We start from the raw sequence: 282466 nt of genomic DNA on the forward strand, positions 1-282466 counted from the left end.
GGAACGCCCGAGGATGAGGTCCAGCTCCGAGAGCCGCTGGAAGGGCGGGAAAGTGGCGACAAAGATTCACGAAGCGCTGCACGCCTCTGCCATCCAAGTGCCCTGGGGAGGCCGGCCGGCTCCGCCGGCAGAGATGCGGGGTGGCCATGGATCGCGCTGCTCACGGCCCCTGGCAGCCCTGGCTCCGGGAGTATAACCCAGGACGCCGCTACGCTTGTCGGAGTTTGGGGGAGCTGCGGTCGGTGCAAACTTAGTGCCGGGCTCCAGCAGCCCCCTCGGCCTGGTCCCCCGGGGCGGAGAATGGCGTGGCGCGGCTGCTGCTGCTCCAGCCTGGGTCACCTGAATGAGGATAACGCCCGCTTCCTGCTGCTGGCCGCGCTCATCATCCTGTACATGCTGTGCGGGGCCGCCGTGTTCTCCGCCATCGAGCTGCCCACCGAGAGGGAAGCCAAGGAAAAGTGGGAGGAGAGGTTCGTGAACTTCAGCCAGAGGCACAACCTGAGCCGGGCAGAGCTGCAAGACTTCCTCCGGGAGTACCAAGAGGCCAGTGTGGCCGGGATCCGGGTCGATGACATCAGACCCCGATGGGATTTTACCGGGGCCTTTTATTTTGTGGGGACTGTGGTTTCAACAATAGGTAAGTCTAAGTGACAAGAATGTCCCTGGTGATCACAATGAATCCCTACTAGTGTGACCCATGACAATGGGGGGGGGGGGAGGATAACTAATGTAGGCATCAGGGGGTGATTCAGTCCCCAGGAGCAGCAAAAATGATACTATCATCTACCCCTGAAAAGTCTGCTTTATCCCAATCCCACAAGATTATTCAACAAACCGGAGGAAAGGGGGGCCCCAGTCATACACAATGGAATCCCAATTACGCAATTTCCTTGTTGACGAGACATGGGAAAATGTCCCCAAACATGCTGAGTACAAGTCCCCTCCTTTTTAAAATCCCCTTAAGCACCCCAATTGTCTGGGGTGGTGGCTTAAAACACATTTCACTGTAGTACAGAACAAATGATCACACCTTACTCCTCATTCATTCTTTTTCTGTTAGAGAGACACTGTCAAGTGAAAAATCACATTTGTAAAAAAAAAAAAAAAAGCAAATGTCCCTATGTGTATTGACCTTAGGCACCTCACATCTTTGAATGGGAAACAGGGTTTACAATCTTATTGACTTTTCATTATTCATGCTGACTTCTTGTTTTTTTGGCATTTTACTCAATTGGGGCAGTGAAAGTAGTCAACTTCATTTTTCCCTTCTCAGTTTCATTTGAGGTCACCCAATTCTGTAGTGACAAACCCTGTAGAGGAACATTTACATCTAAACCAAAAGCTTTGTCTTCACTGATGTTTCTTGATTTTTAGGTTTTGTAAATCTTGTTATAACAAAACCTAAATTGAGGTTTTGTTTGATTTTTAAGGACAGGAGGGACCATTGTGATCATCTAGTCTTACCTACTGTATAACATATCTAATATAACACATTTTACAGTATCACATTAACTGTAGAATATAGTATGTGCAATTGACTTTACAAATGTTGACTCTTAAATCATGCAAATCCTTTGCTTTCTGTTGGACGATCAACAAGTCAGTGTGATCTGTACATCTTGTTTTGTCCCTAGATTTTTCAGGGTTGGAGAAGCAGAAGAAAAGCCTGTAGGGAGATATGACTACTGAACAAAAATCACGGGGGGGCTGATGGTGTTGGACTTAGAGGGACAGCAAGTTTACATATAACACATGAAGGCAAACAACTGAATATTGACAAAATGTACAAGTGCTTATAAACAAATGCTAAAAGTTTAAATACTAATATGGGTGAACTAGAGTGTCTGGCATTAAATGAGGATATTTATATAACAGGCATTGCGGAAACTTGGAAGAATAAGAATAATCAATGCAACATGGTAACACCAGCTAGGGTGACCAGATGTCCCAATTTTATAGGGACAATCCCGATTATTTGGGGCTTTTTCCTATATTGACACCTATTACCCCACCGCCCCACCCTCTGTCCTGATTTTTCACACTTGTTATCTGGTCACTCTAGCACCAGGATACAATATATATAGGAATGACAGAGTAGGTTGTACTGTGTGGGAGTGGCATTCTGTGTGAAAGAAAGCATAAAGTCAAATACAGTAAAAATCTTAAGTGAATCAAACTGTACTGTAGAAGCTCTAGGGATAGAATAATGCTTGAATAATAAGAGTATAGTAGTAAGAATATGCTATCGACCCACCACCTGATCAGGGGGGTGACAGTGAAATGCGCAGGGAAATTAGAAAGGCTGCAAAAGCAGAAAACACAATAATAATGGGGGATTTCAACTATCTCCATATTGACTGGGTACATGTCACCTCAGGACAGTATGCAGAAGTAAAATTTTTTGTCACCATTTAATGATTACATCTTGGAGCAGCTTGTCCTGGAATCCACAAGGGGAGAGGCAATTCTTGATTTAGTCCTTAGTGAAGCACCGTATCTGGTCCAACAGGTGAACATAGCTGAACCACTCATTAACAGCCACCATAATGTAATTAAATTTAACATCCTTGTAGGGGGAAAGCTGCCAAAGAAATTCACCACAGTAGCATTTAACTTAAAAAAGAGGACAACATAAAAATGAGGAAGCTAGTTAAATAGAAGTTAAAAGGAACAGTTACAAGAGTGAAATGCCTGTATACGCCATAGAGACTATTTAAAAACAACATAATAGAGATTCAAACTAAATGTATACTGCCAAATAAAAAAAAAAACCAGTAAGCGGACCAAAAAATGCCACCATGGCTAAACAACAGAGTAAAAGAGGCAGTTAGAGGCAAAAAGGCATCCTTTAAAAATTAGAAGTCAGATTCTAGTGAGAAAAATAGAAAGGAGCATAAACTCTGGCAAGTCAATTGTAAAAGTATGATAAGGCTGGTCAGGAAAGAATTTGAAGAACTACTAGCTAAGAACACAAAAATTAACAGCAACATTTTTTTTAACTACATCAGAAGCTGGAAGCCTGCCAATCAGTGAGTGGGGCCACTGGACAATCAAGGTGCTAAAGGAACACTCAGGGAAGAGAAGGCCATTGTGGAGAAAGCTAAATTAATTTCTTGCACCGGGCTTCACTGCAAAGGATGTGGAGAAGATCCCCACACCCAAATCATTCCGTTTTTAGGTGACAAATCTGAGGAGCTGTCCCAGATTAAGGCAGCAATAGAGGAAGTTTTGGAACAAATTGACATATTAAACATGAATAAGTCACCAGGATCAGATGGTATTCACCCAAGTGTTCTGAAGGAACTCAGATATGAAATTGCAGAACCACTAAGTGTGGTATGTAACCTATCACTTAAATCAGCCTCTGTACTAGATTACTGGAGGATAGCTAATGTAACTCCTATTTTTAAAAAAGGCTCCAGAGGCAATCCTGGCAATTACAGATCAGTAAACGTAACTTCAGTACCAGGCAAATTGATTGAAACTAGTAAAGAATGGAATTATGAGACATATAGATAAACACAATATATTGGGAAAGAGTCAATATGGCTTTTGTAAAGGGAAATCATGCCTCACCAATCTAAAAGAATTCTTTGAGGAAGTCAACAAGCATGTGGACAAGGGTGATCCAGTGGATATAATGTACTTGGACTTTCAGAAAGCCTTTGACAAGGTCCCTCTCCAAAGGCTGTTAAGCAAAGTGAGCAGTCATGCGATAAGAGGGAAGATCCATGCAAGGATCAGTAACTGATTAAAAGATAGGAAACAAATAGTAGGAATAAATGGTCACTTTTCACAATGGAGAGAGATAAATAGCAAGGTCCCCCAAGGAACTGTACTGAGACTTTTGCTTTCAACATATTTATAAATGTTCTGGAAAAGGGGGTGAACAATGAGGTGGCAAAATTTGCAGACAGTACAAAATTACTCAAGATAGTTAAGTCCAAAGCTGAGTGCAAAGAGTTTCAAAGGGATCTCACAAAAGTAGGAGAGTGGGCAACAAAATAGCAGATGAAATCATGTTGATAAGTGGAAAATAATGCACTCTGGAAAACATTATCCCAAACTACAAAGTGATGGAGTCTAAATTAGCTGTTACCACTCAAGAAAGAGATCTTAGAGTCATCCTGGATAGTTCTCTGAAAACATCTGCTCAATGTGCAAAAGCAGTCAAAAAGCTAACAGAATGTTAGGAACCATTAGGAAAGAGATAGATAATAAAACAGAAGATATCATAATGCTGCTATATAAATTTATGGTACTGCCACACCTTGAATGCTGCAAGCAGTTCTGGTCACCCCATCTCAAAAAAGATATATTAGAATTGGAAAAGGTGCCAAGAAAGGCAACAAAAATGATTAAGGGTATGGGACAGCTTCCATATGAGGAGAGATTAAAAAGAATGGGACTGTTCGGATTAGAAGAGAGATGACTAAGCGGGGATATGATAGAGGTCTATAAAATCATGAATGATCTGAAAAAAGTGAATAGGGAGGTGTTATTTACTCCTTCACATAACACAAGTTCTAAAGGTCACCAGATGAAATTAATAGGCAGCCGGTTTAAAACAAACAAAAGGAAGTAGTTCTTCACACAGTGCACAGTCAACCTGTGGAACTCATTGCCACAGGCTGTTGTGACGGTCAAAAGTATAACTGGGTTCAAAACAGAATTAGATAAGTTCATGGAGGATAGGTCCATTAAGGACTACAGTATTAGGCAAGATGGTCTGGGCCCCAACCCCATGCTCTGGATGTCCCTAAAGCACTAACTGCCAGAAGCAACTGGCACTGACCACCTTCAGATACAGGTTACTGGGTCTGAGGGACCATTGGTCTGACCCAGTATGAGTATTTTCATGTTTTCAAGTGCTGAAAAGAAGTCCCTAGGGGGTGTAGGGATGCCAGGAAGAAGGCTTGATTGGGATTGCCGCAGACAGCCAAAAGTTCTAGAGAAACTGAGCTTGCTTTAGTGAGATAAGAAATGCAACAAACGAACACTGTCTTGTGTTCATTTAACTTGTGAAAAATGGGAACACAAAATTTTTCTAACAGGGTCTCCAGATGAAATTGGTTTTACTTATTTCCAGTATGATCCGTTTATTGAGGAGTGATATTTAATTACATAAAGGAATTCTTCATGGAATTCTTCTTTAATAATTTCCTCATATACAGCAGCTTTGAGCTGTCCTGCTATGTGATGAATGCTTGAAACCTTCAAGGGGTTGTGCTAAGCCTTTTCTAAGGTTAGTTGAGTCTCTTAATTAACTCTTAAGATAAACTTTGAATAAGATGGACATCATATTTATTTTAGTCCGCTGTTATTTTATAACATGTAGATTTGGGTGTTTCATGTTCTTTGAACTTGAATAAATGGGATTTAAGAACATACTTAAAGTTAAGCATGCTTAAGTACTTTGCTGAATTGGGTTCTTAGAGCAGAATACAATACTGTGATACCTGTTTGCAAAAGATGTTATGGCTTTTGTTTTTCAGTTTTCCCATATCCTTTCATGTTACCATTTCTTGTATGGAAGAAACCTGGCAACTTGAAATGAACCCTTTCTTGCTATCCATTCATCTTCCTTAGCAATGCTTGTCTCTGTTGTGGCTACCTTCTTCACCCCTTTTCCTAATTAGCTGGACTGCTTTCCAAATTCCCATAAATTTGATCTCTTCAATAGAAAGGTGGACCAGCTGTTTCTGCTTGCAAGCGGTTTTTCAGGAATAGACTTCTTTATGACATATTCCTATTAATAGCGCTTCTTCACTCAGTATTATGTACCCATGTAGGAAACTATTGAGTTAGCAGGAAAACAGCCCTAAGAAAATGTGGATTTATTTCTCGTATGAAGTTACAATTTGGTATATTGTTCTTACTCTTTTCTGTGCTGGTCCTACCAAACTTCCTTTGCTATAGTACTAGGGCAACATCAAGTAAATTAATTTCCCCCCTAAATGAAGCAAACCCAAGTACTTCACTATATGACTTATGCATTGCTGAAACAATACTACCCATGGAGTCAGCTGCCTCAAGGTACCATGGCTGAAAAGATACACTGCCAGGTACTTTTGGCTTTGGAAACATCTCACAATACTTAGAAAAGTTTTAATAGGAAACAATGCAGAAAGTCTTTTTAGTGAAAACAGTCAGCTACCATGTCCATAACCCAGGAATGAGAACTAGAAAGTGAAACTGACCAACCTAGTTCCACTGCCCAAGCTGTATCAAGTGTAAAATAAACAGGGCACAATGGGTGAAAAATAAATTAATTTTATTTTTTCAGTTTAATCATTTATAGCCAGATCCTGAAAAGTACTGAGCATCCTCAGCTCCCACTGAAGTAAATGGAAGGTCAGGTCTCTCAGCAACTCGTAGGATTTGGGCTCTTGTGATGCGTTTAGCAACTATTAGGGCCCCATCCACTGCCTTCTGAAACCAGTAGAGGGACTCATATTGATTCAACATGCACTAGATCAAGCTCTTATTTTTTAACCGTACGTTGTTTTTATCTAGATAGTGTCTCCTTATCTTATGTAAATACGGTCTCTCACTCTGACTAGTGTTGCCTGACAGTCAAAGGGACATGTTTTCTTTATTTCTGTTAATTTAAAACGTTGCCCATCAGAGCCAATGTCATGATCTTGATGAAGAGAAGGAAGCAACTTATCAAGCTGGCATAACAGACACATAGAGCTAGCCTCCCATGTCTGTGTGTACTATGTATGATGGCGACGGGGAGATTTGTGTAATTTTATTCAGAAAAGCAAGGGATCCTTTCTTGAGAAATTATTGAAATTCTGCATCATTCCTGTATGCAAGCAGCTGCAGTACACTGTCTTGTGGAGGATGTGAAACCCAAATGGAGGAGTGCAAAAGAGATTTGGCAACAACATACATGATCCAAAGCTTTTGTGAGTAATGTGTCCTTCTTTGGAGGGTGTGTTACCTAATAAAATGACACAGCCACTGGCAATCACATCAGCCTGTGGCACAGGGGGGAGTGCAAGGAGACAAAGCACCTACAGAAGGCAGCCAGAGGGTGCCACTGACAAGGAAACATTATTGTTCACTAAGGGAGCAATCAAGCAAAATAAAGATGGAAAATAGCCATATGGAAGGATGCTACAACAGGTTCTATCCAAGAAACGAGGGAGTGCTGATTAATGCCAGAGAAAGGGCCCAATTGCCCTCTCACTCATACCCATGTAAAATCAGCAATAATTATTGACTGGAGTTACACCAGTACAAAACCTTCATAAGTGAGGGGAGATTCATGCTCAGAAAGACAGCTGCCCTTTGCAGCAGAACTGAGCAGAGGGCTTGGGGAAGCTGATCCCAGAACAAGGGGTTGGTCTTGGAGGGATGTTTCCTGGGCAGAATTAAGACTCACTGGCAGAGAGGCCTGGGTGAGTGGAACACTGCTGGGAGTTCTCTCATGGGAGACCTGACTTGGGGCCCCTGGAGAAGAGTTGCAGGAAAGAAGCGAATCTGGGAGCTCTGGTCTGGAGAGTGGAGCCCTGGAACAAGGTCAGAAGGATTCGGGGAACAGACTGGAGATGGACTCTCGAGAGGGTGAACAGGAAATATTGTCTTGGGAGGGGGCATGGAAAACTGCTGGGAACCTGATGTACTTCAGGGATTTCGGCAGATTGGTTTTATCACGAGGATTCTGTGGACATGTAAAAGAATAAATTATGCCCTGAGGGGGGCTTTTGAATTGGACACTGTGAGAGACTAGGGCCCAGATGCATAAAGGGACTCAGTGTCACAATGCTGCATATCATGGTGCTTAATTTTTAGGTGCCTAGAAAATCACAGGAACATCACTGTGATCCACAAAATTGAGTTAGGGATCTAGGCTCCCTACACAATAAATGGAGAGAGATAGGTGCCTTAGAATGTGATCCACAAAATCCAGCATTCTAGGCAGGAAGCTGCCTAAGCAGGCCAATGGGAGCTGCTAACAAGAAGGGTGTGTGCTAAGCCTTGCCCCTCTCTTGGAGATAGGCACTCAGTCAGGGTGCAGATAGGTGCCTAGCTTTGTTTAGTGATCCACGAACAGGAACCAGCCACCTGGAGTCGGGCAGCTTCGGAGCCTAAAGAGTTTCTTGGAGAATGAGTTAGGTGCTGCCTTGCTTCACACAAAGCAGTCAGAGGAGGTGGAGGTGTAGTGATAGTGCCCACCTTATAACTGTTAGCCCAATGGTTAAAAGGCTCGCCTGAGAGGTGGGAGACTCAGGTTCAAATTTCTTCTCCCTCTCTGGCAAAAAGGGGATAACTGAACATGGATCTCCCACATCCCAAGTGAGTGCTCTACTCACTGGGCTAAAAAGGTATAAAATGGGTAGCACCCGTCTCCTACTGTAGTGGCCAGTTTTTCAGTCTGGTATGTGGCCTCTGAGCATGTCTACTGGATCAGGCCTCGCCGTGAGATAGAGGCTTCATTGGAAGATAGGTGTCTAGATGCCCAGAGGGAAGCAGCAGTGTGCTTACTCAAAGGAAGAAGTTATAGACATTTAGGGAAATTTTACTCTGAAAATTTAGGCTCTGTGGGAGTTTAGGTTGACTGCAGGATTGGGTGGGAATTTTGTGGATCACAGTGAAGCCTAAAACTGGGCCTTAGGCACCTAAACCCAAAACATAGGCACTGAAGTCTGAGATTTAGGTGCCTAAGTACCTTTGTGGACCCCACCTGATGTTCCTTTCATGGACAAAAGAAAGGGGAAACTGAGGCAAGTACAACTTGTTGTACCATGGCCTGCTGCAGGAGAGCGCTCCGAGGGGGGGCTGCCTTATGACAATCACCAACTGGACTCCAATTTACCATGAAGGCAAAGAACTCAACAGGACAATGGATTTACCTCACTGGAGCTGCTTCATTCATTGCTTTGTTCAGTTACTAGATTTTTTCTAATGTTAGGTCCTCTGTGTTCTTTCTCAGCCATTCCTTCAAGAAAGATGAACCTCCACAGAGCAGAGCAGGATACTGGTTAGAGCAGTACACTGGGAGTCTGATTCCTGGCATCTGTTCCCAATTCTGCCACTGACTCTAAGTTTAGCCAAGTCACTTCATCCAGTTCTCAGTTCATCCAGTCTCAGTTCATCCATCTCTGTAGTATTTTCCTGTCCCATGGGATAATAAGCTCATTTAATGAGTGTAATGTACTTTGAGGTCCTCATCCCCTATAAAAGTGCTTATTATTCTCATAGTGTAATCCCAGCTCCTTTGTGCAGCCCACAGTGAGAAAGTGCCTTTTGTTGACATCCCATACTAGACAATAGAACATAGGCCCAAAAGAACATATCAAGGCTACCACCTTTGGCTTATAATGGAGATTTTTCTTTAGCTTAAGTGTCAGATGTATAGCTTTTAGCTTCAAGGAGTTCTAGTGGAGGTGGATTCCTCACAGTTTCTGTGATGTCTCCTAATTTAGAGAAGTGCTGAGGTTGTTCCCTGCCCACAGATCCCCCATGTGTCATCATGTGCCATTACCTTAGAATCAGAGAAATGTATGGCTGGAAGAGACCTCAAGAAGTCATCAAGTCCAGCCCCCTAATCTGACCATCCTTGGCAGCTGTTTGTCCAGACTGTTCTTAATAACCTCTAATGATGGGGATTCGATAAGCTCTGGAATAGGCATCCAGTTGAGGTTAACTACCCTTATAGTTAGAAAGTTTTTCCTAATATCTAACCTAAATTTCCCTTACTGCAGATTAAGCCCATTATTTCTTGTCCTGCCTTCAGTGGACACAGAGAACAATTGGTCACCATCCTCTTTGTAACAGCCCTTAACATATTTGAAAACTGTTATCAAGCCTCCCCTCAGTCTTCTTTTCTCAAGGCTAAATACACCCAGTTTTTTTAACTTTCTCACAGGTCAGGTTTTCTAAATCTTTTATCATTTTTGTTGCTCTCCTCTGGACTCTCTCCAATTTATCCACAGCTTTACTAAAGTGTGGTATCCAGAATTGGACACAGTACCCCAGCTGAGGCAGTACCATGTAGAGTAGAACAGTTACCTCATGTGTCTTACATACAACACTCCTGTTAAAACATCCCAGAATGATATTAGCCTTTTTTTGCATCTGCATTACACTGTTGACTCATATTCAATTTGCGATTCACTAAGACCCCTGATCTTTTTCAGCAGTACTACCACTAGCCTGTTATTGCCCATTTTATAGTTATTCATTTGATTTTTCCTTCCTAGGTGTATACTTTGCACTTTTCTTTATTGAATTTCACCTTATTTCAGACCAATTCTCCAATTTGTCAAGATTATTTTGAATTCTAATCCTGTCCTCCAAAGTACTAGCAACCCCTCCAAGTTTGCTGTCATCTGCAAATTTTATAAGCATATTGTCCACTGCATTATTCAAATCATTCATGAATATATTGAATAGTACTGTACCCAGGACTGACCCCTGTGGTACCCTACTAGATATGTCCTCCCAGTTTAACAGTGAACATTGAAGGCTATTCCTTGAGTATGGTCTTTCAACCAGTTGTGCACCCACCTTATAGTAATTTAATCTAGACAACATTTCTCTCGTTTGAAAATGTCATATATCAAAAGTCTTACTAAAATTGAGATATATCACATCTACTGCTTCCCACCTGTCCACTAAGCTAGTAACCCTGCTGAAGAAGGAAATTCAGTTGATTTGGCATGATTTGCTCTTGACTAATTCCTTATAATCCTGGTATCCTCTGGGTGCTTTCAAATTGATTGCTTAATAGTTTGTTCTAGTATCTTTCCAGGTTTCAAAGTTACGCTGATTTGTCTATAATTCCCCAGGCAGCCATTCCTTTTATTTGTTTTGAATCTCCCATATAATGCACTCTGTGATTTGTCTGACCTTCCACTTGTTCAGGATACTGAATGTACTGTGCATAGTACCTGTCCCTTGGCACACTTTTCAAATGATTAATTTTTGCCATGGTTACAAATTACTGGAGGTGCTCAGAGATCTCACTTTTTCTGCAGAAAATAGAAGAATCCTGACAAATAGAAATAGCAGAAAAGAGACATCAGAAACATGGTAGGAGTAATTAACATTGCATGCATCAGGCACTATAGTCAGTTGAGAAACAATGGGTATGCATATGTGAAAAGAGTGAAGTCTAAGAAATGTCTTTGGGTAAGTGAACAATATTGATTAAGGAGCTGAAATTTACAATGAAACATTCTGCCGGGAGAACCTTTCACGGACGTAAGAACCAAGAAAGCCCAAAACTATTACACTGCTAATTTCAGATACTAGTTCTGTAGAAGCCTACTTACTGATAGACATGAACATGATGGCCTTAATGTAGTAAACAGAGCAGTACAACTTGTTCAAGAAATGCAGCAATTACGGTTGTAGAACCACAAAGGGGATGTTAATTAAGAAAACACCTTCTTCAGCAGATGTCTTAAAGAACCCCCCCAAAATAAGAGAGAGTAATGGTAAGGCCTGCACAGCGCCAATAAGAGAAAGTAGATGTTAAACAAAGAGGCTGGAATTAGAGGTAGGGAAAGTCAAGGAGGGTGGCATGATGTGCAAACAATTGGCAGAGTGAAAAAGAAGAAAACATCCTCTTTCTGCTCTCTTTCGAACACTGTTAGAATTAAAATCACAAAGTACTTGCTGGTTTGTCAGTAAAGCACAGTGTCCTGCCCAGATCTTTTATTAATTATATTTTTTAAAAGTGATTTTAATGGTGCTGAACTAACAGCCCTGGATTCTTAAGTTCTGTATTCGCAGAGCACAGACAGTGGAATGGTTCCCTACCAGTGTGCCCTATTTGGTAGGGACCACTTCTAGGGCTGAAGGTAATTCACTTTCCACAGCCATACTTGGCCTCTCTGCTGAGACTGCCAACAAATGTACCAACTGGGATGTGGACATTTGTCTAGCAACTGGACTGACATCACGAGTTTATTTCCCAGAGGCCACCAAATAGCCATCAACATGTTTACCTCTCAACCACTACCAGCCTGGACCAGAGAAGAAGGTCTGTAACCCAAAACCAATCCCCTGAGCAACGCTCCACCCCTCTTCTCTCCCTTAGGTGATGTCTACACTTACCAGTAGATCAGCACAGCTGCAAGCGATGCAGCAGTGTTGATTTAGTGGGTCTGGTGAGGACCTACTAAATCGATTGCAGAGCACTCTCTGGTTGACTCCAGTACTCCACCTCCCCAAGAAGAGTAAGGGAAGTTGGTGGGAGAGGATCTCCCATTGACCCAGCACAGTGTAGACACCACGGTAAGTCGACCTAAGCTACGCTGACTTCAGTTACGTTATTCACATAACTGAAGAAGCCTAACTTGGGTCGACTTGCCCCAGTAGTATAGACTGTCACTTTTACGAAGGGGTCAAAAACCACCTTAAAGTGCCATTTTCTGCATTGTTCCATGTACGACCTGCTCTTTTGTCATCACTGCTGGTACTGCCGTGGCCTCGGCTTGACTTTGTCCTACCTGTGCTTCATCCTCCTACCTGCTTGTGTCTACAGCAAAAGCAAGGTATATGCTGGCTGCATCCTCACTGTGACATTTTGTTTCTGACAGCCCCGGGGCTATCATGTGCCTCCTAGCGTGGTGGCACCAATTTCATCATGCCCCAAGGCAGTAAGGGTTACATCTGTGAGGCAAATGGCAGACAGCTCTCAAGCTTTGAGAGGCTTATTTGCTTGAGCTGCCTGTCAGAGAGTTCACTGCATTCTCTTGCTGAAATGCTTTTATGTCACAGGGCAGATTTGCATAAATCAAAGTTGCAGTGTGACAAACGAAGAGAGGAACAAATGATCTGTCATAAAACTGCAGTGGCAACAGGGCTGTGTTAGAAACAGAACAAGGCCAGAATGTTCAAGTGAAGCCACACACATAATATAATGCAAGTACGAAATGAGTTCACGCAAGAGGGCCTTTCCAGTTTCATCTATGATAAAGATCCCAAGCAGCATAGGAATGGAGGGCATAGGCACAGGAAGGGGCCAAGGGAGTAAAAGTTACCCGGATGGGATGAGCTACCTGCCCTGTTTGCAGAAATAGGGTCGGGGGACACAAGTGCTTCCATGCTTAGGAGGAAGCGTTCAGACAAGAAAAATGAAGAAGTCCTGAGCTGGTTGTGATTTACAGTTAAGGGAAACAACAGGTTCACTTACACATCAGGAAACTGATACCTTCAGGGCAGACTAGCCCAGGATACTGAACACACCTTGGCTTTTCTTTTAAATGGCCTCTAATTTTGGGCTAGGGACAATTTTTAATTGTGCCCAGCCAGGTAAAAATAAAGGTCATTTACTGTACAGGTGAAGAGACCATTAGGTTAATCTGCAGATCTGGATTGGGGCTGCTGGTGAGATATGCACCAGCAAAGAAGCCTATCCACTGTGACCTGTGCTTGTGACCTAGCCAGTCTGTTCCTGACACCCTTCTCCACGAGACCAGACCATCACCTTGGTGATATGTCCATCTAGCCACTATAACCATGGTATTGGCATTGTCTCACACTGAAGCACAGCATAATATGATTTCACAATCACCACAGCCATATACTTTCTTCTGTCTCCACACACAGGTGTGAGGGGCCTCACCTGGCCAGAAGTCAAATGTCATAGAACTGTAGGGTTAGAAGGGACTGCAAGGGTCATCTAGTCGACCCCCCTGCCAGGATGCAGGATGCGTCATGCTTCATATCAGCTGTTACAACATAGCTTCCCCAATTGAATGATACTTCCCACAATGACCATATACAAACAAGCTATGCTGCTATAATTAAATGGGGCATAATCACAATCAGCTTGGCAGGATTCAGCAGGAGAAATGATTAAGTATAAGCCAACCATAATATTGTACTAGCTAGGGTGACCAGATGTCCCGTTTTTATAGGGACAGTCCTGTTTTTTGGGACTTTTTCTTATATAGGTGCCTATTACCCCTCACCCCCATCCCTTTTTTTCACAATTGCTATCTGTTCACCCTAGTACTAGGAAGCAAACAATGATGAATACTTTTCTTAGAAAAATAAAAATCACAATGCAAAAGGTAAAAAACCAGATATCTTACAACCTTTTCCTCCCCCCCCCCACACACAAAAGATGTCTTCCTCATATAAAAGAGAGAGAAAGAGTGGCTTCTGCTTATACAGAGTCAGATGCTGTGTTGGTAATTCAATTTCTAGATAATCCACGTCCACGGTAAATTCATTCTTTTTTTTTTTTTTTACTCTTGAGTCCCTTTTATTCTCCAATGAGTCACTGAGAGAGGTGGCTGTTTATTCTAGCCACAGTCTCATTTTTTTAATAAGCAGAAATGCAATGTTATGTCTTTCTGAATATGTTTCATGCCATTAAGTCATTGCAGTATCCATATTTATGTTACAATTATTTTCAGTCCATGTTTTTTTTCAAACCTATCAATGAGTTTACTTAAAGTTTATATAGGAAGATACTACAGGGATGTTAAAGGATTGTGTAAAAATTAATGTGGCACCTAGTAGAATCATACAGTATCTTTTATTGTCTAATAGTGTGCACAAAAATAAATGCATTATCATTACTCTCTAATATCCTAACTCATATCATCTGAAAAAAAAAAAAAAAAGCTAGGGGGCACAAATATAGTTGCTTGCCCAAGGTGCTAAAATGCCTAGTTACAACTCTGCTAAATGAGATAAGCCTAGCCAACAGTTCTATCTGTGTAAGCCCAGATCTTCAAAGGTATTTAAACTACAAACTTCCAGTGAAATCAATGAGAGTTAGGTGCCAAAGTATCTTTGAGGAGTTGGGCCCTATTGCCTAACAGCAAAGGAAAACAATCATATCTCTCTTTTCCTCCTATTGACTGCTCTCATGAATAGGTATGCGAGCAGGTGAAGTTCCTGCATATATGCATAGTACAAATTTATCCACTTCCTAGGGTTTGGTTTTATTGATAACTCAAAAAAAAAAAAAGTAACCTCAGTCTTAGTTTTCTGCCCAAACTTGACTGTTTCTAGGGCTTCCCTGCAGGACTTCTGCTGTCCAGCCTCTGATTCCCCACATCCCAAAGAGACACTCCAAACCCTCTTACATCCTAATTGAAGTTAACGAGATCTACCTGTCAGCAGTCTGCATCCTTACAGGGGTTCTAGCACTTGAGGTAAGAGTGGCTCCATACAGGAAGTTGGCATTCCTATGCAAGGTCTCAGAAACTGCCATCCTGTTACTTTTCAGCACAATTACAGGAGGCCAAATGGGGCCCTCACGTAGGAGTTTAGATACCAGGTGAGAGATGCCTACATTGGATAGATAAATAAATTACTTCTGCAATTTCAATTAGATACTATGTTCTTATTCACGTCCTGACCTAAACTGTTGTGGACTGTAGCTGTGCACTGTTATACACCTGCCATGTTCCACCCTTGAGGTGACTGAATTTCATTGGTTGGTGAAGTGATATCTATTTATGCCCAATAGGGCATGTCAAGGTTCCTTCCCCACTCTGAACTCTAGGGTACAGATGTGGGGACCTGCATGAAAAACCCCCTAAGCTTATTTTTACCAGCTTAGGTTAAAATTTCCCCAAGGTACAAATTATTTTACCTTTTGTCCCTGGACTTCATTGCTGCCACCACCAAGCGTCTAACAAAATATAACCGGGAAGGAGCCCGCTTGGAAACATCCTTCCCCCCAAAATCCCCCCAACCCTACACCCCCTTTTCTGGGGAAGGCTTGATAAAAATCCTCACCAATTTGCATAGGTGAACACAGACCCAAACCCTTGGATCTTAAGAACAATGAAAAAGCAATCAGTTTCTTAAAAGAGAAATTTTAATTGAAGAAAAAGTAAAAGAATCACCTCTGTAAAATCAGGATGGTAAATACCTTACAGGGTAATCAGATTCAAAACATAGAGAATCCCTCTAGGCAAAACCTTAAGTTACAAAAAGACACAAAAACAGGAATCTACATTGCATTCAGCACAGCTTATTTTATCAGCCATTTAAACCAAACAGAATCTAACACATATCTAACTAGATTGCTCATTAACTCTTTACAGGAGTTATGACCTGCGTTCCTGCTCTGGACCCGGCAAAAGCAACCACGGACACAGAGAACCCTTTATTTCCCCCACCCCCTCCAGCTTTGAAAGTATCTTGTCTCCTCATTGGTCATTTTGGTCAGGTGCCAGGGAGGTTATCTTTCACTTCTTAACCCTTTACAGGTAAAAGGGTTTTTCCTCTGGCCAGGAGGGATTTAAAGGTGGTTAGCCTTCCCTTTATATTTATGACAGGACATAATAAGCCTTAATATTTATTTTCTACTTTGAGATCCTTGAATAGAAGACATTCTAGAAAAGCTAAAATATATGACAGAACATCCGTGACTATCTGAATTTGAATTATCAGAAACTTCCTGTTCATTATGCTGAAATTCCCTTGGTTATCCATTATTAACACTTATTTGATGTGACCCATGATGCCATGGATAGCAGAATCAGGCCTTTGGGAAGGCAGAATGAAATGGAATTTGGTGAGGACACTGGGGTTAAACCCCACATGTTAAGAAAAGCCATAAAGGGAATCTGTAATGACCACACACAGTTTTATATTTTGTTTGAATCCAGAAAACAATTATGAAGCAGGGTTTATGGAGTGAGTGAAGGGGCACCTCTGAACAGCCTGTCCTAGCAAAAATCTCCAAGTCTTCAGAGCTCCTAAGAAGAAGCATTTCTCATGGCACTTACAGAAAACAAAATTCTTGCCCAGCTGAGTTTGGGTACAATGGAATACCCTTTGTGTATTAGCCAGTGCTATCCACTGAAGGCCGTAATCAGTGAACCTGTAATCTTCACAAATGCCCAGGACAGAGAGACAATTCTGGCTGCAGCACTTGAAACAGAGAGAACTAAAAGAGATAGATATGAATTACTCACTTCCTCAGACTTATGCCCTGCAATGCAACAAAGGAGACAGATACTTAACAGCATTTTAAACAGGTTTTATTGCTGAAGGCATTTCTGACTCCTTCCTGTATATGGCAAGTTTCTAGGTCATTCACACCAGCAAAATCTTATTTTGGGATGTGGCCTTTGCATCAAAACTTCCAGCAAAGATTATTGAGGAGTGTAGTCGGCCAATCCTCAGCCTGAACTCACCCGTAGTCACATTGAGTTTTTTGTCTCTGGGTCTCCTAAAGGAACCCCACTTCTGGGCAATCTCACTGTTCCCAGTTCAACTCACTCCCAGAGTCTTTGCAGAGTCAATTTACAATTCAGTTGCCTGTAGTCCCTTGGAGGCGCTCCCTACGCCCCACCACAGGTCACTAGCAGGAAGCAGCCCTCCTGGACATTTGCCAGTATCAAGCTTGTAGTGTCAACCTGCACCAACCAAAGCGAGGGTAGGGAGAGGGAAGGAAGGCTAACCATTGACTCAGGCTGGGTTCCCCTTGCCACTGGAGTCCACTAGCAGCCTCTCTGTTCTTGGGCAGACTTCCCCTCTTTTCTGTGACCAGATTCACCTTTTTAAGTTCCCCTTCTCCAGGTGGCACATATTCTGCAGGTGCACCTAATTAGCACCGCCTGAGTGCAGGTATGCTCATTAACCTTTCTACCAGTGGGATTGGGACATGTCCCATCACATACATCTCCTTCCCAGAGACCAGAAGAGTTTCTTCTTGAGCATCTCCCAAGTCACAATCTCCCTGTAAAAAACTTTTTTTTAAATCTGTATTTGTATGCTCTTTCTCTGCTCGGAGCTGCACACAGAAGCTTTAGGCCTGAAGCACTATATACCAGCGCATAATCCAGAAGTTTGAGTTCTTCACTGGCTATAGCCACTGCAAGGGAGCATGGTCTGTGACTAGGGAAAAGGGAGTACACTGCAGGTAATACCTGAGGGAGTCCACAGCCCACTTGATAGCCAGAGCTTCCTTCTCAACAATACATCCTCTCACTGGGGAACAACTGTCTTCTTAAATGTAGGATTGGGTTCTCTTCCCCCTCAAAGTTCTGGAAGAATACCACTCCCAGGCTGATGTCGGACATGTCCATATAGAGAATGAAGTCCGGGTTGGCAAGGACAGGCATATGACCCAGCTGCACCTTCAGGGCATTAAAAGCTTCATCGCACTGGTTGTCCCATTGGATCTTTTAGAGGGTCAGTCAGGGGAGTTGTGATCAATATGAAGCTGGGGATGAACCACTGATAATATTCTGCTAGCTAGGACTAGGAAGAAGCATATATATTTTCTGGACCAAGGTGTGGGGCATGAGTTAAATGCACTGTTTGTATCCACCACAGGGCTCATGAGGCCTCCTGCTACTTGATACCCTAAATCAGTGGTTCTCAACCTTTCCAGACTACTGTTCCCCTTTCAGGAGTCTGATTTGTCTTGCATACTCAAGTTTTACCTTACTTAAAACTACTTACTTACAAAATCAGACATAAAAACACAAAAATGTCACAGTACACCATTACTGAAAAATTGCTTACTTTCTCATTTTTACCATATAATTATAAAATAAATCTACTGGTATATAAATACTGTACTTACATTTCATTATATAGAGCAGTAGAAACAAGTCATTGTATGACATTTTAGTTTGTACTGATTTTGCTAGTGCTTTTTATGCAGCCTGCTGTAAAACTAGGCAAATATCTAAAAAAGTTGATGTATCCCCTGGAAGACCTGCATACCCCATGGGGTACACATACCCCTAGTTGGAAACTACTGCCCTAAATAAGTTGATTCTGTCACGGCCAACTTAGGCTTGGCAGGGTTAGCTGGGAGGTCAGCCTCCTGTAGGGAAGTCAGTGCTGCTCCTAATTGACACAGGTGGTCTTCCCATGTATGGCTGTAGACTACAAAGTCAACCAGGTAAGCCACAGCATATTGCTCGTGGCATCCGAGGATTTGATTCATAAGGCAACTGAAAGTTGCTGTTGCCTTTGTGGCTGAAAGGCATGGTTTAAAATGATCAAAGGAGGTCGAGAATGTGGTCTTGTCCTGGGAGGATGGAGACGGGGGGATCTGACAATAGCCATTTGTAAGGTCAAATGTGCTGGGGTATTGCACTGGGCCCAACCACTTAAACAGCTCAGCCACCATCGGCATTGGGTAAGCAGCAAACTTTGCAATGGAATTGACCTTACAAAAGCTGACACAAAGTCATGTCGTCTGTGTTGGAAGAATCAAGAAAATAGGGTCCTCCAGTCACTTTTGGACTTCTCAGTGATCCCCATTCTCAGCATCGCCTGCACCTCTACTGGTTATGTGTCCAACATTCTCTTTGGTAAGGACTGGGGATTCTCCCTAACAAATTGCCCTCATGCTGTCTGCAAATGATGTTGTATCATGTGTGCTTTTCCCAGATCTGGGGAGAACACCATAGCGAAGTCTTGCATCATTTGCATGAATTGGAACTTCTGATCTGGTGAAAGACCTCACTGAATGGTATAGGGCCAGGTTCTGGGCAAACAGCTGTCTCAGGGCCTGGCTGATGGCTCACAAGCCAGGGATTTATCAGGATCCTCCCAGTTCTTTCCTGGCTTGAGAAAATTTACACGGTTGGTCTCTTAATTTACTGTAATTGTTTGTCTAAGCACCTCAAATGAGCCCTGCGAGCGGGGCATCAATTATGACTCAGAAGATGGTAAAAGTACCAGAATTGAGTCTTGTCAGCATGCCCCTTGATTATACACCTGTTATTGCCTCTGTTGAACTCAGACGACGTTCTCTTTTGTAAAAATGCTCAACTTCTTAAGACTCTCCCGTAGGCGGATGTATTAGATGATACCAAGCATGTTTGTGTGTTGCTCCTCCCAGGCTTCTCACAACACAGCCAAGATTCTTTGGGGCTAGCCACCATAGAGCAGTTTGAAAGACGAGAACCGTGGGGAGGCTTGGGACACTTTGTGCGTGACAAATAGAAATGACAGGAGAAGTTGGTCCCAGGGCCTAGGCTCAGTCCTGACAAATTGCTTCAACATCTCCTTCGACATCTTGTTAAATCTTTCCATGAGGCCATCCATCTGCAAGTGGTACACTGATCTTCTCAGGACTTTGATCGTAAGGAGGCAACATAGCTCATGCATCACTGAGGTGAAGCTGGAACCCTGGTCATTCAATATTTCCTGTGGGAAACCTACCAGGGCAAAGAGTCTCATAAGCTCAGTCCAAGGGAGCCTTTACAACATTTTAGCTGCTGAATACTGACACTCAGGACAGGAAGAGCAATATTCCATAACCTCATGATGCACCCCCAGCCAGAAAAAGTGGGCCAGTAATTGCTTCATGGTCTTCTCCCACCCTATATGTCCTCCACAGGGAATATCCTAAGCTAGCTGCATTTCAGCTTGGTGGTACTTACGGGGTACCAGTACCTAAGTTCTTATTACTCCCAACTGTGGGTTCTGCTCCATGTGATACAGCCCCTTTTTCTCTAGCACAAGTGGGGTAGGGATCCAGGCACTGGCACCACTGCCTCCCTGTCCATGGACACCACCTCTTCATAGGCAGGGCTAAGCATCACGTTGTCATGCTGCTCTTGGACAAAGTTCCCCCCCACACACACATAGGGTCTCAAGGTCCATAGCAGGTGCTGGCTGTTCATGCGTCTCTGTGGCCAATGCTGGTCCCTGAGATGTCCAGATCCAGGATGTTCTGTACCTGCTCTGGTGGCATATTTTCTTTGGTTGCTGGCCTCAGCACCAGGGTCACATTGTGTACTTCTTCTGGCGGCTGGCTGCCCTCCGCTGGTGCCTGTGATTCTGGTGTTAGAAGGATGCCATACCCGCTCAGCAGATTGTCATGCACCACTGTGGGCTCAGTGCTCACTACAGAGTCCAGCACCTAGTCAAATTCCTCGCAAAAGAGGCAGGAAGATGGGGAGTTTTCAGAGGTGCCGTTAGCATCCTATACTTTGTGGTAATCTGTCTTTAGCCAGCATTGTTCTGCTGTTTGGTTGATTCCCAACACCAGCAGCCCCTTGGATATAGTTTGTAGATGCAATAATTTCTTGTGCTCTTGCTGAAGTCAAATGTCTTTCACGATTCTCACCTGAGATTAATCAGAATCTGTCTCTGTTCCTCTGGCCGGCTAGTAGTGCATTTGATACAGGACTTCTTCTTAGTGCTGTCTATAGTAATAAACATCTGGACTGACTGTGTTTCTAGTTGAGAAGTGCTTGTGGAAATGAAGGGTTAAAAGATGACCAACTGCATTTGAACCAGGAGTTCCTAGGTTCCTAGGAAACAAGTGTGAAGTTTTGGGGTGAAAGTCCCTAAGGTTTGTGGGATTGTGGGACAGAGTTGGCAGACTCTCCAGACCTGAGTCTGGTGATCTGGACTTGAGTTGTATCCAAACTGCAAAATACTTGGGTTCTGACCTGTGTTACAGTGAGACTAGAGCTCTGACCATCACCCTAGCAAGGTCTATGGGCCTGAGGCCAGAGGGATTCCTGGCCTGAGACAGACTGATTTCTGTGTGGATGGAAGGCAGGCTTGGGTTTACACCTGAGTCAGAGCTTGGGCTCTGTGTGCTGTGTAGGCATAGCCATCTACAGGTAAGTCCCATTTTCAAAAGTGATTTTGGCAGTTATAATGGGATTTTCAAAAGCACCTAACTCCTCACCTTAGGAACTTTTGAAAATCCCACTATAAATGCTTATCAGTTTTGAAAATGGGACTTAATTGTCTGTCAGAGACCCAGATTTTTAAAGATATGTAGGTGCCCAAGCCCAAAGTCACAGAGGCATAGTTTATGGCAGAGTCAGGAATCCAAAGTCTCTTGAGTCCCAGCCCAGTGCCTTAACCACAAAACCATCCTTCCTGTCTTCACAATACTGGGTACAGTATAAGAACTTAAACAGAATGGAAAATGACAGGAAGAAGTTTGTGAAACTTATCAGGTATGCAGATTAGCAAGAATCTGCTGTATTCTGTTTAGGTTCTGCTGGCTTTAGCCTCACTTAGGTATTATGAGGACATATATAACAGTTCCATAAACATATATTACTGTGAAAAGAAAAGGAGTGCTGTAGCTCACGAAAGCTTATGCTCAAATAAATTTGTTAGTCTCTAAGGTGCCACAAGTACTCCTTTTCTTTTTGCGGATACAGACTAACACGGCTGCTACTCTGAAACCATATATTACTGTGGTAATTGTAGGAACATCATGTTAGATTAGTAAAGAGCTGTGCTGAAATCTTAGATTAATTGTTTAAATTGATGGCATTCAACATACAGTGTTTGCAAAAATGAAACCTGAGAGCATACACAATTTACTAATGACTGAGTCACATTGCAATGGATTTGCCCACAGCATCAACACACTGCATTATAAACAATGTTTAGAGGAAGGGACTCTGTCAAGGTTCCTAATAATTCCTGCTTTGCGAATGGATGAGAAAAATCCCCCAGATTCAAAAACATCTAACTTTTAAAAAATCTACTACTCCATCAATGAGGAACTGAAATTCCTACACAATCTCCATTCATTTTGTAGAACCTACCAAAACACCATGTTGTGTACTCCCCTTTTGGCTTAGGAAAAAATAGTTACCTAACAAGAAATGTACCTACGTCAATAAGTAATGCAATAAAAAGGTCTTTGGGCAAGACAAGGGCACTCAGATACTGTGGTGATGAGGCTATGCAAGTAGTTAAACAGGTGTTCTCCCATTTATAAGTGTCTGTGAGGTTCAGAAGCAAATTAAAGAGTTATTATTTTACTGAGGGTGGTCAAATTGTGGAATGGGCTTCCAGATCAGTTGGTGGAGTCAGAATTACTGTATTTAAGTAATACTTGGATGACTACATGGAATGTAATAAGTTATATGGGAATTAGTCAGTTTTATGGCTGAATGTAGCTGACCACCCTTCCTAGGGGGTCTAGAAGGAGTTTTTCTCTGATCATTATTCTACAGCCTGGTGGTGGGTTTGTGGGGGAGAAAAGAGGGTTTTATAGAAGTTTTAAAGGTTAAAGAAAAATGTTTTAAAACATTTTGAAAAAGTTAAAAAAATATCCTTTTTAAATGGCGTTGGAGAGAGGTGGCAGAGTTGTCACAGACCACCCCAGATAAGGCCTGCTCCTGGTTCTACATGCATCTATAGCTATGGATTAGATCCCATGGGTTTTAAACATTTACAATTTGTTTCTGAACATGTTCAGAGGTTTTGTTGGCAATGATCTCCTTGAAAAGGGGCTATTGGCGGCTACCTAAAGCTACCTCCAAGGAGTGGCCGCAGAATTATGCTGTGGAAGTTAGCGCTCCAGAAGGTTAAAGCAAGTTGCTCAAGTCTGTAAACAGAGTATCCAAAACTCTAAACTCTACCACTCAGAAAGGAGGAAGCTTAGTATAGGAAGGAACTTATTTTAGATGCCTATAGTGAAGCTTGTTGAATGCACTGACTGCTGTGGGATAGGAGGCGCTGTCCGTCCAAGGATGTTTCTGGTATAGATTGGTTTACTCCAGATCCACCCTAACCACTCTGCTCAAAGCTCTACTTTCCTGTCATAATTACACCTGTCTACCCCTGTGATGAATCCGCCTCCCATCCCTGGCACAAAGAGATGTGCTGGTTCTCCAATACCACGATGACAGGCTTGTTAAAAACACCAAGAGAAAGAGATGCAATTTGTCAAGCAGGAGTGAATCTGGTCCGTTGACTAAAGAGAGAGAGCGGATGCTTCTTCAGAGATGTGATGCCCTGGGACTGAGCAATACACTTCACAGGCTAATCGAGACTCATCTCTGAATCTTTGCTTAGTGCATTGTGATCTGAAAACTTCATACCAGGACTGTCATTGTATTGTCTAATTCTAAGGCATCCATCAGTTGCGAAGTCCCAGGCATGCTGAATAGCACGCTGCCGTCTGAGCTGGAGGTTAATGCCACATAATGGAATATACAGTAATAAGGCTGTTTTCTGGCTGGAGTTGGTAACATATATGGTACCAAGCTTCTTTATTTCCTGGAGGGAAAATTACTTTTCTAATTGAAAGCAAAAGCTTAATCAGTGCTGAGAACATTAGATGTGCCAGGAAGTGCGAAGAATTGGACAGAGAAAAGAAAAGCAGTAATTTCATGAAATTACTTTCTGGCTATAGGAGTAATTGTAATTTGTCTAGTGGATCAGTGTTATTGGTTTAGAGGGTCTTGGTATATGAAATAATAGGACTGTTCTGGAAAAAAATACTATACAAGAGAGGCTATTCTGGCAAATTGCAAAATTATAATCAATTGTTATTTTGATGGGTCTTATACCTGCGTCTCCCTTATGTTTAAATTGGCAAAGACAAGGTATTTGGCAATTATCCCAAATATCCTTAACATAAAATCAAAGATCTGTGGGCGTAGGAGTTGCCGAGTGTAGTGTGTTTTCTATTGCATAAGAGAAATGTGTTAGGATTGCAGTGTAGCACTGATAGCCATCTGAGATTTCACTGTTGTCACTGTTGACAATTTGAGCAATTACAACTATATCATAAATTTAATTAACTACATTATAAATGTTGTTTTTATTCAATGCCACTATTTATAGGGTATCTTAATTGAATTTTACAAAACTGATATAGGCAAGAAACAAAATACTGATAATAAAGGCCATAATAAGCAGATATGTAATTTTATTCCCACGAATAATCCCATTGACTTCAATGGGACTACTGACATGCTTAACGCTAACCATGTGTTTAAGTGATTGCAGCATCTAGGGCTAATACTGTATTTTTATTTTAAAAAATCTTTTCTCCATGACATACAATTTTTTCCTTCCAAACAAAATTCCTTGAGTGTTGACTGTAAAAAAATTATCTAGACTTTCAATACATTAAGAAAGTTAGTTTCAACGGTTATATCTACACAGGACATTTTCAAAAAGGTTAAAGTTAGGCTCCTAAACCCATATTTAGGCACCTAAGTCTGGGATTTTCAATAGTACCTAAGTGACTTAAGAGTCTATGATATGGTGCTCGAAGACTGGGTGACCTAGCAGTTGATGCACCTGATCTCCAGCCCCTGGTCTCTTGTTAGGGGGTGGTAGAGGTACCTGGTTCCTGACTCCAGGCCAGGAGTGTTTAGGCCTCCAAGTGCATTTGGGGTTTTGCCCTTAAGGGCAGCATGGTAGGGGGACACAGGCCCTCCCTCCCTCTTCACCGGGTCCCTGCCCAGAGCCCTGGGGGAAGTAACATCTGCAGGGTCCTCCCTGCAGAGAGTCTAAGTCAGCTACGCTGGGCTACTTCCTACCTATGTGTTCCTTCAGTGTGGGACACGCCCCTTATAGTCCAAACAATCAATAGCTTAATAGGAAATGATAGCACTGCACATCATCCTGAAAAGCAGCTCACCACAGCCAACCCCATTGGAGAGCACATCATTTAAGCCAGTGGATAAACTGGCAGACTTGAGAGCATGACTGCAGATGATGCAGAAGTCTTAGTACCAAGGTGGAAGAGATGGAGGATGAGAAGAAGCACTGAAAGGAGCCAAGCTAAACCAAAAGCTTGAGAAAGAAGTCTCTTAACTTCAAAGATAGACATTTCAGCTCGTGTCTGCTTGTTTTGGAGAGGAAATGCTCTGCTACTACAGAGACCAATGGGAATGTACTGACATACAAGTATAGGACCAGAAGACAAAGAAACCCTCTCCTTGAGCAGAACAATAGAGGAAGGCTGAAACAGAACCTGGAACTAGAGAATGTCAAGCATACCTTGGAGCAGCAGGATACCAAACTGGAAACTGAGGCCTGATCTACACTAAAAAGTTAGGTCGAAGGAAGCCACCTTCAGTCAACCTGTTAATGTATGTGTCTACACTACCGGGCCTTTACACCGACCTAAGTCGCCTCTAATGTCGACTTCTGTAATCCACCTCTGCGAGAGGTATAGCACTTAATTCAATTTTCATGGATCAACTGCGAGGTAGTGCAGACGCAGCATTGTGTAATTCGACTAAATTGGCCTTCAGGTGGTGTCCCACAATGCTCATCTGTGACCGCTCTGGAGATCATTCTCAACTCTGCTGCACTGCAGCCAGGTACACAGGAAACAGACCCTCCCCTGCTAAAGCCCTGTGAATTTTTGATTTCCGATTTCCTGTTTGATCAGCATTGGGAGCATGCCAGCTTGAACACAGTTGATCATGGAGACTACACACCCCAAATGTGCTCCAGCTTGGTCTGCACAGGAGATGGTGGATCTCATTGCTGTGCGGGGAGAGGAGTCTGTGCAGACAGAGCTCTGATGCAGCAGAAGAAATGCTGACATCTATGCAAAGATCGCTCCTGGAATGGGGGAGAAGGGCTAAATGAGGGACACACAGCAGTGCCGTGTGAAAATAAAAGAACTTTGCCAAGCGTACCAGAAGGCAAGAGCAGTGAACAGTTGTTCTGGTGCTGAACCCCACATATGATGGTTCTACAACGAACTGCATGCGATTCTCAGGGGTGACCCTACCAGCACAAGCAATGTGGACACCTTACATGTGTGTGAGTCTAGGGACAACAAGGAGGACGATATGGTGGATGAGGGAGAGGAGGAGGAGAAGAATGGAAGACAGGCGAGCGGTTGATCCATTCTCCCCGAGAGCCAGGAAATATTTTTAACCCTGGAGCACTGTGGATCACAGGACATCACAGTGGCCAACCATGATTCCGGGGAAGGCACCTCTGGTGAGTATACAGTTACAATCAAGTCCCGTTAAACTTTAGCGGGCACACACATTCGGTGGTATCGCATGTTTACTATGAAGAAAAAGGGAGGTGCTGTGGTTCTCTGCTCACAAGAGGTTGCTCCAGCTATGCAGAGGGAGGCCCCATAGGCACTGACTCCATGGGTGCTCGAGGGCTGGACACCCACGTGGAAAAATTAGTAGGTGCTCTGCACGCACTGGCAGCTCCCCACCCCAGTTCACCTCCGCCTCCTCCCCTGAGCATGCCTTTGTCCTGCTTCTCCCCTTGGCTCCCAGCGTTTGCACCGCAAAACAGCTGTTCACTCAGCAAGTCTGGGAGGGAGGGGGGTGGAGGGGGAACGCAGTATGCTTGGGAGAGGAGGCGGGACTGGGGCAGGGATTTGGGGAGGGGTGGAGTCGAGGTGGGAAAGGCAGAGTTGGGGTGTGGACTTTGGGGCAGGGGTGGAGTTGGGGTGGGGCTGGGGGCGTGAGCACCCACTGGCACCAAAAAAAGTTGGCCCCTGTGGGTGGCTCCCAGAAAAGACTGTTTATGTGGATTGGGATAGCCTGGGAATCCTCCATGGATATCTCTAGAAAACTTCCATGGAGGTACTCTGCAATCCTTTGCAGAAGGTTTCTGGGCAGGGCAGTCTTATTTCTTCCACCATGGTAGGACACTTTCCCAAGCAAATGAATTAATTCTGCTGGCATCATTGCCGTACACAGCATAGCAGCATAAGGACTGGGTCTATACCCAGACACTTGCAGCATCTCCCTCCTTTCCGCCTCTGTTACCCTCAAGAGACTGATATCACATAGGGTCGCCTAGGGGAAATGGAGGAAGTTCTCATTAAAAGTGCCCTTACAAGGAAAAAAAGGGCACCCCACCCCACATTCTGGGTCGACAAAACATGCAGCCGCTAATGTGCCTTTCCTGTGTTGGCATGGATCGGCAAGAAGTTTAAAGTGGCTGATAGGGGACTGGGGCCTCACATGAGAGATTCTGCAATTTGGGAGTGAAAACTTTACTCCCCCGACCCCATTCGTAAACAGCTTCCCGTGGTGCTATGGGGAAGGGCCATTGTTCGACTAACTACCTCTGCTCCCGACATGAGCCTGCCATAAACTTCATTAAAAATGCAGTCACCCATGACCCGAGGGTGGGGCCTACTCACCATGGCTTGAGCAGGAAAGCGGCACAGTGAATGGTTACGGATTCTGATTATGTTATGGCTTGCACCTAGTGTAATAAGGGTTGTTATTTTTATGAAAACGGCCTTGCTATGGAAACATTTTATTCATGTGCAATGGCTCGTTTATTTTTTCGCATGACTGACAGCTGGAAATGTGTCCTTCGGCATGTCATCAACACCTGAAAGCAGACTTTCGCTGATTAGAAGAAGGAGAAAGAGAACGCGGGAGGACATGTTCACTGAGATAATGCACGCCTCTGGGACAGCTGACCCAAAGCTGAGAGTGTGGAGGATTTCACTGTCCAAGAAGTTAGACATGGACATGGAGAGCAGGAAAGCTTCCAATGAGCAAGAGTGTGTTTTGCAGGATGAGATGCTTCGGATTATGAGGGACAAAGCAGACATGTTGAGGCATCTGATTGAACTGCAGGAACAGAAGCAGGAGGGTAGAGTCCCTCTGCAGACCCTGGTGGACAGCCAGCCAGCATCGCCTGGCGCAGAATCACCCTTCCTCAAGTGTTCCATGAGGCGTGAGCGAAAAGTCCATTATCCCTTTCACTTAACTCAGGAGGAGGGTACAAGTAACAGAAGGCTCCTATTCACAGACCTTTGATGGTCTGGAATGTGCTGTTATGTTACACACCTGAAAATGTTTCTCCTGTTGCAACTTTACAACCCGTTTTCCCCAAGGTCACCTTTTTTCTGTTCTCCCTCTTTACTTCTGTTTGTTAAATAAATAAATGTTCGAGAAATAAATGTTCTTTATTGAGTAGAAGCAGTGGGCTTTGGGTGGGGGGTGGAGGGTTGGCTTTACAGGGACAGTGATACAAGCCAAGTGAAGGCTTGGAAAAGCACAATGCAGACAAGCAGCTCATGTTACTGTGACTCATTATTGAAACAGCTTTTCAAAGCCTCGCAGATACGCAGTGCCCCTTGCTGGGCTCTTCTTATTGCCCTGGTGTCTAGCTGCTCAAAAATGGCTGCCATGTGATCTGTCTCAACTGCCCACTCCTGCAGAAAATTTCCCCCCCTTTTTTTCCACAAATATTATGGAGCATACAGCAGGCAGCTATAATCATGGGGATGTTCTCTTCACTAAGGTCCATCTTTGTTGGTAAACTTCTCCAGCACCCTTTCAAACGACAAAAGGCACTTTCAACCTTGCTCTGCACTTGCTGAGCCTCAAGTTGAACCGTTCCTTACAACTGTCCAGATGGCAGGTGTATGACTTCATGAGCCATGGGAGCAAGGGATAGGCTGGGTCCCCCACGATAACTGTAGGCATCTCAACATCATCAATGTTTATGTTGTGGTCTGGAAAGAAAGTCCTGGATTGCAGCTTTTTGAACAGACCCGAGTTCCTAAAGATGCACGTGTCATGAAGCTTTCCTCACCAGTCTACCTTGATGTCGGCGAAATGCCCCCTGTGATCCACCAGCACTTGCAACACCATTGAAAAGTATCCCTTTTGGTTTATGTACTCATTGGCAAGGTGGTCTGGTGCCAAAATGAGGATTTGTGTGCCATCTATCACCCCACCACAATTAGGGAACCCCATTGCAGCAAAACCATCCACTATGTCCTGCACATTTCCCAGACTCACTACCCTTCAGAACAAAAGTTGATTAATGGCCCTGCACACTTGGAGCACAGCAGCTCCCACGATTGATTTACCTCCTCCAAATTGATTCCCTACTGACCAGTAACTGTCTGGCGTTGCAAGCTTCCAAATAGCAATCACCACTCGCTTCTCCACTGTCAGAGCACCTCTCATTTTTGTGTTGCTGAACTGCAGGGCAGGGGAAAGCTGTGAACAAAGTTCCTGGAAGGTGGCCTTCCGCATTTGAAAGATCTGCAGCCCAGCTTTTCATCCCATACCTGCAAAACAATGCGGTCCCACCAGTCAGTGCTTGTTTCACGGGACCAGAAATGGCGCTCAATAGAGCGCAGCTGCTCTGTGACTGCCAGCAGCAACGGTGAATTGTTTTTTTCAATGGCTTGAAGCAGGGCTGCTTGCAGGACATCGCTATGTTCCGTGTTGCAGCTCCTACTTCAGCTCTAGTAATACTGCGGGGGAAGGCGCAAGATGTTTGAGATGCTCACAGCAAGAGTGCACAACTGATCAGGCTCCATGCTTCTAGGGTTATGGCGTATGCGCAGCCGTTTTAAGGTGTGAAAACCACTGGGTTGTTTGCCGTTGAGCACAGTGCATCATGGGATGCCGATGCAATGTTCCCATTCTTCCCTGCGACAAAGTTTTGGTCCCATGAGGCATTGCACAAACTTCCCAAAACACACTGTGGCAAGTTGCACTTTGGGATAGCTACCCGTGATGTACTACTTTGTGCATTCAGGCAGGACCTGCTAGTGAGGGTTTGAGACAATGAGCATGGTGTGGCCACGCATAATAGACTTAATTAATTCGGAGGCTAGAGGTTGAATTAGATTAAGTTGACTTAATTTTGTCGCGTAGACAAGCCCTAAGACTAGTGAGCTCCAGGAACTGGCCACTGAAGTAGTAGCCCTACATACCCAGATAGAAGAACCTGCGTTATGGGGAAAACTGGCCCAGGATTGTGCAAGAGCCAGCCACTGAAGCTTGCGTATAAAACAGTATCAGAAGGCTTGTGTTATACAAGGGGCCTGACTGGCATGCCACACCTCCATAAAGGTCTTCCAAGAGGAACAACTGACTGTTTTTGACAAAGGACTGAGTGTCCTGCAGCACGAACACTAGGATCCCATGTACTCATGAAGCTGCAATAATGGCAGTAGCCCTCTCAGCTAATCAGCAGAACTGTATGATAATGGAGTGGATTGAGCTGGATGAGAAGGCTCCTACCACTGATAGGAACCAGGCTGAAATCCTAAAACTTTAGACAGGGATGTCTGGGTACTGGAGGGAGCTGGAAGCAGGGGCAGCGAGTTATATCTCCCTGTGGTGCCTTAGCACCAGCAATATTCAGAGCCCGGGGCCCAGCTCCACCAATATTTGGGGCCACGTGTCCCCCCCCGGCCCCACCTGTCCCCCGTGCCTCCCCCAAGTGTCCCCTGACCCTCCCGCATGCCTCCCCAGGCCCTGGAGCAGAGCATCTCTGCCTCTGCCTCCTCCATGCAGCAACTGCTGCTGCAGGGTCCTAGTGCCCCCCATCTTCACTGCAAGGGCAGACTGACTGAGCCTGCCCTTCCACCTCAGACCCTTCCCTTTTCCGGCGGGACCCTCCACCAGCACAGCCGCCCCCCGCCCGCAGTCACTGCTCCTGCCCCATGCTGGGCAAGGAGGCAGCCCCATCCCTCACCCCCAGTGAGGCTACAGTCAGGGGCAACAGCAGGGGAAGCAGCGCACACAGCACCCCCCCGGCACCCACCATGGGGGAGGCGAGGAAGATTCCTGGACCTGAGAGGGGCCCTAGGAGCACATGCAGTGACAGTGGTGGGGGTGAGTGTGCTGCTGGGGGGGCAGAAAAGGGGGGCTCCTCCCCCAGAGCTCGCTGCTGATGATAGGAAAAGGGCTGGGGGGAGTCCTCCTCTCTGGCCCCTGTCCCAGAGCAGCCTGCCTGCACCCCAAACTCATCCCCAGCCTTGCCCCCCCCAGAGCCCACACCCCCAGCCACAGCTTTAACCCCCCACTGCACCCTCAACCCCCTGCCTTAGCGCTGAGCCCCTCCAACACCCCAAACACCTTATCCCCAGTCCCAGCCAGAGCCCTCATCCCCCTGCACTCCAACCCCCTGCCTTAGCCCTGAGCCTCTCCAACACCACAAACCCCTCATCTACAGCCCCAGCCAGAGCCCTCATCCCCCACACCCCAACCCTCTGCCCCAGCCCTCAGCCCCCTCCAACACCACAAACCCCTCATCTCCAGCCCCAACCAGAGCCCTCACCTCCCATACTCCTACTCTCACCCTGAGCCCCTCCCACACCCCAAACCCCTCATTCCCAGCCCCAAACAGAGCCCTCACCCCCTACACCCCTACTCTTATCCTGAGCCCCTCCGGTACCCCAAACCCCTCATTTGCAGCCACACCCCACAGCCCTCACCCTGCACCCCAGACCCCCTCCCCCACCCAAACTCCCTCCCAGAACCTTGGGCAGGTGGGGGGGTGGAGTTTGGGCGAGGACAGGCTCTGGGCAGCACCAACATTTCTACAAACCTGCCACCCCGGCTGAAAGAGATGTGCCTTTCATGGGAAAGGATCATAGAACTAACTGTAACGCAGGAGCAGGAACCAACCCACCTCAGAGTTGAAAAGGGGACTGGGGAACACCAGTGGTTGCTGCTGCAGAGGGAGCTGACTAAGCTTCCAAACCTGCTTAAGGTCCAGCAGGGGTTAAAATCCAATGTGACTAAGGATAAAGAGCTGGAAACCTGTGTGGTAAAGCCACTACAACAGGAAGAAGAGTTGAGCAAGGAGGTATATCAGCCATCTGCAGCTAAGAGCTGCCCTGTCATGAGTCTAAAAACATGGGATCGGCAAAGCTGCAAGCCCAAGCTGCAGCCAACTGCCTGCTAAAAAGAAGGGGTCTGCCCAAAGAAAGAGGAAGACCCACATAACGCTACAGTCCATTCAAAAAGTACTCTAGGTCTGGGAAGTGCAAAAGTGAGTGCTGCTGACTGGATTGTTAACAGTTGTTAGGAAAAAGAGTTCAATCCTTAGTGCTCAGAAGCCCTGAAAGGAAGTTAGACTTGGGTAGAGACATTTTTAATTTCAATGGCAGCTCTTGAGTCTGTATCCAGAGAGGCTTCTCACCCAGAGACCAAGCTGTAGCCTTGAGTCATTTCAACTGTGTTGAAAGTTCTGTAATGTTTACCACTACAGAAGTAGTTGAGGAACTAGACATTCAGGTGTACAGCATGTGGTGAACTATGAGATACCAAGAACTATGGAGGAATATGTTCACCGCATGAGGCACTTACAACGTAGCGGAATCCAAGTCCTGGTCAAATAATATTTTACTGAAGAAGACAAGAACATTGCCAAGGATTTAGTGGATTTCCTGGTTGTTGCTGAATAGAAAGTTCCCCCCTGGCTGGAGAAGACTAAACATTAGCCATTGTCAAGCATATCGTTCAGTATGTCAGCTCAGCAGGGGTGGGGAGGGAGGCATGTCACGAGATTGCTGGCTCTTTTAAGGCAAGTCCAGGTCCAGGCTGCACATAGTGAGCTAATTTAAGGGGAATGAACCTATCTAGGCAGTTAATTAAATAACTACCACCTGGGCCTGATAAAAGGCCCTCAGGGCTTAATTGCAAGCGGATACAGTAACTCCTCAATTAACATTGTAATTATGTTCCTGAAAAATGTGACTTTAAGTGAAACGATGCTAAGCAAATCCAATTTCCCCATAAGAATTAATGTAAATGGGAGGGTTAGGTTCGAGGGAAATTTTTTTTTGCCAGACAAAAGACATTATATACATTTTAAACAAGCAATTTAATACAGGTATTAAACAGGCTGGCAGCCCCCCTATCAGCGCCTCCCATACGCACCGCCCGCAGCGCCTCCCACCTGCCGGCGGACCCCATGGATCAGCGCCTTCGCCTTGCTCCCCCCACCTCCTGCCTGCAGCAATCAGATGTCTTGCAGCATTCAGGAGGCTGGGGGGAGGAGCGAGGACATAGCACGCAGCCTTCCCCCTCCCCCCCCCGCTTCCTGAACGCTGTAAACCAGCTGATTTCCGAGGTCAGGAGGCAGGGGAAGGAGAGGGGAGGAGCGAGGACGCGGCATGAAGGCTCCCCCCTCCCTCCCCTGCCTCCTGCCCACAGTAATCAGCTGGTTTACAGTGTTCAGGAGGCAGGGGAGGGAGGGGGAGCCTGCGCGCCGCGTCCTTGCTCCTCTGCAAACCAGCTGATTGCCGCGGGCAGGAGGCGCGGGGAGCAGGGGGAAGGCACTGATCCGTGGGGTCTGCCGGCAGGTGGGAGGCGCTGGGGTGGTGGGTATAGGGGAGCTGATAGGAGGGCTGCCAACCGTGGTTAAAGCAGGCAGCCAAATGACGTTATAGCGGAGCATTGCACAACTTTAAACAAGCATGTTCTGTAATGGAGCAGGGATGTAAGATTGAAACAACGTTAAGTGAGAGGATGTTAAGTGTGGAGTTACTGTATTTACAGAGAGAGAAACTCTCCTAAGGGAGAGGCACTCCCAGAGACAACATACTCCAAGAAGTACTGTGCAGCTCCTGAGCCTAAGGGAGAGACTACAGGCCAGAGAGGCCAGGACTCAGACCCACAGGCCCTACTGTATTTTCCACTACATGCATCTGATGAAGAGGGCTGTAGCCCACAAAAGCTTATGCTCAAATAAATTTGTTAGTCTCTAAGGTGCCACAAGTACTCCTGTTCTTTTTGCGGATACAGACTAACATGGCTGCTACTCTGAAATCTTTAAGGCTTCTATTTTTCTGCAAAACTCTGTTCGTTTTGTTGTCCCATCCAGCCATGCTCCTCCACCTATTTGTGTGTTTTGTTGCCATGTCTGTGGAAGGGCTCTCTTTATTTATCTGCACAGTAATTAAGGGGGCCCTGATCTTTGATTGCAGTTTCTACCCACTATCATAATACAGTTACATAATAGTGATAACGCATAAGCCAGTTACACAATTGTGGATATTGAGAGAGGAAAGCTCGTCCTGACCCTGGTAGAAGATTACTTTTCTGACTAGAAGAATCAGGTTTGATCATCAGTGTCTCAGCTTCCATAATTTACAAGGTGTCATTGGTTATAAAATCATCCATCTCTTAGTGGTGGGCCTATGTCTGTGGGATATATGTGACTGCCCCAGGCCTTGCTCTGAGTTCTGCAGGGTAATCGTTCATAATAGAAACAATTACATAATGAGGATGCTTTACCTAACAGAGTTGTTTATAGAACAATTACTCTGTTCTACTCTAGCAATAACAGAAATAGAAACTAGAGATGGGCCCAAACCAAATCCCCTGATCTGAACAATCATGAACTTTGGAAATATTCCAGATCAGAGCTTTGCAGCTCAGTCACATTTCTGAAAGAAAATATTCCAAGCACTAAAACAGAGAATCAGTAAACTATTTAAAGATCTTGTAATGAAGTGGCTTGCCCTTGGGCTGAAGAGCCTGGGGCTAAAAGCCAGCCCTGATGACAAGATAAGCCTTGCCTGAGAGGAATCAGGTAATTCAGATATAAAAGGTGGTGGGGGTTGGGGGCCTGCCAGGAGCAGGAGGCCTGGTAGTAAGCTAGGAAAGTCCAGTAAACAGGTGGAGACTGAGTGGAGCTGGAATTGACTAAATAGTTTGTGTTTGGTTTAGGACTTTTCAGTTCTGTTTTGTGACAATGTACTCCATTACCAGTTTGCTGAAGAGTGAATTAAAGAACTTGGGGCTGAGAAGGCAACTGGAAACTGAGTGAGTTCTGGTAGGGCCCCTGCTGAAGGGGGAATAGAAGTGGGTCATGGCCACAGTACTACAGACCTGCTGAGGTCTTGGGGGAGCCCTGCTACTTGTATGTAAGATATTTTCTCTATTTCTGTTTCCTTGTTGTTTGTGTTTTTGCTATAGATTTTCTGATTTTTAAGTAATCATTAAATCCAATATATCACAATAAAGAATACATCAGAGGAAAAAAATCAAGGCTTTTCTCTTGTCAAACAACAATTATGGGATTTGAGACTCAGTTTATTCTATCCAGTGACATTAAGCTAGGGTAGCCAGGCAGTATTTCACTAGAAGCCAGACACAACAAATGTCTTATTCAACAGAGGTTGTCAGAAGACTGTCATTACCACATAGCTAAATTCAGGCTTGACATAAGTGGCTACCATGCCAAGCAGTATGACCTCGAGGCAAAGAGCTGAATTTGGTCCTCATAGCCCATTCTTGAGGACTGAGGCCACGTCTACACTACAGACTTATATTGGTAACTACATCACTCAGGGCTGTGAAAAATCCACACCCCTGAGCAGCATAGTTATACCAACTTAATCCTGTCTGTAGACAGCATTATGTTGATGGAAGAGCTTCGCCTGTTGACGTAGCTATAAAGATATGCTTGTAGAAGATTATTATTTAGAGACACTCTCTCATGAGGAACAGTATTTTGAACATAGGAATCTGGAGATGTGCCCTGAAGGCATGGTTGGGAACACCACATGACTATGTGCAGCAGTTCACCAGAGATGCTCTCCAGTTTGTTTTATTAACGTTTTATTCCTTTCTCATTCACTAGTTTGTTATTTAATGAACCCCAAGATCGTTACATGGTGTCAGAAGTACTGCATGAGAAGGAAACTTCAGTCATTTTGAAGTTAAATTCTGTGTTTGCAACTGAAAGCAGAGATAAAGGGAGGCACCAGAGAAGCACATGGAGCACCATGAGGCTTTTGCATGTATTTGGTGACCACAATAGTAGCTTGACTAGTTTAAAAGGGGAAAAAAGCCAAAAATTGATGTCGCAACTTCCAGCCAGTCTTCAATTTTCAGGCAATGTTGCAGAGAATTGGAAAAAAATCAGACAGCTATTTGAATTATAATTAGCAGCTATAGGGGCAGAGGAGAAAAATGATAAAGTGAAATCAGCAATCTCTTTGCATGTTGTTGGGGAGGAAGCACTGGATATTTATAACAACTTTAAGTTTGAGGAAGTTGAAAGCATGAAGTCAAGTAAAATACTGACTCAATTTGAGGTACACTGCATGCCAAAAAGAAATGAGATCTTTGAGAGACAAATTTTTTATGTGCATACAAAAAAACTGATGACACCATGTCAAGGTTCCTTCCCCACTCTGAACTCTGGGGTACAGATGTGAGGACCTGCATGAAAACCCCCCTAAGCTTATTTTTACCAGCTTAGGTTGAAACTTCCCCAAGGTACAAACTATTTTACCTTTTGTCCCTGGACCTTATTTGCTGCCACCACCAAGCGTCTAACAAAAATAATAGGGAAAGAGCCCACTTGGAAACGTCTTTCCCCCCAAGCCCTACACCCCCTTTCCTGGGGAAAGCTTGATAAAAATCCTCACCAATTTGCATAGGTGAACACAGACCCAAACCCTTGGATCTTAAGAACAATGAAAAAGCAATCAGGTTCTTAAAAGAAAAATTTTAATATTTAATAGAAGAAAAAGTAAAAGAATCACCTCTGTAAAATCAGGATGGTAAATACATTACAGGGTAATCAGATTGAAAACATAGAGAATCCCTCTCGGCAAAACCTCAAGTTACAGAAAGACACAAAAATAGGAATCTACATTCCATTCAGCACAGCTTATTTTCTCAGCCCATTAAACAAAACAGAATCTAATGCATATCTAACTAGATTGCTTATTAACTCTTTACAGGAGTTCTGACCTGCATTTCTGCTCTAGTCCCGGCAAAAGCAACACAGACAGAGAGAACCCTTTGTTTCTCCCCCCCTCCAGCTTTGAATGTATCTTGTCTCCTGTCATAAATATAAAGGGAAGGGTAAACCCCTTTAAAATCCCTCCTGGCCAGAGGAAAAATCCTCTCACCTGTAAAGGGTTAAGAAGCTAAAGGTAACCTCGCTGGCACCTGACCAAAATGACCAATGAGGAGACAAGATACTTTCAAAAGCTGGGAGGAGGGAGAGAAACAAAGGGTCTGTGTCTGTCTGTATGCTGCTTTTGCCGGGGATAGACCAGGAATGGAGTCTTAGAACTTTAGTAATCTAGCTAGGTATGTGTTAGATTATGATTTCTTTGAATGGCTGAGAAAAGAATTGTGCTGAATAGAATGACTATTTCTGTCTGTGTGTCTTTTTTGTAACTTAAGGTTTTGCCTAGAGGGATTCTCTGTGTTTTGAATCTAATTACCCTGTAAGGTATCTACCACCCTGATTTTACAGAGGTGATTCCTTTACCTCTATCTACTTCTATTTCTATTAAAAGTCTTCTTGTAAGAAAACTGAATGCTTTTTCATTGTTCTCAGATCCAAGGGTTTGGGTCTGTGGTCACCTATGCAAATTGGTGAGGATTTTTACCAAACCTTTCCCAGGAAGCGGGGTGCAAGGGCTGGGAGGATTTTGGGGGGAAAGACGTGTCCAAACTACCAAATTTCCCAGTAAACCCAGTTAGAGTTTGGTGGTGCCAGTGGATATTCCAAGGACAAAGGATAAAATTAATTTGTACCTTGGGGAAGTTTTAACCTAAGCTGGTAAAAGTAAGCTTAGGAGGTTTTCATGCAGTTCCCCACATCTGTACCCTAGAGTTCAGAGTGGGGGAGGAACCTTGACATGGTGGCAGAGTGGTGGGATTAACCTGAAATCATTTTGAGATCAATTTGAGATTTTTTGAACTGGAAATACAGATTTTAAAAAGGAATTTTTTTTCCTTTGGAGCTGCTAGAAAGCAGCTTGTTTTTTCTCTGCTTTGGGGCCAGAGGAGAGACAAAAAAGGATTATCTTTGTGAATTGCAGGTTTTCTTTGCCTGGAGGCAGGGCACTTAACCTCCTGCAGGGAAATTCACAGTCTTGGTAAACCAGAAGTTTTTTTTTCCCTAAAAGTAAATAGGGGGGGTGTTCTACCCATTTCCCTGGAGGCAAAAGTGGCAGGGGCTTTTTTTTTTTTTAGGATTTTATTTTTTTACAAGGATCACCGGTTTGAAAAGGAATTTTCTTTCCTTTAGGCTGCTGGTAAGCAGGTTTCCAAGTAGTTGGAGGTTTTTTGCTTTGATCTGGGGCCAGAGCAGAGACAAAGGGAATTGTCTTTTTCTGTAGGCTGACAATCACTATCAGAGAATAGGTATTCTATTCCAGCACAGCAAAATTTTACAGCCAAGTTTTGTTTGTTTATTTCTAAACCTCGGGTGTAAAGTTAGTTAAAAACAGAGAGGTTAGGATGACAAAATCCATGGCTCAACAAAAGCTGGAATTAGCAAGATTTCAGGCTGAGGAAAAACAAAAGGAACATGAAAGAAAGATAGAACTCATGCGGCTGGAGAAGAAGGAAAAAGAGAAGAAGCATGTGGAGGAGGAGAGGGAAAAAGAGAGGAAGCATGCACTGGAGATGGAGAAGGTAAAGGCTCAGCAGAATATACCAACAAACCCTAGCAATCCTTCTCCAGGTACCACTCCCCATCCCAGAAAGTTCCCCACCTACAAGGCAGGCGATGATACTGAGGCCTTCCTAGAAAACTTCGAAAGGGCCTGCCTTGGGTACAACATCTCTACTGACCAATACATGGTAGAGCTGAGGCCGCAGCTCAGTGGACCCTTAGCTGAGGTGGCAGCTGAAATGCCTAAAGAACACATGAACAAGTATGAACTGTTTAGATCCAAGGCGAGAGTCAGAATGGGGATAACACCTGAGCAGTCTCGGCGGAGGTTCAGAACCCTAAGGTGGAAACCAGACATGTCATTTACCCGACATGCCTACCACGTTGTGAAACATTGGGATGCCTGGATATCAGGAGCAAGTGTTGAATCTCCAGTAAATTTGCCCTTCCTAATGCAAATGGAACAATTCTTAGAGCGGGTTCCTGAGGAAATAGAAAGATACATCCTAGATGGGAAGCCCAAAACTGTAATCGAGGCAGGAGAGATTGGAGCCAGATGGGTGGAGGTGGCAGAGAAGAAGAAAACTGGTCGCAGTTGGAGCGGAGACCAGAAGGGACAACCCCAGACCACACCCTATTACCGGGGACCGCCCAAGGCCCCACCTACCTCACAAAGAACCCTCCAGACCCCTTATCGTCCCACCACCCCGTTCTCCAGCAACCCACCTCGCCCCAGTGACCCGTCAGCTGGACGATGTTTTAAATGTAACGAGCTGGGGCATGTAAAGTGCAACTGCCCCAAGAACCCCAACAGATTACAGTTCACTGCACCGGAATCACACCAGAGGTCAGCAGGCCCAGATACCTCCCAGGTACCCTTGGAGTGGAGGGAAACTGTGAGTGTGGGCGGGAAGAAGGTCACCAGGTGGAGGGACACCGGAGCACAAGTGTCAGCTATCCATGCTTCCTTAGTGGACCCCAATTTAATCAACCCAGAGATCCAAGTGACAATTCAACCCTTCAAGTCCAACTCTTTCAATTTGCCTACAGCCAAGTTGCCTGTCCAGTACCAGGGCTGGTCAGGAATGTGGACTTTTGCAGTCTATGATGATTATCCCATCCCCATGCTGTTGGGGGAAGACTTGGCCAATCATATGAAGAGGGCCAAGAGGGTGGGAATGGTCACCCGCAGCCAGGCTAAAGAAGCCGTGAGGCCTAGTTCTGTTCTGGAAACTTCTATCAGGACCCGGTCAGAGGTGATGGACCCGGACCCCAGGCCAATGTCTGCAACAGCAGTAGTGGATCCAGTCCCAGAGACCCAGACGGAACCAGTCCCAGAACCAGAACCAGCAGAACAACCAACACCCGACCCATTGCCAGTACTGAATCCAGCCTCTCAGCTCTTCTAATCGATCCAGAGAATTAAAGGTTTGTCAGTTTACAGCCCAGGGAGGAGACGACGCTGAGTGGCCTGAAGGTGTCTACTATGAAGGGAAAAGTGCTGGTGGTGTGGAAGAGGTGAACCTCTCCATGACCCTTGGGCGTATGCAGCGATAGCAGATCCAGGAGCTGTGCACTAGCTACGCGCCAACGTTCTCAGCCACCCCAGGACTGACTGAACGGGCATACCACTCCATTGACACAGGTAATGCTCACCCAATTAAAGTCCAACCTTACCAGGTGTCTCCTCAAGCTAAAACTGCTATATAACGGGAGATCCAGGATATGTTACAGATGGGTGTAATCCGCCCCTCTGGAAGTGCATGGGCATCTCCAGTGGTTCTAGTTCCCAAACCAGATGGGGAATACATTTTTGCATGGACTACCGTAAGCTAAATGCTGTAACTCGCCCAGACAACTATCCAATGCCACGCACGGATGAACTATTAGAGAAACTGGGATGGGCCCAGTTCATCTCTACCTTGGACTTAACCAAGGGGTACTGACAGGTACTGCTAGATGAATCTGCCAAGGAAAGGTCAGCCTTCACCACACATCTCGGGCTGTATGAATTTAATGTACTCCCTTTCGGGCTGCAAAATACACCCACAACCTTCCAAAGACTTGTAGATGGTCTCCTAGCGGGATTAGGAGAATATGCAGTCGCCTACCTTGACGATGTGGCCATATTTTCGGATTCCTGGGCAGACCACCTGGAACATCTACAAAAAGTCCTTGAGCGCATAAGGGAGGCAGGACTAACTGTTAAGGCTAAGAAGTGTCATAGAATCATAGAATATCAGGGTTGGAAGGGACCCCAGAAGGTCATCTAGTCCAACCCCCTGCTCGAAGCAGGACCAATTCCCAGTTAAATCATCCCAGCCAGGGCTTTGTCAAGCCTGACCTTAAAAACCTCTAAGGAAGGAGATTCTACCACCTCCCTAGGTAACGCATTCCAGTGTTTCACCACCCTCTTAGTGAAAAAGTTTTTCCTAATATCCAATCTAAACCTCCCCCACTGCAACTTGAGACCATTACTCCTCGTTCTGTCATCTGCTACCATTGAGAACAGTCTAGAGCCATCCTCTTTGGAACCCCCTTTCAGGTAGTTGAAAGCAGCTATCAAATCCCCCCTCATTCTTCTCTTCTGCAGGCTAAACAATCCCAGCTCCCTCAGCCTCTCCTCATAAGTCATGTGTTCCAGACCCCTAATAATTTTTGTTGCCCTTCGCTGGACTCTCTCCAATTTATCCACATCCTTCTTGTAGTGTGGGGCCCAAAACTGGACACAGTACTCCAGATGAGGCCTCACCAATGTCGAATAGAGGGGAACGATCACGTCCCTCGATCTGCTCGCTATGCCCCTACTTATACATCCCAAAATGCCATTGGCCTTCTTGGCAACAAGGGCACACTGCTGACTCATATCCAGCTTCTCGTCCACTGTCACCCCTAGGTCCTTTTCCGCAGAACTGCTGCCTAGCCATTCGGTCCCTAGTCTGTAGCTGTGCATTGGGTTCTTCCGTCCTAAGTGCAGGACCCTGCACTTATCCTTATTGAACCTCATCAGATTTCTTTTGGCCCAATCCTCCAATTTGTCTAGGTCCTTCTGTATCCTATCCCTCCCCTCCAGCGTATCTACCACTCCTCCCAGTTTAGTATCATCCGCAAATTTGCTGAGAGTGCAATCCACACCATCCTCCAGATCATTTATGAAGATATTGAACAAAACCGGCCCCAGGACCGACCCTTGGGGCACTCCACTTGATACCGGCTGCCAACTAGACATGGAGCCATTGATAACTCCCGTTGAGCCCGACAATCTAGCCAGCTTTCTACCCACCTTATAGTGCATTCATCCAGCCCATACTTCCTTAACTTGCTGACAAGAATACTGTGGGAGACCGTGTCAAAAGCTTTGCTAAAGTCAAGAAACAATACATCCACTGCTTTCCCTTCATCCACAGAACCAGTAATCTCATCATAAAAGGCGATTAGATTAGTCAGGCATGACCTTCCCTTGGTGAATCCATGCTGGCTGTTCCTGATCACTTTCCTCTCATGCAAGTGCTTCAGGATTGATTCTTTGAGGACCTGCTCCATGATTTTTCCGGGGACTGAGGTGAGGCTGATTGGCCTGTAGTTCCCAGGATCCTCCTTCTTCCCTTTTTTAAAGATTGGCACTACATTAGCCTTTTTCCAGTCATCCGGGACTTCCCCGGTGCGCCACAAGTTTTCAAAGATAATGGCCAATGGCTCTGCAATCACAGCCGCCAATTCCTTCAGCACTCTCGGATGCAACTCGTCCGGCCCCATGGACTTGTGCACGTCCAGCTTTTCTAAACAGTCCCTAACCACCTCTATCTCCACAGAGGGTTAGCCATCTCTTCCCCATTTTGTGATGCCCAGCGCAGCAGTCTGGGAGCTGACCTTGTTAGTGAAAACAGAGGCAAAAAAAGCATTGAGTACATTAGCTTTTTCCACATCCTCTGTCACTAGGTTGCCTCCCTCATTCAATAAGGGGCCCACACTTTCCTTGGCTTTCTTCTTGTTGCCAACATACCTGAAGAAACCCTTCTTGTTACTCTTAACATCTCTGGCTAGCTGCAGCTCCAGGTGCGATTTGGCCCTCCTGATATCATTCCTACATGCCCGAGCAATATTTTTATACTCTTCCCTGGTCATATGTCCAACCTTACACTTCTTGTAAGCTTCTTTTTTATGTTTAAGATCCGCTAGGATTTCACCATTAAGCCAAGCTGGTCGCCTGCCATATTTACTATTCTTTCGACTCATCGGGATGGTTTGTCCCTGTAACCTCAACAGGGATTTCTTGAAATACAGCCAGCTCTCCTGGACTCCTTTCCCCTTCAAGTTAGTCCCCCATGGGGATCGTGGCCATCCGTTCCCTGAGGGAGTCGAAGTCAAATAGGCCTAAACAGAGTGACTTACCTTGGACACCAGGTGGGTCAAGGAACTATCAGCCCCCTACAGGCCAAAGTGGATGCTATCCAAAAGTGGCCTGTCCCAAAGTCAAAGAAACAGGTTCAATCCTTCTTAGGCTTGGCCGGTTATTACAGATGATTTGTACCGCAATACAGCCAAATTGCCACCCCACTGACAGACCTAACCAAAAAGAAACAGCCAAATGCTGTTCAGTGGACCGAAAAGTGTCAGAAGGCCTTTAGCAAGCTTAAAGCGACACTCATGTCTGACCCTGTACTAAAGGCCCCAGACTTTGACAAACCGTTCCTAGCAACCACAGATGCGTCCGAGCGTGGTGTGGGAGCAGTTTTAGTGCAGAAAGGACCTGATCAAGAATTCCACCCTGTAGTGTTTCTCAGCAAAAAACTGTCTGAGAGGGAAAGCAACTGATCAGTCAGTGAAAAAGAATGTTACGCCATTGTCTATGCTACGTGCCGACATTCTCAGCCACTCCAGGACTGACTGAATGGGCATACCACTCAATTGACACAGGTAATGCTCACCCATTTGCAAATCAAATGCTGCAGATACCAAATGCAGAAAAGTCAAGTGTTTTCAGTTAAAGATAATGTGGTTGAGAAGTTTTTCATAGAGGTAGTGGGATCTAGCATGACTGATGAGAAGGACTGGATACTGCCTATGACTGTGAATGGAAAAATTATTCCACTGAAACTGGACACAGAAGCTGAGGTTAATATACTGAACAAAATTATGAGAGACTGAAAATAAGATCAAAACTGGGACCAACAAAAATAAACGTAAATGCTTATTCTGGAACAAATACAGCAGGGAAGGAGAGGTGCATTGCTAGCATCAACCATCAAAACACCATGTACAGGCTCCCTTTAACTGTAGTTCCAAAGGAGGTGACACCAATTTTAGGCCTGGCTGCATGCCAGAAACTCAATCTTATAAAATGGGTGCTCTCACTACAAGATCATACTGAACTTGGCTATAAGGCACTCCTTCAGGAATAGGTTTCAACCTGTTTCAAGGGTTGGGTTGCTTGCAGGGTGAACATACAATCCGAATAAACAAGCAAGTCCCTCCAGTTATCCATCCATGTGGAAAGGTGCCATTTGCACTCTGTGATAAATTCAAGGCTGAGCTTGCTAGAATGGAAGCAATACAAGTAAAACAAAAAATTGAGGAGCCAACAGAATGGGTGAGCTTCCTTGTCATTGTGGAGAAAAGTAACAGCCAGCTATGCAAATGCTTAGATCCCAGAGACCTCAAAAAGGCTATAAAAAGATAGGACATTTCAAACTACCAATCAGAGAAGAGATTATGGCTCAATTTGCAAATGCTCAATATTTCAGTAAATTGGATGCATCCTCAGGTTTTTGGCAACTAAAATTAACTGAAGAAAGCTCAATGCTATGCACATTTAATACCCCATTTGGAAGATACAGATTCTTAAACTTACTCTTCAGCACCAGAAGTGTGTCACAAAACCAGACGTATGATCTATGAACATATTAATGGTGCTGGCACCTCAATGGATGACATCATCATCTGGGGCTCAACAAAAGAGGAGCATGCCCATAGACTTTGGGAAGTCCTGGATACAACTAGAGCTGCAAACCTCAAACTAAATAGGGAGGAATATGTTCTAGGGGTTATAGAACTGACTTTTGTTGGGGACATTATTTCCAGTGAAGGTGTAAAACCTGATAAGAAAAAAATTTCAGCCATTGAAATGCGGTCAAGAAAGATGTCCAGTGGTTCTTGGGAATGGTTAATTATATTAGAAAAGTCATACCTAATCTATCTAACAAAGCAGTGGCGTGCAGAACAGGAGGAATCATGGGAAGGTTTAAAACAACAACTGAGACAAGAACCAGTGTTGAAGTTCTGTGCACCAGGAAGGCCTATTAAAATTTCAGCAGATCCTTCATAGTCTGGGTTAGGAGCAGTGATTTTACAGAAGGATGAAGATTGTTGGCAGCCAATGGCATATGCATCCAAATCACTGACTGAGGCAAAAACCAGGTATGCACAGATCGAAAAGGAGCTTTTAGGAATACTGTTTTGCCTCTGAGAGACTCAATCAGTATATTTATGAACAGACGGTGGAAGTTGAAATGGACCACAAGCTCGTGATAGCATTATTTAGCAAATTGCTAAATGACTGCACCTTTAAGGATTCAAAGAATGATAAAGCTGTAAAAGTATGTTATGGTTGTGATCTATATGCCCAGAAAATTCATGTTTACTGCAGATGCACTTTCCAGAGCAGTGGCTCCCATGAAACCAGAGAAGACTTTAGAGACAGATGCAAGGCTATGTCGATCTGATTGTAAAGTCAATTTCCATAGTTAACAGGAAACTGCAACAAGTAAGAGAGGACATGGAGAAAGATGAATCACTGGAAATCCTTAAGGAAGTGATAATTAAAGGGTAGCCTGAAGAAATAAGCAGTTGCTGTCCAAGTATAAAAGATCATTGGAACGGCAGACATGAATTTACTGTGATAGATGGGGTGACTTCCATGGGCAGTAAAGTGGTAATTCCAGTGAATCTCTAAAAAGAAATGTTACAGAAGATTCATGAGGGTCATTTAGGAATTGAGAAGTACAAACAACAAACATGAGAGGTGCTGTATTGTCTGCAGATCAATAATGACATTGCTAATGTGGTAGGAAACTGCTTTTCATGCTTGAAATACACATCATGCCACTGAGCCAATGCAATACAGAGCCAATAAAGAGCCACTGAGACCTCATCCAGTTCCATAAAGGCCTTATGAGAAGGTAGGCACTGATTTATTTACCTGGCAATCAAAGGATTATTTAACAGTCACAGATTATTATTCTTTGTATCTATAAATGTGCACGCTGCACAGTACTAATAATTAAGTCAGTGATAGCTGGCATGAAAGGAATCTTCTCCAGAAGTGGAATTCCAAATGAAGTATTTAGGATCGCAATTTTCCAGCGCAAATTTTAGGCAATTTGCCATAGATTGGGATTTTCATCACAATACATCAAGTCCAAATTACCCCAAATCAGATGTACTTGTGAAAAGGTTTTTACAGACAGGAAAGAACCTTTATAAAAAGACTTTTGACGGGGGGGTGATTTTTGTATAAAGCGTTACTGGTTTACCAAGTAACACTCCTGAAGAGGGGCTTTTCTCCAGCTCAGCTATTAATGGGAAGAAAGATCTGATCTAATTTACCAGTTACTTGCAGAAATCTCACAGCAGTGAAACCACTCGGAAGATGAAATAAAATCATAAGTGGAAGCAGAAATATTATTTTGACAAAGGGGCCTGTTATCTCCCTTCTCTTAACCCAGGTGATAGAGTGTGCCTGAGTAATCCCACCTCTAATGTTGGGGCCAAAGGAGTACTATTAAAGAACAGCTTCATCCAAGGTCTTATGTAGTCCAGACAGACCGGGGGACACATTTTCATGTGATCAAAGGGATTTATGAATAATTCCAGAAAGTTCCAACAAATTGACACCTGAAGTGAACTCTGGCATTTCCCATCTGATTGATCCTTTATCGTCAACACACAACAGAGAAACTGTCAAAGAACAAGAGAACAACTCGGATTCTAATGAAAGGCTGATACTGAAAAGATCAGAGCAGGAAATTCAATGTCCTGAAAAACTCATAAAGACTTGCTAACCTGCCCAGAGATGGGGTATTTTAGGAAAATGAGTGGTAAAGACTCACTCAGCAGTGATGTGCTGGTACTTCTTCTAGGTAGTTGACACATTGGGTTTATGGAAATGTACTACATGGAGTGAGAATTTAATACATAGGGAGAGAGGCGAGGGTTGGCTGGGAACACTGTATGGCTCGGTGCAGCAGTTTAGGAGAGATGCTCTCCAGTTTGTTTTATTAAAATTTCTCATTCACTGGTTTGTTATTTAATTAGCCCGCAAATCGTTACAATAGCTACCACCTCTCAGGAAGGTGGATTAACTACACTGGGAGAAGCTCTCCCGTCAGCATAGGAGCATCTTCAGTTAAGTGCTACAGAGACGTAGCTGTGCTGATGCAGCGTTTTAAGTACAGGCCTGCCCTTAAACATTTTGGCCTAAGTGATTTGCCCATGGCAGAGCTGGAAGTCTCCCTTTTTCAATCCTGTGCTCAGCAGCAAAATTCTGAAGTTACCCTTTTTTTTCTTTACTTATCTGAAGCTGGTGAAATCCATATGCAGTGGGAGTGTTTGTATCCATAGGGGATCATTTTACAGGCTGCTTCAATGCTGTATCGCCAAATTAATCTCATCTGATTTCTCTGACTCTTTTTGTTGTTAACGGTACTTCTGTTCTATAAAGGTTCTTATATCATGCTCATCACCATAGTATTTGAGTGCCTTGCAGTAGTGCATTAAGCGACATGACTAACATTTGTCGTGTGAAGTTTTTCTCACCTTCTTCCCATGGTGTGTGCAGTGGAATATTTTGTTTTGTTAGGATTACATATAATCCTACCAAAACATTCCAGTGCACATACTTCTCCCACTGGAAAAAATATATATAATATGTGGCCCTGAAAATTCTTACGTTTTCGTTGAGTGTGCTCTGGAGTGCACCACAGCTAGGATAATTTCTCCTTGAGCCATTAATAACAATAAATGTTCCAGCAAGTCATATTCATTAGCAACCCTCACTTTGTTAAAAAGGAATAACCATCCTCATTAATGCACCAAGTATAGAGGTAAGGGAAGGTATAAAATAGTCTAGATGACAACATTGTGATAATATTTGAGAGGAAAGATAAGTGAATATGACAGATAACAATATGCCTTGTTATATGTAAATTTAATTGGTTGTCATCAGTTCACTGACTAAGAGGTGATCAAAGAGCCTAGAGATATAGAGATGCAAAAGCCCCAGTCATATCAAATGTAGCTTTTAAATACTAAGAATAGCAGCTGTTCCAAAGGACTGGAGACTTCTGAACAGTATTTTATTCAAAAGGAGCCATTGATTCTTCACTGGCAATTTGATCATTAGCACTTTCCCTTTCAGAGTAGAGCCATTTGGTAGTATCAAGGACAAAGAAAGTGACTCTGCAGGATCTCACAAAACTGGGTAGGGTAAAAGAGCTGGACCTATTGGAGCAGATGTGGATATAAACATTGCAAAGTTAACTATAGGGTTGGTTGTATTTGGGAACACATGTATTGGCTTGCCTTTGTTTCATTTGATCATGTTCTCCATTTTGGACAAATATGGAGATAATAGAAGTAATAAAGTGGGATTGTTAATCAGAGATGTTTCTTCTTAAAAAAGGAGAAATGGGTTGCACAGAAATGGTCAATCCAGAGACTCTAAAACCTTTACAGAATCTTAATGTTGTATCACATTTCGTTTCAAAGCTTAGTAAAACATGTCACTTCTAATGGCAAGATGATAGTCAATGGCTGTTGCTAAACACACAATTCATATATGTTTTTACTTTTTATAAAACTGCATTGAATGGATTCCAACTTTCCATGAGATATAATTTTGTTTCTGCCAATTCACATGTGTTTTGTGACCCCCTAAGTGGGACTGAGGCTCTTTTGCTGCCAGTAGGCCATGAGTTGTCCTAACTGAAAAGTGCTGCTCTACAGCAGGATTAAATCATAACTAGTTACCTCAAAGATCCAGCTTCTCCAGAGAGGCCTGTGCCATAATTAGCCTCTTCTAATGAGTCCTGCCTCTGCAAAGCTAAGGGACTGATAGGATGGGGCTGGTGCAATTACCAGCTTTCTTTGAAGATTCTTATTTTTTCTTAGGACAAGAGGGAAAGTTGGATCATCCATGGTCTCCATAGACCTGAAACTGTGGAGGACTTCAGATACAATACTCTTCCCTGTTGGTGTAAATTTGAAATAACGTTGCTTAGGTTACTGAAGTTACGTTAGTGTAAAAACAGTGTAAGTCAGAAGAGAACTGGGAAAAAATTTGTTGTGTAAATTTTTTTTCATTGTTGACCTTACAAATACCCTTTCCACATGCAATGGGATGAGTGAACTGTATCTGGCAGTCATGGGGTCAAAAGCCTATCCTGGAGCCATATCTGGACTTATAATGGAAACAACCACCTTCAGGCCAGCAGCCAACCTCATTGTCAGCAAGAATTCTGCCAGAGAGAGGCTAATGGCCTGAATTGGCAACATAATATCTGATTTCCCCCAGTTGGTAGGGAGATACAAACCAGCCGCAGGGAATGAGCAAAGGTGAGTCAGGTGAATGGGAGGTAGCTTGACTTTTTCTCTCATGGACTCTGGCTGGAGGTAGACTTGACTTTCTCTTTGGGCTAATCTTTGTAGCATAAGTGCCACTCTCCTAGTTGCATTACTTGGCTACTATGACAGGCCTGTCACAGCTTTGGCTGTGTTGTCATCCAGTAACCAGAATCACAAACTGTTCTAATAAATTCAATCACTGCTTTACAGCACTATCTTGCCAATGCCTTAGCCAACATTCCTGTTCAGTTTAGGGCTTTAATCCATTTAAAGTCAATGTAGGTCTTGACCCTCCAAAGATTTATGCATATACTTAACTGTATGTGCTCTAAGTAGTCTCTTTGGCCCAGATCCTGGAAGATAGGAGCCTAAATACATTTGAGGATCTGGACCTTTGAAGTCAGTAGAATTACTTAGTGTGTATCAAATTAAGTACATGAGTAAGTCTTTGAGGATCAGGGACTTAAATTGTACTTCTATCTGCAAATATTTTACCATTACAAATGACACCTAAAATTACTGTAGCTGAAAGAAGAAGAAAAAATACATTTATCTATTCCATCAGCTTCTATCCTCTATGCATTTGATAAGACTCTATTTAGCCAGTTTCTTTTGCCTATGTGGGCCTGTCAGACAGCAAAAGGAGGCAAACATTTTTTTTTAAAAAGGGAGGGAAGAAAATGTGTTTTGTAAGAAAGTACAAAAATCATCAGGTGGAACCAGGAAGACTGTTTTTTTGTTGTTGTTGTCTTGTCATAAATATAAAGGGAAGGGTAAACACCTTTAAATCCCTCCTGGCCAGAGGAAAAACCCTTTCACCTGTAAAGGGTTAAGAAGCTAAGACAACCTCGCTGGCACCTGACCAAAATGACCAATGAAGAGACAAGATACTTTCAAAGCTGGGGGGGGGGGGGGAAACAAAGTGTTCTCTCTGTCTGTGTTGCTTTTGCCAGGACCAGAGCAGGAATGCAGGTCAGAACTCCTGTAAAAAGTCAGTAAATAATCTAGTTAGATACGCGTTAGATTCTGATTCCTTTAAATGGCTGAGAAAATAAGCTGTGCTGAATGGAATGTAGATTCCTGTTTTTGTGTCTTTCTGTAACTTAAGGTTCTGCCGCGAGGGATTCTCTATGTTTTCAATCTGATTACCCTGTAATGTATTTACCATCCTGATTTTACAGAGGTGATTCTTTTACTTTTTCTTCTATTAAAATTCTTCTTTTAAGAACCTGATTGATTGCTTTTTCATTGTTCTTAAGATCCAAGGGTTTGGGTCTGTGTTCACCTATGCAAACTGGTGAGGATTTTTATCAAGCTTTCCCCAGGAAAGGGGGTGTAGGGCTTGGGGGGAAAGACATTTCCAAGTGGGCTCTTTCCCTGTTATTTTTGTTAGACGCTTGGTGGTGGCAGCAAATAAGGTCCAGGGACAAAAGGTAAAATAGTTTGTACCTTGGGGAAGTTTTAACTTAAGCTGGTAAAAATAAGCTTAGGGGGGTTTTCATGCAGGTCCTCACATCTGTACCCTAGAGTTCAGAGTAGGGAAGGAACCTTGACATTGCTGTTTTTAAAAAGATTAACTAGACTCCAGGCATCCCTTTACCTTTTGATAATGTGGGGCATTGGTTCAGTACAGACTCTAAAGGAAGACTGTTGAATCATTTACCTTCACCTTCTGCAGTACCCTGGGTTTTCACCTTGTGAGAATTAAAATTATCACAGCCTGAGCTGGTATGGCTGGAGCTGGAAAAGGCTACACAGGAAAATAAATTATTGCAAGGGGAATTTTGGTCAATACGCCAGAGCCATGGCCTATGTTTTTTTGAAAATCTTTACCTTCTTGCTTCATAGCATCCATATATGGGTAGAAGGGACCTTGGTTTCATGTCTCATTCTAAGGCCAGCAGGCAATGACTGCTTATTCTATCGTTCTTTACAAATGAAAGCAGTGTTCATCTTCCTCTGTGGGACTAATTTAAAATGAAAACAGAGGTAAGGGCAGATCGCCTTCAATGAAAGAACAAAATTTGTTTGCTAAATGATTTCTTTGCAAAGAGCAGAAAGGCCAATCTGTCTCATCGACCTGTGTTATGTATGAAAGGGCTGGTGCCACTCTATTTCAGCAACAAGACTTTAACAACATTTATTTCTGCAGTAGGTCAGACAAAACAAAGAATAAAGCCTAGCACCCAAACTATTGCACAACACGGATAAATCCCACAGAGGAATGGATTCTCAGTGCTACACGTATCATACAGTACTCTGTCTTGTATAGAGCAGGCCAAATGCTTTCACTGACACTGGTGTAAATTTGGAGTCGCTATTGACTTCAGAGGGTGATTGATGATTGTATCGCATAAAGGGAAGGATCATCATGTGGTTACATCTCAGGACTAGGAGTCAGGAGATCTGTTTGCCAATATGTAAACTCATATGGATATTTTCATTAGTAATGAAGGATTTAGTCAGATACTGCCTCATGTGCTCTGATGTATCAGAAGGTAAAGGAGAATGGTGCAAAAGGAGGAAAATCAAACACATTACAACCAAATACTACAAAATTCTTACAAAGGTGGATTAAAGTGGATTGCACGTTAGAGATAAGCTACAGTTGAACATACAAGAGACATGAGTATACCAGGAAAATTACTGTGGAGTTATAAAATAGGGCCAAATTGTGCAATGATTACACTTCATTAGCCTCACTGACACAAAATTTCAATTCTAAATTGGCCAACAGATTTTACCAAAGGGTTAGATAAACTAAGACAGAAGAGTGCAAAAGGCTACTGTTGGGGGGAGATGATATTGAGTTTATAGAGGAAGATGCTATAAAGGCACAACAAAGAACATTTTGTTAGAAGTCAAGCAGAAGAAACATTCTCAGAGACTTATGAGGTTTGCTCCAGACTTCTGGGAAAACTGAATAAAATAGACCTCTCTATGGTATTTATGTGGCTCGCCTAGTAGGTCAGGACCTCACAATCGTTAAATGTATTTGTCCTCTCAACACACCTGTGAGGTAGGAAGGTGCTATTTATTCTCCTGCGGTAGACAGACTAAGCAATTTCCCCAAGGTTACAAAGGAAATCTGATAGAATAAGGAATCAAACCCAGGTCTCCTGAACCTTAAATTAGCACCCTAATCATTGGACCATCTTTCTCTTTGTGAACTTTTAGAGATAAAAGGCTTATGACTATAGATTAATTTTGAACATGGTGGTTATGAATCATAGTAATAAACATGTTCAAAGAAGGATAATCCATTTAGAAGAGTTGTACTGTCCTGCTCCAGTGCAAATTCCTGATCAGAGATGATCTGTGGTTACAAAATAGCTTCACATTGTCTGTGTGTGTGTTTGTGCGTGCCTCAGCCTAGAGAAGGAGACAATACAAATACAAAAGATTGAATTTTACCAGCTTGTAAGATCACTTTGAGAATGTAATTGAAAATGAATGGTCCATGAGGCCACATACAGCGGTGGTATACACTAGGTCATAACGATACATTCTTTTTTAAAATGTAGGCCACAAGTCATGTTCAAAAATTGTGCATGCATATGTTTCACATTTGTGCATCTGGTACCTCACTTGCATATGTGATGGTGCTTCAGGCTTCTAGGCACAACTGAAATACAAATAATAATAACCTAATGTTTCTGTCCTTCCCAGTCCTCTGAAGAGTTGTCCTGCAAAAAGAGGGAAATCAAAGCCTGCTACTTCTCATACAAAAAGCTAGCAGGAGAAAAACTCTTAAATTTATGAAGCTGTGTTCATGCAGCACAAAGGAATAATACACAGGGAACAAACGTTTTACTTTGCAATTCACCTCTAACTGACAGTTGGAAGGTTTGTACAGAACACAAGACACCTAGTAAGGAAAAGAACTGGAAATTGCCATTTAGAATAGGAATATGTGGCTTTCTGTTTGATGAAATCATCATTTGTTATCTTAAAACATACTGACAGTAGGCAGGTAATAAGAGTGAGATTATTTACTAAAAACGATCATGTAGAACTGGACAGGGGAATAAGGAAATTGAAGGAAAATTATTTTGATTCTGCTTTCCCAGAAGAGGATGGAGATTTGCCAACAAACTGATTATATTTCCTGAAGTGACCAGGTGGGTGAGGTAATATCTCTTATTGCATCAACTTCACCCACCTTGTCTCTCTAATATCCTCAGATCAACCTGGCTACACCACCACTGCATAAAATAATGGTATATTTCTGAATATCTGACTAGGAACAGTGCAGAGAGATAGACCAACTAGGTCCAGATCATATACACATAGGAGACTTAAAGAAAATGGAAATAGAAATTACTAAAAATTAGTGACATCTTCATGGGCAGTTTTAAGAAGTTGACTAATGACCTACTTAGTGGCAGACTTTATACCATTATTCATATGTGCCACATAAACTAGGAGGCCTGTAACCACTTGCAGTATTAACTTCACTTAAGGACAAAATATTAAATGATAATTCAATACTCATGAAAGGAAAACTGTGTGACAAGCATAATTGAACTTGAGCTGGCCAACTGGTATTTGTGGGAGGGAGATCATGTTTAAATCAGTTGTAATGATTCTTTAGAATCAATCATTATTCCCATGATAGGTACAGGAAATGCAGGATATACTATACCAAGATTTCTGAAAGCCATTTGGTAGAGTTGCATTTAGGGCTATGTGAAAATAGCAGATATTGATAGTTTCATTCTCAGCCATTTCTCAGAATTTGTGTGAAATGTTCATGAAATGGTGTTGGCATCAAAACATGCATTTTGAGATGTCACATTTTGATAAGAACCCTAACCTTCATTGGAATGAAATTTTTGAATTTTGAAATGAAGCTAAAGCCTCAATATTTTCTTAAAATCAGACCTTTAAGAGAAAATTGAGCTAAGGGAAAGAGTAAAATTTCACTCCTCTCCTCCAACCACCATACAACAGACTAATTTGATTGGGCCATTTTGTTTTAATTCAGTCTTAAATTTCAAGGCTTTCATATTTTCTTACTAATAGTTTGCATAGCCCTAATTGCCTCATTGAAGACTGAAAAAGGTAAGTGGCCTTGAAATGAGGACTAGAACAGCTGATTTTGAACAGACGTCAAGTGATAACGAGTGGTTTTTTTTTTAAAGTAAGCAAAGCTCATGAATATTTTTTCATCTAGTTTTGAAATGTTACATGACTCTTTTTTTTTTAAATGGAAAATGTTTTGCTTTGGTGGAGTGAAAAATCACTCCTCTGTTCCACTAGAAGAAAAAGTGGAAAGGGATTTTAAAACTGAGCAGAAGTGTTTTGGTTTTTTCCCACATGGCAATAAAAATAAGCTATCAAAAATGTGAATCAAAACGAAAATTTTCCTGAACATTTTTGTTTTGGTTGAAAAGGCATTCAAAGACAATGAAGATATTTCCTCTGACTTCAATCAGTTTGGATTGAACTCTGCTGAATAAAGAACACAGCACGAAGTTCAGGTTGGAGTTGAGATAGTATCTTTTCTCTACAATCAAGAACAACCATTTTATATTAATAATGGAGCACAGAACTTCATTGCAAAACCAGGTACATATACTCACATATACAGACTTGCACCAGCCACCTTCTTTCTTGTAGGCTGAAAAAAAGTTTACTTGGAAATAACTGATAGACAAAAATTGGAAGTCCCGAGGTGCCATTTTTACACAGTTACTTCTCAGAGCAGAACCATAGTTTAAAGATGACAGATTTCTGGGACCAAGAGGTCTCAGCCTGTCCAGCAACTTTTAGTTACAGTATAGTCAGTTGATTGGTTAAAAAGAGGAGAATCTGCAAATATCCAATCACTGTTTGTTTAGAAGACAGACAATGACAGTTTCAGAATTACAAACCTAACCATTGTCCTTTCCATAGCACCAGCTGTACAAAAGAAGGATCTGAATGCCTCACTTGCTTCCATGGCCATTTTCTGTTTTGCAAACTGCAGGTTTTTTCCCGTCTGCACAAGGAGGAAAGTTTTAGCGTTTGGAAAACCTGTTCATTATACTGCACTAAGTATTTGTATAGACCTATTAACACTACCAATGAGAGCTAAGGAATACTACTACCCCTGTTTTATTCCCAGAGTGCAGCGTGGCACAGAAACTAAGGATATGTCTTCACTGCCAAAAAAAGTATGTGTTTACAGGGAGATAATTAGTATTAGTTATTTTACTCTAATATCCTAGTAGAGATAAGGCTCTGTAGCTTTTACCATGATGGAGCTAAGTGAAGTCAAACCTGGATGGGGGGCGTGGGAGGGGTTAATGTAGATCTCACCTAGATCCACCATGGTAAAAGCTACAGAGCCAGGATTTTACAGTGAGAACTAATGCACAGTAGTTACCCTTCTTTGTTGCAAAGACATAGCCTAAGTGGGTATATCTACACTGCATTGTAACTCTGAGTTTACAGTTGCTGGACCCAATTTTCACAACAGTGCTCGCACCTCCATTCTGCACAACACAGAACTTCTGACTCAGCTCTGTCCCTGCTGCAACGTGACAGGGCTTGTACCCAAATTTCAGCAGGACTCAGGCTCAGACTCATTCTCCTGGGTGGGTTCTAGGACACCTAGATCTGGAGTGCTTGCTAATCCAAGTCAGAAAGGTGTGTGAAGAGGCCTGAGCTCAAGCCTACCTCTGAGCTTGGGTTTACAGAGCAGTGTAGACATACCCAATGACTTGCCCAAACTTACACAGGAAACTTGTGGTAGAGTAGGGAATTGAACCTGGGTCGTCTGAGACTTGGGCATGCATCCCAACCACTTGACCTACCTTCCTCTCTACAGTGCCTTTTGTCCCACTTAGGAACATAAGAACGTCATACCAGATCACACCAGCAGCAGCTTTAGTCCTCTCTGACAACAGCCCCAACAGATGCTTCAGAGGAAGAAGCAAGAAATGTTTTACTGAAATAATCTATCCATACGGGAAGTATCTTCCTAACACACACCATTTGGCTTTTGCCCTGAAGCATAGCAGTTTATACCCCTTACACATTTATTCTGTCTAATGTAAGTGCAGATGTTCTTTATGTTTAAATATAGATATTAAATGGCAAAGACTTCGCTAGTGCAGAGTTAAGGTTGCCCAGCAATAGCTCATGCCTTTCCAGAACATCGTGTTCAGCTAAAGTCAAATTTATGAAAACCAGGAAATAGGGGTTAAGATGAATGCTCACACAACCTTAACTCTACCCCCAGACCTGGCAACGGACCCTGGGAATTATCTGCATGCATTAATAAATTGGAGCAGCTTGGAAGAGTTGTAATATGAGGAGGTCTGAGTTCCCCCAGAAACCAAAGAAAACCAAAAGAAACCAAAGAAAGAGGTGCATGTGTACCTTGAGGCTCCAGTCTGCATCATTTCAATATAGAGGTGTGTAGGTTGTATCAGTAGCAGAGTACTGGGGTCTTCTTGCCAGGGTCATTGTCAATAGTGAGGTGAGATATGAGAGCAGTCTGGATTTGATGATGGGTGGGGGAAGTCTAGGTTTGGGTGGTATCCTGTTTGAAGGGGTTGTAAAAGGGTATGAAGTGGTTATTGAAGTTAAATGCGGTATTTCGTCAGGGAACAGGTTCAGTGTCTGAGCATAGAGCAAGTGCAGTAGTAAGGCCTGTCCATTACAGTTAAAAGGCAGAGTGCACATCGTTGTGTTATGGGGCTATTGGGGCAGCTCTCAAAAGGGCACAGTTAAGGTTGTATGGATGTTTACCTAATTCCGTATTTCCTGATTTTAGATGTTTTGAATTTTGATGAACTTGATGTTCTGGAAGGGCATGAGCTATCACCAGGCAACTTTAACTCTGTCAACAAAGGAGGATTTTTTGGTCAATAAATTTCCTACTTTTTTTTTTTTAACAGAAAGAAATGTTTGTTGGGATGGGTTAGTGGTTATTTAGACAATTGTAGTTCTCACTTAGGTTTGCAGCTGATATTCTACTGTGGCTAGTTAACAATCAGAAAGCCTACCTTTACATAGTAGAACTCAAAGAACTTTACATCATTATTTCCATTTTACAGATAGGAAACTGAAGCACAGAAGTGACATGACTCGCCCAAGGTCACCAGAAGGCCAGTGGTAGAGCTAGGAATTGTCCTTGTCTAGTGGTCTTTCCATTAGGCCACATGGTTCCTATGTGACTCCTCAGTGCTCCTCTCCCTTTCTATACATTTTGTTGTAAGGGTATGAGAATAATGGCTGTGATTTGAAATTCTGGCAATGCACTATTTCTAATAGGGCTGGTCAGGGAAATCTAATCCATTGTCTATGACCCAAAACTTTGAGAGTTTCATTACTTAGTTATTATAGCAACTTGAAGTGTATATTAGAGAAGACTAGTGTCTATCTCCTTCTCCACACCCTGCCTCACCATTACCCATACCATGTAGCACCTCACACCAAACATTTCCAGCTTTTCCTCCTCTTCCCATCCCACTAAGCCATTAGCTGCACTCTGGAAACGTTCTTAACATGTAAGAAGTTGCTCCTTCCAGTAAGCTTCTACCATGGTTATATGGCCTGACCTGCACATTGAACTGGGCTCCTCACTCTCACTACCCATCTCCAGCTAGGACTCCTGCCCCTGCTTCAGCCGCGTGTCCCCAGCCAGGCTCATCCATTCTGCCCCTCCCCCATACACGGGCCAGCCCCCTACACCTCACACAGTTGTGAGCTAGATTTCAGATGTTTATACTGTATTACCTTCACTTCCCCTATCCTAGATTCCAGGTCACGTGAAGGGCCAGGGAGAGGGCTTCAGATACCCTAGGGGAGCAGGGACCCCCAGATCCCAGTGGGCAGGGAGAGGGGCTCAAACACCTGCAGAGGGTATGGCTCCCCCATATCCTGGCACCCACACAGAAGGACAGAATTCATGGCTGACAGACCTCCTCCATCCCTAACCCCCCAATTTCCTCTGCAGCTCCTCCCACTTATCTCCAGGTATCCCCTTTTCCCTTATTGCCCCCTACACTTGCACCTCTAATCTCCTATCCCCTCCTAGTGAGCATTCCCTAGTGACTAATATATTTTCTTTTCAAAAATAGCTTCAGCACATTCTGAATATTCTGTTGCATTCAGATTGTTACCCCAAAATAAAGCTTCCTCTTTGATAGAGGCAGACTGGAGCAATATGCCTCCTCCTTTTTTTACTTCCGATTTCTTCCCTCATTTGGGGATTTGAACTCATGGTGCATGGGGTTGTGCTCTGATACAATGACTAGCATATGGTCTCAAACCCATCCTTGTTCTGTGAGGTAGAGTTTTTTAGATAGTTGACCTTTCTGCACTTGCAAACTATAATCCATTAATCCCCGGAAGTGTGCTACCTGTCTGGAACCCACATCCAAGACATTACAGAAAAGTTTCTGTGGCTCATCTGTCCCTCAGACCACTATTCCATGTGGCTCATTCATGTGAGCACTTATAGTGCCAGGTATGATCCTGAACAGATTAGAAAAGTCTATGACCCGGAGCAGATTAGCAGCGCAAGGGTGAAGGAGTTGGGGGGTGCAGGTTGTGTTCTTATCCATTCTTCTAGTTGACAGTAAATGCCCAAGCAGACATATGTGTATCCTAGAGATCAATGCATGGCTGCACAGATGGTGTCTGTTTTGGGCTTCTTTGACCATTGGATCATGCTGCTCTGGGAAGGATATCTGCAGGGATCCACTTGACCAAGAAGGGGAAAAGCATCTTTGGACACCTACTCACAAATCTAGTGAGGAGGGCTTTCAGTTAGGTTCAAAGAGGGTAGGTGACAAAACCCAAAAGTTAAGCATAAAAAAAGGCAATCTTAAGAGAAGACTAGATATTGGTAGGAAAGACATGGAAAATTACATTAGAGTCATAGCAGCAACAAGAGGGAAATCAGTGGAGAAATGTGCTCAACATCTTAGAAGTCTATACACAAATGCAAGGAACATGGGGAATAAAGAGGAAGACCTGAAAGTATTAGTCCATAAGATAAATTATGACTTAATTAGCATCACAAAGAGTTGGCTGGATAAATCTCATGACTGGAACATTGGTATAGAGGTGTACAGCTTATTTAGGAAGGAGACACAGGGAAAAAAGGGAGGAGGTATTGCATTATGCATCAAGAATATAGACACTTGTTCTGAGGTCCAGAAGAAGGTGAGAGGTAGACCAGTTGAAAGTCTCTGTGAAAAGATGAAAGGGAGACAAACAGGGATGACATACATTATGGTAGAGATCTAGTATTAGGGTGACCAGATGTCCTGATTTTATAGGGACAGTCATGATATTCGGGGCTTTTTCTTATATCAGCACCTATTACCCCCCACCCCCATCCCAATTTTTCACACTGGCTATCTGGTCACCCTCTCTAATAGAGACCACCAAATCAGGAAGAGGAGGTGGCTGGAATGAGTAACAGAAATATCCAAAACACAAGACCTGCTAGTAATGGGAGGCTTTAACTACCCAGACATCTGTTGGAAAAGCAATATGAAATCCGCCATAGTATACTTAAGGAACTAATTGACGCAATCTCAGAACCATTAGTACCTAGGTTTAGAAAGGAGACCAAAGAGGTCCTGGAAAATTATAGACTAGTCAGCCTAACTTTGATACCTGGAAATCTACTGGAACAAATTATTAAACAATCCATTTTGTAAGCATCAAGAGGATAATAGTGTTAAAGAAATAGCCAACATGGACTTGTCAAGAACAAATCATGTTATACCAACTTAATTGCCTTCTTTGACAAGGTTATGGGTCTAGTAGAAAGAGGAAAGAGGTAGACCTGATATCTTGAATTTAGTAAGGCTTTTGACATAGTCCCCTATGATGTTCTCATAAGCAAACTAGGGAAATTGATGTAGATGAAATTACAATAAAGTGGGTGCACAATTTAAATGAATGAAACTGTATCACTGAATCTCTCTGAATAGAAATTCCATGACTGAATAATGAGTATATCAGTATGAATACACTACTGACCACCTGACCAGGGTGGTATCAGTGATTGTTAAATGCCTAGGGAGACAAGAGAGGCTGCAAAAGCACAAAACATGATAATAATGGGAGATTTCAGCTGTCTCCATATTGACTGGGTATATGTCATCTCAAGACAGGATGCCGAAAGAAAATTTCTAGACACCATAAATGACTGCTTCTTGGAGCAACTAGTCATGGAACCCACAAGGGGAGAGTTAAATTCTTGGTGTAAGCCTAATTGGAGCACAGGATCTAGTCTAGGAGAGGAGTATAACTGAACCACTTGGTAATAGCAGCCATAATGTAATTAAATTTAACATCCTTGTAGGAAGAAAAGTGCCAAAGAAATCCACCAAAGTTGCATTTTACTTCAAAAAGGGGAACAGAAAAAATGAGGAAGCTAGTTAAACAGACGTTTAAAAGGACAGTCACAAGCATTAAATGCCTGCAAACTGCATGGAGACTATTTAAAAATGCCATAAGAGGCTCAAACTCTTTATACTCCAAATAAAAAAAATAAGAGGACCAAAAAAATGCCACCAAGGCTAAAGAGCAGAGTAAAAAAGGCAGTTAGAGGCAAAACGGTAAATTTTAAAAATTGGAAGTCCAATTCTGATGCAGAAAATAGAAAGGAGCATAAACTCTGACAAGTCAAGTATGAAAGTATAATAAGACAGGTCAAGGAAGTTTGTGTCCTTAACTAATTCTAACAGTAATTTTTTTAAAGTATGTCAGAAGCAGGAAGCCTGCCAAACAGTCAGTGGGGTTACTGGACAATCAATGTGCTAAAGGAGTACTTGAAGACATGGACATTGCTGAATTCTTCTCATGGGTCTTCACTGTAGAGGATATGGGGGAAATCTCCACACCTGAGCCATTCTTTTTAGGTAATAAATCTGAGGAACTGATCCAGACTGAAGTGTCAATAGAGAAGGTTTTGGAACACATTTATAAATTAAACAGTAGTAAGTCACCAGACCAGATGGCATTCACCCAAGAGTTCCAAAGGAACTCAAATATGAAATTGCAGAATACTAATTCTGGTATATAATCTATCGCTTAAATCAGATGAGTGAAGGGGAGCTAGTATACTTTTAAAACAGGCTCCAGAGGTGATTCTGGTGATCCAGTGAGCCTCACTTCAGTACCAGACAAATTGGTTGAAACTATAGTAAAGAATATAATTATGAGACTAATAGATAAATATCAGGGTTCAGAGTAGCAGCCATGTTAGTCTGTATCCACAAAAAGAACATGAGTACTTGTGGCAATTTAGAGACTATCTAATTTATTTGAGCATAAGCTTTCGTGGGCTACAGCCCACTTCATCGGATGCACAGAATGGAACATATGGTAAGAAGATATATATATACACACATACAGAGAACATGAAAAGGTGGAAGTAGCCATACCAACTGTAAGAGGCTAATTAATTAAGATGAGCTATTATGAGCAGGAGAAAAAAAAACTTTTGTAGTGATAATCAAGATGGCCCATTTAGACAGTTGACAAGAAGATGTGAGGATACTTAACATGGGGAAACAGATTCAATATGTGTAATGACCCAGCCACTTCCAGTCTCTATTCAAACCCAAATTAATGGTATCTAGTTTGCATATTAATTCAAGCTCAGCAGTTTCTCCCTGGAGTCTGTTTTTGAAGCTTTTGTGTTGCAAAATTGCCACCCTAAGTCTGTTACTGAGTGGCCACAGGGGTTGAAGTGTTCTCCTACCAGTTTTTCAATGTTATGATTCCTGATGTCAGATTTGTGTCCATTTATTCTTTTGCATAGAGACTGTCCGGTTTGGCCAATGTACATGGCAGAGGGGCATTGCTAGCACATGATGGCACCTATCCCATTGGTAGATGTGCAGGTGAACGAGCCCCTGATGGTGTGGCTAATGTGATTAGGGCCTATGATGGTGTCACTTGAATAAATATGTGGACAGAGTTGGCATCAGGCTTTGCTGCAAGGATAGGTTCCTGGGTTAGTGTTTTTGTTGTGTGGCATGTGGTTGCTGGAGAGTATTTGCCTCAGGTTGGGGGGCTGTTGCTGGAGAGTATTTGCCTCAGGTTGGGGGGCTGTCTGTAAGCGAGGACTGGTCTGTCTCCCAAGATCTGTGAGAGTGAAGGATCATTTTTCAGGATAGGTTGTAGATCTTTGATGATGTGCTGGAGAGGTTTTAGTTGGGGGCTGAAGGTGACAGCTAGTGGCATTCTGTTATTTTCTTTGTTGGGCCTGTCCTGTAGTAGGTGACTTCTGGGTACTCTTCTGGCTCTGTCAATCTGTTTTTTCACTTCAGCAGGTGGGTATTGTAGTTTTAAGAATGCTTGATAGAGATCTTGTCGATGTTTGTCTCTGTCTGAGGGATTGGAGTAAATGCGGTTGTATCTCAGAGCTTGGCAGTAGACAATGGATTGTGTGGTGTGTCCTGGATGGAAGCTGGAGGCATGTAGGTAAGTATGGCGGTCAGTAGGTTTCCGGTATAGGGTGGTGTTTATGTGACCATCGTTTATTAGCACAGTAGTGTCCAGGAAATGGACCGCTTGTGTGGATTGGTCTAGGCTGAGGTTGATGGTGGGATGGAAATTGATGAAATCATGGTGGAATTCCTCAAGGGCTTCTTTTCCATGGGTCCAGATGATGAAGATGTCATCAGTGTAGCGCAAGTAGAGTAGGGGTGTTAGGGGATGAGAGCTAAGGAAGCATTGTTCTAAGTCAGCCATAAAAATGTTGGCATACTGTGGGGCCATGCAGGTAGCTGTAGCCCATGAAAGCTTATGCTCAAATAAATTTGTTAGTCTCTAAGGTGCCACAAGTACTCCTGTTCTTTTTATAGATAAATATGATAGGTTGGGAAAGAGTCAACGCTGCTTTTGTAAAGGGAAATCGTGCCACACCAGTCTATTAGAATACTTTGAGAGTGTCAACAAGCATGTGGACAAGGATGATACAGTGTATCTGGACTTTCAGAAAGCCTTTGACAAGGTCCCTAACCAAAGGCTCCTAAGCAAAGTAGGCAGTCATGGGATAAGAGGGAAGGTCCTCTCATGGATCAGAAACTGGTTAAAAGATAGGAAACAAAGAGCAGGAATAAATGGTCAGTTTTCACAGTGGAGACAGGTAAATAGTACAGTCCTCCCAAGGATCTGTACTGGGACCTGTGCTGTTCAATATATTCAGAAATAATCTGGAAAAATGAGTGAACAATAAGGTGGCAAAATTTGCAGACAATACAAATTACTCAAGATAGTTAAATCCAAAGCTGACTGTGAAGAGTTACAAAGGGATCACACAAAACTGGGAGAGTAGCTGACAAAATGGCAGATGAAAGTCAATGCTAAGTGCCAAGTAATGCACATCGGAAAACATAATCCCTATAGATACAAATTGATGGGGTCTAAATTAGCTGTTACTACTTGTAGTGGGTTGGTGGTCATTCCTCCTGCTCTGGCTCAGAGGGAAGTCACGCTGCCTCACTGGGTCACTGTGGGGTCAACTCGGTCACAGGGAGAAGTTAGCAAATCGTAGGCTGCAGCCTAGGAGGCCCTGGCCCTCAAGCAGGGCAGAGCATCAAACAGTCTAGGGAACTCAGGTCCTCAGGCAGGGCACAGCAACAAACAGTTTAGGGAACCCAGGCCCTGAGGCAGGGAAGAGCAACAGACCATCTTTCTCCTGGCTCAGGCAGATGGCAGACAAACACTGGCCTTTTGGCCTAAGGTGGTTAGGCAGTAAGGGGACCAGGACCCACTCCACTCTACTCCACTGAGTCCCAGCCCAGGGCCCTGACAGTGATAGAGGGCTCCACCACTGCATCAGCAGGGATCCCACCAAAACACACTGACCCAAACACCGACAGCAAAACCAGACAAAAGTCTGGTTTCCCCAGGGCTACTTCCTACCACAATCCAGGGATTTGCTCCGGCGTCCTGGGGTCCTGTCTCCTCAGGGTATTCAGCCACCGCTAAGCTCAGCAGTTCCTCTCCAGACTCAGTCTTCTCAGGGGGCAGGGTTTTACTCTGTTCTGTTGGTGGGCTGCAGAAGGCAAGTGGCATCTGTCTTCCCTGGCTTCCCCCCAACTGAGCTGGAGGCCCTGCCTCTTACACTTCCTCTCCTACCTCTCAACTTCTGGTGCGAGGGCCGGGCCTGGCCTGGCTCTACCCACCCAGGTACAGAGAGTGGTCCCTCTCCCTCCAGCTCAGAGGGAGGCCACTCTGCCTCACTACACCACTTAAGAAAGAGATTTTAGAGTCATCTTGGATAGTTATATGAAAACATCCGCTCAATGTGCAGAGACAGTCAAAAAAGCGAACAGAATGTTAGGAACCATTAGGAAAGAGATAGATAATAAAACAGAAGATATCATAGTGCTGCTATAGAAATTCATGGTACTGCCACACCTTGGATACTGCAAGCAGTTCTGGTCACCCCATCTCAAAAAAGATATATTAGAATTGGAAAAGGTGCAGAGAAGGGCAATGAAAATGATTAGGGGTATGGAACACCTTCTATATGAGGAGAGATTAAAAAGACTTGAACTGTTAGTTTAGAAGAGAGATGACTAAGGGAGGATATGATAGAGGTAGTGTGCCAGGCATTGAACTCACTATGTCACATGAGGGCATGCTATCGATTTAGCGGCCCATCCTGGAAGATGCTGATTACTCTGACTCCAAATCTGGCAAAGTGTTACGCACATGTTTAACTGTAAGCGTGTGTGTAATCCCAGTGGCACTGTAATATTTCCAAGATTATTTTCTATCCCATTCTTTACACATCTTAACATTTTGTTGGTTCAGCACTGAGCAGAGATGTTCATTGAGCTCTCCACAGTGACACTGAGTCTTTTAACACGTTATTATTTTTTACTCTTCTTTTTTATTGGCAATAAAATGCTTTTTGTACGGGTCAGTGAGCCAATTTCCTTGTTTATTATGGTTGTCTGTGTGTGGCTATAGAGTGCTGTGACCCTCTTGACATTCTCTCCAAAGGCTGGTTTCAGGATATCCCTGTTCATTAAAACTTGCAGCCCTATTAGTTTGCTTTGTGTCTTCTATTTGGTGTATTTTCTTTATATCTTTCCACAGCCTGCTGACATTTTTTGTTTCTTCTGGGGATTCTCTTTTGAACACATCACTACTTTCTAGGTAGAAAATCAGAGGTCTTGATTGTGATCTCACTTACTGTGGTGTAAACTTGGAGGAGGGCCAATGTACATTGGAGTTACATCAGTGTAAAATCAATGTGAGAGGAGAATCATACCCAGATTCAGTATAGGAGCTGTCATGAAAGCCTCAAATTGCAGCTGGCCTGCAAGAACATAGGCTTATCAGCATTTCTTCTAAAGGGGAAAGCTGGAGGTGAGTGTGGAAGTGATCTGTATATTTAAAAGGGGGCTTTCTCCAGAATGGCTTATTTTACACTGTAACTATGTGAATAGCAATGTATGTACTTACAGTACGACACAATTGAGCTTTAAATGAAGTGAATGCTCTTCACACCTGCTATAATAACTGTTAATTGAAAGTAGTAAAATTGCCACAGTGTCCGTATGCTTTTGGCTATTTTATTCCTAGCATTAACTATGGTTCTTTCCTGGTTCAGAACAGCGAACCACAGAATCACAGCAATGCACAACTGGAAGTAACCTTGAGAGGTCATCTAGTCCAACCCACCGCAGAGGCAGGATCAAAGAGACCTAGACCATCCCAAACAGCTCTTTTGTCTAATCAGTTCTTAAAGACCTCCAATAACAGGGATTCCTCAACCTCCCTTGGAAGCCTATTCCATTGTTTAACTATCCTTAAATTTAGAAATGTTTTCCTAATATCTAACAAATCTCCCTGGCTGCAGATTGAGCCCATTACTTCTTGTCCTTCTTTCAGTGGACATGGAGAAGAATTTATCAATGTCCTCTTTATAACAGACCTTAACATATTTGAAGATTATTATCAGGTCGTCCTGCAGTTTTCTTTTCTCAAGACTAAACCTGTCCAGTTTTTTTAACCTTTCCTCATAGCTCAGGTTTTCTAAACCTTTTATCATTTTTGTTGCTCTCTTCTGGATTATCCTCAATTTGTCCACATCTTCCCTGAAGTGTGGCACCCAACACTGGACACTATTCCAGCTGAGGCCTCAACAGTGCCAAGTAGAATGGGACAATTACCTCCCATGTCTTATATATAACACTCCATTTAATACATCCCAGAATATTAGCCTTTTTCACAACTGCATCACATTGTTGACTCCTATTCAATTTTTGATCCATTATAACCCCCCCACACACACGCACATTCTTTTTCAGCAGTACTGCCGATTGGCCAGCTATTCCCCAATTTTTGTAGTTATGCATTTGATTTTTTTCCTTCCTACATATAGGTTTTGCCCTTGTCTTTATTGAATTTCATCTTGTTTATTTTAGACCAATTTGTAGACTGTTTTGAATTCTGATTCTGTCCTCCAAAGCGCTAGCAACCCTTCCCAGTTTGGTGTCATCCACAAATTTTATAAGCATACTCTCCACTCGATTACCAAAGTCATAACTGAAAATGTTAAATAGTACCAGATCTAGGATTGACCCCCACAGCACCTCCACTAGTTACCATCACAGTTTCCAGGCAAATGCTCCTGTATTCCCCATCCATGGTCCACCAAGGGCACCAACTACAAGGTTTTCAGCTCCCACATGGCACCTCTCCTGGGTGGAGACCTGCATTTCACTTCCTTCTGATCAGGCATTTAAAGGGTACACAGCTCCCTCGTTTACACTGTAATATCCCCAGCAAGCCAGACTGCTTAAAAAGGCCAGTGCCTGCCCTTTGCTTTCTCTCCAAGGCCAATTATAAGTTACTACACGGTTCCTTCTAAGCAAGCACTAGGACTTAGCAATACTGGGGCTAGTATAAAAGCAATACTGAGAAAACATATAAAAAACAATGAGAGGTCCTACATGCATGCTTAAAGTTTACCAGAGGCCATTTCCAACTCCATCCTGGGGCTCTGGTAGGTTTTAGTCCTTCAAAACCCACAAGTGGGATTTTCCTGTGGTTACGACTTCATATCCATCTTAGATCCAGAACAAAGGCTAGGCAGATCAGCTGTTTCTTTATATAGTTCCAGCTGTTGATCTTGGCCTTCTGCAACAAGTAGTCAGCAGACAAAGCCCTGCTTCAGGGCTTAACGTCAAAAGGCTGGGTTTATCCATAATGATAGTTGACTAATTTCCATTCATCTCTTCCTAGGGATTCTCCAGGAAATCTACTTATTGTCTCCAAAATCCCCTGGGTATTGTACCTGTCTGGTACATTTGCAGTATAGTCTTTTGAACTCCCAGGTCTCACATCTGTCATATCCCTCTGTAACAACGCAGCCTTTGGCGGGACACTACTGAGAGTATCAATTCAGGACAAATTGCTTAGAGCACGGCAGTCACAGCCCAAGGCTGGGGTTCCTCCACTATTAAATCACATGGGCAAGTCCGATGTCCATGCATGACTCAGGTCTTTACAGGTACAGCAGCCATTGCTCACATGCTACCTTGAACGTTTCCAGGAAGGCTCCTCATATGTGGATTGGAGTCTCCCAAGGTCCATTGTCAGTTAAGTGTTTCGTGATTGAGCACTTAATCTGAAGAATTCTTTCTCAAGAAGCTGACCAAATGCTTCACTAATGCTACTTAGAATCAAACATATTGAGATACAAGTACATAGCCAATATTCAAAACTTCAAATACAACAATGATACACACACAGCATAATCATAACCAGCAAATTACAACCTTTTCATAGACACCTTACTTGACGTCCTTTGTACAAGATTTGGTGCACTATAGGAGCTTGGTTGCAACAATGATCGATACGGTCACAGTTTATGTCGATAACATCACACCCTCCCATAGAGATGTTCAGTACACTACCCGCCCACAATAATACATAACCTTAATTCAATCAGGTCTTCCAAGGACATTGCCGGAAATGACCATATCTGTCACAGATATACCCTCCCAGTTTGACAGCGAACCATTGATAATTACTCTTTGTGTGTGGTCATCAACCAGTTGTGCATCCACCTTATAGTAATTTCATCTAGACCACATTTCCCTAGTTTGCTTATGAAAATGTCATGTGGGACTGTGACAAAAGCCCTATTAAAATCAAGGTATATCATATCTACTGCTTCCCTCCCCCATCCCCTTATGCACGAGTCCAGTAACCTTGCCAAAGAAGGAAATTAGGTTGGTTTGGCATGATTTGTTCTTGACAAATCCATGCTGGCTGTTACTTATTACTCTATTATCCTCTATGACCGGTGCTTACAAGTTGATTGTTTAACAATTTGTCCCAGTATATTCCCAGGTATCAAATTTAGGCTGACTTGTCTATAATTCTCCAGGTCCTTTTTGTTCTCTTTTTTAAAGATAGGTACTATGTCTGCCCTTCACCAGCCCTCTGGGACCTCACAGACCCTCCATAATTACTAATGGTTTCAAGATTGCTTCATGTTAGTTCCTTAAGTATCCAAGGGTGAATTTCATCATGTCCTGCTTACTTGAATATATCTAACTTATCTAAATGTTCTTTAAGCTGTTCTTTCCCTATTCTGGCTTGTGTTCCTTCCTCCTTTTTGTTAATATTAATTGTGTTAATCATCTGCCCACAGTTACCTTTATAGTACAGACTGAAACAAATACTTTGTGCATGACCAGGGTATACAATAAAGTGTGGTAGACTAGCCTTGAACAATAATTGCATTGCATGCACATAAGTTGGTATCATCAAAACTCTTATTCAAGGCAATAAGTTTCTGAACCTCCTTCCACTGAAGACAGTGGCAGAGCCCTTATTGATATCAGTGACCACAGGTTAGCTCCGTTAATTTGTAATGGAAACCTAATGGGGGTACCTGATGATGCAGTTTCAAATTATAAGTGGGGAAGTGTACGTGAGTTCATGGATGTTACTGCTCATATTTCATCTGGTTTACTATATGGGGCCAGATGCTGATCCTATTTCCAATAGTTACCTTCTGGCACTCATGTCTAACCAGATATTTATTGACTTCAGTCAAGTTACTCTGGCTTTACACTAACATGACAAACTAGAATTGAGCCAATGGCCTTCATGATACTATTTGAAAGTAAACATAACCTATATTTGCTCAATGATCTTTTACCAGTTGCTTCCCATCTGTATAAATGGTTATTATATATTTTACTTCTGTAAAACCATTTTTGTGCATGCCCCCTTGGAAATCAAGCAGAAAAGAAGCATTCATCTAAAATGCATGAAACAAGCATTTTTTGTTTTGTTTTTTTAAAAAGATTCTAGATATATGGCAAAACAAGGCCAAAGGGTCAGGAAAGCTAAAATAGTTAGGGCAATTGTGAACTAAAAAAATGCATTTCAGACTTCCTCCATTTCATTTTCTTTTAGCCATTCTGCTACCATGTATCTGCAGCCACTGTGGGGCGTGTTTTCCATTGCTAAAGAGGCACTCATGCTCAGAAAGTGTTGCCCAATGCCATACTTACATTTGCATGGGCTATTATGCCCAGCTACACATGGAGCAGTGTATTTTAAAAGGTAACAAGAGATGGGGCCAAACCTAAATCCCAGATACAAACCCTCCTAGACTTTGGCAAAATTCATTTCCATGTGAGAATTTGGCAGCCCAGGGCCATCTCTAGAGGTTGCTGATTGTGGTGTAACCATCTGCCAGAGGCTTAGCAGAAAACTGCCTTTAGATTTTCTCATGAGTGCTATTCAAAGTTGCGTTAAGAGTTTGCTAAGATTAGACTGTTCAGAACATGATTTCATAGAATCATAGGACTGGAAGGGACCTCGAGAGGTCATCTAGTCCAGTCCCCTGCACTCAAGACAGGACTAAGTATAATCTAGACCATCCCTTATAGGTGTTTGTTTAACCTGTTCTTAAAAATCTCCAGCGATGGAGATTCCACAACCTCCCTATGCAATTTATTCCAGTGCTTAACCACCCATTAGGAAGGTTTTCCTAATGTCCTAAACCGCCTTTGCTGCAATTTAAGCCCATTGCTTCTTGTCCTAACAGCAGAGGCTAAGGAGAACGATTTTTCTCCCTCCTCCTTGTAACAATCTTTCATAGAATCATAGAATATCAGGGTTGGAAGGGACCCCTGAAGGTCATCTAGTCCAACCCCCTGCTCGAAGCAGGACCAATTCCCAGTTAAATCATCCCAGCCAGGGCTTTGTCAAGCCTGACCTTAAAAACCTCTAAGGAAGGAGATTCTACCACCTCCCTAGGTACTTTTCATGTACTTGAAAACTGTTATCATGTCGCCTCCCAGTCTTCTCTTCTCCAGACTACGCAAACCCAATTTTTTCCATCTTCCCTCATAGATCATATTTTCTGGACCTTTAATCATTTTTGTTGCTGTTCTCTGGACTTTCTCCAGTTTATCCTACATCTTTCCTGAAATGTGGCCCCCAGAACTGGACACAATACTCCAGTGAGGCCTAATCAGTGCAGAGCAGAGCAGACTAGACTAATTACTTTTCGTGTCTTGCTTACAACACTACTGCTAATACATCACAGAATGATGTTTGCTTTTTTTTTTTTTTTTGCAACAATGTTACACTGTTCACTCATATTTAGCTTGTGATCCACTATAACCCCCAGAACCCTTTCTGCAGTACTCCTTCCTAGGCAGTTATTTCCCATTTCTTTTGTTAGCCTGGAAGACTGATGAATTTCCAAACTCTTTCCCTATTTAACTTTCAGAATCCCAAAGGCAGTTTGCGGACAGTGTTAGTGTGAAAGCCAACATTAGTATACAGACAGCAAGAGCCTGCCGATAAATATATATATATATGTAATTGTTGTGAAGCCTTTGTGAGGAACACAGATGAACTTCACATGAATCATGTTTTAAAAAAAAAACAACAGTCCTCACTTCTGAGAAACTTCTCCCTCCTGCATGCATTTTCTTTATGAAGAAAAATTACCTTCCGCTGCCCCAGCCACCTACAGTACAAACAGCCAATACTGTATCTTTACAGCAAATTCTTCAGAGAGAGATGTTAAGGAAAATGTGCTGTTCACTGCAAGGCAGAATGGGTACTTGTGTTGTACTACTTGTTGCCTGCTCATTCAGCTATCCTATGACCAACCCTTGAGTCAAAGGGCTATACAGTTCCCTGGGGATGAGTCCTTAGGAACCAGAGGAACCACAGAGAAGAAACCTCTCCTCCCTCCATTCAGCTTTGCTGACCCCTCTCTACCTTAGCAGCCTTGCTGCAATTAGCCTAGTTCCCCTCAAGCAGAATCCACTGAGGAAAACCTATGAATTGATGCTGCTGGAAGTAGCATTAGCTCTCACGAACAAAATCCTTTGTGGTGTCTTTGGGAGATGGTAATGGAGCACAGCCAGTCCCTTGTGATAACCCTTCCTGCCTCATAAACCCGACACTGAACCCCAGAAGAGGGCAATGGTGTCACGGGGGTGGCATTTGCTTCTCCTAAAAGTAGAGCTGTTCATGTGAAAGGTCCATTCTGCTGACAGAAGGAAAGGAGACAATCTGGGCCTAAGTGTATCAAGCCTGAACCTCAGCTGATATAAGTTGTCCAGTTTTGGGCCTTGTGTTGGCAAACTGAAGGGAGTTCAGAGGAGAGCAACAAAAATTATAAAGGGTCTGGAAGAACTGACTGATGAAGAAAGATGAGGAGAGAAATACTAGTTTGATATGAGACAGCTAATAGACTGCAAATATTTGGTAATGCAGGATAAACCTGGTAACAATCTATAAATATTTGAAGAATGTAAACACTCAGAAAGAAGAGAAATTAGCAGCTTGAAAATTTTTTACGATAATAAATAGGTCTAGGTCTAAAGGACTGAAATTAAGGAAGGGAAAATTTAGGATGAGTTTCAGGAAAAGCTTCCTGAAACTGAGATCTATTAGGTCACTAGCTGTCAAACTGTGGTTTGTGGCTTACTGGTGGTCCACTTAGCACTTGCTGGTGAGTCCAGTTTCCTTTTTTCAAGCTGCTAATCACGTTAAAGGCAGCTCAAAATATACCCAGTCATTTCTTATTATTATTTTCCAAGTTAACAACTACTGCAGTTGCCACAGGGACAGAATCATAGGGTTAGGAGGGATGGCAAAGATGTATTGTGCTTGTGAATGGCAGGTGAACTGGTCTGCACAATCATGAATGGGAGGAAAGGTGTCCATGAGTTGTGGTCTACATTATGAAAAAATGAGCACCTCTAATTAGCCCCTGAGGAGCTCTTCATGAGAAGAGGTGTGAGTCCCGTTACTTGGTATATGTCAACTTCCTACAATTCCAGGGGAATAGACTTGGAAATAAGTGCTCTGAATAATAGGTCCTTTGAATCTAGATTCTGTGATAATGATGAATCTTTGATTTGAATGCAAATGTGATACTCAACATTTAGTTTTCAGAAGGCAGAAACTTTTCAGTGATTCTATGTAAAGTTGAGGTATTGTGTAACATAACTAATTACTCCTCAAACAGGCAATTAAAAAACCGACTTCAGTTTTTTCCTCAATGTTAGTCATCACTACCAGATAATATTTATTTTGTGTATTATGTTCTGAGTCACTTGTGCAAAGTTTTACATCTGTTGTTTACAGCACATTTATGTATCACTGAATTTGCTTTCCTTGGGCCTGTCTCATCACTGCATTACTCCGATTTTATGACTATGTCAATATGGTTATTGCAGTGGAGTTACACAGGCATAAAAATGGAGTAACATGCGGTAAACCAGGCCCTGCTAGGGGAGTAGGTCAGAGCCCGAGTTGCACTGTGATTCAAGTACAATCCCTGTGTCATTTTGCAGTGTGGACATTGGTCAAGCTGCAGACACAAGTCAGAAGATGTGTATACTGCACTGTGCAGACAATAGCTCACCTGAGAGACCCGGGTCCAGCAATTGTAAGCCCAGGCTTACAATGCAATGTGGATGCTCAAATGTTGGTTTGGAAGCACCGAGTCCACAAACCTGAGGCACACCGACCTGGGTTTACAATACAATGTAGACATACCCTAAGTTCTCTGTGCCTCAGTTTAACCATCTGCAAGAACTCTTGACTACCTCATATGAGTACCATGAGGGTTAAGTTATGCCTGTAAGGTAATGTAATATTTAAGATCTTGGATGATGAAATGTAGAAATAAATACCAGTATTAAAGGTTTGTTGATCAGCCTTTGTTTTACTCCCAGAGCAGGGTCAGTTTTAAAATTAGAGTTTCATTAAACATAGTATCTAAAACAACACACACAGCCTGCACACTCTTGAATGCTGACGGGTTGTTTCAGAATTGGAATAAATTGCACTAAACTTTCCTGTGGCAAAGTCCTGCTCCCCAGAGGTGTGCCCTTTGACCTCTTCAGCAGAGCTCCCATCCTTAAAGGGACAGAGTGCGAGTAAATATGACCCTAGTATTCCCATATAAGTGCTACATTAGCAACTTCAGTTTTAAAGGGCTTCCAACTTGGTAAAAATCACATCACTAGGTGAGAATTGGTATGTAATGTTCCAGCATGGAAGAATTTTTTTTAAATGAAATTAGATAGAGATTATATTTTTCAACTATGGAAATAAAATTAAACTTCTCATGCTACTGATAATGGTTTATACTTCTTGGGCAGATGAAGACCAACTCTGCTTTCTTCCTAAATTATCATCTATTATTTCTATTGCTGTAGCACTCAGGTGCTGCTTTAACAGAACAAAAAGATGGTCCGTGCCCCTTTATCTTATAATTTAAATATATTCTAAGGTGCTCCTTGGCCATTAATCCAGACTGTCAGACATAACTGAAGCTTTTTCTTGTCAAAGGCGGCTCTTAGATGAAAAGAGATCCCGAATGCTTTAGTTTGACAGCTGGGCATTTACATTCTTCCATGGTTTCGTTTTTTCATGATATTTTCCTTCCTTTTTAAAGAGACTTATCTCTAGTAAACTCGCTGACTAGGATAAACCAGAATATATACATTGAGAGGTGGATGTACAATGTCATGGAATATATTTTCAATTGTCAAATAACAATCAGTGCCTATATGTGTGAAATTCTGTCTACCGATCTAATTGATTGGTTGTTAATGTAGGATAATTTGACCCCAGCCAAGCAGCCGCCTACTATCTGAAAATTCTTGCCAAAAGCTATGTCTAAGAGCCCCTGTCATCCATCCAGCTTCAAAAACTGCAACTCAAAAATATACCACACTATCAGTAGGGCCCTACCAGATTCAAGGTCCATTTTGGTAAATTTCATCATCATAGGATTTTTAAAATAGTAAATTTCATGATTTCAGCTATTTAAATCTGAAATTTCCCAGTGCTGTAATTGCAGGGGTCCTGACCCAACACGGAGTTGTGGGGAGGACCGCAAAGGTATTGTAGGGGAGGTTGTGATACTGCTACCCTTACTTCTGTGCTGCTGCTGGTGGCCGCACTGCATTCAGAGCTGGGCAGCTGGAGAGCGGTGGCTGCTGGCTGGGAGCCCACCTCTGAAGGCAGAGCTGCCGCCAGCAGCAGTGTAGAAGTAAGGATGGATTGATATGCTATTGCCACCTTACTTCTAGGCTGCTGCCTGCAGAGCTGGGCTCTGAGTCACCAGCCACCACTCTCCAGCCGCACAGCTCTGAAGGCAGCAGCGCAGAAGTAAAGGTGGCATGGTATGGTATTGCCACGCTTCCTTGTGTGCTGCAGCTGGTGGGGCACTGCCTTCAGAGTTGGGCGCTCAGCCAACAGCCGCCACTCTCCGGCATCCCAGCTCTGAAGGCAGTGCAGAAGTAAGGATGGCAATACCACCACCCACCTAAATTAACCTTGCAACACCCCCAAACCCCTGCAACTCCCTTTTGGGTCAGGACCCCCAATTTGAGAAACACTGGTCTCCCCCATTAAATCTGTATAGTAGAGGGTAAAAGCACACAAAGACCAGATTTCACGGGGTGTGGGGGCAGATTTCACAATCCATGACGTGTTTCTCATGGCTATGAATTCGGTAGGGCCGTAACTATCAGCCTATGGCAATACTATATTTCTTCCATTAAAAGCACATCTTATATGTACAACTCACTAGCTGCAGATTTACAGCTCTGTCTATATATATTCTCCCTGTAGTAACTTTCAAATGTTGCATGCAATTTAACTGCCGGATCCCCATTGTGGACAATGTTCTGGCTTTTGTGTATTGTATGGTTTTACTGTGTGGAAGGATTACAAGATCAAGGGCCTGATTTTCCTCTCATTTATACCAGGTTAAGGGCCTGATTCAGGAAAGCATGTGCTTAAGTCTCATTGACTTCAATGGGACTCAAGCATATACTTAAAGTTAAACTAGTGTTTAAGCATCTTTCCTGAATCAAGGCCTAAATAAGAACTGACTCCATTGAAGTAAATGGGACTGGTATAAAATTGGTGTAACTGAAAGGAAAATAAAATCCCAATAGTAAAGCTCCCATTGACTTCACTAGGGTCAGGATTTTACCCCACATTTAGCATCTTCTTGTGCAGGTTGTGTTAGTGTAATAGCAACAGACCCTAGTCGTCGGCAGACAGGCTCAAACCTGGGACCTCAGTGCATGAGCCTCTACTGCATGAGTTAAAAGCCACTTGGCCCTTAGCTCAGGCTGTAGCAGACTCTTTAATCTTTAAGTGTTCTCAGTGCCACTACATGGAGCAGATCACCACACCCATGAGGTGTAGGGGTTACACTAAGACAGCTCTTTCCTTAGCTCATCACTTGAAGGTTTATGTTTATTGAGCTATTCCTGGTGACCCATGTTGATAGACAGCAAGCAATAATAGGGTCTATATGTATTCTTGCCAGCAAGTTAAAGAAGTATGAGCTGGATCAATGGACTATAAGGTGGATAGAAAGCTGGCTATATCATCGGGCTCAACGGGTAGTGATCAATGGCTCCATGTCTAGTTGGCAGCAGATATCAAGCGAAGTGCCACAAGGGTCAGTCCTGGAGCCGGTTTTGTTCAATATCTTCATTAATGATCTGGAGGACAGTGTGGATTGCACCCTCAGCAAGTTTGCAGATGAAACTGGGAGGAGTGGTAGATATGCTGGAGGGTAGGAATAGGATACAGAGGGACCTAGACAAATTAGAGGATTGGTCCAAAAGAAATCTGATGACGTTCAACAAGGACAAGTTCAGAGTCCTGCACTTAGGATGGAAGAATCCCATGCACTGCTACAGACCAGGGACCGAGTGGCTAGGAAGCAGTTCTGCAGAAAAGGACCTAGGGGTTAGAGTGGACGAGAAGCTGGATATTAGTCAACAGTGTGCCCTTGTTGCCAAGAAGGCTAACGGCATTTTGGGCTGTATAAGTAGGAGCATTGCCAGCAGATCAAGGGACGTGATTGTTCCCCTCTATTAGGCATTGGTGAGGCCTCATCTGGAGTACTGTGTCCAGTTTTGGGCCCCTCACTACAAGAAGGATGTGGAAAAATTGGAAAGAGTCCATCAGAGGACAACAAAAATTATTAGGGGGCTGGAGCACATGACTTATGAGAAGAGGCTGAGGGGACTGGGATTATTAAGTCTGCAGAAGAGAAGAATGAGGGGGGATTTGATAGCTGCTTTCAACTACCTGAAAGGGGGTTCCAAAGAGGATGGATCTAGACTGTTCTCAGTGGTAGCAGATGACAGAACAAGAAGTAATGGTCTCAAGTTGCAGTGGGGGAGATTTAGGTTGGATATTAGGAAAAACTTTTTCGCTAGGAGGGTGGTGAAGCACTGGAATGAGTTACCTAGGGAGGTGGTGGAATCTCCTTCCTTAGAGGTTTTAAGATCAGTCTTGGCAAAGCCCTGGCTGGGATGATTTAGCTGAGGATTGGTCCTGCTTTGAGCAGGGGGTTGAACTAGATGACCTCCTGAGGTCCCTTCCAACCCTGATATTCTATGATCATCGCTATTAAGTTTGTAGCTACGAATTGTTGCAACAACTTCACTCCAAACTTTCTCAATTTTTAAAAAATGGGCCTTCTGAGATTTATTAGTAAAACTTCCTCAGGGTTTCTGTCTCTTGGCAAGCCAGTGATGTGTTTCTTGTTTTTAAAAATATATATATTGACAACAGGGGAAAAACTGATTGGGAAAGGAAAACAAGTTATCCCCACAGCAGAGGAAATGCGAGAGATTCTAAAATTAGGTGAAAAAAACTGTACAGTCTGAGTGGCTTCCTGCTGTGTGGGGTGCTCTCATTGAAAGCACACATTACCATTCACTTTCTGATCATGGGCTCAGTATCATGTGTGACAAAGCTCTGTCCTTGTCTCCGTGGGTCCCACGTTTCCTGACGGATTTCACTAACCTCAGAGGCTCACTGTGACCCTCCACATAACCCTTCTCTCTCTAGGGACAAGGGTCACAGTCTACTGAGCCAGCAAGGGAGGTGAGGAGAATCTATCCTCCCTTGCACAGTCTCTGTTGTCTCCCAGTTTCAGTGATTAATCAGGCAGGGCAAACAGGGGAGCCCAGGCCCACCCACTACTCCAGGCTCCAGCCCAGGGACCCTAATAGTATCAGCTATGGTATCTGACCTTTTAGAAACATGACACATACCATTCCCTGGGCTACTTCCCCACAGCAGCCCCCACTTCCTCAAGCTCCACTTCACCCTTACCTCAGGACCTCCTTCTTTGTGCCTGATATGGTGTGTACTGCTCAGTCTCTCCAACAGCACAACTTCCTCCCACAGCTCCTGACCTCCACACCCACCTGACTAACTGGGAGGCTTTTAACTAGTTTCAGCCAGCCCCTGATTGGCTTCAGGTGTCCCAATCAACCTAGCTTTCTCCCTGCCTTCTGGAAAGTTCTTAATTGGCCCCAGGTGTCTTAATTGACCTGGAGCAGCTGCCAATTAACTTATCCTGGTACCAGGGATTTGTTTAGCCTGGAGCTAATATATCCATCTCCCACTACTTTTCTATAGCCATCTGGCCTACCCCCATCACACATATTAATCTACTTCAATTTCTGAATAGTTGTACCAGGGATTGCAGAATCCCAAAAGTCTGGCACAGAGTAAAAGTCATAGCTGTTCCCAAGCCAAGCAAACCACTGATTGACCCAAAGAGTTACTGGTCACTTTCTAGTTGGTTACCCATAAATTGATCGAGAAACTAATCCTGATGCAGAATAATGGGGGAGTCAATCCTCAGATGCCTTGCATTCAGGCTGGATCTGGGAGGGGAAGATACAGCCAAGTTCAGGTACTTTGTCTGATTCAACACACAGAAAATGCATTTGAGTCAGGGGAGAAAGTTGCTGCAATCTTTATTGACCTGACAGCAGCCTACGGCAGTGGGGTACATCAGGCTGACTGTCAAGCCACCGCACGTTATTCCTTGTAGGCCGATAGTGTAGGTCATCTGAGAAATGATTAGTAACTGAAATTTTATTCTGCAAGTTGGGGAGAAAATCAGTCTCCTTAAATGTCTCTGCAACAGCCTGCCATACATTTTTGGCATTTGTTCAATATATACACATATGGCCTCCTGAAATGCAGGCAGAAAAGTATGTGTAAATCGATGATATCTGAATTAGCGACACTGGAAATTGATTTCCATAGAATTGAAGGGAATCACAGCCAAGACCTTAATGCTTTGACCACTTATTTCTAGCAATGGAGACTAATTCTTAGTGAAACCAAGACAGTAGCAACTACTATGCATCTAAACAATTGTCTTGTCAATCAACCCATATTGTTGCATGTACAAAGATGATTACTACCATTGCAACTAGTTGTCACTGTCATAAATATAAAGGGAAGGGTAAACACCTTTAAAATCCCTCCTGGCCAGAGGAAAAACCCTTTCACCTGTAAAGGGTTAAGAAGCTAGGATAACCTTGCTGGCACCTGACCAAAATGACCAATGAGGAGACAAGATACTTTCAAAAGCTGGGGGGAGGGAGAAACCAAGCCTCTCTCTCTGTCTGTGTGATGCTTTTGCCGGGGACAGAACAGGAATGGAGTCTTAGAACTTAGTAATCTAGCTAGATATGTGTTAGATTCTGATTCCTTTAAATGGCTGAGAAAATAAGCTGTGCTGAATGGAATGTAGATTCCTGTTTTTGTGTCTTTTTGTAACTTAAGGTTTTACCTAGAGGGATTCTCTATGTTTTGAATCTAATTACCCTGTAAGGTATTTACCATCCTGATTTTACAGAGGTGATTCTTTTTACTTTTTCTTCTATTAAAATTCTTCTTTTAAGAACCTGATTGATTGCTTTTTCATTGCTCTTAAGATCCAAGGGTTTGGGTCTGTGTTCACCTATGCAAATTGGTGAGGATTTTTATCAAGCCTTCCCCAGGAAAGGGGGTGTAAGGGTTGGGAGGATTTTGGGGGGAAAAAGACGTTTCCAAACGGGCTCTTTCCCAGTTATATACTTGTTAGATGTTTGGTGGTGGCAGCGAGAAAGTCCAAGGGCAAAAGCTAAAATAGTTTGTACCTTGGGGAAGTTTTAACCTAAGTTTAGGAGGTTTTCATGCAGGTCCCCACATCTACCCTAGAGTTCAGAGTGGGGAAGGAACCTTGACAGTCACATACTTGGGAGTAAAACTTTACAATAGCCAGACATACCAGCCTTATCTGGAACACCTGAAAATGAAAATCTCTTCCCATACGACCTTGATGCAAAAACTATCCTGCGAGCAGGCCCTTCAGTCTTTGGTATTTCTGTATCAGCCCAGGTGTTTGCAGAAGCTGAATACTACTCTATGGTCTGGGGGGCGCAGTTGCCACACCCAGCATGTTGACATGGACATGAAGTTGGCTAGTCATTCACTTATATTATTAGTAGCTGCTTGAATTATCCACAAACCTCCAATTTGTATAGCTCCACCCGGCCTTTAGCAAGATACAATTACTGTTAAGTCTGCCTGAAGAGGTGAGACAGATGCAACTTATTACATCTCCAGTCGACTAATGCCACATTCTCAGACAGGAAACAACATACAGCACCAACTTGAAGGTCTGCTCCTGTGGATCCCACTCGTATTGATCCAGATGTGACACCATGGCAGCTCACACACTCCTGGACAAGAGGGTTACTGGCCCTTTGCCATGCGTGGATGATGAGCAATGCCAGGGAGCTGAAAATTACATTCTTGGAGTGGAAAGAGTCTAACACACTAAGTAAATTCAAGAGTCCATCACTGCACTTACCTCCTTATCCACTTGATCGTAGATCCTGGACCACGCTCAATGGATCCTTGCTCATCCACATATGCTATAACTGTGCACCGGACTGTCCTGGTTTCTTCTCCAGGCTGTGACTATGGGACAGTGTTGCAGACAATAACTCATCAGGAGGGTGATTTACAATGTCTTGCCTCCCTTGATACAGAGGCTATCCTCTTGTTACAGGACACAGAAGTTGAACTCTGATGTCCTCATATGCAAAAGAAAAGTATATTACCACACCTACTGAATATACTGCTGGAACTTAACTTTAAAACATTGATGTAAATGTAGTGCTTGTGAAGATTACTGGCTTGACAGTCCTGGAGACTGATGTCCTCTGTTCATTCATAAATCAGTTATGCTCCATCAATAGCAGTGCATGGTCCCCCAACATTGCCTGTCTATTGTGCCTCAAAACTAAGACATAGAGACACCATCTCCAGAGATGCAGTTAGTTCAGTTTCCATTTTCTATTCACTCCTAGGCCTCTCCATTGAAACTGCCAGCAGGATGCTAGTTAGTGCCCATTGTGGGCATGACTTTTTTTGTTAACATGGCCACCCATCCAATGAGATTTGTTGTCTTGGATGATTTTTAATTGTAGGATTGCATGTGTTACCAAATAGCTATCATATTGCAGCAGGCTTCACGCTGCAGCCAGCATGCCTAGTGTCTCCCAGTCTTGTGGTGGCACTTCTGGGCAGGCCAGGGGGCTCAGCAACCAAGGCACAGTTCATTGTACTCTCCCACTCCGCCCTGCAAAGTCCTCTGAGATCTCTCATGCAGCCAGGGGAGGAGGGAAAGGTAGGGGGACCTGGGCCCTCCCTCTCCATAGCTCAATGGGAGAGAGGCAGGGAGTGTATTAGTCCCTACTGGCTGCTGCTCCAGATCAGCCTCTCCTGGGCCACTTCCTACCTTCCCTGTTTTCCTTTCAGTTTGGGGTATGGCCCCAGCCTTGCTCCTTACACAGCTTGGGAGAAGGGAAGTTTCCCAGCTCAGTCCAGGAGTCCAGTTGTTCCCACTAGTCAGGGAGAAAGAGGTCAGCCCCAGTCTCCCAGCCAAGTCTTAGGCCTTGACTACGCTACAAAGTTTGGTCAGCAAAAGTTATGCTGCTTTAATTAAAACCACTGTTGCACGTCCACACAAGCTCCTTGTGTTGGCAGAGTGCATCCACGCTAGCAGCTCTTGCATTGACACAGAGAGCAAAGCACTGTGGTAACTATCCCATTGTGCAACTGGCTGCAGGGTGCTTTGGGAAGGGTTTGCAATGCCTCATGGGCACAGTCACATGATAAAGGTTTCTCAATCCCATCATTCCAGGGCCATCCTAGTAGACTGTCAGCTGCTCTTTCAACTGAAGTGTGCTCGGAGCCGGGTGTGTGTGTGTGTGTGTGGGAGAGGAGAATCAGCTGCTCTTTCAACTGAAGTGTGCGCGGCGGGTGGCAGGGGGGGAGAGGAGAATGGTGTGTCTTGGATGGGGAGACAGCAGGCTAGCTGACTTATCCTGAGGCAGGAGGAGGGAGACCCCAGCTCTCCTTGGCACATCAGTCTCTCCCAAAGCAGCCCACTCTGCTTGCCTGCCTATGGTTCTGTGGTTCCCTCCAAGTTCTTCCAAAACCTTCTCAGCTGCCAGGAGCAGCATCCTGAGCAGCTCTGTGAGCTCTCCATGCTCAGGCCCCCACTCCCCTCAGTAGCAGTCTGCCTGCCGCTGTGTTCCTAGTGCAGGGCGGAACAGGAGCATTCCACCTTAATGATTTGCTCTTTGTTCCCCAAGGGGAGCAGCACACTCAGGTGTCAGATACTTCAGAGAGCTTTGGAAGGGGAAGGGTGCATGCCTGCAGGGCAGCAGAGATCAAAACAGTGATCATGGTCATGGTAGGCATTGTGGGATACTGGTGCAAGCCAGTTATGTCAACAAAACAAACTGCAGTGTCTGCACTGATGCTTTGTCACTTTAACTTTGCCACAAAATGCTTTATGCCTCTTAGAATCATAGAATATCAGGGTTGGAAGGGACCCCTGAAGGCCATCTAGTCCAACCCCCTGCTCGAAGCAGGACCAATTCCCAGTTAAATCATCCCAGCTAGGGCTTTGTCAAGCCTGACCTTAAAAACCTCTAAGGAAGGAGATTCTACCACCTCCCTAGGTAACGCATTCCAGTGTTTCACCACCCTCTTAGTGAAAAAGTTTTTCCTAATATCCAATCTAAACCTCCCCCACTGCAACTTGAGACCATTACTCCTCATTCTGTCATCTGCTACCATTGAGAACAGTCTAGAGCCATCCTCTTTGGAACCCCCTTTCAGGTAGTTGAAAGCAGCTATCAAATCCCCCCTCATTCTTCTCTTCTGCAGGCTAAACAATCCCAGCTCCCTCAGCCTCTCCTCATAACTCATGTGTTCTAGACCCCTAATCATTTTTGTTGCCCTTCGCTGGACTCTCTCCAATTTATCCACATCCTTCTTGAAGTGTGGGGCCCAAAACTGGACACAGTACTCCAGATGAGGCCTCACCAATGTCGAATAGAGGGGAACGATCACGTCCCTCGATCTGCTCGCTATGCCCCTACTTATACATCCCAAAATGCCATTGGCCTTCTTGGCAACAAGGGCACACTGCTGACTCATATCCAGCTTCTCGTCCACTGTCACCCCTAGGTCCTTTTCCGCAGAACTGCTGCCTAGCCATTCGGTCCCTAGTCTGTAGCGGTGCATTGGATTCTTCCATCCTAAGTGCAGGACCCTGCACTTATCCTTATTGAACCTCATCAGATTTCTTTTGGCCCAATCCTCCAATTTGTCTAGGTCCTTCTGTATCCTATCCCTCCCCTCCAGCGTATCTACCACTCCTCCCAGTTTAGTATCATCCGCAAATTTGCTGAGAGTGCAATCCACACCATCCTCCAGATCACTTATGAAGCTATTGAACAAAACCGGCCCCAGGACCGACCCTTGGGGCACTCCACTTGACACCGGCTGCCAACTAGACATGGAGCCATTGATCACTACCCGTTGAGCCCGACAATCTAGCCAGCTTCCTATCCACCTTATAGTGCATTCATCCAGCCCATACTTCCTTAACTTGCTGACAAGAATACTGTGGGAGACCGTGTCAAAAGCTTTGCTAAAGTCAAGAAACAATACATCCACTGCTTTCCCTTCATCCACAGAACCAGTAATCTCATCATAAAAGGCGATTAGATTAGTCAGGCATGACCTTCCCTTGGTGAATCCATGCTGGCTGTTCCTGATCACTTTCCTCTCATGCAAGTGCTTCAGGATTGATTCTTTGAGGACCTGATCCATGATTTTTCCAGGGACTGAGGTGAGGCTGACTGGCCTGTAGTTCCCAGGATCCTCCTTCTTCCCTTTTTTAAAGATTGGCACTACATTAGCCTTTTTCCAGTCATCCGGGACTTCCCCGGTTTGCCACGAGTTTTCAAAGATAATGGCCAATGGCTCTGCAATCACAGCCGCCAATTCCTTCAGCACTCTCGGATGCAACTCGTCCGGCCCCATGGACTTGTGCACGTCCAGCTTTTCTAAATAGTCCCTAACCACCTCTATCTCCACAGAGGGCTGGCCATCTCTTCCCCATTTTGTGATGCCCAGCGCAGCAGTCTGGGAGCTGACCTTGTTAGTGAAAACAGAGGCAAAAAAAGCATTGAGTACATTAGCTTTTTCCACATCCTCTGTCATTAGGTTGCCTCCCTCATTCAGTAAGGGGCCCACAATTTCCTTGGCTTTCTTCTTGTTGCCAACATACCTGAAGAAACCCTTCTTGTTACTCTTAACATCTCTGGCTAGCTGCAGCTCCAGGTGTGATTTGGCCCTCCTGATATCATTCCTACATGCCCGAGCAATATTTTTATACTCTTCCCTGGTCATATGTCCAACCTTCCACTTCTTGTAAGCTTCTTTTTTATGTTTAAGATCCGCTAGGATTTCACCATTAAGCCAAGCTGATCGCCTGCCATATTTACTATTCTTTCGACTCATCGGGATGGTTTGTCTTGCTGAGGTGGTTTTATTTTGTCAGCACAACAGCAGAGTTTTGCCACCAAAAGTAGCTTTGTAGTGCATACACCTCCCTTGTTTTGTTGGCAAAAGGCAGCTTTTGCCAACAAAACTTTGTGGTGTAGACAAGACCTTACTTACTGTCCTGATCTTCCCCCTGTAGATTGCTCTGCTGCAGCAAGTCTCTCCCTCGCTTCCGCCCCGCCCCCCCCCCCCGACTGCCAGAGCTCCCTTTTAAGCCAGTCCTTCGTAGGGAGCATGCCTGGCAGCTGCTGAGGGATGTGGCCTTCTTGGCCCAAACTCTTCCACCACTCCTTTAACCTTAGTGTGGGGGTCTGTTAGCCTCCCCCTCCCCGGCACACACACAGCAATTTTTTATTGTCACTGACTGGGTAGTTAGTATAGTTAGTCACTGGGTTGGTTCTGAGTCACTGATGTATAGGTGAAAGGCTCTACCTCCCATTACTAATTCTTCCAGCTCTCCCATAGATATAACTTTATTAATACGTAAAAAAATCAGGATCTTGATCCCCAAGTGCAGCCAAGCTCTGCTGATTGCACCCCCTGATAGGAAAGGAAGGAGGCAAAGGACTACCCCTATTTTGTGGAAAATAGATCTTGTCTGACTAGATACCTGTATTACACTTGAGTGATACCACATGAATTTTTATTAAGAAACTAGAACAATACAAAATCTTCATGGTATATATTAAATGGATTAAAGTTTGCTAACTGATAAATTTCAAAATGTAACTTGATTAAATGGGGAATCATCATCAAGCTGGTGGTTTCTAGTGGGGTCCCCACAGAGATAAGTTCTTAGCTTATGTTATTTAATACTTTTGTCAATGACCTGAAAGAAAACAAAATCATTTCTGATAAAGCTTGCAGATGTCACAAAGATTGGAGGAGGGATAAATAATGAAGAGGACAGGCACCGTGTAATCCGGATCATGTGGTGAGCTGGGTGCCAGCAAACTGTGTTTTAGTATGGCCAAATGTAGTCATATGTTTAGGAACAAAGAATGTAGGCCATACATTTTTCTGTGAAGCAGTGACTGGAAAAAAAAACTTGGGGGTCATGGTATAATGAGCTAAACATGACCTCCCAATTTGAGGCTTGGGTTAAAAGATCTAAAGCAATTCTTGGATGTATAAATAGGGGAACACCAAATAGGAGGAGGGAGCTTTTATTTCCTCTGTATTTGGCACTGGTGCCATCACTACTGGAATAGTGTCCTGGTCTGATGTCTGCAAGTCAGAAGGATGTTGAAAAATTAAAGATAGTTCAGAGAGGAAACATGAGAATAGGATTGGAAAACATACTCTCTATTGAAAAACTGAAGGAACTCAATCTATTTATCTTATGAAAGAGAAGGTTAAGAGGTGATTTGGTCACAGTCTATAGTGAAGGAGTCCCACATCGAGATACGAGGATTCAGCAAATGCTATAGGTGAACACGTACATGAGATCAAAACAACATGAACTACAAACATGGTTACATGTGGGATAGTTCATGTGAGATTTTTCATGACCATTGCAGGCTGTTCTATCCTTGTATGGCACTGTTCATGTTTTTTACATCCTGTATTAATGCACATTGCTTCAAAGTGGTTAACAAGCAAGCAACATGACAAATGTGCCACCAGTTTGCTATGTTATGGGCTGTTGCTTCCCAGTTGCTGGTGTCAATCTGACATGCTTTCAAGTTTTGACTTCAGTCTGTCTTTATATAGTTTTTACTATCCACCATGAAAACAACTGCTGTGCTTTAGTTGACTATAAAATAGAGTCTAGAATATTCTTGAGTTAGCCATACAAACGAGCAGTGCCTCCCAGAGAATTCAAGGGGTCTGGTGCAAAGCAATTTTGGGGGCCCTTCCATAAGAAAAAGTTAGTTTTGCCTTCCCAAGCAGCGAAGAAAAAAAAAAAAGAAAAACCCAAGTTGTGCTGCCGAAGAAAGAAGAGGACAGGAGGACCCGCTGCCTAATTGCCACAGAAGACTGAAGCGGAGCGACTGAGCTGCCGCCGAAAAGCCACTGACAAGGAAGAGAGGGACTGAAAGACCTGCCACTGAATTGCTGCCAAAATTGCCCCCGCTCTGTCTGCGGAGCCTGGGGCAAATTGCCCCAGTTGCCCCCACCCCCGACCCCAGGTCGGCCCTGCAAACGAGATGCCCAGACCAACATAGCTGAGCTTTTGTGAGCATGCTCTGAATGCCAAACATCCAACAATGATTAAGGATTTTGGTATTAGGAAATCTTCTCCCATCTTCTGACCCTGCAAACAGACTGAAGAGAGAGCACATGAAACTGATCAAGTTTCCTAATGTGGTGGCTATATGTTGTCCATGTCCCAGAGGGAAGCATTGTAAGCATGACTCCCCGATAAATATTTAGCTTAGTGCTTATTTTGATGTGCTATCATTCCATTGGTGGAACGACACCATTCCAAATGCAGAGTTGGCCTTGACTATACGATGGATAATCTTGGGGTATTCTGTGACATAACAAAATTTCTCCATGGGCTTGAGCAGCTTTGATGATCTTCATAATTGGATAGACATGAGCATCCCACAGCACAGGTTGCTACGTTCATTCAGTCTTCTTTAGGCTGATTGTGAAACCAAAACAATTGACTGCATGAGCAAAGTGATCAGTTATAAATTTAATGTCAATCAAGTGAACAATCAGTTCACAATCAACAGCAAATAAATTTAAAAGCTCCTGAATGAGAAAATCTGCCATTTCATGTGAACACAGAAGCATTGCAGATTGAACAACTTCCCATCAGTGTGGAACTGGATAAATACTCCTGTCAATATCCTGGCATTCATCCATAAACATAGGTGAAAAAAGGATTGAAGAGAGTGCGGGAGCCAGCACGCAACCTTATTTAGTGGCATTGGTGACTGGAAAAGGATCCAATATCTCGCCATTTTTCACCACTCTGGCCATCATCATGACAAATGCGGGACATCCAAAGATCAACAAAAGTTTCTAGAGTCCCTCATAATTCACAGAGTCAAAATAACTAACTACAATGAGGAAGAGAAATTTGATAAGAAGGTTCTTCAATCTAGCAGACTAAAAGATGACAAGATCTATAGCTGAAGGTTGAACCTAGATAAATTAATATTAGAAATAAGGCACACACGGTTTTAATAGTAAGATTGACTAACTATTGGAACAATTTACCAAGGGTGGTGGATTCTCCATTACTGGAATTTTTTAAATCAAGACTGAATTAGAGAATATCTTTTAGAAAAAGATCCAAGTACAACCATTGAACTTGAAGCAGAAATTAATTCAGGGAGGTCCTATGTGTGTTATACAGGAGATCAGACTGAATTATTATAATAGCCCATTCTGGCATTAAACAAACAACAACAAAACTAATCTTTAGATCCGTTATAGCACCTTCAGGGCCATTATGCAGCTAGAGATTGCCAGAGCACAGCAGTTCTCTGGCCATGCTCATGACCTTAATATAACCACTGCTTCAACAGCTGCAGAAAAAGGTGCAGAGCCAGATGCAGAGCCATCTGTTCTGGCTCTAGGCCACATGGGGCTGCACCAAGCCAGGGGAATTGTATGTTGTGGAGCTGGGCCAGTTTATGGTCTTTTTGTGTTGCCGGAGTGGGGATCAGAATTTGGCTATCAGCATTTATAAGTGAGGATTCTTCCATTTAGAGTTTGATTTTTCAATACTAATTGCCAGAAATATTTTAGCTAACTGCCAATATAGGTTCCACTACTGTTCCATGATAGGGAGGTACTAGCTACAAGAAAATACATAGAAACAGCTGAAGCTAAACAATTAGGCATGTGGGTGGGTCTACACTTAAAATACTGCAGAAGCAGCACTGCTGTAGCGTTTCAGTGCAGATGTTACCTGTGCTGATAGGAGGGCTTCTCCCACCTGCATAGGTACTCCATCTACCCGAGAGGCAGTAGCTATGTCAATGGGAGAATTCTCCCATCAACTTATCGCTGTCTACACGGGAGATTAGGTCAGTATAACTGCGTTGCTCAGGATGTGGATTTTTCACACCCCATAATGATGTAGTTATACCAATGTAAGTTTCTAGTGTAGACCTGGCCTATGTTTCCTACAAGGTCTCATGTCCTTGTCTGTGTATTCTCTTTAGGATGTATGCAATGAGGTACCACACAAAGTTCACAGATTTTTCCTCCAGTGGTTTATTTACCATGTTTTGAGTTCTTCAGGCAGGCAAATTTGATGTAATATAGGGGGGAAAGTATGACTCTTCTCTGCATTCTAGGTATGAAAGTGTATGAAAAGATGCTGTGTAGAAGATTTGTCCTGAAGGACACTATAAATCCTAATAATAAAGCCAGCATAATGCTTCCTTCAGGGTCCTTTTAACTAAGATTCCATATGTTGATGAATAAATTGTGGCAGTCATAGTGATTAATGGAAACAGGTTTTTTTGTTTTTATTTTTTAAATGAGCATTCATCTGCAGGGTTCGTAACCAAAATGTTGCAGCATAGTATTGGTACATGAGAATCTATCTACAAATAAAAGCAAAACTGATGCCTGTTTTCACTGCAAGTGAGGGGAGAAATGCAGAAAATATACAAAAAGCACAAATAGTGAATATATATATAGGTTTGTTCCTTTGTTGCCACAATTGTAATAACCTAAGATTTTACTAGTAGCAATGATAAAGAAATCTGGATGTTTTTAAAACAGCTGACTTTTGAAATGACCATTTATTTTAAGCTAAATGGGCTACATTTGTCCCTGGTGTAACTTATGACGACTTCAGTGGAATTGTACCAGGGATGCATTTAGCTCATCATTAAAAAAAATAATCAGTCAAATTGCTTTGCCATTAAAAGAAAAAAGCCAGACTATTCCCTTGTAATTAAGTGTATTGAAAGTAATTATTGGTACTGAATAACTGTGTATCATTCAGGCTCACATCCTGCGAAGACTTACACAGGCATTCAACTTTGACTTGACCTGAAGACAATTGGACTATTCCTTGTCCAAAACAATAAACACACAAAAATCTTAGCAGGATTAGGACCTTCTTCTGTTAAATTTGTTTTGGTGTCTTTATGTGAAGTATTCTTATATTGTTAAGCAACCTAAATGAAAAGGCAAAACCAGTTACTGCAATTATAGCAGGTGCTACTAAGTGTTCATTGTAGTGAGGCTTACAAAATAGTTTTATTCATTTACCCTTTTGTTTTCAATGCAATCATAATATTCTCAAGCATCCACCTTTTGAGCTTGCATTCAAGAGGAAGTTGTGCCTGTGTATCTGAGGATCCAGTGCATTTATCTGGAGCACACATCACAAAGTCAATTATTATCTGAACGTGCAGTCAACCACCATTCTTTTATTCCTTTTTAAAGGCAAAGGCAAAAGTTCTTATTCTCCCGGTATCCCTGCTTGTTGTCACAGGATGCTGACCCCTAAGGATATGAGCTCCGGTACGAAACTGCAGAAAAACCTGAGTGTCTCTGGATTAAGTTTAGAAGTGTGTGCAACAAGAGTGATGTAGTGGTGGGAGTCTGCTATAGACCACCGGACCAGGGGGATGAGGTAGATGAGGCTTTCTTCCGGCAGCTCACGGAAGCTACTAGATCGCATGCCCTGATTCTCATGGGTGACTTTAATTTTCCTGATATCTGCTGGGAGAGCAATACAGCGGTGCATAGACAATCCAGGAAGTTTTTGGAAAGCGTAGGGGACAATTTCCTAGTGCAAGTGCTAGAGGAGCCAACTAGGGGGGGCGCTTTTCTTGACCTGCTGCTCACAAACCGGGTAGAATTAGTGGGGGAAGCAAAAGTGGATGGGAATCTGGGAGGCAGTGACCATGAGTTGGTTGAGTTCAGGATCCTGACGCAGGGAAGAAAGGTAAGCAGCAGGATACGGACCCTGGACTTCAGGAAAGCAGACTTTGACTCCCTCAGGGAACGGATGGCCAGGATCCCCTGGGGGACTAACTTGAAGGGGAAAGGAGTCCAGGAGAGCTGGCTGTATTTCAAGGAATCCCTGTTGAGGTTACAGGGACAAACCATCCCAATGAGTCGAAAGAATAGTAAATATGGCAGGCGACCAGCTTGGCTTAATGGTGAAATCCTAGCGGATCTTAAACATAAAAAAGAAGCTTACAAGAAGTGGAAGGTTGGACATATGACCAGGGAAGAGTATAAAAATATTGCTCGGGCATGTAGGAATGATATCAGGAGGGCCAAATCGCACCTGGAGCTGCAGCTAGCCAGAGATGTCAAGAGTAACAAGAAGGGTTTCTTCAGGTATGTTGGCAACAAGAAGAAAGCCAAGGAATGTGTGGGCCCCTTACTGAATGAGGGAGGCAACCTAATGACAGAGGATGTGGAAAAAGCTAATGTACTCAATGCTTTTTTTGCCTCTGTTTTCACTAACAAGGTCAGCTCCCAGACTGCTGCGCTGGGCATCACAAAATGGGGAAGAGATGGCCAGCCCTCTGTGGAGATAGAGGTGGTTAGAGACTATTTAGAAAAGCTGGACGTGCACAAGTCCATGGGGCCGGACGAGTTGCATCCGAGAGTGCTGAAGGAATTGGCGGCTGTGATTGCAGAGCCATTGGCCATTATCTTTGAAAACTCGTGGCAAACCGGGGAAGTCCCGGATGACTGGAAAAAGGCTAATGTAGTGCCAATCTTTAAAAAAGGGAAGAAGGAGGATCCTGGGAACTACAGGCCAGTCAGCCTCACCTCAGTCCCTGGAAAAATCATGGAGCAGGTCCTCAAAGAATCAATCCTGAAGCACTTGCATGAGAGGAAAGTGATCAGGAACAGCCAGCATGGATTCACCAAAGGAAGGTCATGCCTGACTAATCTAATCGCCTTTTATGATGAGATTACTGGTTCTGTGGATGAAGGGAAAGCAGTGGATGTATTGTTTCTTGACTTTAGCAAAGCTTTTGACACGGTCTCCCACAGTATTCTTGTCAGCAAGTTAAGGAAGTATGGGCTGGATGAATGCACTATAAGGTGGATAGGAAGCTGGCTAGATTGTCGGGCTCAACGGGTAGTGATCAATGGCTCCATGTCTAGTTGGCAGCCGGTGTCAAGTGGAGTACCCCAAGGGTCGGTCCTGGGGCCGGTTTTGTTCAATATCTTCATAAATGATCTGGAGGATGGTGTGGATTGCACTCTCAGCAAATTTGCGGATGATACTAAACTGGGAGGAGTGGTAGATACGCTGGAGGGGAGGGAGAGGATACAGAAGGACCTAGACAAATTGGAGGATTGGGCCAAAAGAAATCTGATGAGGTTCAATAAGGATAAGTGCAGGGTCCTGCACTTAGGACGGAAGAACCCAATGCACAGCTACAGACTAGGGACCGAATGGCTAGGCAGCAGTTCTGCGGAAAAGGACCTAGGGGTGACAGTGGATGAGAAGCTGGATATGAGTCAGCAGTGTGCCCTTGTTGCCAAGAAGGCCAATGGCATTTTGGGATGTATAAGTAGGGGCATAGCGAGCAGATCGAGGGACGTGATCGTTCTCCTCTATTCGGTGTTGGTGAGGCCTCATCTGGAGTACTGTGTCCAGTTTTGGGCCCCACACTTCAAGAAGGATGTGGATAAATTGGAGAGAGTCCAGCGAAGGGCAACAAAAATGATTAGGGGACTGGAACACATGAGTTATGAGGAGAGGCTGAGGGAGCTGGGATTGTTTAGCCTGCAGAAGAGAAGAATGAGGGGGGATTTGATAGCTGCTTTCAACTACCTGAAAGGGGGTTCCAAAGAGGATGGCTCTAGACTGTTCTCAATGGTAGCAGATGACAGAATGAGGAGTAATGGTCTCAAGTTGCAGTGGGGGAGGTTTAGATTGGATATTAGGAAAAACTTTTTCACTAAGAGGGTGGTGAAACACTGGAATGCATTACCTAGGGAGGTGGTAGAATCTCCTTCCTTAGAGGTTTTTAAGGTCAGGCTTGACAAAGCCCTGGCTGGGATGATTTAACTGGGAATTGGTCCTGCTTCAAGCAGGGGGTTGGACTAGATGACCTTCTGGGGTCCCTTCCAACCCTGATATTCTATGATTCTATGATATGTTTATAGTATAGTGGGAACAAGCCTTCCATCGCAAGACAGACTTGCATTGGGTCTTGAGCTAGTTTGCTAAAAATAGCAGTATGGAGATTGCAGCCTGGCCTATCAAGCCCACCTGACCCGCTGGGTCTGAGTTCAGATGGCTAGCCCAAGTCTTTGCCAGAGCTGCAACACCACACTGCTATTTTTAGCACGCAAACACAAGCCTGTCTACCCAGGCTGGGAGGCTCATTCCCAGCTGCAGTGTAGACCAGTGGTTTTCAATCTGCGAGCCGCACCCCTGCAGACTATGTCTAAGATTGCCAAAGGGGTCCGCACCTGCATTCAAAATTTTTAGGGGTCCGCAAATGAAAAATGGTTGAAAACCAGTGGTGTACTCTTAAGAGGAGATGGGCCTCAGTCCATCTGGTACAAGTGTAAGCGGGGGAATAGTCCCGCTCTTGTGGGGAACTTTCCTGGCTTCTGCACTACCCCAGTGAAGAGGGCTAGCGAAAGGATCTGAGTCCTCGCTCCCACTTCCTTTACCCAGTGGCCTCCCTGCCCTTGAGGACTCCCCTTCCACTCTCCTGTCTGGCAGAGTCCTCGTAACCCCAACAAGGCTGGGCCCAGGATTCCTGGGGGACTCGACCCCCAACCCTGCTGTGGTCACCTATGACAGGGGCTAGGGTGTCCCCACTCCAGGGTACTCTGTCTGCACTGGGCACTTCTCTGACCCACTGACCATTACATACAAGTTAAAGCAAATGCAAGTTATTTAATCAACAATTAAATTTAAAAAGAAGGGAAAATGAGAAAGGTTAAAGGAAACACACCAACCCGCTCTGTGGCAGGGAACATCACAAATGGTGTCTCTAGAATGTCAGGGTAGTTCACAGTCTGTTCCTTGTAAATCCCAGGCCTTCTTCTCAGGCCCTGGCTTTGCTGCAGGGATGCTGTGGGTTGGATACTTGCTCTGGTGGTGGCCACACACTCTCAGGCTCTAAGTGGTAGGACCCTTCTTCCCAGTATTGTCCGCCACCCTGTCGGGGTTACAATCCAAGCCTGGCCTGCAGAGCCCCTTGGCTGAGGCATCTCCCTTTGCTGGGCCCACTGTCCAGGGTCCCCCTCAGTCTCCCCAGCTGCTCACCGCACCCAGCTCCGGACTGCTCCCGCCCCAGCTCCACCACTCTGTCTCTGCACTGCTGCTGCTGCTCTGCCTCCAGCTCCCTGGGCTGCTTCCCTGGCCCCTCTGGCTCTGGTTGCTGCAGCTCTGCTCCCAGGACAGGTCTGCTCTGCAGGCTGTTTCTGTGACTCTGCTCCCAGCACTGATCTGCTTCCTGGGCTGCTTTCCTGGCCCCTCTGGCTCTGGTTGCTGCAGCTCTCCCCCCAGGGCAAGTCTGCTCTCTCTGGGCTGTGCCTCTGGCTTTGGGGCTGTAGCTCTGCTCCCAGGACAGGGTCTGCTCTCTCTGGGCTGCTTTTCTGGTCCCTCTGGATCTGGCACAGCTGTGCTCCACAGCTTAGCTCAGGCCCCTGCTTTCTCCTTAGTTCGGCCCCACTCTGTTTGACGCAGACAAATCCAGCTCACATGGAGGACGGGATCTCCCTGGCCTCCTGACTCCCTGATTAGCCTGCCCACCTTGTCATTCAGGCTGACCTGGAGCATTGGCCTCTCCCCATTGTTCCTGAGGGCTGCCAGTCTCAGGGTCCTGATTCCCCATTGACCCTTCCCCCTTTTTAGTACTGGGAGCTCCAACTAAAACACTCCCACTGAATGTTAGTAAGGGGACAACAGTCCCCTTACACAATCATAGAATAGAGTATCAGAGTTGGAAGGGACCTCAGGAGGTCATCTAGTCCAACCCCTGCTCAAACCAGGACCAATCCCCAATTTTTGCTCCATATTCTTAAATGCCCCCCTCAAGGATTGAAAGCTTAACTCACCTCCCCAGGTGGGAAGAATGAAGGTCATGTGACTGGTGGGTCAGGTGACAGTCAGGCCTGGTGTGGATAAGGAAGAGGTCTGCAAAGAGAAGGGACTAGTCTGCAGGTGGGTGTTAGCAAATGCCTGCAGACCCTGCAAAGAGTAAGAAGGCTTCTGTAGGGCTTTGAGTTAGTGGGGGGAGGAGGGGAAGACACCCGCAGGGAAGAAGGCCCGTGGAGAAGGCCAAAGTGCTGGGAGAGCAAGAAGAGAGATCCTCTGAGAGGAGGGCCTATGCCTAGCTTGGGACTGGGGTGAAAGGAAGGAACTTTAAAGAGACAGACTGATCTTGGGAAAGAGGGCCTGTGTCCAGGGAGAGGCTGGGTTGGAAGAGACTATTTTATGTTAACAAACCAGACCCCAAGAAGGGGTGTTACTGGATACAAGCTTTTGTGGAGTTATTGAGGAGCCTGAGTGGAGGGGAAACTGAGGCAGGTCTCTGCAGAGCCACCCCATGTCACAAGAGGGTGCTCAGGAGGTGGCCAACCCTGTTACACACACAAATCAAGACATACATTTCACAGCATGCCTACGCATTTCACAGCCAGGCTTATAATTCGTCCTCTCTGGCTGGAAGGAGGTATCTTTTAGCAGGAATTCAATACAACCACCATGGGAGTCACTCTGCAGTGCAAAACAATCAATGTCACCATTCTGAGATATCAGGAATATACAATAATAAAAGTTTGCTTTGCACAAGGGGGGCAAGTTCCAGTTTTCTGAATCTTGTCTGTTTAAATTCTCAGTAGCCACGTTGTATTGCTTTAATTTTCTTGCACGCACTAAAATGTGACATTAGACACCCTTACCAGAAATTTTCTGTCTTAATTATTCCTCCCCTTCCTCCCTCCCAAGGACTACATCATAGCCAGTATGCCAAAAACCAAATTCTTTCAAGATATAAAAAGGGCAGAGTCTTAGTCGTGTGCATGTTTTTAATTTCTTTTTATTATGTTCCATAGCATCTCTAGCATGTTAGTGGGGAGAAGTTTTAGAAATAAAAGTGTTAACTCTTAAGCAAGTAATAATACTAATCTGCTCCTTCTTCCTATTCCCCAGCTAAAGTCATAATCCTCTGTGTGTGACATCATGGTTAGTTGCTGTGCACCTGGGTGGGATGCCATAGAGAGAGAGGCTTATGACTTCACATGACAGGAATAGATGAGCATTTAGGAAACTAGATAGTTTTCAAACAAATGTGCTTCTGTTAAAAGAAAGTGAAGAAAGAGGAATTCCAAAAGAAATTGGATATTGTCTCTAGGCAGAAATATGTCTAATTAGAACATTTCCATTTTTCATGAGGTTTCAAGTTTTTATGTCCCTGTTTAAAAATACAGGCGAATAAGTGGAGACTTGAAGATGTGTAAGTTGCTGATGTGACTTATTTGAATTTCTGAAAGTTGAGCTCAGGTAAAAAATGGAGATGCTAGGGTGACACACATCCTAAAATAGACTCCAACCAGAGACTGCTGAATTGGAATTAATTTGCAAACTGGATACAATTAACTTAGGCTTGACTAAAGACTGGGAGTGGATGGGTCATTACACAAAGTAAAACTATTTCCCCATGTTTATTTCCCCCTGCCACTGTTCCTCAGACGTTCTTGTCAACAGCTGGAAATGGCCCACCTTGATTATCACTACAAAAGGTGTCCCCCCCCCCCGCTCTCCTGCTGGTAATAGCTCACCTTACCTGATCACTCTTGTTACAGTGTGTATGGTAACACCTATTGTTTCACGTTCTCTGTGTATATAAATCTCCCCACTGTATTTTCCACCGAATGCATCCGATGAAGTGAGCTGTAGCTCACGAAAGCTTAAGCTCAAATAAATTTGTTAGTCTCTAAGGTGCCACAAGTCCTCCTTTTCTTTTTGCGGATACAGACTAACACAGCTGCTACTCTGAATCCTGTGAGAGAGCTTCACTATATCCCCGAGGAATAGGGGGAAAGAATCAAATGGAGTACATTAAAAAGCTGCTTGGAAACCTCAGGGTAAATTCTTGCATTTCTCAGTCAATGTCCTGTGTTAAAAAGAAGTGTGGATTAAATATTTCCCCTAGCTGAGGAAGTGTGTCCCAAGCTTTAGAGACTTCCCAGTTAAAATCATGGACGAGCCCCCACTTGTAATGTTAACAGACCCTGGTCATTAGCAGGTGGGATTGAACCTGGGACCTCTGGAGCTTCATGCATGAGCTTCTACCGCATGAGCTAAAAACCACCTGCCTGTTAGTTAAGGCTGTGAAGCAAACTCATTAATCTCTCTCTCAATGGTCTCGGTGCCACTAGATGGGACAGAACACCACACCATGGAAGTGTGTGGGTTACACTAGCACTAGGCTTTTTGAACTTCATTCATAAGGAAGAACAACATCTAAGCTGAAAGATGTTTGCAGATCACCATGCTGATGCATGTTAGACTGTGTATGAAGAGGGAGGTTAGCAATGTTTTTAACAGCAGCCCCCTTGCAGGCTTCATTTACAAAAATCCGCAGTGAAGTCAGTTGGAAGTTTTGAGAATAAGGCCTGCATGTCCAGGGCTTAAGTTTTCGTTTCTTATTTCAAAATGTTCCAAGTTTACTCCTCCTCTAGTGAGTTGATGGGTACCTGCCAATGGAGGAAGGAAACAGAGATTCTGAGGAGAACTTGAACAAAGTAATTTTTTTTCATCAGGGGGCAATGAGGCAGCAGCAGCCAAGTGAGGTGTGTAAGAAGATAACGTTAAGAAAAATAGAAATATACACACTGACTATTTAGCCCTCTTTTAATCACTTATGCACCAACTCAGGGCAATGCACATGTAAGAGGACTGTTGGGCCCTGGCTGAAACTTAGTGGGGCTTTTGGTTGGTTCTCTCCCAGTACCAAAAGAAAGGGGAAGGGCCAAAGAGAAATCAAGATTGGCAGTCCCCAGGGCCAATCGGGAGAGGCCAATACTCCAGGTCAGCCAGGCAGTCAGGAGTGCAGGGCCTGGTCCTCCGTGTGATCTGGAACTGCCTGGCCAGAGGGATCAAACTAAGGAGAGAGCAGCAGCTAGAGCCACAGGGAGCTAGAGAAGCAGCCCAGAGAGCAAACGTGTGCTGGGAACAGAGCCATGGCAGCCAGGGCCAGAGGAGCAGCCCAGAGAGCTGAGCTGAGCTGGAGGCAGAGTAACAGCAGCAGCAGAGCTGAGTCAAGGTGGAGCTGTAGCTGGAGCAGTATGGAGCTGGGTGCGGTGAGCAGCTGGGGAGGGTGAGGGGGACCCTGGGCAGAGAACCCAGCGCAGGGAGATGCCAGCAGCCAAGAGGTCTTTCAAGTTGGACTGGAGGGCCGATGCTGGGAAGAAGGGTCCTGCCACCTAGAACCTGAGGGTATGTAGCCACCACCAGAGCAAGTGTCCGACCCATGGTATTCCAGCCAGGGCCTGGGAAGGAGGCCTGGGATGTGTGAGGAACAGACTGTGAACTTCCCTTACATTCTAGAGATGGATGTTTGTGGTTTCCCCCATGCTCACATACTTGTTTCCTTTAACTTTCACATTTTTTCCTTGTTTTTAATTGGTTGCTGTTTAATAAATTGTATTTGCTTTGAACTATATGTAATGATCAGTGGGTCAGGGAAGCATCCAGTGTGGAGAGAGCACCCCAGAGTGGGGACACCCTAGCCCCTGTCCTAAGTTACTATGACAAGATTGGGGGTAGAGCCCCCCAGGAATCCTGGGCCCAGCTTTGTTGGGGTTATGAGGACTTTGCTGCACAGGTGAGTGGAAGGGGAGTCCTCGAGGTCAGGCAGGCCTCTGGGTAAAGGGAGTGGGAATGAGGACTCAGATCTTTTCACTAGCCAATTCCACCAAGGTAGTGTATAAGCCAGGAAAGTTCCTCACAATAGCAAGACCGTTCCCCCGCTTACACACAGCTGGTTCATGCTCTCTGCAAGGGAATAAAATCCCCACATCCACTGTGTTAGATGGCTGGGGAAGAGATAGTGGGAGGAGCTTGAGGAGAGAAAGCAAATTCTTTAAACTCTCTCCAACAGAACAGAGAAAGCAAAAGGTATCAGAGTTTCACAGATGCATCCAATGGAGTTCCAGAACTCTGTGGGCACAGGAATGAGGAATGGCTCCCAGAACTGAGGAGAGGACATAAACTTGCGTGGTTCCTAGCTTGCATCTTAGAACCTTAAATACAAGAGTAGACTACTGCTGATAGACTGGTGCACATCGGGATGAACATAGCTTAGCTTTGTATTTATTCTTTCAACGTTAAAGCATAAATGATTTGTTAATGTTAAAGCACAAATTGATAGGTTATTTATTCTTTTCCATATTTGTAGCCTTTCTCCCAGAAGATAAAATGCTAATGTTAATCTGGTTTGTCCCATCATCTGTCTAGGCCTGTCAGAGGCTCTGCAATTGCCTTGGGAGACAAAAAACAACTCTCCCTGGTGGTACAAAATGAACCAAATTTAATTGTGATCTGCTAGACTTGAAGGAGGCAGTAGTCATTTCATCACCACAGGAAGCTCTGCCTCAGAGGAACTCCGGCTCTGCTGGCTTTCACGGGAGGAAAGGCAGCAGCACAGGAAGATGCTGAGCTGGCTCATTTGTTCCTTCACTCCACACCACCTTCCACCTGAAGGGGCATCTGCTCTCCCTCCTCAGAGGAGTAACCAACCCCATTTGCTTAGGCAATTAGGAAGTACAAATGCCCCAAGCTTCTGCCAGGGCTGTGTGGTGACTTCAAGGCCATGATGTGCTTCCTGCAATTCACTCCAACAGCTGCCAGTCTGCCTGTACTGATGTTAGACCAGCTAGCAATTATACTAGCTTTGAGAGAGCTGCTCCTGCTGGGCTGTTGTTCTCCCTTCATCCCTCTGTCTTTCTCTGCCATTAGCATGCATTCTCCTGTGTATTGTTTCCCATAGCAACACTCAGTTGAGGGGGAATTTAGTGATGCCACTTCAGGTTTCTCTAGAGTGGAGCTCTGCCAGTATCAACAGTAATTGCAGAAAGAGCTTTGCTTTCTCAACCTTCACTGGTGAGTAGGGACATACAATAAATGTATCTTTGGAAAGCAACTGTTACCAAACATGGAAGATCATTTAGCAGGGGTATGAGACACAAATATGGAAGGCCAATTAGTCTGGGTATGAAAAGCAAAGCCAGTAGGGAGTGGCAGTTAGTAGCTAGGGATCTGGCTTCAAGTCGTGTCCTGGATGAAAAGTACAAAATAGACCAATAGTATAAATCAGTGGTTCTCAACCAGGGGTATGTGTACCTCTGGGCTACACAGAGGTCTTTTGGGGGTACATCAACGCATCTAGATATTTGCCTAGTTTTACAAAAGGCTACAAAAAAAAAGCAATAACGAAGTCAGTACAAACTAAAATTTCATACAGACAATGACTTGTTTATATTGCTCTATATACTATACACTTGGAATGTAAATACAACATTTATATTCCAATTGATTTATTTTATAATTATATGGTAAAAATGAGAAAGTAAGCAATTTTTCAGTAATAGTGTGCAGTTTCACTTTTGTATTTTTATGTCTGATTTTGTAAGCAAATACTTTTTTGGGGGATACACAAGACAAATCAGCCTCCTGAAAGGGGTACAGTAGTCTGGAAAGGTTGAGAGCCACTGGTATAAATGAGCTACCACAAGGACTACAGCAGTGGTAGGGTTCCTTAGCCTACCACGCACATTGCATGACCCGAAAGCCCTTGAGCTGAACAACCTCAAAACTTGGGTTAATTTGGATCCAGATCTAAATTTTCTGCCTCAGGCCATTTGTATTCAGCATTAGCCTCCTTCTACATCCTCTGTCTTCCCTATTTACATTCCCAACCCATCCAATAATACCCAGTTTAGCTACCTGGGACCATGTATGTACCCATTAATCCTCCATCTGACACTAGTCCCGTTTGCTTACATAGCAAAACCACCACAAGCATTTGGCTCAATTCAGCTCAATTAGATCTCTGATCACTGACTGCAATAGCAGACATGTTGAAGTCAAGAAGGTGGTGCACTGTCAGAGCTGTAGATAGGAAGCTTTCATAGCTCCTATGTGTGCCTTATGCTTGGATCAGGCCAATGCCATTTCTCTCACTTTTACAATCATTCACTCACACATACAAACTCACTCTCACATTAAAAAAAATGATTTTGCTCAGTATTATTTCTGTTATCTCAGCTATGGCTCTTGTCATGCCCAAATGAAAATCTAGAAGAGAAATAGATGTGGCAAACCTACAGCAAAACCTGATAAAGTGTGGAAGGCTGAGAAGATCCATTTGTGATTCAAAGCTCATGGGATGGAGACAATTAATATGCCTTTAAATGCTAAATGGGAATCTTAGTGGAATTGTAGAGGGAACATAGAATTTCCACCTTAGTTGCAGGGTGAAGTGTTATTAGTGTGCACACAGACTCTGACACATGCAAGAAACTATTAAGCTGTGTGTTACTTATTAGTTAATAGGGCTATCAAACAATTAAAAATGAATTGCAATTAATCACAAGATTAAAAAATAGTCATGATTAATTGCAATTTTAATCACACTGTTTAATAATAGAATAGAAATTTAAATTTATTATAAATACTTGTGGATGTTTTCTATATTTTCAAATATATTGATTTTGATTACAACACAGAATACAAAGTGTAGAGTGCTCACTTGATATTATTTTTATTACAAATATTTGCACTGTAAAAAAGATAAACAAAAGAAATAGTATTTTCCAATTCACCTCATACAAGTACTGTAGTGTAATCTCTTTATTGTGAAACTGCAACTTACAAATGTAGAAATTTTTTTTACATAACTCCACCCAAAACCAAAGCAATGTAAAATTTTAGAGTCTACAAACTGAAGTATGAAGGGGCATATGAATGTTTAGCATATCTGGCACGTAAATACCTTGCATACTGGCTACAAAAGTGCCATGCAAATATCTGTTCTCACTTTCAGGTGACGTTGTAAATAAGAAGTGGGCAGCATTATCTTCATTAAATGTAAACAAACTCGTTTGTCTTAGCAATTGGCTGAACAAGAAGTAGGACTGGGAAGACAAAACACAAACAATTTCTCAGCCCAACCTGGGCTCCAGCTTCCAGAGTTTTTTCTCCTTTACCTTTCAGTCACTCTAGGTCTTTGCTACCGTTCCCACTCCCACCTGATCATCTCAGGCCTGACCTGATTCACCCATGCTTTCCCTCCTAGGGCCCAGGTGCCTTTGGGTATAGCCCAGTTGGGGTCAGCTGATAAGTTGTGCTCTGACCCTGCTCCCTCTTAAAAGGCTAGTGTCACCCTGTGACAATTGTCTTTTGGCAGCTATCAAACTAACTGACTGATGATGACAGCCACACCCAGAAAGAATTCACCATTACTGAGTCAAGTCCTTGAGAGAAAGGTGTGATGATTTCCTCACATTAAAAACATTGCAATGCCATTGGTATGTTCACCTGAATCATCAGATTTCCTCAGTCAGTGGCCACACAATGAAAACAAAAGGAGGACAATGCAGGGTACAATACAACCTACTCCTTGCAAACTTGAAGGCATTCACTCGTTATATAGCAGATGTAGAAAGTCAGTTACACAGCACTGTGCATTTTAACTGGTGAATAATACACAAGGCTGTTTGGCACATTGTAGGAATTGCTAGTTTGTTATTGAAAAAAAATCTGTGATTTCATATATACTGTAGTAGTATATGGAGAGACTTTAACTATTTGGAGTTTAAGGTATATGTTTTCAGGTTTAAAACACCCTATTCAAATCTAAATTGATTTGTAGGGAAGGGATACTTGCTTGTTAATGCACTCATAACAATGGTGAAAACAGCATGCTTTTCCCTTTAAAATGTGTCATTTGTACATGTAGTGCTACCTGTGTCTGTGTGTATTCATTCTCTACTCCAGTATGTGTGCATATAAATATACAGGTTTAAAAGTCAACTACTCTATTATTGTATGCAATGATGTTGCAGCTGTGTTGGTCCCAAGATATAATAACACTCTGTTGCGAGAATAACCTCGAAAGCTTGTCTCTCTCACCAACAGAAGTTAGTCCAATAAAATATATTACCTCACCCACCTTGCCCCTCTAACTACTCAATTACACTTGTGTGCACAATTTGCACAGCAGTGGAGTTTCCACCACATTGTGATGTACTCCCATGCATTTGGAATGAGGTTGAAGCCCATTGATTTTTAATTCATAATCTAATGGGCTTTTATATGGTAGGACCAAAAGTACTTTGTGATACTGAACACAAACTGGCCAGTGCAGTCACTCTTCTGGGGCTGCATCCTGCAAGATGTTGAGCATAGCCAGTTCCCAATGAAATTGTTTGGAGATGAGGGTGCTCTGTACCTCAAAAGATTGAGACATTTGTCAGTGGCTTACCAACTATAAACTGGTGTCTTTACTCTCTTGTCTGATGTACTTTGGAATGGTTATTATTGGTCCAGATCCTGAAAATTTTACTCAATCCTTACTCAGACAAAACTTCTATTTAAGTCAATATGCGTTTTGCCTGTGAACAGTCAGAATAAGGACTTCATGGTTGGTTCCACTTAAAAATATATTTATTTTATACTCTCCATTGTGCCCACTGAGCAAATACTGCATAACATTTTCTAAACATATTTATATTTCTAAACCAATTCACTTGATTATCTAACTGGCAGGAACGTCTGTGGAGGGAGGGAGTTGTGAGTGACTGTGGAAAGGTATTTTTGGGAAGTGAATTTTGAATTTGTAATTGCAAGTGCTCCACACAGGAGCACAAGTTCCAATTCTAATTCTGTCCAGACAGGAAAGAGAAACCATACCATGTGATCTACATGTCCAATCAGAACCAAGCAACATAGTTTGACTTTTGAATACCAAGCAGGGCAGCTGGAACAATTTGCATAGCGGGGGTACTGAGAGCCACTGAACCAAACTGTAAACCCTGTCTTTGATGGCAACCACTTCAAGCCGTACCCACAGTATCTCTATTTCCAGCACCTATGATTAAGGCTAAGATTTTTTCACGGTTATTTATTAGTAAAAGTCATGAACAGGCCATGGGCAATAAACAAAAATTCACAGAGCCATCACTTGTCCCTTACTTTACTAAAAATAATTGGAGGCAGGGCTAGGTAGGGAGAGGAATGGAATCCCATGTGGGCCAGGGGGACTGACAGGCCAAGCCCCCTGCCATGACCGGGACCACAGCCCCCAGTCCAGTAGCCGCAGCAGGGGTTGCGGCCACAGGGAACCCACAGCTCTTGCTCCAGAGCTGGCCCAGCAGCGGGATAATGGTGCCTGGCCCGACTGCAGCCCCTGCCAAGCCTGGGCCACAGTGGGGGGGAAGGGGGGGCTCATGGCCCCAGCTGCAACCCTGCCAAGCCCCGGACTCTGCGGGGCTGGGGTGCACAGCCCCGACTGCAGCCCCCAGGATGCTGAGGGGCTGGGCCACGTGGCCCCCACCAAGCCCACGGCACTGCAGGGCTGGGGCAAGTGGCCCATGGCTGCAGCCACTGCCAAGCCTGGGACAACGCTGGGGCAGGGTTGCACGGTCCTGGCTGCAGCCCCTGGTGGAAGCTGCGGGGCAGAGGTGCTCATCCCCAGCTGCATCCCCCACCAAGTCTGGGATGCCGGAGGGCTCTGGCACAGGGCCCCAGCTGCAGCCCCTGGCCTGGTTGCAGTCTCCCAAGGAAGCTGCTGGGCTGGGGCTGAAGGGTCCTGATTCCATCCAGCTCTAGATGCAGGGCAGGGGCACACAGTCACACCTCCTCCACCTGAACCCCAGAAGTCACGGAGGCTGACAAAGTCACGGAATTTGTGACTGCCATGACCTCCATGACTAAATCGTAACCTGACCTATGATACCAAGGACTGGAACTGAACTGTTTGGGAAGAATTTACAGACCAGGGATTGTTTGGAGAAATCATTCCAGAAATAATTTAGAACAATGTGAATTTGAAAAAATCACCATCTGCTCTGAGACAATTTGCAGACAGGGAAAGAGGCAAAATTAACTCTGGGGTTTGCTCAGTGCCCTCAGTATGAGGTATTATGCAGCTGCCCTGCACTAGGCAGAGCCCTGGTGGAGCAATTAGATTCACTCACTATGATGTCTCTTGCTCCTGAAGTGGAGAAGGAATTTGCTACAGCACTTTACCGGGTATAGCGTACTCCACACCCATCATGTTGGCCCAGCTCCGGTAGTCAGCCCAAGTTGGGGGGGCAGCTCCGCTCCCCATCCCGACTGTCCCCTTCCTGCCCACCTGCTTGGACAGGAATTCCCAGAGTACAGCTCTTGCTCCCTGTTCCCTCACCCTCTCGCCCATACCTAAGATCGTGGAGCCCCAATGCAGCCATGTAGGGGGCTGGGGGGAGAACTGATCTGAATATGCTATTAACTGTGAATCATTCATTCAGTAATTAGCACTGCTCTGACCCCCATAGAAGCATTATACCATATATGTCAGGGAGAAGGTAATGAATTACAACGATGGGGACTCCAATCCTAGGTTGTACCAGCTCCAGCCACCAAAACCTAGGGAATGAATAAAGCCCCTTATATTTAGGGATGGGGCTGAAGTTGTTACTCATTCACTGGGCATTGTGCTTGGCTAAAGACTTGATAATGATTTCACGATTTGCTCCGCAGTGAAGATCTGTGTATCATACCAATATTTTTTGAGCTGTATCGAGTGTCCAAGTGGTCTCAATAGCACACTATCTGGTCTCTCAGCAAGTGAATTCTCATCTCCTGTAAATAAAATTCTGTGCTTTCAAGGCAGTGTTGATTAGAAGGTCATGTGGCTTGCTCATTCATTTAGCAGGTAAAGCTACCAGGCTATACAGTGTTGCTGTGTGATCCTGGACAATTCTATGCAAACCTATGGAACCTGTGAGAGAGGTGAATAGTACATTAGAGAATACATGACCTCCAGGCTGCACCACTCTTTTGCTCTTCCTAGTTTGGTTCTGCATTTTATACTTCGATCCTGCTCCCACCGAAATCAATAGCAAAACTCCCACTAATTTCAATGGTTGCAGGATCAGGCCCTGAGATACCCAGGTGATGGGTGCCATATAAATCACAAAGGATTCCATAACACTAACTGCATGAAGAATCCATCTTCTAGAGGTGTAAGATGCTGGCAGAAAGGACACGTTTACTCATTTTGTTTTTATCATTTAATATTTGTGTGCTTTGATTGCAGAGATCCATTCATTGTAATGCACAGCTCCACATCTCATGTCCTTGCTGTGTGAAACCACATCCTCCATAGTGTATCAAAGAGGAAATTTAGTCAAGTCCTGCCTGGTGTTTCAATGTCCATCGGTCACCTAAAAGAATAAAAAATGGATAAGAAAGACTCTTCAAAAACACATGGTATAATCCCAGCTGTGGCACCCAGAGGATGAAATCCATCTCTGCACAGAGCGCCAGCACAAGGCCTGTGACATATTTTAAATGCTTAAGTGGGCATATAGGCCTCATGTTGAGCCTTTGCACAGGGATGAATTTCACTAATGATAATAGTTTGCAGTGTTGTAGCCATGCTGGGCCCAGGATATTAGAGAGGCAAGGTAGGAACCAGGGAGTGTGACTGGTGTGTTGCTGGCAGGATGCTAGGGTCAGAGTTGCTGATCCAAGGATGTGCAGCACACAAACACTCAGGGTATGTCTACACTGCAATAAAAACCTGCAGCTACCTTGTGCCAGGTGACCAGGGTCATGGGGGTGGGGCTAAGGGGCTGTTTAATTGTGGTGTAGACATTTGGGCTTGGGCTGGAGCCCAGTCTCTAGGACCCTGCAAGGTTGGAGGGTCCCAGAACTCAGGCTGCAGCCTAAGCCCAAATGTCTACACTGCAATTAAACAGCCCATCAGACCAAGCTAAGCATGCCTGAGTCAGCTGGCCCATGCTAGTGGGGGTCTATTTGCAGTGTAGGCATAGCCTCAGGGTGTGACCTGCATGCTTATTGCTGGCTGTGAACGTCCCAGGTAGAGAGTTACAGTAGCAAAGCTTTTAAGGCACATAAGGGTTACAGGGCAAGTAGTGACACAACCCATCACTGGTCTGAATTGCACCCCAGAATATGACTTTATTATTTTATTTATTACACTTGTCAGCATTAGGCAATGATTATTGTTATTGTGACACCTAGAGTTAGTATTGGAGCCCCATTATGGGCTAGATTCTGATCCCGCTCACATCACATTAATAGTTATTCTTTAAATTGCACTGGCAATTAGGCCTAGAATATTCCTGCTTCCAGTGATTTTGTCAGTTGTACAGGTAGGAAAATCCAGCTACACTAAAATCAGCACCATGTAATTACTGCTTGAAAAACTGGATTCTTCTGTATTAATATATACATAAATATACACTCTGCCCATTGGAACTGAAACTAATTAGCTACAAAATTCAAGCATTTAACATGATTTTAGGAAAGATGACACCCACCTAAAGCACAGTTAATTAGCTGAACTGTATTGGCTCCAATTCCCTCTGTTTTTCATCATTCTGAAAGAGGAAGGTATTGGTACAAATGGCCATGCTGTGAAATGAGGAGGACAATCTAGTATTTTTTTTAGCATCAAGCAATGAAGCATTTTGGGGGGTTAAATTGTAAGTGCTCCAATAATAAAGTAATTGCAGATTTTAAAGGGAACAACTTCTAAGAATTCTGAATTCTCTCTTGTTATGGTTAGTTCGCATGGAACAAATGTTTACTGTTGAATTTCTACAGGACTTCTTGTTAAGTCTAAAGATGTAACAGGTTTTTTAAACTTGATGGGTTTGCACATGAATGGCATAGTACTTATCCATGTTGCATCTTTCTATCTCATTCCCTTAGCTTTGCTATAGCATTTATGTTTCTTTTAAATTCATATCTGAGAAGCTTGTGCCTATCATATTCTTTCTTTATCTAGACCATAAGAACTATTCAGGGATGACTTTGTCTACAGCATTGAAAACACAGATAAGAGTTCAAACTGTATTCCTCTGCTTGTTTTTTTGTTGTTGTTTTTTTTTAAATACACTCTTTGAGATAAGATGTAGTGAATAGCGATTAAACCTGGTTTACAAAGGAAGAGGAAATGTATTTTTTAAAAACTGTGGAAGAGTATGTAAAAATCTCAAAATTAACAAATTTTGCCTCTCCTGTTCTATGAGATTACTTGGTGGAGAAGTCATCAAGAGTTTGCTCATGTTGGGGTTTTATTCAAAAGAACAAGGCAGAAATAAGGATGGTATTCTTGGTTCTGTTTGTCAGGCTCCAGTAGGGATTGTACTGGAATAATAGATTCACTTTAGCAATTCAATATTTTTGCTAAATGGAGGGAAAATACTCTCAAGTGTATATTTAGAGATCTATGTTTCTTTTAGGGCCTGATCCTGCAAAATATTAATAGCAGGTGGGATTTTCAAAGCCATCTGAGGAATTTGGACAAAATGAATGGAAATGAATGGAAACTGGACGTTCAAATCGTTTAGGCAGCTTTCAAAATTGCAGCTGCAGTGTGTAGTCCCATTGCTGTAAGGGGACTACTCACGTGGACAAGTGCTTGTTCAATAGCATCTACCTGAATGAACCCTGAGCTTGAATTGTTCAGACTCCTTAAAGCTGAGTGACAATGGGCCAAATGTTGCATCATTACTTATGCATTATGAAAGATGGGGAAAGATTGGGCCAAGAGGGGGCATGGTTTAATGGTTAGAGCTGAGGACTTGTGAGACCTGGGTTTAATTCCTTGCTCCATCTCAGAACTCCTGTGTGACCTTAAGCAAGTTACTTAGTTTTTGTGCTGCATCTTTAAAATGGGAATAATAGCACTTCCCTACCTCACAGAGATGGTGTGAGGATAAAGACATTAAAGGTTGGGAGGTGCTCAGGTAACTCCCTAATGGGGACCATAAAAAGAGATTCCAGAATTTCACTTCCCTTTAGGCATTGTTTTCCGTTATTGTTTGTGACTACAGATTTATGTGGCAAGGCTGTGCAAATGAAGAAGAAAACTTTTAATGGTTGGAATGAGACTAGTTCTAGCACTGATTAAACATTTGGTTAAATATAATTATGGGGGAAAGCGCTACGTACTTTATGGTTTGGTCTCCACCTTCTTAAAGAATAATATAACATCGTTGGAGACAGTAGAGACAGTGCTGTCTGCCAGTGAGATTAGAGAGAGAGGGAAATCTCTAAGCATAAGAAAAAGTGGGCCAGGTGGTTGATCTAGGGAGTTTTTGATTGTTTCACCAAAACATGTTCTGGCATTAGCTTCAACTTCAATATTGCCTTTTTTGAATGGAATTGACCCTGCAGGAGTTTTATGGAGGGTTAAAATCCTTCTAAGCTTGTCTGAACCATTGATATGAAATTACAAATGTGACATTATACTGAATGAAACAGCAACAGAGCCCTGTCGAGGTCAGAGTCACAGCTCACCAAGGAGCCAGGTCACTTGGCATGGGAGCATATTTATAGTTAGACCCAGCCACAGTATCTCTGGAGAAATTCCCAACATTTACATACAGATCTATACAGCCCTGCAGGGACTTGTCTGGATCCCAGGGTGTAAACTGCATAGTCCACTCAGCTAGGGAGATCTGCAGATGGACTAGAATAAAGGGAAAATGAGTGCTGCTATGCATGCCAGCTGCTTTCCAGAGCACTCTGAACATCCTCCTCTGCAGTGGTCCACTAAGAAGCCCTATGCACGAGACAGCAGGGAGGACCATCAATGAATTAAATGTCGTTGCACACCAGGCAGTCCCATTTTGTTTAAAAATCATTTTGTAAAATGTTTGTTACAGTAAATGATTCTTCTACCATGTAGTCAAGGAAGAGGACTGGAAACTCTGTGTGTGGGTGGGTGTGTGTGTGTGTGTGTGAGAGAGAGAGAGGATCTCACCAAACAGTGACTGACTTCAGATGTAGGCTCCCAGCTCCATTCAAATAACGTATATGTGTGTTCAGCTATCACAATGAATTGCGATAGGCAATTTTTTGCTTTGTCAGTTGTACACATCCCGTTCTGCTGTTTTCAGGGATTTGGGACAACGTGCTGCAGCCGTTCCCAAGGACATCTCAATATCCTAAACTCTGAATCTTTCAGCAAAGACTTGTCTCTTCCTTCTGTTGTAAGTCGACTTACTGTCATTTGCAACATTAACCTTTTCCCTTCTTACACCAGGTCTACACTATGAACTTTTGTTGGCATACCTGTGTCAGTCAGGGTGCAGTGTGTGACCAACAGCTCTGCCAGCTAAAGCCCCTGAGTTTTTGCTAGTATTACGTATTGTGCTCGGGCAGTCTGGAATAAGCTGTACTAGCAAAAGTGCAGTTTTGCTGGTATAGACACATCAGCACTAGAGATAAGTCTACACTACAAGCACTACAGCAGCACAGCTGTGGTTCTGCCGCTTTGCTGCTTTAGAGCTGCAATGTAGACACTTGCCACAGCAAAGAAAGGAGTTTTTCCATCACTGTATTAAATACACCCCCTCAAGAGGTGGTAGCTAGGTTGACGGAAGTCTAAAGTAGTGTCTCTATCAGGGCAAAGGTCTGTGTAACAACGTCTGTTGGGTGTGTCTAGGTATAGACCAGCCTAGGGATGCTTTTCTAGTAGTTACACCAGTATAGCTGTACTAGCAACGCAGTTCTAGGGTCGCTCAGCTATCCAAGAAAAAGAGTGCTTTTGCTGGTAAGACTTATAGCAGTTGCCCTATTCTGGCAAAAGGACGTTTTTTTGCTGGTATAAGTACTTCTCCTCCAGGGCTTTTGCTGAGATAGCTATGTCAGAAGAGTGATTTTTTTTTTAACACTCCAGACATAGTCATGCCAGCAAAAATTAAGAGTAGACCAGTTTCCCAGCCATTCTTATTGCCTGATATTACATAGAATGTCCACTCTGCTCCTCTACAGTAGAGACTTGGTGGGATAATTCACATGACTGGAGCACTGTCATGGATGGTTATAAACTGTTCAGGAAGGACAGGCAGGGCAGAAAAGGTGAGGGAGTAGCACTGTATGTAAGGGAGCAGTATGACTGCTCAGAGCTCCGGTAAGAAACTGCAGAAAAACCTGAGAGTCTCTGGATTAAGTTTAGAAGCGTGAGCAACAAGGGTGATGTTGTGGTGGGAGTCTGCTGTAGACCACCGGACCAGGGGGATGAGGTGGACGAGGCTTTCTTCCGGCAACTCACAGGAGTTACTAGATCACAGGCCCTGGTTCTCATGGGAGACTTCAATCACCCTGATATCTGCTGGGAGAGCAATACAGCGGTGCACAGACAATCCAGGAAGTTTTTGGAAAGTGTAGGGGACAATTTCCTGGTGCAAGTGCTGGAGGAACCAACTAGGGGCAGAGCTCTTCTTGACCTGCTGCTCACAAACAGGGAAGAATTAGTAGGGGAAGCAAAAGTGGATGGGAACCTGGGAGTCAGTGACCATGAGATGGTCGAGTTCAGGATCCTGACACAGAAAAGGAAGGAGAGCAGCAGAATACGGACCCTGGACTTCAGAAAAGCAGACTTTGACTCCTTCAGGGAACTGATGGGCAGGATCCCCTGGGAGAATAACATGAGGGGGAAAGGAGTCCAGGAAAGCTGGCTGTATTTTAAAGAATCCTTATTGAGGTTACAGGGACAAACCATCCCGATGTGTAGAAAGAATAGTAAATATGGCAGGCAACCAGCTTGGCTTAACAGTGAAATCCTTGCTGATCTTAAAGAAGCTTACAAGAAGTGGAAGATTGGACAAATGACCAGGGAAGAGTATAAAAATATTGCTCAGGCATGCAGCAGTGAAATCAGGAAGGCCAAATCACACCTGGAGTTGCAGCTAGCAAGAGACGTTAAGAGTAACAAGAAGGGTTTCTTCAGGTATGTTAGCAACAAGAAGAAAGTCAAGGAAAGTGTGGGCCCCTTACTGAATGAGGGAGGCAACCTAGTGACCGAGGATGTGGAAAAAGCTAATGTACTCAATGCTTTTTTTGCCTCTGTATTCACGAACAAGTTCAGCTCCCAGACTACTGCACTGGGCAGCACAGCATGGGAAGGAGGTGACCAGCCCTCTGTGGAGAAAGAGGTGGTTCAGGACTATTTAGAAAAGCTGGACGAGCACAAGTCCATGGGGCCGAATGCGCTGCATCCGAGAGTGCTAAAGGAGTTGGTGGATGTGATTGCAGGGCCATTGGCCTTTATCTTTGAAAACTCATGGCGATCGGGGGAAGTCCCGGATGACTGAAAAAAGGCTAATGTAATGCCCATCTTTAAAAAAGGGAAGAAGGAGGATCCTGGGAACTACAGGCCAGTCAGCCTCACCTCAGTCCCTGGAAAAATCATGGAGCAGGTCCTCAAGGAATCCATTCTGAAGCACTTAGAGGAGAGGAAAGTGATCAGGAACAGTCAGCATGGATTCACCAAGGGCAAGTCATGCCTGACTAATCTAATTGCCTTCTATGACGAGATAACTGGTTCTGTGGATGAAGGGAAAGCAGTGGACGTGTTGTTCCTTGACTTTAGCAAAGCTTTTGACACTGTCTCCCACAGTATTCTTGCCAGCAAGTTAAAGAAGTATGGGCTGGAAGAATGGACTATAAGGTGGATAGAAAGTTGGCTAGATTGTCGGGCTCAACAGGTAGTGATCAATGGCTCCATGTCTAGTTGGCAGTTGGTATCAAGTGGAGTGCCCCAAGGGTCGGTCCTGGGGCCAGTTTTGTTCAATATCTTCATAAATGATCTGGAGGATGGTGTGGATTGCACCCTCAGCAAGTTTGCAGATTATACTAAACTGGGAGGAGAGGTAGATACGCTGGAGGGGAGGGATAGGATACAGAGGGACCTAGACAGATTGGAGGATTGGGCCAAAAGAAATCTGATGAGGTTCAACAAGGACACGTGCAGAGTCCTGCACTTAGGACGGACGAATCCCATGCACCGCTACAGACTGGGGACCGAATGGCTCGGCAGCAGTTCTGCAGAAAAGGACCTAGGGGTTACAGTGGACGAGAAGCTGGGTATGAGTCAACAGTGTGCCCTTGTTGCCAAGAAGGCCAATGGCATTTTGGGATGTATAAGTAGGGGCATTGCTAGCAGATCGAGGGACGTGATTGTTCCCCTCTATTCGACATTGGTGAGGCCTCATCTGGAGTACTCTGTGCAGTTTTGGGCCTCACACTACAAGAAGGATGTGAAAAAATTGGAAAGAGTCCAGCGGAGGGCAACAAAAATGATTAGGGGATTGGAACACATGACTTATGAGGAGAGGCTGAGGGAACTGGGATTGTTTAGTCTGCGGAAGAGAAGAAGGAGGGGGGATTTGATAGCTGCTTTCAACTACCTGAAAGGGGGTTCCAAAGAGGATGGCTCTAGACTGTTCTCAGTGGTAGCAGATGACAGAACAAGGAGTAATGGTCTCAAGTTGCAGTGGGGGAGATTTAGGTTGGATATTAGGAAAAACTTTTTCACTAGGAGGGTGGTGAAACACTGGAATGCGTTACCTAGGGAGGTGGTGGAATCTCCTTCCTTAGAAGTTTTTAAGGTCAGGCTTGACAAAGCCCTGGCTGGGATGATTTAGTTGGGGATTGGTCCTGCTTTGAGCAGGGGGTTGGACTAGATGACCTCCTGAGGTCCCTTCCAACCCTGATATTCTATTATTCTATGAGAGGAAAGTAGAGCAACAGTCAGTTTAAATATACAAGACCATTGTTGCAACCACTGGGATAGAAGAGGGAAATATTTCCCCTGATTTTTTATTACTGTGTTGATGCCCCCTTGATGCAGTGTAAAGTGTTGTGGATGTTTATTCCTGGTTCCCCATAACCCAGCTATTTTCATGTTGTTGTACCACTGGATAAGATACGGATTTACCCAACAAGCCATGACATTGTTTATCTGGCTGATCTGGTTATTTCTAACATGAGGATGATCTGAATGCTTTATAAGTTTCCTTCTGATTAAGTGATAAAGTGATAAGCTGCAGCATGACAGTTTAGCCTGGCAGGTAGAGGACAGCAAAGCAAAGCTGAATGTTTCACGCAGTTAGAACATGAAAGAGGCAATTTATGGAGATTATAGTTCAGGAGCTTTACTCTAGCCACCTTTTAAAGCAGATCAGGAATAACTAATTATGATTTTCCACTGAATGCATCCGATGAAGTGAGCTGTAGCTCACGAAAGCTTATGCTCAAATAAATTTGTTAGTCTCTAAGGTGCCACAAGTCCTCCTTTTCTTTTTGCAAATACAAACTAACACGGCTGCTACTCTGAAACCTGTAATTATGATTGTAGTTTTAAAACTAAGAAGTTAGTCTTGTTTTCATGCCTTCCCTCTCTCAGTAACTCTAAAGCACTAGAATCCATCACCCTTGTGACTGGCTCCTTAAATGGTATTCACTAAAGGAGTGGAATGCTCAGTCACTTTCACAACTTATCTCAGGGAGGGAGCCCTTGAGTGTGTTTGTGAGATGTGCCTTTATTTATAATAATCAGTCTAAGGGTTTCATTGTTTTCTTTATCCACTCTCACTGGCTTCAACAGGGCTATTCATGTGAGTAAGGATTACAGGATGAGTCCACCACTGCTTTATAAGACACACACATTATGACTGGTGTGCTGATTTCTAATGCAGGGCCTGATTGTGGCTGCCCCTGGGCAGGGAATAAGGGAGGGCATAAACATCAAACCTGTCTTCTCTCCTCCACTGTATAGGGGCCAGGCACAATCCCACTACTTGTGGGAACTAGCCTCCCCAAATGGGGCCTTGAACAATGATGGAGCAAGTTAGCTGACACTCCCTATCCCCAACACTGTTAATTGCTCTTAGGGGTGTAATAGTAGGGTGTTCCCCTGAATGCTAGGTACCTCCAGGTGCCACACGCCTCCAGGTGCCTGACTACAAAGCCACCATTGAGCTCTAAAGAATTGGGTACAACAGGCAATGCATCCTGGGATAGTAACAGGATCCCATAGGTGGCAAAATAAGGCTGCCGGGCCAAGGAATTTTTAATCACATCAGAAATACAACAAGAAATTGAACTGATACATTAAACTAAGGGCAAAAATTAAATTCATTGGTTGAAAAGGCATTATAAGTATAAGCACAACATCACAGACAATCAAAGAGCTCTGATTGTAGGTTAAATTGCAAAGCCATTGCAATATTAGCAGCATCATAGTGACTCATTACTGTTGCTATAGTGTTAGCCCCTCTTTCTGTCCACCTCCTTTTTCTGGGAAAGGACTGGAGTATCTAATTATAACACTGATAGCAAACACACACATATTCAAAAAGGAAATCAAGCCTGCTGGAGCAGTAACAAGACAGAAATTTTGCACCATTATGAAAAAAAACACTGCATTCAAGATCTAAGATGGATTGAAAAATGTATCATCATCTCCCCTCTGCTCCTCCACACACATAAATTCAGTGCCCCCAAAGTCACTAATCAGAGTTGGAGTTGACCAGCAGTGCCTTGTACCCTTCCAGGATATTGAGTGGCCTATACTTTATCTTCTGAAAACCAGGAAATAGAGAGTTAAGGTATAACAAAGTGGAAATCAGGAAATACAGAGTTAAGATACATATCAGCCCTGCCCTACAGCCTAACACTGCCCCCTGGAGTTGCCAAGAGCCACTGGAGATGTAGAATGTATGGTACTGCCAGGACTGCCCTATAATATCCAAACATAAGGGATGACCAAGGGCTAGTCTACACTAGAAGCGCTACAGTAGCACAGTTGTAGCATGTCTGCTGATGAAACCATTATGTTTAAGAGCCGATGGCAGAGAGCTCTTCCATCAGCATAATAAAGCCACCTCCGCAAGAGGCAGTAGCTTCTCCCACCAACATAGCGCAGTCCACACCAGTGCTTAGTTCGGTGTAACTTACATCATTCAGGGTGGTGGCTTAGTCACACCACTGAGCGACATAAGTTATACTGATATAACCTGTAGAGTAGACAAGCCCTAAGTAAGTGTATCCATTTTATGTGTTGTGTTGTGTCCCACACAACTGTATTGTCTCATTCATATGCAAGCACTCCAACAGCCTTGCTCCCAATTTTTTTGACTGGCACAGGGATTACTTGCAGCAGGTTGCCCCAACACACACTGAGACAGGAGGAGAGGTTCATTTGCATCCAAAGGGACTGTGAACGTCCCATTTCTATGCAGAATTATAGTAGGTTGTGCATGCAGAGGCGCATGATATTCTATTCTTGCCCTGGGGATTTGTAGCAGTCTGGTGCCATACATGACAATACAGTACAGGGCAGAAGTAAGTGCAGGCAATGCTTCAGAGGGAATCCTTAGAACAAGGATCAAGGAATGGTCACATTTGGCAACTCTGGAGCAGTTTGTGCAGAGCAGATGAAATGCTCGAGTATAAGCCAGGCGTAGCCAGCTGGTTTTCACTAAGCCTACCCTAAATGCAGTGTGGACACAGTCTGACATTTTCTTCTGGTGTCCCCATGTGCAGTGCCTCTACAGTGTTCTGTATCAACTGGAAGGATAAAGTGCTGTGATGTCCATCAGGGGCGGGATAGCTGAGAAAGGCACAAGGAGTCCTCCAGTAGGGCTGGAGGGGCATGGAGAGGAAGGAAAGTGGTACCTGATGACATATCTACCATGTAGAGGCAGCAAGGGGGAATGGACGAGAGTCTTTTCTGGGGAATAATCTCATTATGCACATGGATTTTGGAGCATTTTGAAAAGTAAAGAAAGCTCATAACTGGGGGGCGGGGAGGGATGTAATATGGGAACCTCTTGTTCAGAAAACCGCAAATTTACATAATAAATTGTACTCTAGGCCCTGTTGAGATTCTTCAAGACAGTCTCCCTAAGCATGTGGATTTTAGAGCTTTGAATATTAAAATCAGCTCCTTATGGGGGGACTGTAAGAGGATCCCTCTGACCAAATGACCACAATTTGCATCACTTACTATTCCCCTGGTCTTATGGTGGAACAGTAACAGTATGTTGGGATGGATGCATTAGGATTTCCATTTTCAGAAAGGTGAAAATGCCTATAAACATTCTGGTTTTGTGTTACAGTATCATTTAAAATATTTATTGAAATGTATGCACTACTAGATTTTTCTATAGCTGTCTGTAGAAAAGAGGACATCAGCTGATGTTTGCTGTGACTGTTTTTTAAAGGGCCATGTGACTAAAATTTGTATAGTGTCTGACTTTTTCTTTGGGCCCCTTTTTCATAGAAACTACAACATGTTGAGGGTCTGTTTCCTTTTTGTAGATTGGGTGAATTGTTATAGAAAATTGAAATTTGTTGTCTCTCTTTATTTTTCATGATAAACATAACTTACCGTTTTGACTGAGAAGAGTATCTTGATACCACATTAGTCAATGTCAAACTTACGCCAGTCCATAAAATAGGGTTTTCTATTAGGGAAGCACTTCCTGATGCTCATCAACCCTTTTGATCACGCTAATGTTGAGAGTCACAAGCTACTTGCTTTCCTTTGATCACATTCAGTCCCATGGTTGGTTTACTAGAATCTTTCATCATTCCACTCTTTATTTAATGCAATTTTCCTTGACAATACTTCTAAAGTAAAATCTGAAATATCGGCTCTTAAACCAGAAGCTTAGCTCTAAGGCAAAACTTCCTGAAGGAGCCCCTGCAGAATGGACTTTTGTAAAAGTTGTGTGGTGCTCTAGTAAAACTCTCATTGACTTTAATAGGAGGTAAAACTTATTGTAATTCCCTGAAAAATTAGTCCTAGTAGAGTGAAATCATAAATCAGGATGAATATTCAGCAAACCATATTCAATGTTTAACATTAGAGTGCAAAGAGAAAAACATCACATTGGAAAAACTGAAGCTATTAAGGAGCATGTCTACTTAGTCCATCTGGATAAAGTGAAATGTAATATCAGATACATGTTCAGCCAGTGGACTGTGGTTCTGATCCAAAGCTCATTGAAATAAAGAGGAGTTGACATTTTTTGAAAATTTTCATGGAACAGAAATTACAAAAAATTCAGTTTGGAAATGTTGAAATGTTTCATATTGACATTTTTGCTTGAGCTAAACAATTCAAGATTTCAGAAATCAAAATGTTTCATTTTGGTTTCTTGAATGGATCTGGAATGCTTCATTTTGAGTCAGTTCAATATTAAACTACATTTCCCCAAAGTGGTACATTTGCCTCATCCGAGTTGTAGTTCAGGAGCCTGATATCTCTATTTGCCAGGCTCCCTAGTCAGACTACATCACCCATAATGGACCCAGAGTCATGTGACTCCCATGATGCACCATGCAGATCAGTCAGAGGGAAATTCACTTTGTATGATGGGAGACGTAGTCCTCTAAGGAGCCTGGCCCATATGAGAGAATGGGGGCCCAAACTACATCTCCCATAAGACAATGTACTGATAAGGATATGTATTTTAAGTTTTTGTTGAACTAATTTTAAATTAAAATTTTTGGTCAGTTCAAAACCCCAAAATATTCCAATTCAGGTCAAACTTAACTGAAATGAAATTTCATTTACAATTTCCTGACAGAAAATCAATTTTTTTTTCAGAAAATTTAAAATTTCAGTTTTGCAGAAGATGCATTTTCTAGCAAAAAATCAATTCCACTGGAAAATTCCTGACCGGCTCTCTCTAAAAGCCAGATAGCAAACCTTGATATCAGATGAGGAAAAGGATAGGAAACAGATGGGTAAGACAGAAAGCCAAGGTGAAGAATATCCTCTAGACTATTAAGAACAACAAGGGAGCAGGTGTGTCAAAAGAAAAACAGATGGGAAGTGGTCTACACTTTTCATGGAACGAGAACCATAGGTGAAATCTTGGCCCTACTGACATCAGTAGCATAGCCTCCTTTGATTTCAATGGGGCAAGAATTTCACACCATACGTTGTGAGTGCTGATTCTTCCTGTATGTAACTTCCAAGAGGGAGAGGTGAGATGATAGCTTTGCACACTGAGCTCATGCCCAGGACAGGGATACTTGATGGCATTATAATAACTTCATCCTGAAGTAGAGATTGTGAGGCTGTAACAATAACTTGTTACATCCAAATGGAAGATTGGAAGTAGCAGTTCAATATACATAACTATCTGCTTAAATCTGTGAAGTGAAAACAACGGGTCTGACTTAATGTTGATTTTCTTTTCCTTTTCACAACCAAACCCCTCCGTGGCTACCTGATTTTGATGTTATACAGTAATATTTACACTTGTGTTCTAATTACTCAAACTGGGTATTTGTGTATGGCTTGGTTTAATGACCTTAGCATTTAACTGGCCCTAGCAAGGTTTTGATGAAGACGAATGGAAATGCTTGCACTTCTGTTTGTACTGATTTTTCAGTTGCTTTAGATCCAGATTTAGCAGCAGAGTAGTATATTGATTTACACAGAGAAATCTATTTCTACCACCAAACAGGCCAGAGACTTCATTTATGTAGAAGTAAATCTCTGTCCCAAGAGAAAACAGGCTCTACAGAAAGGCCACAAGCCTGTGGAAGACACAGATTTTCTCTATCAACAGATTGATTCTTCCTTCCATATATGGCAGATCCTTTTTCAAAAGATGCCTACAATATTGTCAGATCACAGATGCTTACTCTGTGTGAACTCTCAGCTCACGATACTTATTCCTAAACCTTGCTCTTACACAAATAGAAATTGAATTAAAGTGAGAAAACTTGTTGATACTACAATCTTTCTTCACTTTCACTGGAAACCTTTGTGTCGTGCATTTCTAGCAATATCAACAATACATAGCCATATCCAGGCAACTGTGGATTGAGGGAATAGAATATTCGTCAGTATCTTAAAAACATGTAATTCTCCCACTCCCAACCCAACTGATTTCCACTTGATTACACATAATTCTGTCTTCTCTAGTCTTTCTGTGTATTTTGTCCATCAATAAGTGGGTTTCAAGACATCTGTCACAAAACAACTTTCAAAGTAAAATGTATTAATCATTCGGATTTTAACATCCTCCACTCATATCGTAAAAATCTTCATCCATTATTACATGCAATGCTTTTTTTATTCTGCAATTCTCTTCCTTTTATTTCTGCCTCACATAAATATATTCTTTTCATGTATTGCCCACTGTTGTTATTTCCTCATATAGTTTCATTCTCTTCATTCCTTTCTCAGTCTGAGGCTTCACTTCTTGCTCTTTCACTACCACTCTAGCCTGCTGTGCTAGTTATTCATGTAGCTGTTTCCCTTCTCCTCTTGAATCACCCTTTTCAGTCTAAATTTGGACTGCTTGGTTTCTCCTGTCCACCTGAAATAGATCCTAGTCCAGTTCACTCAGGCTCCAACCAAAGTCCCTAATCTCAATCCAACTGAGATCCCTAACGTTCACTTTTGTGTCCACACTATTAACTACTCCAAGGTGAGGAACAGGAGAATGGTAATTATATCTAATCATGTAACTCCTAGGACCACATTTTTCAAGCAAGTAGGCAGAAGTCTACTCACAAAATGAGAATGCATATTTGTGTGCCACATTGACCAATAACAACATTTTGAGATACATTTTCTGATGTATGTACCTGAGTTGCACCTGCCAAAAAACATGTAGGTAAAGTGCGTGAATGATTAGATGCTTAGAATGTGAATGTGATGTTTAGAATGGATAATTACTGGCAGGTTCAAATCTGTATTCACACCCCCGAAGAAGACAGCAAAAATAATGGGAAGGTCTATGTGCATGGCCAGCTACTTAAAGGCTGAAGTGAATCTTTAAGGGAGTAAGACCTCAAACTCTTTTTGTATCAGATCCAGGGACTTGCATGTTCAAGGAAATAGGAATACTTGAAAGCCCTCTATTTTTATGACTGTGCTCTCCATGGCCTAAGAAATCAACAACTAAAGGAGACACCACTATCTGGTTGTGAACATATTTAGAATATGTTGTCACTGCTGTTTCTAAATTTCCTTCATATTAAAGTATAAATCTTTCAAACAAATAGATTATTCCATTCTTCGGTGATACACATGTGTAAACTCCAGTCTGTAGCTCTGATACATTATATGATCATGACTGTAGCAATGACTTCCTTCTCTAGTTCTGAAAAGTATGTTTTTCTTGGTACAAATATAAAGGGCCAGATTGTGTCTGACAGGAAGAGAAAATGCAAAAAGTCTTTCTGAAGTGGGACTGCTCCAGTGTTGCCAGAGCTGGTCCCAAGCTTGAAGCATCCATGCTGTATGAGGATGATCTATGATATCTAATGCCACAGAGAGGTCCAGAAGGATGAATATGGATCCCCTTCACTGGTCTATGGAGAGAAGGAAGTTAACCACGAGAGCAACAAGTGTTTCTATATCATATCATGGCCTGAAGCCTGGCTGAGAGGGATCCAGTGTTAGGGCTGGTCAAAAAAATTCTGTCAAAACTGTTTTTCAATAGAAAAATAGGTTTTTGAAGAAACAGGTTGTTTTTTTTTCAGAAAAAGTGTGTGCTTTCCACAGAATTTTCATTTTTCATCAAAAAACTGCCCCAAAACGGAAAAAGTTTAATCTGAAAATCAACATATTTATGCCACAAACTGAAATATTTTGATTCAGAAATGCTGCCAGAGTGCCTCATAGGAGCTGTAGTTCAGGTGCCTCATGTTCCCATTCTGCTCTGTGCACCAGGTTTCCTGGTAGGACTCCATCTCCTAAGATGTACTGCTTCCCTCGCCAACAAGAGAGCCTGAGGTGTATCATGGGAGATGTAGTCCAACCAGGGAGCCCAGCCCATAGAGGAGACTTGGGAGCATGAGGCACTGCAGCAGTATTTCAGTTGGCAGCTGAAAAAAAAATATCTTTTTTTGCCTAAAAGTAGAAATTTTATGCTGCAGGAGGGAAAAAACATTTTTCAACCAGTTCTAGCCAGGATACCTGAAGCTGACAGATGGTGACAGAGGTTGCTGTTGCTAGGTTCTCAGTTAGCTTGCTTAGCAAAGGGAGATTAGACACTACATGATCTTTTTGATTTAATTCACAGGTACAATAGGTTCCCCACCTAGACCCTTTGAAGTTTTAGGGAGAATGTATATGAAAGCAGACGACAGGCAGCAATGCTGTTTTGTTGTTTAATTGGAAGAGGGAGTTTTGGTTTTAGAGCTTTTTCTGGCCGAGCAAAGAGATTGATTTTTGGCAAAGAGCTGCTGTGTTTGCAGAGTATACAAGCATGGGTACTTTTACCTAGACATAAGTTCTATTGATTTGCTCTTTAGTCACTGAATGATCGACACTACCCCTGACATCACACTAGAGAAAAAACAAGAGAAAAAGGAAGCAATTTCCCATCATACAGTATTTGCAGTGACCAGCTAGGCTATTTGCATGACAATATGTTTAATTAGAATCATGCACTGAAGTCCATAAAGTGACACCAGGAATGAGTTTGGCCCAAAATATTTCTTCATGAATGGATCTACAAGCCATTTTGTAAACTGATTTAGCAGTGCGGCTACAAGCCTACCGTTTATTTTTTCCACAACCCCCAGAAGACAATATTGTTAGATTTAGATTAATATCTGTACTGTACAGTGCTTTTAGGTTTTCCAATCTAGCACTACACGAAATTATCATTAGTTTCGATTAATACATTTTGAGATTTATAAGTAGAAAGGAAAAAAGCATTTTCTTTCTCCAAAACGTCAAAATTGAGCCCACACTGGGAAAGGACAAGGAACAGAAGCTGGGCTCACTGGCTTTCTGATTTAATGTCCTGTGTTTTCCATTATTTACAATTCATAATGGGTTTTCTGTCTTGACTGTTTGGGTGTCTTTATAGAACCTTTACTGTTCGGCTTGCACCTATGGAAATGTGCACTCAGATAGGAATTTTAAATGACAAGGGATATGAATTTTATGGGTTTGGGCTCAGGCTCTAGCCGCTATGTCAATGGCAAAACTCACGTTATTTTGAATGGGTATGGGATCAAGCCTCCAGCAGATGTTACGCCGCATCACTAACTCAACACAGTTTAGAATAATCTGCCTTAACTACCTAGGGCCAGCCACAGGTTTTGCTGTGCCCTATGGGACTTATCCTGTGCAGGCCTCCTCTTCCTCTCCACTTGCAATTTGGTCTGCTGTGTATCTACAAATTTGACCCCCATGTCTTCCAGCCTGCTGTAGATGTAAAAACAGGGATGTTCCCAGCTCCCCACCCTCTATTTGTCTCTCCTGGCACAAGAACAATGCACTTAGAAATACTGAATACATTTCCCTTATATCCAATTCTCTAGTTCCTTTATTTCATGCAGTTAATATTCTGCACTTACAGACAGAGGAGAACAAATGCAGATGTGTGTCTTATTCAATGTGCTATTTTTTTGTTCTCTCAGCAAGACTGCTTTAACTTAATTGGACAGTTAATTAATCACTTGTTCAACTTCTCTAGACCCTGTTCAGACTACAGCAAACATATTCAACATGTATATTACCTCTAATGCCCATCATATTTAAGACAAATTTATTCATTTTGATTCTTTATAAACATCCTATTTAGGGCAATTTTGTCTTTTCAATAAATATTAGCCCCAAGCAAAAATGGGATTTTCAGACTGGAAAGAAAAAAAATCCATGTGGGAATATTTGCAAAGGTGCAAAACATATCTGAGTTGGAAAGCAACACAGAAGAAGACAGGAAAGCAGGGCCGCTCCTGTAATGCTCCAGCACAGATGTGAACTGTGGAGCAGAGCCCGGGCAAGTGGGAAAGAGGGGAAAATCTGGTAATGAATCAACATAGGTCTGACCGTGAGGATTAATCCATTCATTGACTGTTGAAGTAAATGGGAATTATTTTATTGACTTCACTGGACTTTGATCAGGCCAATGAAGCAGAACAGAATGCAAGAAAAAGAGGTCAGCATAGTAATTCAGAAGATTAGCTCTGAAACAGGGAGCCGGGCACAGAGTTGTGGTAAAGTGCCCTCTGCAGCAGATAGCAGCTCAGATCCTCAGTTAAACAGCTCTTTCTTCAAATGTATTTGCTTTCATTTATTTCATTTCATTTCTAATTAGGGGGAAGTGCCCCTCTGCTTATTTTTAGCACTGGAATAATGTGGGTCATAAGCATGTAGAACTTGGAGAGAATTCCCAGCTACTCTTTCAAAGCTAATAGGAGCCATAGTGATTTCCTGCCGGTTGTTTTGGCTTGCATGTGGCAAAACCCTTGATGCTGTAACTAAGGGTTCAGAGTAACAGCCGTGTTAGTCTGTATTCGCAAAAAGAAAAGGAGTACTTGTGGCACCTTAGAGGCTAACCAATTGGTTAGTCTCTAAGGTGCCACAAGTACTCCTTTTCTTTTTGTAACTAAGGGGTTATTTTTGCTCAACTCTTCTGTTTTTTCTTGCAGGGTTCGGCATGACTACCCCAGCCACCGTTGGAGGAAAAATTTTTCTGATATTTTATGGCCTTATAGGATGTGCAGGGACCATTTTATTCTTTAACCTGTTCCTGGAGCGCTTGATCACGGTCATAGCCTACATCATGAAATCCTGCCATGAGAGACAGCTGAGGAGAAAAGGGATCCTCCCTCATGACAGCCGGCGGGGCTCAGGGAACTCTGAGGTGGACAGCTTGGCAGGGTGGAAGCCATCTGTGTACTATGTCATGCTCATTTTATGTGTAGCATCACTCATCATTTCCTGTTGTGCCTCTGCAATGTACACACCGATTGAAGGGTGGAGTTACATTGACTCACTTTACTTTTGCTTTGTGGCCTTCAGCACTATTGGTTTTGGTGACCTGGTCAGTAGCCAAAATGCCCAGTATGAAAGCCAAGGCCTTTACCGATTTGGCAACTTTGTCTTCATATTCATGGGGGTTTGCTGTATCTATTCCTTATTTAATGTGATCTCGATTGTTATCAAACAGTCCATAAACTGGATATTAAAGAAGCTGGATTGCAGGTGCTGCCCCAGATGCCAAAGAAAATTCTTTAGGTCACGGAGGAATGTTGTGATGCCAGGGAATGTCCGGAGCCGGCGGAACATCTCCATTGAGACTGATGGGGTCAATGAGAGCGACACAGATGGACGCCGGCTGTCTGGAGAGATGATCTCCATGAAAGACTTCTTAGCCTCCAACAAAGTGTCACTGGCTATCATGCAAAAACAGCTGTCAGAAACTGCCAATGGCTACCCAAGGCAGTTGAACTCTAGTTCTAAACATAATGGATTCTCTGGCGGGGTGGGAGCCCTAGCGATTATGAATAACAGGCTGGCAGAGACAAGTGTGGATAGGTAAAAAAAAAAAAATCAAAACAATGGGAAATGCATCAACAAGTATAGAGATAACTAGGGAATGAATGTCATCAGAGAAGCGGGGCTAAATGAGCAGGACACCTTTTGTTAGAAGGTCTCTCACTTTTGTGGGAGGGTCTGTCAGTTAACATCTGTTGTTCTTTGCACTACTCAGATCTCTATCTTCCTTTCTCCCCTTCCATTTGCTCCCTAAACAGGTCACTGAAGGATAAATTTCAAACTAAATATAATGTAGCCCCAACACCAATTTTCTATGGCCTGTCTTTCCTGTATTTACGTTAAGGTCAGTTTCAGGAATAAGGAATGGATGGCCTTGGGAAACATCACCCTCCACAACACCGGACTGAAATTCTGTATCGAACTGATATTTAGTTCAAAGATGGTATTGGGGTTTTTGTTTGTTTTTTGTCCCATACTTTTCAGACAAGCTACATTCAGAAACCAAAAGAGGAACCATTATAAGCGTTTCTCTGCACCATCTATACTCTTGCACTCCTAATTTCAGTGAATGAAAATCAAATAATTTCTCTCTAAATATAACTTCTCGGAACAGATTCCTGTTGTGAAACAGCTATTTCGGTAAAGCCAGATTCTGCTGTCAGATACAGTGGTATAAATCTGGAGTAATTTCATCAGAGTCAATAGAAGCGGCAAAGAGTCCTGCGGCACCTTATAGAGCATAAGCTTTCGTGGGTGAATACCCACTTCGTCAGATGCATGTCAGTAGAATCATTCTGCTGTTACACTGGTGTAACTGAAGTTGACCCTGAGAATGTAATTTAGTCTTCCCCTTAGAAGGACATTGTCAAAAATGATAGAGTCAAAATTAGACCTACTTTTGCTTTCTTATGTGCGTTTGCAAAGTACATTTAATACTTGCTAAGTTAACTTTTCCTCTAAAAATTGAATCAATGAAATTTTCTTTAGAAAAAAAAAATATGGATAGACAGATCTCATGAGCAACCCTATAGTAACAAACAGGGACTGTTTCTCATACTGTGTGTACAGTGCCCCATCCTGATTGCAGTCAATGAGCACTGATGTAACATGAACATTTAATAAGAATGTTTACACAATGAACAGGTTTCATTGCAGAAACAGATTGCAACTTCAACATTCCAAGGCATTATTACAAGTAACCATTAGCACAAGAAATGTAAGAAATAATGAAAAACACTTTTGACAGTGTCCTTTTTTAACATTTGAGTAAGTATCATACTCCTATTTTCTGGCCTTTGGTGATGATAATGATAGGGTTTTGATTGAGAAAATGGAAAATTTATAACTCACCATTTTGCAAAATGAAAGAACCTGAGAGCTCATTTTGAACTGGCTGAAGACCTAAATGAGAACTGTATTAATGGTCAGAAAAACATGGAAACAGGAAATTAGATAAGTTAATGGATGTAGGGTGGCATTTTGCGTTAGGTAACAGTAGAAATAAGGGCTTAAATTAAAAGGATATTGCTCAGTAAAAATTCTAGACCAAATTCTGCTTCCTTTACATCCATGCTATTAAAGCCAGTGAGGGTATGTGGAAGTAAATGAGCGGAATTTGGTGACATAGGACCTGTTCTAGTGTCTATTGAAGTCAAGGGAATTGGATATAGGCTCATAGAGTTAAACAAAGTCTTACTTGTGGTACCCATAATACCATTTAAATTATTACAGTTTAAATACATTTTAAATAGTCAATATACTTTTCACCATTTATGCAGTTTCTTTTTTTCATTTCATTTATGTGGAACAATGTAGGTGGACTGGTCTGTTCCATTTGTGTTAGGAATCCCTTTCTGGTTCTGGTTCTTCTGCCTCACCAATTGCTCTTGTGTCTGGATTCATAACACTGCAGGGGAATACTTACATACTTTAAATATAAACTGCATTAAAAATATTATGGTGACATTTCATATAGGGTTTTGTAATTCAACACTTTAAAAACAAAACCAAAATGTTGGTTCTAAGCTACTGCACATCAACTCTGTGTATTTAACAGTTACATTGTAAAGAATAGTAAGCTGTTTGTAGGATTCCACAGCTAAAGAGTCCTGATTCAAGGCCAAATCCTGCTCATCTTGCTTACACAAGTAGGAGCTCTGTTTGAAGATGGTGGGCCTGATTCTGATCTCACTCAGTTTTGTACAGCTGGCATCTCCATTGATTATAATGGGATCACTCCTTATTTGCGCAAATGTGAGATCAGAATCAGGCCCAGTGGTCCTACTTATGTGAGTAAGGCAAGCAGGATTTGACTTCTGCGTTCTTAAAAACAGCAATGAGTTGCCATTGATGCATTTTGGAAGACAATACCCACCTCCGTTACATTGACATGCGTTATTTTCTGAATTTCCTCTTCTGATCATTACTGCATGTTAAGATACTTGGATGTAAATAGTTCTTCTATGTAGGCTGCCTCTCTCTGGATTCTTTCACTGATGCCTCTGTTCAGTGCCTCTCATCACAGAATTCACCATCATGGAAGCAATTCTGATGTTGCAAATGATCAGAAATCATTTAAGGCTAGATCAGTCCTTCAGGTGCAGCCCTCAGAAGAGGCAAAGTCAGTGTGGCCCTTGAAAGGATGCAGCTTGCTTCTCCCCTTGTGCCTGGCCAGCTATTCTTGCCAGTGAGTGGGGCAGGGAGAAGCTCTTGCAACTCCCTGTCTTGTTCATCCCCTCCCCACCCACTTGCTTATAGGTCAGACCATCTGGAAATCATACATCTTGCTTGACACAAGAGCCAGACCCAACAGCCAGTTAGGTCTTACTCTGCTGAGCAGTAAGATGGGGAAGAGGGGAGAATTTACTCCACTTATTTCCTTTCTCAACTGAGTAAAACAAGGGCACAATGTGACTGTAAATATATAGGCAAACAATTTATTATTTATTGAATGCCATTATTCCATTCGCTGGTCAGTGTTATGGAAACACAGAGGAAGGCAAGGCCTCTGCCTCAAGGAGCTAACAATCTAAATGCAACATAGACAAGATAGGTTTAGATATAACGTGGTATCTAAATTAGAAAAGAAATAGCTTCTGTTTATAGATATACACGTCTTAGACAGCAATGATGGGAAAGGAAACAGAAAAAGAATATGAGTGTTATATGGTAGAGGAGACTGGCAAAGTATTACAATCTGTAGAGTTGGATAAGAGTATGGTGGTGGTTATTTAGCTCATAGAATATGGTGTATCCAAGTAGCAGATCACTAAACTGGCTGTTGGATTGTTTCCAATGTTCCCCAAGTATGTGACAATTGCTGTGTTTCTCTTTAGCTAAGGAATCTTATTCTGTGATACTTAGCCGCAGTTATTCATTGTCTAAAAGGAATCTTTACCACCCTTACAAAAACAATGAGAAAATTTCATGGTTGTGAAAGCAACGCACAGTACATAGGAATGCCCATACTGGGTCAAATCAATGGTCCATCTTGAACTGCCCTCCGACAGTGGCCAATGCCAGGTACTCCAGAGGGAATAAACAGAACAGGCAGTCATCGAGTGATCCATCCCCTGTTGTCCACTCCCAGTTTCTGGCAGTGAGAGGGTAGGGACACTCAGAGCATGATGTAGCATTCCTGACCATCTTGGCCAATAGTCATTGATGGACCTATCCTCCATGAAGTTATCTAATTCTTTTTTGAACCCTGTTATAGTACAAGTTCCACAGGTTGATTGTGCGTTGTGTGAAGAACTATTTCCTTTTGTTTGTTTTAAATGTGCTGCCTATTAATTTCATTGGGTGACCCCTGGTTCTTGTGTTACATGAAGGAGCAAAGAATACTTTTTCTCCACACCATTCATGATTGTACAGACTGCTATCATACACCCCCCCCCTTAGTCACATCTTTGCCAAGCTGAAAAGCCTCAGTCTTTTTAATTTCTTCTCATATGGAAGCATACCCCTGATCATTTTTGTTGCCTTGCTCTGTACCTTTTCCAGTTCTAATCTATCTTTTTTTGAGATGGGGCAACCAGAACTGCATGAACTATTCAAAGTGTGGGCATGTCAAGTAATTTATATAGTGGCATTATTATATTTTCTGTCTTATTATCTATCCATTTTCTAATGGTTCCTAACATTTTGTTAGCTTATTTGACTGTCGCTGCACATTGAGTGGATGTTTTCAGAGAACTATCCACAAAGACTCCAAGATCTCTTTCTTGAGTGGTAACAGCTAATTTAGATTCCATCATTTTGTATGTATAGCTAGGATTATGTTTTCCAATGTGCATTACGTTGCATTTATCAACATTGAATTTCATCTGCATTTTGTTGCCCAGTCACCCAGTCTTACCAGATCCTTTTGTAACTCTTTGCAGTCTGCTTTGGACTTTACTATCTTGAGTAATTTTGTATCATCTGCAAATTTTGCCACCTCATTGTTTACCCATTGTTCCAAATCATTTATGAATATGTTGAACAGTGCTGGTCCCAGTACAAATCCCTAGTATTTACTTCTCTCCATTGTGAAAACTAACCATTTATTCCTACCGTTTGTCTCCTGTCTTTTAACCAGTTTCTGATCCATGAGAGGGCTTTCCCTCTTATCCCATGACTGCTTACTTTGCTTAAGAGCCTTTGGTGAGGGGCCTTGTCAAAGGTTTTCTGAAAGTCCAATTACATTATATCCACACGATCACGCTTGTCCACACGTTTGTTGCCCTCTTCAAAGAATTCTAATAGATTGGTGAATCATGATTTCCCTTTACAAAAGCCATGTTGCCTCTTCCCCAACCAATCATTCAGTGTAGAGCCAGAAATAGGGTAGACCAGTGCTGCATAAGCTTTTTCATACACTGTAGCTCTGCCATTATATACCAATCCTGAATGTAACCTTCCTCTGCTATCTCAGGCACAGGCTTCTTATGAGCAGAGTTACCAGTTGCAATGAATTCTATAGTGAACATAAGAACGGCCATACTGAGTCAAACTAAAGGTCCATCTAACCCAGTATCCTGTCTTCCGACAGTGGGCAATGCCAGGTGCCCCAGAAGGAATGAACAGAACAGGTAATCATCAAGTGATCCATCCCTGTCGCCCATTCCCATCAAACAGGGTAGAGATACCATCCTTGTCCATCCTGGCTAATAGCTATTGATGAGCCTATCCTCCATGAATTTATCTAGTTCTTTTTTGAACCCTGTTATAGTCTTGGCCTTCACAACATCCTCTGGCAAGGAGTTCCACAGGTTGACTGTGAGTTGTGTGAAAAAAATACTTCCTTTTGTTTGTTTTAAACCTGCTGCCTATTAATTTCATTTGGTGACCCCTAGTTCTTGTGTTATGAGAAGGAGTAAATAACACTTCCTTATTTACTTTCTCCACACCAATCATGATTTCATAGACCTCAATCATATCCCCCCTTAGTCTTCTCTTTTCCAAGCTGAAAAATCCCAGTCTTTTTAATTGCTCCTCATACAGCAGCCGTTCCATACCCCTAATAATTTTTGTTGTCCTTTTCTGTACCTATTCCAATTCCAATATTGAGATGGGTGACCAGACCTGCACGCAGTATTCAAGATGTGGGCATACCATGGATTTAGATAGAGGCAATAAGATATTTTCTGTCTTATGATCTATCCCTTTCTTAATGATTCCCAACATTCTGTTCACTTTTTTGACTGCCGCTGGACATTGAGTGGATGTTTTCCATCCACAATGACTCCAAGATCTCTTTCTTGAGTGGTAACAGCTATTTAGACACCATCATTTTATATGTATAGTTGGGATTATTCCTTCCAATGTGCATTACTTTGCATTTATCAACATTGAATTTCATGTGCCATTTTGTTGCCCAATCACCCAGTTTTGAGAGATCCTTTTGTAGCTCTTTGCAGTCTGCCTGAGACTTAACTATCTTGAATAGTTTTGTATCATCTGCAAATTTTGCCACCTCACTGTTTACTTCTTTTTCCAGATCATTTATGAATATATTGAATAGGACTGGGCCAGTACAGACCCCTGGGGACACCACTATTTACCTCTCTCCATTGTGAAAAGTGGCCATTTATTCCTACCATTTGTTTCCTATCTTTTAACCAATTACGAATCCATGAGAGAACCTTCCCTCTTATCCCATGACTGGTTACTTTGCTTAAGAGCCTTTGGTGAGGGACCTTGTCAAAGGCTTTCTGAAAATCTAAATACACTATATCCCCCTTGTGCACATGTTTGTTGACCCCCTCAAAGAATTCTAGTAGATTGGTGAGGCATGGTTTCCCTTTACAAAAACCATGTTGACTATTCCCCAACAAATTATGTTCATCTATCTGTCTGACCATTTTGTTCTTTACTATAATTTCAGTTTGCCTGGTACTGAAGCCAGGCTTACCAGTCTGTAATTTCCGTGGTCACCTCTGGAGCCCTTTTTGAAAATTGGCATCACATTAGCTATACTCCAGTCATTTGGTACAGAAGCTGATTTAAATGATAGGTTACAGACAACAGTTAGTAGTCCTGCAATTTCACATTTGAGTTCCTTCAGAACTCTTGGGTGAATACCATCTGGTCCTGGTGACTTATTACTGTTTAGTTTACCAATTTGTTCCAAAACCTCCTCTAATGACACCTCAATCTGGGACAGTTCTGTTATGAATTACACCTGAAACCTGAGAGGACAGGCACACAACTGCTACGAATTACACCTGGTAGGACACGCACACAAATGCTGCAAATATAGGACACGCACAGTTCGAATCTAGGCTGAGGCACATAAACAAAGTCCACAACTGCAGCTCAGATTTGTCACCTAAAAAGAATGGCTCAGGTTTGGGAATCTCCCTCACATTCTCAACCGTGAAGACTGATACAAAGAATTCATTTAGTTTCTCCACAATGGCCTTATTGTCCTTGAGTGCTCCTTTAGTATCTACATCGTCCTGTGGCCCCACTGATTGTTTACTAGGCTTTCTGCTTCTGATGTACTTAAAAAAATGTTTGCTATTACTTTTTGAGTCTTTAGCTAGTTGTTCTTCAAATTCTTTTTTGGCCTTTCTAATTATATTTTTACACTTCATTTGCCAGAATTTATGCTCCTTTCTATTTTTCTCATTAGCATTTAACTTCCACTTTTTAAAGGATGCCTTTTTGCCTCTCACTGCTTCTTTGTTGTTTAGCCACGGTGGCTCTTTTGTGGTTCTTTTACTATGTTTTTTAATTTGGGGTATACATTTATGTATATACATATATAGTGGTTTTATGATCTGGTCAAATGTCCATTATGTATAAAGATGTGACTATCACACTCATTTTATCTAGTCACCCCAGTCCAGATTTGAATCCATATCCCAGAGATGAAGGGCTAGTGCACTTACTGTCTCTGCCAATTTATGCTGGTATAGCATGCTGTTTCCTAGGCTTTAGAAGCCTTTCTGAACAATGACTGTTGGCATGTCTGACTCTAAGAAGAGAAGGATTGTTAGAGAAAACATCTGTAGACAGATTAAATTTAAGGAATTGAAAAGAAAAAACTCAGTCCCCTTTTCAGTGATACTATAATAGTAGTTACACTAATAGCAATGGTCAGAGAAAGCCTCAGCTCCAACAAGGCTTATTCACACTTCATCATGGTACTGGTGAGGGCTTAGAACTGCTTGCAAATGTCAGCATCGATTGCCAAAGCCCAGAATTTAGCATAGAGGTGCCAAGTGCCTCTCTTGTGAGCCAAATAGTTTCTAGGCTACCACAGAGTATTGTGAGGTAAATGCCATTTTAAAATAGCAATGGGGAATTAAAAGCACACTCTCAGGTTAAAAATCAGGGCTGAGATTTTCAAAGCCACATAAGAGATTTGGATGCCTAATTCCTTTTAATTTTAATGGGAATGGGGCCTCTAAATCACTTAGGTAGCTTTGGATGTCTCAGCCCATAGGTCAAAATTCTGCTCTCATTTATACTGGTGCTTTGCCATTGCTGCAGTGGATTTGCACTGGGGAGAACAGGATTTGGATCATACATTTTAAAAAATACATGTGCCATTTATGAGAACCTTACAGAAGTGAGGCCCTGATCCTGAAATTGTCGGGTCTGTCTTGAACCCATATGTAGCATGACTGAAGGCAATGGATTACACCGTGAACTGCAGGATCAGAGCCTAAAACTGGAAGAGATTTAATGCTCTAATTTCCTTTTAATTATTATTCTGGTAGTTTAGTTTTTGCAGTTCACTCAGCTTGGGAAGTGAATGTCTCTTTGGCTCTTGTGCTCTAGCATAGTGCTGCAGTGTTAGGGTTATACACACTGAATGCCAAACAAAAACTAGTTATCACTGGAATTAACCAAACAATAGTTCTTTGACATTTTTCGATTGATTTTGGGTTTTGTAAAACTTTGTGTCCTGGATCCTCTGCTGGCATAAGTAGGTATCAGTGGAGTTCTATTGGTTACACCAGCTGAGGATCTCACCCTGTATTTACTAAGGGCTTGTGTACATTACCCATTGGATCGATGGGCAGCGATCAATCCAGCAGGGGTCAATTTATCGCGTCTAGTCTAGACACAATAAATCAACCACCAAATGCTCTCCTGATGACTCGGTACTCCACCAGGGTGAGAGGCGGAGTTGATGGGGGAGCGTCAGCCATCGACTTACCATAGTGAAGACATCGCAGTAAGTGGACCTAAGTACGTCGACTTCAGCTACTTTATTCACATATCTGAAGTTGCATAACTTAGATAGATCCCCCACTCACAGTGTAGACCAGGCCTGAGGGTGGGATTTGGATTTTCAAAGGCATCTAACTCCTACTAAGTCAATTAGCTGCCTAAGTCTCATTGACTTTCAGTGGGACTTGGACCCCTAATTCTCTTAGGCACTTTCAAAAATTCCAGCCAAAACTTAAAATTTAAGTCTAATTGACCTGGCAGTGCCCCTGAAAAATGTGACTATTGGGGCCAACACTTTCAAGTGTTGCAGTGCCGGAGTCATTTATTTAAAAGCCTTTTTTAGTGAAGGTTTCACCTGGACCAAAATAGCATCAGCAGTGGTTACTGTTTCATTCAGTTAATCTTGCCCTCCTCCAATTTTAATTGCATTTGAGATATCTAGAAATTGAATAGCAAGCAGAAGGTGGGGCCCTGGCCATCAGAAGCAGGATGGTTTTATTTCTCATATTTAATTCGTTGGGAGAAGCAAATTGGCAGTGCAGGGGTCAGAGCTTTCAAGCAGACTGATTACATTCCCTTTGAAAGCTCATTTCAAGGTAGAGGATATTGCATTTTTGGACTCACCTTCAGTGCCTGTACAAAGGGAAATATAGTCTGCAAATATCACTGTCTTCGTTGAGATGGCAACATAGTGGTTAAAGTGACCTTGGTTCTCATCTCGTCAGTATAATTATAGTCCGGGGAAGTGCTGTGTTCCTCACAGATTCCCAGGCTGCTCCAAGGAGTGAAAATTCATTTGTGCAGTTACATTTCCACCAGTCCCTGCCCACCCCACCCCCAAACTGCTTGGTATGCAGCTGTGCAGGAAGCTCCCCTATGCATTCTCTCTCCACTCTGAAATCCTGGCCATACTATGACACCACAGAGGAGAGAACAGGATTTTCCCTTTGTCCTTCACATTTGGACACCGGTGCAGCTCTAATTTAGAGGTGTCTGTAGAAAATGGGAAGGCTTGTTCTCAGTCTAGTGCTTAGCAGATAGGTATCCCCATCCTACATTAGCATCTTTGTTGGCAGTTTTATTAGAGAAGGCAAGGACTGAAAAGGTCAGTCAGCCTAAATTCCCCCTCTTGCCCCTTCAGATGTTCCCTCCAGAATGGAGATTAGGCACTTTGGCAGGCAAGCTGCAGAACCCTGCACTGGGTCTGCATGTCTGTACTGAAGTTTTGGGTTCAGACTAGTCTGAGGACTAATTTTGGTCCCATTGAAACCAATGGGATCTTTCTTGTTGGGCTCTTCCTCCAGCACCTTTCACAAGAACTAAATTCACTTTACAATAATCCGCAGAAGCAAAGAACTGTATGGGCCATTGTGGTTTGCCCTCACTGGCAGCTGTTCAGATGCTAAATAGACCCTGCTCACTCCCTGTTGATGAGCTTTGCCTGAGCCCAAATACCCTGAGATCTAAGTCTGGGCTACAAAATAATAGGGTTCAGCTTATGCTCAAATAAATTGGTTAGTCTCTAAGGTGCCACAAGTACTCCTTTTCTTTTTGAAAATAATAGGGCTTAGTTCTGGGAAAAACCCATCTTTTAAATTAAAGCTTGTTCTTTCATAGCACTTGGGTCTTCTAAACTATTATCATCATGAGAAAAAAGGATTTTGTAGCCAATAATTTGGTGAGTTTTAACAACTTTGACAAATTAAGGCTTTTTCCTAGTCTCATAGTGCTATGGTGAGTAGTTTATCGTCCTTGAAAGAATGGAACAAAATGGTTTAGATAATGCAGGTATTGTTAACAGCAGCATAAGCCTGACTGGTTTTAACAGTGGTTCACATCTACCAGGGTAAAGTATAGTTGTGGTCAAAAAAGTAATTATATGGAAGTGTCAAGTATCAGAGGGGTAGCCATGTTAGTCTGGATCTGTAAAAGTGGCAAAGAGTTCTGTGGCACCTTATACACTAACAGACGTATTGGAGCATAAGCTTTTGTGGGTGAATACCCACTTCGTCGGATGCATGTATCCAACAAAGTGGGTATTCACCCATGAAAGCTTATGCTCCAATACATCTGTTAGTCTATAAGGTGCCACAGGACTCTTTGCCGCTTTTATATGAAAATGGTATCTCTGATGTAGATGGTATAGCTCTTATTGTACCAATGTTTGAAATTGAATATTCTTTCCCACTTGTAATGACAGCAACAATATGGCATCCTTACTGTACTTTCTTTTTTCTTTCTGTGGTAGTCTCCTGATGTGTAGTGATTTTGTAACTACCTATAATTGTCTTTGGATCAAGAACTTTTTCCACGTTGATTTTTGTCCTTCTACCCATATGTCACTGAACTGGTAATCCTTGTAAAGCAGGGTGAGGACTGCTGCAATATTCTAAAATTGTTAAATTAGGATCCCTTTAATCTGCCAGGGTTTTATTATTATTCCAATCAACTTTTTTGCTATTTGCACTGGCATCTCGGTTCCCTTATTTGGCTGTGCCAGGCTTGAGGTGGGGGTACTTAAACTTACCTATTCAAGAGAACATCTGAAATAAATCACCATATATGCAAAAGCTTTGGTTTAATTTTGACACCATGTAAATAAGGGTGTGATGTGTCAGATGTCAGTGTCCACTGACCAATGGCTACTGCTACAAGAGTGAGTTAGATTTTATTCTAGCTTGTGCATCAAGAGAATTGTTAATGACAATAAGTTCCAACTGTAAAATCTTTATTACTGGTGATTAGAGCCGAGCAAATAATGGAGTTTTCAGTTTGATGGCCAGACGAAATAATGTGGGGAAAAAATCCAATTTTCTTTTTCTGTCAAACACAAAAACTTGCAAAAATTTTGTTTCCAGTAGATTGAAATATTTTGGTCAACTCAAAAGTCAACCATTGTGGTCCCCCAAGTTTTTCTTTCCAATTCAGCTCTTTTTCAGGTGTTTTTTTACCTTTTCATTGTTTGGGGGGGGGATGGGTGTGGCGGCTGTTGTTTTTTTAACTGCCAAATTTGAAATTGAAATGCTGTTTCAAATCAAAATGTTGAAACAAAATATTCTGAAATGGTCAAAATGAAACATTTAGACTCTTTCAAAAAAATTTAATCAAAACTATTAATCAAATTTTTCAATTTATTTTACGAATAGGGTCCCAAAAATGCATTTTTCATTAAAAAATGGTGTACTGAAAAAATTTCTCCTTGCTCGCTGGTGCTGATGCATGTGCCAGAAAGGCTCAGCCAGACTTTGAAATCTCTGGGGTGAGGTGTCAGGGCTGATCATTAGGGAAAAAATATTTGTGCTTCTAAATCCAGCAAATGTGAACTAGATTCACTGAGACCCAAACATGGAGCTCCATAATGACATTTTGTAGAGTCACTTTTTTGTAAATAACTGCACATTAAATGCTGGAAAGGAGGGTGAACTTAGTGGAAAAGTCAAATAGGAGATTTCTGTTTTCTAAAAGTATTCTGGAGGATATAGGGATGTTTCTTCACACCAAGGATGTCTGTTCTAAATATAAAGCCCTAAAAACAAGTCATGTGAGAGTGGAGCAGAATGTTGCTCTCCATCAACAATATGTTTATGTTCAATTTAACTTTGCCTGTTGAGTATAATTTTAAGTGTAATTAATTCTCCCTACTCTTTAACCTGATCGGAAAGGTCACTGCAGTAAAGAACAACTATGTCCTTTTGTGACTAAAAGCTGTTCCAATAAGCTCTTTGCCTGTAAGTGGCCTTGAGGCTTCAGACTTTTGATTTTTTTTAAACTGTGGATCTGTGGGGGGGATGATGAGAAAGGTATAAGACGATCCAATGGCTAGAAGTTGAAGCTAGACAAATTCAGACTGAACATAAGGGGTACATTTTTAACAGTGAGAATAATTAACCACTGGAACAATTTGCTAAGTGTAGTGGAGGATTCTCCATCACTGACAATTTTTAAATCATATTTGGATTTTTTTTAAAAGCTACACCCTAGGTATTATTTTGGGGGAAGTTCTATGGCCTGGGTCATACAGGAGGTCAGACAGCTCACAGGGAAAAGAAATGGGGATAAAAATGTCCTTGGTTCTCTGCTAAATACGCATCTCAAGGAAAGTTCAACCAATACCTGTTAATGGTAAACTGCCTTGATTAGTCACAGTACCTGGGAGAGTTAAATATTTATTAAATGTATAAAATGCATTTTCATGATAGTATTTCAATATACTGGAGGTGTCTGTCCCTCGGTCTCCGTGAATGTGATTACATTTGTACTGCTACATGGTAGGAGGATATAAACAGCACCTAGCTTAAGGAGGCCCCAATCCTAAACAGGGGGTCTACATGCTACTGTAATACAAATAGTTATTAGTAATAGCTAATGCAAGGTAGATTGGGCCCAGTGAGCCAAGGCTCACTCTTAGTTACACCTGTGGCATCCCAGGGAACACTTCCCTCACCCCATTATAGTCAATGGCATTGCACAGGGTATAAATTTGGGCACAGTTTAGCTCAGAGAATTGCAGATCTTCATTTGAATACATGGCAAACTTGGAGGTTTTCAGGGCTGCATTTTCAAGTGCCTTCCCCAAATGTGCCAGCAAAAGTCTCCCTTGTATACACAGATCTGGTTATCCTGCTGGGCTGGTGAACTTTAAACACTCTGAGCAGTTGGTGTCCAAAAAGCATTTGAATTTTTATTGTGGAAACCTAACATCAAAGCAAAGGACATAACTGTCTCAAACACACCAGGCTCCAGCTGCAGGGTAAAATTTCCAAAGCACCTAAGTTGCTTAGGAGCCTAAGTCTCGTTGAAAGTTAATGGAACTTAAGCTCTGAAGTGCCTCAGTAACTTTTGAAAGTGAGATTTAGCCTCCTGAATTGCCTAGGTGCTTTTGAAAATGACATCCGTAAAGCTCATATCCCTTCCCCACAGAAAAATAGGAATGCAAGCACTTCCCCAGGAATGCCTTCCTCTGTATTAACCTAGTCACCACTGATCTCTCCTGTGTGTAAGTCACACTCTTGTTAGTTAGCAGGGAGTGACTAGTAGCTCCACACCAAAGGCTGCCATTTTGTACCTGATAGCTGTAGGCAGCCCTTTCCCTTGTAGCTGGCAAGTGTTTTCGACTCCTATTATGTTTCCCTCTCTCTTAACCCTGAGGATATACATCATCATCCAGGTATGCACATATGCTAGGGCACTAGCAAATACCAACTCCCAGACGGTTTTGTTTGGGGGAGGCAGTTTGAGAATCTTGACCTCATAGTTGTGAAGAGGTAAGATCCATTATCTTTGTTCTGCTAATAAAGTAGCTCTAAAACCACCATAAAAATAATTGAGTGTAGCTAATAGTGACCCTGGAGGACTGTTCTTTCCCACTCATTCTGAAGGGGCTACAATGAATGCAGGTAAGATGGCCGTCTCTTCTGGATTGTTAATTATTCTGGGCTTCTAATTATAATTAAGAACCGAGGTCCCAATTCAGCAGAATACTCAGGCACATACGACACTTTAAGCGTGTGCTTCATTGCTTTGCTGAATTAGGGCCTCAGGACTCACTGTAGCTTCCACTGAAAATCAATGACAGTTTTACCATTTACTTTCGCAGGTGCACAAACAAGCCTGTAGTGTTTACATGCCAATACTCTGCAGTTTTCGACTAAGGCAGCGATTCTCAAAATTTTGCAAGCTGAGGACCCCCATTTTGATTTAAAAAATTTTCACAGACCCCAAAGCCCCCAGCTCAGCCCCAGGCGCCGCTCCCACTCCACCCCTTCCCACCCCCGCTCCATCCCTACACTTCCCCTCATCTTTCTGCCCCCTCCCCCAAGAAATTGAGGGAGGGAGTGGGAGCAGTTGATCAGTCGGGCCTGCGGACCCCCTGGAGTACCCTTGCGGCCCCACAGGGGTCTGCGGACCCCAGTTTGATAAATGCTCCTTTAAGCATGCTTTGTGCCAAATCATACTATATAAAAAAATTACACTGGTAATGCTGGTTAAAAAAGAAGGGCACATTTCTGCAAGGCCCATCCTGTGTGGAGCAGAGCATGCTACTTGCACTGAATGCAGTGGGAGCTGTGGGCAATCACCTCCTCTGAGGATTGGGACCATACCCTTATCTAGGTCACTGGTTCTAACTCGTCTCATAACATCCCATAATAAAAAAGCCACTGCCAGCTGCTGTGTGTTGGTGTCTTATGTGACATGAGCTGATGATGTCAGTCCAGTTGCCAGTAAATAGGTGTCCACGTTACACAGCCATCAACATTACTGTCACTCTGTCACCAGTCTCAGCAGAGAGGCCAAGTATTCAAAAGGTCTGACTTTGGCCTGTGAGTTTAAATTCTTCTCTCTACAATAGAGGTTATTCCTCCAAAAGAGGGCTGGGGCAAATTGGTGAGATAATGTGAAAGAGTGCATGTGCTGCTCAAGCAGGGCCTCTTCTGTGGATGGACAAACAAATCTCCTCCTTAGGTGTCAGCCTGGCACTTTTTCACTAGCCCCAAACTCACTTGAGCAATTTATTATTTATTTATTAACAGTAGAAATCACCTCATTTCAAGGGCAAAGCCATCAAACTATTACAACCATATATTTTGGACCACATCCTAGTGAATGCTTCTTGGGAATACATGGCTTTTGTGTGGGAGCCAGCCTGTTACCACACCACCTAAGGTGTACTATGTACACTATTCTCCTTGACCAGATACAGTGTGGGAAATGGGGCCATGATCCTCTCTACTGCTCTTGGGATGACTAGCACCTTTAGGTGTGCTAATCCCATACCATCTGTGCACTCACAGAGCACAAGGACTGCAGTTGTGGCTCACTTCATGACAGACCTTGAAAGAACAGGGAGGCTCATTTTGCCCTTCCCATTCCCCTTGCACATCTCTGCGACCTGCCACAGTGTGGCTGTTGGAGGATTTTGAGGAACTCCAGAAGCACTGGGTTATTAGGAAACATGGTAGTAGATATAATTCACCAGAGACAAGTGCAATGTTCTGCACACTAAAGAGAAAACATTAAACTACCCACAATAAGTTCTGAATTACATGTAAACAGTCAAGAAACAGCTCTATGGTGGGTGTCATTGTGGGCAGTTGAATGAAGACATCTGCTCAATGTACTGCATAAGTTAAAACAATGTTTAAGATGCTAGACTATCTGAAGAAGACTATGAGTGTTAATACAGAAATTATTGTTATTGCATTATATAGATCAATGATACCTCCCCATGGTGATGACTCAGTTATATTTTTGTCACCACATGTCAAAAAGTACATTGCAGAAATCAAAAAGTCCAGAGACCAAAGAAGGACAATGAAAATTATATAGACTTCAATACAAAGAGTATATTCAAGAGAGATTAAAAAGAGGAGGACTATTTACAGATCCCAGTCACGGAATCAGTGTGAGCTTTGTTTATATAAGTGCAGGGCCTCAGGACCATAGTTTGGACAGGAGACTGGTGAAAAGGGATATCAGAGAGGTCTGTAAATTAATGGAGAAAATATTGTAGAAGACCCAATTGTGCAAATTCCCACAGGAGAAGAACAAGGGAGCACTCACTGAAATTAAAAGGCAACAACTGAAAACAAATAGAAGAAAATAGCATGCTTCTTACACAATGTGCAGTTAACCCATAGAACTCTCTCCCACGTATTATCCAAGCAAATAATTTAGTAAGATTAAAAAATTATTAGACATTTACATAAATAATAGTTGCATTAGATGGGATACAATTATAAGGGCTTTAAATTCTCATGCTTCAGGGCATAATGTGATGATCACCTCGGATCAGGAAGATATAGCCATCTCCGCTCATGCCTATCTTATTGCACAATTCAGTGCACTTTCCTCTGAAGCATCTGGCACTGGAGATCAGATACCAGACTAGATAGACCTCTCTTGACATCCTGTAGGGTATTTCCTGTGTTTCTAGACTGCACAGTAAACGGCAAAAGGACCTTTTAAAGAAACAAATCCACTCAAATATATTTCTGGCAAAAGCAATATATATTCAATATCGGAGTAAAATCTTTATGAAAATAGCAAAATAGTATAACTGTGTGTACAACAGCTATATCATGCATCAAAAGAGTTTCTACTGTGCTTAAGGTTACTTAATAAGAATGCAGGCTTGTTCTAATTCTATACAAAATATTGGAATTGTCCTCTTATCTGGGGTGAATTTTATAAAATGTTTTAAATGGCTGTGGTTATGGGACTACATCCTCATCTGGTGTAAATTGGCATAACTCTATGTACACATATTTACACCAGATGAGAATGTGGCCTTTCAAGCATTAGCCATCAACAATTAGTACATTAGGCTAGCTCTTTCTTATGAGATTATTATATTGATTTTCTTTAAGATTTCTGGAGTTCCCATATTTCTCACTCTACCAGCAATTAAATATTAGAATAACAACACTACAGGTACAGTACTGAGGTCTCATTTAGCCTAAAGGCCCCATATGGAAATAAATAAGGTGTACCAATTAATACCTGTCCAAGCATGAATCTTTTTGACTGGATTATTAGAAATTGTGTGCAGCTGTCAAATTCTACTCTTAGTGACTTCTTGCAGTGATTGAGAATAGGCACAAAAGCTTAGTCTAGAACATTAAGTTAATGGTAAAGACAGGTGCGTAAGGTTTATAAAAATAGATGTAGCCTAAGACTCAGATTTTATCAAATTCAAATCTTTTGGAATCATTTTGTACCATTTTTAATGACATTTTCTCAGTGAGGTGTCCTGATGATGTTGACTCATTGACCAGATATGAGAAGGATTTGTTTAGTATGTTGATAAGCAATAAGATCACGTAAAACCTGTCTCTCTGAAAGAGCCTTGATCATAAAGCTTCACAGTCTGTCTTCTGAATGTTAGAAGCTGTTGAAAGTATTTGATAGCATGCAATCCATTTATTTTCTTGGCTAAACATGGTTTGTAAGTTATTTAAAAAGTTCATACACTGATGCTATTTTTCTATTCAATAAAAGACAGTGATGATATCATGTATATAATGACTTTTTTCCCTTTTATCACATAATCCAGCCCAAACTGACTATTTGCTTTTGTAACCCACACACCTCCTGGGTGTGGTGTTCTGTCTCATCTAGTAATACCAAGAGCACTTAGAGAGAGAGAGTGAGATTAATCAGTCTGCTGTACAACCTTAGCCATAGGGCTTTTAGCTTATGCAGTAGAGGCTGATGCATTTAGCTCTAGAGGTCCCAGGTTCAATCCTGCCCAGACAACAAGGGTCTGTTGGTGTTACAAGATTAAACCTGGGACCTCTGGAGCTAAATGTATGAAGTAAAAGTGCTAAGGCTGTAGAGCAGACTCATTAATCTCTTTCTTTACGTGGTCTCAGTGCTCTGTCTTAGATGGGACAGAGCACCACACCCAGGAGGTCTGTGGGTTATGCTTTGTCTTACTAGTGCATACACAGAACACATTCCTTTACAAATAGCAGTTTGGAGTCTATAACAGGGCAGTCTTCCCCTTTTCAGGGCAATGGGGCCTTTGGGCCAGATAGCTCTGTTCCAAGGGATGGCCCCTTTAAGAACACATATTTGGGACTGGTAGGATCACCACACCTAGCTGGGAATGGGGCCAGCTGACGGAGTCACAAGACTGCCTGCTGGGAGTATAAAAGCAGTTCCCCAGTCAGTAGAGGACTGGAAATAGTGGCTGTGGTTCTTCTTTGCTGCTGCTTCCTCATGATGTGGTAAAGTGAGCGTGATGGTGGGTCTAGCAATCTTGCTGCAGGGAGGATGTAGGCTCCTGAATGATTTCCCTGCAGTGCCCAGCCCAGCCTCCAGCCCTGCCAGTCAGGGGAAAAGTTTATATGTGGCACTAGTGTTAAGCTGTTTTGTTTTGGGAGAAACAAACCCACCCTTAAGGAAAAGGGACTGAAAGACTGCCATGGCTTAGTGTTTTCCTGATATGTTGGCCAGTGAGTTACAGAGTGACTCATGCTTCCCCAGACCTCAACTGTACATCCATCAATATTCTCCTTAAATACATACCCTCACTCCTTCCATCTTGGAAATGTTGATTTAACCCTCAAATTACACCTATAGTAGGCCAAATTTTTGTCCCCTTCAAATTTTGCTGCTGAAGTCACTATAATCAGAATTTGGCTAGTTTATAGCTGCGATGGGCAGAAAGGAGGCCAGGGGGAGCACCTAATTAATTACTTAGACTATCTGGGTTTGATGGGAAGCTGCAAGCCTTGTGCTGTCAGGCGGCCAGTGAGAGCCCCTACAGCGGGGAACAAAATCACCTTACTCCGTAGAGCTGGCAACACTGTGCCTCACACACACTGCTGCTGAACAGAGGGGGTTCAAAAATCAAAAGACAGACCAAAAACCACAGTATGATCTTAAAAACACTTTTTTGGGGGGAGTCTGACCCATGGTTTTTGAGTGTTGGCAATATTGGGACTGTTGCAATTGCTGTGCACAAACATGGTCTCTCTGAGCATGAAAGAGAATTGATGACACAGGTATCTGCAAGCTACTGGGCAGGAAAATAGGTGAAAGGGAGAAGAAGGTGTGTGATTTATATTGGCCTAAAGTTTCCTCTGAGTTGTTGGGCATTTGAGAGGCTGGCGAAGAGGCAGTTATTCCTGGGTCAACACCTGTGACTGACATGGTAACTTTTGAGGGAGTACTGGGTTTACAATGGCACCAGTGGTGCAGGGCCCACACTCAGAAGTGTGGCACCAGTGGTGCAGGGCCCACACCCCTGCTCAGCCTTTTCCCCCCAAATCCTCACCCCCCCAACTCTGCCTCTTCCCCCTGAGACCCCACCCCCGCTCTGCCTCTTTCCCTGAGGCACCCCAGCCCGCCACTCACACATCTCTGCCCCCTTTCCCCCATCCCTCACCTTTAAGTCAGGAAAAAAGTGATGGGGCCATGCCCTCCCCCGTTCTGGCACCCCTGTTGCCACGTGTCTGGCTTTCGACATGAGTAACCACAATCAGCCTCGCTGCCAGGAAGGCGGGAAGAGAAGCTGCAGCTCAGCTGGAGAGAGAGAGAACTGACTCCCAAGGACCCAGCTCCACAGAATGAGGTAGGTACTGGCTCTGCGCTGCCCCAGGGGGAATCTGTCCCCCAGACCCCACTGTGCTCTTGCATCTGGCCTCTGCCTTGCTCTGGCCAGGAACTGACCCTCCTCCCCGACCCCGCTGTGCTTACCCCTGCCTTGCTCTGGAGGGGGGTCGGTCCATGGCCACCACCCCATTGTTCTTGCCACCAGTCCCTGCTTTACTCCTGCCAGAGACCGACGCCCCCCCGGCTGTGCTTTTCTGCGGCCCCTTCCTCGCTCCAGCCGTGGACCTTCACTTCCCCACTGTGCTTGCCCTAACCCTGCCTCACTCTGGGGACTGACACCCCCATACAGACCCTGCCGTGTTTGCCCCCAACCCCTACCTCACTCCAGGGACTGATGTGGGCAGCCTTCTGCTGGCCCAGCCCTAGGCTCCCAACCATCTCTGCTCACTTCTGACCCGCAGCTCCCTGCCAGCCCAGCCCTGGGCTCCCCCGAGAAATAAGGAATAATGAAGGCAAAAAAAATACAACAACAAAAAAAACCCAACCCAAAAAAAACAACCACCCTCTTCGGCAGAGTGAGAAGAGCATTAGACATGACTTTTCTACTGTTGTTACTGGAAGTTGTGCATTTTATTCTCTGTACAGATATTGAAATCTCAAGGATTTTGGTTCTAATCCTGCTCTGGTATATATTACAATATATAGCTTTGTTTTATTATTTTACTATTATGTAGAGTTTGTTACCATGTCCAGAAGTCTGATTTTTGGACACCAAAGAACTTAACCACTACTCTTCTTTATCAGATTAAGATATTATTTTGTAACAAATATAATTAAGATCTGGCTTTAGAAAGTGCCATGCACTGAGTGGTCAAAAATTGTGTGGGGTTAGGAAGGACCAAACTAGGCTCATTTATGGGGAAAAGTTTCATTCATGTTTATGCCTGCATTTCTTGGAAGTGGATAGTTGGTCCACGTGATTAAGTTTTCTGGTTTGTCTGAAAGGAAGTATACAGACATGTAAAGGCAAAGCATATAGTGACCTCATTCACTTTGCTTAAATTCTGGAGGTTGGGGGGGGAGGTGGAGAGGATCTAGTGATAGGAAAGGAGGAAGAGGGATAGCAGTGAGCAGCGTGGCCTCAGGGGAAAAGGAAGGGAGGGGGCAGGGAAAGGGTCTGGCATTCCTGCTGTAGTGTCCCATGGGGCTCACAAATGGTTAATCCACCCCTGTTTTGAAGTGAAAGCCAGTGGCACTGAGCACTACTACCCATAATCCTAGATAGGTGGCAGAGCCATGCTCACACACATAGGTGATACTAGGTTTCAAGCCTATTGGTCTGTTCCATTGCAGCAATGATTCACTCTCCAAAACGCATGGCCGGAGTGCAGAGGGAGACAGAGGCTGCATGGCTTTTATCTGAGTTCACTATCTAGGATTCAATTCATATTGTATCCTTATAATAGTTTGGTGCTACTGTACTCAGCCCACTTTGCAGCCCTAGCACTAGCCCTTGCTAAGCTCTCTCAGTGAGAAGAGACTATCAAGGTTCACTTCTGAAATGAGAGTGCATCAATTAAATGTGGTCTAATTTAATTTGCTTGTTAGTGTCTCAGTTCCTTTTTAGGCTGAGAAACTAGCCTTTGGTGGTTGCTAGAGTGTATGTCAAACCGAGCCTATTAGCTTGTTAACATGGCTTGTCAAAATGCTCTTGTGGTTTAAATGAGATGTTGAGGGAATGACAGCAAATGACTAAATCAGATATTTGTACCTTCTAATGAAACTTATCAAATCTACGCACATGGCTCTCATGCACTCCAATCACGGAAAAGCCAATGCAGCCATTACTGCAGGTATGGCGGGTGAATTTTTAATTTAAGATTGTTCTGAAACCTTCATTTCTATCTTATTCTTAAGAAGTTATTTTTGTGATTGCTTTTCCATTCCTGAGTAATATGTGAGACACAGAGAATTTTTATTTTCCTGTCTATTTGAAATAAATTATTTACACTGTTTGCAGAGAATAAGCAGAATAATTTCAACCTCCTGATTATTTTTTTTGCAAGCTTACATTGCTAGCATATGCAAGTAATAGTGAACTAAAGTTTATTCCCTGAACTCACACGTGTGTGTTTGTGTGGGATGAGTATTCTAATTGAGAACTTTCATTAGGAAACAAGCCAATAGACGATTTTGTCTTTTCAAGTGTAACCCTTCTGCCCGTCAGAGTTGGCAGCAACAAGGGCCGGGTTCAATATCTAGGGGATCCATTCCAATAACACAATGCAAACCGGCTCGAGCCCCCACCCAGTGACCTGGGACAAATATATACCACCCCCGCTGGGCGCCTCCAAGAGGCAATACTTCCCCTCTCGCAAGCACATAGTCTGAGTGTAGCAAAAAGCCTTTTAATAACAGAGAGAAACAATGTGGCATTATGTTGGGGAAACACCACCAACAGGATTCATAACACAACCCATGAGCAAACCCCCCCCCCAAGCAAATTGGGGCATGCCCCTTTCCCTTTGGTTCTTGAGACCGGCAACCCCAAATCACCCAAAGTCCCAAAAGTCCAATGACCCAAAAGTCTCTGTCCCTGGTCAGGGCAGCCCCAGAGTTCGAAAGTTTATCTGTGGAGCTTTACCTCCCAACCTGGGTGGAGATGGGACGGGGGTAAGAGGCACCTTACGTGATCTGAAGCTGACCGCCCCACAGCTCCATAGGCCTCCACTCCGCTCCGCCAGCCGCCCCACAAACTCCTTCGCTCAGCTCCGCTCCGCAGCCCACAAGCAGCTCCCGCCGTCCCACGCACTGCTCCACCAGCCGGTCCACAAACTGCTCCGCATCCCACCAGCAGCTCCCGCCGTCCTACGCGCTGCTCCACCAGCCTGTCCACAAGGCACTCCAGCCGTCCCACAAACTGCTCCACAATATATCTTCAGGCTCCCCCGCTACTTAACACAACATTCAGTGATTTCAGCTCTTAGGTGAATTCAGCTTCTAGTAGGGGAGCCTCAGCGACGGTGCACCATTAGCCCAAAGCAAGCTCAGCAGCCTGTAACTAGACTCCTAATGGAATCAAAATTAGCTCTGATATTCCACAGTGGAGAGAGGAGAAAGTGCAATTAGCATGTAAGGCCCTCACCCAGGAGCCCATGCCACCAAGTATTAATACTTGTCCCCAGCCTCTCTCCATTCACAGAGTTTTAAAACCCATGATCCTTGCCTAGCGAGTGCTACTTAGTTGATGGTGAGTCCCTCCATCATAACAAAAGGCCAAGTACAGTTCCCATAATCAGCGTAATAACAATTTATTCTTCCTGCCCCAATAACAGAGACACTGGGGATCCCACAGCAACCAAAGTGACCATCTGGGCAGCTATGGCCTCATTCTAGGCGGGGTGGGTGTGCCTATGCAAATGAGATCGGCCCCTGAAGTTCTTTTCCACAACTTGCCACACCTCACCACCAGATGTCAGGGTGGAGCTCATCCTGACACTGCTTACATCAGTGCAGTTCAGCTCTATAAAAAGGGCACTTTCTTACTCAACAGACCTTCCTGCTAAGTGTATTTAGTGTCATAGCTGATGACTTTAGTGACAAAAATACACTTACTATCTTTTACTCCTGTTAGCCCTGCAGAGCCAACACAGCTATGGAAGTGTGAGCAGGATTCCAATCCCACACATGTATCATCTAAACCAGAGGTGGGCAAACTACAGCCCACGGGCCACATCTGGTCCACAGGACCCTCCTGCCTGGCCCCTGAGCTCCTGGCCCAAGAGGCTAGCCCCTGGTCCCCCTCCCATTGTTTCCCCTCCCCCGCAGCCTCAGCGCGCGGCCAGTGCAACACTCTGGGTGGCCGGGAAGCGCAGTTGCCTGACCCAGTGCTCTGAGCGGTGCAGCTGAAGCGCCACCAGCCAGCGGTGCTCCAGGCAGTATGGTAAGGGGGCAGAGAGCAGGGGGGGTTGGATAGAGGGCAGGGGAGTTGGGGGGGGTGGTCGGGGGAGGGAGTGTGGATAGGGGTCAGGGCAGTCAGAGGGCAGGGAACGGGGGTTGGATGGGGCAGGGGTCTTCAGGGGGACAGTCAGGAAGGAGTGGGGGGGATGGATGGGCCAGCGGGGGGCAGTCAGGGGCAGGGGTTCTGGGGGCAGTCAGGGGACAGGGAGAAGGGATGGTTGGATGGGACAGGGGTCCAGGGGGGGAAGTCAAGAATGAGAGGGGGGGTTGGATGGGGCAGCAGAAGGCAGTCAGGGTTGGGGGGGGTTGGGGGTGGCCAGGGGACAGGGCATGGTGGATGAGGCAGGAGTCCCGGGGAACCGGGAGGTGGAGGGGGTCGGATAGGAGGCATGGGCCAGGCCACGCCTGGCTGTTTGGGGAGACGCAGCCTTCCCTAACTGGCCCTCCATACAATTTTGGAAACCAGATGTGGCCTTCAGGCCAAAAAGTTTGCCCGCCTCGATCTAAACAGTGACTCAGTCATGTCTGTTAGACTGCATTGGGGTTGTGTAAGGCCACACATTCCAAGCAACATGCTCCAGGAGGTATTGTGCTTTAGGGACAAAATATGCTTCCTTGAGCTCCCCATACGTTGCTGCTACTTCAGGGGATACTGGCCAGGGCAGAGGCACTGCTGCGTTATCAACACCCTTCCACGCAGAGTCCATTCTCCATCACACTCACCTGTACAGTCAAAGATGTTAAAGGCGCCATTAGTAAATCATCACCTCCCTCAAGAGACCACTTCTTGCCCTAATGGCCTGCTTCATAGAGGCTTCGCTGTATTTCCCCACAGCATGGATATGGGATTATATTTTAAAAAAAACTATTAAAGTGAAGTTTGCAAAATCCAGCACTCAAAAGTAACAAAATGCCAGATTTATGGCAGCCTGGGCAAGGTTAATTCAGCCACTTTGTGCATATATGTTATGATACAGTCTTTAATTATAGAATTCCCACATACTATTTTTTCCACAGGACACTTGTCTCATTCAGTTATTCAATGTTTCCTTTCATAATGACAGGTTTCAGAGTAGCAGCCGTGTTAGTCTGTATCCGCAAAAAGAAAAGGAGGACTTGTGGCACCTTAGAGACTAACAAATTTATTTGAGCATAAGCTTTCGTGAGCTACAGCTCACTTCATTGTATGCATCCGATGAAGTGAGCTGTAGTTCACGAAAGCTTAAGCTCAAATAAATTTGTTAGTCTCTAAGGTGCCACAAGTCCTCCTTTTCTTTCAATGTTCCCTGTTACCCTCCATATTCAATGTATGGCCCCAGGCCTTATTTAACACACACCATCCAAACCTAGCACTGAATAGACAAGGGCTGTTTCTATGCTGCTGTCACCATAGTATAACTGGTACAAGCATTAATACCTTTAGTTTCACAACACCTCTGTGAGATGAGGTAGTAATGAGAGATGTCACCCCTGTTTTATGGCTAGGGATTTGAGACATTAACTCCATTGACTTCAGCAGAGTCTGTGTCCAAGTCTGTGTTCAGAGTCTGTGTTCTGAAATATTAACTAGCATAAGGAATTAAACATATTTAATAGGCAGTAGCAGAAGGGTGGGATTCTTTTGTGCTAGTAAACAATAGGCCAAATTCAACCCCAATGTAAATCCACTTATTTCAGTGGAGTGATGAAGCTAGCCTTTCAAGTGGAATAAATACATGTACCAAACAACTGAGGTGGTAGGGGACTCATCAAAAGTACATAAAGTAGATTTTTTACATTCTGTTCTTTCACTGGTTTACAACTCTCTTCAAACTTGTGTCTTCCCTGCCAAAGCCATAGAAAGTAGCAAATGTTCCATTAGGAATCTGTATTTAGAGCGGGCAGGATATTCCAATCTCAGTTATGGCATGGTAACTTTGAATGTAACCCTACATTGACTTCTGTTAAGTTACCGTGGATTTACAACAGTGCACATTATTACTGAGTTTGAAACCTGGTTTGGAGTCTTCAGAGCGAGAGCCACGTTCAAGTCTTGACTTTAGTTGTTTGACGCTTGAGGCCCCTAAACTGTCACAGAATCTGGCAAAAATTGATATGATAATGAATTAGTCTGCTCAAGAGACCGACACTTGGAACTTGTGACGTGGTGGTTTGGCATGGAGTTGCACTGGCAGAATATATTGGAAAGCTCTCATGTGGCCTCTTGTGCTTTCCCAGACTCTTGCCACTACAGTATCTCGCTTTCACAGGAAACAAATTCACCTATACATGTCTTTAAAAATCCCAAGAATAAGATTGGCCAAAGCTTTTGCCATTTTGACAATTTAAAAAATTGTTCTTAGCAATACTTAATGTAATATTGGGGCAGATCCTTTCCTCAGCCACATCTGTGCTGTCCCACTGGAGTGACAGAGTGGACTTTGGAGTTTAGGAGTCTTGCTCAGGCATTAACTCTTAGCCAGTGAGAGGGAAAGAATTTTCAAGAGCATGCTTCATACCTTTAAGGAATGACAGACCATCACCATTTCCCCCTCTGGGTCTCTCTCCTACACCATCTCTGCACATTGTTTATCTTTTCTGCTAAGCCTTTCTACTTCTTTCCTAATTGACTCAGACTTTCATCATATGCTAGTGCCACTGTGACAATTCAAACCAACTTATTCCTGATGAAAATAAACGGAAGTGGCTTAATTTGTTTCTCATGGCCATCATTTTGGTTCAGCATGTCAGAAACCCCGTTCAGACAGAAGGCCTTGGGTATGTAGAATGATGGATGTTTGTGGACGTTCATGGAAATTTGCCACTTAGCGTGCTGAAGGCATTCTCTTAATTCCATGGAACTTCTGCTTTTCTCCCCCATATGCAGCTGATGTAACCCTTACAAGTTAATTATCTGAGGTGCAGCAGCAAAATGAGTTTTCATACCTTCCTGTACCACAGTATGCTTCTTCAAAATTAAAATGTCTGATTGAAACTGAGATGATTGTAGGTTCTGTTCTTCCTGATTGTGGTACACAAGGGTTCTTGGAGACTTTTAAATGGAATTTGTAATGTGACTTAACTTGTGAAAAAATTACTTCATCTCTCTCTTTTTCACTTGCAGTTAACTTGAATATATTTTCTTATTAGTCAAAGTAACACACTGTAGATCCGAGAGCTAATGACAAGTGATATTGAATCATAACTTCTTCATCCTTGGCCTATTTTTAGCTAGGACAAGACCTATCTATCTTCTGAGTTGTAGGATTCTTCAGGTGAAGTTTTCTGTGCATTGCCTGCATTACAGGATCCAGTCCTACAAGGTGCTATATGCCTCCTGCAAAGTGCTCAACACCTTCACTCCCATTCTCTTTTATTGAGAGAGGGGTGTTCAGCAAAGGATGGGGCCCTATACTTTGTCCCAAGAACATCCAAAAGACACTGCTGCACATTGCCTCTGAAAGCAGATTTGATATCTCGGCGTGGGACCAGCAAATGACAGGTGTGCACTACATGAGCAGTTGAGAGAAAATGAACATTCTAAGTGACATCAGTATCTCCACAGCCACCTGGGGCTGTGGTTTAAGCTTCATATAGTTCAAAAGCTCTAGGCATGAGTTTTAAAATTATACCAAGGCAAACTATTCTCCCTGATGACTATGAAGAAACAGATCTGTAATTACCAATGTTAAGAGTAAAATCCAAAGTGGCCTGCTAGATCAAAACCCTCGGGGAAGAAGAGTTGTCCAAATTCACCCTGGTGCAACTCCATTGAAGTAAGTGCAGTTATATGGCAACAGTAAGTAACATAATTATCTGTAGGGCTTCACTATCCCCTCCTCCCCCCAGGTGGGCTCTCTGTGAAAAGCTTTGGCTGTTGGACTGCAATTGCTGGTGCTGCCAGTTTATTTGCCAACTTTTTCCAAACACTCTAGAGATATTATTCACCCTGTGAAGTGATGATCTGTTACACTGCCAAGGAAAATGAGACCTAGAGTGGTAATCTCTGTAATACCCAGGCATATTCATTATAGCTGCCTAGCAGCTGCTTCAATTCATACAACCTAATTTTCCTAGAATTCTGCAAGCTGCATTGAGAATAGGTTTAACCTGCTTATTTGAGTCAATTTTTCCCGTGCTCCTATACTTCTCCACCTTTACATTGCATTTCCCCACCACCACCATTTTATCTGTGAAGAGTGAAGCTGAATGCAGGTTAAGTTGAACAAGTGGAACTTTATTAAACCCTGTGGACTACTCTATCCATGTGGCTGATTTGCTTCCAGCCTAATTCCACCAGTTCTCTTGTTCTCTGGTGTCCCTTCAATAACATTCCTCCAGGGAATGTGGTCCCTCTAAGTTCAGTTCTGACGATCATGATACATCTTCTCTGTTTTATAAATGTAACCCTTCTGCCCATCAGAGTTGGTAGCAACAAAGGCTGTGTTCAGTATCTAGGGATTCTATTTCAATAACACAATGCAAAACTGGCTCAAGCCCCCACCCAGTGACCTGGGACAATTACATACCACCCCCTTGGGTGCCTCTAAGAGGAAATATTTCCCCTCTCGCAAGCACAGAGTCTGAGTGTAGCAAAAGCCTTTTAATAAAGGAGAGAAACAATGCAGCATTATGTTGTGGAAACACCACAAACAGGATTCATAACACCAACCATGAGCAAAAGACCCATCCCCAAGTAAGTTTGGCAGTGTCCTTTTCCCCTTAGGGTCTTAAATCCAGCAACCCAATAGTCACCCCCCACACACAGTTTCTGTCCTTGGTCAGTGCAGCCCCCCACAGTTCAGAAGTTCATCTACAGAGTTTACCTCCCAGCCTAGGTGGAAATTGAGGGAGGTATGGGGGGCTTCTTACATGCTCTGCTGCTCAGGTTGACAGCCAAGTGCCATGCCTCTCCATGGGGCTCTGCTGCAGTCTTCAACACCAGCTGCGCCTCTTCGCCAGCCATCCTGCTGTGGCCACTCCTCTCCACCAGCCGCCCGGTTATCCGCTCCGCTTTCCGCACCAGCCATCCACTCACTAACTTGTCTTCAGGCCCCCCTTACTTAACACAGCTCTCAGCAAGTTCAGCTCTTTAGTGATTTTAGCTGGTAGTAGGGGGGAGCCTCAGCACTGGTACACCACTAGCCCAAAGTAGGTCTAATGCTTAGACCTAGGGGTCAGTGATTTCAGCTCTGCAGCATGTAACCAGATTCCTAATAGAGCCAAAATTAGCTCTGTTATTACACAGTGGAGAGAGGAGGGATAAAGGCACCCACACTACCAGATACATATACCTGCCCCCAACCTCTCTCAATTCACTGGGTTTTGGAACACATGCCCCTTGCCTAGCGAGTGCTACTTAGTTGAGGGCAAGTCCCTCTATCATAAAATGCCAAGTACAGTTCTACTGTCCTTGATTCACATAACCAGGATAACAACCGTTTATTAATCCTGCCCCAATAACAAAGAGACTGGGGATCCCACAGCAGCCAAAGTGACCATTTGGGCAAGCAGTCCATCATGATAGGCAGGGTGGGTGTGCCCATGCAAATGAGATCAGCCCCTGAACTCCTTTTCCACAGCTCACCACCAGATGTCAGGGTAGATCTCATTCTGACTCTGCTTCCACAAATATTTTAATATAAACATTATCAATAAATAATAGACGCCCAGGCCCCAACCCCATTTCCCTTCAGCGGGAGGCTGCTAGCACATAGCTGATTTGGAGTTTCATCTTTACCACAGACTCAGCTGATTACACAGTCTTTGAGGTAACTTGGTCTCCAACAGTCAACCACACCAGAAGTGATCTGTCTTGTTTCCCTGTCACCTGTTTTAAAGTCTAGCAAACGATCTCTCTGTGGAGTCTCTGTGGGGTTGACCTCTGGATGGTTCTCTGTCTCTCCGTTCTGTGATGATCCCTGTAGGCTGTCTCTGGGTGTTGTATTTGCTGGCTCGTATGTGTCTCCTGTTCCTTCAGATCATTTGCTCCTTTTCTGTAGTCATCTTGTATGACCAGGGTGCCACTGCACCCCACAGACTCCATTCACCCACTCCTTCTGGTGACTCGCTAATGGTGGGATCCTCACAGGACTGCCTTTGTGCAGGGCTGGTAGATCTTTGGCTGACCTGTCATACTCCAGTGTCTGCTTTCACTGACTGTTGGTCTCCTCTCGGTGGTGTCCACATCCTTCTGACTGCAACAGATCTCACCTCATTCGTGTTAGCGGCCATGTCTGTGTGAAGATGGAACTTCTCCATCAACCAGGCTCCATTGCTGGACTAGGTTTGTGTCTGCAAAATCCAGGACTCTAAGTGGCTTCAGACTGAGTTCCATGGCTCACGCTGCCAGCTACTGCACTGCAGAGAACTCAGAGCTCACATGCTTCCAACATGTTTAATTTGCAAAGAGTGAAACTGAATGCAGTTAAGTTGAACAAGTGGAACTTTATCAAACTCTGTACACTGCTCTGTCCTTTTGGCTGAGTTGCCTTCAGCCTAACTCTACCAGTTGTTTTCTTGGTGTCCCTTAAGTAACAGTCTCTCCGGGATACATGGGGGGTCCCCCTGACTTCAATTCCACTGATCAAGATACAACCCCTGAAGATTTCCTGAGGTGGATAACCAAATGCTAGAAGGGAGAACCATGAGACTTCATAGTTTACATGACAATGACAATTGATGCTGTTTATGTGAAAAGCTAGGAAATGAGCTTACATGAAGGTCCTTAGTAAATGCTGACAGCCCACGCTGTTTGCAAGGGTAGCAGTGTAAACTCCTCAGGGCAGACAGAGGGAGAACTTTGCCTACCCGTTCTGACACTGATACAGTATGATCTTTATCCACTGCTGCATATTAGCTCTGAGCAAATCTTAACATGTCAGTTTTGTCTACCCACTTCCAAATATATCACCAGTCACCACTGCCATGTAGTTCTCCTCCAGAATGTCAGAATCATTTACCTCTTCAGGAATTGGTTGTGGACCAGTTTTACAGTAAAAATATTTTAAACTACTTACTCCCACCATGTCATCTTCTGCAGATAAAGGAGCAGTGTAGGTGTATCTCTAGCAAGCCCTCAGTTATTTTTGTCATTTAATAGTAAGTCCTGTAAACCTAGAACTTCATGGTTGTCACCACGCAGCACATTATGGTCACTTGGATCTTCAAAGTAACATCAGGAGTAGAAACTGGATTATCCCGCTCCAAAAGCACAGGTCCCTACCACTTGAGCTAAAGGTAATTCTCAGCTTTAAGAGTAAGGCCCAAAGTTGACCAGTTCTAATTCAAGCCATAGAGAGCAGTGATAAACATACATACAGTACTAATTATTCACTTACATTGTTCATTACATGTTTTCATTTTTATGTCTCATAAAACTTGAAATCAGATTTGTCCATTAAATATCAAGTTCAATATACTTATTAAACCCATAGGATTTCCACTGGATCAGAACTAGCACTAATGTTCCACTTACTCTTGTTGTCTGAAAGCTCTACTTGCCTGGATACATGCCACTCATCGTACAAAATGTACAGTTCTTTAAAACTGTGCCCTATCTTACATGTTCATTGTGTTAATATTATTTTGATGGTAATAATGTTTCCAAGGTTTTAATGTTATAATGCAAGGCCACAGGATAATTTGAAGGTATACAATTTAGCAGGAATCAAAGAAAGCTTAGATACTGCTAACATTTTGCCATACGCTATATACTTAATGGGCAAAGCATTAACTATTACTCTTTCCATTCCAGAGTGTCTTTGTCTCAAATTTGGCACATATCATGCTGTCACCAGACTGCTCACTCTAATAAGAAAAGAGAAACTGGAGCAACTTCAGCTCTGCTTTAAGCACATGTAACTCTGAACTTGGCTCTTTGTTATACTTCACATATATCCTAGATAGAGGTCAGAGCTGGAGTTCAGACACTACTTTTCAGACTTGGAGAACTAAAGGTCATATCTACAGTAGCAAGATTTACAGTGGTGTAACATCTATGGGGTTGTACCACCCCACATCCATTATGTAAATGTGCTGCACCAATGTACAGCAGGGTTTACACCAGTGCAGTTTGCTCTGGGTCTACATTAGTGGCTGGTAGTTACATGGCTACACATTTAATTAATGTAGTTAGGGCTGCAGTGTTACATAGTGCCACATACTGTGGCAGCTTTGCCATTCCATGTCTGGGCTGAACATAAAACCATATGCAATTTGCTGCTATGGTTCTTAATAAAATGGATCTCGCAGACCTGCTGTAGAGCTTCCAGCACAGTAGGCTCACTTTGTGCTTATCATAGACTATCAAGATAACTTGCAATTTAAGTTCTCCATGTATAACAGCTGCACCGCTCCATGATAAGCCTCTGAAACCTCATCAGTCTCAAGTGGCTCTGCTGAATATTTTCTCATCAAAAAAAGAACTAGAGTCCAAGGAAAGGGAAAACTACAATGGTGCTTTGAGACTTTTGAGAGCAGCCTGGCTCTGGCAATTACAAAATTGGAGCCTTAAAAAAAATAGAGACTAATTCCATCTCTCATTAAACCACTGATTTGTATTCCCTGTTCCTCAGACAAACACTTCAGAAGGAAACTGTTAGTTTGAAGATAGATCATAAATTGTACTGTTTCCCTCTTTCTATTGTAAGAATACCGAATGAGCTGTCTATATAGTAACACCATATACTTGAAAAGCCCTATTAGCTGAAATTTTATGTGACTTAGGCCTGATCTACACTAGGGTGGGGGATTGAGCTAAGTTACACAACTTCAGCTACGTGAGTGATGTAGCTGAAATCGACATACTTAGAGCTACTTACCGTGGTGTCTTCACTAGGGTAAGTTGACTGCTGAGGCTCCCCCGTCAACTCGCCTGTGCCTCTCGCTCTGGTGGAGTACTGGAGCTGACAGGCTGGATTGATCGCTCCAGAGGGAGGTATAGACATGCCCTCACTGCCCAGGCTAAGCTATAGCTCAACACCCCATACCTGAGGCAGGGGGTATGGGCTTACATTTTATTGAACAATAGCCTCTCTCAGTGATGTCATTTGGCAGCAATCTCTCCAACAAACTGTGGCAAAATAGCTGCAATCCTATTTGGTTCAATTAGGTTTTGTTCCAAAGAATAGACATGACACCCACCCTCCGTTCTCTTTTGTCATAAATATAAAGGGAAGGGTAAACCCCTTTGAAATCCCTCCTGGCCAGGGGAAAGCTCCTCTCACCTGTAAAGGGTTAAGAAGCTAAAGGTAACCTCGCTGGCACCTGACCAAAATGACCAATGAGGAGACAAGATACTTTCAAAAGCTGGGAGGAGGGAGAGAAACAAAGGGTCTGTGTCTGTCTATATTCTGTCTTGGCCGGGGATAGACCAGGAATGGAGTCTTAGAACTTTTAGTAAGTAATCTAGCTAGGTACGTGTTAGATTATGATTTCTTTAAATGGCTGAGAAAAGAACTGTGCTGAATAGAATAACTATTTCTGTCTGTGTATCTTTTTTGTAACTTAAGGTTTTGCCTAGAGGGGTTCTCTATGTTTTAAATCTAATGACCCTGTAAGGTATCTACCATCCTGATTTTACAGGGGGGATTTCTTTATTTCTATTTACTTCTATTTTTATTAAAAGTCTTCTTGTAAGAGAACTGAATGCTTTTTCATTGTTCTCAGATCCAAGGGTTTGGGTCTGTGGTCACCTATGCAAATTGGTGAGGCTTTTTTATCCAACATTTCCCAGGAAAGAGGGGGTGCAAGTGTTGGGAGGATTGTTCATTGTTCTTAAGATCCAAGGGTCTGGGTCTGTAGTCACCTAGGCAAATTGGTGAGGCTTTTTACCAAACCTTGTCCAGGAAGTGGGGTGCAAGGTTTTGGGAAGTATTTTGGGGGGAAAGACGTGTCCAAACAGCTCTTCCCCAGTAACCAGTATTTGTTTGGTGGTGGTAGCGGCCAATCCAAGGACAAAGGGTGGAATATTTTGTACCTTGGGAAAGTTTTGACCTAAGCTGGTAAAGATAAGCTTAGGAGGTTTTCATGCAGGTCCCCACATCTGTACCCTAGAGTTCAGAGTGGGGGAGGAACCTTGACATCTTTCAATTGTCTTGCTCCTCCACCATTTGTGGCAATTTTTCATAATGGATGGGAAAAGGGGGATTCTCCAGTACTTGGATTTAATAAAGACTGCCTGGACTGACTATTATAAATGGGCAACATTTTTTCCAGCCCCAAACAGATGCAGATATATACTGCAAAAGCACCTTTAATGAGCCTACATGATCTGGTAGTTCTGACCATCTCACTCCTTCTTTGAATCCCTCCACTGGCTCTCCCTTTTTCCACCACATCAAATTTAAGATTCTTGAAGTCATCTTTAAGGCCCATCAGAATGCTGCCTCCATAGGTGCTGGAACTAGGGCTGCTGGGGGTGCTGCTGCAACCCTTGGCTTGAAGTGGTTTCCATCATAGAGGTTTTTCAGTTTGGTTCAATGGCTCTCAACAACCCCATTCTACAAATTGTTCCAGCACCCCTGGCTGCCTTCCTGTTTATCTGCTCTAGTATCTTATCATATCACCCTCTGCCAGTGAGGCCAGTCTTGATTGTCCATTTGTCCACATCCCTCCTGATGGATGGAATGCTTTCCCTGAACTAGTCATAAAGCCACTACCCTGTCCTCCTTCATCTCTCCTCAAAACCAACCCTTGGCATGATAACTATAGTCAATTGCCAATTGGTAAGTGGAAGATGGGTCATAGCAATTACTGATATATGTTACTTTTTGTTTATATCTTAATGGGTTTTTTTAAAAAAGTTTAATAACTTCAAACTCTTTAATTTGCACATAGCTAATCCGTGTAACTACATGTTCCAACTGTTGTTACCTTCCTTATCTCTCCCCAATGCCCTCTATTTGTTGTGTCTTAGCTTAGAATGTAATTTAAGACCTCTGGGGCAAGAATAGTTTATTAATATATATGTACAGTCACTAGCAGGGGCCCAGGTCCTGATTGGGCAGTCTCAGCACTATAGCAATATAGATAATAATTTTATAATGATCAAGTGTGCACAATCTATCCACTTGAAAATTAGGAATATGGCTCTTCCATCCAACTGAAAGAACATTAACAATGAGGGAAACTCATGTTCTCCACTAGGCCTTTATACACATTCACAATACAACCTATGTCTGTTTCATTGTCTTAATCCTCCAACTCTAAAACGAAATCCTGCTTGTTTTACTCTTGCATATCATTCTGTTGATTTCAGTGGGCCTACTTACATGGTGTAAAGAGGAGAGTGGGGTTTAGTTCAAAGGTAGATTACTCAGGCTTTGCTGAGGTAATATTCCTGGGGAGTTTGGCCTGGGTAAAGACTGAGTAAAAACTGAATAAGAATTTCAGGTTTTATCCTAGTGTGAGTTGAAATTCCTTTTTGGGAGCTAGATTGATCAGCTTTGGAGCCAAACTAATTCTCTATAATGCTTGTTGGCCAAACCATGAGAAATAAAGCAGAATGGGAGTAAAGTGCATGAAAATACAGAATCCTCATGTCTAAGAAGCCAGGGTGTCTACACAGTTAAGCCACCACTACTACAGGTCATGGAGATGAGTAGGAGATGAAATCTGATGTTTCTCTACTTTCCCAAAGCTGTCCATGAATACACTGCCCAGGCCTTAATCAGCCTATCTTCCTCTCTCCGAAGGAAAGGGTGGAAGTTCCACTTCTTGGCCATTTAAATCTAGTCTGGGAAAACTAGAAGATATTACAGAGAACAATCATGAACTGGGTGACCCAGTAGGTCTTTTCCACCACTGAATACAAGACATTGCCTAACTTTGCACATTAGCACAGGCAAGACTCCATTCTGCATTCCATGCCAACCCAAAAAAGCAACACAATCAATCTTTGGGGCTGGTACTCTCTCCTGTTTTCTCTTAACTCTTGAGTAGTCAGTAATATTCTGAGATTAGAAAGTCAACATGTGACATATCCAGTTCAAGCAACAGCATAAATAATGTGGTCCCTGTTGGTTGTCCATTCCATCCTGTAAGCTCTGTGGGTACTCTGAAGCACTGCTAAGGAATGAACTTTATACTGAATAAGAGTTAGTTCTTAAATTTGTCAGATTTTGTAATCTCTCTAAATTGTTCTTAGCCCAGTCATTGAAAGATGGGCTAACACAGATTTACCAACTGTTTTTCTATGCAAGATAGTAGTGAGGTAATGCTTAGAAGATGGGAATCCAGTTCTGGGTTCTATTCCCAGTTTTGCCAATGTGGGTATGTCTACACAATATTTTGGTGTAAGCCTCCCAGCCTGGGTTGACAAACTCATGCTAGCTCTCTAAAAATAGCTGGATAGACAGCATTTTGAAGTTGTGACTCCAGCTCTGAAGCCCACCCCCCCTCTTTAGGCTTGAGAGCTGAATACTATGGCAAAAAAATTAAGCCCGCTGTACAGCTGCTGGTGGTAGACTGGTGGTGAACTTCAGCAAAGAAGCTCACTAGGGTAGACAAGACCATAGTGTGGGAGGTTTTGAAAACCTACTTCAGCAACTACAGTCGTTAAATGTGCAAACATTTTCCCCCTGAACTTTAAAACCATGCATTTTTCTCAAGACAGGCTAAAGACAGCCCATGGTTTTCTAGCTAAAGGGAAGCCTTTCTTATAAAGAGCCCCCTACTAGGCTGCCAGAAGGTAATAACCTGTATTACTTGCCTTTACTTTTCATTCCTCTCTACTCCTCTATTCTCTTCTTTCACATTTACAATATTTTTCACTTTCTCCTCAATCTGCTCCATTTTTCAATCTATACTTCCATTGGATCATTGTCACAGACCTCTTATGTGGGACACAAACTTACTAAAGTTCAAGTCTACCTATGGTACATGTGTGGCCCCTATCTCCATAAGGTCTGAGCACCCCACAGTCTTTAATCTAGCTATCATCACAACACCCCTGTGAGGTAGGGAAGAGCTATTATCCCATTTTAAAGATATGGATTTGAGGCACAGAGACTAACGGACTTCTCCGTTATCACACAGGAAAGCTGCTGTGCAACAGGGACTTGAATTCAGGTCTTCCAAATTCTAGGCCCTACCCACTGGACCATCCTCCTTCTCATCACATATCATATTCAAGTTGGTTCAAAATAAGGCACTGGAGTTTGCCCATCCCTACTTTCCAAAGCCATAGCAGAGAGCCACTTTCACGTCTGATAAGCAAACTGCCAATACAGTTAGGCAAAAGACTGCGTCTGTCATGCACAGATTTTGCAAAATTCTCACTCCACAGGACTATTTGAAGGCAAGTCCACAGATAAAATAAGACAAAGCTTCCAAAAAGTTAACACAGATATTCAGAGAAAAAAGAGCAATGCATTTTGTCTCAGCAACGCAGTCTCTATTACAAACAGTATCTGACTAACTTTGATGAAAAGTTCGGTCCAATAAAAGATGTTACATCATCTGCTAAAAGAACAGGGGGACTTGTGGCACCTTAGAGACTAACACATTTATTAGAGCATAAGCCTTCGTGGGCTACAGCCCACTTCATCAGATGAACAGAGTGGAACATATAGTAAGATAGATAGATAGATACATACAGATAAATTGGAAGTCACCATACAAACTGTGAGAGGCTAATTAGTTAAGATGAGCTATTATCAGTAGGAGAAAAAACTTTTGTAGGTGCTGTTTCTCTCTCATATCTTGGGATCAACATGGCTACAGCAACACTGCAAATAACTTTTATGAACTAGGATTAACTTATTAATCATTCCATCACTATTGCCTTCTCTATAAATTGGTATTCAGTCATTTTATTGCTCTGCCTGTAATAAACTGAATTAACATTCTTTGTTTGAAGGATAATTTTATTACTTTAAAACCGTCCTTTAAGCATCGTCCTCTCAAACTTCCACCTCAGCTCACTGAGAGGAGCCTATGGATTTAAAAAGAATAATGTGATGACTGTGAAAGCTGCCATCTTCAAGGATGGATGGAACTAGGGCTCTGTCTTCAGCAATCAGAGCTGGTGTTATCTCACAGGGGGCAAGAAGAGTTGGAATTTGATTTTGGTCTGTGTGTGTTTCACAGTCCATCTGCTTTGCAATCAAGTTTGTCCTTTCTATGGCAGCCATGAACATAATATCTGAGAGGGAGGGAGAGGGCTGGATTTCCAATTAGGCACAGTAGGCACATGCCTAGGGGCACCGGCATTCTAGGGGCACCTTATCTCTCTAAAATTGCATGCAACACGAAGGTCAGCTGTAGGCAGGGATGGCGCTGAAGATGCTGTGCCTAGGGGCATGTAAGGTGTAAATCTGGCCCTGGGTAGGGAAGCATTATGTTCCCCTTTTAAAAGTGGACAGCTTAGGTTCAGCAAGAGGTGACTGAGTTGCCTACAATTACATAGAATGACTGTGGCAGTCAGGAACCGAAGCCACAATTAATCTCAATCCAGGGCCTTTACCTAAAGACCATCCTTTCTTTAATGAACTGTTGCCCCTTTCTGACCTGATCGGCTAGTTAAAGATCAGAGCCCTGGGGATGTTCCAGTTGGATATAGAAACTGATAGTCTGGTATCTTCTGATGCAATCTTGTTTATTTACAAGAAATGTACAAAGTTCTGCTCTGAACACAGGAGGAATCAAGAACAAAAGGAGACATTTCTTAGTTTACAGCCCCAGGCCTCTTCAATCAACAGATCCAAAAACTATCTTTAGCTTTGTCCAGGGTCATACTATGCTCACTGGCTACTGCTTGGTTTTTCTTGCTTGCCTCTGCCTCTCTCTGTTTATGTCTGGTCTCAGTTTCTATGTGTTCTGCCTTCAAACAAACAATACTCAGCACAACCCCTCAGCCCACTTAGTCCAGACTCCTGAGGGGGCTCACAACACCCTTTTGTCTTAGGTCGGGGCTTCTGATTCACTTTTCCTGACAGCCATGTTTAGTGAAGGTGCATTCACCCCCAATCTCAAAGAGGTATGTGATTCATGCAGTCGCCTGTAGTATAACAGCAGAACAGTACCATATGCTTCCCAATCAAAGCTATAAATCAGGTAGCACTGGAAACTTCCCCTAGGGGCAAGGGATTGTGTGTGGGCTTCTAGTGACTGACCCACAGAGATGTTGAAGGACTTACTACTTCTAGGAGACCCTTCTTTAGCCAATTGACAGAGGATTTGTTTTTAAGCTAAAGGACCAACATTCTAGTCCAAGCTGCCCAGGTGATTTATCTATTAATCACAATTGTTGTCCGCAACATGTGTACTCACTACAGAGGTTTGTGCTAAATGTTTGGTAACCTCAGCAACCTGAGCTCAAGTTTCAGTTTGTAACAAACCCCAAATCAGATGAGTTTTTCTGGCTTTGGCTTTTGTTCTGAAAAGTTCCCAGCAGCAATATCTTCCGATCAATGTCTATTAATTCCATGCTTTGAGTAACACAGTCCCTATAATAAAGGATTAATATTTGTACACAGTGCCAAGCCCTACTCAGACATAATTAACTCAGTGGGGTGACTCCTGGGAGCAGGGCTGACCCTGTGTGGTACTCCCTAGGAACAGATTTTTGGTGACATAATCTGTGTTTTCCTGTAAACCCGATGATGCGTGGTGTTTACCATTCTATGACTGCTTCAGGGTAACATGTGGGAAGAGGGAAGTTTTGGCATTTGTTCATTAAATGAATCTTATGTTTTAGTATCTCAGAATCTTCTGTAGAGAGACATGGTGGGTGAGGTAATATCATTTATTGCTGAGAGAGGCAAACTTCCAAGCTTACAGAGCTCTTCTTCAGCTCGGTGTAAGTTGAAAAGCTTGTCTCTCTCTCTCTCTCCCAACAGAAGTCGTTCAATAAAAGCTATTACCTCGCCCACTTTGTCTCTCCAATATCCTGGGACCAACATGGATACAACAACACTGCATAATCTATTGTAAGCATAATGGTATAGGGAATTATGTTACTGAGCACCATAATTGTCTGTAGGGTGTTAATCCATATTTCTGCATTCTGTTCATGAAATTCCACACTACCATCTCATTCTGCAAATGTATAAACTGGTCACCTACCTTTTGAAAGAAGCTAGCGGAACATGGTAGCTTTGCTGTGCTCTGAAACTTGGCTCTGTACATGTAGTTTAGTCAGTCATTCACTAGTTACAAACAATAGGCCAAATTCTGCCTATGCACGTGTGTGGGTGGTTCCCATTGATTTCACAAATCTGATATTTGTGATACTTAATAAGGAGACTGTGCAAATTATGGCCACAGGTGTTAACAGCTATTTTAAGAGCTTAACATGAGAGTTCCCTTTATACTGACACCATTATTCCCTGGACCTTGATAAATACACTAACATCATTTATGAAAAAGAGGCAATGGCACCAAGCATCTTTCATTCAGCTTATACGACTCATAAGAACTGTAGTACTCATTTGAAGAAGGACGACATTTATCTGTATTGATAACCGCCTAACAACAATGTGTAGTGGATCAGTCAATTGGGGATAAAAACAACGAAAGAGCCAAAATGGAGAATAGAAGACATGATGATGATACATTGAAAAATTTAAACAAGAATAATTCATTGCCAACTCAGTTTCATCATCAGTCTTGTGAAATTGTGTATTTTCTTAAGGCTCCAGCTCCTGGGGACAAATGATTATATGAATATCTGAGCTTTTATTTAAAAAACAAAAACAAAAAACACTCAAGTTTCTAGTCATTATGGTTTGGGAGAAAATGTGACCCAAGTGCGACCCAAAAGTTCAGAAACCAGAATGTATTATTACCAAAGCCCCAAAATGTATTATTTATTTAAATCTCATTATTTTTGTGGGGAGGCTGGCTCATGGGGTTTTTTTGAATGCTTGGGCTTGGCAATATTGGTAACTGGTCATATCATGATTTGTTGTGTTTTTAATTGAGTACAGTCCCCTTTTATTGAGGAAGAATATTATAGTTTGTCCCTTACTCCCCAATAGCTCCATTGGCTTCAGGAGGTGACTTGTGGAGCAAAGCACTACTCACTGTAGTGGAATCAGAATCTTGCTATAAGGGCCAGGTTTTTAAAGGTATTCAGGCACCTAACTGCCCAATGGGATTTTCAAAAGCATCTATCTCCATCTTTAGGCACCTAAATACCTTTAAAAATCGATCCCTACAAGACTATGTTAATCCACAAGCCAAATGTTCCCATGGAGAGAAGTAGCAGTGACCATGGAGTTTACTACTGCTCTGAGGAATCCTTGTTATATTGGATTACATTTGATCCTAAAAGTAAACAAATTACCGATTAGACACTGGGTTTAAGTACAATGTTTCCATTAAATCATCTGACCTACCTCTTCCACCATACTTCCTGGTTCATAACTTTCATATTTAATTCACTTTTTAATGTATTTTGATAAGCAGGAAAATGCTTAGAAATTAAATTTAAAAAGTTTGAATTAAACACACAAGAACCCTCCTCCCTCCGCCTCCTCCGCAGTAAGTCTAATCCATGTCTGAAATTTTCTACTCCTTGAGATTCTGGGAGGATTCACTTTACTGGGATTCAAATAAAAACATGAATTACTTGGACATTGGCAGTATGAACAGGATTGGATGCAAAATGAATGTGACTCTTCTTATAAGTGCAGGGTTAAACAGATCACTGAATTTGGGGTCAGATAGGAATTCCCTCTCAGAACACATTGGCCAAGACCTTAGAGAGTATTTTTGCTTTAATTTGAAGTACTGAGTGGGAATAAACCGTCAAGCGCAGGCAAGCATACCCCCCACACTGTCAGCCTCCTATGTGGTCCGGGGACAGTGAACATTTGTGTACCTCATTCCTTTCCAAATGATTTTAAGTTTTCCTACTGAAAGGTTTACAACATTCCTCCTTGTAGAAGAAGGGTGAGAGGATAAGAGGAAGGATGTGCCATTGTTTAGGGTGCTAGCTGGGGACCTCTGCCCTACACTTCCTGTGTGTCCCTGGGCAACTCACTTTAGTTTCTCTCTATATGGTAGTGGGGACCATATAAGTACTTAAGAAAAGTAGCAAAATAATCCAGTTTGGGGATAAAATTAACCCTCAATTAATTTTTTTTACTACACTGAGACAACAGGAGGACCCAGAAAGGTGTTAGGGCTAGAGCCCTGCGGGATACAAAATTTGTATCCGCATCCAATCCACAATCTGCAAAAATGACTCACGGATATCAAGCGGATATCCGTGGATTTGAGGGCTCTAGTTAGGGTCCAAGGAAATGATTAAGGAGATTGACTCCCATTTCCGGCAAGCCTTGCTCATCCTGCTTCATCTTCTGAAGAATTGTTCATCATATTGGCTTTTTGTTCTCATTTATACACACAATGCTGACCTACTTCCCATCTCCCCTCCTCCAGTCCCCTGCATCTCCTCCCAAAGTGGTAACAGTTTAGAAGAGCTGCCATCCATGCTTCAGTTTGAGTCCTGCAGACTTCTTGCCTGTTTCAGATTTTAATTTATCTGAAAGAGTGAAACCAGCACTGGTTATGGCTGATGTCCTCTGAAACGCCCTACCCTAGACTTAGGAAGAGATGTTTAACAACAGATTGTGTTACTGCAGTAAACACTTTCTGATTTTTAAGAACCTTGTAATCCATTCTCTCGTAAGCTCTTCAGGCAGGCCCTGTTTCTCCATTTGGACAATAACGTCCTGACCTAGGCTGCTAGGTACTATTATAATAGAAATAAATAATAATAAGTGGAAAACACAGCCTAAGACTAATGCCTAAACATAACCCTTAGACGAAACACACAAGATACAGTCTAGGAACAATATTGCTTGGGTTTGGAATGCCCAGGAAGACCTACCTGATCTCTTCCAGCTCTCATTTCTCTAACAAATGGTAGCATTTAATATTTTAGAATGAATATGACACATTGTATTGTTTGTGCTATAGTGAAATATGTGCAAATAGGACCCTGATTGCTGTTTCTTAAGAACACTCACATAAAATGAGTGAGGCTGTGACTATGAGGAACTATTTTAACTAAAATAAGGTACTACCTATGGCTTGTGGAAATACAAGACCAATTCTAGAAGTTTCCTTTTATTAAAAAAAACAAAACAAAACAAAAAAACTTTTTAGCTAACAAAGCCTACTAAGCCTAGGACTTGTGACTCCTTGGAGAAACTGTCTGTCCATCTATCCATCCTGCCCTTGTTTTTACAGTATTCTGAGTCATATTTGGTTCCAAATATGCAGTAGGTCCAATATTGGATTCCTGAAACTCTAAAGGGGAGAAATATTTTCAGGTGTCAAGATACGAAGCAACACAAATAAATCATGCATAAAACTTAGAGAAGAGCCTGAAACAAAATCCAGGCATGAACCCAACCCTTGGAGTTGTGCCAAATCCAAACCCAGAGAGGAACTTATCTCTATAATGAACTCAACCACTAAGGATATGAGCACCCCTCAACTCTGTGGTGTTTGAAGGTCAGATCCAAGTTTTTGGAGAGGTTTTAAAGCCAAAGTTCAAAATTATTTCTTGATGTGGAAGTGGTGGAATGGAAAGAAAGAAGAGCTACTTATGCCCAGTCTACACTGGCAAGTTTCTACGCAGTAAAGCAGCTTTCTGCACTGTAACTCCCGAGGTGTACATGCTGCCAAGCCACTTAGTGCGCAGAAACTGCGCAGTTGTAGCGCTGTAAAAAAAACCACCCCGACGAGAAGCGTACAGCTTTCTGCGCCAGGGCTACAGCACAGCGGTGCCAGTGTAGGCCCTGTGGTGATTACAGTGCTGTGTTTGGCCTCCCGAAGGTGTCCCACAATGCCTGTTTTCGCCCCTCTGGTCATCGGTTTGAACTCTACTGCCTTGCCCTCAGGTGACCAACTGTCAGCCCCACCCTGTAAATTCCTTTGGAAATTTGAAAGTCCCCTTCCTGTTTGCTCGGCAATGCATACAGTGGTCTCAGCATATCTTTCCAGGTGGCCATGCCTGGTCCACACACCAGGAGATCCCTCGCTTGGAGCAATGCTGAGCTGCTAGACCTCATCAGCATTTGGGGAGAGGAGGCTGCCCAGTCCCATCTGAGCTCCAGCCGTAGGAATTATGATACCTATGGACAGATTTCACGATGCATGACAGAAAGGCAATGCGTATGATAATCAAGGTGGGCCATTTCCAGCACAAATCCAGGTTTCCCCCCCCCCCCAACCCACTCTCCTGTTGGTACTAGCCTGTAAGGAGAGTGATCACTTTAGATAAGCTAGTACCAACAGGAGAGTCGGGGGTGGGGGGGAGAAAACCTGGATTTGTGCTGCAAATGGCCCACCTTGTAAGGAGAGTGATCACTTTAGATAAGCTATTACCAGCAGGAGAGTGGGGTGGGGGAGAGAAAACCTTTTGTAGTGATAAACACCCATTTTTTCATGGTCTGTGTGTATAAAAACATCTTCTGTATTTTCCACAGTATGCATCCGATGAAGTGAGCTGTAGCTCACGAAAGCTTATGCTCAAATAAATTGGTTAGTCTCTAAGGTGCCACAAGTACTCCTTTTCTTTTTGCGAATACAGACTAACACGGCTGTTACTCTGAAACCTTTCTTATTTCTGGTCAATCTAGACTAGATGGGTGAGCTCAAGGCTAAATTAGAAAAAGCATTAAAGAAAATTTAAAATAAATAGGACTATCCACACCATGCATACACAGGCAGATGCATCTTGTAAATTGGGATAATGCTAAAGAATAAACAGCATCTTTCACTGGCACTAAACGTTATTCTGGAAACTTTGGATTCAAACCTTGTCAAAGTTGGGGTTGTTTGGATGGGAGGCTCTGGGGGAGACGTGTCTCAAACTGGCTGCTGTTTAGATCAGCTAGAAAGTTAATGAAACACATCTGTTTGTATCTATTGTTAAAGATTCCTTGGCTTTTACTATCAGGGTAGGGGTTTGATCTATGTTCTTGGGCAAAGTCTCTCTTCTGCTGACTCATGCAGTGTGCTTTGTGGCCAGAGGGTAACTACATTTCAGGGATGCTTTATTTATATAGCTTGTGAAGTACTTTTGGTATCCTTCCAGAGGAGAGGGTGTAGGCCAAATTTAACACTGAGAACAATCATTCAAACTTCTCAGCCTTTGAGACAGAGATGTGCCTCAACCAAAACCCCCCAATCAAACCCAGCACCCTTTGTGGGAAGCTTAATGGCTGAGCCAATGGTACCTGTGAGCTGACTCAATACTTTTGAAGGTTCACCTACAGATAGGACAGATAGACCTTTCTTTAAGTCAGTGCCCATTTGATGTCTTCTCCCCCACATCCTTATTTATTATGCTAATGCCCAAAGTCCCCAGCAGAGATCAAAGCCCCATTGTACTAGGTGTAATACAAACACATGGTAAGAGACGGTCCCTGCCTCAAATAACTTACAGACTAAACAGACAAGATAAAGGGCAGGAAGGAAAACAGAAGAGGTTAGATTATCTTTTGTTTTAGCTTGTGAATTTTCCCAATGCTAAGAGGGAGGTTTATTCCTGCTTTTTGTAACTTTGAAGTTGAGCCTAGAGGGGAATCCTCTGTGTTTTAAATATATTACCCTGTAAAATTACCTTCCATCCTGATTTTACAGAGGTGCTTCTTTTAATTTTTCTTGATAATAAAGTTCTTCTTTTAAGAACCTGATTAGTTTTTTGTGTCCTAAAAACCCAAGGATCTGGTCTGTGCTCACTTGGTTAACCTATTGGTTGTATATTATTCTCAAGCCTCCTTAGGAAAGAGGCTTGGGGGGATATTTTGGGGAAATAGGAACTCCAGGTGGTCCTTTTGCTGAATCTTTGTCTAAATTACTTGGTGGTGGCAGCAATACTGTCCAAGGACAAGGAAAGGATTTGTGTCTTGGGGAAGTTCTTAACCAAAGGTGGTAGAAATAAGCTTAGGGGGTCTTTCATGCAGGACCCCACATCTGTATCCCAGAGTTCAGAGTTGGGAGGGAACCCTGACACCTGCACCTGATGGTTAGAATGATTTCCTTTGCAAATACTACCTCTTTGTAGGTGTGAATAAACAGGAAGTGTTTTTAAACTGAGAAACATTTTGATTTGAGGTGAGAGGTTCTTTATTTAAGAATGGCAAAGGGGTAGGTGTTTAGGCAGAGCCTCACCTGGGTTTTTGTCTTTAGTTGTTAGTTATCCAATAAAATATGTTTTCACCATGTTGGATTGGATGTCCTGCAGCTATATGATATAAATAAATACATTCTAAAGCTTCCTTAGTGATCACTCTTGTATAAGGGCTGGTTTTAATAAAGAACACCCCTGCTGTAGCACTTACAGAAAATGGATTTTCACAATTCTGTTACCATTTGCAGGCTTCTATGATGCAAACACCTGGATATAGTTTTGATTGAATTGGGCCCTCACACGAGACATTACAAATGCTGTGAAAAAACTTCTTTTCAATTTTTCTCCCCTAAACTTCATCAGGATGGTAGGAAATCAACTGCCAATATCCACAAAGTCAGAATTAGTTTCTGCTTTATTTCACCAGCCTGCCCAGATTTAATATTAATGAAGCTTCAAATGGCATGATAAATATTAAAAAAAACAACCTGACTCTAAATTGGGTAAATCTAAATGTCAAAATTTTGGATTTTTTTTTTAAGCAAATAGAGAAGGCCAGTGGGAATAGTTGAAAATTAAGCCACCTATTTTAATACCTAAATATACACTTAAGGTCCCAACTCCGAAAATATTTATGTAGCTGCTTACTTTTAAGAATGCTAGTAGTTCTGCTGACCTCAGTAGTCATGCATGTGCTTGAAGTTAAGCACCTCTATAACTGTTTGCAGGATTTGGGTCCGAAGAGTAAATCTTCAAAAAATGCCTAAGTCCCATTGCCTTTCACTGAGACTTTGACTCCTATGGCTCAGATTTTTTAAAGGTCTTTAGGATCCTAAAGATGCAAATAGGAGCACAGTGAGGTTTTCAAAAGCACCTGGTACCTAACTCCAATGGGAATTTACTCAGTGATACTCAGTTGCTTTTGAAAATTTCACTGGATACCAAATTTTTAAAATCTTGCCCTATGTTCCTATCAGTTTTTGGTTTGCTGTTTGTTTATTTGTTTGTTTTGAAGGCACCTAATAACTTTGAAAATTTGACCCTAAGTCACTTTTGACAATGGGACTTAAGCGTCTAAGTCACTTGGGGAAAGTTTTCAAAAGCACCTTAGTTTTGGAAAAATCTTGGTGACTGACTATATAAGACAATTTCAATGACCTGCAAAACCTCTTCAAAATATCCAAAATAAGGTGTATGCAAATCACAGATCTCTCTCTCTCTCTCTCACTGTTCTTGTATTGCATAATCCAGGGAAATGATTATCCTTCATAATTGAATTGTTGAAAAAGGAGGCTGTAGCAAATATAACTAATCAACCTAAGTTTTATCAATATAATTGTTAAAGTAGGCTAATTCTGTGTAACAGCTGCGTTGTACAAATTTCTTCTTATGCCTCTCTGTACCTTGAGACATATTCCTTTATTTCAAGATGCAGCACACAACATTCTTGGCTTTAGAATCTTGGTATTGTGGATATTGCAAATGAGACATATTGACATTTCTCTGTCTCTCACTCTGGCCTTGATCCGATTCTCACTGAAGTCAAAAGTTATCACTGTTTGCTGTACGGTGTTTACTTTGCACTGGACCTTTAATATGCAAGGTGTTATTATTTATTTATTATTTGGCTGGCGATATTACTATTAATTTTGCAAATATAAATCAATACAAAAAAGTCCTACAGCATTAGGGACCCAGTTAGTTTACAAAACTTCTTCATTTCCCATCCTCATGGTTAAGATGTCAGTTCTAGGAGCTGAACTTCACAGGGCCAGGAGCAGGAGGCTGTCAGCATAGTGAATCTCTGGAACCAGTCCCTCTCTTTTCTGGCCTGTCAAAGTCTGTCTTTAAACTGACAATGAATGAGGTCTTATTGGAAAAACCCAGGAAGTGGGTAGGCACAAGCCCACCCACTACTAAAGGCCCCTCCCCCAGCATAGCAGGAGGGACCACTGGCCCCAGGGGCCAACTAATTACAGGGGACAATAAATGAGGTGCTCAGATGGCCCAGCACTGGATACCATGCAATACAAGTGTCATAAATATAAAGGGAAGGGTAAACCCCTTTAAAATCCCTCCTGGCTAGAGGAAAACTCCTCTCACCTGTAAAGGGTTAAGAAGCTAAAGGTAACCTCGCTGGCACCTGACCAAAATGACCAATGAGGAGACAAGATACTTTCAAAAGCTGGGAGGAGGGAGAGAAACAAGGGGTCTCTGTCTGTCTATATGCTGCTTTCGTCGGGGATAGAACAGGAATGGAGTCTTAGAACTTTTAGTAAGTAATCTAGCTAGGTATGCATTAGATTATGATTTCTTTAAATGGCTGAGAAAAGAATTGTGCTGAATAGAATAACTATTTCTGTCTGTGTATCTTTTTTGTAACTTAAGGCTTTGCCTAGAGGAATTCTCTGTGTTTTGAATCTAATTACCCTGTAAGGTATCTACCATCCTGATTTTACAGAGGGGATTTCTTTACTTCTATTTACTCCTATTTCTATTAAAAGTCTTCTTGTAAGAAAACTGAATGCTTTTTCATTGTTCTCAGATCCAAGGGTTTGGGTCTGTGGACACCTATGCAAATTGGTGAGGTTTTTTATCCAACATTTCCCAGGAAAGTGGGGGGTGCAAGTGTTGGGAGGATTGTTCATTGTTCTTAAGATCCAAGGGTCTGGGCCTGTAGTCACCTAGGCAAATTGGCGAGGCTTTTTACCAAACCTTGTCCAGGAAGTGGGGTGCAAGGTTTTGGGAAGTATTTGGGGGGAAAGACGTTTCCAAACAGCTTTTCCCCAGTAACCAGTATTTGTTTGGTGGTGGTAGCGGCCAATCCAAGGACAAAGGGTGGAATATTTTGTACCTTGGGGAAGTTTTGACCTAAGCTGGTAAAGATAAGCTTAGGAGGTTTTCATGCAGGTCCCCACATCTGTACCCTAGCGTTCAGAGTGGGGGAGGAACCTTGACAACAAGCGACTGAAGAAACAAAATAAACTGAGTCAAAGAGTCTTAATAAAAATGAATCAGAATGTTTTAAATCAAATTTAACATCAACACACTTCCTGAAAATTGGGTAATTTGAAGTGTGACACATTCTGCGCTCCACAGAAACAGGAATTACTTTGTCCAGTGTCAGATATATCAACTTTCTGAAATAGCACAGGCTGGATTCATAAGAAAGTTAATAAGGCTATTCAGGTTTTGAAGCAATAAGGCAGTACAGCCTATTTCTTCCTGGAAATTAGTGTTAAGTCTTCTCATTTGACTCATCATGACCCTAGTAGTCTTGTGGCAGCTTCACCCTCTTTCCCAATGGAAGGTTTTGCTCAGTGAATTGGCATAGTCCCAGATCCACCAGCCATGCCCCAACTCATCCCCCTGCCTCTGCTGGCCCTCCCCCGTGAACATCACCTGTGATGATAAACCTACATAGAGGAGAAGTAAGTTGATTTAGTTATTAATTCTGTGCTAGAGAACTCCTCTAACAACGTGTTTACAGAGACCATGAATTCATCGCCTTGCAAGAGACTACAAATGGATTTTCTATAGCAACCCTCTAAGCTATGTCTACACTAGCATTTTTGTCAGTAAAACTTTTGTCAGTCCAAGGTGTGAAAAAACACGTGGTCAGTATTATGTCAGCGGGAGACACTCTCATGCCAACATAGCTACCACCGCTCGTTGGGGGTGCTTTAATTATGCCCATGGGAGAGCTCTCTCCCATCAGCATAGAATGTGTACACGGGAGACCTTACAGCAGCACAATTGCAATGGTACAATTGTGCCACTGTAAGGTCTGTAGTGTAGACATAGCCTTAATAAAAGTGGAAATTATAATAGGATTCACTTTCTTTCTCTTCTTAGGAATCCAGTACCAGTCTTTATCATAAGACAATTACTCACACATACTTAGCAGTTTCAAGTTTCTTTTTACTGAACAACACTCCAAAGATAAACTGTTACAGCACAGCCATAGCTAGACAAACATCTAGCACCCTAGCTACACAACCCTCCCCTGCCCCCCACTACAGATTTATTATTTTTCTTTAAAATGAAGAATATAACACAGGGCCTAAATCCTAAAATATATATTTATAATCTTACAAAATAAATGCAGGCATTGGGACCTCTGACAATTTGTGATCTCAACCTGGGTATTACACTAACAACTAGATAAAACATTTAGTTTTACCATAACAAATTGTTTCAGTATCCACAATACTGAGCATATAAACCACTTCAGATAAGAAAAACTAACAATTACTGTCACTGTTCAGCTCACACGGTGTCTTTGTTCAGTTACGCTATACAACTCATGAAGACATTTGACCTATAGTCTACGATTTCTCCTTTATGGTGTTTTCCCAGTCTCAGTCCCACTGACTTCTGTAAAAGTACCAGAAACTGTATTGAGATCCAACCCACGGATTCATTCTGGGTCACGCTGGCAGCTCTATCTTCTCTCTGCAGGGCTGGGTGAATCTGACTGGTGCTCTACCAATCAGGGTGCTGGGCCATGCCTCGCGACTCAATAATATGTAAATAAATTAATACAAATACATCTGCTTTACTTACTTAATTCTAAGCTTGCTTCTTAGAATAACAAGAGTAAAGCAGCAGCCTTTTAGGCATGTAGCAAACTTCCCTATCCCCTTAGCTATACCCCACTGCTGTGTATTATTTTCCTTCTTGGAACTAAAGACTTCTCATATCTTATCTTAACATATAACTGCTGCAGAGCAATAAGGCCCAACTAACCTGCAAAATTACAGGAAACTGTATTGAGACCTGACCCACTGATTCAGTCTGGGTTGCCCCTGGCAGCTTTATCTTCTCCCTAGACTACAGAACTTAGCTGACTCTACCTGGTGCTCAAAATGGCTGCCAGTTGTGTACCCTTGTAGAACTCAGTACAGTACTGACTGGTCAGCAGCTTCTGATTAAGGGCATATATGTGTGCATGCAGCAATGTCTGACCTTAATGATGCCTTCCACTCCAGCTTCAAAACAGCAGCAACTTCCTGCACTCTCTCTAAGCTGCAGAAATAGCAATTACTTGTTTGTAATCACTGGATATACTGCCACCTTGTCTGGGAATGTTTCCATGTCAACTCAGAGCAAGTAGAAACAGCAGCTGTAATTACAGCAATAAGGTTCTTATCGGAGCACCAGAACATAAGAAAAGAAATGGGGGTTACGCAGAGGTTGTTGGACAGCAAGTAGAGCAAAGCTTCCTTGCATGCAGAGGTGTGGACCTCCTGTATGCACCCTCAGCATCCTGCCGCCCTCCCCATGAAATGAAAAGGCACCAGTTCCACTGCACACTGGGCCTCCCAGACTGCATCTCTGTTTGGGGGTGTTAATCGAAGACATGAGGCTAAAGGCCAAGTGACCTCAGTTATATGGCAGAGTGATAATGAGCTCCTTGGGGCAGGGACTTTTTGTTCTGTGTTTGTACAGCACTTAGTACAAACGGGTGCTGGTCCGTGAGTAGAGCTCTTAGGTGCTATTGGAATACCACTACTACTATTACAACCACTAATACCCTGTATATAAAAGGTCCAATGCAAAGAAAGCAAACGTATCACAGCTTCAAGCTATGTCCACTGCAGTCTGTGTTTGTGGGGGAAATGGTGATGTTCTGCATTCAGTATTATGGGCAAAACCCTGCAGTTCTTATCTGGCTCTGAACTGAGCAAAACCCCAATTAAAATCACTGGGAGTTCTGCCTGAATAAGGACAGAGGTGCACCTAAAGGCCCCAAAACCACTGGAACTGTCATGGTTCTGCCGCATGGAAGGGCTGGGAAGTGAGGAGGCCTGGAATACTGAGGGGTCAGCAGGGATTTAGCGAACAGGAAATCTAGAGATTTCATGTATCTGTTAGCCATAAAACCCAGGTGGTGATGGTGAAAGAGTGTAGCGAGCTGCTGTACTAATGCAGCCTCTGGTTGTGGCTGCGGCCCATTGCACAGATACCCAAGTCTTCTTTCTGGTCTGGGAGGAGGATTTTATCCCCAGTAAAAAAGCATCTGTACTTGGGCTTGCAAGAGGTACCAGAATTTAACCCTGAGTAAGGAGAATGGGATTTGCTCCTATGAGTTAACTCTGGGAGCTCAAATGGTAGAAGACAAACTTTGAGAAGGAAAACCATTCTTTTAAATGCAGTTAGCTTTCATCTATATGAAAAATGGGTAAAATGTGGTTGGATTTGTGTTTAAATGTAGCATAATTGCAAACATTTCCATTACAGTATAACATTATAGTATAATGGGTGTAGCATTGATCCAAACCACTGGGCCTGCCTGGGCAACTATCTTTTGTGAAGTGTACAATCCCAATAAAACTGAAAATTCTTTCATCAGAAAAGTTCAGTTCTTTCTAATGAATACACAGGTGACATGCTTGTTGGATGCCTTTTGGATAGGCTTTTGAAGAACCCAGTTTTAAAGATCAGTATTAAGTCATATCCCACAACTGATTCAAAATCTCAGCATGACTGCCTCAATTAAACTTACCTATGAAAACAAATGTCAGCCAACAAAATATCTCTAATAAACCCAACAGCCTTGTGCATTTACATCCTCTTCCCTGTGTCAAAATATGTTTGATGTTATCTTGTTGCCTCTCCTTGTGAGTTTGTCTCTGTTGAGTGAAAGTATAAAGGTTAATATTTAACAGGATTCATCATAAATTAAAAGTAAAAAGTCCAAACTTCAAGTGGGCAGAGACAGGGCATCTATCTTTCATTAAAGTAAGAACCATCTGCAGATTACAATAGCACAGAGTAAATGTTGCCAATTTCATTTCTGATTGTTATATCTGGATGCCAGTTTTAGAGCATGCTGCTTGTATTAGCATCTCAGTACTATCATCTGAGGAGAGGGATACAGCTGTGAAAATTGTTGATAGGTCTGGAAAAGGAAGAGAGCTTCTAAATGTCAATATTTTAATTTAAAAAGATGCAGAAGGGCTGCTTCCTTGAGGGTGGGGGGAAAAGTCCAATGGTCACATGAACTGGAACATGCAGGGCCCAATCCTCTGGTCCAGCAGAACTGGACTTTGCACAAGACCCAATGGGGAAGAGAGTAAGAGAATTTTTCTTTGAGCCAAGGTTGACATTGCTTTAATTGTTAGCGGTATAGGGCCTATGAAACACAGTTGAGCAGTTCTGATTCACTCCAGTAGAGGTCAGTGGTCAAAAGACATTATCTGTATCATGTTAGGTTTCTAACATATGCATATTTTCTGTTGAGGAATATAACCTAAAGTAAAGCACTTGGGTCCAGATTTTTAAAGGTGTTTAGGCCTTGCTCCACTCAGAATTATAACACTTACCTGACTTAAGAGCCTCGCTCAGTTAGGTGTTGCACTGCCAAGTGGAGCAACACCTAAATACCTTGAAAAATCTAGGCCTTTCATTGGTTAAACTTTGCAATGTTTTTCTTTAGTTAACTGATGAATTGTTGATGTTTTCCATTGTCAGAACATTATTCAGTCATGGAAATTCCTGCCATCTGTTCACAGAATCAGCTGAGTACAGTAAATAATGATGTCAAATAAGTAAAGAAATTATAACATTTAAATCCAACAGATATCAGAGTTTCAGAAACCACAGATCATATTCAATTTAATTTAATGAAAAACAAGGCTAACATCATAATTTGATTCCTAATTAGTCACCACAGAATATGATCATGGTAATTATAGTCCTGCTGATTGACAGTGACCTTTACAACTCCCTTGGACTGTGCTGACTCCTTGTGAGCCTACAGCTTGCAAAAGAGCTGTGAACAATCGAAGTAGCTTGTGCTTGAGACCTAAAAGCAACTGCGTTTTCATCTAGCTGCTAGATGATGAATAAATTAGTAACAAATTCAACCTGTTGCATATTTTGGCTGCTTGGATTTCTCACAGGTCTCTTCATGTATCAGCTGGATTCTGAATTAAATAAGGATGCTGCAGCATATTACCGTTGGAGTTTGGTTATGTTTCACGGTTTCTAATAGCTATTGTAACCCTAGTTTATCAGTGGAAGCTGTTCAGTAGCTTTCCTTGTTGAACAACCAAAAAAAGGCCATATGGAGTTTACTTGTGATTGGATCCATTACATAGATTTTAGATTCTGATAGTAATTAGGTCTGTTTTAGTTAATTCTGCATAAATACCCTGGGATCCTGTTGACCTATTTTAGATTTTGATCCTATTCAGAGATGGGCTTTAACGAGAACCTGAGATCCACATCTTCCCCACCCCCTCAAAGTTTGGAATATCTGGACCTGCATCTGGAAACTCAGATCCAGCTTATATAATAACACTGAGTTGAAATGGCAACTAACACCCCCTCAGCTTTGAGAAGATTTGGATTTGGATCCAGATCTAGATCTGAACTTTGTAGCTTGCGGCCCATCTCTAGTGCCTTTCCATAGACATCTAGTTTCATTCTACATCCATAGGGATTGCAGTATGCTCCAGCCAGGAGGGAGTCATGGGACCTGGGTTGTATACCTTGGAACTCAAAGAAATAAAAAGGAAGGGTCAAACCAAAAACCATAAGGTTTGACTACTTGCCACTTACTTTTAAAGTGATTGGTCCTTGTCTTCTATGTAACGATTCAAGTTTTAAATAGGTCATTGCTCATGTATAGCAACAGGCTGTCTGGCTTTGAATTCAAAATTAGTCATACCACATTAATGTGAAAGAGGAAAGGATTACTCCTTTATCTTTACAGAGTAGTTGCCTTGGTTCCAAATTTTGGCTTACACGTAGCTAAGAATCAGAGAGACTTCATGAAGTCATTGTTCATCTGCCAAAGACCGATTAACATTGCACCTACTTGCACTGCTCTATAAATGAACCCCAGTACAGATCCCAGGAAAAAAAAAAGTCAGAGCTAAATAGTTCATTTGGAAGAAACCATAATACCTTTACCTATGTTCCCTTTAGGTAGAAGGAAAGGAGAGTTACTGCGTGCTCAGAGCATGGTGATGGGAGTTGGAGACTTTGGGGTTCCATTCCCAGGTTTACCATTCACTCTCTGTGTGATCTTAGGGTGCTCACTTCTCTTTCCCTAAGTTTCCCCATTTGTAAAATGAGGATAATGATGCTTCCTTATTTAGGTTTGTGAGCACTCTGTGAGCCACAGATGAAAAGTGCTATATATTCTTTATTCTTAAAGATGTATTAAGACCCTAGTGTGCCAGCCAGGTAATATGTTATGTTATGGAATTAGATGTATTATTTTCAATGACATTAATTGCCTTCTGACCAGATTTGACAGTGGTCTGAGGGCTTTGCCCTTCGCCAATGAGGCTGCTGCAAATTGGCTTGGCAAACTCCACATCTGAGAAGAAGAAGAAGAAGAATGACACTATCCTGCCTGCAAGAATAACCTCACTTACTGCCATAGATTTGCATCCACATTGTTTTGCCTGTTCTCAGCTGAGATTGTTTTCACTAAGATCATCATCCATTTCATTGCCATGCTACTTCTCATTCAAATGAACTAGTGCAGTTTAAAAGTGCATGGAGAGCAATTATTATGGGCTCCCTTCTGCCTCTAAACAGAAAGTAGGAAGGAAATCAACATTTTTTTCTGTACAGAAAGGCAGCCAGGAAGATTAAATGCAAAAAAACTATATTCATACAACATTAGGGTTATAAGTTTAGGGCCAAATCCTGGGAAGTGATGAGCATTTGTTGGGACCCCTGCACCTTGATTGAAATCATGGGGAGCTATGTAGGTATTCAGCGCTTCTCAGGATTTGGGCCTCAGTTCAGCATGGCAAACAAGGATGTGCTTAGGTCCCATTGACTCCAGTGAGATAAAGCATGTTACTTCAGTGCTATACTGAATCAGGGTCTTGGCCCCTATAGAACTGGCAATGAAAAAGCTTGGTTATAATGTCACCATAAATCACCCACCTGGCACATATACAGTGTTTTGAATAACTAGTGAGCTGGTCACAAGGGTACTATAACTCATCCATGTTTGCACGTACTGTATATTGAAGTACAACATAGTTGCTTTAATAATGCTGTGAGACCTGGAACTTTTCTTTTATTAACTTAATGTTGCTTTGAGAAAGGGTGGGTTTTTTGCTTATAAAATAGCTATACAACCAGTGGTGTAGCCAGCATGGGATATTTGGGTGGGCGGGCAATTACGGGGGGGGGCTAGGAGGGCAGGAGGGATGGAGGGCCCGACTCAACACAACCCATACAGCCGGCCTTGTGGGGGGCGATGGATAGACCCTATTGCCGGGGGCTCCCTGAGGCCCTGGGCACACACCCAGATTGGAAGGAGATGCTGATCTGCAGCACACATGGCTCACAGCTCCCTTCCAGGTCCCACCGCCCCAACGCGGGGCCCGGCTTCCCCAGGCAGCGGGCCTACCTTTTTTGAAGATCTCCTCTATTGATGCCAGCTGCCCACTCGCTTACCATCCTCCCAGTGGTGGATTAACCACTGAGCCAACCCAGGGGCCCGGAAAAATGGCTGCTCCCACGCACACACCCACTCCGCCCATCCGGCGCTCCTGCCAGGAAGCGAGGTTGGGACGCGGGGGCTTGCCCCGCTCCGCCCCCAGCCTTGCGTGTTAGAGAGCTTATTCCTTCACTCTCCCACTTCCCTGGTCCTTCTCGCATGAACAGAGAGCAACAATACCCGAAGTCCAAAGGTGCAAACAATTTGATGTTTATAGGGGTGAACTTCCAGCAAGCTTAAATACAAGTTCCTTTTTCCTTATTTTCGAATCTCAACTTACTTCCTGTTTGCCCCTAATTTATATAGTAATAGTCTTAGCTATATCTTAACCAATCATTCTACTGAAATTTAACTCACCTATCCTAACATATTGTAACATGATTAGCTAACTAATTATATCCCACCACAATAATTAGATTACACCCAGCAAAATTAATTATACAGCAGACAGAAACAATCACAGAACCAGACAGAGATTATACAGACAAACAATAGCAAAGTGGGAACTATAATGACAAAACAATACAGAAGTGAGGATTTCACATCCCAGCTATTGATAAGTGAGTTCTTGCCAGACAGGATGCTATCAAACTAAGTTTCCTTGTACATTTTCTAGGCACTTCCCTTTCTCTGGAGGTGATAGGAATACAATCCTGTCCTGATAGTGCCTGACAGCCCAATAGCACCTTATTTCAATGTGACTAGTTTGGAATGTGAGGAGGTGACCGGTCGCTTCCCAGTTTATGGCTGCCTGTTGCTTAGCCAAAGGCCTTAGCCTAAGAACAGGGCCTCAGCCTGTCACAGTAAGAGAAGGACCTTACACTGGCAGACAGTGATTTTGATTCTTTCTTTTATACCTCTAACTAGCCAAGTGATAAGAATACACCTACATTCTTAAAGTACAGGCCTTTGCAGACAGGCCTGAATATCTATATCCTAACATTGCGTTCCAGCTGGGGCACAGGAGCTTGCCCTGCTCCACCTGCCCAGCTCCTGCAAGAGCACCAGGTGGGCGGAGAGGAGCAAGCCCCCTGTGCCCCAACCCCGCCCCCCGGCAGGAGTGCTAGGCAGGTGGGCGGAGCAGGGCAAGCACTGGAGCCAGAGCAGAACCGGGGCTGGGGGCTGGGCCTGGATGCCAAGTGGGTTGGCCATGGCCCACCCAGGCCCACCCATGGCTAAGCCCCTGTATACAACGTTCATAAATGATTGGTTGGAGAAGCCTTTCAGACTAAACTTACTGCCAGAAATGCACCTCTATAATAAAGAACTATTAGAAAAGAATCAAATTACTAAAGTAAGAGAATTTGAGGACGGGATCTTTATTGGAACAAACCCTGCTCATCTTCCTTGAAATCAGTGGAACTATTGTATAAGTAAGGCAAGTGGGATTTGGCCATTATCCATACCAATGGGTGGAAATGAAGATTTTTCCCTTTGTCCCACTATTGTGCAATCTGTGAATTGGTTGCTGTCCCCCATTTTGGAGGAGGATACATTTCAGTGGTGAAATAGCTTGGATCCTTCTGAATTAAGTCCCTGAAGCAACAGTACATCCTTATTCAGCAAAGCACTTAAGCACCTGCTAATCCTAGTGACATCAATGGGACTTAAGCACATGCTTAAATATTTTGTTTAAGTGGGGCCTAAATGGTGCAATATAAATGCACTTTATTTTTCCTGCCCATCATTGAAATGCATGAGCATGAAATGGTAGGTGTATAAGTCATGTGACCCAGAGCCAATCCACATTAATCAGATATCATAAGAATTCAAAAAGAAAAGGAGTACTTGTGGCACCTTAGAGACTAACCAATTTATTTGAGCATGAGCTTTCGTGAGCTACAGCTCACTTCATCGGATGCATACCGTGGAAACTGCAGAAGACATTATATGCACACAGAGACCATGAAACAATACCTCCTCCCACCCCACTGTCCTGCTGGTAATAGCTTATCTAAAGTGATTATCAAGTTGGGCCATTTCCAGCACAAATCCAGGTGCTGGAAATGGCCCAACTTGATGATCACTTAAGATAAGCTATTACCAGCAGGACAGTGGGGTGGGAGGAGGTATTGTTTCATGGTCTCTGTGTGTATATAATGTCTTCTGCAGTTTCCACGGTATGCATCCGATGAAGTGAGCTGTAGCTCACGAAAGCTCATGCTCAAATAAATTGGTTAGTCTCTAAGGTGCCACAAGTACTCCTTTTCTTTTTGCAAAGACAGACTAACACGGCTGTTACTCTGAAACCTGTCATAAGAATTCAGTATTCTAAAACTAGGTTCATAGATTCCAAGCCCAGAAGGGACCATTGTGATCATCTAGTCTTACCTCCTGTATAACACAAGGTAGAGAACATCCTCAAAAAATTTCCAGGACCATATATCTTAGAAAAACGTTCAAAATCTTGATTTAAAAATTGCCGTAAGGGGAAATCTACCATGACTCTTATTAAATTTTTCCAGTGGCTAATTACCCTCACTTAAAAATGTATGCCTGTTTCTAATCAAATTAAACAGTTTGTGGCAGTAATAAACTGAGGAATAGAATAATTCATCCAATTAATTTCAAAATTGTGGATCAAATTAATTAATGTAAAACAGTCCATGAGGAACAAAGATGAATTGTGAGAAACTAAAATGAGATCCATAACTGTAACTGGGGGGAAAAGAAATCCGGCTGGCAGTCACCTCACTGTCTATTATTACACCAACATTGCTTGATTCAGTCAATATGGCTGAAAAAAATTGAGAAAATCCATAATGAGCCATTACTCTGAAGCCAGACTGTAGCCTCATTATTTAATATGAGAGCAATTCCCTCCCAGGAAGTCTGATCCAAGGCCACTTGAGCTGTGAAGATACATTTAGCATGGGACATTTCCTTTCTTGTGTCATGAAAACCACTCGCAGGTTACAGTAAAAACAATAATAATTGCTAATTGGACTAATAATGGGACTTGCATCATGTCCATAATTTGGATGAGACCTTAAATGCTGAGAACCAGACAGCTCTGCTTAAACATTGAAGAGCACCGTGCTAATTTTCATAAGCACAGGTGTGTTCCACTCTCCTTGGCCCCATTGTGCCTGCATCCATGCAACTAAATAAACGGGGGATGGGGGGGAGGGAGAAAGGGGTGTCTGTCTCCAGGCTAGTACATAGCCCCTGGAGACACAAGGCAAACCTGAGTTGCAGCATATATAACAACAGAACGGCTTCGTTTCTCCTCAAGAGATAATCAACCCTAGACATTTTTTCCCCCAGCGGTATGGGTAGGATCCATTATACCTGTATCTAAGAAAATGGGTCTTTACTGTGTAGCAGCATTATCTCAGAGAACACAGAGCATTAGTGGCTTAAAGACTACACTGATAACCTCATTCCCAAATGTGAAGCCAGGAAAGAATTCCCTCCTACCCCATAGTGACAGTGACCTTGGTGGGGTCTCACCTTTTAGCATTGAGCAGGATGCTCTGTTAGAACCAGGTCTGGGTGACCCAAACCATAAATCTCCTGCCATTGCAGAGTGACTAGATACTACTAGACCCTTAGTCCTTCTTATCCTCTCCTTGTATGTGTGTGCCAGGCAAACAAAATTCAAATTAAGGCCCTAAAATGCACTGATTAGTGTGTGTGTGCAAGGGGTAGGGTGAGGAAGAATCAAATCCCCCACTCTGAGCCGGGAATTCAAATGACAATTGATTAGCTGGCTTTGTTTTTAAAACCTCAAATAAGAACGTAGCTTACGGGGAAGGTTAATTTACCATCAGCTCCAGACTTGATGTGCTCTGATATTTTATGCAACAGCAGCATGTGTCAGGAAGCAAGAAAACTGATAAAAGGGGAAAGAATCATTAAAGCAGATAAGGGGAGCACCCGTCTATTACTGCACAGAGCTGTACTAATGGGGCAGCCAGTTATTGTTCCTTTGTTTAAGCTTCCCCTAGTGATTTATGTGAATAACAATTCCCTGTTCAGTTTTACAATGCACAAAATAACCACCGGTTCTTTGATTAGACTCTCAGTGATAGACTTGTTCTTCCCATGAGGCCGCTGCAGTATAAAATATATGTGTCTCGCCTCTCCTCCCACCCCTGTAACACAATTCTGTTTCTGCATAAGCCACAGATTCAGCTCCATTAAACATAATAGCATCAGATTGCCATGAATGTTCTTTTTATTTATCTTAGTATGTTTTATTGCCTCTGTGCAGGGAAGGCCTCCCTCTAAAAGCCTCCATTGTCTGCACTGTGCCGGTGGAGAGAGCCATTAGTTGCTGACTGTATTACAGCCACAAGTATTTTTTACCCCTACTATCTCTTCTGTGTCCACTCACCCTCACTGAAGTTATAGTACACCAGTACATAGAATTTCCCCTGATACTTAAAAAAGAGATCCACAAACTTCATAAAACTCAGCAAAACAGGACTGTCTTTCAAGCACTACACAGAAGGAAGCACTTTAGCGCTTTGACATAATAAATAGAGTGGAGGCAATTGTTGCTAAATAACCCAATTATAAGTGGGACAAATCACAGAGAATAGCACAGTTCCATTAGCACTCAGCCATCACTCCTTTTTTTATATAAATTTCAAACAATTACCTTGATAAATAGCAGCTGTTAACTGCACAGAACTCAAAAAGGAGTTCAGGGTATTGGAAAAGGTTAGTAGCCTTTTAGGGCTTATTGGTGAGAGCATAGGACTGGAAGCCAGGCTTCCTGACTTTCCATCCAGCCATACCACTGTCACTGGACAGTCTCCTGTTCTCTTTGTTTCCCCCATCTGTAAAATACTCATGTACCTCACAAGCATGTTGTGAGGAATAATTAATGCTTGTAAAATGCTTTGGGATCCTAAGTGAAACGTGTTCTAGCGATACAAAATATTATCACAGTCTAGGGTTAGCAAATCATTAACTCCTGAACTATAAAAACCATTTCAGTCCCAAGTACTCCTTATGGCTGGTATCATGAGCCGTAAGCAACACACAAGTGTCCACTGCTGAACATGTGCCTCTCTGTGATGGAGTCATTGTCTCCGGTGTGTAGTGCTAGCATTTAGGGAGGCTTTCAAAAGCACAAAGGAGAGTTATGCTCTTCTTCAGTTAACGAAAGAGTGTCCCATTCTTCCCTCTCTGGCACAGACATGCTGACAAGAAATAGAAACATGAATTCGTAAGTTATGCTAGGAGAATGTGATTCTTTGTACCCCTATAGTGGCTGGTTGTGCCCGCAAGGGCTGGGAGGGAAGATACCAGCAAAAGGAGGACATTCAGGTCTAAGAATAGTAAACTATGCTTTATTGAAGGAGGGAAGAACTTACATTCCAATCTGCGTGGGGAGCCCCTAGGAGGCGCGGAGGGGCTGCAGGGGACTCTGGCCGTTCGGGACAGCTGACCAGGCAGGACTCCGCCAGGGGGGAGTCCTTTGCGGCACTATATTCTCCACGCTTATCTCGGGTTACATGGGATCAACAGCCGGTTACATTCTTACATGTATAATTTATGCTTATTACATAAACTGACTTGTTTACAGGCAAAAATATGCTGAGCTATGCTACAATATCTTTTTGGCAGGGTCTGTCGTACAAAGTTCATTGAAACTGCCTGCATCCTCTGCTTACATCCAGTTGCATACTCAGTCCACCACTTAGCTCCTCGCCAATCTTCCGCAACCTTGACCCTACGCTGGTCCAGATAAAAGGCTTATGAGGCTGCTACTACTCCACACAGAGGACTTTGCAGATGTGGGCTGAAGTGCCTAACTCCCATTGATTTCAGTGCTTTTGAGGATCTGGCCTCAATCCTCTATCTCAAGCATCAGAGGCTCATGCTTCTAGCACCGCAGGTTCTGGGTTCACGCCTCACTGTCAGTGCAAGTAGTTAAACAGTCACAAACAAAAATATAGATCATTGTATTATAGTGGTTGCATCAGTCTTTTTAGTGAGAAGAAAACAGCCCACCCATTGCTTGTCGATAGCAAGCCACTCTCCAGTTATAGACATGAGGTCATTATCTCAGTGCTCAAGATCATCACTACAGGTCTTATGTGTGGAGAAAAAGGACAACCGAGGGCCTGGGATTGTGAACATCACCCTTATTTTGCTGCATCATTGTCCTTATTGAATTATCCATCGTATGGTCAGTTATATAAACATGCACACTAATAGTGGACTTCAGGCTAAATGTGTTTCCTGCTGTCACACACACACCTTTCAGCATAGTTCTCGTTCAGTTAATCACAGTGTTAGCTGCCTATGCAGCATGTACCTCTGTGGTTTGCTGGCAGTGTGGGAGACTCTGGGGTTCAATGCTTATCCTTCTATCATTTTTGTCTTTCCAGAAATCAATTGTCCTTTGTAACAAAGAACAAACAGCAGAAGCTCTGACATTTATTTGATTCCTTGGTTTCTTCCTGAAGACCAGTATATACATTTCATATGCAATAGATAAAGCAATAGTGTGGTGGTAAGCATGATAGGGGGCCTGTGGTTGTCTCTGACATTTAGGTTGATTTTAATTTTTCATTTTTAAAGAACCAACACAGGTTCCAGTCAATCTCCTGGGCAAGTTTTGGAGCAAAGTGTAGCATATGGCCGCTTGCAATAAGGATGTTATCTTTGCTATAACAGGTCATATAAAGGAGTCGTTAAAAAGCAGCTGCACAGTGATGCTGCACAGACAGAGTGAGGCATGTCTGACCCTCATTTCCTCTTCTCACTGAAACTCGCAAAGAGGATCCTGAGTTCCAGAAACAGTGACTCTTGGGGCATAAAGAACATTGTTCATCCATTTAATGGGAGGGGGTTTCTGGACATATCTCTGTAGATCCATATGGCCACTTGTATTTACTTACACTTAATTCAGATAGATCCACACCAAAGCAAAGCTGGTTGTATTTGAACCAAACAGCACCAAGAAAACTGCCTTTGGAATTTTGTGCCCCTCAGAGGTACTAGAAGAATCCACCTTTCTTAGATGCAAGAAGAAACAAGGGACAATGGATGCCAGTAGCAGCTCAGGGTGCAACTGGGACTGGATACTGGGCCAGATCCTCAGCTGGGGCAAATGGGTTCATTCACTGTATTTAATTATGCCAATTCTGACTGACATGCACAGACTTGAACTGTTGGCTCCATTTAGTGTCGGTAAGAAATTTCCCTACAAGATTGCAGGAGTGGGAGGAGACCATCTGGAACTCAAAACTGGGTTATTCATAAAGATTAGATGAATTGCAATGTGGTGTTGCTGGCCTGTTAGGGCAAGCTACAGGCACAGCACCCTGCTGTTCCTGATTTCAGCCCTGAAATACACATTCTGGAGACTGTAGTCACCTGGGAGGGAGGACATTGTAGGCCTGATGGTGAGATTTGCTGAAAAAAGGCAGGATTGTAAGTAACCTTCCTTTCCTCAATTTGAGGGTGGCTGGACAAGGCACAGTGGGGCTTCTAGCGGAGGGATCTGGAGAAGGAGCCTGTGAAAAGGCTAGGGAGGAACCCAAAGGCAGGTAGGAAGGAGAGTAAGGAATCTGGGGGAGTGCTGAGTCGTTAGTTGGGAGAAGTGGAGTTGCTGAACCATATACAAACAGAGCTAATTGTTTTGAACTTCTTGGAGCAGTTGTTCATGGGGTTATTTTTTGGACTTTGTTACCCTGGAAGAGATGAAGGTTGGTTTGGCCGAAGGGCCAGACTCCCCAGGGAGCAAGGGAAACCAGGGTGCAGCTGCACCTAACACAAGAGATGTAAGCAACTTTGCTGGTAAACAATCCACTTCCTATAATGGCAGGCGGAAGGTGGCCACTGGCAAACCTTGGCTCTTCTCTATTTCTATGACTTTTTGCGTGGAACTAGGCCGTTGAATATGCACCAGGTGCTGCTTGTTTCCCTGTGCTCCAGCCTTGGAAGTTCCCTTCGAGAGTTTGGAAGATGTGCTGCAAAACAAAGACCTAAGCATGGTACCTGTTATGCAGAGGTTGATTGGACTAAACTACTTCTTTCCACAACATTGTTTTTACTTCACATTAAAAATGACTGGTCCAGAAAATAAAGGGGAATCCAAAACTGTTGTCTTAGCCTAGGGTTGTTTGTAGGCCTAAAATGGCCTCATTGCATGAGGCCATGTTTTGTCGTATCAGGAAATAAGCTAAAAATATAGTGAGCACAGAATAACATGACCAAGAGTTTTCTAGTAGCAAACCCAAGTTAATTTCAAGAATTTCCTTTATAAAAACCAGCTTCTGTAATATAGTGCATAAAAATAACTGATGTAAACCTGCTCATGAAAGATACCATCTTAATTGACCAGTGGAGGGAGGCAAGGCTCCTGAAAGGACCTCCCTAAAGATGCAGCAATGACCTCCCTTTCAGGCAGTAAGAAGGCCCCAAAGGAATGGAGGCCAGTGCAGTGGGAGACAGAAAGCCAAGGTGCGGAGCTAGAGGGTGGGCTTAAACGAAAGCTGCTGCCCTTGAGATAGAAATTCTCCGTTCATTTCCAGAACAGATACAGTCACAGTGCAAGTTCCCCCATAGTAGGGCCCGGTACTGTATCACCCTTCTAACCAGCTGGGTCCGCTACTGTTGGTGTCAAATGAGCTCAGTATCTCCCAGCCCATTCAGCCCTTTGCCTTTCTACTGAGGCCCCAGCAAAGCTCTCAATGGTGTTAGTGCTTGCTAAACCTCATCAAGTCAGGTGTGCTGAAAGGGTGGCTGTGTGGTGTGAAGCAAGGAACAAATCAGTTGTACCGGACCTGGTACCCTTGTGAGCAAACCACCAGCGGTCCGGGTGTTGGTTGCTGAGAAGCCTCTCTCCTACACTCCCAGCTGTAGTGCCCCCAGCCAGGATAGAAATGCAAGTCCAGCAAACGTTAACATTTTTTAACAAAAAGCACCAGATGAATCCCTGAAACAATTACACCTTAAGTGTACAGCACTAGGAAGGTGTTCGCCCAAAGGCTGGCTCCTCATCAGCTACAAAAAAAGAGATCCAGGGACTTGCAAAAAAACCCCAGCAAAAATTGGTAATGAGCTAGAAAATTTTAAAACCCAGGTGAAGAGGGGTTCAGGAAATGAGCTGGAATATGCTTTAAAGAACATTTTCTATAAAGATCAATGGTAACAATAACAATTCACTAGCATAGGCCCTATTCAGCAAGAAATACTTGTCTGGTTCCATGTCCTTAATGCCTGCAGAAACCAATTCTTGGGCGACTGTGACTGATTTTAGCTTTGTCTGTGAGAAAATATCTTTAAAAATTGTTGCACTTTCTGCTGAACTGGTTTTGGCTTTGATGAGAATCTAGGTAGATGAGGCTCTTTGTACCCACACCTGTTTTTAGGCTTGCTTTCAGCAGGTTTAATTATCATGGTGGCTAAAAACAGGTCTGGCTCTGACCTTTTTGCCTGTGAACCAGCAATGGCAGCAGTAGGAATTTTGTTTGTAATTACTCTGGGTGTGGACGTGGGGCTTGAGAGGGACCCAGACAGATTCTCAGCTGAGTTGGGCTAATCAGGAGGTATCAGAAAATTCAGCTAATAAATAGATGATGCATTCTAAATACATATCCAACTAAAACTATGCCTGGGTGTGTATTTATTTGTGTTTAAATACAACCACGATGCCTATACACTGCTCTCGGCACCCTGGTAATTACTTACTGTAGCAATCCACAAGGGAATGACCTCCCAGCAGTATCACAAAGACAATGTCTTCTCCCTCCCTCCCCCGCAATACATAAATACCCCAAAGATTAAAACATAAATTAACAAGCTAGTAAGTCAGGGCAACAAAATATTCCTCACCACATAGGTGTTTATTATTGTATAGTATTTGTAGAAAGAGAATTTCTTGAAGGTCACATACTATGTGCCACAATGTGTGTGTATCCTTATTCTTATTTCTTTATCTCAGGGTTGAGGATGGCAGTTGGAGACTCACCTCTAACCTGTTGTGTTTAAAAAAACACAACAACAAAGTGACATAATGCAGGACAGTGGGAGGCCTTGGGAAGGAGCAGGGGTGAAAACAGGACACCGTGTGGGGCTGGCCCGAACCCTCCCCCCGTCTCCCCACAGGACTGGCCCGAGTCCTCCCCACACTGTGTGGGGCTGGCCCGAGCCACTCATCAGAGCCAACCCTTCTCCCCACTGCGTGGGGCTGGATGAGCCGCTCACCTAACCCCTCTCCCCATGTGGAGGGCAGACAGGGCTCAGGTGAGTAGCGACGCCATACTAGATAGGGTGATCATATTTCCCAAAGGCTGGGGCTGGCGTTGCTGCTCGCCCAAACCCTGCCCGCCCCCCACTGGAGACCTGCCTCCCCCTCCTTCCCCACTTAGGGCTGGCATCACCACTCGCCCCTCCCACATTCCTCCACACCCCACTTTTTTGACAAGATCAAGTTGGCAAGAGCAAACTAAATGAATACCCACTTTTGCCTGGGGATGGCCAGGACAGAGCTTAAAAAAGGGATTGTCAGGGCCAAAACAGGACGTATGGTCACCCTAGAGCAGAGGGGAACAGGGGTGGTAGTGGGGGAGTTGGGAGGATGATAGGGGGAGGCCCTGGGTGGGAGCTCCACTCTGCTCCCTCCCAGGGCCTCTCTACCCCAGCTCCCCTCTGCTCCCTTCCAGGGCCTCCCCCTGCCCCGTCATCCTCCCAGCTCCCCCCACTACCACCCGTGCTCCCATCTGCTCCTTCCCAGGGCCTTTCCCTGGGAGGGAGCTGGGGTGATAGTGGGGAGAGCTGGGAGGAAAATGAGGGCAGCCCAAAGAAGGAGGGCAGCCAAGGCCCAAAGCAGCAGGGGATGATTCACTACAGAACCCATCCTTTGCCCAGCTCCCATTCCTTGTAGAGGGCTCTGCTGTGCGGGGAGCTCCATTGTTCAGGTAGCCCCACTATCTGGCTCCCAACGCTACTTGGCTCTGGCTCCAATACAAAACACGGTCACAACCAGGAGTAATTGGCCCCCTTAGAGGCTCAGATGAAAGGCTGAAGATGGACTGGGCCGTGGAGACTGAACTCCCTCTTGCCTTTGGAGGTGTATCCTTCCTCACAAATGACACAATGGGGGAGATAATGTGGGGAAAACCTGCACTACAGCTTCTTGTCCTCTGGATAACTGGAGGACTTCAGTCTCCAAGGTTGTCAGGTGCTAATGTGACTCTTGAAAGGTGGGGGGTGGGGACCTAAGACTCTTCTAATCATCTGGCCACATCTTTTGCCTAAGCCAGGGGTCAGCAACCTTCGGCATGCATCCCATCAGGGTAATCTGCTGGCGGGCCGCGAGGCATTTTGTTTACATTGACCGTCCACCGGCATGGCCTCCCCACAGCTGCCAGTGGCTGTGGTTCGCCGTTCCCAGCCAATGAGAGCTGCGGGAAGTGGCAGCAGCATGTCCCTGCAGCCTGCAGCTTCCTGCAGCTCCCTTTGGCCAGGAATAGTGAACTGCGGCCACTGGGAGCTGCGGGGGACCATGCCTGCGGACGATCAACATAAACAAACTGTCTTGCAGCCTGCCAGCAGATTACCCTGATGGGCCACATGCTGAAGGTTGCCGACCCCTGGCCTAAGCATATCCTTCATGCCAATGGCTAAGAGGGAGTGGAGGTATAGGAGCTGGTACAGCAGCCCAAAGTCATTTGGCGAATCCTCCCAAGACTAGATCTGCAGGGGTTACATCTGCTTTGCACCATGGGACCAACACAAAGTGCTCTAAATGGACATGAGAACTGGAGCTCTTGGGCTTGTTTTTTCCACTTAACATGCATTTATTTCAAAAAAGTAACCTTTGTGTTGAGTATTCGCCATCCCACAGCTTCAACTAAGAGCTGAGAGTTCCTACAGAAGTTCTCATCCTCCAAGGAGTCTTTCAGCACAAAACAGGGAAGACTGAGTATTCCTGATATTTCTAAGGGCTTTTTTAAAAAAGAGGCTGACCCTCCCACCCCAGAATTCCTTTTTATTTGAGGAGTGGGGTAGGGGTGAACAACATCTTTCACACATCCTTTATACAAGGGAAAGATTCAGAAAAGTGCATGGTCCCATCTTTGTTCGCTTTGCAGGTTCCTGTTAAGCATCCCCTCCAAACTGGCAAGTTCTCCTTTGTTTTTGGCTGCAGCTGTAGAATCTCCTGCTCAGGCTCGGTGTTGATGGGACAGCTGAAATTCCCTGCTTACGTCACCCAGCATTGAAGCAGAATGCTGTTCTAAATCCTCACTTCCCTGCTTCATTATTGCAGCAATTGTCGCCTCCTGCACAGTACAACCACTTCTTGATATTCTGCCCTTGCTTTGCAAGCTCTCTGCTCCTCACCTGAAGTGGTTTGTGATCATTGAATATTCTGCTTAAACAGTGTCACCCAACTCTTGTGATTGTATTGTGAGTCTTGCAATATTTGATAGTCTTCTCAAAGCTCCAGCTATGGTGATTAGGTGGAACTCTTAGCTTTCATTTATTAAAAAAGTAGGTTTCTAGCCTTCAAGGTTTCAGATAAAAGCTTGAAAACATAACCCAGGTACCCTGTGAAGGCACAAGAGCCAGAAGAAATTATTTTAAGCCAATCTCATGATTTTTGAAGCCTGATTCATGACTTCTGAATGCTTGAGGATGGCAATATTGCACATGGAACCCTTCTGCCAGGTGGAGTCTGCAGCAACAAGAGCCAGTTTCAACATCTAGGGGTTCCTCTTAACAATACAAAACAGAACCAGCTCGAGCTTCCACTCAGAAATCTGGTAAAACTTAACACCACCCCGGGCACCTCTAAGAAGCAATACTTCCCCACTCGCAAGCACTGAGACCTTGTCTACACTGCAGGGTACTCCAGTATAACTTACGTCGCTCAGGGGTATGAATAATCCACCCCTCTGAGCTATATAAGTTATACTGACCAAAGCGCCAGTGTAGACAGTGCTATGTCGGCGGGAGAGCTTCTACAGCCGACTTAGCTACCTCCTCTCCAATCCACCACAGTTGCATCAGCGCAGCTGTGCCACTGTAAGTGCTGTAGTGTAGATGTAGCTTTAGTCTTAGTCTTAACAGAAGAGAACTTTTATTAAAAGGGAAAAGGAACAAAGCATTAGTTTTGGGAAACTCCATAACCACCTTCAAAAGCATGTGACCATAAGCAAACCAGACCCTACAGTGCCTTGGGCAATGTCCTTTGCCTCAGTTTCCCACCTTCAAGCGTGAAAGTCTGACGAATGCCCCTTTAAAACATCACTCCCTCTCCCTCCACTGCACCCAACTCACAGTTGGCTGTCCTTTGCCTGCAAAGGCCCAGATTCAGAAGTGCATTCATGGGGTTCACCTTTCACCCTGGGGAGGTGGGGCATCAAAGCAGCAATTGTCTCATAGCCACTGCTCTCTGCCACTGCTGTCTCTCTATGAACACTCTCTGCAACTAGTGTCTCTTCCTCTGCTGGCCACTGTCTCCCAGAGGCCACTAGCTGCTACCTCTCTGCCAGTGCTGCTTGCTGTTCTCACAACACCAGGTTTTGAGGTTCTGCCACTTAACCCAACCCTCAGTGATTTCAGGTCTCAGCAGTTTCAGCAGATAACAGGGAACCTCACAGTCAGTGCAATTTCTATGTTATCTTTACTGCCCCCACACAAGGTCTAAGGCTTAGCCCCTAGATCTGCTCAGCAGTGATGTCAGTTCTAGGAATCACCAACTGGAAAATGAGAACAATCAACTGAGTCGAATTAGCTCAGGTCATTTCATTTGTTTTCTCCCTCTGTGTAGGGCACTCTTTGATGCTCAGGTCAAATGGTGTTTAAGACTCTTTAGGCAGCACACACAAACACACACTCATCTTCACTGGGATTTGACATCCCTCCCCCTACTTAGCAAATGAGATTCAGTTGAGGTCGAACCCTCACAATCAGGGCATGCTAAACACAGTTCTGCTGCCCTTTACTCTTACAATAAGGATAACATTTAATTACTCCTGCTTTCAATTATGAAAGTGATTTGCAAACTAACACCAGTGAAAATTGATCATTTTGGCAAAGCAGCTCTATCTGTTGCACACCTAGGCAGAGTAGGCGTGTCTCTGCAAACACGGTCTGCTCCTGAAGTCTTTTCCCCCAGCTCATCACTAGAAGTCAGGGGACAGCTCATTCGGACCCTGCTTACACATTATATGCACAAGTGGCTGGGGTTGCGGTTACTGATAGAGGGCTAGATTGTAATCCCCTCTCATAGAAAAATCCAGAGGAGGTGGTGGAAAAATCAAGGATACTTTTGCAAATTATCAAGCAATCATTTGCTGAAGGGGGAGGGGCTTGTGGATCCACAAAGCTGCAGGCATTGAGACCTCCCAGTTCTGTGGATCCACAGGACCTGCAAAGACTGGAATTGTTCTGCAATGAAAGTGGTTCCTTTGCACTGTTCAGGTGTTGTGCTGCCATTGGCTACGTCCCTGCTCAGCACTTAACCTTAACTTCCAACTGCATTCATGTGCTGAAATCTGAGACTGGAACAGAGTATACTCTGAGGAGCAGCTAAGCCTCTTTTCCATCCTCTCCTCTGCTGCACCCAGAACCCAGCAGAGCATGACTCTGCAGAGCCATAGTGTCCATGGAATCCAGATGATGGCATTGGATCACCTTCCTAATGCATAGTCAGAATGAACTGTCTGGCTCCGTGAGACCCTTGAAGGCAAAGTACTGTATGTATAGGGGACCATATTTCCATAAACTGAAAACACAACATGAGACGGCTGGCCCAAGCCACCTGGCATTGCTGCTTGCCTGAGCCCCACTGTGGGGGCTTACAGCCCAAGACCCGCTTGTTTGGGACTGACATCCCAAGACTCGCCACATGGGGCTGTCAGTCTGACAGCCCAACCCCTGCTGCACACAGCTGTCAGCCCAATCCGAGCTGTCAGTCTGAGCCTGGCTGGGACGGGGCTGACAGACCAAACATTCCTGCATGCCCTATTGCCCACCTAAGGCAAGAGCAAATGGGACAAATGCCTGGTTTTGCCAAAAACGTTGTGACATCTGGGACAGTGCTTAAAAAGGTGACTGTCCCAGCCAAAATGGGGCAAACACTCACCCTACCTATGTACTCAGCAATAATCCAGCCCCATCACTGTTTCATCCATGGGGGCTAGAATATTTCGTCAATAAATGTTCCTATCAACCCACACCAGACACATCTGTAGGGTAAATCGATGGGAAAGCATCAAAGAGTGCCCTACACAGAGGGAGAAAACAAATAAAATGGCAGCTTTATCAGAGGGGCAATTCTGAGAATCTGTACAGCCCTTTTATCTGACAAGTGTAATAATGCTAATGTTGAATGTGAAATTTGGTTAGTTTCCATGAGTGGACTACTCAATTATTAATCTTATTTGTATTAGAGATTGAAATATGGGTACTCTGATTATTTTGGGGCCTTTGATCTAATATTCTTAGTCATATCCGTAATTAGATGTCCAAATACTTCTTAACTGGCAGAGGGATCTATGAAATATGCATTTGCTTGTACTAGACTAGACTAGACTAGACTGCTTTAGAGACTCCTGCTTCTAATTTGTCTTCTGTGATGTAAAACAACTCTAGCAGATGGTTCAATCCAGGCTTGGGGAGAAATTGACAAAAGATGTAATTTGCAATACTGTCATTCACTGTGAAAACTCATTCAACTGATGATGGTGTATCTACAAGTCCTGACAGCAAGAACAAATCAGACACTTCCGGTTACCCTGGGATAATCATTTTGTTTGGTCAGTGAAATAGATTCAATGCCCTTACAAGGCCATGTGTGAGATTAGCCTCTTTAACTTCCATATATTTTAACTAAGGTGTTTTTAGCAGCTGTTGCTATTTGGGTATCCAGCACCAGGGAGGAGTCCTGGGGGATCCCTAGGCTCTGAGTTCTTGACAATGGGACAAACACCCCACTATGAAATTAGGTTGATTTTATAGAAGTTGATTTTTAGAAATCAATTTTATACAGTCGATTGTGTATGTCCCCACTAAGTGCATTAAGTCGGCAGAGTGCTAGCATCGACTCACGGAGTGGTGCACTGTGGGAAGCTATCCCACAGTTCCTGCAGTCTCTGCTGCCCATTGGAATTCTGGGTTAAGCTCCCAATGCCTGATAAGGCAAAAACATTGTCGCGGGTGGTTTTGGGTACTTGTCGTTAGTCTTCCCTCCCTCCGTCCCTCATTGAAAGCAGCAGCAAACAATCATTTCATGCCTTTTTCCTGGCTTATCTGTGCAGACACCATAGCATGGTAAGCATGGAGCCCACTCAACTGCTCACTGCTGTTGTGAGCATTGTAAACACCTCACGCATTATACTGCAATATGTGCAGAACCTGGCTAAGAGACGGCAGCACGAGGATGATTGTGAGGAGGACATGGACACAGACATTCCTGAAAGCACGGGATGTGGCAATTGGGACATCATGGCAGCAGTGGGGCTGGTTGATACAGTGGAATGCCGATTCTGGGCCCAGCAAACAAGCACAGACCGGTGGAACCGCATAGTGTTGCAGATATGGGATGATTCCCAGTGGCTGAGAAACTTTCATATGCGTAGGGCCACTTTCATGCAACTTTGTGACTTGCTGTCCCCTGCTCTGAAGCACAAAGACACCAAAATGAGAGCAGCCCTCACAATTGAGAAGCGAGTGGCCATAGCCCTGTGGAAGCTTGCAACACCTGACTGCTACCGGTCAGTCGGGAATCAATTTGGAGTGAGCAAATCTACTGTTGGGACTGCTGTGATTCAAGTAGCCAATGCCATCAGTGACCTTCTGCTAACAAGGGTTGTGACTCTGGGAAATGTGCAGGTCATAGTGGATGGCTTTGCTGCAATGGGTTTCCCTAACTGTGGTGGGGCGATAGACAGAACGCATATCCCTATCTTGGCACCAGATCACCTTGCTAACCAATACATAAACTGCAAGGGGTACTTCTCAATGGTGCTGCAAGCACTGGTAGATCACAAGGGATGTTTCACCAACTTCAACGTGGGATGGCCAGGAAAGGTGCATGACACTCGCATCTTTAGCAACTTTGGGCTGTTTGAGCAGCTGCAAGAAGGAACTGACTTCCCAGACTAGAAAATTACTGTTGGGGATGTTGAAATGCCAATAGTTATTGTTGGTGACCCAGCCTACCCCTTGCTCCCATGGCTCATGAAGCCATACACAGGCAGCCTGGACAGTAGTAAGGAGCAGTTCAACTATAGGCTGAGCAAGTGCAGAATGGTGGTAGAATGTGCCTTTGGACATTTAAAAGCTCGCTGGCGTTGTTTGCTGACTAGGTTAGACCTCAGGACAACCAATATTCCCATTGTTATTGCTGCTTGCTGTGTGCTCCGTAATATCTGTGAGAGTAAGGGGGAGATGTTTATGGTGGGGTGGGAGGTTGAGGCAAGTCGTCTGGTGGCCAATTTTGAACAGCCAGATACCAGGGCGATTAGAAGAGTACAGGTAGGCATGCTGCGCATCAGAGAGGCTTTGAAAACTAGTTTCATGACTGGCCAGGCTACGGTGTGACAGTTGTGTGTTTCTCCTTGATGCAAACCCGCCCCCTTTGTTGATTTTAAGTCCTTGTAAGCCAACCACCCTCCCCCCTTCAATCACAGCTAGCAAAGGAAATAAAGTCACTATTGTTCTGAAACCATGCATTCTTTCTTTATTAATTAAAAAAAAGGGAGATAACTGATAATGTAGCCCGGGTGGGGTAGGGTGGGTTTGCGGAGGAGGGAAGGACAAGGCCACATTGCTTATCGTAGCCACACTACAAATCAAAACTGTTTGAATGACAGCCTTCTCTTGCTTGGGCCATCCTTTGAAGTGGAGTGGCTGGGTGCCCGGTGCTTCCCCACCCACGTTCTTGGGCATCTGGGTGAGGAGGGTGTGGAACTTCGGGAGGAGGGCAGGCAGTTGTACAGTGGATGCAGCGGTCGTCTGTGCTCTTGTTGGCTTTCCTGCAGCTCCACCAGACACCTGAGCATGTCTGTTTGCTCCCGCATTAGCCTCAGTATTGCATCTTGCCTCTTCTCATCGCGCTCACTTAATGCTTTCCTGGACTCTGCCACTGAATGCCTCCATGCATTCAGCTGTGCCCTATCAGTGCGGGAGGACTGCATGAGCTCGGAAAACATATCATCGCGAGTGCGGGTTTTTTTGCCTTCCAATCTACGATAACCTCAGGGACGGATATGATAAGGGGAGCATAGAAACATTTACACCTGCGGGGGGATAAAAAGGGAGAGTAAAATTTGAGATGATACATTTCTGAGAACAAAAGGGAAACTCTTTCACAGTGAATCAAGCAATTCACAGCAGACAGCACATGTGCTTTAGGTACAAGGTTGCATTTTGCCTTTTATATTGAGCGCCTTCCAGTATGGTGACAGATCACACATGGCTGGGCAACAGAATCTGGTTTCCAGGCAGCCATGGTAAGCCAAAGGGACGCGGGTTTGGATTCTAACGCCTTTATAACATGTGGGAATGGTTTCAAATTGCAGCACCCTCCTTTCCCATAGCAAGCAGTGCTGGCTGGATTTGCCATTGAAAAGGAGGGGCTGTGGTTTTCAGGTGGATGTGCAGCACATACCTCCCCCCACCCCTATGCGCGGCTATTTGGGATGATCCCTTCACCCCTCCCGCTGCCACGTGGCTATTCTCAGGGATGATCCCTTTTAGCCAAGCACAAACAGCCCAGCATGAATGGGGTCCTTTTACAGTTCCCTTACAAAAATTCCTGTATTTCAACCAGGTGACCATGAATGATATCACTCTCCTGAGGCTAACACAGAAAGATATAGACCAAATGTTGCTTCAATGTGACCAAAACCCAGAACCATTTCCTGCCATGCTTTGTGCTGCAATGATTCCAGACTCCTTGCTACTGGCTTGGCGTGGTAAAGTGTCCTACCGTGGAGGACGAAATAAGGCAGTCCTCCCCAGAAGGTGCCTTCTCCGCCTTCAGGTTTGGGGATCCCGCCCTGGAAGGTTATTGGCTCCAGGGTGATGAAAAGGTCCTGGCTGCTGGGGAGAACAGATTCACCGCTTGCCTGCTGCACATTCACCTCCTCCTCCTCCTCCTCATCCACAAAATCCTCCTCCATGTTGAATGAGACTCCCCCCTTGCAGGTGTCCACGGACAGTGGTGGGGTATGGTCCCTCCCTCTAGAATGCCATGCAGCTGATCATAGAGGCAGCATGTATGGGTTCTGACCCAGAGTGACCGTTTGCCTCCTTTGTCTTTTAGTAGGCTTGCCTAAGCTCCTTGACTTTCAGGTGTCACTGCTGTGTGTCCCTCTTGTAGCCTCTCTCCACCATGCCCTGTGTGATTTTGGCATATATATCAGCATTTCTTCTGCTGGTTTGGAGTTCTGCCTGCACAGATTCTTCTCCCCATACAGCAATCAGATCCACGTTCTCCCGTTCGCTCCATGCTGGAGCTCATTTGCGATTCTGAGGGGACTGCATGGTCACCTGTGCTGCTGAGCTCGCCATGCTGACCAAACAGGAAATGAAATTCAAAAGTTCCCAGGGCTTTTCCTGTGTACCTGGCTAGTTCATCAGAGTTGAAAGTGCTGTCCAGAGCGGTCACATTGGAGCACTCTGGGATAGCTCCCGGAGGCCAATAACATTGATTTGCATTCTCACTACCCCAAATTCGACGCAGCAAGATCGATTTTAGCACTACTCTCCTTGCCAGGGAGGAGTACAGAAGTTGGTTTTAGCCCTTTAGGTCGAAGGAGTGCGGTTGCTTGTGTAGACGCATTCATTATAAAATCAACCTAACACAGCTAAATTCAACCTAATCCTGTAGTGTAGACCAGGGCTAAGAAATGTGTTATCTACAGCCAGGCACTCAGCTACCACAGAATATGCTCTGAGGGGGGTCTCGGAGGTCCAGCTGTCAGGAGGAAGGGGTGGAGCCAGGGGCTAGCCTCCCCAGAGGGGGACTCCACCTGCCACCCATGGGTATATCTCACCAGTGCACTAAATGCCCCAATAACAATTATGTGGATGAAACCAGACAATCATTATGTTCTCGAATGAACTCCAACAGGAAAGTGATAAAAGACAAAAACACCCTATCAGCTGTGGGTGAACACTTTTCACGAAGTGATCACTCTATATCTGACCTATAAGTTCTCATCCTCAAAGGAAACTTGCACAACACTTTCAAAAGACGAGCCTGGGAGCTTAAATTAATAACTTTGCTAGACACTAAAAATAATGGTATTAATAAAGACATTGGATTTGTGGCTTATTACAGCAGTCTGTAAACATGCTGGCTGCCGCTTTCTGCAGCACTCATTGGCCGGGAATGACAAACCATGGCCACTGGGAGCTGTAGGGGGCCGTGCCTGCAGATGGTCAACATAAACAAAATGTCTCGTGGCCCGCCAGCGATTACCCTGATGGGCTGCGTGCTGAAGGTTGCCGACCCCGTGCTAAGCTATCTGTTTGATCTTGTATTTAGCTATGACACTCTGAGTGCCTCTCCCAGACCCGAGGAAGAGCTCTGTATAGTTCAAAAGGTTGTCTCTCTCACCAATAGAAGTTGATCCAATAAAAGATATTGGCTCACCCACCTTGTATCTCTAATGAGGCAAACAGACCTTTTCTTTTAAGAGTATTGGCTCGTTCTTCACCATGTTTACCTTTTCCCATTAGCATTTCCTCTATAGTGTCCAAATTTAGTTTCTTAGTTGCTGTTCGTCCAAATGCTTGTCTCACTGGGAAAAATTGCAATACGGTGGTTGCTGTGAAGTGGATGTAGAGCTGAATATTAACTACATAGTGATGGCACTTAAGACCATAGTGCCTTACAATCTCCAGCAGTAGTTTGATGTAAATGTTGAGTCATATGCGGGAGTGAATGTAGCCTTGTGAACTCCACAGGTGAGGGCTCTGTTGACAATGACTCTCTGGATCAGCGAGGAAGGAGCTGAGCTATCTCTGAGCTCCATTGGTCACAGTTGCTGGGTCTCTGGGATAATCAAGTAGTGCTGTCAAGGTTCCTTCCCCACTCTGAACTCTAGGGTACAGATGTGGGGACCTGCATGAAAACCTCCTAAACTTACTTTTACCAGCTTAGGTTAAAACTTCCCCAAGGTACAAACTATTTTACCCTTTGCCCTTGGACTTCCACTGCCACCACCAAACGTTTATCTGGGTTTATTGGGAAAACGTTGTTTGGAAACGTCTTTCCCCCCAAAATCCTCCCAACCCTTGCACCCCACTTCCTGGGGAAGGTTTGGTAAAAATCCTCACCAATTTGCATAGGTGACCACAGATCCAAATCCTTGGATCTTAGAACAATGAAAAAAGCATTCAATTCTTGAAAAGAAACATTTTAATAGAAGAAACAGTAAAAAGAATCACCTCTGTAAAATCAGGATGGTAAATACCTTACAGGGTAATTAGATTCAAAACATAGAGAATCCCTCTAGGCAAAACCTTAAGTTACAAAAAGACACACAGACAGGAATATTCATTCTATTCAGCACAACTTAATTTCTCAGCCATTTAAAGAAATCATAATCTAACACATATCTAGCTAGATTACTTACTAAATTCTAAGACTCCATTCCTGTTCTGTCCCTGGCAAAAGCATCACACAGACAGACACAGACAGTTTTTTGTTCTCCCTCCTCCCAGCTTTTTAAAGTATCTTGTCTCATCATTGGTCATTTTGGTCAGGTGCCAGCAAGGTTATCCTAGCTTCTTAACCCTTTACAGGTGAAAGGATTTTTCCTCTGGCCACGAGGGATTTTAAAGGTGTTTACCCTTCACTTTATATTTATGACATGCCCCCCAAATCACAGCTAGGGTGAAACGCTGGCTGGGATTTCTTCCTGGAGCTCTAGGAAAAACAGAATAAATAAGACAAATGCACCTCTAAACATACTACCAAGTATATAAAGACTAACAATATTTTCCCACATCTCAAGGACGATTTTAACCAGTTGATTCTGGGAAACTTTCATGGGAGAGAGCATCAGCCACTTTGTTAGAAGCTCCTGAGATGTGTTGGATGTCGAAATCAAAATCTTGGAGAGCTAAACTCCACCGAATAAGTTTTTTGTTATTTCCCGTGGTGGTATGAAGCCACCGTAGCGCAGCATGGTCTGTTTGCAGGTGGAAACGCTGTCCCCAAACATATGGGCATAGCTTTTCCAGAGCGTAGACAATGGCATAACATTCTTTTTCACTGACTGACCAGTTGCTTTCCCTCTCAGAAAGTTTTTTGCTGAGAAACACTACAGGGTGGAATTCTTGATCTGGTCCTTCCTGCATTAAAACTGCTCCCACACCACGCTCGGACGCATCTGTGGTTACTAGGAACGGTTTGTCAAAGTCTGGGGCCCTTAGTACAGGGTCAGACATGAGTGTCGCTTTAAGCTGGTTAAAGGCCTTCTGACACTCTTCAGTCCACTGAACAGCATTTGGCTGTTTCTTTTTGGTTAGGTCTGTCAGTGGGGTGGTGATTTGGCTGTATTGCAGTACAAATCATCTGTAATAACCGGCCAAGCCTAAGAAGGATTGAATCTGTTTCTTTGATTTTGGGACAGGCCACTTTTGGATAGCATCCACTTTGGCCTATAGGGGGTTGATAGTTCCTTGACCCACCTGGTGTCCAAGGTAAGTCACTCTGTTTAGGCCTATTTGACACTTCTTAGCCTTAACAGTTACTCCTGCCTCCCTTATGCACTCAAAGACTTTTTGTAGATGTTCCAGGTGTTATGCCCAGGAATTCGAAAATATGGCCACATCGTCAAGCTAGGCAACTGCTTATTCTCCTAACCCCGCTAGGAGACCATCTACAAGTTTTTGGAAGGTGGCGGGTGCATTTCGTAGCCCGAAAGGGAGTACATTAAATTCATACAGCCCGACATGTGTGGTGAAGGCTAACCTTTCCTTGGCGGATTCATTTAGTGGTACCTGCCAGTACCCCTTGGTTAAGTCCAAGGTAGAGATGAACTGGGCCCATCCCAGTTTCTCTAATAGTTCATCTGTGCGTGGCATTGGATAGTTGTCTGGGCGAGTTATAGCATTTAGCTTATGGTAGTCCATGCAAAAACGTAACTCCCCATCTGGTTTGGGAACTAGAACCACTGGAGATGCCCATGCACTTCCAGAGGGGCGGATTACACCCATTTGTAGCATATCCTGGATCTCCCGTTCTATAGCAGCATGGCCACTAGGGTGATCATGGGCTAAGCTCAAGAGCTTGGCCCGGTATTTAGTTGGAACTACCAACTGTCTCTGAGGATGCCAGTCTTCCTGGTGTCCACCAGAAAGAGTTTTCTTGTATAAAAGTCCTCTTTCTACAACAAACCTGGATCGATTAGAAGAGCTGAGAGGTGGTGGGTTGTTCTGTGCCACCGTCCAAGCTCTCTGGAGGCTTTCATCTGCTTCCTGTTTGGTCTGGAACTGTTCCCTTGATGCTGGAGACATCAGTTCTTCATTGGATTGTGGACCTATGCTTTGTCCCTCTGGAAGCGATGTAGGGGATGGGGCTGTTTCCATTGACTGTGAACTGCTCTCCGCTGGGGCCCTATGTTGGGGTTCAGGCTCCGGCTGAGCCTCTTGTGTAGGGTTATGGGCTGCTGCCAGTTCAGGTTCGGTGGGGCCCTCTGGTGTTGGGGTTGCAAGTACTGGACTCAGTGCTGGCAATGGGTCTGGTGCTGGTTGTTCAGCTGGTTCTGGTTCTAGGACTGGTTCCATCTGGGTTTCTGGGACTGGATCCACTACTGCTGTTGCAGACATTGGCCTGAGGTCCGGGTCCATCACCTCTGACCGGGTCCTGATAGAATTTTCCGGAACAGAGCTAGGCCTCACGGCTTGTTTAGCCTGGCTGCGGGTGACCATTCCCCCCCTCTTGGCCCGCTTCACATGATTGGCCAAGTCTTCCCCCAACAGCATGGGGATGGGATAATCATCATAGACTGCAAAAGTCCACATTCCTGACCAGCCCTTGTACTGGACAGGCAACTTGGCTGTAGGCAAATTGAAAGAGTTGGACTTGAAGGGTTGAATTGTCACTTGGATCTCTGGGTTGATTAAATTGGGGTCCACTAAGGAAGCATGGATAGCTGACACTTGTGCTCCGGTGTCCCTCCACGCGGTGACCTTATTCCCACCCACACTCACAGTTTCCCTCTGCTTCAAGGGTATCTGGGAGGTATCTGGGCCTGCGGACCTCTGGTGTGATTCCGGTGCAATGAACTGTAATCTGTTGGGGTCCTTTGGGGCAGTTGGCCTTTACATGCCCTGATTCGTTACATTTAAAACATTGTCCCGCTGACGGGTCACTGGGGTGAGGTGGGTTGCTGGAGAATGGGGTGGTGGGACAATAAGGTGTCTGGAGGGTTCTTTGGGGGGTAGGTGGGGCCTTGGGCGGCCCCCGGTAATAGGGTGTGGTCTGGGGTTGTCCCTTCTGGTCTCCGCTCCAACTGCGACCAGTTTTCTTCTTCTCTGCCACCTCCACCCATCTGGCTCCAATCTCTCCTGCCTCGATTACAGTTTTGGGCATCCCATCTAGGATGTATCTTTCTATTTCCTCAGGAACCCCCTCTAAGAATTGTTCCATTTGCATTAGGAAGGGCAAATCTACTGGAGATTCAACACTTGCTCCTGATATCCAGGCATCCCTATGTTTCACAATGTGGTAGGCATGTCGTGCTATGATAGTATCACCAGGGAGCACTTTTACATAGTTTTCAAAGGTGGTCTTCTTCATGTATGCAAAATGTTCAGTCTTGGGTAGACATGCCATGTTACTCTATTTTTGTTATATTGTTCTGAGTAGAGGCAATGGTTCTTAGAGAGTGAGATGACTGAGCAGCAGGAGAGTTTTCTCTTTGCCATTTGTCTCTGATCAGAGTAATTCTTGAGGCGGTGTTACTCTCTGGGAATTGGGCACGGTTATCTGACTGAGATTCCTAAAAAAAAGGGATGCCCTGCATGCTGTTGGACTTACTCTGTTTTAAAGCTGGTGTATGTGTGTAAAGAGAACAGTTTATATCTATACTACACCCAATTCTCCTCCCATGGGAAGCTGTCCTGCAAGGCCTTCTACTGCTCAGCGGAGTGATGATTTCCGAACAGAATACTGGTGTTGAAAGAAAGGGAAATAGTAATATCTTATGATTAACAGTTGCAGAGAGATCCAGAATAATGGGTATGGATGCTGCCTGTCATTCATAGCCCAGAGGAGGAGAACATCCACCAGGGCTACTACTATACCATATCCCACTCTCTCAACGCAGAGTAGAAATGGTAAAATATTGGTGGAAGTCAGGAGCAGTTGGAGATGGCTCATTGTTCTCTTCCAAATAACCTTGCTCAGAAATAAGATGTTGATAGTGTCCTTTAATTATCACAATGTTAATCTGAAGGTATTTCTGATTTTAAAAGTAATAACTGTACCCTAGGCTGAAAGGCAAAAGGCCTTGGACTTTATTCAGCTCATAGCATGGCTATTATCCAGATAATCAGAAATGCCCTCAGGTCATTACTAGTACACTGAAATTGTTAATTAATTTCACATTTTACATAAAAGAGAAGGGTGAGCTATAACACACAAAATAGGCTGGCACGTTGCTGAAAGGTGACTTGTTTAAAACCCTCTAGGTCCCTCTTGACCCCGTCCTCCATCCCATCCTCCTACCTTCCCACTGTGCAAGTTGCAAAGTTCTTCTTCCTAGAACAGCTGCAGAATATTTTTGTTTGGGCTAGGGACTGTGTATCTTTCAAAGGGAACAGATAACATAACTAGACCCAGAAGGATTAGATTTTTATTGGTGAGTGTCGGTAATTGTTGATTTCACCGTACACACATAAACCAACCAACCAAAAAAAAAAAGCCATTACTAATCGAAACTTAAAGATAGACAAAGTAAAATGCTGCTTGAGAGCTTAGAGTTTGATTTAATGATATTTACATTGTATATTTGGACATGTGATGCTGACAACTTGTGTTGTAATGGTTATAAATCTTTAACTTTTTGAATCTCAATGTCTTCTGTCATTAAATTATTATTGTCTGATCCTCCCATAATTTCCCACAACTGTGAAAATTTAAATTGATAGAAATAAAAAATGCTTAAAAATAAACACAGATATCTGTCAAAATTATAATAAAAATCAAATTCTGCCAAGTCTAAACATAACCACCTGTATCGCAATGATCCTGGGAACAAGACCTTGCTGGCCTGTGTGGAGATGGTGGGAGGAGAAAAAGGAGTTAGATTTTTTTGTGGTTAAATAATTTCTGTTTTATTGGTTTGACAGCCCCATTTTCTTTGCTTTTTATTATTTCTTCTTACAAGTATTTCTGCTTCAGGTGAGAAGCTGAGGCAACATTTGGTACCAGACACAGTCAGAGCAGAGGGATCATAGAAGCCAACCAGAGTAGAGAGATTTGTGTATTCACAGGACTTTTATTAAGGAATAACTGTACAGTGATTATGAAATGTCTGCACTCACACTAGCTAATTATCACTTTCAGTCACTGTACAGTGCTTCATGTGCTTTATAGTTAACCAGAAATATGATCACAGAATCATAGAACCATAGAATATCAGGGTTGTAAGGCACCTTAGGAGGTCATCCAGTCCAATCCCCTGCTCAAAGCAGGACCAATTCCCAACTAAATTATCCCAGCCAGGGCTTTGTCAAGCCTGACCTTAAAAACCTCAAAGGAAGGAGATTCCACCAGCTCCCTAGGTAACCCAATCCAGTGCTTCACCACCCTCCTAGTGAAAAAGGTTTTCCTAATATCCAACCTCAGTCTCCCACACTGCAACTTGAGACCATTACTCCTTGTTCTGTCATCTGCTACCACTGAGGACAGCCTAGAGCCATCCTCTTTGGAACCCCCTTTCAGCTATCAAGTCCCCCCTCATTCTTCACTTCTGCAGACTAAATAATCCCAGTTCCCTCTCCTCATAAATCATGTGCTACAGCCCCCTAATCATTTTTGTTGCCCTCCACTGGACTCTTTCCTATTTTTCCACATCATTCTTGTAGTGTGAGGCCCAGAACTGGACACCAGATGAGGCCTCACCAATGCTGAATAGAGGGGAATGATCACATCCCTCGATCTGCTGACAATGCTCCTAGTAATGCAGTCCAATATGCCTTTAGCCTTCTTGGCAACAAGGGCACACTGTTGACTCATATCCAGCTTTTTGTCCACTGTAACCCCTAGGTCCTTTTCTGCAGAACTGCTGCCTAACCACTGGGTCCCCAGGCTGTAGCAGTTCATGAGATTCTTCCATCCTAAGTGCAGGACTCTGCATTTGTCCTTGTTGAACCTCATCAGATTTCTTTTGGCCCAATCCTCTAATTTGTCTAGATCCCTCTGTATCCTATCCCTACCCTCCAGCGTATCTATCACTCTACCCAGTTTAGTATCATCTGCAAACTTGCTGAGGGTGCAATCCACCCCATCCTCCAGATCATTAATGAAGATATTGAACAAAACCGGTCCCAGGACTCACCTTTGGGGCACTCCGCTTGATACCGGCTGCCAGCAAGACATGGAGCCATTGATCACTACCTGTTGAGCCTGACAATCTAGCCAGCTTTCTATCCACCTTATATTCCATTCATCCAGCCCATACTTCTTTAACTTGCTGGCAAGAATATGGTTGGAGACCGTATCAAAAACTTTGCTAAAGTCAAGGAATAACACGTCCACTACTTTCCCCTCGTCCACAGAGCCAGTTATCTCATCGTAGAAGGCAATTAGGTTAGTCAGGCATGACTTGCCCTTGGTGAATCCATGCTGACTGTTCCTGATCACTTTCCTCTCCTTGAAGTGCTTCAAAATTGATTCTTTGAGGACCTGCTCCATGATTTTTCCAGGGACTGAGGTGAGCCTGATTGGCCTGTAGTTCCCCAGATCCTCCTTCTTCCCTTTTTTAGAGATGGCCGTTACATTAGGCTTTTTCCAGTCATCTGGGACCTCCCCCAATTGCAATGAGTTTTCAGAGATAATTGATGTTGCAAACCAGACACCCATAGCCATCAGAATGCAACAAAATGCATCAAGGGTGGGAAAACTCTGCAATTATGCATCATGAAATGTGCAGCATCCCTGCATTCTCCTGGGCTGAGAGAATTCTCAGGAGAGAATTCTCTTGGGCTGAGACTTATAAGGAGAGGCTGAGGGAACTGGGCTTTTTCAGTCTGCAGAAGAGAAGAGTGAGGGGAGACTTGATTGCAGCCTTCAACTACCTGAGGAGGGGTCCAAAGAGGACGGAGCTAGGCTGTTCTCAGTGGTGGCAGATGACAGAACAAGGAGGAATGGTCTCAAGTTGCAGTGTGGGAGGTCTAGGTTGGATATTGGGAAAAACTATTTCACTAGGAGGGTGGTGAAGCACTGGAATGGGTTACCTAGGGAGGTGGTGGAATCTCCATCCTTAGGCATTTTGAAGGCCCGGCTAGACAAAGCCCTGGCTGGGATGATTTAGTTGATGTTGGTCCTGCTTTGAGCAGGGGGTTGGACTAGATGACCTCCTGAGGTCTCTTCCAACCCGAATCTTGTATGATTTTATGATTCTGTGAATTCCCATTTCAGTGTAAAAATAATGTTTTATTTAATCTCAATTAAATGTGTTGTTGCGAATTCCACTTTCAAATATTATACAAACTTTGCCATCACATCTCCAATTAAAAAAAAAAAAACATTGCTCACCCCAAGACCACAATCTCAACAATTCTTCAGAATAAAGAAATGCCAGCAAAGGCGGTATTTTGCAGAACCGAGTATTGGAATTGAAAATGATCTATACTTCTTTGAACATATCACATACTCCCCTAGAAGACAGAGATGGAAGATACCTATTAGATAATCTATCCTACCCCACTGCCAAAACAGGACTGTTCCTTACAATATATGTTTTAGTACTTTGTTCACTGCAATTTTAAATATCTCGGAATTGTGGGAGAATACCCCACAATCTCATATTTCACACTGTCTGGAATTTTTTCCAAACATTAAGGCTGTGTTCCTTTTCTTACTTTCAACCCATTATTCATAATTATACCCTCTTGTATCAATCAAAATAATCCTTCTCCCACCTTAGGATTTATCCCTTTTAAATATTTGTAGACTGTTATCCTGTTCCTCCCCCTCCATATCACACACATACTCAATTAGACGCCACTTAGCTAAGCTATAGCTACTCCTTCTCTTGATTCCATCCCATTATTGCTTGTTCTTCCAAGCTAAACACTTCCTTCCTCATTGGTGTTTATACTTTTATCAAATCCCCTTAGTCGTTGTTTAGTCTCCTACTCTGCCATGTATCTAGGACAGTACTAGGATGGCCTATATTTTCTAATTGTCTCTCACTTATTTCTCTCTGCAGCTGTGCCCTTATTGGTTAGCGAGACATTATGCTTGGGTTGTATTGCTTGCTATATAGATGTATAGCATCCAAACATAATGTCTCTAACCAGTAAAAACAAAACAAAACAATAAGCAAGGGATAATTAGAAAATATAAAATAACCTAGGGCTATACTAGATGTATAGCTAAGTGAGAGACAGTGTAGAATGCAAAGACACATCTGTTCAAGGAGGGGAGGGCAAAGATGACACAAAAATATCTTCTGGCAAGCTCAGCCCCAGAATTCTTCTGAAATGAGAATAGGAAGTACATTTTTCTTCCAACAATTTGGTGATTTTTTTAGTGGTAACCATAAAATCAGAGAAATGCCCCCACCCCTATCATACATATGTCAGATGTTATTAAATCCATTTCTCTGCCAATGCAGGATTTTTCCTTATAATATGTTTTGTCCAGTCTAGTTTCAAAAGCCCTAACTAATGGATTTCTACCTCTTCCTTTAGAAGACTATTCCTCAGCCTAATCATTCTCACTGTCAGGATATGTTTTCTAATATCCTGCCTATATTTTCCTTCTTCAGCTTCATTCCAGAATTTATAGCTATAACCTCAATGATCATCCATTGCAATACAAATATTTGTAGACTACTATTCAATCCTCCCCACTACACACACACACACACACACACACACACGCACACACTATATGTATTGAACTCTGTCAATCTTTCCTCATAAATCATTTCCTCTAGACCCCCATTATTTTGTTGCTCTTCTCTGAGCTCCCACCAATCTGTTAGATGCTGTGTAGAATGTTACTATCTTTCTTTCAAATCCATCTATCTTTCTGATAAAAGTCAAGCACTGCTGTCATTGGCAGGCATTGTCCAGTGCTCTTCCCATGGACCACTGCAGGTGTGACCTGAAGGAACCCTTGCTAGTTCTAACGCTAGGTCCTTTCCACACCATAGACTGAAAACTAGGCTGAGCTGGTGATGACTTGTGCAAAGCCTTGATGGGAGGGGATTGTTAGGCTGAGTCATCAAATTCATTTTACTTTTGGCCCTAATGCCAGCCCTTCAAAAGTAAAAGATTTATCTAAAGCAATTTAATTAAGTCTGACATTCACAACCAGACCAACAGTTTGTATTAAACATCCCGTTTCAGCTGGAATTTTTCTAGTTTTCAGTTGCTCATGATTCCCCTTTAGGAATTTCCCATTCTGAAATAAAGAGCCATTAACAGACTGGGTTTTTTTTTTTTTCCTAAGTGGCAAAGCCTTCTCCATTTGAGAGTTGACAGGAAAGTATTGATATTACTCAAAAATAACATTCCCAGCTTCACTTTGAATTTATATGAAGTAGAAACTTTCTGTCATAATTGCAGGCATAACACCCTTGTGATGTGATCATGCCACATCTTGTGTGCTAAAAATACTTGGGCTGGATCAGTATATGGATAGGAGACCACAAAGTCAGAGAAGTAAGTTTGAAGGAGAGTGATAAACCACTATGGAGCCTTTCACTATTAGGCTGTTGGTTTAAACATATCCCAGGTCCACAGTGGCTGAAAGATTTTCCAAAAGATTTGCCTGTTTAATCGCTTTTGCAAAATGAGTTCTGTGATCTCACGCTGTTTCCCAATTAACAGGAGCCCAAATAACAGAAAAATATGATAGCAGCACGCATTAAGTGGCATCCTTGTTGGTAGGCTGAGAGGCAAAATATTAAATGAACGTGACACTGAGCTATCCTCTTAGCCACGAGGTAGGTCCCTCCTGGTTGGGTTTGAGCCACACTGATGGGGCACACTAGGGAAGCTAGTATTGCCACCAGCCATGTTTTAATTGTTCTGCAAGTAAAGAGGGCAGTTCATTCTGAACAGCTCAGCCCAGCACTTTCACAGCTAATAAACTCACATCCATTTAAAAAAATAGTTTTGAATTTATAATAACTAAAGCTACTTCAATTCAAAAAGATTTGCTATTGGACTATAGCAATTTTCAGACAACCCAGTGATGGCCTAACTTACTCTACTTGAAAGCTTTCGCTAAATACCCTTGATCTGTGGGGGCCTGCAGGTACATTGGAGTCCTGTGCTTAGGGCACAATAATGGGAGGTACTCCAAGTGATTATTAGAATATATTTTCTAACATCCACATAGCAGATACTTCTCTCTGACAAAGTTTATTTACGAGGGTCTTTTCAGGACAGGTTGTTGTGTTGGACCGTCTATAAAACCAATGAGATTATGACAGTTTCAATGTGTTTCTGTCGTTCTTGGGACTTTATGCACTGCAACCCTGATTCTGAAATACCAGCCATGTGCCTGTTCACATGTACAAGTGTAATCCTTCTGTTAGGTGTTGTCAGCAGCAACAAGGGTGGGGTTCACTTAGCTAGGGGTCTTTTTTTAAACTAACAAACACCTCCCACTCAAGCCCCAACCCAGAATTTCTGGGATCACTAAATACCTTCCTTAATAGGCAATACTTCCCCACTCACAAACACTGATTATGTGAATGAAACAAATGTAAATTATTGGAGCTGCTCAGTATACCAACCCGCTAGGGCACCAGCAGCATGCCAGGTATACCACGACTCAGAGGCAAGAACTGTGGGTGCTTTAGCAGCTAGGCCTCATAAGTGCTAGCCCTGGTGGGTCCCAGTGACCACTCAGACACATGGCTAAGGGAAATGGTATTTTACTAGGGTTGACAGGGAAGGGAAAGGTTTCATATACCCTGAGTACAGAGTCTGAAACCGTTACAGTTTAAAGTGAGCAATAGCAGTAAATGTTTGGGTCCCTGGGGCAGTCCAATCGAGAGTCAGGCCTAGTGCCTGGAGTGCCATCTCCAGCCTCTACTGGATATTTCAAGAAATAGGTACTTGCAGGTTTCCAGACCAGATCCAGTTAGTGTCTCATTGGGGTCGTTTGCAGTGGCTTCCTGCCCAGTTGCTGCTGTTTCCCCATAAGTCTCACTCAGACCTTGTCCCAGCTGTAATTTCCAGCAGTCACAGGCTGTTCCACACACATCTCTGCATATAGTTCCCAGGGAATCTTTTCTGCTTCCAGCTTTCCTGCAGTTCCTGGCTCTCCATGTGGCCTCTACATCCAGCTTCCCTGCAGCTCCTGGTTAGCTGTGTGGCCTCTACATCCATCTTCCCTGCAGATCCTGGTTAGCCATGTGGCCTCCATATCTAGCTTCTCTGCAGCTCTTGGATAGCCACCTCTTCCCAGATAAAGCCTGACCAGAGACAGGATCTTTCCCCTTACCAGGCCAGGAGAGAAGGGGATGGGCAGTGGGAACGGAGCTGGTGGGAGCTGTAGCTCCAACTCAGCAGATCAATTACACAATGAAAACTTTCTTAGGTAGAAAGGGAACACAGCACCAACTTAGGAAAACACAGCAACAATATATCTATGCTACATAAAACACTCCCCCACACCAACTTTGGCAGTAGTCTAATCAGTTCCCCACCCCCTGACCTTGCGAAGGAATGGACTTGATGATCTGTGCGTCATAGGTCTCTTCCATCTCTAACTTCTATGATCTTGTATTCTTCTGGCTCAATTCCTGCTATTATGTTAGGGGAAATGTACAAATCCTAATAAAGTGATCACTAAGTAGTGCATTATAAACCTACTATTGATGTAATTTAGTGCTTTTAGATGAATGATCTCTAATGATGAGTTGGCACACAGTGGCCTGTTGCCATATACACTGTAATGTCACATGTTGCCATCAAAAGGAACACTATACACAGCTGTCAGTTTTGTTCTTTGCAAATAAAATTCATGTTAAAAATGTTTTTTTGTGAGCTATGTGAAGTATATGCACATACAATGAAAGGAAATGTGATATATAAAGCACCATGTTATTGGCACAAACACAGTATGAGGATAAGTAAAATAGTAAAACTCTTAAAGTATCTGTATGTATTCCTCAACATACCGATGATACTTAAGGCTCGAATAATTTGCTAAACCTAGCAAAATGATGTATTATAAAGCAAAGTGCTCAATGGATGCTGCTGTCATTTGAAAGTAAATGTCAAAACTGACATAGAAAGTTTTCTGCTCAGAGCCAGTTTACACCAACGTATAAAGATCATACTTCATCTAACTGAAAACATCGTCATTGTTTACAGGACCAAATCCTCATCTCTTTGCTAAGACCCATTTAAATGGAATTGGTGTAGGGGACCTCTAGTGGTGAGGGGAAAGATTATTTCACCCTGGCTGCTCTGCAGCTGCTATTGCAGCCTCAGGGCTGTAGTAGCCTCTGTGCTTATTCCCTCCTCTTCCCATACCTCCCATGCCTTTCCAAAGAAGCTTGGCTGGTGGCTCTGCATAGTCATGGATCTATCACTGAACACCACCATCCTGATACCCCACCCTGCACAAAGTTAGATGAGCCCCTATGGAGCAATCTCCATGGGCATTCAAGGGTACTCTCTACATACTGTCCCCAACCCACACACAAGATCCAAATTGGTTCCACTGCATTCAGGGCCTTCCGCATCCACGTTTCGATTGGAAGGATTTACACCTGCCATGAGCAATGTCCATAGTAAGTGTGGTGTATTGAAAACTGTTAAAATGACAAGATATTGCTTTAAATTTTAAAGGGTTTCCTGGTCCTGTTTACAGGCAAAGGGGCTCTGAAGAAAGCTGTGTGATCAGGATCCTCTCTGGGTTGTGTGCAGTGAGCCAGCCTAAGGCAATCTGGGTTGATCTGTGCCTCTTTGCCTCAGATAGCATCTTGCTTTTGTCTCTCTGTTTTTGGTCGTTGTGTGTTCTGGATTCTAAAAATAAAGTAGTGTTACATTGCACCCTTTCAGTAAGAGTATTTTGAGGTAGGCGTTCCTCCCTCCCCCCAAACTTCTCTCTGTGTATATTGTGAACATAACAGTAAGTGCTGCCACTTTTACAACAGACCTTTGGATCCTACTTCCTTTTGTTTCATAGAATCATAGAATATCAGGGTTGGAAGGGACCTCAGGAGGTCATCTAGTCCGACCCCCTGCTCAAAGCAGGACCAATCCCCAATTAAATCATCCCAGCCAGCGCTTTGTCAAGCCTGACCTTAAAAACTTCTAAGGAAGGAGATTCCACCACCTCCCTAGGTAACGCGTTCCAGTGTTTCACCACCCTCCTAGTGAAACAGTTTTCCTAATATCCATCCTAAATCTCCCCCACTGCAACTTGAGACCATTACTCCTTGTTCTGTCATCTGCTACCACTGAGAACAGTCTAGAGCCATCCTCTTTGGTACCCCCTTTCAGGTAGTTGAAAGCAGCTATCAAATCCCCTCTCATTCTTCTCTTCCGCGGACTAAACATCCCCAGTTTCCTCAGCCTCTCCTCATAAGTCATGTGTTCCAGTCCCCTAATCATTTTTGTTGCCCTCCGCTGGACTCTTTCCAATTTTTCCACATCCTTCTTGTAGTGTGCGGCCCAAAACTGGACACAATACTCCAGATGAGGCCTCACCAACACCGAATAGAGGAGAATGATCATGTCCCTCGATCTGCTGGCGATGCTCCTACTAATGCAGTCCAATATGCCGTTAGCCTTCTTGGCAACAAGGGCACACTGTTGACTCATATCCAGCTTCTTGTCCACTGTAACCCCTAGGTCCTTTTCTGCAGAACTGCTGCCTAGCCATTCGGTCCCTAATCTGTAGCAGTGCATTGGATTCTTCCGTCCTAAGTGCAGGACCCTGCACTTGTCCTTGTTGAACCTCATCAGATTTCTTTTGGCCCAATCCTCCAATTTGTCTAGGGCCCTCTGTATCCTATCCCTACCCTCGTGTATCTACCTCTCCTCCCAGTTTAGTGTCATCTGCAAACTTGCTGAGGGTGCAATCCACCCCATCCTCCAGATCATTAATGAAGATATTGAACAAAACCGGCCCCAGGACCAACCCTTGGGGCACTCCACTTGATACCGGCTGCCAACTAGACATGGAGCCATTGATCACTACCCGTTGAGCCCGACAATCTAGCCAGCTTTCTATCCACCTTATAGTCCATTCATCCAGCCCATACTTCTTTAACTTGCTGGCAAGAATACTGTGGGAGACAGTGTCAAAAGCTTTGCTAAAGTCAAGGAACAACACGTCCACTGCTTTCCTTTCATCCACAGAACCAGTTATCTCGTCATAGAAGGCGAATAGATTAGTCAGGCATGACTTGCCCTTGGTGAATCCATGCTGACTGTTCCTGATCACTTTCCTCTCCTCTAAGTGCTTCAGAATGGATTCCTTGAGGACCTGCTTCATGATTTTTCCAGGGACTGAGGTGAGGCTGACTGGCCTGTAGTTCCCAGGATCCTCCTTCTTCCCTTTTTTAAAGATGGACACTACATTAGCCTTTTTCCAGTCATCCGGGTCTTCCCCTGATCGCCATGAGTTTTCAAAGATAATGGCCAATGGCTCTGCAATCATATCTGCCAACTCCTTTAGCACTCTCGGATGCAACGCATCCGGCCCCATGGACTTGTGCACGTCCAGCTTTTCTAAATAGTCCTGAACCACTTCTTTCTCTACAGAGGGCTGGTCACCTCCTCCCCATGCTGTGCTGCCCAGTGCAGTAGTCTGGGAGCTGACCTTGTTCGTGAAGACAGAGGCAAAAAAAGCATTGAGTACATTAGCTTTTTCCACATCCTCTGTCTCTAGGTTGCCTCCCTCATTCAGTAAGGGGCCCACACTTTCCTTGACTTTCTTCTTGTTGCTAACATACCTGAAGAAACCCTTCTTGTTACTCTTAACATCTCTTGCTAGCTGCAACTCCAGGTGTGATTTGGCCTTCCTGATTTCACTCCTGCATGCCCGAGCAATATTTTTATACTCATCCCTGGTCATTTGTCCAATCTTCCACTTCTTGTAAGCTTCTTTTTTGTATTTAAGATCAGCAAGGATTTTGCTGTTAAGTCAAGCTGGTCGCCTGCCATATTTACTATTCTTTCTACACATCGGGATGGTTTGTCCCTGTAACCTCAATAAGGATTCTTTAAAATACAGCCAGCTCTCCTGGACTCCTTTCCCCCTCATGTTATTCTCCCAGGGGATCTTGCCCATCAGTTCCCTGAGGAAGTGAAAGTCTGCTTTTCTGAAGTCCAGGGTCTGTATTCTGCTGCTTTCCTTTCTTCCTTGTGTCAGGATCCTGAACTCGACCATCTCATGGTCACTGCCTCCCAGGTTCCCATCCACTTTTGCTTCCCCTACTAATTCTTCCTGGTTTGTTAGCAGCAGGTCAAGAAGAGCTCTGCCCCTAGTTGGTTCCTCCAGCACTTGCATCAGGAAATTGTCCCCTACGTTTTCCATAAACTTCCTGAATTGTCTGTGCACTGCTGTATTGCTCTCCCAGCTGATATCAGGGTGATTGAAGTCTCCCATGAGAACCAGGGCGTGCGATCTAGTAACTTCTGTGAGTTGCCGGAAGAAAGCCTCGTCCACCTCATCCCCCTGGTCCAGTGGTCTATAGTAGACTCCCACCACAACATCACCCTTGTTGCTGACACTTCTAAACTTAATCCAGAGACTCTCAAGTTTTTCTGCAGTTACATATTTGAGCTCTGAGCAGTCATACTGTTCTCTTACATACAGTGCAACTCCCCCACCTTTTCTGCCCTGCCTGTCCTTCCTGAACAGCTTATATCCATCCATGACAGTATTCCAGTCATGTGAGTTATCCCACCAAGTCTCTGTTATTCCAATCACATCATAATTCCTTGACTTTGCCAGGACTTCCAGTTCTCCCTGCTTGTTTCGTGCATTTGTGTATAGGCACTTGAAATAACATGCTGATCGCCCCTCTTTCTCAGTATGAGGCAGGAGGCCTCCCCTCTCACGCGCTCCTGCTTGTGCTTCCTCCCAGTATCCCACTTCCCCACTTACCTCAGGGCTTTGGTCTCCTTTCCCCGGTGAACCTAGTTTAAAGCCCTCCTCACTAGGTTAGCCAGCCTGCTTGCGAAGATGCTCTTCCCTCTCTTCGTTAGGTGGAGCCCGTCTCTGCCTAGTACTCCTCGTTCTTGGAACACCATCCCATGGTCAAAGAATCCAAAGCCTTCTCTCCGACACCACCTGCGTAGCCATTTGTTGACTTCCATGATTCAACGGTCTCTACCCAGGCCTTTTCCTTCCAAGGGGAGGATGGACCAAAACACCACTTGCGCCTCAAACTCCTTTATTCTTCTTCCCAGAGCCACGTAGTCCGCAGTGATCCGCTCAAGGCAATTCTTGGCAGTATCATTGGTGCCCACGTGGAGAAGCAGGAAGGGGTAGCGATCCGAGGGCTTGATGAGTCTCGGCAGTCTCTCCGTCACATCGCGAATCTTAGCTCCTGGCAAGCAGCAGACTTCTCGGTTTTCCCTGTTGGGGCAGCAGATAGATGACTCAGTCCCCCTGAGGAGAGAGTCCCCGACCACCACCACCCGCCTCCTTCTCTTGGGAGCTGTGGTCGTGGAACCCCCAAGCCTTGGACAGTGCATCTCATGCCTTCCAGTCGGCGGAGTCTCCTTCTGCTCCCTTCCCTCAGACGTATCATCTGGTCCACTCTCCGCATTAGTACCTGTGGAGAGAACATGAAAACGGTTACTTACCTGTATCTGCATTGCTGGTACATGGACGTTCCCCTTTTTTCCTTCTGGAGGTCACATGATGCCAAATTTCTTCACCGTCCTCCTGTCCCCGATGTGCAGCCTGCTCTGAATCTTCAGAACCTTGTGCCCGTAGAAGCATATCCTGACGTCTGTCCAGGAAATCTTCAGTTTCTCTTATGCAATGCAGGGTCGATATCTGTTGCTCCAGACCTTGAACCTTCTCCTCCAGTATGGAGACCAGCTTGCACTTTGTACAGACAAAGTCGCTCCTGTCCTGTAGAAGAAAGACAAACATAGCACATCCAATGCAGGTCATAACAGCTGAACACCCCCCATCCATATTACCTTCCTTCTACGAGCTTCCTCAGGAGTTGTAGTAATTACTCAGAGAATCAGAGTAATTACTCAGTCGATCGTGTATGTCCCCACTAAGCACAGTAGGTCGGCAGAGTGCATCGTCAATACAGTGGCTAGCATCGACTCACCATGGGTATCTATCCCACAGTCCCTGCTGCCCATTGGAATTCTGGGTTAAGCTCCCAATGCCTGATGGGGCAAAAACATTGTCGTGGGTGGTTTTGGGTACATGTCATCAGTCTCCCCTCCCTCCCTACCTCCCTCCTTGAAAACAACGGCAAACAATCGTTTCACACCTTTTTTCCTGGGTTATCCTTGCAGACGCCATAGCACGGCAAGCATGGAGCCGGCTCAGCTGTGCATTGTTGTTGTGAGCATTGTAAACACCTCATGCATTATCCTGCAGTGTGTGCAGAGCCTGGCTAGAAGCCGCCAGCACAAGGATGATTGTGAGGGGGACATGGACATGGATGTTCTTGAAAGCATGGGATGTGGCAATTGAGACATCATGGCAGCAGTGGGGCAGGTTGATACAGTGGAATGCCAATTCTGGGCCCGGCAAACAAAACACAGACTGGCGGGACCACATAGTGTTGCAGGTATCGGATGATTCCCAGTGGCTGAGAAACTTTCGCATGCGTAAGGCCATTTTCATGGAACTTTTTGAGTTGCTTTCTCCCGCCCCGAAGCACAGGAATACCAAGATGAGACCTGTCCTGACAGTTGAGAAGCGAGTGGCAATAGCCCTGTGGAAGCTTGCAACGCCTGACTGCTACCGGTCAGTCAGGAATCAATTCAGAGTGGGCAAATCTACCGTAGGGGCTGCTGTGATCCAAGTAGCCAAGGCAATCAGTGACCTTCTGCTAACAAGGGTAGTGACTCTGGGAAATGTGCGGATCATAGTGGATGGCTTTCCTGCAATGGGGTTCCCTAACTGTGGTGGGGCCATAGACGGAACCCATATCCCTATTTTAGCACTGGACCACCTTGCCAAACAGTACATAAACCACAAGGGGTACTTCTCAGTGGTGCTGCAAGCACTGGTGGATCACAAGGGCTGTTTCACCGACTTCAACGTGGGATGGTTGGGAAAGGTGCATGACGCTCGAATCTTTAGGAACTCCCAGCTATTCGAAAAGCTGCAAGAAGGGACTTTCTTCCCAGACCATAAAATTACCGTTGGGGATGTTGAATGCCAATACTTATCGTTGGAGACCCAGCCTACCCCTTGCTCCCATGGCTCATGAAGCCGTACACAGGCAGCCTGGACAGTAGTAAGGAGCAGTTCAACTGTAGGCTGAGCAAGTGCAGAATGGTGGTAGAATGTGCCTTTGGACATTTAAAAGGCCACTGGCGCTGTTTGCTGACTAGGTTAGACCTCAGCACAAGCAATATTCCCATTGTTATTGCTGCTTGCTGTGTGCTCCATAATATCTGTGAGAGTAAGGGGGAGACGTTTATGGCGGAGTGGGAGGTTGAGGCAAGTCGCCTGTTGGCCAATTTTGAACAGCCAGACACCAGGGCGATTAGAAGAGCACAGCTAGGAGAGCTTCATGGAGATGTCCCTGGTGGATTCCCGCTCCATCCCCAGACATGTTAACAGACTTTTCCAGTGTACTGGCTGCGAATGCATCCCAATTCTTCAGGGCAAATCAAACATTAAACACAATTGCTTTTAACCCCTGTAGTGTAGTTACAAATGTGCACTCAACAGAGGTGCCTTCTCTGCATTCAGGGTCCAGGAACAATTCACTCTGGAAGGTTATTGGCTTCAGAGTGATGAAAAAGTCCTGGCTGCCGGGGAGAATGGATTCTCCGCTTGCCTGCTGTGCATTCTCTTCCTCCTCCTATTCCTTATCCACAAAATCCTTCTCCATGTTGCACGAGACTCCAACCTTACTGGTGTCTACAGACAGTGGTGGATTACTGGTAGGGTTCCCCCCTAGAATGGCACATAGCTGATCATAGAAGCAGCATATCTGGGGCTCTGACCTGGAGCGACCATTTGCCTCCTTTGTCTTGTGATAGCCTTGCCTGAGCTCCTTAACTTTCACGCGGCACTGCTGTGTGTCACTGGTGTAGCCTCTCTCCACCATGCCCTGTGTGATTTTGGCATATATATCAGCATTTCTTCTGCTGGTTCGGAGTTCTGCCTGCACAGATTCTTCTCCCCATACAGCAATCAGATCCAGTGTCTCCCGTTTGCTCTATGCTGGAGCTCGTTTGCAATTCTGGGACTGTATGGTCACCTGTTTTAATGAGCTTGCCAGGCTGACCAAACAGGAAATTAAATTCAAAGGTTCCCGGGGCTTTTCCTGTGTACCTGGCTAGTGCATCGGAGTTGAAAGTGCTGTCCAGAGCAGTCACACTGGAGCACTCTGGGATAGCTCCCGGAGGCCAATACCATTGAACTGCATAACGCTGTGTCGGCACTACCCCAAATTCGACCCAGGAAGGTCGATTTTAGTGCTACTCCCCTCGTCGGGGAGGAGTACAGCAGTCAATTTTAAGAGCCCTTTAGGTCGGCAGAACGGGGTTGGTTGTGTAGCCGCATTGCTTATAAAATCGACCTAACGCGGCTAAATTCGACCTAACCTCGTAGTGTAGATGAGCCCTAAAAGTGTGTGTGTGTTCTGTCTGTTTATTAATATGTAAGTTCTCTCCAACAGGGACCATCTCCTGGGTTTTGTAAAGCATGTGCACTCACAGCACTTGATAATTAATTATAACAACTCTGGCCTTTCATGAGGGAAAACATATAAACCAGTAGCAGGTAATAATTAAATGAAGGACAGAGCACACAGACTTGGAAAACGGTGGTTACTGTAAGCATTGCATATCCCTGATTTGGGAAGAGCAGGAGACAATATTATTTTTACAGTGCAACTCTATGTGCCTTAAGAATGGCTGCTCTCCAGGGGGAAAGAGAGAAGGCTCATTCAGTATTTCCCTCTTCTCTTGAATTATTTGCATGTATTTTTGTCTGCTCGACTCAGCCCTTCAAAGTAGCTCAGGAGCTAACTTAAATTTATCTGCATGTTACTTTAGGGAATGAAACTGCTCAGTTTGTTAAAGCCAAGCCAGGGGCCCTCTGACTAACGAGGCACTTTGAGCCAATCTCTGAGGAATGCTGAGCTTTTTCACTGACTTCAGGAGGAAATGCAGATGCCTCTGTACATCTCTGAATTTAGCTGCCTGCCATTAGTAACTGTTAAAACAAAAGGTGAGGAACCTGGTATTCCCACTTAATTTACTAGTCTTGGCAGTTCATTAATCCTGTTCCTCCCCTCCACTCAGACTTAATGAGGTGCCACAGGAGCATATAACTCCCTGAGGGTCAGTCAGTCACCTGCAAGTGGTCTACGTATTAGCTATCATACAGTCACAAATCCCCTACATAATAGGGATCTAGTTGTTACCACAGCTCCAGAGCAACTTATGAAAAGATCAGCTTGCATGTTTCCATATGCCTGCAGTGCAACAAAAGGTTACCATAGCAACATAGTTCTTTGCCCACTGCTGAAGTACTACAGAGCCCTCTCTTAAAGAAACACATCAGCCAGTAAATCATGCAGAGTTTAGGACTCTGCCAACCAGTGGCTTTAAAAAAGAGACTTCTGTGGTAAGCTCCCCCTTAAATGGACTGTGTATTTAACTATGCTCTCACACTGGTTTTACTTTGGTATAACTCCACTTGAAGCCTTAGGGCCTAATTCTGCCCTTATGTTTATACATTCAACTCCCACTGAAGTCATTGGGGTTGATTCTGATCTCTCTTACAGAGGTATAAATGAAAATTACTCTTCACTGAAATTTGGTTGGATAATCTGACCTATGTAAGGTCCCTTACCTATGTACTGGAAGTATTGTAAGATTTAATTAGTCAGTGTATAGTGCTTTGAAATCTTCACATGAAAGCCCCTAAGAGGTGCAAAATATTATTATAATTATTCTGTTGAATATAATGACTTGTTCCACAATATTCTAAGAAGGCCACATGATCAGGTGTTTGCGGTATGAGGCACATAATAATGAACCATATCTTACTTTCCTATTGCATTTTTCATGTTGAAGGATCCTAAAGACTTTTATAAACTACGGCCAAAAAATTTTTTAAAAACCTTATACTAGTTTTGGTTGCTTTGGCTCCTAGGTGTCCAACTGTAGACACCCACTGCACCATGGAGTCTGATTTTCAGTGATGCTGAGCACACACAACACCACTAGAGGTCAATGGCTTTTCAGAAGAGTGAACACCAGCAGAAAGTATGATGCAGAAAGTGTCAAAAGTCAGGAACCCAAAAATTGAGACAACCAAAACTAGTGGATATTTTTGACAAATTGAGTCTACATAAATTTATTACAACACCCCACCACTGAATTGCAGCCACCAGAAGTAGGGAAAGAGGCAGCTATTTAAAAGCATACTACAACCGTCCTGTGCATACAATAGGAAGTGAAAACAGAGATCATTGCAGCTGACACTTTAGGTGGACAGAATGAAATTACCAATTTGGCAAGCACATGAGAGTGAACACTCTTGCTCCTGCATTTCATCACTGCACCCTAGAACACTGTGAAAGATACCTATTGAAGCTCAAGGAAGAAATACCCTGTTTCCATTTCTTTATGAATAATCTGAATCTTCCTCCTACTGGTCTGTTGTTGATTTTATTTTATTCACTGATCCATATCTCTGAATGTGTATTTACAAGGACACACAAATGACACACATTCTTTTTTTCCAAATGATACATTAGAGATGAACTGTGCCCTCTGCCGTTTAGAAATTGCTTATTTTTCAGATGAGTCTGCCTAGCATCCAATAGACATTGCCTTTCAGCTATGTTTCCAATAATGTATTTACTTTCGCTTTGGACTAAACTCCCAAAGAGAGGGAAATACTTTTCTCAGTGGCTACATTATTTAAAGGTTTCAGAGTAGCAGCCATGTTAGTCTGTATCCGCAAAAAGAACAGGAGTACTTGTGGCACCTTAGAGACTAACACATTTATTAGAGCATAAGCTTTCGTGGGCTACGAAAGTTTATGCTCTAATAAATTTGTTAGTCTCTAAGGTGCCACAAGTACTCCTGTTCGTTATTTAAAGGGTTACCAGTGCAAGGTACGGTAGCCCAAGCAGACATCAAGCCAGCATAGACTTCTAACTAAGGCAGAGGTAGGGCTGTTAAAGAGACTTACAGCCTCTGAGTGAAGAGTGGATTTTGATGAGCACATATCTTCTGAACCTAAAAGAATGGAGTCCATTTAAGTCTGAGCTCATTTAGCTGTTCTTAGTAGCACATATACTTGTCTGGATTATAGATTTGAAGATTCTTAAAAGGAGCCTCAGGGGTGACTGTAGTCCCAACTTTTACAGACAGGACACTCATCAAGGCCCATTTGTGCATGTGCAGTTGTTCTGCCAGCTAGAGTAGGAAGGAAGAAAGGATAGTCTGATGGTTGTGCACAGGACTAGAACTCAGGATCTGGGTTTATTCCTAGCTCTGACACACTTCCTGTATAACCTTGGGCAAATCACCTGTAGCCATTTTTTTTAGACCACCATCATACTTTAAGGTAGGTCCTCCTCTATATATTTAAAACCTTGATGGAAATCTTGCAAACTTTGTCTGGCTTCCACCTCCTTACCTATTTCCATAACCTCTTGTAGGTTAATTTTTAAAGAACACATTCTTGTAAGGATTTTACCAGCTAAAATTAACTGTGCGTTTAATTGAAAGCAAAAGTTATTTCTGCTTGAGGAAGTTTGATTTAAACTACTTATTATTCACCTGTCTTGATGTATCTCCAAATTTTGTAAGGTTGCTGAGGAAAGGAAAATAGACTGAGAGGAATTCATCCCAAGTGTAAGCAAGTACCACTGCATTAAAATCAGTTGTTGTACCAGCACAAAATTGGTCCAGTATCTGCATCCAAAGATAATATGGCAAAAGTTTGAATATGGAAAACATTTAAAACAAAATCTTGGCAAATTCAAAAAATGTTTGAAGGTACCTCAGAACCGAGTACGTTTAAATAACTGTTATAGACATGATGCAACAAGTGGCCAAGAAGAAAAATAATTGAATGACAGCTCTTTCAGAGCACTCCATATAGACACAGCTGCACAATTAAAAAGCAGTGGGCCGTATTCTATCTTCACTTACACTTGTGTGACTCCATTGACTGCCATGGCATTTCACAAGTGGATGGGAAGGCAGAGTTTAGCCCAAGTGTGTAGGCAATACCATCAAAGAAATGTGTGCAGTATTAGTACTATTTATTACAGTGTTTGACAGTTTACGGAGATGCCCTAGAGGTTTAATGAAGACAGCCTGGTTAATGGCTTTCCATTGCTAGTTTAATTTTCCTCTGAGTATTTACAATGTACCGAGTTTTTAAGTATTTATTTACTTAATAAAATATCTCTTCTCCATGAGGATGCCAAAAATGTAACCCTATCTTCACAGAGATTTTTACAGTAAATACTTCTGCTCCCCAGACAGGGTTTGATGTAGCTAACCATGCACAGCAATGAATATTTATAAAATTTGCATAGTTAAATAGTCTGCCACTTTCCTAAGTACCTACATAAATGAAAATCTAAATTGCACATTGCTGTATTTGAGTATATAAAACTCCTAGTGCAAGGTCCACAAAAGGGAATGAGGCTTAGCATTGCAAAACCTAACTTTAGACACCCTGTCACCTAACGGAATCCATAGCCCCAAGTTAGGCACCCAGGCTCCCTATGCAATGCAGGGGGGAAATTAGGTGCCTAAAAAGGTGTTCCCCAAAAGCCAGCACGCTGAGCAGGTCACCTTAGCTAGTCAATAGGAAATGCCAATGAGAGGAGTGGGGCCTAAACACAGCTCTTCAAAGAGAGTTAGGCATCTAAGTCCAGGATAGAGGGAAGAGCCTATCTTTGCTCACAATTCACAGCCAGGAACCCTTTCCTGGAGTTAGGCATAGGAGGAGATAGTCACTCCCTTGCTTATAACCTTTAGCGCAGTGGTTCACGCACTCATGCAGGACATAGGAAACTCAAGTTCAAATCCCCCTTCTGCTGGATTTGGACCTATGTCTCCAGCCTCTAGGTTCTAAACACTAGGATATTCTAGGGTGGGTTTCTCTCAATCTTTCCTGTTGACACTGTTCTACTCTATATAAATAGTTCATTGGGTAAGAGAAAGAGTAAGAATGACTCTAGCTCAGTGGTTAGAGCACTAAGTTAGGAGGCTCAAGTTAAAATCCCTGCTCCAATGACTGTTTAATTATTTATACAAAGTAGAATGGCTTCAACAGAAGAGCTTCTATCCCAGCATATCCCAGAGCCCAGTAGTTAGGGCACTGACCTGGAAGATGTGGGTTTAAATAAAGCAGAGTAGGAATTTGAACCTGGTTGACCACATCCTGGGTGAGTGCTCTAGCTACTAGGCTAAAAGTTATATGGATGGTGGCAGCTGTGTTTTGAGCATGCCCAATCTGTTTGGCAGCCTCTGAGAACACCTACTGGATTGGGCCTTGTAAGCGAGATAGACAGATGTATGCCTAGTTTGAGGATCCTGCCAGGGCTTAGGCTCTGGGCTGCGGGACTTAGGTGGCTGTGTGAATGCTCACTGGAAGATTTTTAGGTGCCTAGTGGACTTTACTGGTGGAAAATTAGGCACCTAGGGACTTATTGGGCTAGGCACCTATAAGATTAGGGGGCAGCTGAGCAGGGGTTTTGAGGACCTAAATTTTTGACTTAGGAACCTAAAGTGGCAACGAGGTACCGAAATCTCTTTGTGGATATAGCCCCTAGTATTTAAAATGCAAGTCTGCCAGGGAACTAGAATTATGTGGGTGGAGGGCTTTGCTGAGTACTGCTTTGGATAAGGGTGTAGAGGAGAATGGGGCGGGGGGAGAAGCAGAAGAGAGAGAGAGCACAGGAAAAGCACCACAGAAACAGAAGGAGCAAGAAGCTCCAGCCTAGCCTGAGAACAAGCACGGTACAATGATCCTGCAGAAGAGAGCTTTGGGAGCATGCTAGTTGAAAGAGGTTTGGTTCTGTGGGCAGTGAAACAGTCTCTGGCTTGTTTGACTCCTCCTGTGTTTAGGAAAACAGGACTTTGTACTTTCTCATAAATAAACAGAATGGTATCAAAGGTACCTAACTTCTGCATCAATTTCTTCTCCTAACTGAAACAACTTGCAAGACCCCAAAATTTTGGCTAGCTGCTTGGGTCTAAAGAGGTAACAACAGCAATAATGACATAGATATGGAATGTTATCCAAGTGTGTTTTATTATCCCATAACATGCATATTATCTTCAAGTGGTTGGGAATCAAGACATCTATTTGCAGAATGGAAAACCTGTCACAAGGATGTGTTGAGAGTATACTTAATGCCCCCACAACTTCTGTGAATGGAGGACTTCAAATTTAAGACCATGAGATTAATAAAGCTCACTCCCTCCTTCCCAACCACACACAGAGCACATTCTTGAAGGAATCAGACTCGTAAGAATTTCAAAGCTATTTTAGCATGTGCTATGCTATACACTTATGCATATGCTTGACTTTGAACAGGTGAGCAGGTCCAGTGAAGTAATGGGGATTACTGATGAGAGTAACATTAAGTAAGTGAATAAATCTGTATGAGATTAAGGCTGCAGTTTAGTGGCTCTAGATTGTGGCCTGGATTGTGCTCTGGCTACTTTGCACCAATCCACCGACACAAAGCTGCCCTAAACTTGGTAGAATCCATTCCCCAAAGGATCTCCTCTGAGTAGAGAAATCCTTGTGTGGCATATAGTTACTTTATACCACCCCATTCCTGACCGATGGTAAAAGGAGTGTGTCTAGCGGATGGGAAGGCATGACTTAAATTCCTTTATGCCCTGGTGATCCCCAGCTGCCAGTGCAGGTTAGAGCAAACTGAAGGCTGCTTTAATCTACACTGTGGGACTGGTTGGTTGCAGTGTGTCTTCAGGATCAGGGGAGTGCAAAAGGCATCTTTGAAACCCTGTCATCTCAGCTGTTCCTAGTACTCCTCATCTCCAGCATCGAATATAGCCCACTGTCTTAAAATAATCTAAAAGTATACTAGGTACACTAGCCAGCATAATACATAATCTTGGTGGTTTTAGGCAACAACATACTCTGACAGACTCTAAATAGGAATACAACACTGTGTCAAAGAGGGTTACAGGAGCTATGAATAATGTTTAAAAGTTATGAAAGGTAACATGAAATTTTTAAAAGTCATGCTATTTCTGCTTATACACTCAATTATTAAATTCAAATGTGTTTCTGCTGAGGGACTTTGATGTAGCCAGAGCTGAAACTAACAGGCTCCAGTTCCCCTTGTTAAAACGAACTGCTGTAACATACAATACAATACAGAATGCAGGGGGGAAAGGGAGGGGAGGAGAGATTCCCTTGTTAAAGATAGGTTTCAGAGTAACAGCCGTGTTAGTCTGTATTCGCAAAAAGAAAAGGAGTACTTGTGGCACCTTACAGACTAACCAATTTATTTGAGCATGAGCTTTCGTGAGCTCACGAAAGCTCATGCTCAAATAAATTGGTTAGTCTCTAAGGTGCCACAAGTACTCCTTTCCTTGTTAAAGATGTAGCATCTGAGTCCTGGTTGTGTCCATTTGTTTCTACTTGTCGTTTTACATAACACTTTTGATCACAGGCACATACTTTTAACATGGTTGTTTATATCATAACAGATTAAAGCTCCAGTCGTGCAAAAAGCTCCATGCAGGTGGACTCCTATATCCATACAAAGCTCCTTGTAGGACTGGGACTTATTATAAGCCATTGGATAAAATTTTCAAAAACACCTAAGTGACTTGGGAGCCAATGTGCAAATGCTGTGAGTCCTGCAATCCTCTACCTCATTCACTATGCATTTTCCAACTTGTACAACAAATGAGACAGAGATCCGGTAGATAGATCCCTGCAAATCTATGGGTATCTACTTTATATCTGCAGATATCTGCGGACCATTTCTGAGGATACCGGTAAGGGTGCAGATACAAATTTTGTATCCACGCAGGGCTCTGATAGCAAGAACGGGCAGGCAGCTGTGAGGAACCCCGGTGCAGATCCTCCACATGCCCTTGGCGGAGGGCCTGGGGGGCAGGGACAGGGGCTGGGGGCTGCTCGGGCCCCACACCCAGGGCAGGTGGAGGGTCTGCCACAGCTCCCCATAGCTGCCTGCCTGGCTCTTAGTGTGGCCCAGAGGGAGGCAGCTCTTATTGTGGCCTCTGAGCCGCCCCTGTCCCCAGCTGGAGCCCAGTCAGGGAGAGACACACTGGCAGCTGTTGGGCCTGGGTCCCTCCACATGACCTGGATTGGGGGCTGGGACACTGGGCAGGGGGCTGCTTGGGCTCCCTGCCCAGGGCAGGCGGAGGGTCCGCTGCAGCTCCCCACAGCTGCCAGCACTACTCTCCCCGACTGGGCTCCGGAGTGGGGGGTGCCTCAGAGCCTCAGTCCGGCCCCTGGTGTAGAGCCCTGTAAATTCACGGATATCCGCAGATAATTTTTGCGGATCACGGATCGGATGTGGATACACATTTATGTATCCGCACAGGGCTCTACCAACAGACAAGAGTCTCATTCACTTCAGAGCCCTCATTCATCCTCAGAACTTGTCCATCTTGTAAGCTGAATTTCCATTCTCTTGTCACTTCACATATCTGGGCAGAGTTTCTTTGCATGGCGTCCACTGGTTCCTTGGACTTCTTTGCAGAGCAGTGGGCACCGTCCAGGGCTCTCTGCTCAGTGTCCCCTTCTGGAGCCCTGATTTAGAACCTTTAACCCATACTCTCTTCCTGGTTTTTCATTTGTTATTCTGAACATTCAGTTGATCCCCATGTTGTTCTGGTCCCTAGCCTCTTCAGGAGAGGAGGGGGCATCCTTTCAGTTTTGTAGATAGATCCCTCTCACAGCCCTCACCCGCCTCAATCCTGCTGGTCATGCTCTTTTCTAAACTGCATCTGAATCAGGCAGCTTCATCCTTCTGACTGCCTGGGTCTGCCAAGGCTAATGGGGACAAGAGCACATCAGAGGGAGTCTCCTTGCTTTCAGTTCCAGTGTTCAGCCCCAGCCCACAGCAGCACAGAGCTGCATTCGGAAGGAAAGTCCTGCTCAACCCCTACTGCCATGAGCTGGAGCATGCCCAGTGTGGACAGAACCTTTGGAATTCTTAGCTGTGAACTCTAGTAAGTTTCTATTGAGCATGTGCAAACTGTGATTTTTTTTCAAAAGTTTATCACTTGGCCAAATTTGGGCAGATTTTTACAGGGATAGCACAAGTCACATTCCTGCCAAATTTGAAGTCCCTGCTCCAAAGCACAGGGGTCCTAGCCCATTTCAAAGAAAGTGTCACCAGAGTTTTTTAAATGGGAAAACAATATATTTTTCCCTACTCATGTTCTCAAAAATGGCTAAGCCGTTTTGTTTGCAATTTTCCCAGCTAAAGTTTGGCAAAGTTATATGCAACTGAAAAAAGAGTCTTATAATGGGAAGTGCTGGGCAACCTTAACAATAAACATTGCTAGCGGCCCCAGGTATAATTGTAAACAAATATGGTTCCCCCACCAGCCCTGGCAGAGCTCAAATTAGGGGAGAATTGTGTGTGTTTGGGTGGGAGGGTGTAATATCAGATGCACATTATGGAGTTAAGACAAATAATCACTTTACGGTGTAACAGTAAATGCTATGCAGTGAATCTCATTAATATCATGGAAGTTTTGTATTCTTTTATTCCAAGGGCCCTAAACATAGGCCTGGCTTGACATGAGTGGAAAGAGGTCTCAGAGAGAATCTCAGAGCTAAAGAAATGAAGAAAGGTGGACGCTATAAGAGAAAATGTAGCTAATGCACGAATTAGAAGAAAATTAAAAAGACTGTGGGGAGACTGCTCTGAACTTTACAGTAAAAATAGCAGAACAGCAAAGAAAAGCAAGATGAAAAGGAGTACTTGTGGCACCTTAGAGACTAACCAATTTATTTGAGCATGAGCTTTCGTGAGCTAAGCTCATGCTCAAATAAATTGGTTAGTCTCTAAGGTGCCACAAGTACTCCTTTTCTTTTTGCGAATACAGACTAACACGGCTGTTCCTCTGAAAAAAGCAAGATGGAATCCAGAATACAGAAAAGAAACTCAGTAAAACTAATAGAACCAAGCTAAAGTAAATGATAAAAATCCAATGCCCCTCTGCACAGCTGAGCCAGAGGCATATTAATATTTCATAAACACATATCCTTACCCACACAAAAATGTCAATTCAAAAGAAAATGTGAAATAACAGACAACGAAACATCAAAGCAAACTGCAAAATATACTCCACGTCCTACTTGCTTCTCTGAATTGAGGGAAAATATTCATAAACTCTATGATCTTTGCTTTAAAACATGGTTTTAGTAAAGGGAAATCATGCCTTACCAATCTACTAGAATTCTTTGAGGGGATCAACAAGCATATGGACCAAGGGGATCCAGTGGGTATAGTGAACTTAGATTTTCAGAAAGCCTTTGAAAAGTTCCCTCACAAATCGCTCTTATGCAAAATAAGCTGCCATGGGATAAGAGGGAAGGTGCGCTCATGGATTGGTAACTGGTTAAAAGATAGGAAACAAAGGGTAGGTATAAATGGTCAGTTTTCAGAATGCAGAGAGGTAAATAGTGGTGTTCCCCAGGGGTCTGTTCTGGGACCAGTCCTATTCAACATATTCATAAATGATCTGGAAAAAGGGGTAAACAGTGAGGTGGCAAAATTTGCAGATGAAACAGAATTACTAAAGATAGTTAAGACCCAGGCGGACTGCGAAGAGCTACAAAAGGATCTCTCAAAACTGAGTGACTGGGCAACAAAATGGCAGATGAAATTTAATGTTGATAAATGCAAAGTAATGCACATTGGAAAACATAATCCCAACTATACATATAAAATGATGGGGTCTAAATTGGCTGTTACCACTCAAAAAAGAGATCTTGGAATCACTGTGGATAGTTCTCTGAAAACATCCACTCAATGTGCAGCGGAAGTCAAAAAAGTGAACAGAATGCTGGGAATAATTAAGAAAGGACTATATAGTAGGACAGAAAATATCATGTTGCCACTATATAAATTCATGGTACACCCACATCTTGAATACTGTGTGCAGATGTGGTTGCCCCATCTCAAAAAAGATATATTGGAATTGGAAAAAGTTCCGAAAAGGGCAAAAAAAATTATTAGGGGTATGGAACGGCTTCTGTATGAGGAGAGATTAATAAGACTGGGACTTTTCAGCTTGGAAAAGAGACAGCTAAGGGGAGATATGATTGAGGTCTATAAAAGCATGACTGGTGTAGAGAAAGTAGATAAGGAAGTGTTGTTTATTACTTCTCATAACACAAGAACTAGGGGTCATCAAATGAAATCAATATGCAGCAAGTTTAAAACAAATAAAAGGAAGTATTTCTTCACACAACACACAGTCAACCTGTGGAACTCCTTGCCAGAGGATGTTGTGAAGGCCAAGACCATAACAGGGTTCAAAAAACAACTAGATGAAGTTCTTCACTGTGAAGTGAAGTGAAGAAACAGATTGACAGAGCCAGAAGGGTACCTAGAAATCACCTATTACAAGACAGGCCCAACAAAGAAAGTAACAGAACGCCACTTGCCGTCACCTACAGTCCCCAACTAAATGCATCATCAAGGATCTACAACCTATCCTGAAGGACGATCCCTCACTCTCACAGACCTTGGAGAACAGGCCAGTCCTTGCTTACAGACAGCCCCCCAACCTGAAGCAAATACTTACCAGCAACTACACACCACACAACAAAAACACCAACCCAGGAACCAAACCCTGCAAAAAAAAAAAACGGTGCTAACTCTGTCCACATATCAATTCCAGGGACACCATCATAGGACCTAACCACATCAGCCACACCATCAGGGGCTCGTTCACCTGCACATCTACCAATGTGATATATGCCATCATGTGCCAGCAATGCCCCTCTGCCATGTAGATTGGCCAAACCAGACAGTCTCTACGCAAAAGAATAAATGGACACAAATCTGACATCAGGAATCATAACATTCAAAAACCAGCCGGAGACCACTTCAATCTCCCTGGTCACTCAATAACAGACCTAAAAGTGGCAATTCTTTAACAAAAAAACTTCAAAAACAGACTCCAATGTGAAACTGCAGAACTAGAATTAATTTGCAAACTGGACACCATCAGATTAGGCCTGAATAAAGACTGGGAGTGGCTGGGTCATTACTAAATCTAATTTCCCTAATACTAATTTCCCCCTACTGTTACTCACATCTTCTTATCAACTGTCTGAAATGGGCCACTCTCATTACCACTTCAAAAGTTATTTTTCCTCCCTTGGTATCCTGCTATCAATTGAATTGTCTTGTTAGACTGACCTCACACTTGGTAAGGCAACTCACATCTTTTCATGTATTTATACCTGCTCCTGTATTTTCCACTCCATGCATATGATGAAGTGGGTTCTAGCCCACAAAAGCTTATGCCCAAATAAATATGTTAGGCTCTAAGGTGCCACAAGGATGCCTTGGATTTTTTAGATAAATTCACTCACTCCATCCCCCACTCTCTCTCTGTCACTCGCTCTCCCCCACCCTCACTCACTTTCACCGGGCTAGGGTAGGGGGTTGGGCTTCGTGAGGGGATGTGGGCTCTGGGCTGGGGCCGAGGGGTTCACAGTGTGGGAGGAGACTCTGAGCTGAGTTTAGGGCAGGAGGTTGGAGTGCAGGAGGGGGTACAGGGTGCTGGCACGGTCAGGGCTGGGGCAGGGGGTTGGAGTGCAGGAAGGGGCATGGGGTGCTGACTCTGGGAGGGGGGACAGGGCTGGGGCAGAATGCTGGGGTGCAGGAGGGAGTGCAGGTGCTGGAGGGGGCTCAGGGCTGGGGGTTGGGGTGTGGCCTGCCGCCGGGCAGCATTTACCTTCAGCAGCTCCCGGTCGGCGGTGCAGCATGACTGCCACTAAGGCAGGCTCTCTGCCTACCTCGGCACCACGCCACTCCTGGAAAGGGCCAACGCGCCCCTGCAGCCCCTGGGCAGACAGGGCAGCACGTGCTCTACATGCTGCCCCTCTCTGCAAGCATTGCCCCCACAGCTCCCATTGGCCACAGCTCCCCATTCCCGGCCAATGGGAGCTGCGGGGGCAGTGCTTACAGGCAGGAGCAGTGTATGGAAGGAGACCCCTTCCCCCTCACCCCCAGGACCATGAGGCCACACTGCCCACTTCTGGGAGCAGCATGGGGCCAGGGCAGGCAGGGAGCCTGTCTTAGCGGCAGCCCCTCTGCGCTGCCGGAGATCACAGTCGTCTGAGAGATTCTCCAGGATCGACCAGTCGATTGCGATCGACCAGGTGGTGACCACTGATCTAGTCAGACTTCCTGTATATCATATGCCATTAAATTTCACCCACTTACCCCTCTTTTGAGCCCAGTAACTTGTGTTTGGCTAAAACATATCGTGCAGGAAGGTATCCCAGTCTTGACTTGAAGACACCAAGAGATGGAGAATCCAACACTTACCTTGGTAGTTTGTTCCAATGGTTAATCACCCCCATTGTTAAAATTTTTTGCCTGATTTTCTCATTTTAATTAGTCTGGCTTCAGACATTGTTTCTTGTTATACTTTTCTCTGCTGGATTAAATAGCCCTTAAGTACTTGGTGTTTTCTCCCCATGAAGGTATTTATACACTGGATTTAAGTCATCTCTAAATCTTCTTTTTGATAAACTAAACAGATTAAGGTCTTTTAATTTCTCACCACAAGAAAGTCACCACTTTTTAATATGTTAAAACCAGAACAATACACAGTATTCCTTATTGGTCTCACCAGTGCAGTATACAGAGGTAAAACCACCTCCTTACTCCTATTCACTACTCCCCTGTTTATACTTCCAAGGATCACATTAGCCCTTTTTGCCACAGCATGGCAGAGGAAGCTCATGTTCAGTTGCTCATCCAGTATGACTGCTAAATCATTTTCAGAGTTCCTGCTTTTGAGGATAGTCCCCTATTCTGTAGCTATGTCCTGAATCCCTTGTTCTTAGCTGTCTAACTTAACATTTGGCTGTATTACATGGTATTTTATTTGAATGGGCCCATCTTACCAAGCAATCCAAATCACTCTGACTGCCCTGTCCTCATTACTTAATATTCTACCAATCTTTGTGTCATCCGCAAATTTTATCCACAGTGATTTTATATTTACTTCCAGAACTTTGATAAAAATGTTGAATAGAGTCAAAATTAATACCAGTTGCTGCAGAACCCCACTAGAAACACCTCAATGATAATTCCTAATTAACTACTTTTTGAGATCTGATAGTCAGTTTTTAATCCATTTAACATGTGCTTATCGATATTGTATAATGTTAATTTATTAATCAGAATGTTGTGCAGTAGTAAGTCAAATCCCTTATAAAAGTCTAAGTATGTTATTCCATCTACATAGTTACCTTTATCAACCAATTTTGTAATCTCATCAAAGAATGAAATCAGGTTTGTTTGACAAGATCTATTTTCCATAAAACCATGTTGACTAGCTTTAGTTGTATTCTTTTGCTTTAATTATTTATCAGTTGAATCCCTTATCAGGCTTCCCATGATTTTGCCTGGGATTGATGTCAAGTTAATCAGCCTAGAGTTACCCGAGCCATCCCACTTGCCCCTTTTCAATATTGTTGGTAGTATCACAATCACACAGCCTGTGACTAGGGTCCTTCAGAGGTGCAATCGCCCTTCTGGGCTCCTGGAGACATTGTCTCTCAGGAAGGCATAGTGGATCTAAATATGATCTCACACTTGTTCTGCACCAGCGTAACTCCACTGCCTGAGTGGAATTGCTCCTGATTCTTACCAGAGAGAGAGTAGGATCAAGCTTACTTCTTCCAGGGGCCACCAGGGAGCATGGTTGCTGTACCACCTTGGAAAGGTTTGGTGGGTGATGTGTAGGGGGATGGAGCCATTATTTTTATTACATATTATTATATATTACAGTAGCACCTATGGGCTCCAGCTAAGATTGGGGTTCCATAGTGGTAGAAGCTGTACAACCACATAGTGTACTCCTGAGGGAATTCTGCACCTCTGTGCACGTGCAGACTTCATGTCCGCTGCAGATTTTTTTTCTCCACAGAGAATACATTTTGCTGGAGAGGTGGTGCAGTTATACCTTTTGCCCACCAGGAGCTGATATGGCACCAGAACACAGGCAGCCAGTTCACCGGCCATAGCAGTCAGCTGCCTATAAGAAGAAGGAGAGGCTGCATTCCTCACAGCACCTTGCCTATGGGGCCAGTGAGGAGGCATGGGATATGAGGGGGACAGACTGGGGCGGGGGCTGAATGGGAGTGGGGGTGCAGGCCCACACGGAGATGGGAGGTGGAGGGCTGAAGGGCCACATGGGACAGGGGGTGTGAGGGTGCAGGGCCACATGGAGACAGAGGGTAAGGGTGGTTGAGTGGGGGTGCAGGGACACATGCGGATGAAGTTACAGGGTGCATGAGGACTGGGGGAGGGGGGTGCAGGGACACATGGGGACAGGAACAGATGTGCCTGACTGAATGGAAGAGGCTAGGGATCAGCCAGGGTCTACAAGGGGAGGCTCCCCAACTCCCTAACAATGCCTCTCCCACACAAAAAAATGTTCCATACTTCTCCCACCCACACTCAACAACCCTCCAAGTTCACTCCCAGTCTCCTTCCCAGCAATTACTTCCCCCTCCCTCAGCTCCTCTGTTACCCCTGACTCCCCCAAACCTTTGCACAACTTCTGAGGGGTGAGGGAAATACATTTATGTATTGTAGTTTAAATGAATAATTACTTAAAGTTCTGTATTGATATGCCTCATAAGGCATCTATTTGTCAAAAAACATTTCCTGAATCTTTTCTGTTGTCTACATTGTTACAGACACACTTGTTGACAGGTTATTTGAAATAAATTACCAAAATAATTGAAACTGGTGTAATTATATTGTGGTATTTTGACAAATAAAATATGCAGAATTTTAAAATATTGTGCACAGCATTTTTAATATTTTAGCTTACAATTCTTCCAGAAGTAATATAAAATAAAGTCTCTGCCATTGGCCCATCAATGGCTATTAGCCAGGATGGGCAGGGATGGTGTCCCTAGCTTCTATTTGCCAGAAGCTGGGGATGGGCGACACGCTGGATCACTTGATGACTACCTGTTCTGTTCATTCCCTCTGGGGCACCTGGCATTAACCACTGTCAGAAGACAGGATACTGGTCTAGAGGGACCTTTGGTCTGACCCAGTAGGGGCCATTCTTATGTTCTTATGCCCTGAGCAATTTTGTGACTTCATCTGAGGAATGTAGTGCCAGGAGCAGGGCTGGACTCAAGTAGTCTTTGCACTTCCAGGCACTAGGATTCTGCCTGACCTTTACCTAGGTATGTGGGGAAGTCTCCACTTTCCTTCCCTTTGTACACCAGTGCAGGAATAGGCACAACCTTGCTTTCATCTCTGTGTGCTTTACTTTCTGCTTTTGCAGAAGGACATCATAAAATTCCCTACCCTACTTCACAGGGGTGTTGTGAAAATGTAGAGCTCTGTATATGTACTAAAAACTAGTATTATTTTGGGGTTCTAGAAAGGTTGCTAACCTGATGATATTTATCTTGGTAAGTACTTCTCAAATCAGAAGTACGGAACTTCCTGCGCCAGTGGAAAGTTTGTCTTTAAATTAATTACTGTAGCTGATCAAAAAGGGGGTTAACAAATACCAGGGCTACCAAAAAGACCCACACCTTACGGGGGTGCTAGAACAATGTTTATAGTGGGGGTGCTGAGAGCCATTGAACCAAACTGTGAGCCTTGTATATAATGGAAACCACTTCAAGACAGGGGGTGTGGTAGCACCCCTAATTGCAGCACCTATGAGTCACCTTAACTTTTTAATTGCAGTTACAAGAATAATTTCCACTCTTCCTCCTTCTGCAGCTACAACCTATCACAGCTCAGCTCACAGTAAGAGGTTGCAACTGAAAGGTCAGCAGAGTGTCTCTTTTTACCTGGCACTTAAATACATTCCATTTATAGCTCTAAGAAAATGTTAAACTTTTAAAGGTTATATTTCTTTCTTGGAGTAGATTAGAGAGAGAAGAGCGAGAGAGATGAAATCAAGTGCTCATGTTTCTTTGATTCATGTGTTTGCTCTTCCCTTGTTTAGCAGCTTTTCTGGTTACTCTCTGCACAAATAAATTAAAAACAAGGGTCTCATGCCATCATTTATTTTGAAAACACAAATGAAAAGAATGTTACAGCATGAATATCTTTAATTAACCATTGGGGGAAAAGCTGTTTTACTCGTAAGGTACTACTGTTTGTATTATTGGAACAGATAAAAGTGCACGAGTATATTTGTTGGTCTCCATCTCAAAACATAGTTGGAAAACGACCAGCAGTAAGAGTGTGCTAGTACCTAATATTGGTACAGGTAGTGCTCAGTAGACTAGCCCAAACATGGTCCCTCAGTGGGTGATTCTTCAAACCACAGTGCTCTACATGGTAAGAGTTAAAGATATTTTTTAAAAAAGAGGACCTGTGGCACCTTAGAGACGAACAAATTTATTTGAGCATAAGCTTTCGTGAGCTACAGCTCACTTCATCGGATGCATTCAGTGGAAAATACAGTGGGGAGATTTATTTTCCACTGAATGCATCCGATGAAGTGAGCTGTAACTCATGAAAGCTTATGCTCAAATAAATTTGTCAGTCTCTAAGGTGTCACAAGTACTCCTTTTCTTTTTGCGAATACAGACTAACACGGCGGCTACTCTGAAAGATATTTTTGTCATCTTCTTCCAGTCAGCTGATTAGCTTCTTCTTGCCTCCTTGTACACTGCTCACATATCTTTCAGAGGGAATTTGGACTCCTTTCATAATGCTAGTCTCCATATTAAAGCAAAATGACTTTGCAGTCTCAGCAAAGATCCTCACATCAGTGTTTGCTTCTGTTCCAGGCTCAGTTAAAGAAGTTGGTTTTCACCTATAAAATCCTTTATGATTTGGGTCCTGGGTATTCTAAAGACCCTGCTTATCTTGGTGCTTTGCTGTAACACCTGAGTTCAGTTCAGATTTTTGAGCTGACAGTCCTTAGATTGACATGTATGTGGGAGATGGTTGCCGTCCAATTATAATTCCCTAATTCTGGAATTTGATTTTTACATGGTCCAACAGAACTGAGTATGTTCTCCTTTCAAGGCCCATCTATTTATTCAGGGTTTTTTAGAGGAGGTGGGTTGAATGAAGAGGCTTGAAGAATAATTTTTTTCAGTACATTTGGAAGCGTTTTTGTTTTTATCATTGGGCATTATTATTATGGACTGTTAGTTTTGTAAGTGGTGCAACACTATGTATACCGAAAAACAAAGGTATTTCTGGCATGCTTATATGATTTCTATGGGGCTGAGTAGGCTGTTTGACATTTCTTAAACAATAATCACTGTTACCAGTTTGCTGGCAAATGGAATGCCAGTTGTTTGTTTACCACAAGTATAGCCTGGCTAACAAGACCATCCCTGACAGGTGTTTGTCCAACCTGTCCTTAAAAACCTCCAGTAATGGGGATTCCACAACCTCCCTTGGAAGCCTATTCCAGTACTTAACTGCTCTTATGGTTAGAAAGTTTTTCCTAATATCTAACCTAAATCTCCTTTTCTGCAGACTAAACCCATTACTTCTTCTTCTGCTTTCAATGGACATGAAAAACAATTGATCACAGTCCTCTTTATAACAGCCCTTAATATATTTGAGGCCTATAATCAGGTGCCCCCTCAGTCTTCTTTTCTCAAGACTAAACATGCTCAGTTTTTTTAACCTTTCCTCATAGTCAGGTTTTCTAAACCTTTTATCATTTTTGTTTTGCCCTTCTCTGGACTCCCTCCAGTTTAGCCACATCATTCCTGAAGTGTGGTGCCAAGAACGGGGCATAGCTGAGATCTCACCAGTGTCGAACAGAGTGGGACAATTACCTCCCTTGTCTTATATACAACACTCCTGTTAATAAACCCCAGATGTTATTAGCCTTTTGAGCAACTGCATCACATTGTTGACTCGTATTCAATTTGAGCATAAGCTTTCGTGAGCTACAGCTCACTTCATTGGATGCTGTAGCTGTAGCTCACGAAAGCTTATGCTCAAATAAATTGGTTAGTCTCTAAGGTGCCACAAGTACTCCTTTTCTTTTTGCGAATACAGACTAACATGGCTGTTACTCTGAAGCCTGTCATATTCCATTTGTAATCCACTATATCCCCCAGATCCTGTTCAACAATATTACCGCCTAGCCACTTATTCCCCATTTTGTAGTTGTGCCTTTGATTTTTCATTCCTAAGTGAAGTGCTTTTCACTTGTCTTTATTGAATTTAATCTTGTTGAATTCAGACCAATTCTCCAAATTGTCGAGGTCATTTTGAATTCTAATTCAGCTTTCCAAAGTGCTTGCAACCACTCCATTCCACCAGGTTGGTGTCATCTGCAAATTCCATTATCTAAGTCATTAATGAAAATATAGAATGGTGCCAGACCTAGGACTGACCCCTGTGGAACTCCACTAAATACACCTTCCCAGACTGACAATGAACCATTGATGACTACTCTTGGAGTACAGTCTTTCAACCAGCTGCACATCTACCTTATACTGATTTCACCTATTTCTCTAGTTTGCTTATGAGAATGTCATGCGGGACTGTGTCAAAAGCCTAACTAAAATCAAGATATCTCATGTTTACTGCTTCCCTGCTATTCACAAGGCCAGTAAATCTGTCGGTGAAGAAAATTAGGTTGGTTTGGCTGGTTTGTTCTTGAAAAATCCATGCTGGCTATTACTTATTACCTTATAATCCTCTAAGAACAGTGCTTACACATTGATTGTTTAATAATTTGTTCAAGTATCCTTCCAGGTTTTGAAGTTAGGCTGACTGGTCTATAATTCTCTGGGTCCTCCTTGTTCCCTGTTTTAAAGATAGGTAGTATGTTTCTCCTTCTCCAGTCCTCTGGGACCTCACCCATCCTCCATGAGTTGTCTCAAATAAATTGGTTAGTCTCTAAGGTGCCACAAGTACTCCTTTTCTTTTTGCGAATACAGACTAACACGGCTGTTCCTCTGAAACCAAAGATAATTGCTAACAGTTCTGAGATTGCTTCAGTTAGTTCCTTAAGTATCCTATGATGAATCAGGCCCTGCCAATGTGGAATACCTCCAATATTCTAGTTTAACCAGTTCTTTCTCTATTTTGGCTTGTGATCCTTCCCCTTTGTTGTTAATGGTGTTGAGTATCTGCTCACCATTAACCTTTTTAGTAAAGATTAAAGCAAAATAGGCATTAAATCACTCAGCCTTCTTGATGTCATTGGTTAGCTGTCCTTCCCTGCTAATTAGAGGATCTACACTTTCCTTTGTCTTTTTCTTGCTCCTAATGTGTTTAAAGAACCTCTTGTTATTGCCTTTAATGTCCTTGCTAGGTGTACGTTAGCCTTTCTGATTTTGTCCCAACATGCTTCTACTAATCCTTTGTACTGATCCTTAGCAATTTGTCCATATTTCCACTTTTTGTAGGATTCCTTTTGATTTTTGGATCATTAAAGAACTCCTAGTGGACCCATGTTGGCCTCTTCCTATTCTTTCCTTTGCACCAAGATAGGTTGAAGTTGTGCCTTTAATATTGTTTCCTTGAGAAATTGCCAGCTCTCCTGAACTTCTTTTCCCCTTAGATTTTCTCTCCATGGACCTGCCTACCAGTTCTCTGAGTTTGTTAAAGTCTTTTTTTTTTGAAGTCCATTGACCTTATTCTGCTACTGTCACTCCTTTCTTTCCTTACAGTCATGAAATCTATCATTTCATGATCACTTTCACCCAAATTGCCTTCCACCTTGAGAATTACTAGCAATTCCTCCTGATGCTCAGAATAAAGTCTAAAATGGCTGTGCCCTGGGTTACCTCCTCCACTTTCTGAAACAAAAAGTTGTCCCTAATACATTCCAAGAACTTAATGGAAATTTTGTATTTTGCCATATTACTTTTCCAACAGATGTCTGGGTATTTAAAGTCCCCCATTACTAGCAGGTCTTGTGTTTTGAATACTTCTGTTATTTGTTCTAGAAATGCCTCTGCCACCTCCTCGTCCTGATTTAGTTGTCTGCAGTAGATGCCTAACACAACATCCCTATTTTTTACCCCTTTTATCTTTATCCTAGAGACTTGGAACTGGTCTGCCTCTCAGCTCCTTCTGGAACTCAGAACAAATGCATATATTCTTGATGTATAATGCAAAACCTCAACCTGTTTTATCCTGCCTGTCCTTCTTGAACAAGTTATACCTTTCTACATCAATATTCCAGATCTGAGATTTATCCTACCACATCTCTGTCATGCCAGTTATGACATAATTTAATTTACAGACTAATACTTCCAGTTCTTCCTTTTTATTTCCCATACTCCTTGTATTTGTAGAGACATCTAAGATGTTGAGCAGATTTCCCTTTTGTTGCACCTACAAACATTATGTGGGAAACATCTGCCTGCACTCTGAAAGGGACATAGGAGACAAATGAGGGTGTTGTATTAATCTTGATGGAATAAATGAGCCCACAGTCAAAGGTGGTAACATGACCCTGTCACTGTCCAACATTAATCAGTTTTTAAACAACGTTTGGTATACAGAGACCTCAGCCTTAGTACCATGGCAAACCATTACTTTTTTTAACCTTTTATTAAAGATACAGAAAAAGAAGGAAACACAGTTAAAAGCATTTGAAATGTAAAATATTAAGGCTTTTATTTTAACAATGTCACTTGTTCATTATTTTAAGCTGTAGCGTGCCTTTAGAAGGACACACATACACACATACCCATCTGACAGTCTCTTACACAGTATTAATCAAGAGGGTAATAACAACTCTTTTTGAGGCAAAGAGAAAAAGTTAGTTGAGGTGGGCTGGATCAGTTGTTGTTGCTTTTATTGTTAAAGTCCAATCCTGTTTTCTAGGAGACAAGACAGACACACACACAAGAGGTGAGAGAAAAGAACAGCAAAGATAGAAAATGGAGCTTCTATCTCTAGTATTAACTTTCACTTGTAACCTCACTGCTGGAGAGACACAAGCACAACCCACAGCTGGCCACTTTGAGACTTGGCAAACTGTACCAGCATCAGGATGTTCACGGCATTATTTTTAATGGCCTCTTTGGTGATAGCAGGGGTCTCAAACTGCGGGTCGGGATCCCCCAGGGGGTCATGAGGTTATTACATGGGGGGGGGGGTCACGAGCTGTCAACCTCTGCCCCAAACTCTGATTTGCCTCCAGCATTTATAATGGTGTTAAATATATTTAAAAAGTCTTTTTAATTTATAAGGGGGTGGGGTCAGATTCAGAGGCTTGCTATGTGAAAGGGGTCGCCAGTAAAAAAGTTTGAGAACAATTGGTTATAGGCTTACACCAGTGTTGCAAAATGTACAGTCTTGGCCAGCCAAGCCAGCCTTTTATTAGACAGAAGGCAAAAGTAGAGATATAAGAAATAGAAGAAATAAGCTGGGAAGGAAAAGGACACATGGGGGAGGGAAGTGATAGCGGGCACTAAAGTCTCACATCCCAGGTGGAGTTTAGGATTCAGCTGGAGCCAGTGGAGGTGATGATGTCATCTGGGTCTCTCTCTTGGCCCAGTTTCATCAGGATATCTTTCAGGATCGGGACAATGCAGGCCCAATGTTGTAATGGTGGATCCCAGGGCCCCTGGAGACACTGTGGATAGCAGCCATGATGGTGAAGTTTTCGCCTTCTGATCCACCTCTCAGCTAGCTGCTGTTGTCAGGTTCCCCCTTCCCCCATTTTTAAAAAAAAGACACTTAAAAGGAGGTGATGGGCAGAATAGTCCATCCCCTCATTATTTTGTTCATCAATTAGGCCTCATTTTCAACACACCAACTTTGATTCATTAAGGTCCAGTCCCAAACTTTTCTAGTTTACCAGGCATGATTTTAATAGTCTTTGAACTATATTAATAGGCCTTTTTGTTTGGATTAATTTAGTCTGTCTCCCCTTTGCACCTTTTCCTGTTAAAATTTATTGTTGTAGGTTATTGTAACACTTTATGAACTTTCACTCACTTCTAGGGTGACCAAATTTCCCAATTTTATTGGGACAGTCCCAATATTCAGAGCTTTGTTTGATATAGGCACCTATTACCCCGCACACCTGTCCCGATTTTTCACACTTGGTGTCTGGTCACCCTACTCACTTCTTACAATCAAACTCAATTAGAGTAAATTTGTAGGCCCAATTGTTAAAATAGGGGTTTGAGGAGTTCATTGTTTTTGAAAGTTATGGTGAATTAGCCCTACTGTAACCAAGCCAAACTCTATCGTGGTCAAAAGCGTTATGCCTGTTTGCACCAAGCCTGAATTTGGTTCCTACTATCTCTTTAGTATCATGACAGGTTTCAGAGTAGCAGCCGTATTAGTCTGTATCCGCAAAAAGAACAGGAGTATTTGTGGCACCTTAGAGACTAACGAATTTATTAGATCATAAGCTTTTGTGGGCTACAGCCCACTTCATCGGATGTATAGAATGGAACATATAATAAGATATATATACACACACACACACACACACACAGATAAGTTGGAAGTTACCATACGAACTGTGAGAGGCTAATTAGTTAAGATGAGCTATTATCAGCAGGAGGAAAAAAAAACAAAAAACTTTTGTAGTGATAATCAAGATGGTCCATTTAGACAGTTGACAAGAAGGTGTGAGGATACTTAACTTAAGGAAATAGATTAAATACGTGTAATGACCCAGCCACTCCAAGTCTTTATTCAAACCCAAGTTAATGGTGTCCAGTTTGCATATTAATTCAAGCTCAGCAGTTTCTCTTTGGACTCTTGTTTTTGAAGCTTTTCTGTTGCAAAATTGCCACCCTTAAATCTTTTGCTGAGTGGCCAGAGAGGTTGAAGTGTTCTCCTACCGGTTTTTGAATGTTATGATTCCTGATGTCAGATTTGTGTCCATTTATTCTTTTGCATAGAGACTGTCCGGTTTGGCCAATGTACAAGACAGAGGAGTATTGCTGGCACATGATGGTATGTATCACATTGGGAGATGTGCAGGTGAACGAGCCCCTGATGGCGTGGCTAATGTGATTAGGTCCAATGATGCTGTCACTTGAATAAATATGTGGACAGAGTTGGCAACGGGCTTTGTTGCAAGGATAGGTTCCTGGGTTAGTGTTTTTGTTGTGTGGTGTGTGGTTGCTGGTGAGTATTTGCTTCAGATTGGGGGGCTGTCTGAAAGCGAGGACTGGTCTGTCTCCTAAGATCTGTGAGAGTGAGGGATCATTTTTCAGGATAGGTTGTAAATCTTTGATGATGCTCTGGAGAGGTTTTAGTTGGGGGCTGAAGGTGACAGCTAGTGGCGTTCTGTTATTTTCTTTGTTGGGTCTGTCCTATAGTAGGTGACTTCTGGGTACTCTTCTGGCTCTGTCAATCTGTTTTTTTCACTTCAGCAGGTGGGTATTGTAGTTTTAAGAATGCTTGATAGAGATCTTGTAGGTGTTTGTTTCTGTCTGAGGGATTGGAGCAAATGCAGTTGTATTCTTATAGCAATAAAATAAAAACCAGCAGGATCTTATTAAAGGGAAAAAGGCAAAATACCACATTTATTGTGAATACAGAAAGAATCATAGTAAGCAGTTAGCTATAGCTATAACATTCCATTCAATTTCATATTTATTCACACATTCATACACACACACACACACACAGGTTCTGCAAGGTTGGTATCATAGTTACCAGCCTTAGAGTTGCTCATGCCAAGCCACTGGCCAGGTGGCCTTGACATGAGGAGGGAGCAGGGCCTTGTCAGATGCTCATCTGATGCTCCTGCAAGTTGGTTTGCAGAATCAGACCCCAAAGTTCTCACTTTCTAGAGTCCATTTTTATAGGAATTTCTTCCTATGCCAGTCTATGGGAATTGCTTCATCATGCTGTTGCTGAATCAATCAGCAGATGTCACATTCCCGATGGCTCCATGCTGCTAGATGTTATCTTGTTCTTTGGTTCTCCCATTCTTGAGGCTTGTCAAGGTTCCTTCCCCACTCTGAACTCTAGGGTACAGATGTTGGGACCTGCATGAAAACCTCCTAAGCTTACTTTTACCAGCTTAGGTTAAAACTTCCCCAAGGTACAAATTAATTTTACCCTTTGCCCTTGGAATTTCCACTGCCACCACCAAACTTTATCTGGGTTTACTGGGAAATGTAGTTTGGACACATCTTTCCCCCCAAAATCCTCCCAACCCTTGCACCCCCTTCCTGGGGAAGGTTTGGTAAAAATCCTCACCAATTTGCATAGGTGACCACAGACCCAAACCCTTGGATCTTAGAACAATGAAAAAGCATTCAGTTTTCTTACAAGAAGACTTTTAATAGAAGTAAAGGAATCACCTCTGTAAAATCAGGATGGTAGATACTTTACAGGGTAATTAGATTCAAAACACAGAGAATCCCTCTAGGCAAAACCTTAAGTTACAAAAAAGACACACAGACAGGGATAGTCATTCTATTCAGCACAGTTCTTTTCTCAGCCATTTAAAGAAATCATAATCTAACACATACCTAGCTAGATTACTTACTAAAAGTTCTAAGACTCCATTCCTGTTCTGTCCCCGGCAAAAGCAGCATACAGACAGACACAGACCCTTTGTTTCTCTCCCTCCTCCCAGCTTTTGAAAGTATTTTGTCTCCTCACTGGTCATTTTGGTGAGGTGCCAACGAGGTTAACTTTAGCTTCTTAACCCTTTACAGGTGAGAGGATTTTTCCTCTGGCCAGGAGGGATTTTAAAGGGGTTTACCCTTCCCTTTATATTTATGACAAGACTGTTGGGTGGATTCCAGTCTGTCCTCCGGGGGTCCTCTGGTTATTTCCACTTGATGCCTTCTTCAGCCGATGGACACTGGATTCTTAGGCTGGCACCTTCCTGATCATTCAGTTATTATCCACACCAAGCATCCATCCACATACATCCTCTATCTCTATTTTAATCACAATTGTTAATACAACAAAAGGGCACGGAGTCTCTGGGTGCTGTTTCTGTTGTTACAGTGTATTGCTTTGAGCCTCTCTGTGTGAATTGCTTTGAGAACAGACTCTGTCTTAGAATGTACTAACGCAATTAGCAGCTTGCAGGTTTTACACATAGAGGGAGAGAAACAGTACCAAAAACCAAGAGACCTCTTAATTAGTAATACCCTGGAATTTAAACTATGGGGAATCAAACTCATTTGTGATTTTAATACAGAACTTCTTTAATATGATCCAACATTATCTTAGAGCTTGGCAGTAGACAATGGATCGTGTGATGTGTCCTGGATGGAAGCTGGAGGCATGTAGGTAAGTATAGCAGTCAGTAGGTTTCCGGTGTAGGGTGGTGTTTATGTGACCATTGCTTATTAGCACAGTAGTGTCCAGGAAATGGACTGCTTGTGTGGATTGGTCTAGGCTGAGGTTGATGGTGGGATGGAAATTGTTGAAATCATGGTGGAATTCCTCAAGGGCTCCTTTTCCATGGGTCCAGATGATGAAGATGTCATCAATGTAGCGCAAGTAGAGTAGGGGTGTTAGGGAACGAGAGCTAAGGAAGTGTTGTTCTAAGTCAGCCATAAAAATGTTAGCATACTGTGGGGCCATGCGGGTACCCAGAGCAGTGCTGCTGACTTGAAGATATATACTGTCCCCAAATGTGAAATAATTGTGGGTGAGGACAAAGTCACAAAGTTCAGCCACCAGGTTAGCCATGACATTATCGGGGATACTGTTCCTGACAGCTTGTAGTCCATCTTTGTGTGGAATGTTGCTGTAGAGGGCTTCTACATCCATAGTGGCCAGGAGGGTGTTTTCTGGAAGATCACCGATGGATTGTAGTTTCCTCAGGAAGTCAGTGATGTCTCGAAGAAAATAACAGAATACCACTAGCTGTCACCTTCAGCCCCCAACTAAAACCTCTCCAGCGCATCATCAAAAATTTACAACCTATCCTGAAAAATGATCCCTCACTCTGTATGGTAACTTCCAACTTATCTGTATGTGTATATATATATATCTTACTATATGTTCCATTCTATGCATCCGATGAAGTGGGCTGTAGCCCACGAAAGCTTATGCTCAGATAAATTTGTTAGTCTCTAAGGTGCCACAAGTACTCCTGTTCTTTTTTTAGTATCATGCTGAACTTTAATTATACAGAGCCCTCTACAGCTTTCCTTGTCTACTGCTGTTGTAAGAAAGAGACAAGATCCATCCATTTGACACTGTTGCATTTGGAGCCGTAGTACTGTTGCAGAATTCCAGCAGGAGTAAAAATGTGGTCTTCCCAGCACTGAATGATCTGAGATACTTAGAGATGAGATAAAGGTTCTATAAAGGTTTTTTAGAATAGTTGGTTAAACTTTAGTTTCTGCCTAGTTTCCTAGAAGAGAGTGGGGTATATTATTACAATATTTAATCATATCAAGAATTGCTGTCTTTTTTTAAAAAAAAGAAAAGGAGTACTTGTGGCACCTTGGAGACTAACAAATTTATTTGAGCATAAGCTTTCGAGGGCTAAAACCCACTGTACTCCTCCTTCTTTTTGCTGATACAGACTAACAGGGCTACCACTCTGAAACCTGTCTTTTTTTAGGTTGGTTCAACATGTTTCTTAGACTCCGGTGTGTGTGAGACAAGACAAGGAGCACCTTCAGAGTGGGAATCATTGATTTTTAATTCTATGGATGTCAGTGAAATCCAAAGATGACAGTAAACTGGGTGGAAGTGTGAAATGCCACTGAAAGCAGGCTTAATGCAAAGGGACCCAGCGAGGTCAGGAACATCCCTTCAGGAAACCACAGGGAGTTTAACTCAGCCAAGAAGCAGCTGCAGGAAAAGTCCCCATGTGACAGCAGGGACGGCTCTGCCATGGGCACTGGCCTCAGAGCGGCCGCCCACTGACTCAGCGCCAGCTCCGCGAACCTGCCGCGCGCGCCCCACGAGCTCAGAGCAGCCCCCGCGGCCCCTCCCGGCGCGCCATTAACAGCCGCCCGACTCGCGTCACGTGACCCCTCGCGCTGCCCCGACCCGTCCCCAGGGTTGGGCAGAGGCTTCTTGTTCGTCACGCCCCGTCCCCCCGCCTTCGGCGACCGCGCTTGGCCCGTCCTGGGCTCCGTAGCGGCCCCGCCTCTGCCTTCGCCTCTCCGTCTGTCCCCTCTCGGGTCCCGTACGCCGCGGCGCTTCCGTTGGTGGATGCAGGATGGTGAGTGAGCACCGGGCCCGTTTCTCCGCCACCGGTAACCAGGGGGCTGCAGCCAGGAGCCCTGGGGACGGGGGGGTGTGGAGGGAGGCTGGGCCCCTTCCCCCGCCGGCCCGGCTTATGCGGAGTCATCGCCCATCCCCCTCTGAGGCCCCTGCCCCGCCGGCCCTGGAGCGAGGGGAGCGGGGCAGGAGTCGGCGGGGCGTGAGGGGGGTTATTTTCCGATTTCGGGAGGCAATTTATTTCGAAGCCGTAACATCCTCTCCCCAGAGCTCTGTCCAGGAGGGGCCGGTCCCCCTCAGGCACAGACCCTCGTCCTGCCCTGCAGGCCACCGAAGGGAGCAGATCCCCGCTGCTACAAGGCACAGGCGAAACAGGGGAGGGTGGGAAGGGCAAAGCTGCCACCCATGTTGGCAGTCTCCCTGCTTACCCGCTACCCCATGAGGAGACTGAAAACATTCCTCTTCTGTAGGCCGGCCTGCCTGGCATTCAGCAAAACGGAGAAAAAACAAACGGGTTGGTCCCGGGTCCTGTCCCCTTTCCCACACCCACAATTGGTTTGTTAATCTTGTGTTTAAATCACAAAAATATCTAATTTTGACATAACATTTTTCATCAGTAGATCTCAAAGTGCTCACATTGTGAGGTGCTGTGTAGCATATTGCCAACACAAAGTGTTTAAAAACCACAAGGACCTTAAAATTCTTGAGATTTTTTTAAAATACAAGTTTGGGTCTTTTAATCCGCTTTTCAGTGTTTGAGCCTTTGGACAACACTTGGGTCACATCTTCAGGTTTTCACAACCACAAGGCCTAGAAACCTGTTTTTTTTTTTGTTTGTTTGTTTTTTTAAATGAGAGCTGAGATGCTCATATTATCACAGGTTTCAGAGTAGCAGCCGTGTTAGTCTGTATCCGCAAAAAGAAAAGGAGTACTTGTGGCACCTTAGAGACTAAGGTGCCACAAGTACTCCTATTCATATTATTACATGACTCTAGTAGCTGGTGCTTCAAGAAAAACACCTAAAATCCCAAGAGCTGACAACAGTGTATTAAGCATACAATATACAATTAAAATACACAACTTTATTGTTTCATTGCCTTAACTGATTAACAAAAGCGAACCTATTTTATAGACTGATTTACTAAAAATGTGAAAAGTCATATAAAAACCTGTGGATTTAATAACATAGTTTGCTCAATGAACATCCATGTCTGCTGGTGAAGGGTAAGATTATGTCATGGATTCTGTGACTTTCAGAGACCTCCGTGATGTTTTCCAACCCCAGGATAGCGGGCTGGAGCTGTTAGCTGCTGTGGAGCCCGACAGCACTGAGCCGCTCCCAGCTGCCATGAGCAGCAGGTGCTAGATCCCTCCCTTTAGCAGTGGGTCTCGGGCTATCATCCCCCCCCCCCCCCCCCCAGCTTGGGCTTCAGTCCTCCCCCAGTCAGCCCCATTTTGTTACTATTATTTTTTAGTAAAAGTCAGGGAAGGTCACAGGCAATTAAAAAAAAAAAAGTCACAGAAACTGGTGACCTCTACCTGAGTTTTACCAAAAATACCAGTGACAAAATCTTAACCTTATTGATAGTACATTCTTTTCAATAGCTTTAATACCAATCCTTGATTTAGTACAGTTGAGTACACTAGCTTTATGTGATTAGTTGTATTATTGACTAACAAGTCTGTAGTTGACAGGCCTTGGAAATAGGGATTACCATCTTCCTGGCATATCTAGTTCAGCTGTGGCCAATACCTTATGCTTCAAAGGAAGGAGATATAACCATTATGCACCAAGCTAGTGCAATGCTGTATCAGTCCAAAACATAGCTGTTGAAGTAATCTTCCCTGCCCTTTGGTCAATCCATATTACTCCACTCTTCAAATTCCTTCACTAACTCTCCTGCTTGAGAAGATTGATTTATTCTAGGATTTACCAGCAGTTTGTTTAACCTTATTAAGATGCATCTAGTTACATATTCTTTTTACAAGAGTCTGAGTCTTTCAAGATTCTTAGTATTCCAGATACAAATAGCTTGCTTGCTTTCATTTGGGTGTCATCTTTGTTTTCCTTTAGGGTCAAAGTCAAAGTGGTGGACATGGTCCTGGGGGTGGCAAGAAGGATGACAAGGTAAATAATGAAACATCAATTGCCCTTTTTTAATAGGGTGAACTGCATGACTACTTCCAAAGTTTTCAGCAATGGGTTTTTAAATAATCTTTTGTGCCTTGTACTCAAAACTGCCTAATATTTGCCCTTTGCTTAAATTTCCTAGCCTCCCCAAATATCACTTTCATATGCATGTTCTAGAAGAACTCACATGGTTTACTCAGAAAATGGCTTGTTCTGTAAGCTGTTTGAGAGGCACTAAATATTACATGGCAGTAATATCTTATTTACAAGCAGTGAAATAAAAATAGCTTTTGGTCACAAAGGAGTTGACTTTCCAAAATCTGCAGGCAGATACCTCATTTGTGAGTACTGAGTCAGCACTTGTGTACATACGTTAGGATCATGGGTGCAAGTGCATTTTTAAAAATCCAATTAATATAGTTCTTTTTTCTTGTGGCTTAGGAAGAAAAATGAGTTCTTCTGAGTTAGAATTCTGTTTATGCAGGCAAACTTATAAATATACAAATTAACAACTGAGTTTAATATATTTGGATGTAGACTAAACTGCAAAGTAAACCAATTGCAAAACCTGACTACTCCTTTATGATGTAAAATAACACTGGGATAAGTCTCCACAGTGCTGTGCTGCTGCAACAGAGCAAGGTGTTCTGTTCTGTGTGTGGAAGCTGTGCACTGTGAAATAGGATGGTTAGTGTAAACACTTTGCCTTGCTGCAACTTACACTCACACCGGTGCAGAGAGCTGTAGTGTGATTCTCTAGTGTAGACGAGGCTTGAGAGTCAACCTCCTCTCTTCCTTAAGCCTCGTTTGCAGAGGCCTAGAAGATTTACAGCTCAGCTTTCAGCCTCCTGGGACATCAGATTCCTAGTTCTCCAAAAATTAGCAAAGTCCTTCATCAGAAAGAGGCAACTCAAGACCTGATATATCTAATGTATAAAGTAAGCAGGAAAAAAAGTTGTTGTTTTTTTAAAGCCTCCCTCTTTATATGTTATACATCATAAAGGAGGAGTAAAGGGCACAAACCCAATATATTTTTGCATTGTAGTTCACTTTCAAATTGAGTTTTTTCAGCTTGGAACTATGGTGGATTTCTGTGGCTCGTTCTTGTGGTAGCTATTCTGATATTTGTTTTGTGCTTGTCTTACTTGGTTTAAAAGGATAAGAAGAAGAAATATGAACCTCCAGTTCCAACTAGAGTGGGGAAAAAGAAGAAGAAAACAAAGGGACCAGATGCAGCCAGCAAACTTCCATTGGGTAAGTATGTTTATTTCTCCTACAATCTCACAAGGCTCTTATATTGTGGGATCTAGGGTTCTGATCATGCAGCAAGCTTCACAAGGGTATATAGTGGTCTGCTCTCACAGGTCTTACTGCAGGATTAAGCCTAAATCTCATGACTAAATTGTAAAACCAAAGGTAACGCTGTAAAGATTCTATTAGAAATAATTTCCCTATTGCTTGGTTAAAGTTATTAGAGATAATCTCAATAATTCTTAATTTTTTCTGAAGACCACTGTATAGGGCACCCAAAAGAAAATTTCTGAAATGAGATCAGAAGTGGGGAAGATAATTTTTAGCTAGAGTAGCATTGGAGTAAGCAAAAGAGTGCCTGACTCTCTCATGCATTTAGGAGCTGGGAGAAGTGATGTTGAGAGTCTCTTCTGTCTGTGTAAATAACAAAAGTAAATTTTGTATTCACCTGAATTATCAGTAAACTGTGAAACATTGACCTTGTGCAGGACCAGTAGGATTTATTCTCTGTAAAAAGCACACATATGTTTGAGTGGGTTTCATATTCTGTCCAGTAGTTGGACAGTGACACAGATAAATGGCAGACAAATGGACAGTAGTATAGCAGTTTTTTTAACTGTTGCAGAGGATCTGAACAGATGAACTAACAAGACATACAGTATTAAATTATGGAATGTTGTGGTGAAGGTGCTTGCTCACAGTCCTTAACAATTATATTTTTGCAATTATATTTGCTCTGTTATGTGAGTGTGTTTGCTGCTGTTGTAATTCTCCCGCCATCCCCAAATGAAACTTGCAGAATGAAACTAAATGAAATCGGGAAGTGGAATGAGGTGGTTCTGGAGGCTGTTTTTTCCAGAGGCCCTTTCTGGATTTGGAAGGTTGTCAAGGGGGAGAACTCTTGTTTTGGCACTTATTCTGTGAAGCTTTAGCTGTGAATAGGACATGTGAATTTGGTTTGTATCTATGGCCTTTTCTGTACTAAGTTTTCAACCATTGGTGTAGCATGCTGGTGCAAGCCCTAGAGCAAACAGGATTTACTCTGATTCCACACAATTTGTTGTAGCTGGAATAAGCTGCACTGGTACAAACTGTGCTTTACTTCTATAACTCATGTGTATACTGTGCTTTGCACAGGTGTGGATATAGCACCAGTTCAAGGAAGACCTGTGAAATTCTCCTGAACTGAGCCTTTTGCTGTGAGATTGTGGCTGGCATTTTTGTTTCCTTTGAAGTTCTCTATCAGGGTGAAGCACTGGGGGTCTGGAAGGAGCATTCAGAATCCGGACTGAATACTTGCCTGAATACTGAGGCAAGACAAGGGAAAAAGGAAACTGTGGTTCCTGATTTGTTTATAAACAGTGGTGAAATTGCTCATTCAGTAATGCTATTCTAGATGACTTTTAGTAAAAGAGGGAGAAGGAGAAAAACATTAAACTCTCTAGAATTGGATCTTCTAGGGTTTGTGGCGTTTAAGATGTATTGCAGCTGATCTACTGAACTTGCTCTGTTTCAAGGCTGTACTTTTTGACTGGCTCATAGCCAGTTGCTTTGTTAGCTTGAAGTGATCTTTTCTTTACTGTGGTTAATTTATTTTTAACACTGTTTTTTGATCGGGGGTGACTTAGTGATTCTTCTGTGAATTTTTCTCCTTTTTCTCTTCTGCTCAATATGCAACAGCAGTCAAAAAAGCTATCAGTGTTAGGAACCATTAAGAAAGGGATAGATAAGAAGACAGAAAATATCATCATGACACTATATAAATCCATGGTACGCTCACACCTTAAATACTGCATGCAGTTCTGGTTGCCCCATCTCAAAAAAGATATATTAAAATTGGAAAAGGTACAGAGAAGGGCAACAGAAATGATTAGGGGTATGAAACAGCTTCTATATGAGAAGAGATTAAAAAGACTGGGACTTTTCAGCTTGGAAAAGAGATGACTAAGTGGGGTATGATAAAGGTCTGTAAAATTGTGAGTGGTGTAGAGAAAGTGAATAAGGAAGTGTTACATACTCCTTCATATAACATAAGAACCAGCTATCACCCAATGAAATTAATAGGCAGCAGGTTTAACACAAACAAAAGGAGCTAATGCTTCACACAACACAAAGTCAACCTGTGGAATACATTGACAGGGGAGGTTGTGAAGGTCAAAACTATAACAGGGTTTAAAAAAGAAATAAGTTCATGGAATCTACTAGCCAAGATGGTCAGGGACGCAACCTCCAGGAGCTGGGAATAGACAATAGGGCATGGATCTCTCGATGATTGCCTGTTCTGTTCATTCCCTTTGAAGCGCCTAGCATTGGCCACTGTCAGAGGACAGGATACTGGGCTAGATGGACCATTGGTCTGACCCTGTATGACTGTTCTTGTGCTCCACTGTCTTTAAAGTGGAGTAAAGTATTGCTTTACTATGTTGCCTGATGGCTGGAAACCCCTTGGGAAATTACATTCATGTTCTAGGCCACTGGAGCCTTTTTGTGGTGAGATATTAGCACAGTAGTGGCTATGGCTGCCAGAGCATGTTCTTAGTCTGCAGTGCCTACCTATGCTTGATACACTCTTACCTTACCTGTTAGATTCTGGAAGTATTGACTCGTCCACTGATGTGCCATTGAAAACCCTGGTAGTGGTTGGGTAGATCTATAGAAACACACACCTAAAGCCATCACCCCAGAGACTGTTGTGGTGGAAGGTAATTATGACATTTGGGAGAAAATCTGGTTAGAAACTTTCATTTAAGTAACTACTATTTTGAAAAGATTTGCTGGTGGATTTCTTAGTTCACAGGCCTTTGGGTAATGATTCAGACTGGCCTGTTAATAAGGATTAGGCCAACAGTTTCTAGCAGTGAATTACTGAATAGCTTATACCATATCTCAATGGGAGTCAGATATACAGTGATTCTACTTCTTTCATTACAGTGACACCTCACACACAATGCAGACTCAAATTGTTGAAATTAGAGAGAATTAAAGATTACCTACTTATGGAGGAAGAATTTATCAGAAATCAGGAACAGATGAAACCTTTGGAAGAAAAGCAAGAGGTAAGTCTTGAGGAAATTATTACACTCTTATTAAAACAGAAATACTACTAACCTAGATCTTTCAAAGTAAAATTTTAAACAATATAAACTAGTTGATGCACAAGACTTGGAAATAAAGTGACTGAAATTTATAAAAAACAGACTAAATATTTAATATTTATTTTAATTGTATTTAATAAAGCATAGAAGGTACAGTCTCCTTACTGAGCGGCTCCCTAGTTGAAGAGCAGAGGATGGAGGAGTTTACTTTCAGAAATATTAGGGACTAGACTAATGGTTTGAGTTTTGGTACAGTTTATTGTAGGTAGGGCACGTGTTTTTGGTTAGTGGGTCTCTGAAGGTGGAACTCCCCAAGGTGGCCAGCCAGCAGAGAAGGGAAGGAATGCGTTAGACATGTACACATTCTTATAGGATAAGCTACAGAGGCATAAAGCAACATGAGATTAAACAAGTGGTTTAGCTTCTTAGCTGCTCCAAAAAGAGAGCTCCTATCCTTCTCTGCTGTGGAAGCTACATTTTCAGGGACCATGGGATCTGTACCGCATCACAAGAAGTAGAAAGAACCTTTTTCTTCAAATAGTTCCCAAAAAAACTGGGTAATGAATTTCCATTTTTCCCTCATGCAGGCAGTAGTTCTTACTTTAATATATATGTTTAAAGCAGTACAATACATGTTTTGCAGAAGCTAATTTTTTGTGTGTGTTTAATTCTTTACTATTGCTTGTTTGTTTTTTGCAGGAAGAGAGATCAAAGGTGGATGACCTGAGAGGAACCCCAATGTCTGTTGGTACCCTGGAGGAGATTATTGATGATAATCACGCTATAGTGTCTACATCAGTGGGATCTGAGCACTATGTCAGTATTCTGTCTTTTGTGGACAAAGATCTTCTAGAACCAGGCTGCTCCGTTTTGCTCAATCATAAGGTAAGTTGTCTCACAATATGAAGATGGAGTGGTGTGCAAGTTCCAGTATCCCTCTGAACTAGCCTTTGTTTTTGGAATCTGTTACAAGGGTACCATAGCTCCAAGGATAAGTGCCAGGGTAGATTTGATTTAAATCACTAGTCAGGAAGACTTGATTTAATCATGGCTTTCTACATAAAAGTGCATTCTTGTTTGTTGTTATAACCGTAACATATTCTTCACAACTCAAAGATGGATGTAGGTTTCATTTTTAGAAGGTACACACTCTGCTTTTTTAAACAGTGATTTATTTTGAAAACTTTTCAGATTAGTTTTACAGCTATATCAGAAAAAGAATGATTGTTTGGGTATTTCATTTACCAAAGGTAATTGAAGCAGATATTTATGAAGTAATTGGGAGGTGAACTATCTCCAATTCACCAGGTTAATCATTAATATTTCGAGGATTTTCTTGCCATGCTGTATTAGGAGGAGAACGTTACCAGACAGACATTTAAATTGTTTTATTTAACTAAAACAACAACGTTAAGTATTCTGGATTTTTTTTCTTCAACAGCAAACATATTATAATTTAACAAAACAAGCATATGTCCCTTGCTGCTCACATTTCTCTCCAGACTTCTTCTCCGGGTCCAGATCTATTCTGTCCCCAACAATCTTCTATTCATTGAACTTTTTGAAACTTTGCACTTTTAGAGAGAGGTAAGGGATTGACTCTGTGTACAAAAATTTGCAGAGGGACAGTAGAGTTGAGGTTTCTCACCTCTATTTATTTTATTTTTTTTAATTTTTATTTAAAATCATGTTTGCTGTTAACAAGCATGTTACCTCTGGAGACACAAATCCGCAGTTTGAGAACTGCGAAACTAAGCATCTCTGGTGATATCTTCTAGACTGAGCACTGAGTCCCATTGGGTAGATAGAGAGATTAACCTAAATAAGGTGTACAGAAGCCTCTGGAACCCCATAAAATTGGGTCCTTAATCCATGAACTATTGGAACTCATTTACAGAACTCTTCTTAAACATTACATAAATATATTGTCTCATACTATAGAATTAGAATTTATAATCCCTATTCCATGATGATATCTTTGAGCTATAATGTATCTTAATTAAAACTATCTTTTTTTCCTCAAAGGAAGCATTTTATCAAAAAAATCTGATTTAAATTAAAAAAAATCATTGATTTTTATCCACCCTGATAAGTGCTTTGTGTGTTTCATGTTGCTGTGTGAATGTGTATACATTTAATCTTGGATTCCTGTGTAGCTTTGTGTTTTATCTTTAGGATCATTCTTCAGTAAACTGCATGCTATTTTACTTATGTTTGGTATTGGTATACCACTTGGACTAGGTTCATGCTGTGATAGGAGTCCTGATGGATGACACAGATCCTTTAGTTACAGTGATGAAAGTGGAGAAGGCCCCTCAGGAGACTTACGCTGATATTGGTGGCCTTGACAACCAGATTCAAGAAATTAAGGTATTCATATTTAGTAATTTATCTAATTAACAGATACTTAAGTTTTCTTTTTATCAGGAAGTTACCTAGATGATGATCCAAAACTTGTGCATGAATTGTCACAATTGCTGTGGAACCCAGACAGCACTGAGTTTTCTGGGATTTTGTACATTTATAATCCTCAGCCTTAGCAGTTTTTTACAATTAGATCAAAAGTGACTGGTTATTTTGAGAGTCCTATTTTGCCTCACTTTAAAGAGACGCGATTTTTAGAAAGTTCTGAGTTCCTACCCTCTGAAATAGGTACCTTTTAAGGGTGACTCAAGATGGGCACCCAAAACACTAGTGAAAATGTTGGCCTTAATAATTGGTAATTAACACATTGAGGAAACCAGATTTCTCTTGTTGAATAATCCTCAGATTATAGAGGCATCCTCTAGTGCTCTGCACACAGGATTAGGAGCCAAGAATTCCTGAATTCTAAATCAAGCTCTGATATTTACTTGCTATGTTGCCTTTGGCTGGACATCCATTCAGCCTTAATGTTTTCATTCCTAAAATGGGGACAGTAATACTCAATTACTTCATGTGACTGTTGTGCGGATTAATTACACCTCTACCCCGATATAGCGCTACCCAATATAACACAAATTTGGATATAACGCGGTAAAGCAGTGCTCCGGGGGGCCGGGGCTGCGCGCTCCGGTGGATCAAAGCAAGTTCGATATAATGTGGTTTCACCTATAACGCAGTAAGATTTTTCTTTTGGCTCCCGAGGACAGCGTTATATTGGGGTAGAGGTGTAGTTAATATTTGTAAAATGCTTTAATTCTTGTTCTTATGCTATAGGAGTCTGTGGAGCTTCCTCTCACCCATCCTGAGTATTATGAAGAGATGGGTATAAAGCCACCCAAAGGAGTAATTCTGTATGGCCCACCTGGCACAGGTATCCTACATAACAGTAACTTTAAGTATGCTCAGTTAATCCCATTTAAGGTATTCGGTGCAGATCCACAAAGGTACTTAAGCACCTAAGTCCCAATTCTGGCTCCACTGCAATTCACAAAGCTCTTGCCACACCCCATAGCTGCTGGATGAGGTTAGGGCCTGAGTTTTCAAGGTAAAAGTTCCCTCAGCGCTTGAGTTTTTTTCCTCTGGGCATGCACAATACTGCCTCCCTGTAGGCATTCTGAAGCTTATCTCCCACATAAGCCCTAGAGCAGTTCACAAACTGGGAGAAGATAGGTGTTCATCTGCCTAAGTCACATGTGTAGCTAGCCCATTCTGGCAGGCATGTTCGGAGTCTTCCCGGAGGAGGAAGTGGTTCCCACCTTATAACTTTAGCCCAGTGGTTAGAGCACTTTCTTGGGGTGTCAGAGACCCAGGTTCAATTCCCCCCTCTGCTGAAGAAAGGATTTGAACAGGGGTCTCCCACCTCTCAGAAGAGTGCTCCAATCACTGAGCTATGGGATATTCTGAAGTGGGGCTTCCTCAGTTTCTCTGGTTGAAGCTGTTCCACTGTGAAGAAATACTTGAGTCATTGGAGCATGGGGACTGGACCCTGGGTCTCCCATCTCCCAGATGGATGCCTTAACCCTGGGGTTACAGGGTCATTCTCAATCTGTTTCTCGCTGGCCCAACGACTGATCCACTGTTAATAAATACTTAAATAGTCACTGACTCTGCATTGCAGTGGTTACAACACTCATCTGGGATGTGGGAGGCTCAGGGTATGGTAACTTTGCACCTGCATGTTCTGCAAGAAATGCCTTAAGCACCTAAGCCATTTGACTCAAAGAGGCAGGTCTTCTTTCATGGATCACTAAGCAGAGGTAGGTGCCTGTCTCCAGGATCCGCCCATCATTGTTTGGCTTAGGTGAGGAGCTGCCTAGTATGTTGGCTTTTGTGGATCACGTTCTAAGGCACCTAACCCTCCCCATTCATTGTATAGGAAGCCTGTGTGCCTAACTCAATCATTGTGCATTGCAGTGTTGTTTCATGATTTTTCTAGGTACCTAAAAGTTCAGCGCTGTGATGCTCAGCGTTGCAATGTCTTAGGCGTTGTTGTAATTTTAATATAATTAGACTTAGTATATCAGCACTGTTCTGTATTTCATGAGTATTTTTTCTTAAAGTTAATAATTGTTACTGCAAACTTACTGCAGTCTTTCTTTACAACTGATAATAGGTAAAACCTTACTAGCCAAGGCAGTGGCAAACCAGACCTCAGCAACCTTTCTGAGAGTTGTTGGCTCCGAGCTTATACAGAAGTACCTAGGTGATGGTCCAAAACTTGTGCGTGAATTGTTCCGTGTAGCTGAGGAGCATGCTCCGTCAATCGTCTTTATTGATGAAATAGATGCCATTGGTACAAAAAGGTAGTGTATTACATTTAAGCTTCCACACTGAATATAATAATTTTGTCAAGAACAATAGGGAAGTTATCTGAAACATTTCCTTTTGTGTGAGTTTGTGTTGAATTTTTCCTTTCATCATTGCCATTTTGATAGATTAGATGATTTTTAATGTAAACAACACTTCCATTTGTTGACTAGTAAAATTTGAAGCAGTTACTACAAAACTCAAGATTTATCTCAAAACATTTTTTGTAAAAAGTTATGCCAAAAGTTAGCTGCTATAGCTACAGTAATGATGGATTGCTTTAGGCAGAAAGAGATGGCTTGTGTAACAAATAAGCTGAGTATGACATTTGATTACTTTAAATTATTTTTCTATTGTGTTGTTATTTTATATATATCTGTAGATGCTCGTCTATACATTCTGCTATGTAGGTATGCAGGACTGTCGGAAAGTTTAAAATTAATTGTTTGGGTGTATCATGGTAAAAATCCATGCTCAATAACTTTCCATAACTTTTATAGCATTTTTAATTGTTAAACTGTCCACAGCAGAAGTTAATTTGATCCATGTGATTAAGCCATTATGTCACACTGAACTAATGTCAGCTTGCATCCAGGCTGTGCTGTTTTAAAGATGCAGCAAGGTTTAATTGGGACTGACGCACTTCACAGCTTAAGGTGTCCTTAAAGCAGCCCATTATCACCCTAAAAATCAAAGTGTTGGAAATAGCAGTATATATTTGCACATTTTGGGATGTCTGGAGGTGCCATTTTCATACTTCAGTTTTTTAAAAAACCGCAAAACTGTTGCAGTAAAACATGCTGCGGGTCTGACTTGAATCAGCACAGGCAAAGAGCTTGTTAGAGGGATGCTGTCAAGTCCTAGCAGCTGGAAGCTAAAGTCAGCAAAGGTCCAGTTGGAAGAGACACACATTTTTAACATTGAGGGTAATTAATCATTGGAATAGCTTACCGAGGAATTCATCACTCTGCGTCTTTACATCAAGATTGGATGTGTTTCTAAACTGTATGTTCTAATTTTTTATTATGGTACTGCCTAGGGACCAATCAAGCATCAGGCCCCTTTGTGCTAGTCCCAGTCTCTGCCCTGAAAAGCTTATAGTGTAAATAGACAAGACTGAAAAATGGGTAAGGGAAAGGGGCATTATATACCAGCAGAATGATTGTTTGTAAATGTCATGTTAGTTCTTAGATTTTTTTTTAAAAAAGGGGGGGGGGGGGTAGGGAGTTGGATAAATGTAGGCTCTGGTTCAACCCAAAATTATTGGACTAGATGCAGGAATCATGTGAAATTGTGGCCTTTTCTATGCAAAGGTGATTGTAATATTTTCTGACCATAAAATCTGTGCATATATGAAAAACTGGAAATGGATTAATTTAAATAATCAGTTTCTGAGAACACACCCTTCTAAATAGTATGTTTAGAATTTGTTTTAAATTCCTGTTTAAAAAATTGAGGATTTTTCTGCTTCCTTATTTATAAGGACCTTTTCATTAAGGGACGAACTAACTATTCACACTGGTGCACAAAGTAAACACTGGAAAAATACAATAATATTTGCTCATCTTTCAGTTCAGTGTTACTTGTAACTGCAGAAGATCCAACATTTTCAATCAGAAATATGACTTTAAAGTTGGTTGTCCCTTTTTAAGGCTGTTCTCTGTCTTCTGCTTACCTTATTGGACCCAGGTGGTATATAAACTGAGCTATTGTGAAAGCTTTTGTATTTTAGGGCATATTTACATTCCTATATAACCTGGGTGTTTTAAGCTCTGAAGAAAAAAGCTGTTTATAATCATTGGTAGCTTGTCAGAGCATTTATTTCTGATATGCTGATCATTTTCTTATTGGTAAAGAAAAGTGTCTTTTGTACAGGATTTAATTTGGTTTGCTTATATTTCTTTCTCTTGGCCTTCCTCAAAGATATGACTCAAATTCTGGTGGTGAAAGAGAGATCCAGCGTACGATGCTGGAGTTGCTGAACCAGTTAGATGGGTTTGATTCCCGTGGGGATGTGAAAGTTATCATGGCCACAAACAGAATAGAAACACTGGATCCAGCCTTAATCAGGCCAGGTAAGAGACTTTTTATTATGCATTTTCTCCAAAAAGCTTCTTGTACCAGGTACTGAATTTCATTTCTGCCTTTCTTTGTAGAACGTTGTTTGAGACTCTCCATAATCATTTTATGGCTTAGAAGAAATATTGATTTAGGAGTAGAAAAAGTCAGTCCTCCGGAACAGGATGTAAAATATGAATCATGATGTATGTGCATGGAGAAAAAGGATAGCTTTCAGTTACAGGAGAAATTGCATTATGTATAGTTACTCCCAAGGAAGAATATGAAAATTATTTTACATAGAATCATAGAATATCAGGGTTGGAAGGGACCCCAGAAGGTCATCTAGTCCAACCCCCTGCTCAAAGCAGGACCAATTCCTAGTTAAATAATCCCAGCCAGGGCTTTGTCAAGCCTGACCTTAAAAACCTCTAAGGAAGGAGATTCTACCACCTCCCTAGGTAACGCATTCCAGTGTTTCACCACCCTCTTAGTGAAAAAGTTTTTCCTAATATCCAATCTAAACCTCCCCCACTGCAACTTGAGACCATTACTCCTCGTTCTGTCATCTGCTACCATTGAGAACAGTCTAGAGCCATCCTCTTTGGAACCCCCTTTCAGGTAGTTGAAAGCAGCTATCAAATCCCCCCTCATTCTTCTCTTCTGCAGGCTAAACAATCCCAGCTCCCTCAGCCTCTCCTCATAACTCATGTGTTCCAGTCCCCTAATCATTTTTGTTGCCCTTCGCTGGACTCTCTCCAATTTATCCACATCCTTCTTGAAGTGTGGGGCCCAAAACTGGACACAGTACTCCAGATGAGGCCTCACCAATGTCGAATAGAGGGGAACGATCACGTCCCTCGATCTGCTCGCTATGCCCCTACTTATACATCCCAAAATGCCATTGGCCTTCTTGGCAACAAGGGCACACTGCTGACTCATATCCAGCTTCTCGTCCACTGTCACCCCTAGGTCCTTTTCCGCAGAACTGCTGCCTAGCCATTCGGTCCCTAGTCTGTAGCTGTGCATTGGGTTCTTCCGTCCTAAGTGCAGGACCCTGCACTTATCCTTATTGAACCTCATCAGATTCCTTTTGGCCCAATCTTCCAATTGGTCTAGGTCCTTCTGTATCCTATCCCTCCCCTCCAGCGTATCTACCACTCCTCCCAGTTTAGTATCATCCGCAAATTTGCTGAGAGTGCAATCCACACCATCCTCCAGATCATTTATGAAGATATTGAATAAAACCGGCCCCAGGACCGACCCTTGGGGCACTCCACTTGATACTGGCTGCCAACTAGACATGGAGCCATTGATCACTACCCGTTGAGCCCGACAATCTAGCCAGCTTTCTACCCACCTTATAGTGCATTCATCCAGCCCATACTTCCTTAACTTGCTGACAAACATGAACATGTATCATGCTGTTGCTTAGGTATTTTATATGTCCACCTTTACCTGAGTATCTCATCATTTGTTAATGTATTTATCCTTAAAACACCCCTGTGAGGTAGAGAAGTGATATCCCTGTTTCACAGATGGGGAGCTGAGGCAGAATGACTAAGGGCTAGATTCACAAAAGGACTTAGGTGCTTAACTTCCACTTCAGGTACCTAAATCCACAAATCAGGTCACAGTGGGATTAACAAAAGCCCTGCTCAGCTGCCCCAAAATGCTGTAGGCACCTAAGTTTTCACAGTAAAAGTTCCCTACATGCCTATATTTCTGCGTGTACTCCTGTGCAATGCAGCAGCCTTCCTCTAGACATCCAGATGCCTAAGCCCCCAGAACAATGTATAAAATAGAGGAAGAAAGGTGTTCCTCCGCCTTACTCGCCTGTGGGGCCTGATTTAGTGAGCGGCTCAGAGCTCACCTACCAGATCAGGGTCCCATAGGTGAGCTCACCCAAAATACTAGGAAATTGCTGTGGCGGGGAAGACCTCCCTTTTAGCCCAGGGGCTAGGCTTCTCATTCAGGAGACCCCCTCGCCCCCAAGTTCAAGTTGCACCTCCACATAAGTGTGAAGGGATTCAAACAGGGCTCTGCTACCACTAGGTTATGGAATAGTCTCTGCGGCTCCCTCAGTCTCACCTGTTGAGGTTGTTCCACCATGAATAAATGAGTATCACTAAGCTGGAGCGAGCAAGCATAAGAATGACTCTCTGGTGTGGTGCTTAGGGCACTCATTTGGGCCATGGGAGACCCAGGATACAGTCCCCCCTGCTCCAATGACTTTTTAAAAAATTATTTATCCACAGTGCAACAGCTTCAGTAGGAGAGAATAAGGGAGGCCCGCATTAGATTATCTCATAGTCCAATGGTTGGGCACTCACCTGAGAGGTGGCAGATCCCTGTTTGAATCCTTTCTTCCCCTCAGGCAAAGTGGGGACTTGAACCAGGGATCTTCCACATCCCATGTGAGTACCCTAACCCCTGGTCTAAAAGTTATAAGAGAGGTCCTGGCACCCCCACCTCTTTGCAAAATGGCATAGGCACCCACTGCTAAGAGAAGATTTGCACTGAGAGTCTCAAGCAGTGGGAGGTGCCTCCCTGCAGCCCAGACTTAGGTGCAGAACTCTGAGAGGGGTGGGGATGAGGACGTACCACTTGCCTTGGCATCACCCATTGATGAGGAGCAGCCTAGCATGCTGGCTTTTGTGAATCCCCTTCTAAGGCACCTATCTCAGACTTTGAGAATCCCAGTGATTTTCTAGGTGCTGAAAAGGTAGGTGTGATGATGCTTCACCTAACCACACCTAAATTCCTTTGTAAATCTAGCCCACGTTCATGCAGTATGCCCTTGGTAGGGATGTCTGTCCTAATCGCTATCCTTCCTCTTAGTCCAGAAGCACATTTTCCATTCAGCTATTGAAAAATAGAACACCAGTATTAAATACTAGTACCATAATTTCTGGGCTGATTTTATTTTTTTCTCTGAGTATAAACCTGGCACCTACCATTCTGTCTGCTCTGGAGTATGCTGCTTTATAATAAAGGTAAAACTATCCAAGCACTTAATTCAGTGCAAACACAATGTGTAGTGATTTGTTTTTGATAACTTGTATTTAATTCACAGATAAAGTTAGTGAACTTTAAGGTTACTAGAATACTTGTATACAAAGGAGCTCCACAGTCTGAAAAATAAAAGTCTAAGCATTTAAAAGCTTTAAGCCTCACTCATGTTAACAGGTGCCTGTTTTCAATAGGAAAGGGTGAGTGCCAGGATGTTCTCTGTGACAAGTTTTTACTTACTGAATTTGCTTTCCTTCCTTTGCGAGGACGTGGCAACCTTCAGGGTATGATGCAGGAGTGTCCTGTTTGGTTAGAATTTAATAATAGGGAATGGAGAAGATTGGGCTGGATGATGATGTTTCTTTTTAAAGATCTATAGGATTCAGTCCTTATTTGGGTTTCTTGTCTTGAAAAATAATATTAAAAATCTGATGTAAAAGCTGAGCAGCAACAGAACTTGAGCTGGGCACAGATAATATATTGTAAAGTTGTAAAAGCAGCCAACAAGAGATTCGGGAAGTAAGAAGGAAACTTCCCCACATTTGCCTACTGTGAGGTTCTTACACTTTCCACTGAAGCTGTTCACTATTTGAGACAAGATAATGGACTAGATGGACTTTCCTCTGATCCAGTTTGTCAATTCTTATGTTCCTCTATTTAAATATGATTATTTAGTAATAGTTCTCTGTCATTTAAACAGTCTGGGGCAGTGACTGTCTATTTTGTCTTGCACACAGACCCTACAGTGCAGCACTGCATAAACATTAATCAAATGGTCACAGCTTGCTCATATTCTCATGAGCATGGAGCCTCACCTACCTTCTGACCTCAGTTTTTCTTCCAGAATATGGTTGTGGAAACAGTGACAGCTCATTCTGTACTACTTCAAGGGACAGAGCACTTCAAACTCCACTGCTTTCAATCCAGAATCACTTAAATGTCTTTCCTACACACAGGGCGTATTGATAGGAAAATTGAGTTCCCCTTACCAGATGAAAAGACCAAGAAGCGCATCTTTCAGATCCACACAAGCAGGATGACTTTGGCAGATGATGTTACTTTAGATGAGCTCATTATGGCTAAAGATGATCTGTCTGGCGCAGATATTAAGGTAAGGTGCATGAATGCTGCTCAGAGCAGTACAGTAAGGGGGCAGGGAGCAGGGGGGGTTGCATAAGGGGCAGGGAGTTCCAGGGGACAGGGAGTGGTTGGATGGGGCGGAGGGCAGTTGGGATGGATAGGTGTGGAAGTCCTGCGGGGGCTGTCAGGGCACGGGGAATGGGGGCGTTCGATTGGTCAGGAGTTCTGAGGGGGTCAGACGGGGGGTAGGAGCCAGGCTGTTTGGGGAGGCACAGTCTTCCCTACCCAGCCCTCCATACATTTTTGCACCCTGCCCTAGTGCCATAAAAACCTCTTCATTTTGTGTAGGTGGGTACCAAAACTCTACTTGCCACACCATTTCTAATGGCCGAGCAGCATGTTTTTCTAAATGCTGAAAATGCAAGTGTTAGCAGTGGTTGAGTAGAAATTAAAGTCTAAGGGGCTAGATTCACAAAGGGACTTAGTTCCCTAAATCCCAGGATCAGACCCTACTGGATTCACAAAACCCCTGCGCAGTTGCTGCTGCACCTATCGGTGCCTGGGTTTCTGTCTGTGCGTATGCACAGTGCAGCCTCATCCCCGGTGGGATGTATTAACGGTGGGGAAATAGATGAACTGGGTTGGGTCGCCTTAGGCAAGCTCTCACACAGCTTGCTGGGCGACCATCCCTCATAACTTTTAGCCCAAAGGATATTTTGATGTGAGGCGACACAGAAGAAGCCCATTGAAGCTGTTCCAGTATAGATAAATGAGTCATTGGACCAGTCCCCTTCCTTCACTGATTATTTTTAGATAATTTATCCACAGTGGAACAACTTCAAAAGGAGAGCGCCCCACATCAGACTTCTTGTAGCTCAGTGGTTAGGGCACTCTTCAGCTCTCCTCTTCCCCCTCAGGCAGAGGGGGGAACTGGAAGCAGTGTGTCTCACATTATGGGTAAGTACCCTAACCACTGGGCTGAAAGTTTTCATGGAGTGCCTCCTCTTGCAAAATCATTGGAGGCACTGAACTCCATGAGGGTAGGGAAGCTTAGTACATAGCCAATGGGAGATGCTAAGGCGGGTGGTATGCTGCCTTTTGTGAATCCCCATTCGTTGTATAGGGAGCTTAACTCTGGCTTTGCGAATCCCAGTGATTTTTTTTAGGTGCCTAAAAGTTAGGCATGATTACAAAGTTCCTCTGTGAATCTAACCCAATATTTCTTGCCCTATCTGGAGGAGGCACTGTCTTGGCTAGTAGGCCTTAGCTACAATGCAGCTCTCATCCAAAGCTTTTGAAGCAAGTCCCCATTACAGGCTCTGTGAAGCTACAGGGTACTGTCACCAAGTTGTAGATGAGAAAAATTTTAGATGGAAATAATGTAACTTGTCTAGTCTAAAGCCATACAGCAGGTCACTAGCAGACTTGAGACTAGGAGTTCTGGCTCCTTGCAATTTCACCTCTAGAGCCCCATCTTAAAATTCCACTTAGCTGAAAAGTGATCACACACTGGCAGCCTCAATTTACTAGATTGTTGAAGATCAAAGAGGTACAGTTATGGATTGTGCAAATGTTAGCTGTTCCTTGGAAAAAGTGTTATATTGTAAAGGTTGATTTCCTGTTGGCATGCAAGCACTGCTTGGATTGGAAACAGAACTATTTGTTCAATACAGGTGTAGAAAGAACTTGATTTCCAGTCTTATTAGCTTCATAACTTAATATAGAAAGTAGTGATTAGCATGGTTTTGCTACTCTTTGCACTAGCATCTAGAAAATTATATTTGAAAACTGTGTGTCACAGTAATGCATGTGTGGTTTGAATTAGTTGTCTATAACTAGCAATTACTATCAGCTTTTCTTTTGGGTAGGCAATTTGCACAGAAGCTGGTTTGATGGCTTTGAGAGAACGCAGAATGAAAGTAACTAATGAAGACTTCAAAAAATCAAAAGAGAATGTTCTCTATAAGAAACAAGAAGGCACCCCAGAGGGGCTTTATCTTTAGATTAACTATGTCCACACAGGGACTCTTCTCACTTCCAAAATACATGAAATGGCAACACATGTTTCAAAGGCCTCTCCAAGCATGATGGGTGGACTGTGTTTAGTTGTAAGTCAATAAAATACTTATTTCTAAATAAAACATTTGTTTCAGAATGATTTTTTTTTTAATTGAATGTCTTTGTCAGCACTTCAAATGTGTATTAAATTGCCTAGTTACCTATTAGTGGTTTGAACTTTTTCATCGAGCTACTGGCTTCATGACTTGCTTCAGAAAATAAGACCTTCAATCTCGTATAAAACTACTGTGAGCAACTTATTATAAAATTTCTCTTGTACTCTGAATTGGATTTGCCAGTTATATAGTACCTCTGTCTGTACATCCTAAATAAATCTCCTATACTTTGTATTAATCTTGTAGTAAATCTAGTTTACCATCCTTACTGGACTAGGTATTTCAATATAAATAGTAGCCAGGAAGTTATAGAAATGGTTAGTTCAATCTTTTTTTTAAATGAACTCTTATCTTATTATCTGACACTGTTTATTAGAATCACAACTGACAAACTTTTCATTAAGGACACCTTAGGAAAAAGTCTCTAGGTTATGTCAGTTAAAACAGCCTTTTGAAAAGGTCACATTCATAAAATTAGTCTATTAGTAACACTCTTATGTTTCAAAAGCTGGTGTTACTGAGCTGGCTCAGGCTACAGTAACATAACTGTTGCTTTCCCAGACATCCAAGTGGTGTATTTTCAGTTTGAGATCTTGTAAAGTCAAGACTTATGGATTTCAGCATATATAGAAGATTCTGCCTTTAAGATGACTACATTTTATAAATCCTGACATCTGCTGAACAGTTGTGACTTCTGAAGTTTTGCCATGTGAGTGCTTTGAACAAGTTGGTAATCTCCCACCCCTATGAGAACAAACAAAGAAAACTGCTTAGATTACTGTTTTATTTCCACTTTGTTTTGGTCACAAAGAATCTCTCATCACTTACTTCAAATTGTTCTACTCAACCTGAGTGCAATGCAATATTTATAATATCCTGATTATCTGGATATTGCTACATTCCATAAGCATTTTAGTATACTAAATTCTGCATATATTTTTCCCAAAAGTATTGAGCTTCCTACTATGTAGCCACAAAAAAACCTAGAAAGAGAGCTGGGGACTCTGTATTTCTGCAATCACATTCTGATCATTCTTACATAGCCACTGAGGTACCTCCCTGTAATATTGCAAATTTGCTGCTAAAATCTGCTGTGCATTGATGGAAGATTAGACACCTTAATAATTTAACACCAGTTAAACTTTCACTCTTCTATACAATAGTTAACTTAGTTGATAGAGCACTTTTCATTCTAGACACAAACCATTGTCATCACTTACTACGAACATGAAACAGTGTAAAGCAACACTACTTATCAATTTAAGAGATGAATACTGTATCCAATCAAAATTGCAGTGAAATGTATGTACTCATCTGTCCAGTTAAGGCTGTTGCACAGCAATGGCAAAGCACAGTATCTTTGATCTGGTAATTTTAAAGATATACTTGACAATGAAAAACAACAGAAATCTTCAAATTACTCACAAACAGCAATCCCTCTGAAAATACCCAGTGCTAAAACCATGATGGCAGCAAAACCAGAGAAATGGTCTTCATGTTAAAACAAGGTGGTTCATTGTCAAAAATCAGAACACTAATTGAGTCTGGCAGGATGGCAAGATCCTTGAGAAAGGCAAAGGCAAAACTTGTTCTTCAGGTGCAGAGCGCAAAAATGAGAGTGTTATTTCCTGCTCCTGTCAATGTGGTGCATGCCTAATCCTGTGCAATGTTCAGGAAGAATCAATATTTTGTGCTAACCTTTAGGTTCTCTTGTGAGGTAACTGGATTCACTACAGCTTCAAAGTTAGGGCACAGTTGCTTTAACAAAAATGGGCATAATGAAAACACAGGATGCTGCAGCAAACAGTGATCTCTATACCAGAAATATGAGGAAATCCTAGGAGTTTTGGAGATGAGCAACAGAAATGAAGAGGCTGGATTAACAGGCTTGCAAGGAAAGCTAAAAAGAAGTAAATGCATTCAGTTTGACTCAGCAATAACTGAGAGATGAGATGACATTTTTGGTCCATATTAACAACCTGCCAAATTACCATTCGCAGGCAGAATTAAAATTTCTGCACTTTTTGCAACATTTCTATCCCTAGAACAGTGGTTCTTAACCTTCACTGCAGCCTGCACTCCTTATCAAAAATCATTGAAATAGGTCAGTTCTTTAAACCTAGATATATTTTGTTTGTATATTACAGTAATCGTTTAAAAATGTATAATAAATACATAGGTTTGATGATACAAAGTAGTTGTACTTATGTGCTGTGCTTAATTTGTGTTTTTGATGATTTACCTTCTAAAAAAATCTGGCATGTCTCGCACCCCCAGAAAGGGCATCTTGCACCCCCCCAGGAGTTGTGTGCACACCAGGTTAAGAACCACGGGCTTAGAATATGGAGTGTTGCAAAATAGAAGTTGCAGCAAGATTACTCTATGTATCAAGTTTAAATGGCAACCATAGGACAAACTTCAAAAAGGGAGAAAAGTTGTATTGTGCAGTGGGGTGGGGCATACAGAGAAGCAAGTTGCTTGTTTCCCTTTTCAGCCGCAGAGATTTTGCTGCTCTCATCTGGTATGGTGTGTCCTTCCAGGTACCCATTCTTGAACCACTTCCAAATTATACCCCACCAGTTGAAAACTACTGGACTTTATGATCAACTAGGTCTTCTCTAACACGTAAGCATCTATTTTCTCTTTTCTACGCCCCAGATGCTGCAGGGGCGAGGCAACAGCACCAGCTGCCAGGGGCCACCGAGCAGCAGCTGCTCGGGTGGTCCCCAGGTTCAGCTGCACCAGCCGCTGATCGGGCAGGCCCCAGGGCCAAGTGCCTGAGGCCGCTTGAGCAGCAGCTGGTGCAACTGGCCCAGGGCCGCTCCAGCAGTGGCTGGTGTGGCAGTCCCAGGGGCCACCTGAGCAGCTGCTTCAGAAGTCACTGAGGTTGCAGAGAGTCATGGTACCCGTGACTTCCACGACCTCAGTGAAAGACACAGAGCCCTAACCATAATGTAATTAAATTTAGCATCCTTGGGGGGGAGGTGGGAATACCAACAACAACAGAAACACCACAGTAACATTTGACCTTAAAAAGGGGAATGACACATGAGTGAGGATGATAGACAGAAATTAAGAAGAGCAGTCACAAGGGTAAAATGCCTGCAAGCAGCACATAGACTATTTAAAAACACCATAATAGAAGCTCAGACTAAATGTACACCCCCATTCAAAAAAAAGTCAGCATCCAAAATAATGCCACCATAGCTAAATAGCAGAGGAAGGGAGGCCATTAGAGGCAAAAAGGCATCTTCTAAAATTAAGGCAAATCCTAATGAGGAAAATAGGGAGGGGCATAAACCTTGGCAAACAAAATATAAAAATATAATAAGGGAGGCCAAGAAAGAATTTGAGAAGCAACTTGCTAAAGATAGAAAAAAATTGCTGCTAGTTTTTGCAAGTACATCAGAAGCAGGACGCCTGCCAAAGAGGCAACGGGGCTACGAGATGACAAAGGTGGTGAGCACTCAGGGAAGACAAGAGCATTGCAAACTAGTTATATCAATTCTTTGCATTGGTGTTCACTGCAGAGAACATGACGGAGATACCCACATCAGAGCCATTCTTTTTAGAAGACAAATGTGAAGTACTGTCCCAAAATGATGTGCCAGTAGAAGAGGTTTTAGAACAAACTGATGAACTAAACAGTAATAAGTCACCAGGACCAGATGGTATTCACCCAAGAGTTCTGAAGGAACACAAATGTGAAATTGCAGGACCACTAACTGTAGTCTGTAACCTATCATTTAAACCAGCTTCTGTACCAAATGACTGGAGGATAGCTAATGTGATGCCAATTTTTAAAAAGTGCTCCAGAGACGATCCCGGCAATTACAGGCCAGCAAGCCTGACTTCAGTACCGGGCAAATTGGTTGAAACTATAATAAAGAACAAAATTGTCAGACATATAGATGAATATATTTTGATGGGGAAGAGTCAACATCGTTTTTGTAAAGGAAAATCATGTCTCATCAATCTACTAGAATTCTCTGAGGGGGTCAACAAGCACATGGACAAGGGGGATCCAGGGATATAGTGTATTTAGATTTTCAGAAAGCCTTTGACAAGATCCCTCACCAAAGGCTCTTAAGCAAAGTAAGCAGTCATGGGATAAGAAGGAAGGTTCTCTCATGGATTGGTAACTGGTTAAAAGATAGGAAACAAAAGGGTAGGAATAAATGGTCAGTTTTCAGACTGGAGAGAAGTAAATAGCAGCGTTCTGCAGGGGTCTGTACTGGGCCCAGTCCTGTTTAACGTATTCATAAATGATCTGGAAAAAGGGGTAAACAGTGAGGTGGCAAAATTTGCAGAGGATACAAAACTACTCAAGATAGTTAAGTCCCAGGCAGACTACAAAGAGCTATAAAAGGATCTCTCAAAACTGGGTGACTGGGCAAGACAATGGCAGATGAAATTCAATGTTGATAAATGCAAAGTAATGCAGATTGGAAAAAAAAATCCCAACTATACACACAAAATGATGGGTTCTAAATTAGCTGTTACCACCCAAGATAGATCTTGGAGTCACCATGGATCGTTCTCTGAAAACTTCCACTCCGTGCACAGCAGCAACCACAAAGGTTAACAGTACATTAGGAACTATTAGCAAACGGATAAGACAGAAAATATCATAATGCCACTATATAAATCCATGGAATGCTCACATCTTGAACACTGCATGCAATTCTGGTTGCCCCATCTCAAAAAGGATCTAGTGGAACTGGAAAAGGTTCAGAGAAGAGCAACAAAGATGATAAAGGGTATAGAACAGCTTCCATAGGACATGAATGAGGGCTGTTTGTTTTAGAAAACAGATAACAAAGGGGAAATACGATAGAGGTCTATAAAAATCATGAATGGTGTCGAAAAAAGTGAACAGAGATGTGTTATTTACCTTTTTACACCATACATAAACCAGGAGACACTCTATTAAATTAATAGGCAGCCGATTTAATACAAACAAGATGAAGTACTTCTTCACACAACGCAGTCAACCTCTGGAACTCGTTACTCTGGGTTGTGGTGGATACCAAAAGAATAACTGGGTTTAAAAAAAAGATCTGAGTAAGTTCATGGAAGATATCAACGGCTATTAGCATAGATAGTCAGGAACACAACCCCATACTCAGCACAACTCCAAACCTTTGACTACCAGAGGCTAGGAGTGGAGGACGGGGTTGGTTCACTCCATAACTGCCCTGTTTGTACACTCCTCCTGAAGCTCTGCTACACGCCACTGTCAGAGACAGTATATTGGGCAAGATGGACCATGGCCTGACCCAGTATGGCAGCTCTTATGTTCTTAACTTCAGATTCACATACCCGGGCATTCGTGCCAGAAGTGCTTGTTCAGTAACCCAATCTGAGAACAGAACCACCACCAAAAGGCTTATCTGAGACAACAAAACTAAGCACCAAAGATCAACACTGAGTATTCACAAAGAACAGTTTGTATCAGTCCACAGAAGTAAAAATCTTGGATCAGCAGATCTGCCAAACATTTTTAAAAAACAGTTACATCTGATGATATTCAAAGGTATCTGAATATCCTCAGATGCTTCCTGAAGATGTTCTTCAAGCAGAAAGAGAGGCTAAATTTGTCAGATAATTTATTCATTGTGAATCATTCACTCATCTCTAACCAGGACACTCAAAGCTCTGCTTAAAAATGCTGAAATACCCACTTATAAAATCTTTTGCTCTTGACTATGGCTACGTACATCTCAATTGTAGCCATTTGTTTTTTCATGATTATTAAATATGTCATAAGTAAGGGCTTAAAAGGTACAGTGCAATTGTCTGAGCAAAGGGCACACTATGTATGGAAATGAGATGGTCAAGTTCAGGATCCTGACAAAAGGAAGAAAGGAGAGCAGCAGAATATGGACCCTGGACTTCAGAAAAGCAGACTTTGACTCCCTTAGGGAACTGATGGGCAGGAACCTCTGGGAGGCGAATATGAGGGGGAAAGGAATCCAGGAGAGCTGGCTGTATTTTAAAGAAGCCTTATTGAGGGCGCAGGAACAAACCATCCCAATGTGCAGAAAGAATTGCAAATATGGCAGGTGACCAGCTTGGCTTAACAGAGAAATCCTCACTGAGTTTAAACACAAAAAGGAAGCTTACAAGAAATGGAAACTTGGACAGATGAGTAGGGAGGAGTATAAAGATATTGCTTGAGCATGCAGGGGTATAATCAGGAAGACCAAAGCACAATTGGAGTTGCAGCTAACAAGGGATGTGAAGGGTAACAAGAAAGATTTCTACAGGTATGTTGGCAACAAGAAGGTGGTCAGGGAAAGTGTGGGACCCTTACTGAATGGGGGAGGCAAAATAGTGACAGATGATGTGGAAAAAGCTGAAGTACTCAATGCTTAAATGACTGCTCCTTGGAGCAGCTGGTACAGGAACCCACAAGGGGAGAGGCAACTCTCGATTTAATCCTGAGTGGAGCGCAGGATCTGGTCCAAGAGGTAACTATAACAGGACCGCTTGGAAATAGTGACCATAACAACATTTAACATTCCTGCGGTGGGAAGGACACCTCAACAACCCAACACTGTGGCATTTAATTTCAGAAAGGGGAACTATGCAAAAATGAGGAGGTTAATTAAACAGGAATTAAAAGGTACAGTGACTAGAGTGAAATCCATGCAAGCTGCACGGATACTTTTCAAAGACACCATAATAGAGGCTCAACTTAAATGTATACCCCAAATTAAAAAACACAGTAAAAGAACTAAAAGAGAGCCACCATGGCTTAAACAACCATGTAAAAGAAGCAGTGAGAGATAAAAAGGCATCTTTTAAAAAGTGGAAGTCAATCCTGATCCTAGTGAGGTAAATAGAAAGGAACATAAACACTGCCAAATTAAGTGTAAAAATGTCATAAGAAAAGCCAAAAAGGAGTTTGAAGAACAGCTAGTCAAGATTCTTTGCTAGAGATCTCAAGAGTTCTAATCCTCTCGCTAGTAAAATACAGTAAAACTATCTTAGGCAAAGCGATTTTTAATGACCTCTAAAGTGTCCATGACTAACAAACCTGCAAAGTGCCTTTTCTTTTCCCTTGAGAAGCAAAAACTCAGCCTTGAAACTGAAGTCTATTTGTATTAAACTGGAAAGCAACAACATAAGAAGTAGCCTGAGAGCCAAACATAAAACTCCAAACTTTTTATTCAAACAAACAATTTGGAGGTGTATTTTTACCTCTGTCCTGCACTAGGGAAAACACCATTAAACTGTAACAGATTCCCGCTGCTTGTAAATTATAAAGTATGTTTTGAAAGCCTTAGAGGGATCTCTCATGGCTCCAGTGAGCAAGTTAAGCAATGTAAAAAACAAACTGCTTACATATTATCTCAAGCTCAACACTGTAAACTGTCAGAAATAGGTCATTAAAGGTGGAGTTGAAACAAATAAGGGCTGGAGTGAGCAACTGGCCTTTCCAATGGGGAAGAGACTACTATGGAATATACAATATGGAGCATATCCAGAGTCAAGGAGAATGCTTCATGAAACCTTGCCGCTAGAGTTGGATGAATACGGTAGCAACAAGGTCTGCAACCATTCACTTGAATACTGAATGGCTGTTTGCTTTAACCATGTTTGTACCTTTACTCACAGCTTTCAGGGATTTGCACAAAAAGGGTTTTGTTTGCACTAACATTTGGGGACTGGCTGTTCTTCCTATGAATTAATCTCCATACTTACACATGGACAAGAGGATTTGTGTGCAAGAACAAGAGGATTTGCAATTTATTATTCAGAATTTGATATTTCATATTTTCCTGTTTAAAAAGCGTCACTCGTCCAAACAGGAAGCAAAAATGATGCCATGTGACTTAGGTGATCAATTACACACCACAACTAATGAACAATCAAGAGCACAAAGTGAACAGTTTGTGAACAACACATATAGCATATTGGTTGGCATGAACTATTTGGCAAATACTTGTGAATAATGCAGAAATCAGGAACAGGGAAAGGGGCCGTTAGCCCATAACCAGTTGATGACACTTAAACTGTTTGTAGCTGATATTGTTAAACAGCTTCTGCAGAAGGTGGTTCCTCCTGCAGAGGAATGAAGATCTCCCACTTCAGGCGTTCAACAAAGGGAACGACAATCCAAGTGAAACACTAACACCCTAGTGGTTCATCTGCAGCAGGGACCAAACTGAGCACTGCCTGATCTTAATGGAGGAGCCTTTACTGGCTGAGCTACAAGACATGTCTGTCAGCAGAGGCTGTAGCAGGCTCAATCTCTAGCTGGCCTAGAGGAGGATACAGTGCCACACCAAGCAGGCATGGCTTCCAGAAGTATGGTTAAAGGAGGGCTGCAGTATGACACACCCAAAAGGATCTCCATGTACCATCGCAGGAACAGCCAGGAAAAATCCTAATGGGGACTAAAGAAGCAGCACATTGAGTCTTTTCACATGGAAGGACGAAAAGCCCCAGCTAGTGAATGTTACATGTGCGAGGACTCAGGAGGCGGCACTGGGTGGGGCATTCATATTAACAGATCAGGGTAACAATAGGATTATCCTGTGTGCGCCCCACTGTGGGTGGGACAATGGGGCTGAACATTCCGTTTCAAATGGAGTCCTGATAGGAAGGGTTATAAACAACGGGGTCAGGATTAAAACTGCCTTGGTTTTGTGCAGATGTGGTGTTTCAGGGTTGTGCCCTTTGTATTTTCCTATCTAGTTAATATCTAACTAAAGCCTAATCCAACTCCAAACGTCTCTGAGATATTCCAGCCCTAATAAAGTGAGCCTCACAAAAACCCTGACCTGGCCATGGTGACCTACAGTTTCTGACATCCAGGGTCAATTACTGCAATTTATTATTGTATCTAAGAATGAAACCACACAATCTGGTAAAGTTCAAACGGTTACAGATCACCACCACCAGATGCTGTGAACACATCATCCTTATGCATCACCCTCTGCACTTGCTCTCCATTGAATATAAGGCTCAGGTCTCTGTCCTAAGATAAAAGGAGTACTTGTGGCACCTTAGAGACTAACAAATTTATTTGAGCATAAGCTTTTGTGAGCTACAGCTCACTTCATCAGATGCTGTAGCTCACGAAAGCTTATGCTCAAATAAACTGGTTAGTCTCTAAGGTGCCACAAGTACTCCTTTTCTTTTTGCAAATACAGACTAACACGGCTGCTACTCTGAAACCTGTCCTAAAATACAAAGCTCTCTAGGGGACTGTCCCAGGCTATCTGAGAGATCACCTTTGCCTTCATGACCCTGACCTCTCACAACAGCTACATCCCACTGTTCACCAGTCAGGAACACTCATGAGCATGGGAGCCAGAACTTCTTAGAAGCTGGACTCAGACTATGGAATGAGAGAATAACCACCTCTGCATTTTCAGAACCAAATACAAAACTTATTTCTTCAACTTAGCTTTATTGCAGCAATTTCTATCCTCACACTTACGCTCATCCCCACAGCACACCTCCGCACACACACACACACCAAAACAAAAAACAAAAAAAGAAAAAAAAAACCAAACCACATACTAACTAGTCAAGTTTTTACCCTAAAAAGCAGGGAAGAAAGAGCGAGATTGTTTTGTTAATTTGGGGAGCTGCTCAGATACTCTGGTGTTGAGGACCATGTAAATAAATAGAGAGGTTAAAGACAGACTAGACAATACGTGTTAAAGGAAGGGTCCAAGAATAAAATAAATTAGAGATGGAAAGGCACTAGTAGGTCATCTAATCGCTCCCCTCCCCGCAAAAATCATGCCAGAACCTTTCCCTACAGTATATTCTCCAGAGCTTTGTCCATTCTAGTTTCAAGCGTCTTAGGGATGAGGATTCCCTTGGGAGATCCATTCATACAAAGTTATGTTGCATTCAGCAAGCCAAAACAGATGGAAATATAATGAAACTCCTTGAAACACCAAGTGAGAACACAGAATGCTTACTAAAAACATTTTAAGAAAACTTCCTAGTGCGACAGTGCATTTCTTTTAGCAGTCTCTGAAACTACTAAGCAGAGATCCTGCCATGCTGCTTGCCCATAGTTTGGGTGTATGGAGGGGAAGAAGGGTACCCTACCATATGTCCTCTTTCCTAAGCTCAGCACATTGAAAGATAAATTCTATATACATGTAAGATCTCAAGCATATAAATGATTTATTCACCTCTGAAATGCAGCCCCCTTGGCAATATAGTGCACCAGCTTTTTATCATTGCACAAACACAGTTCCATTGAAGAACCAAAACAACCAGGTCACTAGTTTAGCAGGTCTCATATGTATTTGTATTACCACACTGAGATCACAGACTAGTTAACTGCACAGTATATATGAGACACAAGGTGTGTGAGGTAATCTCTTCTATTGGACCAGTTTCTGTTGGTGAAAGAGGCAAGCTTTTGAGCTACACAGAAGAAGAGCTCTGTGTAGCTCAAAAGCTTGTCTTTTTCACCAACAGAAGTTGGTCCCATAAAAGATATTATCTCACCCATCTTATCTTTCTCGTATTCTGGGACCAAAACGACTTACAACACTGCAATGTACAATGTATATGTAAGTGACAGGAACTCTCTCCTCCCCCAAAATGACTTACACTGGTTGCAGTTTACAGTGAGGCTGTCATAACCCAGAAAGACAGCTTCACATGTCCCACATCTGTTCAAGTGACAGGTCACATACTCATTGTACTGGCAGGAGGCATCTTCACACACATAATCATAGTCAGTTTCCATGGGCAGGCAATGCATCTTAGATTCATAGATTCATAGAAGGGTAGGGTTGGAAGGGACCTCAGGAGGTCATCTAGTCCAACCCCCTGCTTGAAGCAGGACCAATCCCCAATTTTTGCTCCAGATCCCTAAACAGCCCCCTCAAGGATTGAACTCACAACCCTGGGTTTAGCAGGCCAATGCTCAAACCACTGAGCTATCCCTCCCCGATTTCAGCTTGTAGTAGGGGAGCCTCAGTGCTGGTGCACCATTAGCCCAAAGTGAGCTCAGCAGCATGTAACTAGACTCCTAATAAAATCAAAATTAGCTCTGATATTCCACAGTGGAGAGAGGAGGAAGTGCAATTAGCATGTAAGGCCCTCACCCAGGGGCCCATGCCACCAAGTATTAATACTTATCCCCAGCCTCTCTCCAGATCTGGGCACTCATCATCTAAAAGAGAGGTTTGCTTTCATTAAACGCTATCTTCTGCTTTCTTGGCCCCTGCCATTTCCTAATTAACTACCCCAGATATATAATTGGAGAATCTCAGTCATACTGACAGCCTTGGAGACTGATATCTTTGTATTTACAGGCCAGGCACTATTGAATATGATTAAAATTCAAGACAGCAAACAAAAATATAAAGCAACACCACCATAGATCTCAAAGTGCTTTACAAAGGAGGTCAGGAGCATTATCCCTGTGAGGCTCAGTCAGGGGAAGTGACTTACCCAAGGTCACAGAAAACCAGCGGCAGAGCTAATAATTGAATCGTGGGCTCCTGATTCCCAGTCCAGTGCACTAGCTGTTCGAATATCTTGCCTCCCAGATCTTGTTAGCTGAAAGTTCAGTGCTCAGCCTCTGAATTCCCACTCTAAAGAATATAACTGGTTTGGGTTCATCTGGTCTCAGGCAAAGATTTAGAAACACAGATATCTTGGGAAGAAGAAAAAAGACTTTCCAGGCAAACAATCAGTATTGATGAGATCTTGATATGAAATGCACACAATCCAGAATCACAGATGGCAAACCAAACTTCATCCAGGAAAGTTCTGCTAGATTCCCTTCTTAGTAATGAGAGAAAAACGATCATTCACTGTTACTCAGAACCACTGGTCCAAGTACCTTTTCACTTACTGGGACAGGAGATACATGGCAGATGACTTCCAAAATGACTACACAGAAGAAAACACCGTGGAAACATCTTTTGCCCTTGGCCCTATGCAATAGAAACAGTGACATAGTAGTTCTAAAAAGGTTTTTCCCATTTACCCACTACATGGCTGGCAGCTTAATCTCCAGCAGTCAGTTCCAGTTCATTAAAGCTCCAGTTTGCCATTATGTCTTCCAGGTACAGTTCATCACACAGATGTGGAGCTACATATTTTAAACCCAAAGCAATGTGGGACATTTATGGTACTGAAAAGAAAGCACTGCATGCTCTAGCTCATAAGCACTTTTCTCAATGAAAAGGCCTATTTGAAGAGGAAAGTACAGTCCTGTTGTGGGACTAAATTTAACTTGGCAGTATATCCAATTCCATGGAAGGAAGGTGGAAATTTGGCTCAGGATCAATTTCACACAGTAGGCTGGATTCCCAGCTGGTGTAAATCAGTGTTGCTAATGGAACTACACCAATTCACACCATCTGAGAATCTGATCCTGTATCTTCAGGCTCTTATACCCAATAGAGAAGGGTGGATTGTAAACTGGACTACTGCACTGAATCTTACTGAATTAACTAAATGACTGGTCCCAGAATCAGATATCACTTCCCCTCAGTCTTTTACCCCTCACATTCTCCCTGTCCCCTTTTCCCCTAAGCAGTCCTCCTCAAACTTCCTCCTGCTCCCTACATCTCTTGAGCTTCTTGCAGTTATCTATCCAGGCTCCTGATTTTCAATAGCTCATAATTTGGGCAGGTTAGCAAGACCAGGGCAATCCCCCTGCTAAATTTCTAGACTCTCCTTCCCCACGTCCCCCTCCAAGCCTCCTTCTTTTACTGGAGTTTCAGGATTGTAGAGGAGCTCTTTGTAGTAGAGAAAGTGCTGTATGATGATGGTCCCCCCCCCACCCCGCTTCTCTTAGCATCAGGTACTTCAAGCCTCCCGATACTGTGAACTGCTGAATAAGCACTAGGCTCTGTAGGTACATGCCCTAGGAACCTGGCTCAGTGAGCAGTATGGGAGCATGGTTAAAATGCACAAGAATCTAGTCTGCTGCACCAGGCACTTCTGCTCCAGAAAAGTGAGAAATCAAAGAGGAACCAGGTGCAGCTGTGAGGCTACAGAAAAAGGAGACTGCCCAGCCATCCCTCCCCACCCCAAGTTCCTCCCACATAGGGCTGGGGTCAGGGGCATGAAGGGTCCAGGCTGCTTGCCATTGCTGCTGCTCC

At 43.2% G+C, this 282466-nt stretch overlaps 2 protein-coding genes across 2 annotated transcripts; both read left to right on the forward strand.

Moving 5' to 3' along the window:
- The first annotated feature begins 300 nt into the window (after positions 1-300).
- Positions 301-124959, forward strand: KCNK13 (potassium two pore domain channel subfamily K member 13). The gene is made up of 2 exons (XM_073350698.1): positions 301-637; positions 124067-124959. Exons 1-2 carry the CDS (start codon positions 301-303, stop codon positions 124957-124959), a joined length of 1230 nt encoding a protein of 409 aa, XP_073206799.1.
- Positions 124960-249675: 124716 nt separating this feature from the next.
- Positions 249676-269327, forward strand: PSMC1 (proteasome 26S subunit, ATPase 1). Its single transcript, XM_073349408.1, has 11 exons — positions 249676-249829; positions 251903-251956; positions 253117-253213; positions 256142-256266; positions 257005-257190; positions 258547-258675; positions 259504-259600; positions 260843-261032; positions 262960-263111; positions 267063-267217; positions 269055-269327. The coding sequence occupies exons 1-11, from the start codon at positions 249827-249829 to the stop codon at positions 269187-269189; spliced, it is 1323 nt and encodes a 440-aa protein (XP_073205509.1). The 5' UTR covers positions 249676-249826; the 3' UTR covers positions 269190-269327.
- Positions 269328-282466: the final 13139 nt, after the last annotated feature.

This window comes from Lepidochelys kempii, chromosome 6 (assembly GCF_965140265.1).
Source record: "Lepidochelys kempii isolate rLepKem1 chromosome 6, rLepKem1.hap2, whole genome shotgun sequence".
Taxonomy (NCBI): domain Eukaryota; kingdom Metazoa; phylum Chordata; order Testudines; family Cheloniidae; genus Lepidochelys; species Lepidochelys kempii.

Coding starts and splice junctions, on each gene's coding strand:
- KCNK13 (XM_073350698.1), top strand. CDS start 301: ATGGCGTGGCGCGGCTGCTGCTGCTCCAGCCTGGGTCACCTGAATGAG. Junction 638..124,066: donor GACTGTGGTTTCAACAATAG/GTAAGTCTAAGT, acceptor TTTTTCTTGCAG/GGTTCGGCATGACTACCCCA.
- PSMC1 (XM_073349408.1), top strand. Junction 256,267..257,004: donor CTTTGGAAGAAAAGCAAGAG/GTAAGTCTTGAG, acceptor TGTTTTTTGCAG/GAAGAGAGATCAAAGGTGGA. Junction 258,676..259,503: donor ACCAGATTCAAGAAATTAAG/GTATTCATATTT, acceptor CTTATGCTATAG/GAGTCTGTGGAGCTTCCTCT.